The 220,866-nt window shown below is 49.0% G+C and overlaps 9 protein-coding genes and 2 pseudogenes across 17 annotated transcripts; 5 read left to right on the top strand and 6 right to left on the bottom strand.

The window, feature by feature from the left end:
- Positions 1 to 16,526: 16,526 nt before the first annotated feature.
- Positions 16,527 to 21,905, bottom strand: UFSP1 (UFM1 specific peptidase 1). Of its 3 annotated transcripts, none has more exons than XM_089480051.1 (3): positions 21,618 to 21,905; positions 17,563 to 20,953; positions 16,527 to 17,169 (listed from the first exon to the last, which is right to left on the bottom strand). In XM_089480051.1, the coding sequence occupies exon 2, from the start codon at positions 20,931 to 20,933 to the stop codon at positions 20,268 to 20,270; it is 666 nt and encodes a 221-aa protein (XP_089336177.1). In that variant the 5' UTR covers positions 20,934 to 20,953; positions 21,618 to 21,905; the 3' UTR covers positions 16,527 to 17,169; positions 17,563 to 20,267. The 3 variants fall into 3 exon arrangements, with proteins under 3 accessions (XP_089336177.1, XP_089336180.1, XP_089336176.1); XM_089480054.1 differs by having other exon boundaries at positions 21,797 to 21,905; XM_089480050.1 differs by having other exon boundaries at positions 17,563 to 21,905.
- A 1,134-nt stretch (positions 21,906 to 23,039) lies between these two features.
- LOC149304389 (solute carrier family 12 member 9-like) lies at positions 23,040 to 41,982 on the bottom strand. Of its 5 annotated transcripts, none has more exons than XM_089480040.1 (14): positions 41,962 to 41,982; positions 36,722 to 36,989; positions 35,492 to 35,626; positions 34,694 to 34,825; positions 33,364 to 33,654; positions 33,093 to 33,200; positions 32,479 to 32,590; positions 31,304 to 31,461; positions 31,115 to 31,197; positions 30,218 to 30,342; positions 28,720 to 28,912; positions 27,531 to 27,705; positions 26,103 to 26,249; positions 23,040 to 25,718 (listed from the first exon to the last, which is right to left on the bottom strand). In XM_089480040.1, the coding sequence occupies exons 1-14, from the start codon at positions 41,971 to 41,973 to the stop codon at positions 24,829 to 24,831; spliced, it is 2,829 nt and encodes a 942-aa protein (XP_089336166.1). In that variant the 5' UTR covers positions 41,974 to 41,982; the 3' UTR covers positions 23,040 to 24,828. The 5 variants fall into 5 exon arrangements, with proteins under 5 accessions (XP_089336166.1, XP_089336170.1, XP_089336167.1 ...); XM_089480044.1 differs by lacking the exon at positions 41,962 to 41,982 and adding an exon at positions 40,915 to 40,974; XM_089480041.1 differs by lacking the exon at positions 41,962 to 41,982 and adding an exon at positions 38,439 to 40,673.
- A 10,167-nt stretch (positions 41,983 to 52,149) lies between these two features.
- Positions 52,150 to 109,119, bottom strand: ZAN (zonadhesin). Its single transcript, XM_089479731.1, has 38 exons — positions 109,038 to 109,119; positions 103,984 to 104,242; positions 94,898 to 94,950; positions 90,619 to 90,765; positions 89,790 to 90,043; positions 88,578 to 88,662; positions 88,248 to 88,394; positions 87,330 to 87,503; positions 87,081 to 87,178; positions 85,922 to 85,994; positions 85,613 to 85,759; positions 84,118 to 84,386; positions 83,369 to 83,453; positions 80,180 to 82,615; positions 78,460 to 78,707; positions 77,706 to 77,886; positions 77,205 to 77,319; positions 76,114 to 76,208; positions 75,487 to 75,663; positions 74,228 to 74,433; positions 72,805 to 72,949; positions 71,800 to 72,044; positions 70,892 to 71,056; positions 69,886 to 70,013; positions 68,194 to 68,465; positions 65,854 to 66,062; positions 64,157 to 64,301; positions 63,037 to 63,287; positions 61,358 to 61,490; positions 60,731 to 60,914; positions 59,613 to 59,774; positions 58,704 to 58,834; positions 57,749 to 57,948; positions 57,218 to 57,356; positions 56,020 to 56,205; positions 54,884 to 54,992; positions 53,512 to 53,555; positions 52,150 to 52,609 (listed from the first exon to the last, which is right to left on the bottom strand). The coding sequence occupies exons 2-38, from the start codon at positions 104,016 to 104,018 to the stop codon at positions 52,560 to 52,562; spliced, it is 7,923 nt and encodes a 2,640-aa protein (XP_089335857.1). The 5' UTR covers positions 104,019 to 104,242; positions 109,038 to 109,119; the 3' UTR covers positions 52,150 to 52,559.
- Positions 85,015 to 85,154, bottom strand: LOC149304388 (U2 spliceosomal RNA; annotated as a pseudogene).
- A 447-nt stretch (positions 109,120 to 109,566) lies between the features above and the next one.
- On the top strand, positions 109,567 to 148,514 carry GIGYF1 (GRB10 interacting GYF protein 1). Of its 2 annotated transcripts, XM_089481100.1 has the most exons (28): positions 109,567 to 109,771; positions 122,898 to 123,156; positions 124,609 to 124,670; positions 124,932 to 125,037; positions 125,215 to 125,344; positions 125,533 to 125,628; positions 125,749 to 125,860; positions 125,986 to 126,097; positions 126,204 to 126,244; positions 127,486 to 127,686; positions 127,845 to 128,074; positions 128,803 to 128,974; positions 129,079 to 129,279; positions 129,597 to 129,754; positions 130,567 to 130,726; positions 130,836 to 131,002; positions 132,855 to 132,955; positions 133,631 to 133,729; positions 135,601 to 135,701; positions 136,581 to 136,663; positions 136,783 to 136,932; positions 137,476 to 137,619; positions 137,756 to 137,932; positions 138,754 to 138,929; positions 139,968 to 140,131; positions 140,714 to 140,877; positions 141,405 to 141,546; positions 142,201 to 148,514. In XM_089481100.1, exons 4-28 carry the CDS (start codon positions 125,003 to 125,005, stop codon positions 142,251 to 142,253), a joined length of 3,369 nt encoding a protein of 1,122 aa, XP_089337226.1. In that variant the 5' UTR covers positions 109,567 to 109,771; positions 122,898 to 123,156; positions 124,609 to 124,670; positions 124,932 to 125,002; the 3' UTR covers positions 142,254 to 148,514. The 2 variants fall into 2 exon arrangements, with proteins under 2 accessions (XP_089337226.1, XP_089337227.1); XM_089481101.1 differs by lacking the exons at positions 109,567 to 109,771; positions 122,898 to 123,156; positions 124,609 to 124,670 and having other exon boundaries at positions 124,826 to 125,037.
- A 3,049-nt stretch (positions 148,515 to 151,563) lies between these two features.
- GNB2 (G protein subunit beta 2) lies at positions 151,564 to 169,583 on the bottom strand. The gene is made up of 10 exons (XM_089481270.1): positions 169,099 to 169,583; positions 159,467 to 159,584; positions 158,996 to 159,034; positions 157,598 to 157,704; positions 156,546 to 156,609; positions 156,095 to 156,257; positions 155,416 to 155,482; positions 154,428 to 154,629; positions 152,333 to 152,549; positions 151,564 to 151,762 (listed from the first exon to the last, which is right to left on the bottom strand). Exons 2-10 carry the CDS (start codon positions 159,521 to 159,523, stop codon positions 151,656 to 151,658), a joined length of 1,023 nt encoding a protein of 340 aa, XP_089337396.1. The 5' UTR covers positions 159,524 to 159,584; positions 169,099 to 169,583; the 3' UTR covers positions 151,564 to 151,655.
- Positions 169,584 to 178,290: 8,707 nt separating this feature from the next.
- LOC149304384 (transmembrane 4 L6 family member 5-like) lies at positions 178,291 to 181,969 on the top strand (annotated as a pseudogene). Its single transcript, XR_016271977.1, has 5 exons — positions 178,291 to 178,474; positions 179,428 to 179,501; positions 180,676 to 180,796; positions 181,145 to 181,337; positions 181,869 to 181,969. The product of XR_016271977.1 is annotated as a transmembrane 4 L6 family member 5-like (transcript).
- Positions 181,970 to 185,972: 4,003 nt separating this feature from the next.
- LOC149304383 (uncharacterized) lies at positions 185,973 to 193,691 on the top strand. The gene is made up of 17 exons (XM_089479730.1): positions 185,973 to 186,107; positions 186,213 to 186,275; positions 186,382 to 186,444; positions 186,544 to 186,614; positions 187,031 to 187,109; positions 187,335 to 187,384; positions 187,670 to 187,721; positions 187,801 to 187,851; positions 188,578 to 188,642; positions 189,269 to 189,347; positions 190,670 to 190,698; positions 190,794 to 190,863; positions 192,122 to 192,255; positions 192,353 to 192,482; positions 192,603 to 192,772; positions 192,886 to 192,972; positions 193,086 to 193,691. Exons 1-16 carry the CDS (start codon positions 186,081 to 186,083, stop codon positions 192,965 to 192,967), a joined length of 1,215 nt encoding a protein of 404 aa, XP_089335856.1. The 5' UTR covers positions 185,973 to 186,080; the 3' UTR covers positions 192,968 to 192,972; positions 193,086 to 193,691.
- A 788-nt stretch (positions 193,692 to 194,479) lies between these two features.
- Positions 194,480 to 199,919, top strand: LOC149304382 (uncharacterized). Its single transcript, XM_089479729.1, has 8 exons — positions 194,480 to 194,760; positions 195,903 to 196,026; positions 196,115 to 196,197; positions 197,332 to 197,519; positions 197,624 to 198,128; positions 198,758 to 198,859; positions 198,970 to 199,164; positions 199,879 to 199,919. The coding sequence occupies exons 1-8, from the start codon at positions 194,676 to 194,678 to the stop codon at positions 199,917 to 199,919; spliced, it is 1,323 nt and encodes a 440-aa protein (XP_089335855.1). The 5' UTR covers positions 194,480 to 194,675.
- A 1,931-nt stretch (positions 199,920 to 201,850) lies between these two features.
- On the bottom strand, positions 201,851 to 202,255 carry LOC149304381 (vitelline membrane outer layer protein 1 homolog). The gene has a single exon (XM_089479727.1). The coding sequence runs from the start codon at positions 202,253 to 202,255 to the stop codon at positions 201,851 to 201,853; it is 405 nt and encodes a 134-aa protein (XP_089335853.1).
- Positions 202,256 to 206,265: 4,010 nt separating this feature from the next.
- On the top strand, positions 206,266 to 220,390 carry ACTL6B (actin like 6B). Its single transcript, XM_089480401.1, has 14 exons — positions 206,266 to 206,456; positions 207,982 to 208,058; positions 208,968 to 209,133; positions 209,585 to 209,685; positions 209,973 to 210,070; positions 210,887 to 210,981; positions 211,742 to 211,848; positions 212,622 to 212,711; positions 213,698 to 213,759; positions 215,005 to 215,119; positions 216,083 to 216,163; positions 216,930 to 217,025; positions 219,251 to 219,337; positions 219,697 to 220,390. Exons 1-14 carry the CDS (start codon positions 206,432 to 206,434, stop codon positions 219,775 to 219,777), a joined length of 1,281 nt encoding a protein of 426 aa, XP_089336527.1. The 5' UTR covers positions 206,266 to 206,431; the 3' UTR covers positions 219,778 to 220,390.
- Positions 220,391 to 220,866: the final 476 nt, after the last annotated feature.

Genomic DNA, 220,866 nt, shown 5'->3' with positions numbered 1-220,866 from the left:
GTCCCATAGATCTTTTGAAAACAGGCACTGGGACTCAGTTCAAAGAAGAGCGCAGTGGCAGAGTGTTAAAAGGGGGACATGCTCCTTTCCAAACCGATTCACTAGATTTAGCATGTAGTCTTTAGTGCATTTACGTGGGAGTTGGCCCCATTGGGCACAAGGAGACTTAAAATTCAAAGTAGGTCTGCATAGCATAACTGTGTCCCAAACGACAGGAAAAAAGAAGTGTGTGTTCAGCCCTGTCATAACATTTTGCAAATTAAAACTGGCCAAGCCACTTTGGAGTGTGGTCAATGTGACAAAAGGTATTCATGAGGAAGAACCCACAAGTTGAGAGAGGCTGCAGCAGTTTGCTTTTGCCTGAACTGACTGGGACAAAGTCTTGTCTCTGCTTTCCTTTTCTCCCTTCTCCTCCCCATACTTTTGCATTTTGGACTCAGTTTGCAGCAATGGAAGGAAGCCAAGGACAAAGTGGAAGGAGGAGAAAGAAACCAGGACATTTAAAAAGCAGCTGGGGAAGTGCCATCTCAGAGGATTGATCAGTACATTTGTAGGCTATGCTGGCTGCAAGCGATTTGCAAGGCGTAAGTAGACATAATGCAGGGATCATCCAAGTGCACACTGATGGCCAGGAAAGAATGGTCTTTTAGAGTTTTTGGCTAACTACCCAGAGGCGGGCAACTATGGCAGGCCTGGGGGCACTTGTATGTAGGCTTGCCACATCCTGCCTGGGGGTGGGACTTTCCCGGTTTGGGGTGGGGCCACACAGTCCCGCCCCAGTTTAGCCCCTCCCCCAGGACCTCCCCCCCCCCCAGCAAGGCCCTGGAGGCAGCTCCAGCCCTCCCCATGGCTGTGTGCCGCCCTCCCCGCCTCCCTGCCTGGCTCAGCCTAGAGAGCAGGTCTTAAAGACATCTGCCACTCAGAGCTATTGCCAGCCCACTTGGTATATATACCCTGCAAAAGGCATTACTTTCAGGTTACAGTGAGCAAAGAAAAAAAGGCCACCATTCATTCCTGTTTCCCTGGGAGTCTAAATGCCTCATCTTTTAAATGTATAGCACTCAGTATTGTTGTAATTCTTTATCACAGGGTCGTTTTTGAGGCCCTAAACACCTTTTCTTGTAATATGCAAATTTCTCCGGAAGCTGACCAATGGGAAAGAAGCAATCAGCCCCCCCTCCCCTTGGGTTGGTTTTCAATGGCTTGGTGAAGGAAGAGATTTTGCCTTGCAAGTTGCTGGTAAATAATAGAAGGCTTTGGGGTAGCAAAGGCTGCAGAAATAGTTTGACCCCCCCCCCTTAAACATCCATGGCTCAGTGCTATGGGATTCTGGGAATTGTAGTTTCTTGTGGCACCAGAGCTCTTTTGACAAAAGGAGACTGAATGGAGGCGTTGCCTGGCTGGGGGCAGAGCCTCTTGCCAGCAGTGAGAAGGCTGCGATGATGAGGAAAAGCAGGGGCTCCTCTGGTGGTCCTGGCCACTTCCCTTGGCTCCCTCCCTCCTCCTCCTCCTCCTCTCAGAGCTCATTCACACTCCCTGGCTTTTCTCTCCCCCCCCCCTGCACTTTGAGACCCCTTTAACTGCCAAAGCTCAATGCTCTGGAATTCTGGGGTCTGTGAGGCATTTGGCCTTCTCTGTCAGAGAGCTCTGGTGCCACAATAAACTACAATTCCCAGGATTCCATAGCACTGAGCCCTGGCAGTCCAAGCAGTGTGTTTTGGACACAGAGATCCTCCAAATGAATCCAGTCCCTAGCTTTTATATCTCTCACACACACTGCAGGAATAATAACCCACTTTGAGACTGCTTTAACTCAGTGCTAGGGAATCCTGGGAATGCGAGTGTTTGGGAGACATTGAGACTTCTCTGTCAGTCATGGCTCTGAGGCCACAATAGACTACAATTCCCAGGATTCCCCAGCACTGAGCAGTCTCAAACTGGACCATTTCCTCAGTGTGGATGCACCTGGGGAGGCATTCTGGGCACTGCAGTTCAACTACGTTTGGAGGGTTATGGGACTCCCTGTCAGAGATAGCTCTGGGGCCACAATGTACTACAATTCCCAGCATTCCCCAGCACTAACCCAGGACAGTTAAGTCACTCTCAAACTGGATTATTTCCTCAGTGTGGATGCAGCTTTGGTGAGGAACTCTGGGCATTTCAGTCCAGCATTGTTTTATTTCTGCAGTGTGTTTTGGACCAGAGACAAGGTGACCAGGCATCCTCCTCCTTTTCCAGGATATGCCTTCTTCTGTCACATTTCAAAAGGTCCTCCATTTGGATCATGGCTAAGAAGCATGGATTTATAATTACATGGGTGTTTTTAGCTTTTATTTTTGGCCATGTCCTACATATTTTTGCTTGGGTGCCCTACATTTTGGGGTGAGGGCATTGGTCACCTTGGTCAGAGAGCTTTCCAGGGGTTTAACTGCCATTCTGCTGTGGTGCTGGAACAAACCATCATTCCCAGAATTCCAAAGCATTCAGGCAAGACAGTTAAAGTGGTCTCAAACCAGATTATTTCTCCAGTGTAGATGCAGCCCAAGCCTTTTGCCTCTCTTATGCCTGAGATTTCAAAGCCCAGCCTTGGCACCACAACAAACTACAAATCCCAGGATTCCATAGGATGGAGTGATGAGAGTGAAAGCAGTGTGGCAGCAGCCTAAGTGTGCTTAATGCAGTTCTTAACATGGTTCACCTCTTGCCTACAGAGTCTCACAAGACTTTTTTGTTGAACAACTTGTACCCATTAACTCCATTTCATGTCTCCTTTATTTAGTGGGGTGGAATACAGACAAAACAAGTCAAAATGAAGAAAAACCAAAGTCCCTTGACCAAAGGGTTTGGTTGTGGAATAAGCCTCTGAAATATGCAAGAGGCAATGTTAAAATAAAGCCATGTTCAATGCTTAAATGTGCTGTTTGGAATGGGGAGAGGGGGGTGGCCAGAAAAGGAAGTACATTTCCGTGATCTGTCTACGAATAATGTCAAAATGTCCTCCATTTTGATCATGCCTAAGAAACATGCATTTATATTAACATTTCTTAAAAAGCCTCAATTTTTTTGCGTGTCCTCCATTATTTAAAAAAATGTGTCCTGCATTTGTCCTACATTTGTCCCGGTTTGGAGGTCCTCACTTATGGCAACCCTACTTGTATGCCTTGGGCCTTCCAGGGGCTGCACAGTCTACCAAAAATTAAAATTAAAAATTGGCTGTCAACTTCTGGTTCTCAAAAGCTGATTTTTTTTTCATGTTACGCAGTAGTAAAAGAAGACCCTACAATCTATTTGAAAACCAACATGTTGTGCCTGGACTCTCCCAGGAGTAGCAATTCCTTTATTTTTCTTTTCCAGGTGCTTTAAAAATGTCTGGTTTCTCTCTCCTCCTTCCACTTTGTCCTTGGCTTCCTTCCATTGCTGCAAACTGAGCCCAAAATGCAAAACGAAAACAGAAAGTGATTCTGGAAGTATCATAAAATCGTAGAATTGTAGAATCGTAGAGCTGAAGAGACCCCAAGAAGGGCCATCCAGTCCAACCCCATTCTGCCATGCAGGGACTCTCAATCAAAGCATCCCCAACAGATGCCCATTTGAGCCTCTGGAGCAGTATCAGGGGCCACAACAAGTAATTGGGCTTCACATATGGTCCCAGGGCTACACTTTGGGCCTCCTTGCAACCTCTGCTTGCCCAGGATCTTGGGGCACACCAGGACCCCCACTTTGACCAAAGCAAGTTCAAGAGCCTCCGTCCCATGAAGAGGAGCTGGGTCCTCACAACGTGCTCCGCAGCTGACACCAAAATAAAACATTTAACATGTGGAATTGAACTTACCTGCCTGATTCTGTTGCCAGGAGAAAGACCTAAGAACCCAAAAGAGGAAGGCCATCAGTCACTTGGTCTTGACAGTGAAGGCAGCTGCTGCAAGCATGGCTGGTGTGAGCGCAAGGAAGCACTTTCACAACGGATGCCTTGCGGACGCACATGTGTGTGATACATGCTGTAGTTAGTGTCAGGGCTGCACCACAGAATCATAGCATCATGGAGCCAGAAGAGACCTCAAAGGCCATCCAGTCCAACCAGGTTGTCTCTTATCTGCTGCTAGATTGTCGCTGCTGTGTGCCTTCAGGTCATTTCTGACTTATGGAGACACGAAGGCAAACCTGTCCTGAGGTTTTCTTATAGCTCACCCAAGGTCACCCAGTGGGTTTCCATAGACGAGGGATTCGAACCCTGGTCTCCAGAGTCATGGTGCTGCTAGTCGACCGGAGCACAAGGCACTCCTAGCTGCAAAGCCCCCACTGACTGACTGCAATAGGAAAGCAGGAGGAATGTGACGGAGCGGCACCCAATCCTTTGGCGAGCCTCACAAGGCAGGTATTTACTGTGACAAAATACTTGGGACACACTTGTCCATCTCCTGGTGTGCAAATACTGAGAGCGGGGAGCGGCACAAAAACAGCAGCTCTTGAAATGGTGAAGAAATGTGGGGCCCTGCCATTTCTTGCCTGGGCAAGGGTCTGGGATGGTCAATTCATGGTTCCCTTGACATACCTTTGGCTGGATGGTCAAGAAAGCTGATTGGGAGAAAGCCAACTTGCTTGAAATCTGGCACTGGAGGAGAGTCCTAGGGAGACCATGGGAGAGACTAGGGATATGGGAGTCTCCATAGGGAGACTAGGAAGACCATGCTCTGCCCAGAGGCCCTAGAGTTAGAATCATAGAGCCAGAGAATCCTAGAGTTGGAAGAGACCCCAAAAAGGGCCATCCAGTCCAACCCTCTTCTGCCACGCAGGAACTCTCAACCAAAGCATCCCCAACAGATGGCCATCCAGCCTCTGTTTAAAAAGCTCCAAAGATGGATTCTATTATTTTCCAAGGGAGTGTGTTCCACTGTCGAACAGCCCTTACTCTCAGGAAGTTCCTCCTAATGTGGAGCTGGAATCTCTTTTCCTTTAGCTTACACCAATTGCTCCATTGGGTCCTATTCTCTGGAGCAGCAGAAAACAAGGTTGCTCCAGGGACGTAGCCAAGGGGGGGGGGGGTTCTGGGGGCCCGGACCCCCCTTCCATTAGAAAAATGAATGGTGTGTGCTGCTGCGCTGCCGCACTCAAGCCCCATTATAATGGTGGCACTTAGTCTAGACCCCCCCTTCCTAAAATCCTAGCTATGTTCCTGCTTGCTCTCTCCTCAATATGGCCTCCCTTCAAGTATTTAAACAGGGCTCTCATATCACCTCTTAACCATCTCTTCTCCAGGCTAAACAGACCCAGCTCCCTAAGGCGTTTATCAAATGGGGTTTTTCCACCTCAGATCCAGGGCGAGTGCGAATCAAGTGATGCTAATTCACGTCATAACATTAATGTATTTTCACACCTGGTTCCTTTCAATGGGAGCTCTTTGCGCGGGGCTTCCGCGGGGCTTCCAAACTGAACCCTTACTGGCTTCTCATTTTGGGGAGTCCGCTAAAAAGAGAGTTGACAGGATTCGCATCGAGGCTCGGTTCGAACTCACTGCGGATTGGTCTGGTGTGGAATGCCAGTTTGCTTGTGCTCTTGAACACCACCACAAAACCCCCGGTTGCAAATTTCCCATGATGCCGTGCTGCATTTTGCTCCCCCCTGAATGAATGCATTCACGTTTTAACGTGGAGAGGAGACATGCTGGCGAGGAGAAAGGGAGAAAAGGGGGGGCAAAGAGAGAGAGCGGGGTTAGTAAAGCTTCTAAAGGACTCTTTGGGGGTGGGGGCAGGAGGTCCTCCAAAGTGGGGCCAAGGGGGAGGCAGGGTTTACTTCCAAGTAGAACTGCAGTTTCTACACTGGCTATTTTTGCAGTGAAAGAAATTTATTATTGTTGTTGTTGTTGTTGTTATTAATAAAAAATTCACTGCAAAATAATAATAACAACAACAACAACAACAACAAAAACACTTACTATTGCTAATCGCATTGGCCTTTTTAGCTGTCGCATCACACTGTTGATGCACATTCAGCCATCCAGTCCAATCCTGTCCAGACATGCAGGAAGACACTGTCAAAGTATTCCCGACAGATGACGATCCAGCCATTGTTTTAAATCCTCTAAAGAATCATAGAGTTGGAAGAGCCCTCAAGGGGAATCAAGCCTAACCCCATTTCGCCATGCAGGAATACACAATCAAAAACAGCAGCGTCTTCCCCGCTAAACAGCTTTTACCGTTGGGAAGCTCTTCAAGTTCATGATGGCCTTAGAGACTTCCTCCAATTTGGTTATTCTTATCACACCAAAGTGGACATCCCAGATGTGAATGGGAAGCTGATATGAAGAATATTAGGACATCTGTAATAGCTTGCTTGGTTTGCTTTGTTATTGTTATTTGTGTGTTTTTGTGTTTTTTTCCAACTTATGGTGACCCTAAGGTGACTCCATCATAGGCAAGGTTTGTACAGGGTTGTTGTTGTTGTTGTTGTTGTTTTGCCAGCCTTGCCTTCCTCTGAGGCTGAGAGAGTGGGTTTCCATGGTTGAGCAATGATTCGAAGCCTGGTCTCCAGAGTCCTAGTCCAGCATTCAAATCACAACAACACCCTGGCTCTCTTACTCCACTGCAATCTGATGTAGCCCCTTCTAATAGTAGCCCAGTAGTGACCAGTGGTTTCTGTGATAATGAGATGGAAGGTTTTAAAAATTAATATTTAGCATGCTTATATGTATGTCGTGTATAGAAATAAGAGGTACATATGTAGAAGCATTTGGAGTTGAGGCCCCTAAGAACGCAAGCAGAGATTAGAGCAGAGGCATAAAAGGCACAGGCTGACCCAAGCGTTTGACCTCAGAGCTCTGGTACATGTTGCTGACTGAAAGAGCATAGCTTATGACAGGGAGACATCTCCACCAAGGCCTAGAAAGGGGGGTGAAAGACAGATAGGGTGAATGCAATGTGACTAAGATGTACCTTAATGTATTCATGACTCTGTGCTCTGATTGTAAGACTTTTCTATATGTTTAACTTTTGCTATGGCCAACAAAGTGTACTGGATGGGTTCCTTTGTCTAAGCCCCTATAAAAGACGCCATTTTCCTTTCTTCGGGAGCTCCAGGATCTGGTTTTTGGAATGCTAATTCCTCTTGGGGCCGACAGCTGTCAACAATAAACATTTCTGTGTTTTCAGGTGATTGTGGTCTCCTCCTTATCTGTCTCTATCAGACCGAAGTTGCACTGGGTTTTTTTTATATATATATTAATCTTTATTGAATTATTTACAACATAAAAAGGGCAGTACCAAAACATTTCCAAATTCTTATCCCAATATTTCTTACCCCTCCCCTCCCCCACCCCACCCCCTCACTTTCTATTTCACTTACTGCTTATTTATTAGCTATAAAATCTCTATTTCTCAAAGATCTATCATCCTTACTTCCTTATCTCATCGTCTTTCATTCTATTTTGCTTAAATCCTAAGTTTATACAATAATTAACTCTTTATCTATAATACTACACAGCAACGGTATCACGTATCTAACGTAGTTTCCCTTCACGCCTTATTACCTTATTTAACCTTTCCCTTTTGAAACAATTCTCTTATTCTCGACCAAGTTAAATTATCTTCTCGCATTTCATCTTTTAATTTCAAAGTTATGGTATCCATTTCTATGATTTCTAAACACTTTCCTAACCAATCCTCCACTTTCGGCACTTCCTTATTTCTCCAGACTTTGGCAATTGTTATTCTGGCAGCGGTGATTAAATATAATAGTGGTTTCAATTTTGATCTTAAATCCTTGTTTTCTACTATGTTTAAAAGACAGAGCTCCGGGACCAGAGGGAATTCCAATTGTAAAATTATTTCAATTTTCTTGTGTACTTCTCTCCAGAATTTTTTTATCAGAGGACAACTCCACCACATGTGCCCTGGGTTTTAGTGAGACAGAAACGCACAGGATTTTTAAGTCTCCGTAGCAGTTTCTACAACAATACTGGGCCACTGAATCTCTACTGGGTTTTGGCCTTCGAGCTTCAAGCGAGGGGTCCAAGAGTGGATGAACTTGTTTGTGGTATAGGGTTCAACACTTTTAATAGATTGAAGGTTCACATTTGAACCCAGATCACTTTAGCAATCCAGGGAGCTGTGTCCCAACAAGGCAGATGTCATTCAAATTTGAAAACTTCAAGCAGGCGGAAGTTTCCCACCTGAAGTCCTCCGAAAGAGGCGAGGGAGGAAATGTAGGACACATTTATACCGTTAAACTGTCCCAATCCTGTTGGCTGTTTGTATTTGGTTTAACTCCCATTAGTGTGCAGCCAATTAGAGTTGTTTTGGCATTAGAGTAATTTTAGACACAAATCAGTGTACAACCCTTCTCTTAAGGCTTTATTATTAACTGTCTTTTATTCATCCCTTTTTTTGCAGGCTAACCCTGGCAATACGACACCATAAAATGGAAAGCAATTACCCAAAGGAGAGGCCTCCCAGCTGCAGGAAAGGGCTCTCAGGTAAGAGGCTTGTAGAAATCTCAAGATGAATTCATTCTGGTTAGAATTTGGAACGTCCCAAAAGTAAAACGGTGTCGTTTTTGTCCACCTTCTCAAATGTGCTTTATTTTTGCATTATTGCTGTTTGGTGCAAACGCATCTGAAAAACTTCCTGCATTTGTGGGTTTTTTCTGCTTTTAAAATCCTGTTCCTGAGCTGGATTCCTCTACTGTGATAAAGTCCTAAGAGATAACTGAGTTAAGTATAAAAATAAGGGGATGACGGGGAAATAAGAGGAATCTTATGGTACCTTTGAAGCTCCCAGGTTTATTTTAACCTGAACTTTCTTGCCTTTAGCCACACATGCTAAAATAAATCCAGATAGTCTTAAAGGTGTCACATCCTCTCTTTCTCCATGCAACCCCCTTTAAATTGTTGCTAAGAGGTTTTGAAAGAACGAGATACCCAAGGTAGTTTGTTCTACAAACAGAACGGCTGGGCAGAATCATTAGTATTGCAAAGGTTGTGATTTCATGCCAAATGACTCCAGCTGGGCAAATTAATCGGGTGAGTCAAGTTTTCCATTAGTATGAGGTTCCCATAATTACTGGAACCACAGGATCCCAGTCTATAACTCCCAGAATGACTGGAAGATCCCATACTTTCCAATCCTCCAAATTTGGCAGGGATAGTCCTGATCAATCCTCTGCCATCCCACTTTTCCAGCTGCTTTTAAAACAACCCGGTTACTCTTTCCTCTCCCTGTTTCCCTCCTTTGTCCTCAACTCACTCCAGTTGCCGCAAAACTGAGTTCAAAATGCAAAAGTAGTTTGCAGTGAGAGCTCAGCCAAGAGGAAAGGAGAAGGAAGGCTGTTTTGCCCTTCCCAGTTCATTTGGGCAAAGGCAAACTGTGTATTCTTCCTCATCAATAACTTTTGCCATCTTGACCACACTCTGGTGTTGCTTGACCACACATGTCTCCATTTCCCTCTGAGAAATGTTGGAAGAGAGGAGATGCTGGGACCTGTAACCCTACTCCTAATATTAACTGTTGGAGAAATTAAAAGAATTCACCAGCCCTGGGGAAGCAAGGACCCAACTTTATTTAGAGGGGGAAATGCATTTCTGTCCCCATCCTGAACTTGCAGTCTTGGCAAACTAAATTAAACGTGTACAAGCTCATGATTCGTGTACACTTTTATTTAGTTTGCCAAGACTGCAAGTCATTACTACAAAGTGCATGTAGTGCTTTGGAAATTAAATTAAGCTAATGAATTCAATAGGAGTCAAAACTTGAAGGCATCAGTTGGTCATGGACAGCCTCGTTCCCCAGTCCTTGCTACACAACACATTTCCCAGTCTCTTGGCATCATTCGCAGCAGGGAACAAAAGATGCCATGTACCTTCACAGTGCCAGCTTCTTCTTTCCCTAGGACCAGGATACACAAATGGATGAGATGGAAGCATTTTGGGGTTAGCACATGCAAAGCCATGTCAGCTTTCCTTTCTCAGTGCTAGATATCTTGCAGAGAATCCTCACAAAACAACAAATCCCAGGATTCCACAGGACAGAGCCATGGCAGTTAAAGTGGGACTGAAACAGTGATAACGGCGCAGTGCTGACTCTGAGCAATGGTAAATCATCCAAATTGTGATGAATGAGATTGACTGGTTTGTTATAAAATAGATCAGGGAAGGTAAAACTGTTGTTTAGATGTTTTTAAAAAGGAGACAGCGTGGTGTAATGGTTTGAGAGCTGGACTGGGACTCCAGTGAACCAGAGTTTTAATCTGTACTCAGCTGTGGACATTAACTGGATGGCTATAGTCCAGCCTCCGAGGGAGACAGGCAAGCTTTATTGGAAACCCTAGGACAGGCAGTATGGTGTTATGGTTTGAATTTTGAACTAGGACTTTAGGATACCAGGGTCCAAACCCTCACTCAGCCATGGAAACCCAGTAGGTGGCCTTAGGCAAGTCACACTCTCTCAGCCTAAAAGGAAGGCAAAGGCAACCCCCCTCTGAAGAAATCTGGGCAAGGAAACCCCAGGAGTGGCTCACAAGAACAATCATGTCCCCTGTGGGGCTTATCACACTGGGGCTGATTTCGGCATTAAAGAGATTAAAGCCCATTTAAAGCATCCCGCAAATAAAGTGAAAATGGCAAGTAATTGTGCAAATGATGATCACACGCAATTGCACAAATAAAGTGATATCGGAAAAGCATTGTCGCTGAAATCCCAAAAGTAAAAAGATGCGCGTGAATGCTTCTTTGTGACCACTTTAATGGTGGGTTTTGTGTGACGTCGTGTGAAATCGTTACGCATAATTACATGATTTTTCCGGGATATTCACAGGATAAACTCCCTCTCTCCTTTGTGTGATAAACTCCTGTTTCTCACCCCTTTTATCTAAGATTTTAAAAACCCTTTAAATACTGTAAGTTGACTTCTATCCAGCCCCTTGATAATTTGGAGTAACCTTTTGTGCCCTTTCTCCACTGCAGATGTGATCCTTTGCTGAGGTGTGGTGCTAGAATGGTACGCCGTTTTCTAAGGGCAGTTGGGCCATAATGCTCCCTCGTGATGAGTTCTGGCCATGCTGGAGAGCAAGCCATGTTCAAGGTGAGCCTCTCCCATTTTCAGAGGAAGAGATGGGGCCAAAGGTACGGTTTCTTGAGCCACAGCGCTTGCACATGTCACGCAGCACCGTTTGGCATTTGATGACACTACAAATAAGAGCCCTCCATCACACATTAACCATCAATTTGTTTAACTTTGCTTCTCCAAACTTCCCAGCAAATGTTTCCTTATCCCTACAGGAGAGAAGTCACAGAGAGCAAAATGGAGGAGATGAGGCAACGGCACAACATTAAATGAGACACACTACCTATATATGCAGCAGCACAGTGCTGTTGTTTTTGGAGATCCTACGAAGACAGTTTTAGCAAAAGTAACTTGCACAATGCTAACAGTTCATCTTTCACCAGAGGAGGAGAATTAGCCACATGCATAACCATAAACACTGGTATTTATTTGCTTTCCAAGCATCCTTCTAGGTCTTGCATTTAGTATGGGGTTATTAGGTTTAATAATCCCGAGTAAGTAAATGCAAACAGAACTCTGGCAGATCTCAGAGATATCAGCCAGGAAGACTTTGAACTATATTTCCTACTGAGAGGATGGTTCTGTCTCGCAGTCCCACCTTCAACCCTGGACTGTTTCCTGCCTCCTCCCTCCCTTTGAAGTTAAACAAATTGATGGTTAATGTGTGATGGAGGGCTCTTATTTGTAGTGTCATCAAATGCCAAACGGTGCTGCGTGACATGTGCAAGCGCTGTGGCTCAAGAAACCGTACCTTTGGCCCCATCTCTTCCTCTGAAAATGGGAGAGGCTCACCTTGAACATGGCTTGCTCTCCAGCATGGCCAGAACTCATCACGAGGGAGCATTATGGCCCAACTGCCCTTAGAAAACGGCGTACCATTCTAGCACCACACCTCAGCAAAGGATCACATCTGCAGTGGAAAAAGGGCACAAAAGGTTACTCCAAATTATCAAGGGGCTGGATAGAAGTCAACTTACAGTATTTAAAGGGTTTTTAAAATCTTAGATAAAAGGGGTGAGAAACAGGAGTTTATCACACAAAGGAGAGAGGGAGTTTATCCTGTGAATATCCCGGAAAAATCATGATTATGTTTGGAGAAGCCAAACATAAGTAAAATATCTGAAAGAAGGTCATAACACCTCCAAGCATTGTTGCTGTTATTGTGTACCTTCAAGTTGTTTAAGCATCGTAGCTTCATACAATCCTAACTTGGAAGGGACCCCAAGGGTCATCCAGTCCAACCCTTAGATGAAGGCACCATCCAAGCCCTCCTTGTGACCAATGGGCACCCAACCTCTGTCTAAAAACCTCCAGAGAAGGAGACCCCACACCTTCCCAGGGAGCAGCATCTTCCATTGACAAACAGCTCTACCTTCAAGAATCTTCGGGTGGGATCTCTTTTCCTGGAGTTTGAATCTTGTCTTCTTCTGAAGAGTGACAAACAGATTTTAAAGACCTGGTTGACTGACTGGCAACACCATGCAAAACATGCTTACTCAAGTGACTTCTAAATAAACACTTAGTTTAGACTTGTACTATAAATCAGGAATATGTCAGAATATGTTTAAGACCTCAGCTGGAATTTCCCCTTTTCCCAGGAATCAGAGCAAACCTCTGGCCGGAGGGGATTCCTGCTGCCTGCTGTTGTAACTTCAGCAAATACAAGGAAAGAGTCTCTTAAGGCAACCGGAAAATGTTTTCTGCTTGAGTAGCTTCCTTTCCGGTGGAGGGTTTTATTGGTTGGACTGATGACATTTCTTGTGGCGATCCTAATCAGCCTGAAAAAGGAGAATGTCCTTGTTCCTAATCAGAAGCTCCTGTTCTCCTTTGCTCTTGATAATTTGAATTTGCAGACAAGTTTATTCTGCTCTGCAGTAAGGTTTGTGGTATCAATTCTAATGTTTCTTGTGTGAGATTGCTTTCATGGTCTAGAAGCACAAATACCAGAGAAGCTAAAGCTACAGCGTTTTTGACTTACTGTTAAACACTAAGAAATAATGTCTCCCTTTATTTGAATTATTGGTAGATTTATATCAAAATGTCCAAGTCCCTTTTGTATGAGTGATGCTTGGTAAAATGGAAGGCATCCTAAAGTATATAACTGCTTGGTAGAATGGAAGACATTATAAGGATAATGCTTTTAAAATGGAAGGCATCCTAAAGTATATAATGCTTGGTATAATGGCAGGCAGAGCCAGCATGGTATGTATAGTGGCTTGTGTGTTGGACTAGGACACTGGAAGACTAGGGTTTGAATCCTTGCTCAGCCATCAAAACCCACTGGGTGACTTTGGGCAAGGCATACTCTCTCAGACAAAGAGGATGGCAAAAGCAAATGCTCTGGAAATCTTTCTTGGAAAAGCCAGTGATAGGTTCACCTTGGGGTTGCCCTAAGTCAGAAATGACTTGAAGGCACACAACAAAAAACAAGAACATGGAAGGCAGTAGAAAAGTAGGAGACCACACTACGTCCCTACTCCCACTTTGCTACCTTTTGCTTTTTCCTATTTCCTCCTAGTTCTCAGAGCCACCAGGAAATTCATAGCTCCAGTTGCTTTCGCCAATACAGTTTCACCACTTAAAACAGTTTCATTTCTAAGCCAAACACTTCCTCTTCAACTGCCATCCATCCATTTCAAATTGTGGTGAGATCTCAGCTCAAACTGTCCCATTAGGGCCGTATTTGCCCTTGATGCAAATGAGAGTGTTTAATTCTAAGGTGTCATTCTTTGGCAGGTGTGAAACTGAAAAAAGCACATGTTCTTTGTTCTTTGTAGTGATGAGAAGGAGGCCAAGAGTCCTGGCAGGGCTTCACTGTGGATCTCCAGGTCGTAAGGGGAGATCTATTGAATTGTAAGACTTAACGCTGGAGTAGGGATCCCCACTCGGCCATGGAGACCCTGGGTACGTCACACACTCTCAGCCTCAGAGGAAGGCATGGGCAAACCTCTGAAGAAAACTTGCCAAGCAAACCTGTGATAGGGACACATAAGTAGGCGCATAACAACAATGGAATCTACCAGCTGTTAGGCTCCACAAACCTCTTATTCAGATAAATTGAAAAGAAAATGGAATCTGCTGGGGCTGAAGGATGTAATCCAATTGATTACATGGAATCATAGGGTTGGAAGGGATTCCCCAAGGGCCATTTAGAGCAACCCCATTCTGCCATGCATAGATACACAGCCAAAGGAGGTCTGAGAGAGAGATGACCATCCAACTGCTGCATAAAGACCTCAAAGGGGGAATCCATCACCTTTTGAGGCAGAAATTCCTAAACTTTGGTCCTCCAGGTATTTTGGACTCCAGAAGCTCCAGTCTCCATAGCCAAAGTCCAGGAATCCTGGGAGCTGAAGTCCAAAATACCTGGAGGATCAAACTGTGGGAGAGTCTGAGGCAATCTATCCCACTGTCAAACTGCTTTTAGAGTCAATATGTTCTTCCTAAAGTTTAAGTGACATCTCTTTTCCTGACATTTGAAACCATTGCTCCGTTTCCTAGCAGCTCCATCTTCTGTATGGCATCCCTTCCGATGTTTAAAGGTCCCCTCTCCACCTTCTCTTCTCTAAGCTAAACATACCCATTTCCCGCCTGAGCCATTCTTCATGGGGCCTTTGGTTTCCAGACCATCTTGGTCCCTCTTTTCAAGACACATTCTAGCTGGTCCATATCCTCCTTAATTCGGGTACTGCAACGTCACTTCGATGTGTATTATCCCTCTGTCCCTGCTCCACATCTATTCTAATACCATTAATTTGGGGGAAACAATTATTGGGGGGGCAACCCCCTAATCTTGCCCCCCTCCTATAGCGGCACCATTGTATACATGACAACTAGGCTTGTTGTTGTTGTTGTTGTTGTTGTGTGCCTTCAAGTTATTTCCGATTTACAGCAATCCTAAGGCAACACTATCAAAGGGTTTTCTTGGCAAGATTTGTTCAGAGGAGGTTTGCCATTGTCATCCTCTGAGGCTGAGAGAGTGTGACTGGCCCAAGGTTATCTAGTGGGTTTCATTGGCCCAGCTGGGATTTGAACCCTGATCTGCAGAGTCACAGTCCAGTGCTCAAACCACTACGCCATGCTGGCTTTCAAGAGCAAATTCCCCGTCTTCCAGCATCTTGCAGTTTCAGTCCTAGCTGCAGAGATTAGGAATATGATGAGTCTCTGGTGTTTTGGATGACTATTGGCTTTGCTGACGATTGATAGCAATAATAAGTCTGGACAAAATTTTACTGGTTGTTTTATAATGTCAGATATCTGCATCAGTATTGCATTCCAAAAAGCACTGATTCCAGGACATTTGAGCCACATGCCCACAGTATGGTAGAACATTTTTGAGCATCTTTAGGGGTTAAATACCATTTGTATGCTGCTTTCAGAGCACTCTCCTTTGTAGCTGCAATGCTCCACTGCCTGCACCTTTAACCCTGGCCCTTTCCCATCTTGCTGCCGCTCAAGTGAGGCATCAGAAGTGTTTCTAAGCTCACAACCCCAAAACGTCCCTCCTGCCAAATACTGGTTTAGAAATAGGAATGAACACCTGAGAAGTGCCTGACTCACAACGCAGCTGCAACCCTGAAAGCATTTGGTGGAGCGAGATGAAGAGCTTGACTGATGTGCTTCGCTGCTGACTAACAAGGACTTTGGGTTTATTTTAACCCACCCACATGTTGATTTACGGCCCAAAGGCCACCAAGAGTATTCTTCCAGCTCTGCTATCCAAACAGAAGAACCTCTAAAACAACACTGCCAGCTTGTTCTTCCCTGGATTGTAAAATTTCCTCTGGAACAACAAACTCTCAGCCTTGTTTGCTTTGTGTCCACAAGGTGATTGGCTGTAGGTGGGTCTCCTTCTCCACTTGAGGAGGACTGAAAAGGCTTCCTAGTGTCTCACCCAGGGCAAGAAAAATGACAAGGAACAAGGCTGCAGCCCAGGAAAGTGGCAGGGAGATCTGTTGGACCGTAGGAGAAGCATTTCTCCAGAACCTCAGTTCACAGACTCATAGAGCTTCAGAGTTGTATTAAAACACTGCAAGCACTAGGCCAGACTGTCTCTGTGTGTGGAAACACCTCATGCCACAATCCAAAGACATCGCTGAAGAAAGGGCCATGCAACCATTTCTAAGGCTATGGAGCAACGCCAGTCCATTGTTAGAAAGCATGTCTACAAACGGCGAAGGTTCGAGATCACAGCCTTGCTATCTAGGAACCTTTGCCCCAAGAAAACCTCTCCAAGAACTATAGGGCTAAATCCAGTTGAAAATGCCAGCTAGAGTTGACCCGCTAAATTTATTGGGCCTTGGCGAGTAAATAGTTATGGAAGTCCCACTGATTCAAGGGAACCCTGTGTGAATTCAGCATTAGACTTGAAACTGTTTTCTTTCATTGGATGCAAGAGCATTATTGTACCATATTACGATACCATTGCGGTATGATGTACGTTTGGAAGCATTTCATTATAGGCATTCTCCGAATTCTAGTTGGACACAAGACAAAGTTTATTTGGCATTTGCAGAGTTCAAAACACAAATATTCCAGGGAAAACGGAGGGGAAATGGGAAGGTATGCATATTGGCACAAGAGAAAACCATACAGCGTTCACATGGCAAATACAATAAAGGATGCCCTTTGTTTCTGGGTGGCAGAAGGGCAAGAACCAGAGCAGGAAAGAGGTTTTCGTTTAGTTGCCTTGCTTTGTTGAATCCTGAAAAACAACGGTGGTAAACCTGTGCCCTTGGTTTTCAAAAGCTGCAGGAAAGTCTTGTGGAAGAGCCCTGTGAACCGGTCCTGGTTTGAAGGCAGATGGTATTGCCCCATTGCTGAAGCTGGGGCCAGAGCCCTGCAAAGTTCCTCTTTTGCACTAATGCCAAATGGCCATGCTAGCTCCTGTGAGTTGTAGTCCAGATAATCCCAAAATATCAACCCTCTTCCAAGGCCTGGGGCCTGGTTTCATGCTGTCACAGACCAGGAAGCCAAAGGTCCATAGAGATCTTGCCGGTTCCTCATGCCAGAAAGGGATTGGGGTTCAGGGGAAGGGAAAGCCGAACCAGAGGTCCACGTCTTCTTAAGTGTGGATGGTCACTTGGCATTTCTCAAAGTAAAACTTGCCGGTTCCTGCCTAAAAGGAATAAAGTTCACATTCAAATGAGTCACAGCGGTCCTCAGCCTGTGGGTCCCGCCCTCCTCCTCCTCCCGACCAATCAGGGAGGCCACTGGCGGGAAGGAGGGGCGGGGCTTCCGGTCGCAAAGGGGTCGCGGCATTAGGAATAATAATAATAATAATAACAATAACAATAATAATAATAATAATAATTTGTTTAGAGGTGGGTAGCAATCATAAACATAGTAACATAATTAAGAAGACGCCCTCCTAACCCCAATTAAAAAACACAATCAGATGATTAAAGCTAGTCTAAAGTTAACCGATTATGGGGAGGAAGGGGACTCCTGGCCACTGGAGAAGGCCTTCTCTCAAACTGTGTCCCTTATGGCCACCCTGGGCCCACCTCACCTCCAGGCGCCTTGGTCCTTCCTCCTCCTTGTCCTCCATCTTCCTGCCGCCGCCGCCGCCACCGCGTTGTCTCCTTTGCGCAGCTCCTTTCTCCGGAACAGAGCCCTTTCCTGGCGATGGCATTTTCAGAGGGACTCTCCTATACAAAGAAGGGTCTACCAAAGTTGGGAAGGATACATTGGCCTCCATTTCTTGGCGGAAGACGCACTGGATTGTCGGATTGCCTATCGGTGGGAGCAACGACGCGGCGCTGGGGTTGTCCATTTTGGACAGCGCCACTGGTTCCCAACGGTCAAACGCTGGCCGGTTCTAGAACTTAGAAGGCAGGAGAACGTTCCGGAATGTTCCTGGCAAACCAGGACATCTGGAGATCTTGTACTGCGCATGTTGTACGGTGGACCCTTGTTATCCACTGGGGTTTGGTTCCAAGTTCCCCATCTGTGGATAACAAAATCCCTGGACGCTCAAGTCCCATTAAATATAATGACATGGCAAAATGGTGTCCCTTATAAAATGTGGAAAATCAAGGTTGGATATCTGAAACGTATACTTTTTTTGAGCAAACTGTGGATGCTTGAATCCATGTATAAGAAGGGCCGACCGTATCGCGATAATAATCTCCCTGCGGTGCTGCTTTTGTAATATCTTGTAACGGACATTGTGCCACAGACAAATAAACTGGACGATAATGGTGATAGTATTACTATTACCATCATCATTCTCATTACTATTCAGTGGGAAGAGCTGGGTGAGAAATAATCATTATATTATTATGATGATTATGATTAACCCATATCCCGCCTTTCGCCCATTTGTAGTTTCGTTTGCTATTTAGCCTTCTCTGCCAGGGAGCTTTGGTGCCACAACAAACTACAGATCCCAGGAGTCCACAGAACGGAGCCATGGCAGTTAAAGCGGCGTCAAACTGCGTCAGTTCTGCAGTGTGGGCCATAGACTTCGCATTAAGTTATAAATACTCTAATAAATAAAATAACACCCGGGGAAAACTGTAGGGTGAAAAGCCACAGATGGAGAAGCCAGTCGGGTTGAGGCAGAAGATGGCGCTTGGGAAATGCCCAGAAAGAAACAAGCGTTAAGAGAAACTGCGGAGAGGAAGGGTCTGAGGGTACTTTGCAAAACCCAAATAACGCTAGGAATGCAAAAGGATCTTGAGGAAGACCTTTGAGATGAACTCCCTTTGCCCATTGATCCAGTCTAACCGGGCGACGGATCTCCTTTTAGACCAGTAGCCCCCAAACTGTGCCCTTGAAGGCATTTTGGACCTCAGCTCTCAGGAAGTTCCTCCTAATGTTGAGTAGTTTGCATCCATTGCTCCATTGTCTCCCATTCTCTGGAGCAGCAGAAAAAAGGCTTGTTCCCTCCTCAATATGACATCCCTTCAAATGTTTAAACAGGGCTCTCGTATCATCTCTCTACCTTCTCTTCTCCAGGCTAAAAATCCCCAGTTTCCTCATAGGGCTTTGTGGTTTCCAGACCGGTCACCATTTTCGTCACCTTCCTTTGGACACGCTCCACTTGTCAGCCAGTGCTTTAATGCAGTAGTTTATTTAGCTGTCTTTTTAAATAAAATATATTATTGTGTCATTTTCACTGAAGACAACCGTAAGGAACCTGTCATGGAGTTTTCTTGGCAAGATCTTTTCAGAGGAGGCTTTTGGCTTCTGAGGCTGAGAGAGTGGGACTTGCCCAAGGTCAGCCCAGGGGTTTCCATGGCTGAGTGGGGACTTGAATCCTGGTCTCCAGAGTCCTGGTCCAATGCTCAAACCACTACACCACACTACTTTGTTTTAAAACTTTTTTTACTTTCACCACTTTGATTAACAGAAAATCAGAACATAACTCAAATCAAATGTTACACTGGCATAGTGAGCTCCAAGGCAAAGGCAAACTCTACCTGACAGTTCTTGCCAAGAAAACAGTGTTGCTCTCAACTGGAAATGACCTGAAGGCACCCAGCCCTCACACATTTCTACTTCTCAGCCAGAGAGCTCTAATGCCTCACCATTTCCATGATTCTCTAGGATGCAGCCAGGATATCAAGGTCCTATTTATGAAGGTGGAGCATGAAAATGACCTCCAGCAGTCCTTCTACAAACTATGGGGTGAGTTATCGCTTGCATTATCTGTGCAGCCATCCAGACGTTGGGTTTTTTTTTAGCCCAATGATGTGAATCATCTCAGGCATTCCAGGTTTGTGATTCACACTATGGAACTGCATTGATCCACATTGATGTTCACATGCACAAGCATTCAAATAAAGATGGAGTTGATGATCCAAATCCATTCAGAAAACCCTTTTTGGAATGCAGTGTTTTATCCTGGGTCTATTTGGGTCTATTTCACATCAGTTATTCACACTACAGACGATGTGGATCTTTTTAAAAAACTCAAGGGAAAACCTGGTATCAATTATCCTGGATCAAATGATTTTTTGGCAGCTACCTCCCAACTTAGTTGGGTGCAATCTGGATGCATGTGAACAACAGAGATTTAACTCAGATTCATTCTGGATTATTTTCACAGTGTGAATGACCCCTAAGAAAATCACCAGTTGGCAATTTGACAATGCTCATCCTCCCAAAGCATGCTCCCTTTATTTGTGTTAATGGCTCTTACAGCCCCTTCTGTCTTTTAGCTTTAGCACTGTAGTCAAGAATTGCTCCCTGGTTCCTCCAAGGCCCCTCTCACAAGGAGGACCCTTTAGTCCAGAACTGGGGCAAGCAGAGATTGTAGAAGGAGCCCTCTTCGAAGGAGCCAAGTTCCCTCCAACAAACCCACCCTTTTGCTTGTAGTCCTGCCTTTGCGAGGGATCCGGCTCTGCCATAATAGTGTGGGTCAAGTACCAAAAGGTGGTGGCCTTTGGGACCAGAGCAGACCCCCAGCAGCCCTTTGGAGGAGTTGTCTCGGTCTCCTCCCATCATGATGGGACCCCCGCCACCTTGGAAATGGGCATACAAGGTCTCCAGCTCCTTTCCCAGGTCCTGGCCACGGGGAAGGTGGATCAGCTTGCCCGGCACGGCACAAAAGTGGTCCATGCACAACGCTGCTTCTACTGTGCCAATCCAGTCCCGAGAGCCAGCAAACGAAGGGGGTTTGTCCCCCATCTCCACCAGGGAGTCTTGGATCTCCTTCAAGGAAGGGACCGGATGGTCATCGGTCTCTCTTGGGTGAGCCGATGCCGCCAGCCAGGAACATATTGTCTGGAGTGTCCGGTAGCCACATCCCCAACCGCGGTCGTCCACGCCGTCACAGCCGTAGTGGTAATAGCGGTAGGAGCCAGAGACAAGTGCCACGCGCCGAGGAGAGGCTGGGAAGGGGAGGCCCAAGTGGACATCAGAGAGCAAGGACATCCTCCGGAGGACAGTCAAGGCTGTGTTGGGAAGTGGAAAGAGAGGGTGAGAAAAGGGCATGAAGGAGAGCAGGAGGGGAGGACTGTCCCCATCTCCACACTCAGATTCTCAGCTATCCTGCCTCCATCTCTTCTGTCAAATTTGGGCACTTTGACCCATACGTCCCTCGCCCAGGTCCTCCTGCTCCATTCAGAATGAGCCAGGATCCCACAACTGGCATCGCTTCCTAGCAGAACATGGCCTCCAGGAACCCATTGCGGGTGGCCAGATGTCCTCATAAGCATAGAAATATAAACCCATGCTTCTTAGTCCTGCTCAAAACGGAGGGCATTTTGGCATGCCTCCTGGACAGAAGGTGAAAGTAGGACATGTCCCAGGAAAGGAGGACATTGGTCACCCTGAATCCTTTGAGGCCAACTGGTTCATTCCAGAGGAAGCAAAGACTATTTTATGCGGCATTAAAGGCATTCCCTTGCTATCAATGTCCTATTAATACAGAGTCCGCTGACTCGTTTTTCTCCCAAACCAGTGGTTTCCTAACTCTGGTCCTCCAAATGTATGGGACTGTTTGGTGCTCCCAGAAGGCCTCACTGTGCGCCAAACGGGCAAGGGCTTCTGGGAGCATCAAGCAGTCTGGGAACCACTGTCCAAAACCATAGACTCTCTTCCCACAACAGACTATACCTTGAAAGCCAGCTCCTTTTTTTGGGGGGGACTACAATTCCCCTAATGCCTCAGCCAGCCACAGTTGTCTGGGGCATGCTGGGAATCGTAGTCCAAGAAAGAGGGGACCTTTTCCTAAGGCCCAGTCAGGGAGGGGTCTCCAGGGATGACTTTCCGGCGCCATCCAACTCCAGACTCGCCTCCACCTTTCCCTGGAGGAGAAGCACAGGACCATAGAGAGGGGGGCTCCTTTCTCCGCCAGCAAACGGCTCGCCTCGTTCCTAGAGCGCCCTACCCAGACCCATAGAGACGAGGGGGAAGCCATTGAGTGTGACGCACTGCCATCTTCTTCCGGGTTTCGAAGGAAGCGTTTGCAGGGACACGCCCCCACGAACGTGGCAGCCATGTTTAGTGTGGGCATGTCGCTTCCCTTCCCTCCCCTCGACTCCTGACCGGAAGTGACGCGCGCATCACCTTTTGAAGGGTTTTTTGAGGGGTGTTTTTGCCTCCACAAGTGGAAGTACATCGAGGAGGATCGTTTATATTCTGTAAGAATAATAAGTTTCAGTCGAAGACGTAATTGGCCGCGTAGATAACAGAAACGGAAGTCCTCGCGCCTCTCTGGCTCTCGCCATCTCTATGGCAAAAAGCGTCCATGCACCCACAGATATAAGAAAGGCAGAGTGACAATCCAACGGGGACTCCTGGGTTCCTTTTAAACCTTCCCTATAGTTTCCCCAACTGTCTCCAATGACATCCAGAACCCGCAGAACAGCCAGACCTTTCTTGGCCAACAAAAAGGGACCCGTGTTTCGTGGGTTTTGGATGCTGCCGTCTGTGTGTTTGCATTAGCCTGAGCTTCTTAGGCAAGGGATCCTGAGAGGGCTTTGGCAGTCCCTTCCTCTGAAACAGAGCCTCAGCAGCACCTGAGATTTCTTGGCGGCCTCCCATCCAAGGACTAACCAGGGCTGAGCCTGCTTAGCTTCCAGGATCAGGCAGGATCTGGCCTTCAGGGTATTTAGGCGCCAAATGATGCGATTGAGGCCACCTGTAAGGAGGGAGGTGTCCCTCAGACTTCTTTGCCCTTGGCACTGCCTAGAGCAGTGGGCCCAAACGGGGCTCTTTAAGGGATAGTGGACTTCAGTTCCCAGAATCCCGCTCTGAGACCCTCAGCTTTGTTGGGGGACTACAACTCCCATCCGAGTTGGGAAAAGCTCCCAAATATTACTCAAAGATATAGCCATGTTCCTCTGTAGAATCAGTACGAAGAGAGATCTTGTGGCACCTTTGAGACTCACTGAAAGAAACTGGCAGCAGCAGCGGCAGCAGCGGCAGCAGCTTTCCTAGACTTCAGTCTACTTCCTCAGGTGCTTTTGGTGGAGTAACGAAACCTACATCTGAGGAAGCAGACTGAAGTCTAGGAAGCTCATGCTGCCAACATCTTTCTTTCAAGGAGTTTCAAAGGTGCTACAAGATTTCTCTACATTAAAATAAAGCGATGATGATGATGATGATGATGATAGGAGAGCCAGGGCGATTTAGTGCTTTGGGTGTTGGATGACAACTCCAGAGGCCAGGGTTCGAATCCCAGCTCGACCATAGAAACCCACTGGGTGCCTTTAGGCAAGTCACACTCTCTCAGCCTCTCTGGTTTCCATTCTCTGTCTGGGGCGGAGCAAGAAGCATGAACCTCCAGTTCCGTGGCTCTTCCAAAGCCCTTGCATGAAAACAACTGCACTCACAAGACTTCCCTGTTCTTGTTAAGTTTCGCTTTTATTGCCCACTTCCATTGAAAAGTAGAAACTATCCTCCTCCTCCTCCCCCCAAGTTGAGTGTTAATGCCTAAATCACGCCATTCACTCCACCGCAGCGACACACACGCACTCACATACACACAACCCATCCGCTCCAGCAAGCGCTCTTCCTCTCTATGGTTATCCATCATTGGAGGCATCAGAACACCATCACCGCCCACCAAAAATAAACGAAATAGTTAAACCGGCGTGTTAATGATTAGTACAAAGCACCTGTGAAGTTATTTGGGGGCATGACGCTGTACCCCTTTTAGGGACACACAGCCCTTTCCGTAATGGCTCGCCGTCTACAGTTAGCTGGGTTAAAAGGGAAGACGATGGATATAATTTCGCAGCCGGGGGGGAAATCTAAATGGAGGCCTCTCTCTCCCCTCCTGACACACTCATGATCCACAGGAATGATGCCAAAAACAGGCAAGGAAACAGGATTTCCCGAAGTCCATTCATCCGTGGGGAAATTCCACATCTTTTGGTCAGAAAAGGTGCACCACAGATAGGAAATTCATCCTTGGGAGAGTCCCCAAGGTTAGGAAACTATGGACTGCAGCACCCAGAATCCACTACCCAGCCTGAGCAGTGGTTATGCTTTGCCATTGGGGGAAATCTGGGAGTTGTTCACACATTTTCAGAGCTTGAGGAAGTTCCTTTTTGGGGGACCTACAATGGCCTGAATACCCCAGAGCCAGCAGATCTGGCCATTGTAGGCCCCCCAAAAAGGAACTTCCTCAAGCTTTTCACACACTCCAAAAGGAACTTTTTCAAACTTCCAGCCTTTGAAGACAGCTGGGAAGGTTCAGGGAGAGGGGCCTTTGAACCAAGGCAGCATGAGTTAGTTAGCAGTTAGTTATTTCCTTTTCTTCCCCTTAAAAGTAGAAAGGTGTGAGAATTGCCCCATTTTAAGCCAAAAAACGCCTCCAGAAACAGGCAAATTCCTCAGGAAAAGAGGCCGTTCAAGTGCTAGATGGGGAGAGTGCAACGCGAGGGCATGGAAGGCATGTGTCCCAAACCGTAGGGACAAAAGAGACCCATCCCAAAAGACTCCATCTCCCTCTTCTCCCATCCGATTGGAATTTTCTAAACCTCATTGAGATTTGCGAAGTGCTTGGCAACCGACAAAAGCCCCACTTCCCCAAAGTCACTGATGCAAAAGACCCCAAAAGTGAGTTCTTTTGAGTTAAGAAGTCTGCGACGTTTGTTCAAAAGACAAGGCACCCTTTCTTTCTTTCAACTCCTTCCTCAAATGTGGCAGAGCTTTTGTTTCTATCACAAAAAGGTCCACCGCAGACAGGAAATCTCTCCCTGCGAGAATCCCCAAGGATGCGGCGCTCCCCTTTTACGGAGTCCGACTCCCAGAATCCCCCAGCCACGCTGTCCCGAGGGAACCCTGGGCGTTGGGGTCCCAGGCGTTCTCTCCCCCCTCAGAGCTCTGTGCAGGTGACGGGGGTCAGTCCGTGGATGAGCAAGGTGGGGCCCAGGTCAGTGGTGAGGACCCCCAGCTGCTCCAGGTAGCGCTCATATTGCGAGGTGTCGGCGGGCGGCCGGGGGAGGTAGAGGAAGCGCACGGCTGTCTGGCCCCCCTGTTTCCGCAGCAGGCTGTTGACGGAGGCCAGGTACTCATCTGTCACCCGGAAGATGGCTGCATTGAGAAACGTTTCCCCGTCAGGTGGCGCTGGGCGTCCCGGGGAGGACGGCGTTTCCGCCTCGGGGTGCTGGAGTCCGTTGAGGGCCACCACTTGGTCCCAGGTGACGATCTTGATGGTGGCCTTGATCCGCAGCTTGGTCAGGAGCTCCCGCAGCTTCTCTTCCTTGCTGACCCAGCCCAGGTCTCCGGACTCAACGCAGAGGAAGATGCGAAGCCGGGCGGATTTCCAGGAAGTGACCATGGTGAGGATGCAGGCCATCTGGAGGAGGAAGAGGCTGCAGATGTCCACGTAGGTCGGGGTGTGTGGCCGCAGGAGGTTGAGGGGCCAGACGTCGATGTAGCGGCCTTCAAAACGCCGCTTGGAGGAGGAAGAGGAGGAGGAAGAGGAAGGCTGGTCCTTCTCCAGGAGGTGGAAGTAGCGAGCCAGGCACACGTTCTTGTGCATCTTCACCGCATCCGAGATGATGGCCACGTATTCGGCCGGACTCAGGGCCCTGGGGCTCTCAGCCGGCCTCACAGGTGGGAAGTGGGCCTGCAGAGCCGCCAGGTCTACCCCGAACTCGTCATTCTCCCGCGCCTGGCTGAAGGCCGGGTCTTGGAGGAAGTAGTCTTCCGGGACGCAGTTGTCATAGAAGCCGAGGACCAGCGTGTTTGGCTTCATCCCACCTGAGCAGGGAAGGAAAGAGGTCAACCGCATGCCTAGGCCATGTAAGGAACCAAAGAACCACACCAGGGGCTGAGGCCAGAGTTGGAAAGATTAGGATAGAACAATGTTCTTGCAAGGTCTGCCAGGTTGCTTCAGTTTGGGGTGCTCCTCCTCCCAAGATATATGCTGCCTGTCCTGAGTGGGGAATTGAGGCTGGTAGAGACAGGAAGTGAGGTGCACAGGGCTTAAGGTCCTTTTTTGGACTACCAATGCCAGATAAATGGGCAGGTGTGGATCAGGCCCCTTCCTCACTTGCTGGTTCGTTTCTAACACCATGTGTAGAAGAGTTGTCCCGCCATGCCTGTGTTCCCCCCTGCGGTCGCCCCTCCGTCCCTCATCCTCACCTAAGCCGGTGATCCGCAGGAGGTGCTGCGTCCCTTGCCGGACCGAGGGGGACAGGGTCAAGTCCACAAATGCCTTGATGTTCAGCTTGTCCACCAGGCTCAGCCAGAAGTTGTAGTGGGCCTGGATGGGGTCAGATGGCATGGTGTCTGCAGGAGGAAGAGCCAAGCAGTTAGGACAACTCATTACCCCGAACACACCCGAATCGCAACTGATTTTTGAAGCTAAGGGTCTGGTTAATCCTTGAATGGGAGACCACCACCAGCGAACATGCCGTGGTCTTCCAGGAATTGGCTAGGAAAGAATCCTGCCTGAAAACACCATATAAACCACTGCTGCTGTTCAGAGAGGACAACACTGGCCTCCAAGGGTCTGATTCAGCATAACAGCCACTTCCTAAGTTTTAATGCTGTAGCACCAGATTGAGTCCCCAGGATCATGAAAAACCGCTGTGGGTGCTGCCAGCCAGGGCTGAGAATACTGGGCTAAATGGAGTCCATGCAAGGGTCTCAGTCCACATAAGGCTGGTTTAGCCTTGGCAGGCCAGCAGGAGGGGATTGTACCAGGAGGAGTCAAGCAGGACTAGGGATGAATTGCACCTGAAACCCAGTCAGAGTTGGCTCTATGGGGGCCCTGTGGATGGGCCTGGCTCAGCACAAGGGCAGCAGACAGCCCCAGGCAGAGTCTCAGCAGCATTTCCAGGTCTTTAGGAAAGAACCCGGCCTGAAAGAAACCCTGGAGAGCCACAGCAGCTGCAAGTCAGAGCTGACAAGACTGGGCAAGAGAGAGACCCCAGGTTCAGACTTAGTAGCTTCATGCTGTGTTTCCATACAATCCTGGTTAGGACTTGGATGGGAAGCCACCGAGAGGGAAGGCCAGGGATGGTGGGATTGGGCTAGGGAGCGGTCCTGCTGGAAGCCTTGGAGGCTGTCCTGCTGCTGCCTGCCAGAGCTGGAAACACTAGCTTTAGAACAGTGATGGTGAACCTTTTACAGACTGAGTGCCCACACTGCAACCCAGACCCCACTTATTTATCGCAAAGTGCCACATCCCTCTGGCTTTCTAGTAAGAAACTCAGGCAAACTCTGTGCTAGGGTGACAGCATGTGTGCCCACAGAGAGGGCTTTGAGTGCCACCTCTGGCACTTGTGCCATAGGTTTGCCATCACTGCTTTAGAAGAACCAAGGCTTTGACATACTATACAAAACAGCTTCCTATGTCTTTAGATAGAAGGCCGCAGCAGTGCACAGGATGAAGAACAGACTCCTTCCAGTTACCCACAAAGGCCACAGCTGCTGGCCAGAGCCATCCACACTGGGGGAAATGGACCCCCGCAAGGGCCTGACACAATACCAGGGCATCTGCCCACCTCCGACCCAGATGCAACTTTCTTGTTTTGGGCTTAGAGCGTGGGGAACTCCCCGCCTCACCGAGGTCCCCGATCTCCACGTGTCCCAGGACAAAAAGGCCTCCCTTCTTGAGGTGGTTGATGAACTTCATGAGCTGGGAGCCACCCCGGGGGTTGGCTACCATCAGCAGGATCTGCGGCCGCCAGAATTTGACGTGGTCCTTCCGGATGTCCAGGAGAAGCAAGTACTTCCGCACCTTTTATTGGCCGAGGCAACGAGAGAAAGAGAGATGAGAAGAGCTTCAGCAATTTCTCCTCACCGGACTACAGGCATCGGTATCAAAACACAGCCTGTATTTGGAGAAGTGACTTCTTCGGACAACAGCTCCCAGAATCTCCCAGCCAGTTCTGGGCATTGTTCCCCAAAGGTCAATTTTCCATATTCCAATTCATTCCAGTTCTTCCCAGGTCATCCAGTTCTGCTGGCTGGGGAATTCTGGGAATTATCCAAGAAAAGTTTAGTCTTCCGCATTTTAATTCATTCTAATTCTTCCCAGCTCCTCCAAATCATTGGCAGTACTGGTTATAGGGATGATGGGAGCTGAAGTCCAACCTCTGGAGGGCCAAATTCTTCCCAGACCAATCTGCAGCTTCACCTGGTCTGCATTTTCTGCTAAAAGCCACCAAGGAAGCAAAGTTCAAGGCAATGGGCAAATCTCTGAGTCTGCGCCAGCCTCCTTTTTTTTGTCTCCCAGGACAAGCAGGGGGAAATGGCCACCTTCAGCCCTAAGTCTCCTCTTCTGAGTTTGAAACCTGGGAGCAAGTCCAGCTGCAGAACTGATGGCCACAACATCTGGCCAGCTGCTTGGGTCTCCCCCCCTCTCAGTGTGGCTAAAGTGTGGGCCCCAGGCTGTTTTTGCAGCCTTCCGACTCTCCAGAGTCCCCAGCTGATCCTTCTCCTGCCCCTTCCCCAAAAGACAAAGTAGCACCCTAGAACTTCTTGGAACAGCAATTCACCTTAGAGAAAAAAGTGTTTTACAGTAAAAATACTCTGTTCCCACTTTCTGTGGCCCCTAGAGAGTCCTGGCGGCATCAGATTGGCCCCAAAGCCAAGTAAAAGTTACACAACCTTTATCTGCCTGCCAAAGAGGTCTGCACCACTCCAAAGCTTGCACACTTTATGGACATTTTGGTTGTTCCTAATGAAAGCCTAGGAATCAACTTTCGAGGGCAACTCCTCCTCAGCCTCCAATGATGTGATTGCCAAATACCTGGTGGAAGATGAGGGCTTGGCTGATGTAGCCCCAGGAGGACGCGGTGGAGCGGAGGTGGATGAAGCCCAGCAGCAACAGCATGAGTCCCAGGCTGCCAGAGGCCCCGGCCGGGCTGATGAGGAACATCATCACCAGGCAGGAGACGATGCCCAGGAAACACGTGTGCCATGAGAAGAGCTGGAAGGTGGGCCTGACCGGGAGGAGAGAGGCGGCAAGAGTGGGTCACCCTACAGAGCCCCCCAAAAGAGGGGCAAGGGAGAACCTCCCTGTGTCTCCTCCATAGAACCAATGGACTCTGCGACAAGATGAGGTGCAGAACAACCTCCCTTTTGGACGCCTGACTAGTGCCAACCTTTGTTTCTTTACCATTTTTTAAAAATATGGCTTTTTATCAAAGCCCTTGGAGTCGAACCATCCTGTTGTTGGACTGCAACTCCCATCATCAGTCCTACAGGCAAAATGATGAGGAATAATGGGTACTGCAGTCCAATCAAATGTGGAAGGTCACATGAATCCCACTTTTTAGGTAACTGGTTTTAAACAATTATTCATTTCATTTCATTTGTATGCCACCTTTCTCCCAGAAGGGATCCAAGACATCTCACAGATAAAAAACTGATCTAACTTGTTAAATTTACCTTGCTAAGTTATCTAAATGCGTGTTACAGATTGCTGAATATGGTCTGGTCAAATCAACGGTGCTCTGCGAGGAAGTTAAGACTAAACTATTTCCATAACAGCCAAAAGGAGCTAAACTGAGACTATTGTACTTTGAACACATCATGAGACAACATGTTGTTGTTCTGGTTGTTGTGTGCCTTCAAACCTGATCGCTGGATTTTCTGCTCATTGGAAAATATGAAAATGTGTGGAAAAGTGGAAGGCAAGGAGAAAATAGGGAGGCTGCAGTAGAGGCCAATGGTGTCAGTCAAGGAAAACCTGGGTGCTGCCATGACTTTGCAAGACCTGAGCAAGGATATGGGTGACCAGACTCCTCATTCAAAGGGTTGCCATCAGTTGAAACTGACTTGTTGGCACAACCCAGCCACAAAATATTGTCTGGTGTGCTATGCCAGCATGGCATAATGGTTTGAGTTTTAGTCTAGGACTCTGGAGACCAGGATTTAAATCCCTGCTTGGCCATGGAACCCACTGGGAGACCTTGGGCAAGTCACTCCCTCTCAGTCTCACAGAACCCCATGATACACCTTAGGGCCTCCGTAAGTTGGAAACAAACTGAAGGCACACAACAGCAGCAACAACATGCTTTTAAACTGCTTAAATTTCATCTGGATCTCAGAACTGTTTCATTATTCCTTAATGTTTTACATGTTTAAATTGTTTCAAATTTATTTATTTGTATGCCACCTGAGATCTTGTGGTATAAATGAACCAAATAAAGTCTTCCCCAGAACATACCGTGAACTGGTTCTCTGGGCAGCCCCTGAAAAGTGGCCTGACTGCCTTCCTCCCTCCCACCAGACATTTTACCTACCGGAAGTTGGGAGCAGAGGCCCACTCGAGCGCCAGGCACGCCAGGTCCACGGCCGCGTAGGCCACGAGGTAGAAGACGGTGACGATGCTGGCGATGGTGTTGAGCTTTCCCACGAGGAGCACCAGCTGCAGAGGGAAGAGACAAGGCGAGTGAGGGGTCAGGCTCCAAATCACCCAAGTTTTTACGCAGCTTTTAAAAGTGAGAGTTTAATTATACTTTTTTGTAGGATGTCATTTCTAACATTTGTAAGCCACACTGAGTAGCAGCTTGGGAAAAAGGTAAGGTATAAATGAATAAAGTAATAACAAAAATAATATTAATAACAATATGGGATTCAAATTCAATATGGATTCAAACTGCAAAAAATTCCGCCTAAACAATAGGAAGAACTTCTTGATGGGTTAAGCGTTCTTGGGAGTGGAACAGACTGTCTCAGAGGATGCTGGATTCCCCATCTTTGGAGCTCTTTAAGCAGAGGTTGGAGAGGAAGTGTGTTTTAGTGGTTTGAGAGTAGGACTTGGACTCAGGGTTCAGTTCCCTGCTCAGCCATGGAAACCCACTGGGTGGCCTTGGGCAAGTCACACATTCTCAGCCCCAGGAAACGCTGTGATAGCCTTAGGTTTGCCATAAGCCAGAAGTGTCTTGAAGGCACTAATAACAACAAGCAGAAGTTGGATGGCCCTTTCTTGGGGTGAATGGTGGAATGCAGTTCAACTAGATGGCCCATGGGGTCCTTTCTATCTATGTGCGATTCTAATAAGGAGAGGGAGAGTTGTGAGACCAGTGGCAGATGATCAGTGTTGAAGAGCAATCTCTCAGCCTTCCTGAGGTACCTTGGGAGAGACACCTGTGGATGTGAGGTGTGAGAGAGAGAAGGATGGAGGTCAAAGCCATTACCTGCACCAGGCCCCAGGTGTAGAGGACAGCGACCCAAGGGTTGCCCCCTTTGGAGACCACCTTTGCAGGCGCCAGGACAATCCCTGTTGGAGGGAAAAGAATTTGTAAGGCAGCTGAAAGGCAGGAGACTTTGCAGGGTGGGAACTGGGGGAAGTGGGAAAAGCAAAGGGAAGGCCGAGGCAGCCTCACCAAACAGGTCATCCTTGGCCAAGGCATGGAGGATCCGCGAGGCACCGATAAGGTTGCTCATGGAGGCTGAGAGAGATGCGGAGTAGATGCCGATCAGGACAAAGGGAGGCCAGATGTTGATGGCCCGGAAGAACCCATAGTCCCCTATCAGCAGCGCCCTATAAGACAGAAAAAGAGGGGGATTTACAAAGGTGGTCATTCTTTGTTTCTCTGTGTTTCTCCAAACATTCTCTTTGTTTCGCCTCAACTCAGCACCCCTGGAAGTGTTGGACTACAGCTCCCATAATCCTCCAGATTGCTGTATGGGAGCTGTAATCCAACACTTCCAGGGGGCCTTCACTGATAACACCCCGCCTGATATGCCCTAAACCTACATTCTTGGCTCTGCCACCTTCATTCTGCCCATCACTCTTGTTATCACCCCATTTTTAACCCTCCTTCATTTCCAGTCCAAAACTTCACCCAAAGTGGGAAGGGAGAGAGGGCCGTCTTTTGGGGATCCGGATTCAGTTTTTAACCACAGGGTTACCTTTTGAAAAAGTTTTATGGTTCTCTAAATAAATGCCATTTGTTTCATAAAGATCAAGCAGGCAGGACATATTGTAAAAACCAAAAATAACTTTCTGGCCTCGCGTCACACATTTTAGTGTAAATATTAAGACACAAATAAGTGTTCAGTTCAGCAAGTAAAACATTTCTATGGTTCCAGCTGGGAAGAGCAAGCTGCCCACCCAATGACACTTTGCTGAGCTCCCCAGGTTTTGAACGGTGTGCCCTGTCTCCCAATGTTGCTGGACTTCCGCCTCCCAGCAGTTCTCCTAGCTTTAACACCTAGGTTATAGGTGTGGGATGCTGGGTGTTGCAGTACAAGAACATTTGGGGAAAAGGCTGCAGAATTCCCACCCACGGCTTCGGCAATGACCTGTCCCATGGCGCAGGTGACAGTCCCAGCCAGCCCTCCCAGAGTGCCATGGCTCCCCAGGAAACTCCAGGAAGGCAGACATTTTGAGTCTCCTTCTTTGGAGGTCTTTAAACAGAGGCTGGATGGCCTTCTGCCAGGGATGCTTTAATTGTGAGTTCCTGCATGGCAGAAGAAGGGGGTTGGACTGGCTTTGCAGGAACTGGCATGGAAACTGTATTCTGATTGAAACAAAATAAACACACAAACACCTCACCTCTCACAGGTAAAGCTGGTCATGAAGAAGAGGAAGAAATAGATGACGAAGGTGTACACAACAGCCACAATAGTCCCCTTTGGGATGGAGCTGCTGGCGTTTTTCAGTTCCCCTTTGAAATCCCAAAACAAAGGCAGACATGTTGATAGAGCCATACAGTTTGCAATTATCCTCAAAGATCACCTTGTCCAAGGTTTTTAAACAGAGGCTGGACGGCCCTCCAGGTCTCCTCCAACTCTATGATTCTATAAGCCTAGGAATGTTGTGACTGTAAGCTTATGTAGACCAAGAAATGTCTGTTGAATTTCTGTGCAATAAATTATGTTTGTAATATATATCTGTGTACCTCTGAAGGCTACCAAAGATCTACTGTGGTTGAGTTCAGACACATAGTGTCCATCGTGGCAGCAGTGGTTCAAGGGTGGTGGTAACTTTGGTGTCAGAGGGGGATAAGCAGAAGTCCCCCTAATTAGGGATGGGGTGGGCCAAGTGGAGATTCCCCCGGACACCAAGCAAAGGGCACTGGATCCTAAGTAACACCCCACCTCCCCCCCCAAAAAAACTCCACATAAGCACCCCTCCTGGCACACAAATCTGCCTTGCACAAACCTCACCTGACATATTGGAGCCGGCCATGATGCCTGTGCAACCGTTGAACATGACGGCAAAGACTGTGGCAAAGGACATCATGTTGTTTGTGGTATAATCTTGGGAGTACTTGGCTGCAAAGGGGATGGAGAGAAGGAGGTGAGAGAGAAAGACGCAGACACACAGAGAGGATACTGTTTTTTTACCTCCCTTTGGGCTGAACAGCTGAAAGCAGGAGTTAATGACTGCCAATGATCCCTGTCACTCGCTGCCCAGCGCCACTGCGCCTGCACCTACCGTACATGTTGTCCCTGAGAGTGGAGATGTTGAAGCCGGTGAAGGAGGCGTTGAGGCTCTGGTTGCCGTTGTGGGTGATCGTGATTTCCCGGGGGGAAACGGCGAAGAAACTGGCAAAGATGGTGACCAAGATGATGTTGACCACCAGGAAGATGAAGAAGGCCGCCCGGGAGTAGATGTGGGAGCCCACCAGGCAGACCAGCAGGCAGAGGAAGAGCACCAGAGAGCCATAGAGGAAGCTGTAGAGGTAGCCCTGCGGCAAGGCCTTGGCCCCGGGAGGCACCGATCCATCTGCAGGACATAGGAGGAGGAGGAAGGGGGGCAGAGGGGGTAAACAGGGGGGCCAGGGATACCCCTCCCTTCCAAAACCAAGAACATGAGAGACGCCCTGTTTTGGAACATGCCCCCCATTCCCCCAGAGGCCTGACTGGCCTCAATATTGGTCTCTTTCTGGCGCCAAGTCAAGACATGGCTTTGTACGAAAGCCCAGGGGGCTGAATTTACCATAACCCTACATTCTCTCTTTTGTTTTTTTAATTGTTGTAGCCTTTTAAAAGCTGTTTTTGTTTGTTGTCATGCTGAAGCTGGGTTTCTGAAAACCTGTTTGAGACATTTTTGCTTGATCTGCAATTGTTTTCAACTTGGTTGTTTTAGCTGGGCCCTGCCCTGAAATCCTATGATAAGGGGCAGGATAGACAAATGTCTAAACAAACAAATAAACAAACGCATAACTTTTCTCAGTGTCAGAATCTACCAGATATTTCCCGACTGGAGTTCTAGACCCTCAGTGATTCAGATTCTATTTGGGAACGGAATTTGAGGGCAAGATTCAGGCTGATGTCCAAGTTGAACATACCACGCCAGACTTCCTTGCAGTTGATGAGAAGCAACTTTGCTACTATTGTTGTTGTTGCTGTTTTACATGTAATTCTGTTAGTCCTGACTAGAGTAGACCCACAGACTCAACTGGATTTACCTATACGTTGACGCACCATGCAACAATTGATTCAATGGATCTACTCATTGTTAAGATTAACCAGCAGGATTCAGGCATTATTTTATTTTACTTCTATCTCATCTTTCCCCAAAAACTGGGGCTAGCAACTGAGCTTAGGCTCAGGATGAGATTGATGTAGCTCTTCAGTTGTTGGACCACAACACCCAACATCCCTGAGCCAGCACAACCAATGGTAAGGAATGCTGGGAGCTGCAATCCAACAACTTCAGGATGGCTACCAGGTTCCCACCTCTGACCTGGGTTTTGGACTTCCCCCTCCCCTGCCAGCCTTGGATTCTGTCCTAAATTGATGGTTCACCCCTCGGGACCCACCTGCGCCAAAGTCATCCAGAATGGCCTCCACCAGCCCAAGGACATAAACCCCACAGCCGCAGACGTTGGCCAGGTAGAACATGAGACCGATGCTGCCCCCAAATTCGGGGCCCAGAGTCCGGCTGATCATGACTGAAGAGCGTAAAGGGGAGTCAGTTAAGGCCATCTAAGAGGGAAAAGAAGGACTAGCTTCCATGCCCACACACCCCTTGAGCCTCTGGAACTCTGAAGTCCAAAATGCTCCAAAATCCAAGACCTTTCTCATGGCTGGCTGAGAGACTGACACCTTTGCTTTCTCATGGTTTAATGTACAGACACTTTGTTTCATGCATTAAATTATTTAAAATCTTGTGAATAAAACTGGTTTGAGTGTTGGACTACGGCCATCGTTCGATTCCCTGCTCTGCCATGTAAACCCATTGGGGGACTTTGGGCGAGTCATACCTTCTCAGCCTCAGGGGAAGGCCATGGCAAGCCTCCTCTGAACAAACCTCGCCAAGAAAACCCCTGGATAGGCTCGTCTTTGGGTCCACACTAGTCAGAAACAACTTGAAGACACATAACACATAAATACAATTACCTTCTGGCTATGTGTATAAGGCCTACATGAGGCATAAATGAATTTTGTGTTTAAACTTGGGCTCCATCTCCAGGATATCTCACTATGTACAGGCAAATATTCCCAAATCTGAAATCCCAAACCCTTCTGGTCACAAGCATTTCAGGTGAGGGCAATTCAACCTGTACCAAATGAAGTTTTAGGGAGGTTTGGAATTAACAAAGTCCCTGAAAGGATACAGTAGGCCCCTCCGGCTTGGACAGCCCCATTGGTGGAGATGGCAGAGACCGACAGGACGGTCAAGGAGATGATGAAGTAGGCCACCACCAGCATCAGGAGAGACTGTAGGAAGCCTGCATGGCCCACCACAAACCCTGCGGAGAAGGACATGGGGGGGGGGGGGGAACACACAGAGAGAAGAAAGGTTTTGAGTTTCTGCTCCTGATATCGAAATTCCCATTTTACCTTCCACCAGGCCTTGATCAGATCAGCTTTGCAAGACAGTGAGGGTTGGGTGGGCTCACCTTTGCCAAACCTCAGCTGTCAGAGCAAAGTCAAGGGGCCCACAAAAGCTGGGACCTCTTTCTATATTGGTGTGGGCCCTGGGGCTGAATGTGCCCCACTGGAAGCTGCTGCTTATTATTATTATTATTATTATTATTATTATTATTATTATTTATGTAGCACCACCCATGTACTTGGTGCTTTACAAAAAGTTACTGAATAAAGCATTTAAAAACTATTCAAAAATATAAAATTATTAAAATGCAATAGTAAAACACAATGAACCCCCCCCCCCCCAGACATAATGCAAAATAAAACAAAATGGGCTGGGGGATTCTGGGAGTTATAGTTCAAAAATAAAAATTCCTCTGCTGATTCCCACCTCTCATCTAGGCTTTGTATTATAACTCCCAGAATCCCCCAGCCAACTCAAAATAACATTTTCTGCACTCTGAATGGATGTTTCCCCCAACAGTGACAGCTGGGGGGTTCTGGGAGTTGCAGCCCAAAAGATACTACAAGAAGAGCATGTCCTTCTTCCTTTGGCTGAATGAAGTCCCATACATGGATGGCCCTTGTGGTCTCCTCCAACTCTATGATTCTATGAGGTGGATTTGGACAAACAGATCAGGCTGCAATTGCACAGGTGCAGCTAAGTTGAGGAAGGGCAGGGGCTCATGCCAGTCTGATATCCTCCAACTCATCCCACCCCTCTCCCCACTTCTCCACAATTCAGACCCACTCCATCATGGTGAACGTCTGGAGCCACAACCTTTGGGGCACTGCTGCATCTGTGTGAATGCTCTCCAACTCTGTGGTTTGTGCAAATCCAATCTCACTTAAATCAGGGTCTAGTGGGCGGATGGGGGAGAATATATCTGGCAGAACCAGGTTTCTTTTATTCTCCCTCTGCCCAGAACAACAGTCCTGGCACACCGCTGATACCACCCATGGTGGCCACTCACCAATGCGCATGAAGACCACAATGCTGAACATGGAGAGGACGGTGGGCACGATGACACCAAAGAAGGTGGAGAGCTGGCGGGCCGGGTCGGGGTGAGCGCCGCCAGAGCCCACCACCCCCACCACCAGCGGGGCCTCTTCTTGCGTGACCCCCGGCATCTCTCCTTCCCCTGACACCCGGAAGAGACGGTAACTGAGCAGAGGAGAGCTCTCTGTAGACATGGCCCAGTCAAGGAGACCGGGGGCGCAGAGAGGGGTCCCCCTGCTTACCTAGGAGGAGAGAAAATACCAAAGTTTAACAAAAAAACCCCATGGGGTGAGAAAGGCAGCAAAAAGGATCTGCACAACCAAAATATGAGTCGAGAGTGTGATGCAGCATCAAAAGAGGCCAACACAATTCCAGGCTGCATCAACAGCAGTATAGTGTCCAGATTGTGGGAAGCAGTAGAGCCACTCTATTCTGCTTTGGTCAGACTTCATCTGTGGGAATCTTGTGTCCAGTTCTGTCAGGGATGGATTGATTTAGATTTCCTACATGGCAGAATGGGGTTGGACTAGATGGCCCTTGCAGTCTCTTCCAGCTCTATGATTCTATGTTTCTATGTCCAGAGAAGGATGACCAAGGCTTGGAAGCTGGTTTGGCTTGGGAAAAGAAGCCTGATGTCATGGCTCCATCCTATGGAAGTCTGGGATTTATAGTTTCTTGTGGCACCAGGCCTCTCTGACAGAGAAGGCTAAAAGTCTCACAAAACTACAAGCCCCAGAATTCCATTGCATTCAGTCATGGCACTTAAAGGCTTATTTTTTTTAAATCGTGGTTTTTTAAAAATATGTAGACTGTATTTTTAAAAATGTACCATATTTATATGAGTGTATTTGAGTGGTTTTAAAGTATTGTATTTTAACTGTTGGTTTGTGTAAATGTATTGTTTGATTTTATCGGTTGTAATCCTGCCTCGATCCGCAGGGAGGCGGGGAATATAAATACATCAATATTATTATTATTATTATTATTATTATTATTATTATTATGTTAAAATGTATTTTGTATTTTAACATGTTGTACCCTGCGTCCGATTCCCAGCTCAGCCATAAAAGTCACACTCTCTCAGCCTTAGATATGGCAGTGGCAAACCCTCTCTGAAGAAACTTGCTAAGGAAATCCTGTGATAGGGGCTCTGTAAATTGGAAATGACTTGAAGGCACACAACACACACAGCTGTGACAGGAGGGAAATAATAATGATGATTATGATGATGATGATACTACTGAAGCAGGGTCAAACAGCATTAATTCTGCAGTGTGGATGCAGCCTGAGAGGAGACAAAAGAGCCATCTTTAGATCTGTGAAGGGAGGCCACATGGGAGATGGACTTAAATGGCAAGGAAAGAGATTGCCCCTAACAAAGGAAGAAACTCCTTCATGGCAAGAGCTGTTTGAGGGTGGAATAGGCTCAGAGGATGGCAGACCCTCCTGCTTCTGAGGTCTTTCAACAGAGACTGGAGGGGCATCTGTCGGGGTGTTTGGAGCATGTCTTCCTGTATGGCAGAAGGTTGCTCAGCATCTCAAGAAGAATCCTAGAGTTGGAAGGGACCCCAAGGGTCATCTGATCCACAGGCAAATCATTCCTAAGAGATCATGTAATCCATCCAGTCCAATGGCCCTTGGGGTCCCTTCCGACTCTAGGAACCTTCCTGAACCTTTGTTTCCACACAGACCTCATGGTTGTCTTGGGATCATGAGACGCAGCTGGGAAGTTCACTGCAAAGGCGAGCAGTGTGCCAGGAACCCAAAGACGGAGTCACGTGTAACGCAATGGCAACACAGGCGCACCCCAGATATGGATCTCTCTGGAACGGCATGTAACAGCGGGGCAGTGTGGTTTCTGCGTCAATGACCCTCTTTTTGCCCTCGGGACAAAGACAGTGATACATATCTGTGAAATGACGGGATGACAAATGCAAAGCTCCAACACAAGGAGACCCAAAGCCAGGCCCTAACTGGCGTTTTCTTGTTTCTGTTCCCTGTGTTCAAGGTGTCATGGGCTGCATCCGTGCTGCAGAAATAATCCAGTTTGAGACCACTTTTGCCTCCAATTTTATGGAATTCTGGTTTGATTCTGGCACCATTGCTCTCTGACAGAGGAGGCTAAATGTCTCACAAAGCTTCAGTTCCTATAACTCCATAGCATGGAATCATGGGAGTTAAACTGGATTATTTCTGCAGTGCAGATGCAGTCTAAGTCTACGAAAGTTTATGCTAGAGCGTCTTTCGCTCAGTTAGTCTCAAAGGTGCTACAAGACCCTCTCCTAGGGTTTCCTTGACCAGATTTCTTCAGGGGGCGTCTGCCACTGCCTTCCTCTGAGGCTGAGAGAGTGGGACCTGGCCAAGGTCACCCAGAGGGCTTCCGTGGCTGAGGGAGGATTCGAATCTTGGTCTCAGAGAGTCCTAGACCAGCACTCAAATGCCGATGCCAGGCTGCCTCCAATACGGTTGGTTTCCTTGGCCAGACAGGTTCAGGGAAATCTGAAGAGCCCTTTCTTTCCTGCCTTCCTGCTGCCAGATTATCCAAAACGATGGCTTTGTGGAGGAAAAGAAAAGGCTCCTGGTCAGTGGTGACTACTTTCTCCGTGGCTCTTTCCTGCCTGGGACCAAGGGCTTTGGCCGGATGACCCCTGGGGGTCCCGACCTAGACATCTGCCATTCGCAAGCCCCATGGAGCCATCTAGCACCTCCAGGGTCTGCAATGCCAGCACAGACTAGGACTCTGGAGACCAGGCTCTGGGCCAGACTGAAACCCACTGGTCTGGGCGAGTCACACCCTCTCAGCCCCAGAAAGCCCTGTGACAAGTCCCACAAGGTGGAAACATCCTGAAGGCACACAACAGCAACAGCAACAAAACTAAAGTGCCATCCTCTGGATCCCTGCTCCTCCAAATGCCTCTGCAGTGCCACCCTCTTTTGACCGCCTCTCTAGGCATCTCTGGTGCAACTCTATGGCCGGCATCTGCCAGAAGTTGGAGGAGCTGCGAATGGCCAGAGGGTCCTTTTCTCTAGGAGCTTCTAGGTCCTCCAGCAGAACTCTATGGCCAACTTCTGGCAGAGCTGCGCCAGAGGACTCTGGAGGTTCCCAGAGAGAAGGAAGATACGGGTCCAAAGGGCAAAGAACCAAATCCACAGAAGTCAAAGCTGCCCATGGCTCCAATACTTTGAGTGAACCCCCCCTTTGAGCCCCCCCTCTTTTGTTTGTTTGTTTGTTTGTTTACATGGAAAGCTATTCCAGAGGCCTGGGCTTTTGCCATTCCATACATGGAATATTTCAGACAAAGAATTGCACTTGGACTTTTGCAAAGGCTTTTTCTGGGACACCCCCCCCCCCAGAAAGGAAGCCTTTTGGACAAAAAACTGCCCCTATGTCCCCCCCCCTTTTTAAAAAATAAAAAGATACTGGGGGGGGGGGCTGAAGTTTCGCAAAGGCTGCTGGGAAACCACTCATCTCCGCCCGAGAGGACTAGGGCAGCCCCCCCCCCCCCAGTTTCTGAGGGGAGGGAGGGGGTCTACACCCAAATCACACTCTCAGCCCCCCCTTAAAACAGGGAAAGGGAGGGGGGTTTGAGAGCATCCTAATAAAAGGATGGTCTCCAAAAGGGGGGGGGGTCTCAGTGGGAGGGAGGGAGCCCCCAGGAGGACCCTCCTCTGGGTCTCCCTCTCTCTCTGTGACCCCCAGTTTAAAGGGGGGAGGATGCCGAGGGCCCCCCCAAGGTCCATCCTCCCTCCCCCCTCCTTCCCTTGGGGCCCTTGCTCCCGACCTGAGCGCCCTGCCTGCCTGCCTGCCTGCCTTCCTCCTTCCTCTCTGGGCCCCGCCGAGGAAGAGGCCCCACCACCGGCCCCGGCCTCCTCCTCCTCCTCCGCCTTCTGCTGCTGCTGCTGCTGCTGCCGGCGTCGGCGGCGGGGGATGGGGCTCAGCAGCAGCAGCCGAAGGAGGAGGAGGAGGAGGAGGCCGGCTGTGAGCTCAGAGCCTCCTGATGCAGCCCCAGGGAAGGGAAGGAGGGAGGAAGGGAAGGAGGGAAGAAAGAAAGGAGGGAGGGAGGGAGGGAAGGATGGATTGAAGGAAGAAGGGGAGGAAGGTGGAAGGAAGGAAGGAAGGAAGGAAGGAAGGAAGGAAGGAAGGAAGGAAGGAAGGGCTGTTGCCACCTTCCAGGTCCGACTGGCCTCCTCTGCAAAAAGGAAGGGGAAGCAGGCTCTCCGAAAGGGTCCTGGGCAGCAGCCGCACTGCAGGCAGCAATGCATCCTCCTGCCTCCGCAGCTCTCTCCCGGGGAGTCCTGGGAGTTGTAGTCCTTCCTCCTTGCCCTCGCCTGCCTGCCTGCCTGCCTGGTTCAGGGCGACCCTCTCCGGGGTTTCCTGGCCCAGCTTCATCGGGGGGGGGGGTACCATGGCCCTCTTCCGGGGCTGAGAGAGTGGGCTTCTTGCCCAAGGCAACCAAAGGGCCAGTGGCCCAACCCTGAGGGCCTCCAGAGCCCAGCCCTCCAGCCCCGGGACCTCGGCCTTGGCTGGCTTCAAGGTCTGCATTGGGCCTCTCTGCCCCAAAGGGCTGCTGGGGCCTTGGCAAAGCCACACGTCCCAGGGCTCTGGAGCCATGGCCCAGGGAACCCTCCTCAGCACCCCTTCTGCCATGCAGGAATTCCCAGCCCACGATGCCCTGCCTCTGGCCTAAAGGCCTCTGAAGAGTCCGCGCCCATGCTGCCATGCAGGAATGCTCCCTCGCTGTGGCAGATGGCCAAGGAGCCAGGGAGGCCCAGGCCAGGCTGCTTTGGACTTGGCCTGGCAAGACTGTGCCCTTCCTCCCTCTGACTCTTGAACTCGGTTTTGTAATTTGGGAGCATGGGCCTCATGGAGGAAGTGGCTCCCGCCTGGGTTTATTGCCCCATAAAGCAGAGCAGCACATGACGACCTTCTATGCGCAAAGGCTCTCGGGTCCTCTCTGACTCACAGCCTCACAAGAGACGCATTAAAGCACATGGGGATTGGGGAGGCTTCCTCAGAGGTGGGAAGCTGCCAGGCAAGATGGCCATGCTTCTCACGCTTGGAATTCTGCTCAGACTTCAACTATACATTGTATTCTGGTGTCTGTTGGCACCTTCAGTTGTTCCTCAGCCTCAGGCCGCAGTGTTTTCTTGGCAACACTTGTTCCCAGGAGGTTTCCCCTTGCCTTCCCCTGAGGCTGAGAGAGTGGGGCTGACCGTAGGTTTCATGGCTGAGCTAGGAATCGAACCCTGGTCCTCAGAGTCATGGTCCTCAAGCCATGCGCCACACGACTGTCCCTCTTGTATAGTTCAGCTGCATCCATTTTAATGTTGGCAAGCAGCCTTGAATCTGCAAGTGGGAAAAAGGGGGAATATACATAAATTTATTATTATTATTATTATTATTATTATTAGAAGTAGTAGTAGTAGTAGTAGTAGTAAGGAAACTCAGAGAAAAACCAGGGTTTCTCCTCTCCTCCTTTGCTTCATCTGTCTCCTGTCCCAAGTTACCAAATCTAAGGACTGGCTTTAACTCTCCGATTATTTAGGCTGGAGAGGGAGCTGTCTTTGCAGTGGTTATCAAAGGGCAGTTACTAATCTGGGTGTGCAAACATACACAACCAGAGAGAGAGAGAGACTGGGCATAAAGGAAGGAAAATGTCCCCCAGAGAGATTGTCTTTCCTAGTTGCACCAAAGCAGTTTTGGGGTGTGCTTTTCCTCACAGTTGCAAAAGAACCCCAGATGTTCTGTCACTTCAATTTAAGAGACACCAGCATGCAAGCCTCTATCTCACTTGCCTTGGTGGCTATCAGAAATGATAACAAGGCAGTCGCACGCGCCCAATTGCCTCCTGGATAAGATACTGAGATAACCCCACCGCCGCGATAACATGGAGGTCACCGCCACACACCACAGAGAACAGCAGCAGAGAAGAAGTGTCTTGCACATGCACAGATTTTGTTATCCATAGGGGATCCTGGAACAAGGTCCCACTTTTGCCCCCTTGCTCACACACGCTGATGTTGCCTGGCCACACGTGTCCCCGTTTTCATCTGTGAAACGTTGGAGGGTGTGTTGTTGTGGTAGTTTGTCAAGCAATCCAATCCATGTCACTGCCACATGCCCCCCCCCCCCCATGGAGCACCACCAGTGGTTTCCTGTCCACACTTGAACATAGTGTGGGTCAAAAGACTTCCTAGAAGCCCCATAAGTGTATGATAAAGAGACAGAGGGAGTGTGAGAGCACACAAGTGTCAGCAGTGTGTAGCAGCGAGCATCTTGGCCTGGCGCTTGGGAGATGCTAGTTCGGTCCCATGTTCTTGTTGTGCACCTTCAAGTCATTGCAGACTTAAGGGGTGCATCCACACTGAGGAAATAATTGGATTTAACACCACTTTAACTGCCATGGCGCAACGCTGTGGAATGTGGCAAGCTTGCTACGGAAGTCTGGGAACTAGTTTGTTGTGTGTTCTTCTGCTCTGGTGCCACAATGAACTACAGTCTCTGGAATTACATAGCCGTGGCAGTTAAAGTGGTGTCAAACTGGGTTATTTCTTCAGTGTGGATGCCCTGGTGACCCTAAACTAATCAGTATTTTCTTGACAAGATGTTTTTCAAGAGAGGTTTGCCTTCCTCTGAGGCTACTGAGAGAGTATGACTTGCCAAACTCACCCAGGGATTTCCAGGCCTGAGTAGGGATTCGAACCCTAGTCCAGCACTCATGCCATGGCACCACGGTGCCTCTATTTCAGTTTGCCCACAGAGCCAGGAAAATGGAGGGCCTTCAGGGCCTCTCTTTTTTTGGACTTGACCTCCCTCACAAGGCTGTTGTGAAGACCTTTGGCTCTTGGGAGGAGAAGTTGAATGAAAATGCAACTGTTACATAAACAGTTTGTTTATCTGATATTATCCGATTGTTATCTGATATTTGATTTGCTATTTGATGTTTTTTTTAATTTGTTGGCTGCTTATGTTTATCTAATTCTATCTTGCATTATTATCATCTATTGTTTTATATGTATTTTGTAGAATGTATGCCATTGGCGGGTTTCATTTTTATCGATTTTATTGTTTGTATGTACAGCGCTGTGCAAATCTACAGCGCTATATAAATAAGGACAGGTTGCTTACCTGTAACAGTATTTCTTCGAGTGGTCATCTGCGAATACATACAAATGGGTTTTACTGCGCCTGCGCAGTGCTGTTCGGAACCTTCTGGAATCACTGGGCAAAGTTTACTTTGCAACATATAGAAACTTTTTGGCGGTAACTCCGCTCACCCGTTATAAGGCCCCTGCCTTCCCGCTCTTTCCCCAGTTCCGCAATTTTTCCGCCAAGCAGGCGATGGAAAGAGCCAATCAGAGCAGGACACTGAGGGGATGGACGGGTGGGATTTGTATGTATTCGCAGATGACCACTCGAAGAAATACTGTTACAGGTAAGCAACCTATCCTTCTTCTTCGTGGTCTCTGCGAATCATACAAATGGGTTTAGACTGACAAGCTTAGGTAAGCGGCGGAGGGAGTGTCCTGAAACCAAACTATGGTAAACCAAGGGCATATTTATTGTAACAATAAAAACCTTGAACCATAAAAAGAGTCAGTCTTTTTGTCCATGCACAAACTCAACATAGCAATAACCTTGCAAAACCTGAGAAGGGAATGAAAGGTCATGCAAGACCAATCCCATTGAAATTGTGCAAATCAACATTCAACAGAATGTAAAACAGTGGCATTATTCAACAGAATGCAAAACAGTGGCATTATGCACATAAATGCAGAAACACAGACCATCAGTAGTGCAATCAATGCAACCCTGAAACCAACACAGCCCTCCCGAAAGCTGCGTCTCGAATGGCTCTGGTGTCCAACCTATAATGTTTGATAAAAGTCAGAGGTTGGGACCAGACAGCAGCCTTACAGATATCCTCCAAAGGAATCCCCGAGAGGAATGCGGAAGACGCTGACATTGCCCTAGTAGAATGGGACCGAACCCTGCCAGGGAGAGGCTTGCCCAAGAGTTCATAGCAGAGGTGGATGGTACCGGCCACCCATTTGGAGAACCTCTGCGCAGACACTGGCAACCCCTTCTTCGGTTCCGAGTAGCATTGGAAAAGTCTCTCGGACCGACTGGAGGCAGCAGTTCTGTCCAGGTAAAACGCCAGCGCTCTTCTGACATCCAGAGAGTGCAGGCTGCGCTCCGCATCCGAAGTCGGATTGGAAGCGAGGGTCGGCAACACAATGTCCTGGCACATGTGGAACGCGGAGACAACCTTAGGCAGGAAGGTAATGTCTGTCCGGAGGACCACCTTGTCCTTGTGGAATCTCAGGAAGGGCTGGTCCCTCCGCAAGGCACAGAGTTCGCCCGTGCGGCGGGCAGAGGTGATGGCCACAAGAAAAGCGGTTTTCCAAGTCAAAAGTCTCAAGTCCGCTGTGGCCATCGGTTCAAAAGGCTTAGATTGGAGTGCAGATAACACTGCCTCCAAGCTCCAAGCCGGTGCCGGTACCGACACCGGAGGGTATAAGTTGGCACATCCCCTAAGGAACCCCTTCACCAGAGGATCCTTGAAAAAGGAAGCCCTCCCCCCGAACTGGTACTTAGCACAAATGGCCGACAAATAGCACTTAATGGATGTGAGGCACAGCCCCTCATCCAAAAGCGCCATCAAAAACTCCAGCACCACTGAAGTAGAAACCTGAGCTGGAGACAAGCCCTTTCGATCAAGGAAGAGGCAAAATTTCTTCCATTTCAGGGCGTAGGACCGCTGGGTGGAAGGTTTCCGTGCAGCCAGGATCACTGTCCTCACCGCCTCCGGCAAGACAGTTAGGGCCGTATCCTCCAGGCCACCAGCAGTAGGCTCTCGATGTCTGGGTGGAGAATCCGTCCGTCCTGGATCAACAGCAGGTCCGGACGAGGATCGAGACGGAGGAAGAATCTCTTGGAGAGGTGAAGAAGGGATGCGAACCACGGTTGTCTCGGCCACCACGGCGTGATCAGGATCGCATGCGACCGGTCCGTTGTCATCTTGGACACCACCCTGATGATGAGAGGGAACGGAGGGAAGGCGTAGAGGAGCTCCCCCGTCCAAAGGAAAGCGAACGCGTCTCCGAGGGATCCGTCCATTCGCTTCCTGGAGCAGAACTGGGGACAGTGGCTGTTCCACTTGGTCGCGAAGAGGTCGATCCGGGGGTTTCCCCACCGGTCGAAGAGGTCGCTGACCGTCTCGGGATGGAGCCTCCACTCGTGGCACACCGAAGGGGATCTGCTTAGGCGATCCGCCAGCTCGTTGTCCTCTCCGGGAAGATGAATCGCCTGGAGGAGGACGCGCCTCTGGATGCACCAGTCCCAGATGCGGAGAGTGAGGTCGAGCAGGGTCTTTGACTTGGTGCCTCCTTGTTTGTTGATGTAGTACGTCACGGTGGTGTTGTCCGTTCTCAGGAGGACCACCTTGTCTGTGACCGCGGATTCGAATGCCCTCAGTGCCTTCTCTACTGCCAACATTTCCAAAGCGTTGATGTGGAGGAGCTTGTCCTGGACGGACCACCTGTCTTTGACGACCAGGTCGAGCAGGTGAGCGCCCCATCCCTCCAGGGATGCATCTGTTGTCAGAGTCAGTTGGGGCTGAGGCTGATGAAAGGGCATTCCGATGCACACGTTGTGGCAGTCCAACCACCATCTGAGGGAGGCGGCGACAGGTCTCGGTACCGTGAGCCATTTGGACGGAGGATCTGTCATCGGAGAAAAAGCGGAGAGGAACCAGGACTGAAGAGGTCGAAGGCGGAGTCTTGACCATGGAGTGACGAACGTCGTCGATGCCATGTGGCCCAGGGCGACCTGGACGTCCCTGGCCCTCACCCTTCTGTGAGAGATGCAGGGCCTGATCGAAGTCAACAGCGCCTGGAAACGGTCTGGAGGGAGAAAGGCGGAGCATGTTTCGGAGTCGAGGATGGCCCCGATGAACTTGACCTGTCTGGAGGGCGTGAAATGGGATTTTTCCCGGTTGATCACCAGACCGAGGGAGTCCAAAAGGTGTAAGGCGAATGAGAGTGCCTCCTGCAGTTCTCTCTGGGATTCGGCAGCGAACAGCCAGTCGTCCAGGTATGGAAAGACCATGAACCCCTTCTGATGCAGGTAGGCCACCACCGGTGCCATGCACTTCGTGAAGACTCTCGGTGCCGTGGCAAGGCCGAAGGGGAGGACGTTGTAGTGGTACGCGGCGGAGCCCACAGCGAAGGCGAGGAATCGTCGGTGAGACTCCCGGATCCCGATGTGGAAGTAGGCATCCTTCAGGTCGACGGTCGCGAACCACAGACCCTGATGGAGTAAGGGCAGAATGGAGGCCAAGGTTACCATTCGAAAGCGACGGTATTCAAGGAACAGATTCAGTTGCCTTAAGTCCAGGATGGGCCTGATTCCCCCATCCGCCTTTGGTACCATGAAGTACCTGGAGAAAAAAGCCCTAGGGCATTGTTCGGGCGGTAAAGGGGAGATTGCCCCTTTTTCCAGCAAAGTGCGCACTTCGTCGAGAAGGGTGTCCGAGGGGGGAGTGGACAAAAAGGCCCCGGTTGGAGGGAGCTCTTGGAACTCGAGGGCATATCCCCTGCGGACGATGTTAAGCACCCACGAGTCCGATGTAATCGAGGCCCAGATGTTAGCAAAAGGCCTCAGGATGTCCAAAAAGAATAAGGGCGAAGGGGAAACGAAGTGCGCTGAGTCCCTTCAGGCTCTCTTCTTCCCCTGGTCGGTGTCCTGCCAGCGGGACTTGCGGTACCGAGGCGGGAAATTACGATGGCCAGAGGAGGAGGAAGACTGCGAGGGGTAACGGCGCCTCTGTGAGCCCTGCTGCTGAGGCTGACGGTCTTGAGGAAAGGAGCCCTGGGACTGACCTTGCGGTGGCCAAGGACGGTGCCTTCTTCTGAAGGGAGAGACGGGGGTGGACGACATCCCATGCTTCTTAGCCGCCGCCTTCATTCTGAACTTGCGGTTCAGACGCTCATCCGTGTCGGCGTGGAAAAGGCCGGTACCGTCCAGGGGCATGTCCTCAATGGCCGATTTAACGTTGGCGTTGAGGTCTGACCCCCTCAGCCAGGCATGTCGGCGTAAAGCCAGCGATGCTGCCATGCCCCGTCCCGCGCAGTCGGCGACGTTCCTGGAGGCGGTGATGATCCAACTCCCTATGGAGTGGGCCTCATCGCGGATCTCCACCAAGCGCCGTTGGACCTCATCAGGGACGTCAGGGATGATGGGCGAAATCCCCTCCATCAAGGCCTGGATGTATGCCCCCATACAGGCGTTGTAATTTATCGCCTTTACGGTGAGGGCGGCCGAAGAGTAGGCCTTTTTGGCTAGGCCGTCGATCTTCTTGGCCTCTCGGTCTGCCGGGGACGTCGCCTGCTTCGGCACGAAGGTCTGCTGTGCCTCCTCCACGATGGCCGAATTAGGTTTGGGATGGTCGGTCAACCACGGGCAGCCCGGCGGGGAAATCCGGTATAGCGTCTCGACCTTCCTGGAGGACGCAACGAGCGAAGTCGGGGCATCCCATGACCTCTGCACAATGGACTGCAACGAGGGCAACATCGGGATGCAGGGTGGAGTGGGGACACGACCGAGGACCCGTCGTTCTACTGGGTCGCGAGCCTCCTCCTCAGGCGGGGAAAGCTCGATATCAAGGGTCCGGCACATCTTAATGATGTGTTCGCTGAAGGAGCGAACATCGTCAGTGGGAGATGAGGAGCCCGGGTGGTGCAACTCCTGCGGCGAAGGCGGGTCGGATGGGTCCTCTCCTTCATCAGAAGGTTCCCGTGATGGAAGCAAGGGATCCTGTTCCGAATCGGAGTCCGACGTCAGGGGAATGTCAGTCACCCTGGCTCGGGATGGAGTGCGAGCCGGGATTTGCGGGACTGGTGGCTCGGAAGGCGGACGGCGAGGTACCGAGGACGAAGCCACCGCCTGGGAGGATGATGGCTCGTCACCCTGGGGAACCGCCGGGCACAAGTTAAGCCTGGTGAATTCCCTGAAAACCCTCTCCTTCGGGACCGACATGTAATACCTCTGAGTCTCGGTGTCAAAGAACATGTCGGTGTCCAGCTCTCGTGGCTCGTCGATGTCGGAGACAGGGACGGCCTCCTCTTCATCCGAGTGGACGGAGAGCGGAGATGGTTCTCTCTGGGGAGAGGTTGGTTCGCTGACGGCGGCGAGATCTTGGGCCGGCGGGAGTGGCGTGGTCAGCACCGTGGTTACCTGTGCTGAGACATTCTTCTTCGAGTGCGAGGGGGTCTTCCCTGAGACCTTCTTGGAGGGGGTCTTCTCCGAGGTCTCCTTGGAGGGGGAGCGTCGCTTGTGTGGAGCACGCTCCTTCGACTCGGCCGGGCGCCCCGACCCGGAGTGGTCCTTGGTCTTGGACTTCTTGGGTGGAGCTGCCTCGATCACCTCCGCGTGACGCCTCTTTTTGGAAGACGGCGGAGTCACCGCCAAGTCTTCAGGCGGAAAGAAGGGATTGTCCGGCAAGTCGTGCAGGACAGTGGCTCCCTTGGAGTGGGGCTTGGCTGGCTTAGCCCTCTCCGATGGTACCGCCTTTCCAGAGGAGGATGCCCCCGTCTCGGGCAACTTGGAGGCGTGGCGAGATGCCTTCGATGACGCCTTGGAGGACGGTAGCGAGGCGGTCCGGACTCCCGACTCCTGACGCTCTCTCGAGCGCGAGCCCTCCGGGGACGGCTTCCTCCCGGATCTCTCCCTGGGCTCGGAACCCTCAGTCCCCGAGGTTTTCTGGGGGCGCTTGGAGGGTTCGTCGGTGACACTGGGTCTCGGGAGACCACGAGACACATCGGAGGTGGTCGGAGATCGTGTCCCGGCCGGGACAGAGACCACACTAGAAACGCTGGCCCGTGAAGAAGGCGCAGGCGGGGCAGGCGGGGCAGCCGGAGGAAGCGAAGACGAGCGGGGACGTCCCTTCCGGACCTTTCCCAGGGCAATGGCCGAAGTCAGCCGGGACTCCCGGTTCTTCCTGGCCTGGGAGGACAGAGACTTACAGAGGTGACAGGCTCTGGCATCATGGTCCTTCCCCAGACAAAACAGGCAGGAGGAGTGTGGGTCCTGGACGGGCACCTTGCCCCCGCAGGTATCACATTTCTTGAAGGGCGCAGGCATCCTTCAAAGTCGTCAAATCCGAGGGAGAGGCAAAAGCGAAGTCAAAAAACAAGCCGAAGAGGTCCGAAGTTACCAGGGCGGGAGAGAGAGAATGGTCAAAAACAGTCCGAGGTCTAGTGAAAGTGATTCCGTAACAAGCAAGAGCGAGCGAAAGTTCCTAGAAGCAGCTAGCGCGGCGGAAAAAAGGAACTGGGGAAAAGAGCGGGAAGGCAGGGGCCTTATAACGGGTGGGCGGAGTTACCGCCAAAAAGTTTCTATATGTTGCAAAGTAAACTTTGCCCAGTGATTCCAGAAGGTTCCGAACAGCACTGCGCAGGCGCAGTAAAACCCATTTGTATGATTCGCAGAGACCACGAAGAAGAAAGTATAATAATAATAATAATAAATATTTAAAGTTTTGCAAGTAAAAATATTTGGTGTCATAAAACCAGAAGGCTTTGGCTGCAGTGTTGCAAGATGGGCATTGCAGTCCAAAGACAAAAATCCAATGTTTGGCCAGTCTGCCAAATGGGATGGAGCTATAGCACTTAAAGTGGTATCAAACTGAATGTATTTCTACAGTGAAGATGCACCCAATGCTGCAGGTTTTAATGCCCATCTTATGAGATACACGAAGTACTAAGCAGAATTGATGGTGGGAATGCAGTAATAGCAGTGAGGGTATTATTAATACAATACAATACGGATTAAGTTTAACACAGTCTTGTTTCACAGTGACTGAGGACAGAAAAATATTGATCATGGCACATGGCATATAAATTAGGACTTCATTAAGACCAAAGTCAACATACAAAATGGGGCATCCTACAGTTTAAGTGCATGGTGAAAGGAGAATCTCTTTGGAAGAGAAAACTAAAGACCTTTCAAAACTACAAATCCCAAGATTCCACAGGATGGAGTTACAGCACTCAATGTGGTGTCAAACTGTATTATTTCTACAGTGTAGATGCATTGGAGACAAAATCCGGACCATGGATGTTCCAAATCTCCAGTCAGTAGCAACTGGAAAGACTAAAACTGAGAATATCATAATTGTTGTCGATGTCGCCATCTTGGCGGAGGTTGTTGACTGGTTGGAGTTTTGGACCGTCCATGTTGTCACCCATGGACTGGCATGAGGAATTTCCCTCTTCTTTTTCTCCTCAGTGGAAGGAAAAAGAAGACAGTTCCCAAAATCACTTCCATTATGGTTTCCCATCTTATCCACAAACCATATATTCCAGAGGAGTTGATATTCTTTCAGGTTTTGGCCATTTTTGATAAAAGAATAATCATGGGTAGCATTACAAAATGGCCGCCATGAGTTGCCTGTTTACAAAATGGCTGCCATGTTAGGCTGATATGTCAGCCTACAAAATGGCTGCTGACACAGGAGGCCAAGGAAATAAAAATAAAGGCTGTTATCCATTTGGCAACTGCTTTGGGGGTGCCTGGACCCTTAGAAATGGCCCACATTTTTGGTTTGGAAAAAGAGGAGAGAAAAAGATAGGCAGTATTCCCACGTTTTACCATTTAAACGGAGATCACAATGACCAAGGGTTTGGGTCTGTCACCCTCCGGCCAAACAGACAGACTTGACAAAAGCAGCTTTTTGTTGTAGAGGGAATATATTTTCAAACAAAATGAGATGGACATGCTTCTTCCCAGGGTTCCCTGTGAATATTTATTTCTTTTATTTCTTCATAAACAAGAAGAAAGAAAAGAGACTCTGCTGCTTTTGCAGATGGGGAAGGGAAGTCATTTGGTCTCTGTTTTGGGACCCTACGCCCCAAATAATAATAATAATAACTACTACTACTACTATTATTATTATTATTATTATTATTTTACTATACCCTGCCTTTCTCCCAACATAGGAACTCAAGGCAGTTTTTTGACCCAAACCTCTACAAAAATGCATGGATTAGGTCTCTTTGGCCCCTGCAACCCTGGGATAAAAGGTGAAAATCAGCTATCCATCGGACAAATGTGGGAATGAGGGGCACGGTGTCACTAGTTCTAGGCATATTGGCTCTTTGGTGGGGAATGGTCCCTGCCCCTTTCCCTTTGCCCTCATCTCTGATTGTGACCCTATTTCTCCCAGGGAGATTTAAGGAGGGTTTTGGTGTGGGTCTAGATCCTAGAAGCAGACTTTTTGGTCAAGGAGCTCTCTGTGGTTATAATGCAGCTGCAAAGGAGTCAGAAAGGCAAATGCAGCCAGGCTTCTTTGGGACTAAGGACAGCCATCATGTCACATTCTAATAATCAAGGAGAGCCTATGTTGGTGAGCAATACGACCCACTTTTATTGACATGTTTTTCCATCGCCATGAGTCTTCCACATGTTCCAGACACAAAAGTTATGGCAGGACTGTCCCTAGCATGAGATCAGAGTCTCCCTGGAAGCAACACAAGTCTCCGCAGATCTGTTTGTGCCAATGGCGGCAAAAGTGGACAAAGTGGCAGGTGCAGGTTCGTGTCTGTGTCCTTTCCAAGCGGTTCTCTTCCCTTTCTTTTTTTCCCTCCCAGCCGGTCAGGGTCCAGAAAAGCAAGGTGAGGATCCTTCATGGGAACCTGAAGCAAGGGGCCCTGATAATGAGGACAATCTGAAGCAATGATCCCTTATTGAACGCTTTCAGCTCGGACAGATGGGTGAGAGAAGGGATCTTCTCAGTAAGAGATCGGGAAACTCAGAAGTGAGTGATCCTTTCGCTGGACGGACCTGAAGCACTGATTTGCCCTGCAAAACAACAAAAGAGAAGGTTATGATTACCATTATTATTAAGCTTTATTTCTAAAGCGCTGTTAATTTACACAACGCTCTACATACAATCAGTTAAAATAAGTAGCATAAGCCTGCCTATGGCATACATTCTACGAAAATAATTAAACACAATACATATTAATCCATCTTAAAATTCAAACAATATAATATAGCAGACAACAAATTAAAATAACATTGGACAACAATCATGTAATGTCTGGGAGCGCTTCCCTGAACAGTGTTGTCTTTAAAATAATACCAGACTGAAATACGTTTCTCTCCCTGCCTGATGAGGAGAGGAGGGGGCTGTTGTTTTACAAGAGGTAGCATTTCTCCTTATAAGCCTTGGCTTAGATATCAGTCAGAACAGTGATGAGATCAAGGAACTGAGACTTGGGAAGGCATTTGTGAGGAAAACCACGTAAGATCCTCAAGTGTAAAGCTATATAAACTAAATATAAAAAGTCAGAATCATCAGTGCCATCGTATTTCTGATCTACTTGAACTATTGTGAAAGCTGGACAGTGAAGAGAACTGACTCCTCTGCAATGGGGTGCTAGAGGAGAATTCTGCAGGACCCATGGACTGACAAAAAGGTGCACCAATGGGTCTGGATTAATTGGAAAAAGGCAAATCATGTTTGCAGAAGTGGAAGGCCATAGGAAAACAGGAGGACCCCGAGACAAGTGGACTGACACCATCAGGGAAGCATGGATGACCTGCATTTGCAAGACTTGAGCATAACAGGGCCTTTAGGAGGTCTCTCATTCATAGGTCAGCAATTGGTCAGCAAAGGACAGCAGCCTTGCAGACCCCCAACTTGAGGATCGGAGCAGAGAGCCAGCTGCCTATGGAGGGCCCCCCGGACCCCCTCTCACCTGCAACGGACAAGACAGCAGTGCGGTCTTCCTTCATCTTCCTCCTACATGAGAGGGAAAGGAAAGCAAGATTAAGTTCCAGAGGGGGATCTGGGGCGCCAGGGGGGCAGGGATGGAGAATGAGGCATCAGAATGGTCCCCTTGCTCAAAAGGTCCACCCAACCTCAGGATGCTGGGGAGCAAGGCATGATGGGAATATCTTCCTCTGGCGAATGGCTCCTGGCCTGGCTGTCCAAGCAAGTTGCCATTCAGTGGTTTTATTTCCAGAGAGTGTCACTGTTCACAGCCACAGACAGACTTAGCACCCACATTTTTTACTTTCTGGGGAAGGTCCTCTCCTTTGAGGCCCAAGGTGGGCATCCGTCTGGCACCAAGTAAGAACATGGCTTTTGACTAACACCTTTGAGGCCTCAGAGATTCCATCCAAACCTTCACAGATGTATGGGTTTCAGCTGTTTTAAGATGTTTGTAGCAGTTTTAATTTGAAAAATTGTTTAATATGCTTTTAGAAATGCATCTGAGGAAGTAGACTGGAGTCTACAAAAGTCCATGCTGCCAATTTCTTTCAGTGAGTCTCAAAGGTGGTACAAGATCTCTACGTATCATCATCATCATCATCATCATCATCATCATCATCGCATCTGAGGAAGTAGACTTAAGTCTAGGAAAGCTCATGATGCCAACTCTTTTCTTTCAGTGAGTCTCAAAGGTGCTACAAGATCTCTCTACGTTCTGATTCTACAGACTAACACGGCTATATCTTTGAATGCTTATAGACAGTTTAATTAATTCTTACTGTTTTAAATTTCTTTCATCTGTTTGACGTTATTGTACGTCACCCTGTTAGAGATAGTGTGGGAGGTAAGCATTCTAATAATATTAATAACAATACGAACAACATAACAGCAAGTTATGTTACTGACTGGAGTCTTGGACTGTCAATGGTTCAAATTCTATCCAGTAATGTCAGAATCTGTGAAGTCTTGTCAGATGATGTGGCATGTGCCAAGCAGCGTCACTTTTGGTAATTTGGTCACTGGGATCCTATCTAAGGTGAATTCCTTCGGATGGTTTGTCTGTTCAATATCTCCATCCCACAAAGGACCATATTTCCTCCTACAAGAACCTGGAAAAACTGCTCTTTTGGACTACAATGGGAATTTTAGTCCAAAAAAGTAACCCTTTCAAGATCAACATCCTTCTTCCTTGTTAGGACTAGGAACATGGCCATCCATGTGCCCTCCTCAAAAATAAAACCATTTCAGGATGATCACTGGTGTGCCATCGGTGTTTGGTTAAAGGCCCAAGGACCTCCCTGCCACAGCCGCTGACCAAGAGTGACCTCTGGCCACGCTGCCCACAAGGACCTCACCTGTTCCGCTGCCGATAGAAGCAGATTGTTCCCACCATGATCACTAGGATCCCAAGAGGAATGAAGACCCCCAGAAGGATGGCTGTGAGCTGGTTGTTCTCTTCCGCATCTTGAAAGAAAGGAGAGAAAGATCATCACAACAGTCCAATGAACTCTCTTCACTTGGATAGCTTGTTTAAGTTTTAAAAGGTTTTTAATTACTATGATTTTTAGCTGTCTTTGTTTGATTGTTTTAATCTGTTGTGAGCCGTCTGGAGTCCAGTACTGAAAAAAAAAAAGGTTAGATAGAAATCAAATTAAATAAATAAGTAAGTAAAAAGGATGCAAAACAACCAATAAAGTATCAAAGTAAAATCAATAAAAATAAAATATAAATATAAAATAATTTTAAAATAAAACAATTTAAATAAAATTAATACAAATTTAATATTTTTTCAATAAAAATAAGTAATATAAACTAAGAAAGCAACAATTAGACTGTGTGTTTGTGCGTGTGTGTGTTTCTGTGCTTTCAAGTTGCCTGTTGACCTATGCTGACCGCAGGCTTTTTCATACGTTTTTGCCAGTTCCTTCCTCTGAAACAGAGCCAACAGCACTTGGGATCCCTTGGCTGTCTCCCATCCAAGTGCTAACCAGGGCTGGCCCTGCTTGGCATCCAAGACCATTAAGGATCTGGTGCCTTTAGAGTATTTAGGCCAAATAGAAAATAATAGCACAAATAAAACAGAATTATAATAAAGCAAATAATATAAGTTATAAATTACAGAACAAATTTTAAAAAATGATAATAAATAAAACCCAATGTAAGCAAAACCAATATATACAAATAATTATTAAAGAAAACAAAGTACAGTAGGCCCTTGTTATCCACTGGAGTTTGGTTCCAGGAGCCCCCATGAATACCAAAATCCATGGATGCTCAAGTGCCATTATGTACAGAGGCATAGTAAAATGGCAAAATGGCAAAATCAAGGTTTGCTTTTTGGAATTTACAGTATATATTGTTTAGAATATGGAGAGGGCATATAGGGCAATTAGATAAATCAAACCTGAAATAAGATAAATCCTGGGCCTGAAAATAGAGGTGGAAGGTGGATTTGGGGGCCAGGGAGAGAGTCGGAGGCCTGTGGGGTTACCTGACGGGGGAGATGTGGGGGGCACAGTGGAGGTCTCCAGGGGAAGGGCTGCCGTGGGAGATTCGTCCCCCTGGGTCTCCTCACAGAAGGGTCCTGCATAGCCCTCCAGGCAAGAACAGAGGAACCCCTCTGAGGTATCCTGACACGTCCCTTCATTCTGGCAAGGGCTGCTGAGGCAGGCACTCGCTGCAAAGAATAATAAGAAGGAAAAGGTGCTCAGTCCAAGGAGCTCAAGTCCTCCCCAAGGAACCCAGGGGTCCAGGATGAGCAAGCCCACCCACCCCCATTCGCCCCCCACCCACCAAGGTTGGTTTTTCTCAAGCCTTCCTCTTCCTCCTTGTGCCCCTTGTTTTAGCATTCACAGCTATGTGCCACACAATGCACACACAAGAACCTAAGAGGAGCCATCTTGGATCAGGCCAAATCAGGCCTTCCTAGCCCAGTGTCCTCTCTCCCACAGTGGACTTAGCCCCGTTGCCTCTCCTGGGAAGCCCACTGGAAAACTGCATCCCACCCTTGTGCCCCCTCCAACTGATGTACAGAGACTTCTATTGCCTCCAGTACTTGAGGTGACATATAGCCATCTGGACTAGGAGACACTAGTGGCTGTAAACTCCATGTATTTATCTCGTCACCCTTTTAAAGTGGCAGTGAGTTCCATCCACTTGGATTTCCATAAAGCCAACATCCTGACCTCAGGCCATTTTTTAATTCAGTTGCTCCAGTCATGTTCAAAATGTTAATGGTGAACAGAAATGCCAAGAGACTCAGGAGGGAGAGGAAACATTCAAGATCAGGCCCCCAGAAAGCCAAAGGCCCTTTTGCGCTACACAACTTTCACACCGTCGTTCCACTTTTGCTGCCAAGGGCTTGTCCTACAAAATCCTCAGATTTGTAGTGTAGGTATTTAGAATTCTAGCCAGCTAGCTCCTCTAGTGCCTCATCAAACTGCAAATCCCAAGACTCTATGGGATGCACCTACGACAGTTCAAGTAGAATCATAGTGCTAGAACTGTGTAGTGTGGATAGGTCCCTGGAGCAATGCACCAACTGAAACAGTGGATAAACAGTGCCACCTGACACCTGAATGATCTCCCCACCAGCATGATACAGTTCTGGAAAAAGGGACAGAACTAAATCTTCCCTTTTAATGGGGTGGTTCCTCCAAGCCCCCTTGCTCCCCGTAAAGTGAGCTCACCTTGGAAGCAGCCAAGTGTGTAGTTTGCCAGGGCACAAATCTCCCCAGGGGCGCATCCACCTGCCTGGCACTCCAGAGTCCCTGTGTTTCGGCAGGTGCAGAGCTGGGAACAGTTGTCTGTCCAGAAGGTGTCATTGATCTAGGAGAGGGAAAAGGAGACGGTGTCATGTCAGAAAAGACCCACCTGCCTCCTAGGTGTTTTTGACTGCAGTCCCCAGCAGCCTCTAGCCAGCTTTGCAGACCACCTCTACAGGCAACTCATTAAATGTCTCTTCCTACTTTATTTATGCATCCTGACTTCTAATACAGGTGAGCAGAGTCATCTTTGTTCACTACAACTCCCAGAATCTCCTGGCCAGCTAAGCCAATGGGGAGTTCTGGGAGTCATAGTGCATAAAAGTGACTTGATCAAATTTAGCCTCAAACATCGCTTCCTGCCAAAATAATGGGGCTCATAATGCCACACCACCACTTCCATTATTTCCAGTCAGTCTGTAACCCAGGACTCCAGCTTTCCCCTTTGCTCCCTACCTGGTAATACTGGTCATTACTGGTGCAGCCGCACTGGTTGTAAGGCACACTGTCCAGCCCACTGAGGATGTAGCCAGGGTCGCTGGCACAGCCCTCTACGCAGGGGGCTTCGCAGTCTGAGGGGGCTGCCATGTTGGCGCAGCTTGCGGGGCAGGCGGTCATGCAAGATTGGTAAGTCGTGTGAGGCGGGCACGACACCGCTGTGAGGGGAGGAAATAAATGAATATATTTTTAAGACACCCAATTTTTTGCAAAGTTACATTACAATAGGCTTAGAACATGAATCTTAGGCTGCTGTTGCTGTTCCTATATGCCTTCAAGCTGACTGTGAGTTATGGTGACCCTTTTCTGGCATTTTCTTAACAAGGTTTAGCAATAGCAGCTTCATTTATATACTGCTTCATACTACCTAAGCAGTCTCTAAGCAGTTTACAACTGTAAGCTAATTTAAACTTGCATCAAATAAAATAAAATATTTATTTTAAAGCTTACATAAAATAAACTGTCAGTTTATTCTGAGGAGGTTTGCCACCATGGCTTTCTTCTGAGGCTGAGAGAGTATGTCTTAGTTTTCCTGTGGATGTTCTGGAAGAATTTATGAGCGTGACTTGCCCATGGTCAGTCAGTGTGTTTCCATGGCCAAGTGGGCATCCAGCCTTGCCTTCCAGAGATTACTAAACCACAAATTCCAGAATTCCATAGCACTGAGCCATGGCAGTCGAAGCGTTATCAAACTGCATTAATTCTGCAGTGTAGATGCAGCCGGTAACAATGATGTATCATTACCAACCATAAAAGTGACTTTTCCAAGCTCTAGGCCCCTTCCTTATGGGGGAAGTAGGGAACATGCAACTCTGTGGATTAGTTTTGAGCAAGGCTCCACTAGTCTTGGAGAGAGCCATAACTGAACCCTAAAGCCCCAAGAGATAGTGGAAGCAGAGGGAGCATTTCTCACCGCATCCCGTTTCCTGCCTCCACGGCCCCAGCGTTACGCCTTCCTCCTGGCAGACCTGGGCATAGGCTTCGTAGTCTTGGCACAGGAGCTCTGTATTGTTGAACAAAGCACAGAGATCGTAGACGCAGCTCCTGGCAGGATGGAGAGAGAAAGAGGGAAACAAGTCACACAGCAGCCGATCTCAGTCAACAAAGCCTCTGAGAGTCAGCCTCCTTTATTACAAAGGCTTTTCGTGCCCTGCAACCTTTCTTTCTCATCCTCTCACTAGCTGGACATTTTTAGCAGCAACAGCACTGGAAAGATGCTGAAGGAGGGCTGGAGGAACACAGAGTATTGAGTGGAGGCAGCCTGAGCTGGAAACAAGTATGATTCTGATCTGGCTGATCCTATTCTACCTGTGTGTGCTGACCTACGACAGGTAAGGGAAACAGCATCTGCCTCCAGAATCCCTTATTGAGCATTTGTGAACAGTGAAAAAGAGAGAAAAGGGGAGAGGAGATGAGCCTCGCTCACCAGTTATAAAGCAGAGATTTATATGCATGATTGCCAAAACGGAAATCATAGGAAAAGTGGAGGCTGGTCAAAGAAAACAGGTGCATCCAGACTGATGAATATTCTTTTCATGTCATTTCTTCCACTGGGATCAAGCTTTCTGTTATGGAAAGAATGCCCAGGGAAACATTTATTTCATGAACTGAGGTATACGTGTACATACATGTGAGGATTTTGGAAATGTTGCCTTGTTAGACTACAACTCCCAGAACCCTGTCTAGCCAGCCCTACAAAGGATTCTGGGATGTGTAGTTCATCCCTAGCAACACTTTCAACATCTGTGTATGTGTGGCCCCTTCCATGCAAACAGACCTTCTCATTTCTCCTGAGCCTATGGTGCCCCCCCGGCACACTCACTCTTGGAAAGTGTCAGGCGAAAGGATGCTGTGGCAAGCCGCAAAGGGCCCCTGGGGGTCTGACAAGGCCCCGCAGGCATCTGTCCCATTCACAAACATCAGTTGCTCAGGGCTGCAGTCGATTTCGAATCCTGTCTCGACCTCATCTGATGGCTCCTCGCGCCTTGCAGTGGGAAAAAGAGGAGGTGTCAGGATTCGCAAACGGAACTGGACAAGGCATAGAAGTCACACCCAGACCAGGCTACACAGCCAAGCTATGGCAAGGGTTTAATTTGTGCTAAGCTCTACTTTATATGAAGCAGTAACCAGGGAAAGGCGTCCCTCTAGAGCAGGAGTGGGTACCAAATATCGGCCTCAGTCCCCCAACATTTTGATAATTATATATATATATATATATATATATATATATATATATATTGCTGAAAAGCTGTCACCTTTTTGCTACATTTGGAGGGGGTACTGGCATGTTTTATGCTGAGAGGGAGGGAGACTTTTCCCCAAACCCCATGGTCTAAAATAGGTTGGAAATCCTTCAAAAGGTCACCCCTTTCCCCACATATGGAAGTCCTGTCTTAGGCTAAAAAGAGAGACCAATGTCCCAAACAGGAAGGAACCTCACTTCTTCTTTGGAGAAAAAGGCTTCTCCTTGGACTTCCAGGCCACAGGACCTGCCAAATGTGGCAAATCATCCAGTCCCCAAGGCCTGAAGAAGGGGAAGGCATGTGTGCCACACTCTCAGGTCCACTGGGAGGTACATTCTTGGGCACATGCCCATCCCTGCTCTACAGAAATGCTCTAGAAGAGTGATTTTCAAATGCTGGTCATACAGGTTATTTCAGACATCATCGCCCAGAATGCCTGGCCAGCTTGGCCATTCGTCAGGGATGATGGGAGCACAACTCCCAAAAACCCAGAGGAACAAAATCTGAGCGTTACTCTAGAAAGCACACCTCCATCCACAGAGTAGCCACATCTGTGGGAAAGAGGCCCCTCGTTTTCAAGGCATGGCTTTTTGGAAAACCTGGACCCCAGGTCTCTTTCTTTTATGAATGAACAGAAGCACATTGGTGCGCGCGCGCACACACACACACACACACACACACACACAGAGGGCCTGACCTGAGGCGGCTGTGGCTTCCAGCCTTCATCTCCCTTTGGACAGAGACCTGCCAGCTGTTGCCGAAGGTGTTCAGGAACCGAGTCCAGGTTCCATCTGGTTTCATATATTCATTGTTCCGTCGCCCATCGTAATTCCCACAGAGTCCACCCACGTAATCCTGGTATGTGCTGGGTAGGCTGATCTCTGGGTGGGTGAGAAAAAGAGATTGAGAGAGGAAGGAAGGAAGGAAGGAAGGAAGGAAGGAAGGAAGGAAGGCCCACCAAAAGGAGGAAATGCTGAGTTCTTTGGCTTCCAATGAAGTTTTCACTTGCTGACAAGAAGGAAGGAACCATCATAGCCTCCCTTTGGAGAGATTTCCAAAGCCACCAAGAAGGCTCTGTTCTGTCTTCTCAAATAGGTGTTAAGGTGTCACAACGCAAGTGTGCTGAGGATTTGTGGCTCCAACACACTTATGTAATCACCCACCTGGAAATATTTAGGTGCCTTGCGACAGCAGGAGAATTTGTCGAGTTCCATTTTATGGGCTAGTCTGGACTTGATCTCCAGGATCACCACAATCCCTTCCCCAAAATGGGAGAGCCCCCTCCACAACCTGCTCCACAAACCTGCAACCACATTATCCTTACCAGCAAAATCCCTGCCATCGAAAGAGACTGACAACCCAAAATCCGTTTGCAGGAGAAGTCTGCGCCCGCTCTGTGTGATTTGGAGACTCCCATCCTGGGTGGAGTAGGGAGGGGTGACTGCCAGGCCGTCCACCTGCGAGGGAAAGGGGCAGGGAGAAAAGCGCATCAAGGCACATTCATAATCAAAAAGTACAGTCAGTCCTCCACATTTGCAGCTTTGACTTTTGCGGCTTTGATGATTCAGAGATTTGATTAATAACCTCTATGTTGGTCAACAAACAAGCAAATCCCACTGATTCCATAGATCTCCTCAACTGTCATCTCGGCCTCAGAGGGAGCCATCAGGCAGACCCAGCAACATCAGGGACTGCCTGAAGGAAGAGGCCCCTCCCTCCTCAACTGTCATCTCGGCCTCAGAGGGAGCCATCAGGCAGACCCAGCAACATCAGGGACTGCCTGAAGGAAGAGGCCCCTCCCTCCTCAACTGTCATCTCGGCCTCAGAGGGAGCCATCAGGCAGACCAGCAACATCTTGGACTGCCTGAAGGACGAGGCCCCTCCCTCCTCAACTGTCATCTTGGCCTCAGAGGGAGCCATCAGGCAGACCAGCAACATCTTGGACTGCCTGAAGGACGAGGCCCCTCCCTCCTCAACTGTCATCTCGGCCTCAGAGGGAGCCATCAGGCAGACCAGCAACATCTTGGACTGCCTGAAGGACGAGGCCCCTCCCTCCTCAACTGTCATCTCGGCCTCAGAGGGAGCCATCAGGCAGACCAGCAACATCTTGGACTGCCTGAAGGACGAGGCCCCTCCCTCCTCAACTGTCATCTCGGCCTCAGAGGGAGCCATCAGGCAGACCAGCAACATCTTGGACTGCCTGAAGGAAGAGGCCCCTCCCTCCTCAACTGTCATCTCGGCCTCAGAGGGAGCCATCAGGCAGACCAGCAACATCTTGGACTGCCTGAAGGAAGAGGCCCCTCCCTCCTCAACTGTCATCTCGGCCTCAGAGGGAGCCATCAGGCAGACCAGCAACATCAGGGACTGCCTGAAGGAAGAGGCCCCTCCCTCCTCAACTGTCATCTCGGCCTCAGAGGGAGCCATCAGGCAGACCAGCAACATCAGGGACTGCCTGAAGGAAGAGGCCCCTCCCTCCTCAACTGTCATCTCGGCCTCAGAGGGAGCCATCAGGCAGACCCAGCAACATCAGGGACTGCCTGAAGGAAGAGGCCCCTCCCTCCTCAACTGTCATCTCGGCCTCAGAGGGAGCCATCAGGCAGACCAGCAACATCAGGGACTGCCTGAAGGAAGAGGCCCCTCCCTCCTCAACTGTCATCTCGGCCTCAGAGGGAGCCATCAGGCAGACCCAGCAACATCTTGGACTGCCTGAAGGACGAGGCCCCTCCCTCCTCAACTGTCATCTCGGCCTCAGAGGGAGCCTTCAGGCAGACCCAGCAACATCAGGGACTGCCTGAAGGACGAGGCCCCTCCCTCCTCAACTGTCATCTCGGCCTCTTCCGAGATGACAGTTGAGGCCTTGTATTACGGCCTTGTATTACGATTTTACTGTACACCGCTATGATCATCGCGGAATAGCGGTCTATAAATAAAACATATTATTATTATTATTATCGGCTTTAGTCAGGGATATCAGTAAGATTTAGGCTTTCCCTCCCTTCTTACCGCCATCTTGCGCTTCTGCATGAGGCTGATGCTGTGGCCATACACGGAGATGTAGACCTCGCGGAGGAAGGAGAAGCGGTGCAAGGGGAAACGGCGCCGGTTCCTGCCTGCCACGGAGAAGGGGACGAGAGACGCCGGTAGGTCTCCCAAGGTCTGGGTCAAGGCATAAGTGGACCGGCCTTGGAAGTGGTGGACAAAGTTGTCAAAAGTGCGGTAGTGCGGGTCTCCGGATATCACACACTGGTGGAATTCTGGGCAAAGACGCAAGGAAGGCGTTACAAAGGAAGGATTTAATTCTTCACTAATTTTATTCTTTAAAATGAAGCCAAAAGTAAAAAGTAATTTTAGCAATGTTCTTCCTGTTTTAATAAAGCCATAGAATCACAGAATCTTGGTGGTCGCTGGAAACACAAGGGCCACCTGGTCCAAGGAGCACACAACTAAAGCACTCCTGAGAGATGGCCATCCAACCTCTGCTCAAAGACCTGAAAAGAAGGAGAGTCTACCACTTTCTGAGGCAGACCATTCTTAGTATTAAATAGTTCTTACAATAAAAAAATAGTTCCTTCTAATGTTTAGATCGAACCTCTTTTCTTGTAGTTTGAATCCATATAGGTTTGTCTTCTCCTCTCTGGAGCAGCAGGAAACAAGCCTGTTCCCTCTTCTCCATGGCATCCCTTTAGAGACTTAAAGATAGCTCTCCTGTCACCTCTCAGTCTTCTCCAAGACAAACACCCTCTACTCCCCAAGTCATTCCTGCACACTTTTCAAAGACTAGTCATGGCTTGGGACTTACCCTATGCAAAATTTCCATGTGGCATTCGTGTAGAAATAACATACTCTGTGCAGAAAATAGTATTTCTGCAGAGGAATATTATTTTCTGCTCGGAAAATGCTGTAATTAGGAACTGACTGTGCCCAAAAAGGCATTTTTGCACAGAAAGTAGCAGAGCTGCCACTCCAGAGGGAGGGAGAGGTGTAGCCTTCAACCTGCAGCCAGTGAGGAGGGCTGCCTTTCCTGACCCCAGTCCTTGCCCAAGGGACAAGAGAACAGGGATGGACATGCTCAGGGGCCACACTTGTTCTTATGACACTGGGCACCTAGTTACGCCTGACTCACTGGTGGGTCGGCAGTAGTGGAGGCCAGTGCTGCTGAGGGTGCAGAGGGACCCAGGGAGGCACTCAAAGGTGTGGCAGGTGATGTGTCCGTTCCCGTTGCAGGTGCAGTGTTGGTGACAGTCGGTGGTCACCCACGTGTCTCCGGGCTGGAAAAGGAGAAGAGCTCTGGTTAGGAGCCACACATCATGCAGCAATGGACTGCTGAATATACCGTCTCTCGGTTTATGGGGTGACTCTGTAGTGGGTTGTGCCTGTTCTGGTTGTTGTGGCCAGAGCCCTATCGTGAATGGCTCCTACTACATTGTTGGGGGACGGTGTACCCATGGTTTTAGTAGCAGACACTCCCACTGCTCTTCCTCTTGGTATTAGAGGAGCTATACAGATTGTTGTTGTTGCTGTGTGCCTTTCAAGTCGTTTCTGACTTACAGGAACCCTAAGGCAAACATATCAGAGTTTGAAGTCGAAGGCTTTCATGGCCAGCATCCATAGTTTTCTGTGGGTTTTTCGGGCTCTGTGGCCATGTTCTAGAAGAGTTTATTCCTGACGTTTCGCCAGCATCTGTGGCATCTCTGAAGATGCCAGCCACAGATGCTGGTGAAACTTCAGGAATAAACTCTTCTAGAACATGGCCACAGAGCCCAAAAAACCCACAAAAAACCATATCAGAGTTTCTTGGAAAAAATTGTTCACAGGGGGTTTGCCTTTGCCTTCCAGAGCTGAAAGAGTGTGACTTGCCCTAGGTCACCCAGTGGGTTTCCATGGTCAAGCAGGGATTGGAAACCTGGTCTTCAGAGTCCTAATCCAACGCTCAAGCCACTACACCACACTGTCTGGCCAGGTGCTGAACTGAGATCCCTAAAGTGTTCAGCATCTGGACAGCTCCCATTATCCTCAGAGGAGCTGCTTCCACTTGGGGACCTTCCAAAGAGTCTACTGTTAAAGCTGAGAGTGGACTCACTGCCCTCCGATAGCAAAGTCACAGGCCAATCCTGGGCTGAAGGCAAAGGAAATGATGGTGGTGGTCAGAGCTAGGGGCACACTTGTGTATGCACACACAGAGACACACAAGAGGGATGTGTAAGCACACACCCACAAGAAGAGGCAGCAGGTAGGTATTCACTCAGGAGTGGTCTGCTGAGCAAATTAATTTTGGTTACTTTTAATCCATTTTGTGTACATGTAGCATCCAGATCCAGAGAAGCGCCATGCCAGCATTCTCTGAAGATGCCAGCCACAGATGCTTGGGAAATGTCAGGAACAAACTCTTCTAGAACATGGCCACATAGCCTGAAAAACCCACAAAAAAAAAACCCAGAGAATGGGTTTATATCCATGGAAGCTCATGAGAAAATAAAAACCAGTTACTCTTAAAAGTGCTGCCACATTTCATTTCTCCCTCCCCATTCCTTCCTTCCTTTTTTTATGCTGCAAGAGATTAACACGGCTACTTCTCTAAAGACCACAATTTTGCATATAAATGCTGCATGGACAATGCATCTGAGGAAGCAGACTGAAGTCTACGAAAACTCTTGCTGCCGATTTCTTTCTTTCAATTAGTCTCAAAGGTGCTACAGAGTCTTTCTATGTATGGACATCTATTTACTTTTAACTTAATCCCTGCCCCTAAACCCAAACAGACTACTTGGCCAACCTGAGAAATGGCCCCCCGTCCTGCTGCAGTTGCCCACCCTGACTTACGCTATGGTACTCGTACTGACTGTCTAGGCATCCACAGTTGCGCATGGAGACACAGCTGTCGTCGCTGAGCACGTAGCCCCGGTCGCAAGTGCAGCCCTCCACGCAGGTAGTGCGGCTCTGGCAGCTGGCCGGCGCATAGAGGTTGCAGCAGGTGGCAGGGCAAGGAGAGGCACACTCCGTGTAATGGCTGTGCAGCGGGCAGGGGAGCGCTGGAGAAGAAGGAAGGAGAGGGAGCGGTGGTCTTTAGAACTAGGTTTCCTGAGCATTGCTTTTCTATACACTGGCAAAAAGAAATACGTAAGCATGCACTGGGAGGAAAACACTGGGCCACTTCTACAGAAAGGCCCTCCAGCACTACTTAACGCAGGGGTAGGCAACCTGCGGCCAGCGGGCCGGATGCGGCCCAGCGAGGCCTTGGGACCAGCCCCAGCCTGGTCCTGCCGCCGATTGCCGCCGGGGCCTTTGGCGTCTTGTGCGAGGGGCACGGTGGGGCAAGCGTCTATAGAAGCCTCAGAAACATGCATTTATCTTAACTTTTTTTAAAAATCAGCAAATTTTTTCGCGTGTCCTCCATTTTTCATTTTAAAAGTGCCCTCCATTTGAAAATTTTGTCCTACATTTGTCCCGGTTTATTTATTTATTTAATTTTTAAAAAATTATTGAATTATTTATTTTTTGGCTTCCGCCCCCCAGTTGTCTGAGGGACAGCAACCCGGCCCCCGGCTCAAAAGGGTTGCCTACCCCTGACTTAACGCATGGTTTTTCTGCAGTCAACGACACAGGATTAAAGGAGAGCTTCCATGTAGCAATAAAACATTATTTCAATCTATGCTCCAAAACAAGCTGCAGAAATAATCCAGTTTGGGGCCACTTTAACTGCCCTGGCTCAGTGCTAGGGAATTCTGGGAACTGTCGTTTTGTGAGACATTTAGCCACCTCTTGTCAGAGAGCTCTAGTGTCACAATAAACTACAATTCCCAGGATTCCTTAGCAATGAGCCAGGGCAGTCAAAGCGGTCTCAAACTGGATTATTTCTGCAGTGTGTTTTGGACCTTAGATCTATTTCTTTGCTAGTTCCTGACATAATATTTTATGACTACACAGACACTCTCTTTTAATCCTGTCCCCAGCCAACTGCAGAAAGTCTTTGCTAAAAGCCCATTCTGTCCAGCCCTGTTCTTTGCAGCTTTAATTAAGAGCTTCCTGCTTCTGACATCTGCCTCTGCAATTGGTTCTTCCTGGCATTGGCACTGAAGCTGATAAACAGCCTGTTAATCCCACCTTGAATGGTCCCTCTTTTACCCTTTAATGCCATTTCTTTGTAACATCATTTTCTCCAAGCCCCAGGGGAAATGCGAATAAACAGTTAGGAAGGATCATGAGTGCAGCAAAGCTGTTCTTCACAAATCCCCAGAGCCAAACCCCACAAGAAACAATCAAAAAGGCTTAAGGTCACTTTTCATTAAAGGGAAAGGAGCCCTTAAAAGACTCAGTGCCATTTTGCCCTTCCACAATATGCTTTGAAAAAAGTGAGAGGACAACACACACTCAGACAAACACACAGAAGGCAATGTGTGATCTGAATGTTCTGTAATAAGTGAGTCCAATTAAAACAATCCTCAACTAAAGGGTTGGCGTGGAAGCAAACCAGGGACACTCCAATCCAAGGCTTAGAAAAATTGGGAAATAACATACTTTGGTAGGACTCAAGCTCCCAGAATCCCTCAGCTGGCATGGTCCATGGCCATGATTTCTGGAAGATTCTGGAAGCGTTAATTCAAACCCTTCACTTTGATAAGCTAAGAGTGTTTTTCATGTAAGAGAAGAAGTAGAGGGCGGGACAAGTAGAAAAGTGGAGGGAGACTCCCATATATACTATACTAAAATGTTCTTCAGCTGCCATAGAATCATAGAATCATAGAGTTGGAAGAGACCCCAAGAATGGCCCTGATCCAGTCCAACCCCATTCTGCCATCCAGGAAATCTGAATCAAAGCATCCCCGACAGATGGCCATCCAGCCTCTGTTTAAAGGCCTCCAAGGAGGGAGATTCCACTACACTCCGAGGAAGGAGTGTGTTCCACTGTTGGACAGCCCTTACTGTCTGGAAGTTCCTCTGAATGTTGAGGTGCAATCTCTTTTGCTGTAGCTTGCATCCATTGTTCCGGGTCCTAGTCTCTGGAGCAGCAGAAAACATTCTTGAGATATAGATTCTCAGGCCTATTCTGTTTGTTTGCATCATTCTTCTCTGAGTTTGTCATCATCTCCCCCCACTCCCAACTTTGGGTTCCTCCCACTCTTTTGGCGTCCCATTTGGGCCCTTCTGCAGCAGTCAACTTACGGCAGAAGGTGCTGTTTCTCCAGGAGAGGCCAGTCACGCCTTGGCTTTTACAAGCTTCCACATAGGACTGGATGATGTCGCAGAGGACTGAGGCCATGCCCTGGTACTCGCACATGTCGAAGAGGCAGTTCTGGACAAAGGGCTGTGGGTTGATGATGCCATGGCAGGGCTGGTACTTGGGCTGCAGGACCTCGAGGCACAAGGAGCGCAGACGCTCCATCTCCTCTTGGGAGCAACTGGGCTCCAGGTCCTCTCGGTCGTCCGGCTGACAGCTGTGGGTGCAAACAGAAGCAGGACCAAAGGGTCAGCAGAAGAAAATGCATTCTGAAGAGCTCCAGATTGGAAACACATCCCTGTTTTCTTTGTTTTTTTAGACAGTGTGGGATTTGCAATTTGTATTCAGGAAAGAAACATGCTCAAACTTTGCGCTGTTAGTAAAATTAAGGGGAACATGACCAGTTATAATATTTGTGGGAGCTTTCCTTTGAAAGAAGTTCCTCCTGCACTAGATCTTTTTAGCAAAGTTGAAGCTTTCCTTTTTCATGAATGGCTTCAAGTGGAATTTAAAGGATAATTCCAAACAAGCACTTAATATAGAACTGTTATTTATCAGTCATGCTCTTCTGCATGGCCAAGATTATCAAAGGTATTTGTATAATGCTTACAAAGAATGGCAGAATGGGGTTGGACTGGATGGCCCTTGTGGTCTCTTCCAACCCTGTGATTCTATGATTCAACGAAAGAAGTATCCCATACAGCAAAGGGCTCTTGCAACATTAATTAAAGGCTTCCTTCTTGACAGCTCTACCACTTTTCTTGGTTTACTGCAAGGCTGGGAGATCAGTGATCAGTTGCCTCCTAAGTGGCTTCCATCCCACACCATTTTGTTAACTTGTCTGATAGGTTTTTGGTCTGTTAAAATTATCTTACCATTATAATTTTTGAATTGTTTTAAACAGTTTAAATTTATTTTACTTGTACACTACCCTGAGATCCCATAATATAGAGCAGCATATAAATATTTTTATACATAAATATTTTTTCCCTTAGTGACAGAGGTTTCCAGCTCAATTTCCTCTCATTTCTTTCTTCTGTGTAAAAAAGGGGGGATCTGGGAGAATACACATATACATATGAAGAAAAATAGAAACTGAAGAATAAGAGGCAGTTAGGCATCAATTCATGACTAATTTCTCCAAGCAAACTGAACAGAAAATAAGAAAAGAGGCAAGGCAGGAAGTTTTAATCAAAGGCCAGATAGCCTTAAACAATTTATGGGTCTATTCTGGACAACCAGGTCATACAATTCCATTGCACTAAAGTACACAATCAAAAACCAAAAATCATCACAATGTGATTGCCAGCATGTGGCAATGGCATTGCTTGGATGCTCCATAAAAAGTGTTTGAATGAATGACATGTATTTTATATTTCATAACTTCAGCTGGTAGAGGTAGAGTCTCATCCTCACAGCTTGGAAACTGTGTTCTTCTGTGCAATGAGAACACTCACATTTAACTAACTATACGCAAGTCTAACAAATGGGTGTAATTTCAGTATGAGAATTTGGAATTTTTGGATGAGAATGTGTTCAGAACTGCAGCATTCCGTTAGGAATCAGTTCCTGCTCCCATTAATCCAGAGCCCTGGCTAAGCGCACCATTGCCCTCCCTCCTCCTCCCAGTTGCTCACCCTGGATCCGCATCTCCGGGGGCTTTCCAGCTGTTTCCAAACTGGCTGTCGTTGGTGGCCAGGTGGCCATTTGGCATCAAAAGGTCATCCTGGGTCTGGTTATTGAAGTTTCCACACATGCCACACACCTGGGATGAGAAAATGCAAGTCAAGGTCTTTTTTTTGGGGGGGGGGGGTCACATTTACTTAAACATCAGGGGATAAACATCTTTACTGTAAGAGAGTGGAATGGACTGCCTAGGAACAAGATGGCAGACTGTCCTTCTTTGCAGGCCTTTAAACAGAGGTTTATTAATGTATTATTCTGCCTTTCTCTTCGTATGGGACCCAAGGCAGCTTGCAACAAATTAAATCAGTTAAAAACCTGTTTGATGCAAAAGTTTAAAGGTCATTAAATAAAAAATTATATTAAAAACACTAAATAAAAACAGTGGAAAAACACAATAAAGCACAATAAAAGGGCAAGTCACACTCTCTCAGCCTCAGAGGAAGGCAATGGCAAACTCCCTTTGGATCACCATTAGTCGGGAATGATTTGAAAGAACACAACAACAACCAACAGAATAAAAGCAGAACACATCCCATTGCAATATTCTTTAGTCACAAAAGGTAAGAGTCAAAGGCCTGCTTCTGTCACACGGTGTGTTTCTGTAGCTGAGTGGGGATTTGAACTCAGGTCTCTTCTACAGTCCTAGTCCAATGTTCAAATTACCCCACCACAATGGCAATCTAGGCAGTCAGGATTGTGTATGTGTGTGTGCATATGTGTGTATGTGCCTTCAAGTCACTAGTCGACTTATGGCAACCCCATGAATTTCAGAGGCATTTCTTATGTAAGGAATATTCAGGAGGGGTTTTGCCAGTTCCTTCATCTGGAATAGAGCCTAACAGCATTCATTTGCAGTCTTCTATCCAAGTACTAATCTGGCCTGACCCTACTTAGCTTCCAAGATCAGATGGGATCTGGTGCCTTTGGGTATTTTGGCTGCCAAGGTTGGGACTGTACCTTGTCGAAATAAGTGCCAGGCAGCTGGATCTCCAAATGATGGTTTCCATCAAACTTCACCACCAGACCAAAATCTGTTTCCAGGACGACGTAGATGCCACTGGATGTGATAGACACACCTGGGATGCGCCCCTCCACGGGGGTCCGCACGCGCTGGCCATCAATCTGCAGTCAAAACCGATAGATGAAATGAGATGCTGCAAACCTCACTGCTTGTCTGCATTGCATTTCGAAGCTGGTGTGAAACCATTTGCCCACAACCAACATTAAAAGGGCTTTAAATAAAGTGCCATTATCATCCTTGGGTATTATTAAACGGCTATGCTTTCAAATTGCTTTTTATTCATTCAATAATCTAATTATAGTTAACTTGTATATATTTTGGGGATGCAAACTTTTACTTGTTTCTGTTTTAACTTCTGTGAACCACCTCAAGTCCCAGGACGCTTGGAATAAAGGCGGGATATAAAATAAACGATTAAACAGAGAAATAAATGGGGAGGATGGGGGCTCCAGTGCCTTTAAGAACTGCTCACAAATTCAACAGGGAAAGAGCATCTACACACGGAGGACAGATGCACCTATTGAATTTCAGCCCCACAAGGGACTGTTTCAGAGAAGAAAAAGTCCTTTCTGAAGAAGTCCTTCTTCAGCAAAATCTTTTCACCATGGCATGGATGCACATTGCACAGCCTTTCCTATGCATCTGGACCATGCCTTGGGGTCCAGTGGGAGGCACCTCGCTTTGTTTGTGGTTTCTCAGAGATATCAGCCTAGGGAGCCTGCAAAATGTTTAATAAAATAATAAAAATAATATAAATAAACAATAAAATTTGGGGTTCAGTGCTTCTGGGCTCTCTACTCACTCCACAAATGGTCTCCCTTCCTCTCCCTCACCAGCCTCTTACCAGAACACGGCGGTTTTTCTGCAAGGTGACGGTGTGCCCAGCCACCTCCACAGTCACAAGGCGGAGGTAGGAGGCTTCGGGCTGGCCGCGCTCCTCGTTTTTGGCCGTGATGTTGAAGGACGGGAGGCGAGGGTCACTGTGGCACAGGGTCACCAGGGTGTAGGTGCAGGTGCCCATGAAGGAGACCATGGTGCCATCAAAAGTGTAGTAGTGCGGGTCCCCAGCCACGTGGCAAGCGGCCACTCCTGGAGGAGGAGGAGGAAGAGGAGAGCGTTACATGTGAGATGATGGTGAAATTTATCTCCCATCTTTTTCCTAAAATAAGGACTCAAGGCAGCTTCAAAATTAAACCAAGTACAGTGCGCACACAGCATATGTGGGGTGTGCCATAAGCGGCTTTAACCTTACGTGGAAGGCAAGCCCTGTCTAAAATAATGGTATGCGCCCCACTGTGCACCCTTTGTTTTAAATGGGGATTGAGCATACACGTTTTTTCCCTTTATGTGAGGGGTGGGTGGGTCCAGAAAGGATCCCCACGTATGGGAAGGGTCCACTGTACAGTATTATTAAAATGCACACAAAGCGACATTAAAATGGAATTAAGCCAATAACAACACTAAAAACAGTTTAAAACCAACAGTTACTGATGTTGAAAAGTAGTTTAAGAAAAACTATTGAAAGCAGTACAGTTGTTGTTGCTGTTGTTTTGTGCCTTCAAGTCATTTCCGACTTATGGAGACCATAAGGCAAACCTGTGAAGTTGTAAGTGGTGGGGTTGAAAGATAGGGTTCTCCTGAGGATCTCAAGACAAGGGCAGGCTCCTGCGAGGAGGGTTTTGTGGTTGGGAATAGTGTATCACTGCTGCAGGAATCTATGGTTCACCACCAAGACCACACAAAGGTTGTCTGGATGTGGAGATCTGGGAGCTGGAGCTCACAAGAAGATGAGTTTTCCCAATAGTGGTGCCATCATCCTCCATCACTCCCAGGCTCTTCATGCCCTCACCTGTGTCCTGGCAGCCCAGCAGCCCTTCCAGGGGCCGGCATTCCTGGATGGGGCTGCAGCTCCACTCCTGGCAGGTGATGTTGTTGAGAGCGCCACAGGTGCAGCGCTGGGTGCACTCACTGTTCCCCATCCAGCTCTCTCCAACCTGAGGAAGAAGAGAACCAAAACGTCTTTCATGGGTGGCTTAGACAGGGGCACCTTTGCTTTCTGATGATTCAAAGTACACAGACTTTGTTTCATGCACAACATTATTAAAATATTGCCTTGAGGCTATACGTATGGTGTATACAAAACATATATGAATTCTGTGTTTAGACGTGGGTCCCATCTCCAAGGTTTCTCATTATGTGTGTATATGCAAATACAGGTATTCTGAAATCCAAAGCCCAAGACACTTCTGGTCCCAAGCATTTTGGATAAAAGAGACTCAACCTGTATGTCCTTTTCTCAGCATTGCAGAAGGAGGTATTTGGTGCCTGCATGCATAAAGCCCCTTGCCACCACAGAAGGCAGCTTGAAGTGCCAGAGTATGCTGCCAATACTATTTGCTGGCTGACAAAAGGGAACTGGAAGACACCCAGGAAGATGGATGTTACCCTTCCAGATCACCAGTGACCCCAGTAGGGCAATGCTGGATGCTGGCTAGCACCTCCTGATTTGGCCACCCACCGATCGATACATGGTTGTAGCAATACACACCAGTACTTGAACACTGCCTTCCTAGGGGAAGGCAGGTTTCACTAAACAAGGGGTGTGTTATGACCACATGTTGGATTCAGGGGGCAATACACTCCAGGAGGACATAGAAGCAAGGCCTCCTCTGCTCTGGCACAACCTGGGGTTAGGGAGTGCCTTCCCCATATCAGCACAATTAGCATCCATAGGTTTTTGTGGGGTTTTTGTGGGGCTATGTGGCCATGTTCTAGAAGAGTTTCTTCCTGACGTTTCGCCAGCATCTGTGGCTGGCATCAAAGATTATGAAGAAGAAGAAGAAGAAGAAACTCTTCTAGAACATGGCCACATAGCCCCCAAAAACCCCCACAAAAAACTATGGATGCCGGCCATGAAAGCCTTCGACTTCAAATTAGCATCAATGCTTGGGGCATTCCAGCATCAAGTCAAAACATGGCTCTTTATTAAAGCCTTTGAGACATAATTGACCTTATCCAAATATTCATGTGCAATAACTTGTCAAACTGTTTTATAAAAAGTTTTTGGTATATATAAATAATTTCCCATTGCTTTGGTTAAACTTATTTCATTTTTTGCCATTCCAAAATTGTATGATAGAGGGTGGAATATAACTATTTTAATAAGTATTTCCCAGTTTATTGCTTCATTCTAATAACAAGTTAATTTCAAGAAAATAAATAATGAAAGCCTTTCAAGGTGGGGAGAAAAGTGATTTCCCTCAATGTCTTACTGGATGATATTGGCCACTGGTGTCTGTACAGCCGCACTGGTCAATGGGGACGCACTGGTCTCCGCTGAGAACGCGGCCCTCGTCGCAGACGCAGCCCTCGACGCAAGGCAGGCCGGAGCAGCTGTCCTGGGAGGGGGCGTCCCTGCAGGTAGCCGGGCAGGCCGGGCCGCAGGGCACATAGGAGCTCCCGGGGGGGCAGTTTAAGGCTGGAAAGAGAGAGAGAGAGAGAGAGAGAGAGATGCATCTTTAACCAAGCAGAGGGCAAAGTGGAAGGCAACTGTGCCACTTTCCTCTCAGAACGACTACTTCCATCCTGGAAACTTCAGTTCTGGACCAGCCCTACCGTTGGGCCTTTCAAGGGTCAAAATATTGCCCCCAAATGTCCTATAGGTTTGGGAGGGCATGTTTTCATTACGTTTTGAGGTCCCCCTGGTTCGTTTTAGGGCCAGGAGAGGCCTCTAAAAAAACACAGGTAGTGCTTATGGTCGCTTCTTGTTGTTGTTGTCCCCCACCCAGAAAAAGCTTCTTGTGGTCCTAAAATCTCCCCAAAACAATGTGAAAATACCCCCAGCTCCTCAAGAGTGTTTGGGGGCATTCTGGGGGGAACCTATTTGTTTATTGCAATATAGTGTGCTGGGGAGGATGCAGCCCTCAAGGTCTTCGGTGGGATCAACGCAGCCCCTTAGCCTCCCACAATTGTCCACCCCTGTATTAGATGGAGCAAGGCAGATGCCTCAGTAGAAGGGGCATGTTTGCCACCCTCCCCTGCTATGGAAGGACCCTTGCCGCTCTCCCAAATATTTGGCCATGAGGGATTGGCAACGCAGAAGGCTTTCCAGGTGCTGATTGGGCCCAGTTCTGAGGAGGTTCGGAGACAGACCTTTAATCTTTCTCATGGACTATATCTGCCAAGCAAGCCCAAATACCTCTGTTTTCCTCTGTAGTCCCTCTCAAAATGGCAACAGGATATTCTGGTCACCGGCTTGAGTAGAACTGCTGGGGAAAACCGAGGTATTTGGGGGTAGTATTAGATCTTAGGATGCTTGTGGGGATGGAATGGGGGTACTTTTGTGGATTTCCACATATTTAGGGGGCTTCTGTGTGGTTTAGGGCAAAACTATCCCCAAAACGTTGCTGGGTTGTTTTTTTAAATAAAAGTGAGTGGTGTTGGGAGACATTTTCAGGCTTCAGGGGCCAGAAAACTACAGTGCAAGAGACACCACTGGATGGAGATGAAGAAGGAAAGCAAAGAAGCGTACGGCAGAAGCTGTTGTTCCTCCAGGCGATGGTGATCCCGGCTTGGGCGCAACGGTCAGCATAGGACTGGAGTGCAAAGCAGAGGGTGCCCGCATCCCCGCCAGTGCCACAGAGGTCATAGACACAGTTCTCAAATGCCCCCTCAGGAGGCACTTTGCTGTGGCACAGGGCAAACGGACCTGGAGGGGGGACATGTAGAAGGGCAGTTAATGTCCAACATGCACACAGAGTCCTTTTTGCACTTAAACCCCATGGGCATCTCTCTGCAGAATGCTCCTCTCAGATTACTTTGGGACAAATAGAGGGGCTGCTCTATTACCCTTCCCAGTGGGGTTTCTTGATGGTGATCCTAGGAACTCATTTTTAAGTAGGGAATGAAGCGTTGGGGATGTTTTTCCTCTTCCCAGAGCTACGTTTGAAGATGGGCGTGAGATCAAAAATGGGCATAGTTGTGGGTTTTTTTTTAATATTTAAAAACTCCTGCTTAGGACAAGTAAAACCTGTTCACTCAGGTAGCACCTGCTGTGGAGAATTGCTTAAACATAAACAAGAAAACCACCCAAGGTCTAGGCTCTCTAGCAAAAACCTACTAACCAAACTTTGCTTCAGAGAACCCCACTTTCTCTCACCTTGGGGGTCTGTGAGGATACCACAACTGGTGGGTTTCTCCACTTCAGCCGCAATGTCCTTGTTGCACTCTCCTGGGTCCCCTGAGTTGCTGCAGCTACAAAGAAGAAACGTCAGAGTTGATTTTGTGCTGTATTTATCAATTTATTTACCTATCAAATTAATTATTAATTGATATGGCAACACAACATACATAAAGAGCTAACATTGTGTAGCAGTTTGAGTGCTGGAGTAAGACTCTTAGTGGTCCAGTTTCAAATCCTCACTCAGCCCTGAAAGCCTCTGGGTGACTTTGGGCAAGTCCCACTCTCTCAACCTCAGAGGAAGGAGATGGTGGTAAACATCTTTTGAAGAAACCTGGCTAGGATAGGTTTGCAATTAATTATAGCAATTAATTCTGAAACTTTGCATAAATCTCAGTCCAGGGCCAATTGCTGGGGAACTCCCCCTTGTTTGAGTATTGGACTATGACTCTGCAGACCAGGGTTCAATTCCTGGTTGTCTTTGGGCAAGTCACATGCCCTCAGCCTCAGGACAAAGCAATGGCAAAACATCTCTGAACAAATATTGCCAAGAAAACTCCATGATAGGGTCACCTTAGGTCAGACACAACTTGAAGGTACACAACAGCCTTTGCGGGTAGATCGCATGTTGTCACCACCCAGCTTCAAGGAAAGTCCATGTTCCCCCTTAAAGCAAAACTCATACCCTCCAATATTTCACAGATGAAAACCAGGACACGTGTCACCAGGCAATATCAAAGTGAAATCAAGTTACTCCATTCTTAATTGTTAACTGAGGTCACACTCCTTTTGAACTCTGAACTCAGCTTTCAGTAACAGAAGTAGGCTGAGGACAAATGGCAAAAGCAGGAGGAGGAGAAAGAAACAGGAATATTTTAGAAGACGCTCAAAAAGTGGGATGACAGAGGATTAACCAGGACTGTCCCTGCTAAACTGGGACAGTTGGGGGATATGGACTCCCATATGAGGAAAGGCTTCGCCTGGAACATTCTTACAAAATGTGACATATTTAAAGGAGGAAGAGAGATAAAGGCAGCCTGGGATTTTAAGCCATGCTGTGGAAGACTCACCCAGCATCTCCAGCATCCGGGACCTGCCAGCTCTCTCCAAGCTTGTCAGCACTGCTCCCAGCTGAGGTGCCATTAGGCATGAGGTTGTCATCCGTCACTTGCCCATTGTAGTTCCCTGAAAACCAGGAGAAGCACTGTAAGAAGAGGCACTGTAACCAGGAGGATGGAAGACAGGAGGGGGCTTGCTAAGGGCTGGAGACCCTAAACTGCATATTTCCTAGCATTCTAGTATGCAGGAGTCTTGATTCTCAGCCTGGATCTCTCACCCTCCATTAACATAGCAGAACTTGTCTTAGTCCTGGTCCCCCCAGCCCACTTCTGTCTGATCTTCCTGGTAGTAAGAGGGCTTTTTGAGGTTTCAAGCCCTAAGGTTCTTAAAGCGTTAAACAGCTTTGGGCTCTGGGAATCCTAGGGTGCACCTATACTGTAGAAAAACACAGTTTGACACCACTTTAACCGCCACAGCTCCATCAAATGACTCAGGCTCTCTATTGCACTCACCACAGAGGCCACAAACTTGTCCAGAGTAGGATGGTGGGACAGAGACTTCGGCGTGGTGATTCCCATCAAACCGCACAGAGAGGCCAAAATCAGTTTGGACCAAAACGAAAGTGCCACTGAGACGCACCGACACCTGGCCCTTGGCCACAGAAACCGGCAAGGTCACTCTCTGCCCATTCACCTGCATTACGGACACAACAAGATGAGCAACTGTCTTGGTTGTCAAGGTTGATTGTTTGGCTGAGATGTTTAGAGGCTTGCTTGTGTATTTTGGGCCAGGTGGTGTCCCTGAGAATATGGTCTACAAGGGTAGGGCTTTTGCTGAAAGGAAAAGAGTCACTGACTTGGTGGAGGGCAGAGGTAGTAGCCACTAGCTCTATATAGCTGCTCTCTCAGTATCTGGAGATCGGCAAACAGAAAGAGGACATCAGGCATTTTGTGTAGGCATTTGATGAGGGACTTTGGGGTGGGGTAGGCTTGTAGAGCTGTGTTATTGCCAATACCGGATGACTGCACATGGACGGTGGGGGAGTTGTCACAAGCAATGTGCAGCATCTCTGCCACATTTGTTTTCTTGCCAGAGGATGTGAGGAACTACACCTAAAGCAAGTGGAAATTGGATGCCTTGCTGGAAGAGAAGGTGCAGCAGGTTGTGACCTGTGTATTTTCACTTGAACTTATGGTGCATTAACACTGGACAGAGGTGGGACACAAGAAAGACCCAGGTTTCTAGATGCACCGCAGAAGAACTCACCATGACTCTCCGTGATTTCAGCAGCACGATCTGGGTCTCGTAGACCTCCACGCTGATGGACTTGACGTAGGAAACCTGCTTATTGGCTCCCCGGTGTTCGTTGGTTGCTTGGACCCTGAAAGTGGGAAGGTCTGCTGTGGCATTGCAGAGGGCAGAGAGCAGGTAGGTGCAGGTGCCCATGAAGTGGAAGAGGCGGCCGTCGTACGTTGTGTAATGAGGGTCTCCAGAGATGGTGCAGATCACTTGATCTGTGAGATGGGACAGGGAAGTGTCAGACACAAGTGTAGTTGGAATAGTTACTTTTCTAACTATTCTTTTCTAACTAGTTACTTTTCTAACTGAGCCTCCATCCCAGATTACCTACAGGATTGTCTTTTCCTGTATAATATGACTTCTACGCTCAAGTCCCCTGGGAGAGATTTGCTTCAGTTAGCCAAAAGTAGGCTTGCAACTGTTACCCAGAGGACATCTTCTTAGGCCATTCTTAGATTGAGGAATGACCTGCCAGAGGAGATTTGTTAGCTGGTACACCTTCCAAATTTAAAACAGCAAGAAAGACCAATCACTTCTAGCAGGTCTATCCAGATGATTTTAAAATCAAGTATTTTAAAGTCTGTATGGATTGTTTTTGCTATGTATTGATTTTACATGCTCTTTTCACTAATACTAATCCATTGTTGTTTCTCACCTCAGTCTATAGAGAGAGGTGAGTAAAATAATCATAATCATCACTGAAAGCTTAAAAATCCACTCCCCCCCCCCCCCCCGGACTCCAATTCCCAGCAGTTGCACGATTCCAGCCCTCCTGTAAAAATCAACTCAACATGAAAGTCTCTTTGCAGAAAGAGAAGTCATGTACAGAGTAACTTGCCTTCACCAGAGAGGAACCAAAGCAAATGCTGAGAAGTATGCATGGCTGATGTTCATGTCATCCTACCTTGTAGTGCCTCTAACCATAAATATGTAGGAGCCAAGTATATATTTTGAACCTGGATATGGAAAGATGCTCTGTATAAGCCCAGAGGCTCTCTCTTCCTTAATAACCAGAATGACTTTATTCTCTAAACAACACAGTGGTCTTGATCCACTTCCCTTCTCTTTCATTCTCAGTCATTTATAATGACAAAACATTATAATTTATATACAAAAATTATATAAATTATAATATATTTGATATATATAATATTATATTATACACGATATACTGTATAAATTATATTGTTATTTTCAGAACTCTGACAAATTATTTTTTTGGACTACAGTCCCCAGAATCCACCAGCAAACATGGCCACTGAAGCCCCCAAACACATTTTTTTCATACTCTGTTTATTTTTATCAATATTATTCATTTGTTCGTTCAAAAAATTATTTCTTGCCCCATATCAAAAGATTTCAGGGCACCATTAGAAGTACAATACCTGTGTACAGCACATGAAATAAATATGTGAGACCAAAAGCCTCCAATAAATAGCCATGCTTTTACTTGGTGCCTAAATGAAGCCAGGATTGGTGCCAACTGGGCTTCTGAAGAGAGGCCATTCCCTCGCTGGCAGGGCAAAGAGGAGGGCCCCCAATAGACCTCTATGCTCAGAAAGGGATGCAACTTCGGGAATAATGGTTTTCCAAAAAGCCATGTATTTTCTATATCTACAGTTCACAAAACGACCCCAGACCACCCCTTTCCTCCCCCTACCATAAGGAAACTCATGAAGGCATTTACCTGGAGGTGTGACGGAAGTGGTGGTCGTGACTTTGGTCCCTGTGGAGACCCCTAGTGTGGGGATGGGCCTTGCTGTGGTTGTTTGAAGTGCTGCTGCTGTGGTTGTCACATCCGGACCAACAGGCATTTTTGTGCTGCTTTTTTCAGTGATGGTGACAGTGGTCTGCCTAGACTCAGTGACTGTATGGCTAGTGGTGTCTGGGGTTGGGGTGGTTGTCCTTATCTGTGGGGTGCTGGTGGCAGGACTGGCTTGACTGGTGGAGGCAATGTTGACAGTGCTTGTAGCTGGGGTGACAGTAGTGGTTGTATCAGTGACTTGGCTACTGCTTGGACCTGTGTGGCCAACTGTGGTGGGGCTAACGTGGCCACCACCTGGGGTTGTAGATGTGGGCCTGGTGCTGGTCACAGTTGTGGTACTTTTACTGGTGGATGTAATGTTGGCATGGCCAACAGTGGTTGTGTGCTGGGTGGTGGGGCTCACATGGACCTGTGTGGTGCTGGTGGTGGAGCTGGTCAGAAGGGGGACAGTGGGGGTAGAGGTACCATGAGCCGTAGTCCTGGTTATGGCAGGGCTGGGGTGTCTGCTTGTTGGGGAGCCTGGAGAGGTGGTTGTGGGGCTGGTTCCAGGAGGCTCGGTGAGGGCTGAAGTGATGTGGATGGTGGCTGCTGTGCTGCTGGGACTAGTGAGAGTGGGGCTGGTCTGGAGAGTGGTTTGTGAAGTGGTCGTTCTGGAGCTACTGGTGGTGGCAGGGCTGCTTGAAACATGGCCAGGGGTGGTGAGCGGCGTGGTTGTGATGGAGCTGGGGGTGGTAAGATTGGCATGGCTCGAAGTGGGGCTACCCACTGAGGTGGGACTGGGGCTGCTGAGGTCTGGGTGGCTTGCAGTGGTGCTAATATTTGGACTGGGGTGGACTGGGAAGGTACTGGAGGGGTGATGGCTGGTGTAAGTGGCAGCTGTAACACGGCTGGTGGCACCTGCAGTGGTGCTGGGACGTTGGGTGAGGGGACTGGTGGTAAAAGAACTCACAGGTAGACTGGTGTGGCCAGTGGTGGTACTGTGGCCAGTGACGGGCATCTGGGTGTGGCTTGTAGAGTTGGTTGGCAACGGGAGTGTACTGGAATGAGTGGGAGCAGGAGTGCTGACCTTTGGACTGGTCTGCCCTGTGGTGGTACTGGAGGGATGACTGCTGCTGTAGCCAGTAGTTGTAACACTGCTAGTGCGGCCAGTGGTGGTGCTTGGTTGGCTACTGCTGGCAGGACTAGTGATAGGCAGCTGGGTGTGGCCAGTAGAGAGGCTGGCGCTAGTGGACACAGTTGTGTTGTTCTGGTTAGCTGTTGTCCTGGTTGTGCTTGTCGTGGAATCACTTGTTGTGGAGGTGGGGGGCAGACTAGTGGAGCTGGTAGTGGCTGATGTTCCATGAGTGGTGGTGCTTGTTTGGCTGTGGCCAGGAGTGGTGTGGTTGCCCATGGTGGTGAGGTGACTGGTGTGGCCAGTGGTGGTGCTTGGTCGGCTACTGTTGGCAGGGCTAGTGATAGGCAGCTGGGTGTGGCCAGTAGAGAGGCTGGCGCTAGTGGCCACAGTTGTGTTGTCCTGGTTGACTGTTGTCTTGGTTGTGCTTGTTGTGGAATCACTTGTTGTGGGGGTGGGGGCCAGACTAGTGGAGCTGGTAGTGGCTGATGTTCCGTGGGTGGTGGTGCTTGTTTGGCGGTGGCCAGGAGTGGTGTGGTTGCCCACGGTGGTGAGGGAACTAGTGGTAAAAGTACTCACAGCCAGACTAGTGTGGCCAGTGGTGGTTGTTGGTTGACTACTGCTGGCAGGGCTAGTGATGGGAGGCTGTGTGTGGCTTGCAGAGCTAGTTGTGTTGCCGTGACTAGCTGTTGTGCCAATTGTGGTTGTCTTGGAGGCACTCGTGGTGGAAGCAGCAGCTGAGGTTGTATGGCTCACTGGTGTGGTTTTACCAGGGACCCCAGATGAGGTCTGGCTTTCCTGGTCTGAGGTAGCTGGACTGGTACTGCTGATGTGGCTGTCTCCTGTGGGGGCAGCTGAGCTAGGAGAGCTCCCAACAGTGCTGGTGGTGGTGGAGGTGATGGGGCTGGTCCTCTGGGTGATGGTGGCAGGACTGGGGCTGCCAACAGTTGGGGCCACGGGCCCTGTGCTAGTGGAGGGGGGTGCTGTGGGAATGGTTGTGGTCCTGCCTGCCGTGGGCCTGACAGTGGTAGGATGGAGCTCGGTCACCGTGGAGCTTTGGAGTGTGGTGGTGGTGGGTCTACCATGGGTCGTTGTTGTCACCACATGGCTTGTGGGTGAAGGGCCAGGCTGGCTGACAGTGGTGGGGTGCGATGTCATGGGGCCTACAGGTGGTATGGTCACAGCAGGGCCAGTGTGGGTTGGCCTGGCAGTTGAGGAACTGGTCGGAGGAACTGGAGTCCCAGAGCCTGTTGTGGGGAAGAGATGACAGTTCCAGTATGAGAACGAGGAAGAGTGTGTAGATGGAACCACTCTAAAATCTATGCAATGTGATACAAGGCCAGTTGTTATGCCAATGAAAATGCCAGCTGTTTCTCTCCCTGATTCTTACCAGTTGGTTTTTTTAATGCTATCACATAGCATAATGCTTGCCATGGTGCCAGATGGATATTATTTTTTGTGTTGGCTGGAAAGTTATGAATCGCAAACCTGATACACCTCAAATGCATTGTTTGTCAGTCATGTTTCTTTCTGTAAAATCTTAAGAATACTGATGTACTGTGTGTGTGTGTGTGTGTGTGTGTGTGTGTATATATTTAAAGGAGGAGCATGTATGGGAGGCACCTCCCTGGCCCATTTGCCTTACTATTTTGCTAACAGTAGCAAAAAGGGGCTGATGTCTGTTACTTCTCCTTGCCTTGCTCAGAAGAAGGACAAAGGGCAGGAGGCAGAGAGAAATGAATGGGACATTTCCAGATTCTTTTGAATTTAATGTCAATTTAATGTCAACCGGATGTGCTAAAAACGCATACATGAGTTAGATTTCTGAGCTTGTTGATGCTCAATGAAACCTGTCCACCTCTTTCTTTTCATGCTCCAGCTGTCCGTTGGAATCTGATGGTGGAATCTGGCCCTTGGCAGTCCCAGCCCTCTGGGAGACAAGTAAAGAAAAGGTGTCCTCCTCTTTCTAGGATCAAACCCCTGCCCCTGCCCTGCCTCACCTGTGCAGGGTCCTCGACGCACAGAGATGTTGTCCAACGCCACGTCAAGATAAGGGTTGTTCCCTCTCACCACCTCAAAAAGCACCTGAGTCAAAGCAGAGAGAGTCAGTCTGGTGTAACCCCTCACCTGCAGAGTCCAAGCAATCGGAGGCAGAGGAGTTAGGTACAGAAAGTCCTCTGGCTCCAGATTATGGCTCCCCCTGAATCTGAGCACTTAGTAGCTGATGCCACTAGATTGGCCCAAACAGCTGGAATTGAGGTACACCAATGATATGTGGAATACTGTGAGGATGAGGAACAGTGGCGGAGGAGCCAAAGCCTTTAAAATAAGAACCACTGAGCAATAAAACACCTAGCACCTCAAGGTCAGGGGACTACAAATGCTGCAGTAACTGTTCTCCCTGGCTTTTGCATGCTTCCTGCTCATGGACTTCTTCTTGACCTCTGAACTGGCTTACAGGGGACTTCTCTTTGTCTCTCCCTTGTGGCTTCGGTTATTATTATGACCGTTGGCTTCACGTAAGGGGCTGAAATCTCACTACTGCACCTCCCTTCAACCTTGGTAAACCCCTTGGCTATGTATGCGTGACTCAGACTGCCTGACTCACCTGGAACTGCTTCTCCCTATGATAGCCCACCTCCCTGAGCCAATTCATGCTAGCTGGGGAATTTGGGGAATTACTGTCTGAAAAATTAATGTTTCCAATACATGGTTAACACCAGTTCCTTCCCCTCACTGCTTTGCTCACCTTGCTTGGCTGAGGTCCACCATATGGGACTGTCACAGATCCCAAGAGCCACGTGGGGCTTTGTATCCCAGTCCGGGTCCACAGCAGGGCCACCATTCCAGAAGGCCCCTCTGCCAGCACCCGGAGCTGCGTCTGGACCTCCACAATGCCATACATGTAATAGTAGAATTCAACACACACTTCAGTGTCTGTGCAGAAGGCCCGGCTGGTCAGATGGACGGACTGGCCTGGTACCAAGGAACCTCCTTCCACGTAGATGTAGTAGCCCTCTGGAGAAAGAGGTTAGCCAGGGCTCCCTTAAAGTTGAGGCTGCAACCCAGAACGGACTCCCTACCCCACTGACATGGGAGATACCAACTGCCAAGAGAGAAAAATGGCTCTCTGGCTCGTCTCTCTCTCAGCAAGCCAAAGAAACAACCTTAGAACAAACCATGACTTGGCCCTGCTGACATGAGTCACAGAGCAAGGCACAGTGTGGATGCCAAAAGTTACAAGTTACCTATATAAATAGTTATTTCTTTGGGTAATGAGAGCAGAACAAAGTGACATTTAAACAACAATATAATGAGGAAGATATAAGCTATGTATAAAAAGTAAAGATTTCTATCTACTTATTTTGTTCCCAGTTTTTAAGGTTTTATATCAGTCTCTTACACATTATTTTTTTCTCCCCCACCAAAACAAAAATAATAATGGAAAAGCAGCAACTGACTGCCCAGCAGTCTGATCTACTTCACATGGGTACAGTTAAGCCTCGCCTTACGCGGGGGATCCGTTCCGGACCCCCTCCCGCTTAAGGTGAATTTTGCCTATGCTTGAGCTCCATTAATTCAAATGGGATGTGAAGCCCCTTGCGCCCAATGTGCTCCCCACAGCTTGAGTGCATACGCTCAAAGCCACGTATAGCACGCCCGCATATAATGCAGGCGCACTGTATTAGGCCAGGAAGAGTATTTCAAAACATTTTTTTAAAAATGTAAAAATATGTATATTGATAAATCCTACACTTGATCTTAGCCAAAAGGCCAAGAAGCGATATATATTGATAAATCCTGATGAGAAGAATCCTGGTTTGATGAGAATCTTTTCAGCCTGGTATTTTCTCTGTGCAAAATTCATATGCGGTTGTTTGTAAAGAAAACAGTATTTTCTGCATGGGAAACAGCATGTTTTCTGGGCAAAATTACCCCAGATAAATTTTGCACAGAATAACTTTCCAACTGCAAATAGTGTTTGAAAACTGTGCAATTTTTGAAGATGTTCTTGCAAATTGCTAAAATACTGATAAAATTTCCAATCCCTTTCTTCTAGAAAAAAATAGTGAAAAATTGCAGCCCTGCACGGTGGTTGTTATGAGGACAAGGCAGTGGGGAGGATGGGCTCCAAACATGTTTCCAAGAGCTCCCAGGATAGAAAGCTGAATACAAATGATGCTGCTGGTGGTTAAAATTATTTCTTAGACAAAGTCCTCCCCAGATGCCCCTTGGCTCCTTACCTCCATTGGGGTAGTCCCCCGGGGGCCCAGTTTCTTCTGTCGGAGTGGACTGGTTCGTCCGTGTCCATGTGACGGCATTGTCACCAGAATTGACCCAGCCACAGAAAGGATTGGCATTGTCATTGAAGTCACACTGGGTGAAAATCTCTGAGGATGAGAAGAAACACGGAGGGGAAAGAGTCTGATGAGAAACTTTGTTTGATCCCCTCCATTCCTGCCTTTTCCCACTCCAACTGCCCCCCTGCCCGGCCCCACATTAGGCTGACTCTCCCCCCACACCAGCCTTAGTGGCCCAGGGAGCGACATTACCTTCACATGGAGAGACCTGAACGCTGTCCACCGCCAGACCAGGTTTCCCTCTGAAGGTACCTTCAAGAACAAACTAGGAAGGAAAGTCCAAGGTGACCACCAGAGTGTCAGTGAAAACCTCCCCACAACCAACTCCTCCTCCAGTGTTTCATGGGTCACACTTATGGGAATGTTGGGATTCCCCTTTCTTTCTTTCTTTCTTTCTTTCTTTCTTTCTTTCTTTCTTTCCTTCTTCCATCCGTTTGTGTGTCTCTCCTCCCTCCCCCCTCCCTCCCTTGTTCTGATGTTGAATGGCAAAGCCTCAGGGGACAATATACAGACAAAGATGGAATCCATTCCTTCCAACCCAGGGTCACACAGCATATATATATCCACTCTTTTCTATGCCAGCATTCTCTGAAGATGCCAGCCACAGATACTGGTGAAATATCAGAAACAAACTCTTCTAGAACATGGCCACATAGCCCAAAAAACCCACAGAAACCTACAGAATGAATCCCTTGTAACCCAGAAGGGAGAAAACTTTTTAGCAAATGTGTATGTCTCTAGAACAATGCAGTCAAGCTCTTTGCTAAACTCAAGAGTGTAGCTACTAAGGGTGGGAGGCAAAATGACATCATTGCCTGCTATAGGAATCCTGTCCCCACCATGAAATTTTACTTCAGTCTGCAAATTTCTAACATTGTAGAAAGGTGACTGGAAATTGTTAATGCCTCAGATTCTTATATCTGCTGCGTCTGCATTCCCTTGGTAATTCTGTGCCTGCCCCTTTGTTTTGAAAGCCTAAACTGTATTTCTAATGTTCAACTGAAGTGTTAAGTTACGGCAATGCTAGCTGTCTGGGGACCAAAGGAAGACTTCTAGGGGGGAGGAATGCCCTAATCCCCCCCCCCCCGGCACCTAGCTATACCCCTGGCTAAACTCTTGCCCTTTTACAAGCCTTTGCTAAACCTGAACAGTCAGAGAACATGGTGGGAAAAAACTTCTTTTGATCACAGGCTAAGCAGAAACTAAGTAAGATCAGACACATCTGAGACTTCAAAGTCACAACAGGTAGGAAAACGCCTATATTGTTCCTCCCATCCCTTGTTTATGCAGCTGAGTACTGCCCCTCCCAGCCCCAAAGTCCCAATTCTGTTGTATCCCTCGGCCTCCTTACCTGGATGTCAGCTATCCCAGTATAATTGACCGTTCCTGGATTCCAGTTGGGCCCATGCTCCCCACTGAGGGTTAACAAGGGGGACCCCAGTTCTCCCCCTGATGAAACAGGAAAGCAAAGAGAAATAGGAAACTTAATTCTCAAACATCTCCCTCCAAAGCTGAGAGGCAGCTGCCCTGAGAATCTAGGAATCTTTTGGGATTTTCAGAGAGCCACATTTCCCCAGGGCTTGAGGATTTGCAAACTTGCCTGCTGCCACCTGTGCCACATACACCTTCAGCACTGTGTCATTGCCAACGCCATGCAGAGTGTAATAGAAGCTGAGGGAGAGGCAGCCCCCCTGGGACTGGTAAGGAGGGCTTTTGAGAAGGGCTGACCCAGTGCTTTCCGGGTCCCATGCATCCAGCAACATGTAGGAGCCGACTGTAAGGGAGGTTGAGAAAGGGTCAAGTTCTGCTGTGAGATTAAACCAACCCCCTCTGTCCAAATGAGACTTTCCCCCAAGATTGCAACTCTGGCTGAAACCCTGGAGAGCTATTGCTTCTGATAGTCAGTAGGTTGGATGGAAACCTCCCCCCTCCCCCCAAATAAAAGGGTTTACTTCAGTACAAGTTTCCGAAACTGGCATATTCCAGAGATCCCAGTCTCCAGTTGCATCTCCAGGCCAGGTGTGGAAAGGTTCCTGTTTAAACCTCTGATGGAGAGCCATGCCTGCCAGTCAGAGCTGACAAAGCTACGCTAGATCAACCCTCAATGGTCTGACTCATATGTTTTTATACAAAAGGTCCTGGGTTCAGTCCCTGGGAGACTCACCAGGACCTATTAGGAAAGAATCCTGTTTGAAACCCAGAAGAGTTGACAAAACTGGACCAAATATGCTGAGGGTATTACTGTATTACCTCCTGTGTTACTGTGCTGAAAGTCCCAGAATCAGTCCCCAGCAGACTCCTGTGCCTGAACCCCAACAGAGCTGATGCTACCAGTCAGAGTTGACTGGTTTTGGTCTAGGGCAGCTTGCTCTTCCCTGATGTCTGCCTGCTCTCATCTCTCCTCTTGAGCAGGCCAATGCTAATGCCCTGAGTGCCTCACTGCTCAGAAAAAGGGGAGTTTTGGCACCATCACTCTTCTCCCAGCCCAGGAAGGGCAACTGAGGCAGGAGGAACTCACATCCCGGCCTGGAGAAGTCATCCTCGGGCCCCACACCAGGCTCCTCGCCTGACCCACGCCATGGCTCCCACTGGACATCGCCTTCAGCTGGGTTCTCCCATCCGCAGAGGTCGTCTGGAGTGTCGAAGTTACATCCGGTCACGCAGGCTGCAGGCCAGAAGCAACAGGGAAAGAGGAAACAGGAAAGGACCTCTCAGTTGACAGGGGTAGGGAACGAATTTGGGGTTCTTTGTCAGGGGGTCCCAAACCCTCGGCCCCACACCACCTGCCCTTCTACTTCCCATTGCTTGAATCTGCAAGGGGGAGAATCCCAGAATTGGGGTTGCTTACGTGCGCAAGGCCCAAGCCTGATGGAGACCGTGTCCAGGGCCATATTGATTTCTTTGGTGTCAACCTGTATGGCTGCGAACACAACCTGCAAGGAGAGAGATAGTCAGCGGCCATGCTGGAATTTAGCAAGAACTGTCAAAGAGACATCCAAGCTTGCAAACCCTATCCTCCAAACAGCTGTAGTTTAAAGTTCACACTACAAGCAGGAATGGGCTTGCCACTCCTGCCCACTGATATGGGAACTACCAGCTGCCACTGGGAAAAGGTTGGGGAATATGACAGGAATCAGAGCCATGGTGAAGGGGTGTTGTGGTCGGAATGGAGCCACAATAAACATCAGCATCCCTCCAGAGATGCTACAGAATTTAGTTGGACTTACTGACACTTTTTTCCCATTTTCCTTAAGCAAAGGATTGTATCACAGAGAAAGATCATAGAAATGCTAGGCTCAGAAATAACTAGTTACAAATGAAGAGGTTATTTGCAAGCGGTCAGTTACAAATATCTAGCTGTTGGCTACAAGCAACTAATGGCTAATAAATAGCTTAGTTACAAATAATTTTGTTCAAATAAGTTACATCATAGTTATAACTTAATTATAGCTAACTTTTCTCTGATGCAACTATAATTTCTTTAATTAACAAGGTGTCATAGGCAATCCTTAGGCAATCCTCAGAGGTGATTTGGCTAGTTCTGTCCTCCGGAATACAGCCTACTACAGCATGGGATTTGTTGGCAGCCTCCCATCAAGTTCTAACCAGGGTTGACATGGCTTAGCTGCCACGATCAGATGGGATCTGCTGCCTTTAGGATATTTTCTGTTGTTATTAACTGCCCTTGAGTCAACCCCTACACATGCCAACCCTGTGGATGAGACATCTCTAAGCATCCTCCACTGCTCTGATTAAATCCTTTAAATCCAGATTCATGATTTCCCTAACTGAATCTATCCATCTAGTGTGTGGTCTTCATCTCTTTCTACAGCCTTCTACCTTTCCTAGCATTATTGTCTTTTCTAATATTTACCACTACCTAAATATGTGGTTTACTGTAGCCTATTGGCATGTAGTGTTCTGGGGAGGAACTAATAGAAAACTAAAGCTCTAAAGCAGGGGTGCAAACTGTGCAGAGCTGGCTGGGGCATTCTGAGAGCTATAATCTAAAAATTCCCTTTTCTGAGTTCCATTCCTCCTTCCCTCCCAAAAAAGTTACCTTAAAAGGACGCTGAACTGGGCTCTGTACATTCACGCTTCCAACCAGCCAGGCTGAACTCTGCAGCCCTCCTAGTCCCCACGGGGTGGAGATGTTCCCTGAAGCATCCTGGACCTGAACTGCCAGCTGAGCCTTGTCCCCAAAGCTGTACAGATAATAGAGGAACTCCACACAGAGCTCAGCGGCATCTGGATCCAGAGCTGGGCTTTCCAAGTGGGCTGATTTTCCTGCTTCTGGGTAGATGTAATATCCTCCTGAAAAAAGGGAGTTGGTGTATGATTATTTAAATTTTGTTTCATGGGGTGGAGATGTAGCCTGTGCCTCTGGGATGGAGCAGCTCTCGAAAGGAGGGTCGGCATCAGCTTTGGTGGTAGATGGAATGCCAACTAGTGGCTGCCATGCTGAAAGGCACTGGGTGGGAGGTGAATGTGGTCAAATTTTAGTCCAAATTTTAAAGGAGCTTTCCAGTACTCCTAGGCAGCATTGCATATTGCTATTGTTGTTGTTGTTACTATTATGCTTTATTGTGCTTTATTTATATAGTGCTGTAGATTTAGATTGTAGATATCCTCCAACTGTAGATATCCTCCAATTGTCTTGATTTGCTACACACAGCCCTGAAGGGGCAGCCTCCAGTCGCCCCTTTTACCGCCAGATTGGGGCCATGGCAACTGCATGGCGCAGCCCTGATTTGGCCTTTCCAGGGTGTGAAAGGGAGACGCAAAGAGTGGCTCCTTTTTGTGCCTGGAAAAAGTTGCGATAGCCACAGCTTTACAGCCCTCCTCTTGGAAGAAACTGAGGGCAAGGGGCTGGGGGCAAAATGTCTTACTCCGTTCAGGCCTTCCTCCTGGAGGGCCAGGACTCTGGCCAGGCTTTGGCCCATCACCTCGGAGCCACTGCCCACCATTGCCCTCAGATTGGGTCCAGTCACAGAAAGGGCTCTCTGTGTCATCGAAGTCGCAGCTGGTGAGAGTGGCTGAGAAGAACAAGAGGAGAAGAAATGAAAGAGGCATACAGTCAACCTTCGGTATCCACAGATTCAACCAACCACACTTGGAAACATATATATTTTTTAAACATCAAAAAGCAAACCTTGATTTGCTATTGTATAGAAGAGATACTACATCATTGTATTTAATGGGACTTTAGCATCTCTGGGTTTTGGTATCCACAGGGGGTCCTGGAACCAAGCCCCAGCAGATACCAAGAGCCCAGTGTACTTCAGTTAACAAAATCAATGTGTTCTTGGGCATGACTTCTTTAACAGAACCTTTGGTACCACAGGCATAAATAACCTGGAAAGGAAAGATATTCCTATCCCACAAAAAAAGAGAGAAGGAGTTCAACATGTTCCAGCAAATTATTTTAATTCAAAACCAACCATACTGTATGTAATACTGTGAAATTAATCACCCAGGCCAGGTAAACCTTGCATGAGAAAACAAAAACATTGAGAACACTCTAGAGGCCACTGGAAGGTTTATCCTCAAATGCATCCAGGGTTGATTTTTCATTTCACCAGCCTCCACTTTTGTTGATTTCCATTTTGGTGGCCTAACATCTGGATTTATGCTTTTTTAAACACGTTGACGGTGGGGAGTTGGTAAGACTGGCTTCTCTGATTTCCCCTTTTCTCTCTGTTTTGCTGTTAGTAAGGCATTTTGAGCATTTGGGGGGCAGCTCCTATTCGCCTTGCCTGTTGTAGGCAGGCACACATGGCTATAGTAGGATCAGCTAAAGTAGAATCTCCTCCTTTCTCAGATCAAGTTTTATTGCATTTGTTACCAAGTTTGGTTTTAATAAAATTTTGGGTACATGCAATCTGTGCTATGACCCCTGACTGACCCCATAGAAGACCCGCCATTAACCTAAAAGCGGAGAGACCATGTAGGCGTCCCACCCTGCAAAGGCAGAGCCCTAGAAAAAGCTAGAATTGGAGATTTTCCATAGGAATTTGGGGAGTCGTCAAACCAGAATTGCCTCTGCTGCCCAAGTAAGACAATAGACTTGGCTTCTCACTTCATGAGCCAGTGATCAGCTTAACGACTTAGTAATCAAGTTGGCTGCCCTTCCGAATTGTGTCTGGACCTAAGTGCATTGTGCAACACATTGCTTGCTCTTGGCTTAACAAAGCCCAAGCAATCAACACCTTTGTCTAGCAAGCTCCCATAGCCTCGAGATACGTTTCCCCCTATATAAACCCCGGGTTTTGGACTCTCCTTGTGCTAGCACAAGCGTTGCAAACTGGTCCATGCCAGTTTGAACTCTGCTCTAAGCTCCCGTGGCCTTCTTCCCCTCGCTTCCGCGGCCATGATCCACTGTCCATCCAAGCTTCATCAGACTTCCCGGAGAAGACTTCTAAGGTAGTATATCCTATTGGTACCTCTCTTTCTCAAACCTATCTCCTGAACTCACCCCTCCCCTGCTGTAGCATTGAATGTGTGTGTGTGTGTGTGTGTGTGTGTGTGTGTGTGTGTTCCCCGTTTGCTGTGTGGTTTTCTCTGTGCTCTAATAAATGTCATCTTTTAATTGTATCTACTTGGTATCAGCATCTCTTTCTCTTGGGGCTTGCTGGCGACCTCTGGTATACACCATTGGGACACAATTCCGGCACATGGTATTGTTAGGGCCACCTCTCGGCTAAATTTGAGCTAATTGAAATTCCTCTAATTTGATCCTTCCTAACACATTGTTTACTGCGGATATGAGTCTGCAACAATACACTGAAAGTCCATTTTTCTTTCTCCTCTCTTTCACCATCCTCCCAATGCCGCTACTGCTAAAAAAACAGAGGATGGACAGAGGCTGAGAAAGGAAAACAGTGAAGCTGAGAGAGCATTAAAAAGGCTTTGTAAAAAGGAGCTTCTTTGTCAGAGGTTTAGTTTACATTGGTCCAAAACACACTGCAGAAATGTAATCCAGTTTGAAACCACTTTAACTGCCCTGGTTCAATGCTAGGGAATTCTGGAAACTCTGTAGTTTTGTGAGACAGTTAGCCTTCTCTGTCAGTGACCTCTGGTAATAATAATAATAATAATAATAATAATAATAATAATAATCTTTTTATTTGTATACCGCCTTTCCTCCAGATCAAAGCAGTTCACATATCATAGCTGTAACATATTACAATACAGTGCAATACATTAAAATTTTATACAGATTAAAAACCTTAAAAACAATATACCAAACAGTCACGCTATCAGTTTTGGCTAGGCATCCTGGTCTTATTGGGGTATGTTATCTCTATATAGAGTTAGAAGGATATGCTAACTGAAAAAGATGGGTTTTCAGTGCCTTTTTAAAGGCTTCCGATGTGGGGCTGAGTCTGATCTCTTCCGGGAGTGCATTCCAATAGGATGCAGCTATTGCCGTGTAGGCTCTCTGATGAGTTGATGTCAGTCTCACTCTGGGGTATTCGAGCAAATATTTCCCCGTTGTTCTGAGAGTGCGGGGCAGATTATGTAGGGAGAAGCGTTCTTTCAAGTAACTCTGGCCCAAGCCATGTAGGGCTTTATAGGTAATGACCAACACTTTGTATTGCACCCGGAAGCTAACTGGCAGCCAGTGGAGAGATTTTAGTACAGGTGTTATATGGTCGGATCTTAAAGTTCCCGCGACCAATCTGGCTGCAGCATTTTGGACCAGTTGAAGCTTCCGAACCTGGTACAAAGGCAGCCCCATGTAGAGCGCATTACAGAAGTCCAAGCGAGAGGTTACCAGTGCATGTACTATAGTTTCAAGGTCCCTTCAATCCAGACAGGGATGCAGTTGGCGTATCAGCCGAAGCTGGTACCAGGCACTCCTGGCCATCGCATCCACTTGAGATAATAACAGTAGGGATGAATCCAGGGGTTCTCCCAAGCTGTGAACTTTGTCCTTTAGGGGAAGTGTGACCCCGTCCAGGAATGGATGGCAAATTTCCCTGCCCAGACATGGGGTACCTATCACAAGTACCTCTGTTTTCTCTGGATTCAGCTTGAGTTTGTTTTTCCTCATCCAGACCATTACCGACTCCAGACAGGCATCCAGAGGAGAGGTGCCATCCTTAGTCACTGTATCAGTCGGAGCCATAGAGAGATAGATCTGGGTGTCATCAGCGTACTGATAACACTGTGCTCCATGGTTCCGGATGATCTCCCCCAGTGGCTTCATGTAAATGTTAAACAGCATGGGGGACAGAATGGCGCCTTGAGGGACGCCAGATGTAAGCTCTCTTTTCCAAGAGCAGCTGTCCCCCAGCCTCACCATCTGGAACCTTCCTGAGAGGTAGGATCGGAACCACTGGAGCGCAGTGCCCCCAATACCCAACTCTCTCAGGCGTCCCAGAAGGATATCATGGTCGATGGTATCGAAGGCCGCGGAGATGTCCAAGAGCACCAACAGGGTTACACTTCCCCTGTCAATGTCCAGACGGAAATCATCGACTAAGGCGACCATGGCAGTCTCGACTCCATGTCCCGCTCTGAAGCCAGTTTGAAATGGGTCCAGATAATCAGCTTCATCCAAGACTGCTTGGAGTTGGAAGGCGACTGCCCTCTCAATCACCTTGCCCAAGAATGGTAATAAAGAGACCAGTCTATAATTACACATCAACAGGGGATCAAGGGAGGGTTTCTTTAGAAGTGGTTTAACTATGGCCTGTTTTAAGGCCGATGGAAATTTACCCTCCCGAAGAGATGTGTTTACTATAAGATGTAATGCTGTTTTTATAACATCTCCTCCCTGAACAGTCAGCCAAGAAGGGCAAGGGTCGAGAGGACAGGTCGTCCTTTTCACCCGACCAAGACGCTTGTCCACTGTCCTCGGTATTAACAAACTCAAAACGATCTAGAATAACCTTGTTTCCAGAGTCACAATAAAGCATAATTCCCAGGATTCCCTAGCACTGAGCCAGGGCAGTTAAAGCGGTCTCAAATTGGATTGTTTCTGCAGTATGTTTTGGATCTAAGATATGCTTGTATTATTAATCTTTTCCTGCACTGAGCTGTCCACCAAAACTGTGGAGAAAACAAAGGTGAAGAGAATAAAACAAACAACAAAGGTAAGGAAAGCTGTGTGTGCACACACATTCCCTCTAGACATATTAGGGCAGGTGGAAAGTGACTTACATTTTGTGGCAAAGGGTTTTTGCAATAGCTCAGCACCATGAGTCTGTTTTGCTCTGAAATGGAAGAAGAAGGAACCATGTGAGCAGCCAGAAACAAGGCTTCGGGCGATCAGGATGGATGGCACAAGTTCAGGCACAAAGATGCTCCTTTCTCTGGGCCACATGCCCACTTCTGGGACTCGTTTTGAGAACACCTGGATAACACCCTCATTGAACTACAAATCCCAAGATTCCACAGGATGGACCCCGGGTCAGTCAAAGTGGTATCATGCTGGTATAGCTGGGTAGTGCAGATACATGACGGGAGGTAAAATGAAGGCATCCCCTCCCCCAATGATTTTTTCCTTCAGTCTCCATATTTCTACATGACAGGGGACAGGATACTGAAAATTGTTCATTTCTAGATCTTTTATATTTATAAAGACTCAAATGATACTTTAAATTTCTGCAATATTAGAAATGTGGGTAGTGAAGGAAAATGTCATGGCGCCGAGGAGAAATCTTATTTGGGAGGAGAAATCCCCTCCAGCCCCATAGCTACCCTCCTTGGTTCAAGTCCCTCACGGAGTACAAATCCTGGCATTTCACACAATGGAACCCTGACAATTAAACTGGGATCAAACTGGGATATAGCTGAGCAGTGAAGACATGGGCAATGTTTCCTAGGCTGAGAACTAATGATGCAGACCAATGTTTCCCAAATTTGGTCTTCCAGGTATTTTGGACTTCTACTTCCAGAAGTCCTGGGACCTGAAGTCCAAAACATCTGGAGGATCAGTTTAGCAAACACTTGTCTAGACTCTATGCCTTGGATGAATCTTTTGAGCTTTTGCTATTCACCACTGCTGTTTAAAAACCCCTATTTGAATCCAAATATAAAGTCGAAGGCTTTCATGGCCGGCATCCAGAGTTTTTTGTGGGTTTTTCAGGGGGCTCTGTGGCCTTGTTCTGGCAGAGTTTCTTCCTGACGTTTCGCAAGCAGCATCTGTGGCTGGCATCTTCAGAGAATGCTTTGCCTGGAAAAAGTGGGTCTGTATCTACTGTGTGAGCCTGGGAATGCAGGAGGGACTTGCATGTGTCTTGTTCTGTTGCTGATGGCAGGCCTCCGGCTGGGAGGCTAATGCAAACGAGGATTAATGTCTGCTAATTGGGGATCATTATCTGCTGGGAAAGCCCCTGACTCTGAACGGTTTCCCATTTGCATTTGCTGAGTCCTTATTTTGCTATGCCTCACATGCAAGTCCCTCCTGCATTCCCAGGCTCACACAGTAGATATACACCCAACTTTTTCCAGGCAAAGCATTCTCTGAAGATGCCAGCCACAGATGCTGCTTGCGAAATGTCAGGAAGAAACTCTGCCAGAACATGGCCACAGAGACCGAAAAACCCACAAAAACCTATGAATCCAAATAACCCGAGTGAGTTATGATTTATTCTTTGATCCCACTGAGGTGTTTTCCTTGCTCAAAGTTCAAGCGGAGGGAGCAACGTCAGCTGGGCGTGGGAGACAATTCCCTGCTTTAAATAGACAGGGGTGGGGTGGGGGGATTAAGGCACAGCCATAAAGAAATCGTAAAGCTATCGTAAATACCAGAAACTAACGGATTGTGGCTACGCAAAAAAGGAGAATAAAAGGAGGAGAGGGAATCCTGATTCGTAGTTTCTCTCTCAGTCCTTCTCAGGTGGTGCCCTCTGGAAGTGTTGGACTGCGACGCCCAGAACCCCCCCCTTCAGAGGGAAACAGGTTTTGGGGTTTATCACATGAAGGAGATCCCAGAAAAATCACATCATTATGTGAAATGATTTCACACGACGTCACTCAAAACCCGCCATTAAAGTGGTCATAAATAAGCATTAACACACATCTTTTTACTTTCTGGATTTCAGCGACAATGCTTTTCTGATATCACTTTATTTGCGCAATTGCTCGCCATTTCTGCTTCATTTGTGAGATGCTTTAAATGCGCTTTAATGGCTCTTTAATGCTGAAATTAGCCCCAATGTGGTAAACTCCTAGGAAACCTATTCTGTGCTAAGGATGCAGTTCCTCACAAATTTTGTTCTCAAAGGAAGCAACTTGTCATTTTTAACTTGGTAAAAATAATCTAACCTGGGGACCTGATATAAAAAGGCTCTGATTGTACTGGGAGCTGACAGAAATTATTCTGGGATAAAACATGGGTCCCCAAAATAAAATTGGAAAACACAGGAGCAAAACCTGGGACTTTCTGGTCTTTTTCATCAGTCTGGATATGCTTTCTCTGCTTCTAGTGGCACTGAGTTCCACAGATTAACTATGGGCCCAAACAGACAGGCCAAAATAAAGCTGCTTCAGGTCACTTTGGAGGTATGCTGTTTAAATGACACACACATCTTAAGAGGTCAGAAGCTGCGCCAAAGCTGCGTCCCATTCCTTAATAATAATAATAATAATAATAATAATAATAATACAGTTTATTTATAGACCGCTTTTCCAAAATAGATCAAAGTGGTGTACAACAGAACAAAACAAATCAATTCGAAATAAAACATAACATATTACAATCATAATCAGATAATAAAACTACTAAAATTACAATTAAAAACTATTAAAACCATACAACTATTAAAACCCAATACAAACTAGCTGGATAAAACCATGTGCATATCGAGGGAAAACAATATCAGGATACATGGAGGAAAGCTTGTTGAAAAAGAAAAGTCTTGAGGTTTTTTCTAAAAAGGTCTAGGGAGGTGACGGAATGGAGCTCGTCGGGGAGCGTGTTCCAAATCTGCGGGGCCGAGATGGAGAATGCCCTTTGTGAGGTCGATGTATATCTCGTCTTCGAGACCCTCAACAGATGCTTCCCGACCGACCTGAGAGTGTGAGGTGGATTGTACAGGGAGAGGTGGTCCTCCAAGTACCCTGGGCCCAAGCCATTTAGGGCTTTATAGGTAATAACCAACACCTTGTATTGTGCCCGGAAGCGAATGGGCAGCCAGTGTAGATCTTGCAGAATAGGTGTTATATGGTTAGCCCTGGAACATCCAGTGACCAGCCTTGCTGCCATATTCTGTACTAATTGTAGCTTCCGGGTTTTGTACAAGGGTTGCCCCATGTAGAGAGCATTATAGAAATCCAATCGAGAGGTTACCAGAGCATGTACCACCGTTTCCAGGTCCCCCCGGCCCAGGTAGGGTCGCAGCTGGCGTATCAGCCGAAGCTGGTAACAGGCGCTTCTGACTGTCGCATCCACCTGAGAAGTCAGGTGGAGCGATGAGTCCAAAAGCACCCCCAGACTGTGAACTGAGTCCTTCAGGGGAAGCGTGACCCCATTCAGGACAGGTGGAGAAATCTCCATCCCTGGGCCAGGGGAGCCTATCACGAGTACTTCCGTTTTCTCTGGATTCAGACTGAGTCTGTTTTCCCTCATCCAGCCCATTACTGACTCCAGACAGGCATCTAGAGGAGAGATGCCATCCCTGGTCACTGCATCAGTCGGAGACACAGAGAAACATATTTGGGTGTCATCAGCGTACTGATAACACCGTGCCCCGTGTCTCTGGATGATCTCTCCCAGCGGTTTCATGTAAATGTTAAATAGCATGGGGGACAAAATCGCTCCCTGAGGGACACCGGATGTCAGGGCCCTCTTATCGGAGCACACGTCCCCCAGCTGCACCATCTGGAATCTACCCGAGAGGTAGGAACGGAACCACTGGAGCGCAGTGCCCCCGATACCCAACTCCCTCAGGCGATCCAGAAGGATACCATAGTCAATGGTATCGAAAGCCGCTGAGATGTCTAAGAGCACTAACAGGGACACACTACCCCTGTCCATGCCCAGACGGAGATCATTGACTAAGGCGACCATGGCAGTCTCAACTCCATAGTCCGCCCAGAAGCCAGTTTGAAATGGGTCTAGAAAATCTGTTTCATCCACGATCCCTTGAAGCTGAAAAGCAACTGCTCTCTCGATCACCTTCCCCAAAAAAAGGCAGCAGCGAAACTGGCTGATAATTATTCCGAATTAGGGGGTCTAGGGAGGGCTTTTTTGGCAGCGGTTTTACTACTGCAGATTTTAGGCTAGATGGAAAGCGCCCTTCCCCGAAAGATGAATTAATTATACGGCGTGACATTGAGCTGCTAGCCATGAGGGGCAGGGATCAAGGGAGCATGTTGTCTTCCTAACACTTCGAAGGATCTTGTCCACTTCCTCGGTACTCACAGACTCAAAATGATCCAGTTTAATGGAGTCCACGGACGCTCTGGACACCTCTCTTCTAGGTTCTGACAAAATACTGGCGTCGAAATCAGCCCTTAGCCGAGAGATTTTATCCGCGAAGAAGTTATTAAACTCGTCACAGCAGGCTTTCGATGGTTCCAAAATAGGGTTCGAGGAGGGAGACAGCTGGGTAAGCTCCCTCACTACCCTGAACAGCTCTGCCGGACGTGACTCCGCGGACGGACGCAATACGTGCAGCATAAAACGAATGTTTTGCCGCACTTATTGCCACTCCGTAGGCCTTCAAAAGGGATTCTAGGAGTGCCTTGTCGGCTAAGTGCTGATGTCTTTGCCAGTTGTGCTCTAGTCGTTGCACAGCCCGCTTCCTTTCCCTGAGGTCTTCAGTATACCAGGGTTGTTTTTTGGAAGCAGGCCAGAAAGGACGCTTGGGAGCGATGCTGTGTATAGCCATGGAGAGATCTTTATCCCAGGTGTTAGTCAGGGCCTCAACAGAATCGCTGTCATTTCCAACTATAACCCCTGTAAGGGCTTCTTGGAACCTTTTGGGTTCCATCAGCCTTTGAGGGTGGACCATCCTAATAGGTTCGCCACCCCCGGGAGGGATTTGGGTGGATGCCTTGAATCTAGCCTCGACCAGGAAATGGTCCGTCCATGATAGGGCAGAGACATTAGTTACCTCTGCCCACGGAGTCTCCATGTCCATACAAAAGATGACATCGAGTGTATTACTGGCAGAATGTGTGGGCCCTGAGACCAATTGGGACAGGCCCATGGCAGTCATGGTAGCCATGAACTCCCGAGCCACACCAGTTGGACATTGACTGGCCTCGAAAGGGATGTTGAGGTCCCCCAGGACAAGAAGCCTAGGGGACTCCAACATCAGTTCCGAGACCAGCTGTGTCAGCTCGGCCAGGGAGTCTGTTAGTGCACGGGGTGGCCGGTAGACCAACAGAATCCCCAGACTGTCCCTGGCCTTCAGGGTCAGGTAAATACACTCAATGAAGTCAGTTCTACGGACATGGTTCCTAGACAAGGGAAGGGTGTTCTTATGGATCAAGGCAACAGCCCCCCCCCGCCCACCTAACCTGATCTGGTCCTTGACTGAGTACCTGGCTGGTAGGGCCTGTGCCCACACTGCTTCACTCTCAGGCCCAAACCAGGTCTCAGTAATGCAAGCCAGGTCACAGCTCTTATCATGTATAAGATCATATATTATGTGGGACTTATTCCTTACGGACCTGGCATTGCACAGGAGCAGAGACAGGGTTTGTGGTACAGTTGGACTGACCCTCAGTTCGCTTTGGCTAGGAGGGTGGATGGAAGGAGAGATAGATATTAGACATCGATCTCGCCTTCCTTTCCGATAAGACTCCACTCTCCTACCGCTATATCTCCCCTTGCCCCACACTACTCCAATAGGAGCTCCAGTTATACCATCACAGTCACCAATAACCTCCCCAAGCTGTACACACACCATGCCCATAGGACTGGACTGGCTTTGGCGTGACTTCCGGCCTCTTAGGACGCATGCAACATTTAAACAGCATACCTCCAAAGTGACCCAAAGCAGCTTTATTTTGGCTTGTCTGTTCAGGCCCTATATTTGCTCATTTGGGCAGGAACACATTTTGTGAAGGAAGCTTTTCAATCACTTTAACACACATGATGGCAGCCTCTTGGGAGTTTATCAGATAAGGGAAATTGGAAGCATAATCCAATGGCAATCCGAATGTAATCGTGGGGTTTAACGTTATTGTGTGATAGACTACCACATGCAATTTCGGGCAATGGGAAGCTATTTTCAGGCAATGGGAAGTCAGTTCGAATGCAATTCAAATTCACGTAAATTCACTGAACTAGCAAATTCATGTGAATGTGTTCTGGCCCCACTTTCTTTTCATTCGAAATTAAGAGAAATTACTCCCGTGTGATAAACTCCTTGGATTCCAAATTACCTTTTCCCAGTCAGTGCTGTCTCTTGTAGATGAGCCTCCACTAATGCACTTCTGAATATCCCACAAACACCTTGAACACCACTGACTTTTCCTTCCAGCTTCCTTTTTCCCACTTCCTTAACTTCAAAGTGTACAGTATTTTATTTAAAAGTCAAACAGCCTGTGAATGAGTTTCCCTCCATTTTTCCACAATAGCACTGGGACTGCTTTTCCCTGCACTGAGTTCCACCACATTCAGCTCTTCTAAAGGTTACAGAAGTTTACAGTTTCTAGAAATCACATCATTAGAGAACTCTAGACCTGGAAGGGACCCCAAGGCAAGGGCCACTTGGTCCAAGCCCCTGCCAGTGGAGCACCCTTCAGGGGTGGACATTCAAACTCTGTTTCAAATAATCCAATGAAGGAGAATCCACCACCCTTGGATGATGTGTGCCTACAAGCTGTTTCTGACTTATGGCTACCCTAAGGCAAACTAACTGTTCACAGAGGTTTCTTGGAAAGATTTATCCAGAGAAGCTTTGCCACCATGACCATTTTCTCAGGCTGAGTGCGACTAGCTCTAGATCACTCTGTTTGTTTCCATGGCCAAGGGGAGATTTGAACCCTGGCCTTCCAGAGGCCGATTCCTCCGACATTCGAATCACAACATCACACAAAGCACTACCCCACAGTCAGACACTGACCCAAATACTTCTGCCACCCCATTTCCCCCATCTTTTCTTTCTTGGCTCACCCAAATGAAGTGAGTTTGGCCTGGCTCGCCACAGCAACGCCTTGCAATACCAGGAGCAAGACCAGGAGGTGTGCCATCCCACTGCCCATCCAGAGAGATGCTGGAGCAAATGGACCGGATGGCAGCTCAGCATCCAGCAGATATATACCCCTCCCTTTCCCCCTTTCCTTGGGTAGAGGCCACAGACAAGTTCAAAACTGTGACTTTGCCCGGGTTATGTGGGTGAACCTTGTCCTCATCCCTCCCAAAGGTAACTATGACTGTGCTGCCTCCCACATTTCTGTGGGGCAGGGTGGGGCACGGGGCAATGATCCAGGGAGGGTGGGCACAGATAGCCAGGCACCAGTGTTGTGGCAGAAGAGCCTCTGGGCCAGGAGCGGGCAACTGCTGAGGGTCCAAGGGCCAACTGCCTGCCCCCAGGATCTTCCAGCAGGAATGTGGCGTGCCACAATTGCTGAGAAACAAATGCCAAACAGAAAAACAAGACTGTCTGAAAGACTTCTATGAGCCTGACCCTGCCTGACTTCTAAGAGGCTTGTGGGAGGGCTGTCTATCCATCACAGGTATGTTCAGTGAGAATGCAGGAGAGGGTCTTCTCAGTGGCTGTTGCTAGCAATGGAAATTCATCCCGTAAGAGGCTCTCTTTCCAACAGCAGGCAAATGCCTTCTTTTTATTTAGGCAACCCTTTGGTTCTTAAGAGAGAGCCAGGGTGGTGGAGTGGTTTGAGTGCTGGGCATGGTCTTTGGGAGTGCAAATTGCCACCTGGCCAAAGAAACCCACTGGGCGCCTTGGGGCAAGTCACACTCCCTTAGCCTCAAAGGAAGGTAATGGTCCAAAACACACTGCAGAAATAATCCCGTTTGAGACAGGCTTGTACTGCCCTGGCTCAATGCCAGGGGATTGTGGGAACTGTAATCTTGTGAGATATTTAGCCTTCTTTGTCAGAGTGCTCTTGTGCCACAAACTGCAATGCCCAGAATTCCCTAACACTGAGCCAGGGCAGTTCAAATGGTCTCAAACTGGATTATTTCTGCAGTATGTTTTGGACCAATGGTGGCAAGCAACCTCAGGGGAAAAAATGGTCAACTCCGTTATTCCATTTTAACTGCCATGGTTCAGTGTGGAATCTTGGGATTTTAAGTTTAGGTAGGGCATACTCCAGGATACTATAGTTTACACGGAAGGCAATTGAAGTGGAATATAACTCTATACAGTTGGCCCTCTGTATCCACAGATTCTACATCTACGGATTCAACAACTGCAGGTTAAAAATATGTTTAAAAATATAAATTCCAAAAATCAAACCTTGATTCTGCCATTTTATATAAGGGACATCCCCACTCAGGCTTGCATCCTTCCAAGGTTGCTAAAAGGAGTAGCCAGCTTGGTGGGGGCAATTAGCTTACACTTTGTAAACTGCTTAGGGAGTGCTTAAATACACTGATGAGCGGTATAGAAATGCACTTGCTATTGCTATACTATGCCACTGTATTTAATGGGACTAAACAGATTTTGGTATCCAAAGGGGCGTGGGGTGGGTGGGCTGGAACCAAACCTCAGCAGATATCACAGCACTGTAATTGTTTAGTTATAGTAGGCTCTTGCTCAACCAATTATGAATATACACACATGTTTTGCAGGTAGGGCTTGTTGTGCCCTAAGGTTCTTCCCGTTCAATCTGAGGATGAGAGAAAAGATTCCTGCCCTTGGGACTTGCCTTCATCAGCAAAACCTCCAGCAGCTTAATTGGGTGCTGAGAGGTGCGAAGAGACAGGCCAAAATAAAGCTGCCAAAATAAAGCACAGCCAGAAGCTGTGCCAAAGCTGCGCTCCTTAGGACTAGAGCATGGCTTTGGCACAGCTTGCAGCCTCTTAGGATGCATGCGTCATTTAAACAGCAGACTTCCAAAGTGGCCTGAAGCAGTGGGAAGAGACATCTAAGTGAGTTTGTAGATACCTTTCCAAGGATGTTGTTGCTCTGCATGCTGAAGGCATGGGTGACTGAACCCTCAGGTGGGTCCCAACAGGAGGGAACCCCCATCATCTCTGTCATCACCAGATAAGGCAGAGCATTGCTAGGTGGTTCCCTCTTTCCCAAGGAGAACACCCAGGTCATAAACCGGGTTGGGCTGATAAACACATTACCATTTTCATTTATTGTCTTCATGCCTACCTGGCCCCTAAGTCTCTGCAGCCAACCAGCCCCATCGCTAAAAGGGAGACTTTGCACCTCGGGCTGCAACAAAAATAAAGCCTTGAAAGCCAACTCCTTCCTCCAGCGTGGAACGGTTCTGGACTTGCCTCCCCTTTTCAGGCGATGAAGCCGCAGTCTTGAGGGATCCTCCATTGTTGCTCCTTGATGTTTTTCCTCATGGTTGGTCCACTATGATCTTGTGGAGCTTCCTGCTCTCTCTCCCATCTTTTCAAGAGTTCTGCAGGAAGAGGGAACGTCAAATGGCTTTTATGCTGCTTTTACCACATGTTAAAAAAGGCTTACGAAAATGGAAGGAAGCACATGTAAAATTGAGGCTGCATCCACTCTGGGGAAATAACCCGGTTTGGCACCACTTTAACTCTTTCTGGCTCAAAGCTATGGAATTCTGGGAGTTGGAGTATGTGGTGGGTCCAGAGTGGAGCTCTGCTCCGCTCTGGGCCCACAACAAACTCCAACTCCCAGAATTCCATAGCCTTGAGCCAGGACAGTTAAAAGTGGTGCCAAACCGGGTTATTTCTCCAGCTGACTATCAGTCTATGGTAAATATGCCTCAGGTAAATATGGTATAAACACACACAAACATCTCATAGAATCACGGAATCTCCTTTAGAAATTTTTAAAATGTTTTTTAGAAATTCTAATTTTTTTTAGAAATCTCCTTTAGAAAGTCACATTCTCTCAGCCTCAGAGGAAAACTTGACAATAAAACCCTGTAGGGTTGCCATAAGATGGAAATGTCTTGACGGCACACAACAACAATTTTGTTTCACACACACACACACATATACATGCACTTGTCCCTCTGTGTTCTTTTATATTTGTTGTTTTTATGTACAGCGCTGTGCAAATCTACAGCGCTATATATATAAATAATAATAATAATAATAATAATAATAATGTATTTGCTAGGGTTAGGGGCACAAGACCCCTGTGAATGTGGAAAAACCACAAATGGCAAAAACACCATGTTTTTCCCTGATAGAACACCTCTCTAGGACTCTCTAGGCCTTCCAGGGCAACTCTGTGGCCGACATCTGACAGACACTGACCATAGAACTGCGCTGGAGGAGCTCCAAAGGCCTAGTAGAGTGTCCTCTCTAGGAATCTCTAGGTCCTCCAGGGCAACTCTGTGGTCAGCGTCCGACAGACACTGACCATAGAACTGCCCTGGAGGAGCTCCAAAGGCCTAGTAGAGTGTCCTCTCTAGGAATCTCTAGGTCCTCCAGGGCAACTCTGTGGTCAACGTCCGACAGACACTGACCATAGAACTGCGCTGGAGGAGCTCCAAAGGCCTAGTAGAGTGTCCTCTCTAGGAATCTCTAGGTCCTCCAGGGCAACTTTGTGGTCAACGTTCGACAGACACTGACTATAGAACTGCCCTGGAGGAGCTCCAAAGGCCTAGTAGAGTGTCCTCTCTAGGAATCTCTAGGTCCTCCAGGGCAACTCTGTGGTCAACGTCCGACAGACACTGACCATAGAACTGCCCTGGAGGAGCTCCAAAGGCCTAGTAGAGTGTCCTCTCTAGGAATCTCTAGGTCCTCCAGGCAACTCTGTGGTCAACGTCCGACAGACACTGACCATAGAACTGCCCTGGAGGAGCTCCAAAGGCCTAGTAGAGTGTCCTCTCTAGGTATCGCTAGGTCCTCCAGGGCAACTCTGTGGTCAACGTCCGACAGACACTGACCATAGAACTGCCCTGGAGGAGCTCCAAAGGCCTAGTAGAGTGTCCTCTCTAGGAATCTCTAGGTCCTCCAGGACAACTCTGTGGTCAATGCCCGACAGACACTGACCATAGAACTGCGCTGGAGGAGCTCCAAAGGCCTAGTAGAGTGTCTTCTCTAGGAATCTCTAGGTCCTCCAGGACAACTCTGTGGTCAATGCCCGACAGACACTGACCATAGAACTGCACTGGAGGAGCTACAAAGGCCTAGGATAGTTCTCTCTAGGAATCTCTAGGTCCTCCAGACAACTCTGTGGTCAACGCCCAACAGACACTGACCATAGAACTGCCCTGGAGGAGATACAAAGGCCTAGTAGAGTGTCCTCTCTAGGAATCTCTAGGTCCTCCAGGGCAACTCTGTGGTCAACATCCGACAGACACTGACCATAGAACTGCCCTGGAGGAGCTCCAAAGGCCTAGTAGAGTGTCCTCTCTAGGTATCTCTAGGTCCTCCAGGGCAACTCTGTGGTCAACGTCCGACAGACACTGACCATAGAACTGCGCTGGAGGAGCTCCAAAGGCCTAGTAGAGTGTCTTCTCTAGGAATCTCTAGGTCCTCCAGGGCAATTCTGTGGCCAACGCCCGACAGACACTGACCATAGAACTGCGCTGGAGGAGCTCCAAAGGCCTAGTAGAGTGTCTTCTCTAGGAATCTCTAGGTCCTCCAGGACAACTCTGTGGTCAATGCCCGACAGACACTGACCATAGAACTGCGCTGGAGGAGCTCCAAAGGCCTAGTAGAGTGTCCTCTCTAGGAATCTCTAGGTCCTCCAGGGCAACTCTGTGGTCAATGCCCGACAGACACTGACCATAGAACTGCGCTGGAGGAGCTACAAAGGCCTAGTAGAGTGTCCTCTCTAGGAATCTCTAGGTCCTCCAGGACAACTCTGTGGTCAATGCCCGACAGACACTGACCATAGAACTGCGCTGGAGGAGCTACAAAGGCCTAGTAGAGTGTCCTCTCTAGGAATCTCTAGGTCCTCCAGGCAACTCTGTGGTCAACGCCCAACAGACACTGACCATAGAACTGCCCTGAAGGAGCTACAAAGGCCTAGTAGAGTGTCCTCTCTAGGAATCTCTAGGTCCTCCAGGGCAACTCTGTGGTCAACGTCCGACAGACACTGACCATAGAACTGCCCTGGAGGAGCTCCAAAGGCCTAGTAGAGTGTCCTCTCTAGGAATCTCTAGGTCCTCCAGGGCAACTCTGTGGTCAACGTCCGACAGACACTGACCATAGAACTGCCCTGGAGGAGGTACAAAGGCCTAGGAGAGTTCTCTCTAGGAATCTCTAGGTCCTCCAGGCAACTCTGTGGTCAACGCCCAACAGACACTGACCATAGAACTGCCCTGGAGGAGCTACAAAGGCCTAGTAGAGTGTCCTCTCTAGGAATCTCTAGGTCCTCCAGGACAACTCTGTGGTCAATGCCCGACAGACACTGACCATAGAACTGCGCTGGAGGAGCTACAAAGGCCTAGTAGAGTGTCCTCTCTAGGAATCTCTAGGTCCTCCAGGCAACTCTGTGGTCAACGCCCAACAGACACTGACCATAGAACTGCCCTGGAGGAGCTACAAAGGCCTAGTAGAGTGTCCTCTCTAGGAATCTCTAGGTCCTCCAGGGCAACTCTGTGGTCAACGTCCGACAGACACTGACCATAGAACTGCCCTGGAGGAGCTCCAAAGGCCTAGTAGAGTGTCCTCTCTAGGAATCTCTAGGTCCTCCAGGGCAACTCTGTGGTCAACGTCCGACAGACACTGACCATAGAACTGCCCTGGAGGAGGTACAAAGGCCTAGGAGAGTTCTCTCTAGGAATCTCTAGGTCCTCCAGGCAACTCTGTGGTCAACGCCCAACAGACACTGACCATAGAACTGCCCTGGAGGAGCTACAAAGGCCTAGTAGAGTGTCCTCTCTAGGAATCTCTAGGTCCTCCAGGACAACTCTGTGGTCAATGCCCGACAGACACTGACCATAGAACTGCGCTGGAGGAGCTACAAAGGCCTAGTAGAGTGTCCTCTCTAGGAATCTCTAGGTCCTCCAGGCAACTCTGTGGTCAACGCCCAACAGACACTGACCATAGAACTGCCCTGGAGGAGCTACAAAGGCCTAGTAGAGTGTCCTCTCTAGGAATCTCTAGGTCCTCCAGGGCAACTCTGTGGTCAACGTCCGACAGACACTGACCATAGAACTGCCCTGGAGGAGCTCCAAAGGCCTAGTAGAGTGTCCTCTCTAGGAATCTCTAGGTCCTCCAGGGCAACTCTGTGGTCAACGTCCGACAGACACTGACCATAGAACTGCAATGGAGGAGCTACAAAGGCCTAGTAGAGTGTCCTCTCTAGGAATCTCTAGGTCCTCCAGGGCAACTCTGTGGTCAACGTCCGACAGACACTGACCATAGAACTGCAATGGAGGAGCTACAAAGGCCTAGGAGAGTGTCCTCTCTAGGAATCTCTAGGTCCTCCAGGGCAACTCTGTGGTCAACGTCCGACAGACACTGACCATAGAACTGCGCTGGAGGAGCTACAAAGGCCTAGTAGAGTGTCCTCTCTAGGAATCTCTAGGTCCTCCAGGCAACTCTGTGGTCAACGCCCAACAGACACTGACCATAGAACTGCCCTGGAGGAGCTACAAAGGCCTAGTAGAGTGTCCTCTCTAGGAATCTCTAGGTCCTCCAGGGCAACTCTGTGGTCAACGTCCGACAGACACTGACCATAGAACTGCCCTGGAGGAGCTCCAAAGGCCTAGTAGAGTGTCCTCTCTAGGAATCTCTAGGTCCTCCAGGGCAACTCTGTGGTCAACGTCCGACAGACACTGACCATAGAACTGCAATGGAGGAGCTACAAAGGCCTAGTAGAGTGTCCTCTCTAGGAATCTCTAGGTCCTCCAGGCAACTCTGTGGTCAACGCCCAACAGACACTGACCATAGAACTGCCCTGGAGGAGCTACAAAGGCCTAGGAGAGTGGTCTCTCTAGGAATCTCTAGGTCTTTTGGTGCAACTTTTAGTTAAGGTTGACCATAGAGTTGCACCGGAGGACCTAGAGATTCTTAGAGAGGACATATTAATCAAATCCGTAAATATCAAAGCTGCAAATATGGAGGGATGAGTGCCTATAAAATCTAGCCTCTCTTTTAGGGCAGGGACCTGTGTAATTTACAGCCTGGAAGCTACTCTGAGGGCTTTATGCCGGGTACAAATACTCTACATAAATAAATAAAGCGAAATAAGTGCGTGTACATTTTTCAGAGGCACATATATAACGATATTGCTGAGGTAAATAAGGTATAAACACACACATTCTATTTCATAGAATCACAGAATCTCCTTTAGAAATATATATATGCATTAAGGGTGCAAATGTACATATGTATGACGTCGTTTCATGACAAGATGGCGTCGCAGGGGCTGCCGTGACGTCACAGACTCGGCTGCAGCCCTCCATGTTGGCGGGCCAGCCAGGCTCGGGTCACGTGAGTAGGGTCGGCAACGATTCGCTTCCATCAGAGCCACGTGACTCCGGCACTTTAGGAATGCGCCCATGAGTCCGAGGGGGAAGTCACGTGGCCTCCAGGCGAGCAGTCCTCCTGCGCATGCGCGACAGCCCCGTACGGTGACCGCCCTTTTCTTGACCTCCGGCGTTGACGAGGCGGCTTATTCTGCGCATGCGCTGCTCCTCCCCTTTCTCTGTTCCTCCCCCTGCACGTGACCCCGCCCATCCCAGCCGCCCCGCTCCGTCTCTTTCTGCGCATGCCCAGGGGGGCGGGTAGCGCGAACTCCCTTCCCTCGGACCTTGGCAGAGCCCTCGTCACGTGACCTGGAGGAGGGCGGCCATTTTGGTTACAAACACAAACAAGCGGCGAGAAGAGGAAGGAAGGAAGGACGGAAGGCAGGCAAGGAGGGAAGGAAGGACGGAAAGCGCGGGCGAGCGATAGAGAGAGACGCGGAGCCGAGCAGTCGCCTTTGCAGGCGGCGGCCTCCGCCTCCTTCTCTGCCCCTCTCCCGTCTCCCGTCTCCCGGCGCCGAGCGGCAGGTAAGGCCTGAGGGAGCGGCCGGAGGAGGAGGCCCGTCGCCATGGAAACCTGGGCCCCCACCCCCATACGCGCCGTCGCCATGGAAACGCCCCCTCCCTCCCTCAGCGCCCCGCCCTCTGGGCTCCCGACTCCTCCACGGGCCCCGCCCCCTCCGCGGACGCCGGAAGTCCCGCCCCTCCGCTTCCTGTGCAGCGGCCCCTTCCCCAAGCCTGCCCTCAGTCAGAACTTGGGGCGCCCTCAGGCTCCGTCAAAGGGAATGGCGGTGAGTGACAGCCCTCCTCGCGGCTTTCGAGGCCCAGGTTGAGCCGCATGACGGCAGCTGTGAGCGAGGCCTCCTGGCTGCCCTGGGCTTCTGGCCCGGATCAGGAGGGTCCGAGAGTTGGAAGCGGCCCCCAAAGGGCCCCTTCTTCTGCCATGCAGGGACTCTCCATCAGAGCAGCCGCGAGGGATGGCCCTCCAGCCTCTGCTGAAAGGCCTCCAAGGAAGGAGACGCCGGAGCCCTCCAAAGCAGTGTTTCCCGCCCTCAAAGGGCCCTTGCTCTCAGGAGGGTCCTCCGAATGTTGAGATGGAGTCTCTTTTCCTGTATCCTTTGCTCCATTGGGTCCTATTCTCTGGAGCAGCAGAAAGCAAGCTTGCTCCCTCCTCAATACGACATCCCTTCAAGTACTTAAACGGGGCCATCATGCCCCCTCTTAACCGTCTCTTCTCCAGGCTGAACATCCCCAGGTGGCTGTTCCAGAGGGGAGAGTAGTGGAGTCTCCTTCCTTGGAGGCTGGATGGCCATCTGTCAGTGGGGATGCTTGGATGGAGAGTTCCTGCATGGCAGATGAAGAAGGGGCTTGGACTGGATCAGGGCCCGGCTTTGAGGGGTCTCTTCCCATTCTGTGATTCTGGTGGGGCTCAGCGTTGAGACCCAGGGAAGGAGGCCTCCTTGCGCCTGGATCTAAAGGACGTCTTCTAAGCCCAGTTTTGTCAGCTCTGCCTGGCAGCAGCAGCAAGGGCTCTCCTGGCTTTCTAGCCTTCTCCTGGCCTTGGGTTGAGGGTGTTTGGTTGTGTCTTCTTCTTGCCTGGCAGAGGATGACCCTTTGGGTCTCTTCCAGTGCTAGCATTCTGTGATTCCAGGAAGGCCTTCTTGCACCTAGACAGCTCTCAAGGAGGTCTTGGTTGCCTGTGACTGGCAAGAGCAGCCAGGGCTCTCCTGGGTTTCTGGCTGGCTTCCCTGTAGATCTCATGTGTAAATGTGTGTGTTTGGGGGGGTTGGAAGGTCCTTGTGTTGTTGTTGTGTGCCTTCGAGTCATTTCCAACCTGTGGGGACCCTATCGCAGCGTTGTCCTGGCAAGACTTCTCCAGAATGGGTTTTCTTTCTTCTGAAGCCGAGAGAGTGGGTCCTGCTGAGCCAGGATTCGAACCCTGGACAGCCAGTATCCTCGCCCAGCTCTCAAAGCATTGCACTGTGCATCCCCTTACATCTAGGCAGGTCTTAGGAATGCCTTTAAGCCCTGACTGGCAGCATCAGGGGCAGAGATGGCTCTTGGGGTTCCTGGCAGGATTATTATTATGGTAGTCCCCCCATATTTGCTGGCATTATGGGCGAAGGACCCCCATGAATGGGGAGAAACCACAAATAAAAAAACCCCATTCCTCTTTTTATCTGGGAGAGCACCTCTCTAGGCATCTCCAGGGCAACTCTGTGGTCTACATCTGCCAGAAATTGACTATAGACTCATCCTGGAGGACCTGCAAATGCCTAGAGTTTTCTGGAGGAACAGCTAGTTTCTCCTGCTTCTGGTCAACCTCCGGCAGAATTGCTCTGGAGGACTTAGAAATTCAGAGGGAGAACATATTAATCAAACCCACAAATAATTGGATCCGTAGATGTCAAAGCCACAGATGTGGAGGGCCAACTGTATGACTGTGTAACCTGTGCTTGCGTAGAAGTCTAGACATTTTAGTCCAAAAACTGGGTCGACTTCTCCATGGCTGAAGAAAAGCGCCGTACTTTAATAGTTATCAACAAAGGGACCATGCCCTGGTGAAAGGGGAGAGCTTACTCTCTTTTCGGAGCCCCCAAAACAAGCATGAACCCCTCTACTATCTCACCCATCCAGTCTTTAGGGTGAGCACAAATAGTTGTGTCTATCAAAACTTTTAAAGGTCTTTAGCATCGTTTTCCTTCACTTCAGCCTTTACATCCTTTGTTATGTGCTGCTAAGTTTTACCCTGGACTTATCCACAGGTCATATCAAAATCCCTAATTTTAGCCCCAAAATATGAGGTCAACTTATAGCTGAATATATTATTATTATGCTTTATTCATATAGTGCTATAGATTTACACAGCGCTGTATGTACAAGTAATAAAATAGATAAAGTAAACCCACCCATGGCATACAATCTAAGAAATAATAGCATCATACATATAAATAATACATAACAATACAGAAAAGGGTTCAGTAAAGTAAAGCAGGCAACAAATTAAAAACATCAAATAACAAATACGATATTTATTTATTTATTTATTGGGTCTCTTTCTGCTGGAGAGGCTCCGAAGGCGGCTCTCAGCTTTTCCAGGGCTGGACTGGTGGGGATTGGACCTCAGGCCTTTGGCGCAGAGACAGAGGGAGCTGCCCTTGTCCCCTTGGGTCTGGCTGTTGACCCCTTTGGCATAATATGATTGCCCCCTTGCCCTGCCTAGAATCCCCGCTTTGCCCTCCTGCTTTTTCCCCAGGGCAGAACAGGCCACTTCCAAAGCTGGCTTGTGGGTAAGTTGACAGAGTTAGTGATTTTGTGGCCTAAATGTGTGTGTTTCCCTTGCAAAGCCTCATTCTTCTTGGTGGCAATGATAGTTGCCAGATCTGTTATCAGGTTTCTGGTGCATATTTTGTTTTTTGAAGTTCACTGTTAACTTGTGTTGTGAACTTGTGTAGCTTATTGCTGCAGAACTGCTATGGATGTGTACACAGTTGTGGAGGGGTGATCCATCAGGGCCTGTCTCCATAGTAGCTAAGAACTGCGCCATCCTCTCCAGAAGCAGGCTTGCTGTCATTGCTAAATGTTAGTGGCAGGTGTAGTTGTTCTTGGAATATTGTTATAATCTTGCAGGTCATGTGCTTGAAATGTGAATTGTTCTTAAAATGCAGTTCTCTGAAATTGGCAAGTTCCAAAGCGTATGTTTCACAAACTGTGATGCATACCTTTTGGTGTTGCTTACCTCTTCTGGGAGGGTTGCTTAGTCTGCTGCTTGAGAGGCTGAACTCTGGTCTTTGAAGGATGAAAGATGTGCTCCTCCAGGAAACAGTTTTGGGTTCCTTGCAGCGTTTGTGTCATTCTGAAGCCTCAAGCCAGGAAGGAAATAGGGAAGAGGCCAGAATTCCTGGATCTAGCATTGCATTATGGGCAGCCAGGGTGTTTTATTCCTGAATAACAGTGTAGATATTTTCAGTAATGTAATGGTGCAACCCTTAATGTGCTTTGGATATTATCTTATTGCCAAAAGAACCACAAAATGTGCTACTGTCCAAGTTACATTCTAGGTGCGAAAAGACTGCCTTCTTATTTTATGCAAGCTGTGTCGATCATAGCCGCCTTGGAGAAAGACAGGATATAAATTGAACAAATGAACAATAAATAAAATCAAGAGGACCTGGACCTCACAAATGAGTGGCGAGAATTGCAAAAAGGGGATCAGAGCTTGGCAGCAGGGAAGGAGAGAAGTCAGTTTCCTTTGAAAATGATTCAGAGATATAGCCATGTTAGTCTAGAATCGGTACATAGAGAGATCTTGTAGCACCTTTGGGACTCACTGAAAGAAAGAAGTTGGCAGCATGAGCTTCTTTGCTAGGCTTCACTCTACTTCCTCAGATGCATTTGGTGGAGTGGAACTGAAAATGGTTCCTACTTGCTGGATGCTGGAGCACTGCGGAGAAGCAGCATCGTAAAACTGTTCTGGCATTTCCCTTGCAAAGCCTCCTTCTTCTTGGCAACAATCCAGATCTGGTATTAGGTGTGTGGTGCACCTGGACACCCAGCTGCCCTCCAAGCCTGAGATACGGATGCCCTCATTGGGTTGATTCTGTCACTAAAGGGCTTCAGGCAGCCTTGGTGGCCCAGCGTGCCTTTCAGCAACTGAGGGCCAGTTGCAACTCTTTCCGGATAGCCAGAACTTGATTCGTTCTCTTAGCTGTCTATGCTCTCATAAATGCCAGTGGACTATGCTGCTGTGGCACATTGGATCCAGGGCCTCAGGACATAGCTTTTAATTGGGGCCAGGTGCTGAAGAGCCCTCAGGCTGGGTCTTGAAGAGCACCTTCAGCGTCTACCCTCTTTTTCAAGCACAAACCAAAATCCCTGTGTCAAGGAAGGCTAACTTCCCCTTAGGGTACCCATAAGTTGGAAACAACCTGGAAGCACATTATAACAAGAAATGGTTCTGGTGGTGGCTGTGCTGTTTTAGTGGGTTGTGTGTACGTCTGTCGGTCACAAAATTGGGTAGGAAGTCCCCTCTTGATAGAGCGAGTATCTGGAACTTTTATAATGCAGGAACCTGAAACAGTTTTTTAGGTGCCAAGTGGAGCTCTGGTGTATTTTGCCCTCTTTTGTGCTTGCTTCCAGCATTCCATCTCATGGTCTTTAATTGGTTCCATGTTTGGTTATAATAAGCTGCTCTGGAAGTTTTGCATCCAAAAGGTGCATACAGACTCTTTAAGACAATGAAATAAATGGACATGGTAACAGCCCGTGGGCTCTGAGGTTCTCCTATAGATCCTGACCCACTCCTTCCTTTTCAATAAAAGGATTCCAGTCCCAGCCTGAACATGGAAATGTTTTTGAATTCTTAGTTGCAAGTCTTAGGTTTATGGGAGGTTGGTTCTGAGTTTCTCAGCCATCTGTGGTGTCTGCTAGCAAAGAGGTGTGATTCATAGCCTATCTTTGTTGAACCAACGGAAAGAGCTGAGGGGCATAGTTGGTGAATTGAAGGCTTTATGTAGCTCATTGCCAAGTCTAGTGCCTTAGGGCTCAGCATGTGGATTATTATCTAGGAAGTTTTTGAAATGGTTAAGTGTTGTAAGTGTTTGCGCCCAGTTAAAAAAATGGAAATTAGGGACTGTGCCTGAAGAGGCAACTACCTGCTCTGACACTGGCATGAAAACTGTTGGATTTCAGGCGCTCTTTTCCAAATCGTGTGCTAAGTGAGATGTTTGCTACGGTAATATTCTCTTGGAGTTACAAGTAAGAGAAAAAGGATCTGTGCATTATGTATGAACTTAATACATGCTGCTTGCCATTAACTCCTGCTGAGTAAACTCATCTTCAAAACTAGTGTCAGGACATTGTTAGAGGGTGAATCCACTGCACATGAAACCCATTCAGGGTGTTTGTTGTCCCTGTAATAAGTTCCTTTGCCATGGGGTACATACATCAATAATCACACAGATAAAATCATGCAGAACAGCATTCAGAACCTGGAGGGACTTGAAGATAGAAAACCACAGACGGTATGAAGATGTCAGCCATATCTGAAGTTAAAGTTGCTTTAACGTTCAGCCATTTTTTAAAAAGTAGATGAAGGTGAAAGCCTGGCAGGCCTCTCTAGGAAAGAGGGCATCTCACAAGTAGGGCAGGGCTATTACAGAGAATGCCCATTCCCAACTAGCACCGTTTGTGGTGGCTCTCAGAGAAAGGCTTCTGTGGTGGATAAGAAGATGTGTTACCCTTCAGATAACTGTTGCCTCAAACCACGAAGGGCTTTGGAGGTTAAGACCTCACTGGCTGCTCCCAGGAGGCTGTGGGACTCCCTGCAAAAAGGATGCTAGGCTGAACCCCAGGCTGGTGCCCTTCCGCTGGAAAGCAAAAGTCCTGGCAAGTGCTTGGGCTTGACCAAACACTTTTTCTATGTTCTTCCTGAGCCTTAAAAACTCCAGTTGTTTTTAATGACCGTCATGCGCCCTGGTCTTGAACAGATCTTGCAAATTCTGGACAGCTGTTGCTTCTTTTATTGAATCAATTCACCTGTGATACTTTTCCTCCTCCTGTTCACTTTACTAAGTGTTATTGTTCTGTCCAGTGATTTATGTCATCTGACAGTGTGTCTACAATAACCATGCCCTCAGTTTAGGCAAGTTGGCTTCTAGGGAGAGGCCTTGCTTGCTTTGCTGTGAGGCCCATTCAGAGCTATTTTTCGCACTCCCTGATCTTCAGACAGGTTGAGCATCCCTTGCCTGGAAATCCAAAATACTCCCAAAGTGTCCAGGTGGGTGGCTGAGATAGTGGCACCTTTGCTTTCTGATGGTGTACAGTGTACACAAACTTTGTTTCATGCACAAAATTATTAAAAATATTGTCTATCAAATGTGTATCAAGTGTATATGATGAAACAAATGAATGTTGTTTTTAGACATTGGTCCCTTTCCCAGGAGATCTCATTAAGAATATGCAAATATTCAAAAATCTGAAAAACTCCAAAATGCCAAATGCTTCTGGTCCCAACCATTTTGGACAAAGAAGAGTCAGCTTGTCTGTGTTGTTTGAAAACAAATAATCTATAGAGTTAGAACCATTTAGAGTTTATTAAAAGTAGACACACGCGCAGGCTCAAAATAACCAAACGGTCCCTCATTAAAAATCCATTGCAGGCAGTTCCTAAAAGCCCAGCGGAGCTTTGAGGAGGACAAAATTAACAGAATTGTCTTTCCCAAAGTCTGGCAGCAGCCACCAAGAAGGTCCTCTCTTTGTATCCCCAAATGAACCTGAGAAGGGACTCCTCCAAACATCTCAATGAAGTCTTTCAAACAGACTAGACCCACTATGTCCCAGCCTACAATACCAATGCTCCTGCTTGCTGCTTCCAACTGGTGGGAAACCTCAAGAGAGAAGTGGAGTTCCTGCACGCCCCCAAATCCTGGCAACCTTTTTTGGCTAATCCCAAACTCCCCAGTCCCAGGTTGAGTGAAACCCTTCAGGCTGGGCCTCTTCCTCCTCCAGGGTTAAATTGCGTATTGAGGGGTGTGCGGTGAACAGGAGAACAGCTCAGCAGGCGTTTAAGAACAGCAAAGGCAAACTAATGAAAGCTGCTGCCCTTCTTTGGGGAGAAGTGGAGAAAGGCATGAGGCTTACGGTGTTTCCACAGCTCTTTGCATTTGCTGTGTTGGCCTCCCAGGTCCCTTGTGTCCAGCCAGCAGGGCCAGTAGTTGGGAATGAGGGAATCCAACAACATCTGCAGTTCAGATTTAAGGATGGCTGTTGGGGAACAAAGGCAGGAGGAAGGCTGTTACCCAAAGCCAAGATGAATAAATCACCATATGAATGATGCTGGCTGGGGTGCTCAGGATTCAGACCTGTCACCTCATGGCCATACCCATACGTTTTGCATTGCTATTGCTGTTCACACAAAGCCCACTTATAGAGGTCTGTTTGTGGACCCTTCACTCCATGCATATGAGGAAGCAGACCAAGCCTACAAAAGCTCATGTTGCCAGCTTCTTTCCTCCAGTTAGTCTTAAAGGTGCTACAAGATGCATTTGCATACTGGTTTTCCAGCCTAATGTGGCAATGTCTTTGATATATCAAACAGTTTAACTTTGTGTTGTTGAGATACAAGTACCTTCAGCTTCATTCACTCACCCAGTTTTATTTTAAGTTTTTAAACAAATCTGATTTAGTACAACTAGTTGAACGTTTTATTTCATGAAAGGATGCTTGTGAGTCTCTGAGCACCGGCAGCGTATGATGTTTGGTCTTGACTGCCTGGTTCTTGCGGCTGAGGGAAAAGCAAAATATTTTAGCAAATAGAAGCAGGCCTGTTAGTGTGCGCATTTTTTCGTCTACTCCTCTGATGGCCAGGGTTTGTCAGTGCTTCCCCCTTAGAAAACACACACATCCCCAAATGATTTATCCAGAGATATCCTCAAATTCATTATTACACAAATCCAGCTATCCATAGTTTGAAGAAGTTTCAAAAATACATAAATTCCAAAAAGCAAACCTTGATTTTGGCATTTTGCATAAGGGATATCATTTTACTGTGCTGTTGTGTACAATGAACTTGAGCATCCATAGGTTTTGGTATTGGTGGGGGATCCTGGAACCAAAGCCCAGCAGATACCAAGGGCCCATGACAACAAGAAGCCCATATCCTACATTTCCCCGTCTGACATGATTGGTTGCAGTACACTAGCCCAGACCATTGTGGATAAATGGAAGTAAATGGGTGTGGAAAGTTTTCCGTCCCACATCTTCCCATGCAAATGCAGCAGGTTTCTGCTTCCTAACTGCCCAGAAGGATGTGACGATTGCCCTGCTGAGCCTGCCAGCTCTTGTGCTCCTCTGGTTAGTTAAGGGGTCTTGTAGCTGGCAGGCTGATAGTCAAGTGGAGGACCCTGTGGGCAACACAATAGAAACTGCTGGCTGCCCCCTCCACTCCCACACTTAGGCATCTTACTAGCTTTATGGCTTAAAAGGGGAGAGGCCTTGCCTGTCTTCCTGTCAAATTCTGCAGAGGGTAGTTCTCAGCTCACCTTGTCAAGTCAGGCGAGTGGTTGTATGTATTGCATTGGCCTCTTTTGCTGCAGTGCTGCGTTATAAGCTCACCTTCAGGTTGTGCTCTGTGAGGGTCTGGGCTTTTCAGTTGTACATCTTCTCTGGTGCTGAAGGGAGCAGGTAAATCTCCAGCAGCAAGAGTTATCTGAGGTTTATGCTCCAGACTGAGTGAAGTCTTTCCCAGCAGGACTGCCTGGGTTTTGCTGTGAGCTCTGCGGCAGCTGAATCGGCACAGAGCAAGCGGGAAGGGAAGACCGTCGCAGGTCAGGGCCAGCACTTGCCATGGTGGCAGCGTCCTGCGGTCATCAGATGCTTCCCAAGGAAGTTGGCTGAACAGAGGCCCTCCCCTCTCCTTCCGCTTTGCCATGCAAGATTTCAGCCGGACTCTTTATTTTTAACCCCTCGCAAGCAACCAGACTGTCTGACCTCCCTGTTCCTGGGTTAATCTATTCCTTTGGCCTTTTGCCTTGCAGGGGATGCGAAAGCGAGGAGGAGGAGAAGGAAGAAGAGAGGAAGGAAAGGGACTGAGCCATTGAGTGCCAGCTCTCCCCAGGCAGAGGCTGGCTGTGGGGTGTTTTGGGGGGTCAGGACTTGACCTTTTGGACCACCCAACTTTCATAGTACATTCATTAACCATATCTTTTGCTTCAAGGAGAAGAAGGATGCTTGCGCAGCGCTTAAGGCGTTCAGTGTCCTCTCGGTGATGCTCGTGGTGCAGTCAGCTGGCTATTCTTTTCACTTTGCAGCTTCTTGGATCTTTGGGAGAATTACTCCTTGAACCTCCTTTTGAGGTGCATCATTTTTATTTGGGCTGCATCTGCACTGCAGAAATATCCCAGGGTGCTCCCATTTTAACTGCTGTGACTTAATGCTATGTAATTCAAGGATTTGTAGTTATGTGAGACACTTAGCCTTCTCTGTCGGGGTGCTCCAATGCGACAGCAAACTACAGTTAGTAGTATTTCGTAGCATTGGGCCATGGCAGTTAAAGTGGTGTCAAACTGGATTGTTTGTGCAGTGTGGGTGCAGACTTGCATGTGAGAAGTTGGAGCCTGAGCTCAGGGAATGGATTTGTAGTGGCTTTTGTTTTTGAAGCAGCACTAAGACAGATCTTTTCTTGAAGTACAGCTTGCAGAATTGGCCTGGGAAAGGTTTGGGGTATTCTGGTCCAAAAAATGCAACTTTCCCAAGTTCTTCAGGAAGGGCCTTGCTTTTTCTGAGTGATTGCTGAGTCTATGCCTTGAAACACCTCCTGAGACCCAAAGACAGCAATACCCCTCTCATGCCAATATTCCCAGATGCCCTTCCTCACAGCACAGGGGTCCCATTTGCAGGGAGTAAGTGGAGAGAGCCGTACTCTAAAGCCCCCCGCAGTCATGGAGCTCACTCTTGACTTGGGGTCAGTTGATCATCATTATAGGAGTGCACTTTTACTGTGCATGATGAGGGGAGTTATTTGGAGTATAGAAGGATGGGGTCTTGCCCCAAGGAACTTACAGTTTGTATGGGAGGTAGTGAAGATAATGGGGGCACTGCACTGCTGTGGAGCATTTAGTGCCACTGTGCCTTCCCAAGGGAATGCCTTCTCCATTAAAGTCAGGGAGGTAGCTGTGGGGTTGACTTTTTAGGTGCTTGCTTATGACGTCTTTGTTCAGACAACCAAGATTCTCTGAAGTATGAATCCAGAGTTATACATTTGAATGAACCTATGAGATATATGTGCGTAAACTCGCTCTATGTATGTTATATAAAGCACATAATACATAGATGCATCAAATACAGTGAACCCTTGTTATACTCTGGGGTTTGCTTCCAAGGTCCCCCGTGGATAACAAAATCCGTGGCTGCTCAAGTCCCATTAAATATAATGACAAAGCAAAATGGCGCCCCTTATTAAAATGGAAAATCAAGGTTTGATATTTGAAATTTATACTGTTTTTGAACATTTTCAAACCGTGGATGCTTGAATCTGTGTATAAGAAATCTGTGTATAAGAAGGGCCAATTGTGTGTGTGTGTGTGTGTTTCACCTTGCCTCTCAACCTCTGGTGATCCCATGAATTCCATAGAGTTTTCCTGGGCAAGGAATGCTCAGAGGTGGCTTTGCCCAATTTTCTTCATGCAAGAGGTAGGGAAACTGTGGCCTTCTGGATGTTGGACTACAGCTTCCATCATCCGTGGCCATGTTTAAATCCTGGCTAAGGCTGATGGGGGTTACAAGCCAACAGCACCTGGAGGGTCATGGGCTCTGCAGCTCTGCTCTATCCCCTGGGTCTCTGCTGTTCTGTACTCAAGACATGAGTCAAAAGCTGACTGGATGCTCTTGTTGCAGCTCTTTGTTCAAATTCCCAAACACTGTTCTAAGGCAGCCTCAGGTAAAGGGTGTCACAGTAATCCAAGACACACACACAGCCAATCCTTGTGGGAGAGGCTGGAGTATGAACTGCCTTGGAGCAGCTCCCTAAATCTGCCTATCAGAACCATGGGAGAAAGTCCTCTTTCCTCTCCCATGAAATACTAGGCCTCAGGGGAGGGATACGGGAGAGATAAAAGGGCTTCCCTACAGCCCAGGATTTGTTTCTGGGTTGTGCTGCATTGCTGTTAGCCCAGGCAGCTTTAGCAGGTGACAAGGCAAAGTCAAAGCGGAGGAGGAGGAGGAGAGGTTTGCCAAGAGTTAAAGCTGCCGGGTTTAACTGTATTTCAATTTGGAAAAAGTCTCATTCCAAGTAGCCCTGGGCAATGTACATGCCTCACCACCAAAGCTGTGACACATACTTTCAGACTTATTGGCTACCTTCTGCCAAAGCTCCAGCCTCTCCTACAAGGATTGTGCGTGTGTTTGTCTTGGATTACTGTGACACCCTTTGCATGAGGCTGCCTTGCAACAAAATTTGGGAATTTCAACTGGTACAAAGAGCTGCAAGCAGAGCATCCACAAGGGTGAGTTGTAGGGACCATGCCGCTCTCCTTGCTGCTGGTCTGTTTCTGGGCGCAATTCAGCGTGACTTTTAAGATCTAGAAAGCCCTATAAGCTTTGGTCCAGACTGTCTAACAGCTGTCTGTCTTCATATCTACCTGCATGGGCCATGAGATCCTCAGGAGGGTCCCTTCTCTCAAGCCCCCACCTTCGCCAGCACAGCCTTCTCAGTGGCTGCCCCAGGCTCTGGAAATCACTTCCCAGGGAGGCCAGAAAGACCCTTTTCCTGCTGTCCTTCCATGGGCAGACAATGACTTTTTATTCTGACAGGAACTTTTCAAGAAGGACTTGTAAGAGGCAGCTTTATTAGTTTTTTGTGGGTTTTCTGGACTATATGGCCATGCTCTAGAAGAGTTTATTCTGGACGTTTCACCAGCATCTGTGGCTGGCATCTTCAGAGAATGCATTATTGTTTTTGTTGAACTGTTTTAACTGCCTTTTATCTTCTTAAATGGTTCTAATATTGTGAATTGTTCCATTCTATTTTAATGGTGGACTTTGTGTGTGTGTTGGTTTTGTTGTTGTTGTTGTTGTTATATTGTGCTTGTTTTAAATTGCAGGCCACTGTAAGTCCTGATTTTAGAAAAAAAGCAGAAAATATACATACATACACAGAGAGAGAGAGAGATGAGAGCCAGTGTGGTGTGGTGGTTTGACTGTTTGATGTGATTCTCAAGACCAGGGTTTGATTCCCAGCTTGGCCACAAAACTTACTGGGTGACCTTGGGCAAGTCACGCTCTCTCAGCCTCAGGGAAAGACAATTTTTATTTATTTTATTTATTATGGTATTTATACCCCATTCTTCAGCCCTAAAGGCTATCAGAGCAGCTTACAATTATTATTTTTAATTAGACAGTTCCCTGCCCTCAGGCATACAGTCTAAAAAGACACGACACAAAAAGAGAAGGGAATGGTGGTTGGAAAGAAGAGGATCAGGTCCAGCAGTTCTTTTCTCCCTCTGAGGCCTGGACCAAGGCAGATGGACTCACTGGAGGATAGGCCCAAGGGTGCTGGGCCGGTCTTTTCACTCCCTCTCTTGATGGTCGCCATGAGTCAGAAACAACTTGAAGGCACACAACACAACAACAGTATACAGTTATAATAGTAGGAATAGTAGGTCAGTGGGGCAAGAAGACATTTCCACTGTGCAGATGGTCTAGCAGTAATACCCCGGGAAGCAGAGATGCCAGAAGTGGGTGGCTGTGTGTGTAGCTCTATTGCCCTGTCTTTCCTTTGGCCCCCAGGCCACATCCTGTGGCTCGCCTGGGAGTGCTTCCATGTCTCTAAATGGAGCAGCCCCTTGCCCTTCACCTTCCCTGGCACCTTCTGCCTGCCCTTGTGACTCTAAGATGGAAGGATAGGTGTGAGGTGAAAACAGTCCTCTGTGGTGCTCCTTCTGGGAAGGGGCTGATGTTTTGACCCTCCTAGCTGGAAAGTGGTGCAGGGGATGAGCAGCAGGGAGGCCCAGTGCTCACAAGCCTCCCTCCACGCGCGCTGTCTGGCTCATGTTTTGCCCCCTCATAAGGTGAAGTGGGAATGGGGGTCGTGTGTCTGTGTGCACATGCTCCCTGCTGAGGTGTGGGAGGCAATTGTAATCCCCTCTCTCTTTTCCAGAGATTTTCTCCAATGTGAATTGAGCCACTGGGCTCTGTCTTGGGGGACCAAGACCAAACAGCCTTCTGGGAGGTCACCGGTGGCCTCGGGCCAGACTGGGCTCCAGGAGCGCCTTTGCTGGAATCGCTTGCATTGGAGGAGGCGGAGGAGGCAACACCGGCAACTGTGACTCTTCCTCCCCTCTCTCTGTGTCTCCACTTGTCTTGCTTCCCTATCTCAGCCACTTGGAAAGGTGGCACTTGTGACAGCTGCTACTGGGGTAAGTATCCCATTCTTTAGCAGGTGCTCTGTATTTTGAGGTATCTGTGAAGGGATCCCCAACCTACCAGAAGGCATTCTCATGCGTGCCAGCAATTGGGTTTCCCCTCTGCTCTGCAGCATATCACCTTCTTGCTTTCCGGGACTGAGCTTGTGGGAGGCAGCGGAAGAAAGAGCCGTGCTCGGTGTGGAAGGGATGGGGTACTGACGTGCCATGAAGCTTGCAAAGACGGAGGCAGAGGGGAACATGCCAAACCTTTGGCCTTCCTAGTCTAATCTGGTCAACTCTGACAGACAACCATAGGTTTATGAGTCTTCAGGCAGGTCTCTTTTGTGGCCCCTCCTGGAGATGCTTCCAGGGGCTGAACCTGGGGCCTTTTGCACTGATGCACAAGCAGTTGTGCAGGGGTCTTTCTAGCCCGATACTGTCAACTGTGATGGGCAGTAGTGGTTTCTGGTGAGCTTCTTTACCTAACTCTGTCTGAGGGTCCCTGCAAGTTTCTCCTGGTGATCTCCCCCCCCCCCCCCCCAATGGACTGGGCCTGAGCCTGCTAAACCTGTGAAATCAGACAAAATTGGGCGTGTTTAGGATTGTATGGACCAAGGAATGACATTTGATAAGAATGTCTGGGACTAAAAGAAACAGAAGTTTAGGAGCATGAGCATGGCATTTGAGGCAAATGATCGGCGGGCTCATAACTTCTGATTCCACAATGGAGGTGGGTGAGGGGCAAGTTGCCTCCCGTTACATATATGCAAAGGATAAACACTACACAACTTCAGTACTTGCTGAGGGGGTCTTTTATCTCGAAACACAGGTTGGTCATGATTTATGTGCTTTGAGTACCTGGACCCAGATTTACAGCATTAAACCGGAGTAAAGGTCATTTAAAACAAATATAAAACCTCAGCCTCCTTACATCCCTGAGTTGAGAAAAAAGCAGGATTGACACCTATTATTATGAAGCATAATCATCATTACCAACATTCACTTACATGTTGTAATGATGATTATGCTTCATCATAATAGGTGTCAGTAGACTGAAAAACAATTCTTGAAAAGAAAAGAAAAGAAAAGGCATTTTAATTTTATTTTAATGCAGCTGTTTCTGCTTCAGCTGATAGGAGCCAATGTGGCATGCCTACCGAGGTGGGCAATATGATCAGTGGTAAATAGGTCAAGGAGGTTTAGGCATCTTTTGTCTAAAGCCCTAATTTGCCAGGTTTGTTTCTCTTTTGAGTTTTGGCCACCCCTGACACTCCCTGGCCAAGAAGAGGCAGCTGCAGGCTGGAAATGACACAGCTGCTAGGCCAGGTCCAAATACCCAGCCTGTTTGGCTCTGACTCCTGGGCATTAACCCCAGGCTTGTAGGCATTGTTTCCCTAGCCCTTCAGTTTAAATAAAAGTTTTGAGGGATGGGCATCTCAACTGATAGTCTTTCCTCTTCTGCAGCTCCCCAGCCATTGAAACCAGCCTCACAGCAGAAGCTTACGATCCAGGGCAGAGCCTTCAAGGTATAACAGAAGTGAGCTGGATGCTTCTAAGAAAACAACCACTCTTTTCTTTCTTGCAGCTGCCCCCTCTTCTCAATTCCACCCCCCCTTTGCCTGCCCTGAAATGGCCAGAGTGCATTCTTTAGACTTCAGAGGATCTCACGGTCCATTTTCCATCCTTTCCACTTTGGTCAAAAGAGGGGCTTGGGGCAGTAGCCATAGCAGCAAGGCGGGAGCCTTGCGTCCTGCTGCCTTTCCATTGGCACTCTTCTTGTCTCCAAGGTTGTTGGAGAAGAAAAGGAAGACAAACACAACTGACGAGAGGTGAGAGAGCTCAGTCCAGGAGCAGCAGGATGGCAGCTGAGACTCTGAACTTTGGGCCAGAGTGGTGAGTTAGTTTTTGATGGGGGGATGAAATTGTGAGGTTGAGGAAGGCACAGGGTGACTAGTGTACCCTTTTTGTGCAGAGGGTATGAGTGAGGGTTGCTCATTTATGCAGTCTAATCTAGATAAGCAAGACATGTAAATGTGCTGCTCCATTTTCCATTCTTCTGCCTCCCTTCAGGCTCCGGGCGCTCTCCAGCGGCGGAAGTGTTGCGTCCCCTCCACCCTCCCCTGCCATGCCAAAGTACAAACTAGCTGAATACCGATATGGGAGGGAAGAGATGTTGGCACTTTACATCAAAGACAACAAGGTAAGTGCAGTGCTGCTGCCCCCACCAGCCCTCTTTCGCTTTCTCTCACCTCCTTCTAAGGACCAGGGAGTGGATTTTGATTTTTATCATTTGTCCTCCTTTCTGGGTGGAGGTTTGACACTCATGTACAGGCCACTAAAATTTCCCTCTTCCTTCCTCCTTTCTACCTGTGGTCCCTGTCCCTGCAGGTCCCAGAGGAAATCCAGGACAAAGAATTCTCTGCCATTCTCCAGGATGATCCTCTGCAACCCCTGGCATTAGTACCGTTGACGGAAGAAGAACAGGTAAGGTATAGGACTGAAAAGAAGATCTTTGGCTTGTCAAGTCTGAGGAATCCAGGGACTCCTTCCTCTCCATGACATGTGATCTCTTTCTCTCTCGCTCTTTCTTTCCCCTCTTTTCAGAGGAACTTCTCCATGTCTGTGAATAGTGTTGCAGTGCTGAGGCTGATGGGGAAGGGGACTGGAGCTGCCCCCGCCGGGGTCTCCCGGGGCAGGGGCAGCACACGAAGCCGAGGTATGCAGACCTTTTGGGTGCTTATGGGATGTTGGGTGGGGAGTGCCCTCCCATTGCTGCCCTGTCCTCTTACATGGGAGACAGTTGTGTGCCCCCCAAGTGATGCCTTTCTTTCCATGGAACAGGCCGTGGCCGTGGCGAGAGTGGCTTTTACCAAAGAAGCATTGAAGAGGTGGAAGGAGCATTTGGCCGTGGTGGGGTTCGTGAGATACACCGTAGCCAGAGTTGGGATGACCGGTGAGTGATGAGGCAGGCGCTGAGATGAAGGTCTTGATGGTGACGGGTTGGCTCCCCTCTTCTCCTTCTCCTGCTCTGATGCTTGCTTTCCTCTTTCCTTCTGCAGAGGGGAACGTCGGTTTGAGAAGCCCATTCGGCGGGAAGTAGGTATGTGGAGTGTGGGAAGCCTCCGGTCTTTGGGGATCCATAGGCCAAGAACTGCCAGTGGGAATTTCCATTGCTGCTTTCAAGGATTATGGGGTATGGGTGGGAGGTAGTGTTCCCAGGTGTCTCATTTTCTACAAGTTATGCATACAGTATTTGGGGTCCTAAAGTCTTCTTACATAGCCTGAAATCCTGTATCTGAGAGTGGGTGCCAGCCCCACGCCCACCAGCCTGACTTCCAGGCATTTAGCCTGACATCCCAGATGCCAGGATTCTGTTTGCCGGTATCTTGGCTGACAGGGCACCACTCTTCCTCCTCTTTCCTCCACTGCGCAGAGTAAAGATTTCCTCCCATGATGCCTGATTTACCATAATGAGATTTACATAGGTTTGGGAGTTCCTGTGGGGTTTGAAATCTTGCAAGAGCTCTAAGATTTCGCAAAGCCCCCCCCCCAAAAAAAAAAAAAAAAAACTTTGTAGGCTTTCTTCATGTGTGAACAGTTGGCCACCCTGGTGGAGGACTTCTACTTTGGACATGTGCTGCATGGTCCTTCCCTTTCTGGGGTAATTGTTTAGTTATTGGAGCGATACCTCTTCTTTCTTGATTGGTGCTGCGGCTAAGTGACAACCAATAGGAGAAAAAACACACTTAAACCCCAAACTTATCAAGTATCTAGAACCATAAATTACATATACCTGGAACATTAAGCTATAAAAATCTGCTAAAGACAATAATAGGGAAAAAACGCACAGCAGCGGAAGACAATTTGGGCACGTCTGTAAAATTTGTATACAGTGGTTACAAACTGGTGTGTGAGGATAATCCTGTTGCCAGCCTTTGGCCAGGGGCACTACTCTCTTCTGAGGCCAGCTAGTTTTGCAGGACCACCTTGAATCAAGGAGAACTCTCAAGTGATGTACTTCCTTTGGCTGAGGGAGGAGGGCTACGCTGTCTGAAACACCATTGCTAGGTTGTCAGCCTAATTCCCAGACCCCTAAATTCCCTGTTGAGAGAGGCTTCTTCATGTCAGGGTTTGACTTTCAGTTCTTTCTGTTCCCTTTCCACTGAAATGGGAGGTATCTTTGAGTACCTGTTTTGGCTGTCATGATCCACAGCTGTGGCTTGTTGGAGTGTATATCTGGGTTCACTTTGGTGCTCTTTCTCTGGCAGATGGGTTTCTGGGGTGTGACAGTCCTTCCAACCTGGTCCTCCCAAACTCTTTCTGTCTTGCTTTCCCTTTCAGCCCGGGCACCGTTTGAGGAAGGAGCCCCTCCAGGCCGGAAGGACTTTGCCCGCTCAGATAGTGACAACTGGCGGACACTCCGAGAGGAGCACGAGGAAGAAGAGGAGAGTGGTGGAGGCACTGCGGCCGGCTCAAGAGGCAGCTGGCGGCAGAGTGGGGGAGCCAGGCGGGAGAGTGAGCGCTGGCGGTCAGCCAGCCCAGGTAAGGCTCCTGGTCATGGGGCTGCTGGTTGGGAGAAGGAAAGTTCAGTGAGGCCTCTGATCATGTGGGAGAGGTGGACCTCTGGTTGGCAAGGGCTCATTGCTTCACAGGGGACGGGGGCAAAGCAACCTGTAACTCCCTTCCTCTCACTCCCACAGATGGAGGGCCTCGGTCAGCAGGATGGAGAGAGCACGGTGGGGAAGGACGCAGGCGGAAGTTTGACTTCGACTTCCGAGATCGTGAGGATGAGCCGCGGGGTGGGCGGCGCCATCGGCACAACAGCGACAGCTTTGAGGATGATAAGGATGGGCTGCCCGAATGGTGCTTGGAAGATGAGGAAGAGGAAATGGGGACCTTCGACTCTTCCGGGGCCTTCATGTCCCTCAAGGTACAGGAGGCTGGGGCTGGGAGAGGGTGGGAGAGCCCCTACCATTGGGGCTCCCTGGAGGGATCCAGAAACGGGCTCAGGAAGTTCCCCCTCTTATTTTTTCCTTTCAATAACCTGCTCCCTTCCCCCCCAGAAAAGACCACATAAACACTTGCACTACTTTATGGAGGAATCCCCCCCCCAAAAAAAAAAAAAAATTTCATCCTGACATGCAGCCTAGCTTCCACACCAGCTTCATTGAGTTTTTCCAGCTCCTTCAGTTTTTTGTCTTGAATCCTGGCAAGGCTACCATGATTCAAGAAGCCGTTAGAGTAGCCTTTCCCAATCTGGTGCCGTTCAGATAAATTGAGACTAGAATTCCCATGCTTGGGGGTGAGGTTATGGGAACTGTGGGCCAATTCATCAGAGGATAGTGGGTTGGCAAAGCCTTGTCTGAAGATTTGCACAAAGCATTGGTGGTTCTTTTCGAATATCCCAAGGACAAACCGCAAGACAGAGCACCTTGTTTTCCAAATGTGTTGCATTCTCCCATCCGCTATCTTCTAAAACAATGGGGAGAAGGTACCTCCATGCAGGTTTGGCCTGGTTCTTGGCCTATTCCTTCCCAGCAGCCCTGCAGAATGCTTCTTCCTCCCTTCTGGGCAGACAGGAGCTTCTGGGGTGTTTTTTGTGCATTGTCCGTATCCCCCAAACTAACATTGAGCACTCCTCTTCTGCCACTTCCACAGAAGAGCCCTAAAGAGGCAATTCCCGAAGAGCAGGAGTTAAGTTTCCAACCCTTGCAAGAGGAAGAGGAAGAGGAAGAGGGGGAAGAAGACCTGCCAGAGGCCAAGGATGGGAGTCAGAGGGGTAATGGAGAGGTTCCTGTCAGCCCCACAGCCAAGGAGGGGTCAGAGAGAGGTAAGAGGGTGCAGGTGGTGTCTTGGAGAGTGAGTGAACCATTTTGCCTTCAAACTCCAGGTTAAAATGCTGTTTTTCTCCTCTTCCCCCCCCCCCCCCAAAAGAACGGAAGGAGTCCCAACAAGCACCAGATGAGACCGTGCCAGCCCCTCCCGGTGCCCTGTGGCGCTCTGCCCCCCCTTTCTCCCTGGCTGCTGCCACCCTACCAGCTGGTGAATGTGAAACAGTTGGCCCAGGGGGTTCCTCTAAAACTGAGGGGTCCGTGCTGGCAGCCAGCAGCATCCAGGCTGCCGAAACGATGGATGGTAGGTGCTCCCCTCTTTCCCTCCCTCCTCTTCCCCTCTAATCTTGCAGGCCAAAATGTGGCCTGAGGAAAAGACAGAATCCACGGCAGTTTGACAACTGTTAACCTTGGAAGAAACATGAAGGCTAGACTGTTTTGGAGATGGGGTGGGGAATTTTATTCTGTTTTTCCTAAGGGCAAGGGTCCCTCCCTCTCTCCTCTTCTGAGATTCGGGACCCCCTCCCCCCCCCCCGAGAAGGATCGAGGGCTCTGGGACGGGGCGGATACTGGTTTCTGCCCAGCATTGTTCTCTCAGCTACCCCCTCCACAACTCTCCAGGGGATCCAGGCCTCCTAAGCTCACCAACTCAGCTCAACCCTGTTGCCATCTCAGTTCTCCCAGCATCAGTACCTTCATCCACAACTGCTGTCGGTGCTCCTGCTGAATTTGCTGTTGGGGACAATGAGGATGAAGATGGGATGAAACACCTGCAGCAGGTGAGTGTGCTAGCTTTAGAAGGCAGTTCCTCTCTGTGGCTGTCTTGTCAACTCCCCGCTCTCTCAAACAAACAAACAAACAAGCTTCATTTATATACCGCTTCATACCATCTAAGCAGTGTCTAAGCGGTTTACAACTGTAAGCTAATTTGCCCCCAACAATCTGGGTACTCATTTTAGCGACCTCGGAAGGATGCAAGCCTGAGCTGAGCTTGAGCCCTTTTGCTGGTATTGAACTCGCAACCTTATGGTTTTTTGAGAGAGTGGCTGCAGTACAGGCATTGAACCACTGCATCACCAGGGCTCCTCTTGCTCCCATTCTGACTACAGAGTGATCTGACACAGATGCCACTGCTCCCAGTCACACATGTCACCCACTTGAGGAACACAGAACCCTGAAGGGGGACCCCCATGAAGCAAAACACTCCTTTCTATGGTCTGATGAATTCTCAGGCTCCAGAAAGCTTTGCCTCCTTAGGGGTCTCAGAACTCTGCCAGCAGCTAGCAGGAAAGGAGAAAGGGGAGTGGACTTTCGCTTCCCCTTTGGGTCACAAGGGCAGGTATGAAAGTCACAAGGGATGGCATTCCTTGTTAGCCAAGTGCTGCCAGGACTAACATTCTTGCTTGTTGCAAATGGGTGAGGACAGAGAAAGCCTTCCCTCCTGTTCCAGACTTCTACTTTTTTTCTCGGATGGCACCTGTCTCCCTCCGGCTGTGCAGGAAGACACGGTCATACTGTATCTGGCTGTGTCTCCTGAACTGATCGCCCCTCCTAAAACTCCTTCCTGTTGTTTCCCCTCTTTCCCCTCCAGGAAGCCGAGAAGATGGTGGCATCCTTGCAAGACAGCTCACTAGAGGAGGAGCACTTCACCCAGACCATTGTGGATCACCGCAACACAGCCGCTGCCTTGCCACTATCCCACGAAGCAGCCATGAAGTGGTTCTACAAGGATCCCCAGGGGGAGATCCAAGGTCAGTGTGGATCATGAAGAGAGTCATGCAGGCATGCACACATGCCTACCTGCCCTGGGGACAAACCGGCTGGGCAGTGGGTCACCTGTTCTCCTTTGCCCACCCCCAGGGCCCTTCACGACTCAGGAGATGGCGGAGTGGTTCCAGGCTGGCTACTTCACGATGTCGCTGCTGGTGAAGCGGGGCTGTGATGAGGGCTTCCAGCCACTGGGAGAAGTCATCAAGATGTGGGGAAGAGTGCCTTTTGCTCCAGGTCCATCACCTCCGCCGTTACTGGTGAGCACTTTCTTTGGGGGGAAGTGGGTTCTTGGCCAGGAAGACTTTGGTCTACCCTCCACCTCACTATAGGGAGCAACAGCAAAGCAGTCCTTGGGATGGCAGGAACTAGGTAGGCAGATCATGGAAAAGCTCCTCTCTTCTTCTTGGGCTACAACTGCCAGAACCCCCGAGTGGCCATTGGGAGGTGGCTCTGAGATTCGGGTGTGAGGGAGGCAGTGCCCTTGACTTGTTTTCCTTCTTGGGTGGATGCAGTTTTGAGCCCACCTTCAGACATTTATAAGCAGGGCTAATAAAAACAGTAATGGCTTGAAACTCATTCAAGGGGGGACAGCAGCTAAAACAGTTTCATCAGCAGGAAAGGACACACTTGCCCTCATTTTTGGATGGTGCATGCCCACATAGCTGGTGCTGAGTGTAATGTTACAGACTTTTCTTTAAAAAAATATTGTGTTTACTTACTAGAGAAGTATGGTTATGCATGTAATCTATAGTAAATGTAATCTGGTAAGTGATCTGTTGAGAGTGATTGGCTGAATGAATGGGATCTTTAAAAAGGCTGTTGTGTGTGTGGCAGTTGGACAGTGAGGAATAAGAGTTTGAGATAGGAGAAGAATTAGCATTGGAGATAGAGGAGAGTTAAGAATCAGGTCAGTTTGCTAGGCTTAAGAGTCAGAGATGGGAGTTAGTTTTTGAGGGTCAGTCAGGATGTAGTTGTGTTAAATAAGTAATCTTTAACTTTATGTTGAACCTCTGTTTAATAAATTATTTTTTGTTGTATACAAAATTCTGCATCCCAGAATTTTACATAAGTGATATGGGAATGCTTGAGTTCAGGCACAAGGTGTCTGTAGAAGCAGCAGTTATTCAAGGGTGATGGTGATGTCCATTGGTGGGATTAGACAAGTAAGGTCTAGCACAGGGACCTTGAGAGCATCTAGAAGATCCTCAGGTTGAATGTCATAGTAATGGGGCATGTGGGCAACCAAGTGAAGCCCCCACACAAAGGAATCTGACTCCCTCTCCTCTTTCAGCATCAGGCACAGCCAAAGAAATTGGTGGGTGCCCTGCTAGTAAAGGTGCCAGCTCTGTCAAGAGGATGGACAACTCCCTCCTCTAGAGCAGTGCTGGTTGATGGCTTAGCTTCATCTTGGGAGATTTTGGAGGGTTGTGGGAGTAGAAACAGTAGCCCTCTGATCGGTACAAGGAGTTTGAAAAAGCTGCCCCTTCTCCTTGAAAATAGTTGAAAATTAAACTGAAAATGGTTCCATTTCCATCCCCATCCAGCTCCACCACTTGTGATTTTGGGAAGAGGTGAGCATTTTGACTGGGCACTGAGTCCCCCGACCACCACCACTGCTTCCCTTCTCAATCTCAGGAAGTGGAGGTTGTGAGACGCAGGGCATGGAGTCAGAGAAACTAGCTCTTTGTACCATTGAAAAACCCTCCCTGTGAGGTGGGGCACATCACATAAGAGTGTGTGTGTGTGTGTGTGTGTGTGTGTTCGGATAACCTATTTTGATGTTCAGTGAGTGATGACGGAGGTTAGCAAAGGAACCATTTCTTGCTTCTCTTTGTCTACCTCCTTGTTCTCGGGGGAAAACCAGAGACATGCCTGAAAGTACACTATAGATGGCTGCCTTATGATGGAGAGGGCCTGTCAAGCCGATACCAGCTGAGTACTTTGAGACATGTCTCTGATTTCTCCCTGCAAATTCTACAGGGTGCTTTCTTAGTTTTGTCTCTTATGCCTCTCTGTGTTCCCACCATCTTGTGCTCTTGCCAAGTCTGTCCTTGTGATCTGGACTGTGACCGTAAAACGCTTTCTCTTTCTGCTCTCCCGCTCACCCAGGGAAACATGGACCAGGAGCGTTTGAAGAAGCAGCAAGAACTGGCTGCAGCCGCTCTCTACCAGCAGCTGCAGCACCAACAGTTGCTTCAGCTTTTCAGCAGGTAATTCTGGGCTGCCGCCCTGGGCCCTAAGCCGGGCCTCCTTCCTCAGCCTCCATGAGCAGCCTGGCTTAGCTGGAGCCTTCCATAGCACCAGCTGACTGGAACCTTGAACAGCCAGGGAACCCTAAGAAAAACAGGGGTAACTTTCCCAGTTGGACTGTTGCAATGCAGTATATGTGGGCTGCCCTTGAAGACTGCTTGGACGCTGCATCTAGAGCAAAATGCAGCAGCAAGACTGCTGGCAAGAACAGTTTATATAAGCCATATTACACTGGCTTTAAAAGAATTGCACTGCATTTCTGGTTTGAATTCAAAATACTGGCGATGAAGTTTAGAGCCCTAAATGGGCTGGGGCCTCAGTATGTGAAGGACTGTTTCTCCATACCTGTGTCTGCCCAAGGTTTGAGTTGGAGGCCCTCTGTATCTCACCAGAGTAGGAGGCTCTCAGAAAGATGTAGGACAGGGCCTTCTCTGTTGTGGTACCCCCCCACCACCATTATGGCATACTCTCCCTTTAGAAGCCCAAGGGATGTTGATATTGCTGTCATTCTGTTGTTGTTTGTGCCTTCATTTCCAACTTGTTACAACCCTATCATGGGTTTTATTGACAAGATTTGTACAGAGGAGGTTTGCCATGGTTGAGTTCATCATGCCTCTGCGTCCTTCTTTCCACAGCAGGCAGCAGTATGCCCTCCAGCAGAAGCTGGCCACGGGCGACCTGACACCCCAGCAACTCACCACCTTCCTCCAGCAGCTGCAGGCTCTCAAACCGAGGCAAGTCCCTTCCCCCGGGATTACTGTAACACTTTCACTATTCTGCCCTGCCAAAAAAAGTCAATGCTCATGACAGTGTTTGTCTGTTTTCCCATTTGAATCTTCTCCGCTACATGTAATCCTGCTGTTCCAATTGCATTGAAAATTTTTACTGTCCTGCTCTAGAAAATAACTGCATTAGAAAGTTTAAAAATACCTGAAACTCTGGTTGAAGCTTAGAAAAGCTGTTCGAAAACACAACTGACCTGGACATTATTTTTGTTTTTGGTTTGCATTACCTTGCAGAAGTTTTTGAAATAGAAGTGGGAATCATGTGTCTCACTAATTAAATTGAGGACTGGCAGGCGATATATAAATACTTTGAATAAATTAAATTGGATATGTGTCTATTGGTCTCCAAAAGCCAGGAGTGTGGGGCCATTTGGACACACAGCTCTTACTTATAGAATGCCTTGCACTTGATTAAGTTGCAAGAATGGGCCAGGGCAGTTAAAGCAGTCTCAGACTGGATTGTTTCTGCAGTGTGTTTTGGACCTTTCTGGCATATCCAGGATGAACACATTTGGTTTGGCTTTTGTATAACCTTTTGTGGACTGCAGCACACTCTTAGAGCAGCTCATGCAGTGGGCTTACAGGAATGTTAAACCAAATAGAGATTGTTGGCTGTTTCTGCTGCTGTTAGAGCACCACCTAGAGACAGAAGAAAGCAGTTTGGGATATTATTGTTGCTAGAGAGAGAATGAGAGGGAGACTATGAATGAAGAAGAAGGGAGCAGAGTCATCCCTGAGAGCATCACTCTAAGGAAGGAAAAGACAGATGAGAGATCAGGGAGGCCCCACTCTCTTGCCCACCTTTGGACACCCAGTCCTTGCTTGCAGGTGGTACAGCTCTCCACCCCAAACCTGGCTTCTCCCCATAGTATGCAGTTGTTAATATGTACCTTCAAATGGATATCAACTGGTAGCAGCCTTAATTCAGAGGACTTTCTCAGTAGAATTCATTCAAAGGAGGGTTGCCCTGTCTTCCTCTGAGGCTGAGAGAAAGTGACTTTTCCATGGCTACCCAGTGGGTTTCTGTGGCTGAACAAGGATTTGAAATCCGGTCTCCCAGAGTCCTAGTCCAACATTCACACCCTTGCACTGCACGACTATAAGGATATAGTGCCAGATGGAAATTGGACAAGTTTCCCTGCCTACCTTCACCTCCTTGTCTCCTAAAGGCCATTTGGTCTTCCTCACTCTAGGTTGGTGACTGTTCTCTAACCACTCTCTGTCCCATTTTCCAAGTCCGTCCAGTTGCTATCACACTTTATGACATAAACTGTGTTGACTCTCTCTCTCTCTCTCTCTCTCTCTCTCTGTGGATTCCTTTATTCTCACATATCACCAGTCCCCAGAGGTACTACACACCAGAAACCGACCACTAGTACCAGACACCCAACCCAACAAGACTTAACACCAACCTAATTTTTTAAAAGGCTTATTATATAGAAGGCAAGCATACACTCAAGATTGCTTAGTATGCTGAAGCATGTGGTTATAATCTGCAGTTGCTTAGTAGTTACTTATTTCACTATTGATCTCTATCAGATGTACATATCATACCTCTTTCCTCGCTGACCAAAAATGAACCAACTAAAAACCTGGCTGTGTCCTTTTCTACCTCTCATTGTCTAGACTCAGTAACCCAAACTCAAAACTAGTTTCAAAAGCACATCACCCAGTATCTCTGGCACCCCTCCCCACAGACTACTCCTCTTAGCATACCTCCTCTTAGAAACACAACAGCATCTGTACAATTTCACAACATCACACCCCTCTCTCTGGGCCATTTGTTTTTGTTGAGCGTTGCCATTTTGCTTATCTTTCAGATCAGGGGAGCAAGGGATAATTCCTTCTATGAACCGATCTATATCTGTGCCAGACACCGGGTCCCTGTGGGACGCACATACCTCAGCCTCACCGCAAGCAGGTCAGTTTCTGTGTGTGTGTGTGTGTGAGAGAGAGAGAGAGAGAGAGAGGACAGAAGGGTCTTGGACAAAGTGGTCTTTGCCTTGGTGGAAGAGCAACAGAATCTCTTGAGTGGGATATAGTGGCAGCTTCCTTCTTGGGTCATATTCCTTCTCAGCCCTGTGTCAAAATGGCAGTATTCATTAGCTGCCTTGCAGTGTTGTTGTGGGTATGAATAACATGAAAGGCAAAGCAAGCATGAGCTTGGATGTTCACTCTTCCCTCCTACTTTGTGTGTCTCTTGGGGTCACCCAATTATTTATATTTAAAAAGGTGTAAATGGGTTTCTGCTAGACATGAATGTTTGCACTCTCTTTCCCTCTCTTTCTGTGCTCAGCATGAGGGGTGTGTGGGAAGAGGGGCTTTCAGATAAGTCTTCCTCAGTCGGGGTTATGATTGTCACAGACCTGACACCCGTCTCTCCTTTTGAATGGATGTTTCGTGTGAAGGGGGGCCAGCATCCTGCCCAGCGGGTACTACACTCTCTGTCTCTTTCCCACAAAAGCCTACTTTGCGCATGTTGCACCCAGTCAGTTACTGGCCAGTGCAGGGTGGAGGAAAGTAGAGTAGAGGGGCATCCAGTTTGTGCTTGCAGCTGGATGCGGAGTAATGGTGTGTTTCTTCAGGTCTGGGAGTTGCAGTTGAGAAACATCTGACGGGATTTATGATTCCCACCCCTTACGTGCCTCTGTGTTTGTCTGTGTGCGTGTGTGAGAGAGAGAGCGTGCATACAGAGCAAATGCTGATCTCAAGGTAAACACTACAGCCGTCTAGTTTGTGTTATTGCAACTCCTTCCTCTTCCTCCCCCCCCCCCCCCCCGCTACCCTCTTTTTCTTGCAGGCGGTGAAGCCAGTTTATGGGATATTCCAATTAATTCTTCAACTCAGGGTCCAATCTTAGAACAACTTCAGCTGCAACAGAAAGTGAGCAGAGACAACCCACTTGTGGAGGGTGGTTGGAGACGGTGGGGTTGAGCAAGCTGGCAGGGGGCACCTTCTTCCTCCCTGCCCCCTAGGCTACTCATTCCTTTCCTGCCCCACAGCTGCAAGAGCGGAGAGGCGCAGAACTCAGGGCCAAGCGGGATGAAGAGGAGCGGAAACGGCGCCAGGAGGAGCAAAAGCGGCGCGAGGAGGAGGAGCTCTTCCGGCGCAAGCAGGCGAGGGCGAGTGCTGGCACTGCCCCTCATGTGCAGGTGGGGACCCAGCTTTGGCACACTACAACCACAGTGTCACCTTCTGCCTGGTTACCACTTGTGGGGCAGCTGGGAGTCAGATAACTCTTCTGCCTCTCCTTCCTCCAGAAGAACCTGGAACTGACAGCTTTCAGGCTGGCATGGAGAGGGAAAAGGCCCCATTCCTGGAAGGCAGCATAATGCTTGCAGGCTGAGACTGAGCTCTTGGGGTGGGGAAAGATTTAAAGTGCAAAGATTAAGGCTGGGTGATCATGGAGTTTTTCCCTGAGAGTGTAGGTCAGTGATTCCCAAACTCTGCCATTCCAGGTGTTTCAGCTTCCATAATCCCAGAGCATTGGCCAAAATAGCTGGGCTTCTGGGAGCTGAAGTCCAAATGCATGGAGGGCAATCATTGGTGTAGATGGCGGGGTCAGTCCCCGAGAGAGAGAGAGGAAGGGGCCCTCAAAGAGCAAGGTTGGTGAGCCTTGTGGGTCCATTAGAGGCGGACTCTTATGGATTTAAGACCTGGTGGTTTTTCTCCCCACCTTCTCTTTCCCCCCCCAGCTATCCTCTTCTTCCACCTCTTCCTCCTGGGGTCAGCAGTCTATCAACAGCAACTCCTCCAGCCAGAACAGCTTTAGCATCGCCGACATCCAGAAGATGGGGGATGCCCGGGCCTGCCGAGAACTACGGGAAGCACGGGAAGAAGTGAGCCTTACCTCGGGGCTGTTGGTGGTGTGGAGCTGGCGGTCTTTGCTCCTGCCCCAGAGCTTGCTGGGAAAATAGAAGGACCGAGCTGACCTCCCACCCCTCATATACTGCTTTTCTTGCTCTCCCCCTCTAGTGTCGGCAGCAGGAGCTTCTTCTGAAGCTGCTCCAACAGCAACAGCAGCAGCAGAATTCACATCCACTGTGGGGTGGTCTGTCCAAGCAGAGCGTCTCCATGAAGGCCCTGCTGGAGCTACAGCAGGAGAGTGAGAGGCACCTGCAGAAGCAGCAGCAAAGGGGGCAGTCAAGGGGGGTGAGTCTGACCCTGTCTCTCTCCTCTTGAGCCTGCCTCGGGTGGGCTTTGGCTCTTGAGACGCCTTACCCCCTTGAGTGGTCATTCCTGCCTGGTGTCCACTCCGGGAGGCTCCCTAGTCAATCCTGTTCAGGCGTAGGTGCTGAGATAAAAGCTCCCCTTTGAAACGCACACCTTTGTGGGATCTGCTTGGGGGTGAGGAGGGGACAGATCTGTTTGGAATCTTCCTTCTGGGCAAAAGGAGATGGAAGGAGATCCTACTTTCTGTGATAGATGGGGGAAACACAGCCATAGCCATCTCCTGTCTTCACGTTCCTGGGATTTTTTCCTCAATTGGCTTGCTCCTCCCTCCCTCCCTTCCTTCCTTTTTCTCTATTTATTTTACTTTTTTTCCAGCCCTCCCCTTTCCTGTCCTTATATAGCAGAGGTTGTCCTCAGGTGACACAGTGAACTGATTCACAGAGAGGGGAAGGTTTGAGAGGAACTCTGGGAATTAAAGCCCTCCATCCAGGGATGGCTTTTGAGTGTTGGAGGCAAGGGCCTTTTATAGTTTCCAGAGACTCCCCAACCCCTGACTTTGCCCCATTGTTTCCTAAAAACCAGGGCACCTGTATCTGTGTCTCCAACAGGGTGGGTGCCTCATTCCTCCTCTGCTTTTGGACAGGAGTAGGGCTTGGGTGGACAGTGGCACCTGTGTGTGGGGAGTGGGGGGGACATGCTTCCAAGCTGGGAATGCAATGTTTGGAGGCATTCCAGAGGGTGTTGCGTTCTGCATGTGAGAATGACCTGCATCCTCCTTCTTCACCCGTTTTGTTCCATAGCATGGCAGTCACAGCCTGGCCAGCCTCCAGTCACAGTGGGGAGTGGATTCGGGCTCGCTCTGGGGAGGGCACGACAAGAACAGTTCCATCAGCCTCTGGGAGGAGAGCATGAAGAACGCCGGACCCCTGGCCCGGAGCCTGGGCCTGAAGAACAGCCGGAGCAGCCCCTCTCTGGGGTAAGTAGGGCCGGTGGGGCAGAGGGCGTGCGTGCGTGCATATGCAGCAGTGTGTCTGTGTGTCCCCACTGAGGGAGGAAAGTCCTTATGAAAGAAGGGCGTTACTGTTTTTCTTCCAAAGGCAAGGAAATCCTTGAAAATTTCATAGTTTTCACAGACTACCTGGAGTTTGAGATTTGTTTCAGGAAAAAAACAACACGTGTGGCTTTTTTCCACACAAAATGGTCGCTAAAATCCTATGTTGGGAGACAATGCGTATATCATGGAGCTGTGTCTTCAGTACTATGTCTCCTGAAGATGTAATTCACTAGCAGCCAGCTGTTTGGCTTGTTTGTTTTTTCCAGTTTTGTGCACAAAGCTGTGATACTCTTGGCCAGAAATTTGTTTCATGGGGAAAAACCCAGGTGTGATTTTCACACAGAGTCCTGAACAATGAGGCTTTTTGCTTCTCTAGAATCTTCTTTCTCAGGGTTTTCCAATAGTAATGGATTGGATGAGGGAAAATAGACTTAAATTGAATGCAGATAAAATGGAAGTACTCGCTGTAGGCAATCTCAATCCGGGTATCGTGTTAAGCTCTCCAGTTCTGGACGGGGTCACACTTCCCCTAAAGGACTATGTCCGTAGCTTGGGGGATGCTCCTGGACCTGTTGCTTCAGTTGTCATCCCAGCTGGATGTGACAGTCAGAAGCGCCCATTATCAGCTTCAGCTGATTCACCAGCTGCGACCATTCCTGCAACAGGAAAACAACCTAGAAACGGTTGTACATTCACTGGTAACCTCTCATCTTGATTTCTGCAATGAGCTCTGTGTGGGGCAACCTTATGCCATGTTCGGAAGCTACAATTGGTCCAAAATATGCAGCCAGATTGGTGACAGGGAGTTCCAAATTTGATTGTATAACACCTATTTTAAAATCCCTACACTGGCTGCCCATTAGCTTCCAGGCACAGTATAAGGTGTTGGTTATTACCTATAAAGCCCTCTCACTGCAGCAAAGAATGAGCCACATCCTCTGACTTCCTTTCCCACAACAGGGACACATACAGTGCCTCCTGTCGGCAGGGCCGAAAGAAGACCGATGAGGAGGAGAAGCTCCTGAAGCTGCTGCAGGGGTTCCACAAGCCGCCCCCGCAGGACGGGTTCACCCAGTGGTGTGAGCAGATGCTGCATGCCCTCAATACCTCCAGCAACCTTGATGGTAGGCGGGGAGAGCAGCAGGAGGAAGGCAGCTCCAGGGAGGGAAGCAAGGAGACAGATTCCTCTGACCCCGGGTCCCAAAAGGCTGCTTTTGCACATGCCACATGTCCAAGGCACCTGGTGTGGCTGAATGTCTGCTCCCACTCCTCTCATTGGAAGGCAGAGTATGAACTGGGGGAGGGAACACAGAGACAACAAATGAGGTAGCCATCGAAAACACCAACCTCCCACAGGCAAAATGAAAACATTGGTACAATTCCCGGGAGTTTGAGGTTTGTGCCTCTCACCCCAAAAGAGCAGCCCTGCTCTCAGAAGGAGGAGAGCCTTATGCCAAGTCAGATCCATTGGGAGAAGCTTTTCCTAGCCAGACAGTCGGGCTGTGCTGGTGAGGGCTGAGCCAGGGAGCCTCTCAATGCTGAGTTGTAGCCCCTCTGAAAGAAGCCAGGGGCCCAGGGTCCAAGGTGGGCAAAGAGGAGGAATGGCTGGTGCCAGGTGCTATCCTTCCATCCATCCATCTTCTGTGAGGGTACAGGTAGCTCCCCATCCTCATGCCTCACCTCTTGTCTCCCCATTTCCCAACCAGTCCCCACTGTGGTAGCATTCCTGAAGGAGGTGGAGTCCCCCTACGATGTCCATGACTGCATCCGCTCCTATCTGGGAGACACCCTGGAAGCCAAAGAGTTCGCAAAGCAGTTCCTTGAGCGCCGTGCCAAGCAGAGAGCCAATCAGCAGCGCCAGCAGCAGCAGGTATGGAGCCTGGCAAGGGGTGGGGGGCTCTGGGAGGCAGCAGGGAGTGGGCCTTGTGCAGGGTCATGGTCTCTCCCCCCACCTCAGCCTTTGGGAATGGCTTTAGAGGTGCCTGTTGCCTCCCTGGCAGAATCCGGGCTCCCTGCTCCCTCCAGCCCATCCATTTGAAACTCCAAAGACAGAGAAGTCTGAGCTCTGCCTCCAGAAAACGCCGCCTTACGTGCCCCCTCCTTCTTCCCCCTCCTCCTGTCCATTGCTGACATGAGTCTGTATCAAGTCCCTCTGTTTCATGGCAGAGGTTTTCCCAGCAGAAGTGATGCTGTATGGAGTGGGATTTGCCTCTGAACATCCTTAAGCCTTCCTGTTCTCCCCAACCTCCTCCTCAGCAACTGGCTGTTCTTCTCCATCATGGTTTTGTTCTTAGGGAGCAGAAGGCGGTTGAGCCTCCGCTGCTGGCCTGGCCACCCCGCCCCCAGCATGCCTCTATTCTCCTTGACTCACTTTTTTTGTAACATCCCTCCTTGCAGGAAGCCGCCTGGCTGAGCCCCAGCAGCCTGCAGTCCCTTTTCCAGTCCAACCACAATCCCAAGATGTCATCTTTTGAGAGCAGCCAAGCCATGAAGAGCAAGAGGCGTCCTGTGATGATCCATGCAGATCCCAGCATCCTTGGTCAGGTTCTTGGGGGACCTGTGGGAAGGGTTGGGAGAGAGGCAGTAGTTCTGGGCCTATTTGGGGACTAGGGAGGGGCTTTGCCCCAGCCATCCCTATGTCCAGAGGAGGGTAGGGAGGGGGCATAGCATATATGGGATGCTGGAGAAGAGCCCTTCTCGGCTGCGGTCCTCCTTCAGCCAGCCTGGGAGCCTCTTCTTTGCCCCATTACCCTCTTGCAAGCCACACGTTGCAACCCCAGACAGACCTGGAAGTTATTGGACATCAACTCCTGGGTTTGAAAACTGGCGTAGATCCTTTGAGCCCAAAGAGCCTTGTTGGCCCAAAGGGGAAGGATTTGTTCCCCTGTGTCACCCTACCATCGTCACCCTGGGTCCATTGGAAGCCCCCTCTCCCTCTGGAGGAATTCAAACTACAGGAAGAGATTCCACCTAGATATAAAGAGAACCTCCTGAAAACGATTTTAGATAGTGGAAGACTTGGTGGGTGGTGCAGTCTCCTTTGTTGGAGGTTTTTGAAAAGAGGCTGGATGGCCATTGGTGACATGGAGGGCTTGGATGGTGCCAAAGGGGGGTTGGATGGGGCTTCTTGGGGATTCTGTGATGATGCCCCATGGACTGACCTCAGTGTCTCCCCATCTCCTCTCTCCTTCAGGCTATGCCCTTCATGGCTCCTCAAGCGAGTTGGAAACAGTGGAAGACTACTGACTGAGCGCCTCACAGCAATAGGAATCTCTCTCTTCTCTCTCTCTCCTCTCTCTTTCTGTTCTCTCTTCTCTCCTCTTCTGCCGCTGCTGCCTTGATTTTAACCAATTTCAGTTTCGGCTGAATTTCAGTGCACTGCAGGAGAGGCGGCGGGGGCTCCGTTCCCTGCCCTCCTCCCCCCCTTCCGCGCGGAAGAGCGGTCAGTGGCGGCACGGATCAGTCGGACCAGGATGCCAGGAGGACGTCCAAGCACTTCTTTCCTTGCAAAAAAGCACCTTAAAAATGAACAAAAGACTTTTTTTCTGCCATGCACTTTATCAGAACTTTGGTTTTTTTACAGTGACTTGTTACAGATTCAAAAGAAAAGAGGGAAAAAAAGGAAAAAATACTTTTTTTGGAGTTTCTTCTGGAAGACATTTTTTTTTAAAAAAAAAGAAGTTTAAAAAACCTACAAAAAGTTTATCTTTAAAAAAGAAAACACTTATTTTTCACATGAGGATATAAGTTTAAAAAATGTGAATGGCATTTTCACAGAGGCTTGATATAAAATGATTTATAAGACAAAAAACTTGAAGAAATGCACTTAGAAAAAAAGAACTGTGTTGTTGTTTTTTAATTTTATTTTATTTTCCTCCTTTTTTTGGATACGTCTAGATGAACGTGTAAATACTGTTGAGACTCTTATTCCGCACAGTATATTTTCTCTTACAAAGAGGCCATTTTATATAAGACTTTTGTTGGATGGTTTATTGTCGTCAGTTTTTTTGTTTTTTGTTTTGAAAAAAGAATTGCACAAAAAGGCCTGCCCTCCTTGTCTCCCTCCTCATTTCCCCTTCTTCTGGATGTACAATTCTGTTCGACTTGGGGGTTTTATTAAGAAAAAAGAAGAAAATCTTGCAACAAAAAAGAAAGAAAGATGAATTTCACACACTAATGATAAAGCGGGTTGGTCCCAGAAGCTGCTTTGCTCTTCCTTCCCCACAAAAAATGGTGAATCCCGGACCCGTTTCCCTGCGGTCGGCTCCAGATGCTTCTTCTGGGAATCCATCCTGTGGCTCCTCCATTCTTCTTCCTTCTGGATTGCTCCCCAAACCTCCCAATGGACAACATATATATATATATATATATATATATATATATATAATGCTGCAGTTCTTCAGCAAAATGTTTTTTTTCCTTCAGCGACTCTTCTGTGGGTGTGAGATGCACTTTTTAAAAAGAAATACGAGAAGAAAAGCGCCGAATGTTGTGAGTCTTTAATTTTTGAGGACTCGTCTTTTCTCCGGCCCCCTTGGACCCCTTGGGCACCTCTGCACCATCCTCCTCTATTTTCATTTTGGTTTTGCATACCTGTATACAGATGGGAGTCAAATCATACTGGAAGTTTTTCTTTTGGCGAAGGGTGCAGAGAAAGACTCGCATTCCCATGCGGGCGTCCGCCTCGGGGCTCTTCTGCATGCGCTGGAAACAGAAATGAATGTATCCGACTCGGGTGACCGCTTTTGCTCCGGAGCCACCGTTATCTCTCCCCGACCCAAAAAAGCTGCCTGTTGACAGTATTCATCACCCGACAGGCCACCGCAAGTTCCCTTTGTCCATGGAGTGTGAGCAAGAGAGAGGGGATGACAGTTGTGGTTTTGTGCAGGGCTGAGTTTCCCCCCTTAAGGAAGCTGTTCGTCTCTGGTCTGTTAGAGCTCTGGTGGTGCTAAAAGAGTTAAAACCCCCTCCCAATACCTCTGTTTAGGGGCAAACATTTCTGTACATGTTTTTTGTGGCTGCATAGCACTCTCTCTGTGTGTGTGTGTGTGTGTGTGTGTGTGTGTGTGTGTGTGTGTTTGTGTATACACACACATACCTACACACAGTATCTGTGTTATATCTCTCTATATCTATCCCAACATAATTTTGCTTGAATAGATTGGGGTGGGAGGGATTAGCTGAGAAGGAGCATTGTTTCTTTTCTTTTGTTTACAATCGTATCCTGGGTCCCGCAGGGGCTGGTGGCGCACACAGGGTACTTACTCCGTGGTCCTGGAGAGGCAGAGGGGCGAACGGGTGTGTGGGTGCATGTGTCTCTGTACGCAAACAATTGGCACACTTTCTCTCTCGCTCTCTGCCAATGCACATCGCTCCAAACTCTGCAAAATGCATTCAGAGGAAGAGAGGTGGTGGGGACTGGCCACAAGCATCACTTTTTCCCCTCCTCTCCCATGTCCCCCCCCCCAAAAAAAAATTCCTTCTTCTTGGAAGTTGAAAGTTGGGGTGTGAGGCGCCTGGAAAACCCGCACCCTTCCCCTGTTTGCTCCGTTGGGACTGGCTGTTTTTGTGCCCACAATGGGTTGCACAGGTGGAGACGGAATCCTCTTTCCACGGGTGCCATGTTTTTGTTCCCCTCTCTCCTCTTTGTATGTGTGTGGTTTTCTTCTCCCTCTCTTGGGATGAAAAGAACACAATCAGTGCAGGCTTTGAGTGTGTACCACCACCACCAAGAACCATTTTCCCCTTCATGACCAAAATGGTAAAGGACCTTCTTTTTGGGGGAGGTGGGGGGTTTCTCATATGGTACCAAGCTGTGCTGAGACCACAACTCCGGCTGAAGAAGGAACGTGGAGCTGTGTGTGTGGGACTGGCTGCGTGTGTGTCATAATTTCAATAGTCCTTGTCATTAATACTGTGATGTTTTAATGGTTCCTGTGTTACAAGGGAGGAGGAGGAGGAGGAGGGGACCAAGGATGCTTCCTGTGCCCCCCGTTTTCTCGCCTCGCTGGGGCTGGAGGGCTGCCACTTTCTGGGACATGAACTCACCGTGGGCATCTCTGCCCCTCTTTGCCTCTCCTCCCTTTTTGGTCAGTATTGAGCCACAGAAGAGACCTTTTGGACACAGCTGCCCACCGGCAATGACTCTGGGCTCCGTTATCAGTGGCTCTGGACATTTCCCTGCCCCAGCGCTGGCACCAAAAGGGAGGCTGGCTTGGCTTGGCTTGGCCTCACCTTGCCCCCATTGTTGCCTCCTGTGACTTTTGGCTCCCGAGGGACAACCACAATGCCATCTTGGAATCGTCCCTTGGACCAGTCCAGTTCTCCTCCTCCTTTGGACGTCGCCTCAAGAATGCATGTGCGTAAGAGCTTCTTCCTCGCTTGCCTTTTCCAAACAAGGGCTGTCTTTTGATTTTTAATATTTTGACCTGTTGGATCCTCCTCTTGAGTCGCATGCTTTACTTTGCAGAGTCTGCCGCGGTGGAGTTGGGGAACGTGCCCCACCCCAAATCTTCCGGCCACATTACCTTTTTATTTTCCCTTTCTTTTGCACCAAAACCTTTCCAGCAGGATGGGAATTCAAGTAATCCTAAGACTTCTTTTCCTTCTGAAAATCAAGGTACGAGCAAAGTTTACATTAAGAGCTGGCTTATAGTACAGGACTCCTCAGCCCTTTGCCTGAAATCCTGTGGGCTGGTTAGGGTGTGAGTGTGTGTGTGTGTGCGAGGGAGGGAGGGAGGAAGACACAACGGGTGGATTCTCACTCGACTCCTGGCCTCTTTTTCTCCTCTTCTTGCTTGCATGTGCAAAAACAGGAGAGAGATCTCCATCTCCTGTTTTTGTAGGAATGTCTCCCGTCCCTTTCTCCTTCTCCTCTTCTGTAAATAACATTTGTTTTCAAGACAAAAGTTGGGAAATCATTTGTGTGTGTGTTTGTGCGTATGAAGTGTTGCCTTACCACTTTTCTAAGGAAAAAACAATCCATTGTCGGAGGGGGGGAGGCAACAGGCGTAAGGCTTCTCTCCCCCCCCCCCATCTCCACCGCCAGTATTATAGATTTTTGATTTTTAATACCTATCACTTAGCAATAAGGAGCAGAAATCATAAGCAAGGAGAACTGTAGCACACAAAGAAGCTGGAAAGGGTTGCGCTTTTGCAGCTGGGAAGGGGAAAGGCCCGGCGGGAGTTGGGGGATGCTTACTTGGGGGGCAGCCTTGAGTCCCCCCAACCTCAGTTCTGTGTCTATTGTTGTTCTGTATGTGTTTGAAAGAGAAGGAACCCTCCAAATGTGAAGAGCAAAATGCAGGCTTGTTTTGGGAGGCTTGGGGTGAAGCTGCCCCATCGGACGCATTTTCTCCCCAAGTTGGTGCAGCTTCCTTGATGTAATTTTTATGCCAGTTTCTCTTTTCATAAGACAATTTGTGAGTGTGTGCATTTGGGGGGGGGGGGGCGCCAGGGGCGCAATTATTCTCTTTTTTTGTAAAAGATATTTTAATTGACTTTTTCGTTCTTTTTTGGTAACCGTCTGGAATGTGACCATGAATGTATTTTGTTGTTTTGCTTTTATTTTTAAAATGTGTCAGCTAAACTTCTTGGATGCCATGGGGAGGGGTAAGTGGGGGGGGAGTTGTGTGTTGGTTTTTCAGGTGTTGGTTGTATTATTATTTTTTAAAATGGTGTGTGTTTTGGGACACCAGGAGAAAGAAGAGCCAGAGCCAGTGTTGCATGCCAAGAGAATAAGTTAGAATCAGCTACAAAATTCAGCGACAGAAGCAAAATGCTATGCAGCAATTGTGTGTGGTTTTAATGCGGGAGGGAGGGAGGGAGGGAGGGTTTTTTAAAATCACTTTAGTGGCAATTTCTGGGGGTCCCCTCAAGTATAGGCAGCGAGTGGGGGGTCCTAAAAGTACCCCCTTTGTCTGCAATTGGGATGAGGTCAAGTGCTTTGGCTCTCATGGAGGGATGGGAGAATTGTGTTGCTGAGTTGGGTTTCCCCCCTTCTTTCCCTCGTTCCCCAAACTAGTGACTACTCTTCTCTGTTGGGGGGCTTTGGTTGTATTTGTTCTGATGCCTTAAATCAGCCTCCCCCAGCCGGGTCCCGTTGACCCATCCGGGTGGCCCTCGGTTGGCGAAGGCTGCCTTAAACCCTACACACAACTTGCTTCTGCGTGAAGGCGAGGTTTCCGAAGGAGTTTGGTGATGGTCATACGCTTTCTTTCTTTGGGTGGGTGGGGGTTTTGCTTCAAGAATGAGAGATGCTTTTTGATGTAGGGGTTTGTCAGGTGCAAATGCTTTGAAAGTAGCCGTAATTCTGTTGGCTCAGCTGAGGAGAGGAACAAGATGGCAGCCCCAGGGAGCAAGATTTGTGTCCGCCGGCCCTTTTTGATATCGCCAGACCCCTGGACCCTTCCAGCACACCTGAGGCCACAGTTGGAGGGGAACAACGCAGAGACGGGGCCCGGGTTCTGCTTCTGCGTGGACTGAGTGGCGATGGACAGACCGAGGGACCCTTGCCCCTTCCTTCCTATCATCCATCCCTCCCTCCCTCGGACGCTGCTGCTGCTGCTGCTGCTGGGAGGACCCCGCTGGACCCTCCAAAGGAAGCCTTTTCGCCCTCCTTGGCCACCTGCAGGCCAGAAGCCCATCTACCTCGCTCTGCTGCTGCCCTCCGACCCGGAGGCAAGGCGGTCCATCCCTCAAGTATTAACACGAAACTGTGACGGGACGCGCCGAGACCCTTGCAGACTTTGGCCTCCCAAGCTCCTACTGAGAGTGCAAACATGTTTACAGACTATTCACCTGTTTGTGTTTTTTGTGTGATTTTGGATTTATTAACTTCTTTTTGTTCCTGGTGCAAATGGGCAGAAACCAAGACGGGGCTGGCGGATATGTGTTTGTGGGGGAGAGGGAGTGCACCTCCGCTCATCCCCAGCCTCAAATCCTTTCTGCTTTGCTGAATGTTTTCTTGCAACAGCCCTGCTGCCCTCCAAGGACTCACTTAGACAATGGTTCGTGTCTCTGTTGTGTTGTGGGGGGACAACAAGTTGCCCGCCGGACTCCTGGGCGCTGGGCCTCTTGCAGGCCACGTCAGAGCCGCTGCAGCACTACAAAAGGAGGAAGACTTTTCCCTGCCCTCCTCCAAAGAAACTGGACCTTGCATAGCTTCTGTCCCCAGGGGAGGGGGGCCAGGACCCTTCAGAGTCTGTCCCTGCGCCTTAAAGGTGGAGGAAGCCTCCCCGCCATGTACATAAGCCCCACTGGCCCCTTTGCTTTGCTTGCCTTCCCCTCCAGTGTAACGCTAGGAACCTGGGCTTTTCTCAGTTGGGGGGTCTCCTGTTTGCTGCCGCGTGTTAAGATGCCAAACCCCTTCTCCCTCCGCTGTACTATAGCTCCTTCTTCCTCCCCCAGCTGCCTCTCTTATGTACATCTTCTGTAAATAAGCCTGCCTGCCTTTTCACCCTGCAAGTTTGCAAGGAAATAAAGAGACACTTAGATGGTTGTGACGCTTGGCTGTGGGCCGGACTGGATTTTTTCACTTTCGGGGGCCACTCTTGGCCGCCCATTCCTTCCTCCTCCATTTTGGTGGCCAAGGGCCAGGAGGTGCCACCCTTCCTGCAAAGGGGCTTCGTACTTGGAGGGGCACAGGGACGAAGAGAATATTAAAAAGCATTTAAATGGCAGGTGGGAAATGGGTTCACCAAATCCTAAGATGAAGAATAGTGGAGAATCTCACTGGAGCTGAATAAGGTTCAATTTGGTACAAAGAACAAAATTCTCTGTGCAAACAGCCATAATAGGCCTTGAAAAGTGCAGTTTTTAGTTTCAAAACCCAAGCGTTGAGAAGAATGGTGCAAGTACTCATTATGGTCTGCGAAGGCAAAGAGAGCACCATGGGAAACGTTGTCCTCTGAGGTTGAAAGGGTCAGCAGCTGCTGTGCCTCTTGCTCTGGAGCAGCACTGCTGTCTACTACTAGCTTTCTTGCAGCCCAGCTTGATGGGAACTTTACCAAGGGATGGTGAAGCATATGCAAGCCAATTCCCCGTTTTTGCACCGACTTCTAGCATCCTCCAAGGGTTGACTCCGGAGCAGCCATTATGCAAGATGTAGTGCCAGAATAAGCCCAAATGGCTGCTTAATGGCACTTGAATCCCCCCCCCCCCCCCGGTGAATTTCACCCAGCTCTGCATTTGTGCCATGACTTTTGTTCTTTTGCGGGGAAGATGGGCCATAAAGTGGTCCCTCCACCTTTACTGGGACCAGGGGAGAAATGTGGAAAACCCACTAATACAAAAGCCCTATTCTTTTTACCTAAGAGGACACGTCTTTGGGAATCTCCAGGTTGTATAGCAGATCTCTGCCAGACATTGATCATAGAATCAGGTTGGAGGACTTACAAATGCCTAGAGAAGTGTTCTCTCTAGGAACTTGCAGGTTTTCCAGCGCAACTCTGTGGTCAACATCTGGCAGAGACATGCTGGAGGACCTGGAGGTTCCTAGAGGACATACTAATCAAACTGGAAATACTCAAACCCGTAAAAAGTCAAAGTTGCAAATGTGGAGGGCCAACTGTAGACTCTGTCCCCAAACAAAACTGGCATGCTGGCATTTTCCTACTCTTGTAGTATTTTGGGGGGGGGGGGGTATTTTTACCCTTTTGCCCCAAAGTATGGTTTATTCTCCTCTGAGGGAGATCCTCAACAGGCGTAATCCTGGCTGGACCCTTTGGAAAGGTGAAATGATGGGGTTGTCCTCAAACGAAGCTAAGTTTCTGATAAATTACAAAGGGAAAGGCTCACTGGCCAGCAAGGTCCATGTTTCTTCCAGCTAGGCCTTGATTCATTCCCGTTTTTGGTTCTCCATACTTGGTAAAATAGGACCTTCCACCCAACCTGTTCCCTCTTTTTATAGAGGGGCTTCTCAGCTGCACAGGGAACGTAGGCAAACTCTGCCTTCCTTGCAAGTCCAGCCAATATTCCCATTACAAGTTTTTCTTCGGGGGGGGGGGGGGGAGCAGGGCCAAGCTTCAACCTGATACAGCAGGAAGATTATGGTCTAAAACATTCTGTGATTCACCTGGGACAAAATCACATGCAGAGGTTCAAAGCGAAGGGAAAGGTCCCATGTGGAATAGACTGATATAAGAGCCAGGCGCTAAGAAAGCCAGCATAACCCTGGCATCTGCTGACCAGCACATCCATGGCCAGGTTCTTGTGGGATGCAATCCAAGCCCTCTGAATTGGGCATGTGGCATTTCTGACGTGTATCCATTTTAGGGACTCCATTCGAGAGGGCAACCTGGTAGGCAAGGGGCCAAGGAGCCTACAAGTGTGTGGTTACGCTCAGGCTGGCATAGAGGCAACTGGGGAGACGCAAGGGCTGCTGCCTGGGAATATCTGGGACGCTGCCTTGGAGAAGGTGGAACAGACATTTCCCCTGAGTCTCCACAAGGCATGGATGGAAAATGCACTCAAGCCTATTTGGGGGGAACATGAGGAGGAAGTTCCAGTGAGAGTGTTGGATTCTTATGAAAAGGAGGTATTGCTTATAGCTGTCTCAGCAAGGGCCTGGAAGAGTTATTTTCCACTCCCCAAAATGGGGGTGCCCTCCTGTGAAACCTGGTCTTCTACCCAGTTGTGGGGTTGTCTGGATGATCTCAAGGCTCATTCTAACTTCAGCCTCTATCCTTGGAATCCGAGAAGCCAGTCCAAAAGCCAGAGAGGCCAAAGGGCCATTGTGAGAGGTCAGCCTGCCATCCCACCCCTCACCATCCGAAGAGTAAGCAAGAAAAACAACACACTCGGGTTGTTGGTTTCGGTTGTTTACAGGTTACACACAGCCCTGCCGGGGCAGCAGGAGGGGAAGGGGGGCCCAAAGCCGAACCCTTCCCCTGCCTTTACAAAAGTGGTTTAAAGAGGAAACAAGGCCACCGGGTTCAAAGGCTGCCCTGCCGCTGCCGCAGTTCCTCCGAGCACCACTGGGGAGCAGGAGGGGGATGGGAAACCGGGGAGAGGACACAGGTGTGTTTACCTGTCAGAACAGTTTACCTGGAGTGCTCCAGTGGGGCACGCGGGTGGGGAGGGGGCTCAGTTGGCAAGGTACCCGTGGGGCCCCCCTCCTTCCTCACTTCCTTTTTGACCCCTCCATTCACTTTCTAAGGGGAAAAGAAAAGGAAGGAGGGAAGGAGCGGGGGACTTACCAACCCTTACCCTCTTCAAGCCCAAGAATGAGGGAAGCTCCCCTTTACCCCAATCTGAACTGAGACGTATTATCAACATCCCCAAATCCTTCCATCTGAGAGAGAGAGAGAGAGAGAGAGAGTGCAGTGGTCCCATTGTATTGGCCCCCAAATGCCCAAATTAATGCTAAAACCTGGCTGCCTCCTGATTACCCCCCCCACCCCCCAAAAAAAGCTTGGCCAGAACATTGTGAAGTCAGAGCAGAAAAAGAAAGAATCTGGGTGCGTGGAAGGGCAGCCAACTGACCGACCGAGGGGGGCAGAGAGATTCAAGGCCACAGCCCCCTGAAGGCTGGCAGAGGGAGGGGACAGAGACTGGACTTTGGGGGCACGAGAGGGGACCCTTCTGGGGCGCCCCACTCTCCTCTTCCCCCTCCCCCCGGCCCACCAGGCAAGGAGCCTCCGGGGCACGTCAATTCCACACTTTCAAGAAGCTGTCCCACGATCCGGTGGCCACGGCCATGCCGTCGTCCGTCACACCCAGGCAGCTGACCCGATTGTCATGGCCAGCCAGGACCCCTGAGAGGAGGAAGAAAAGAAACCGGGTGAGAGGAAAAGGAGGGACAAGGGAAGGGGGAATGTGGGGCCAAGGCCCTCCAAGAACAGGACTAGAGGAGGGGGGTCCCAGGGGAAGGAAAGGGGTCCCAAAATGGCTGCCGCAGTTCAAATTGAAGGACATGTGTCCTTCACGCACATGCCAAGAGCTTAGCAATCTCTCTTTTGGGGCAACGCTCTGAATCCCTTCATCCTCCACAGCTTATAAATCAGTTGTGAGAACCTAGCGTTCCTCACCATTGCACTGTGTTGGCTGAGAGCTGCTGGGAGCTACAAACCAACAACATTCGTAAAGCTTACAAGCTCATAGAGAACACAACCAGGGCACGTTCCTTTGGACTACAACTCCCAGAATCTCCCCAGCCAGCATGGGGGATTTTGGGAACTGTTGTCCAAAGGAAGACACTTTTCCAAGGTCTGGGGACAAGGAGGAAAGGAAGGTCTTTCAGAAGAGTGGGGCTAAGTAGTGAGCAAGAGGATGGGACAAGAGTCCAGACCTGGCTGAGGGTTGCCCCTGCTGCCATCATGGCTCACCTGCCCGGTCGCCCTTCATGGAGTCCCAGATGTTGCAGTTGAAGTCGTCGTAGCCAGCAAGGAGGAGGCGGCCGCTTCGGGAGAAGGCCACGGAGGTGATGCCACAGATGATGTTGTCATGCGAGTACATCATCAACTCCTGGTCGGCGCGCAGGTCAAAAAGGCGGCAGGTGGCATCATCGGAGCCGGTGGTGAACGCGTTCCCATTGGGAAAGAACTGGCGGTAAAGTGGGCAGAGAACAAACCTCAGGGAGGGCAGAGCGAAAGGGAAAGGGGTCCAAAGCCCCACTGCGCCATTCTGTTTTCCTCCCAGCTCCAGCAGCAAAACGCTGGTTTATGCAAGCCCCACTACAACCTCACCCATGGGAAGGCATGCTAGGAGTTGCAGTCCTACAACATTCACTCTTCATTCTACAGCATTTTAGCGCTTTGAGACCATTTCCACCTGCTACAGCTCCATCATAGCATAGAATAATGAGATTTGTAGTTTCTTGGGATTTTTAGACTGCTCTGCCAGTGCTTCACCAAGCTACAAATCCCAGGACTCCTAAAGATAGAGCCACGGCTGGTAAAGTGAAATCACAGGACTTCAATTGTGTTGTGTGAAAACAGCCAACATCTAAGAGAGCCAACATGAGTCTCACATCTGAGAACTAATTGTTTCTAGTTACTCCCAAATAAATACACTCATCCCTCCATATTTGCTGTGCAATGACCTTTGGTCAAAAGCAATAAAGTTTTGATTTGACTCCATATTTGCACCTTTGATATTTTCGGATTTGATTATTCACGGATTTGATTCTCTAGGAATCTCTAGGTCCTCCAGTGCAATTCTATGGTCAACATTAATTAAAAGTTGCACTGAAAGACCTAGAGATTATTCCTAGAGAGAATACTAGGCCTTTGTAGCTCTTCCGGAGCAGTTCTATGGTCAGTGTCTGTTGGACGTTGGCCACTGAGTTGCGCTGCAGGACCTAGATTCCTAGAGAGGTGTCCTCTTGAGTAAAAACATGGTATTTTTATTATCTGCAGTTTTTCCATATTCACGGGGGTCTTCTTGTGCCCCTAAGCTTAGCCAATGTGGAGGGACAAGTGTACTATCATGAGTAGTGGGAACTATTTCATTTTTAAAAACTTTCCAAGCCATGGTTAAACTCTGGAACTGCCTGCCACAAGATGCACAAGTTACAACAGCCATCAACTCAGATGGCTTTACAAAGGGGATTGGACAAGTTTGTGGAGGATGAGGCCACCAATGGCTACTAGTCAGGATGGCAATTTATAGGAAGCACTTCCCAGATCACCTGCAGATTAAACTCTGGGACTCGCTGCCACAAGGCGTGGGGATGGCTGCCACCTTGGATGGTTTCAAAGGACGATGGAGGAGGATGGGAACCCTTGGTGGCTTCTAGTCAAGATGGCTATTAAGTCACCTCTGGAACCAGGGCAGTCTATCTCTGCCTGGCAATGACTAGGGAGGCTGAGACGGAGGGTGAAGATGCCCTCTTGGCCTGCTTCCCAGAAGCTTCCCAGAAGAGGCTACTGGTTGCCCAGCATGGGGGAACTGGACAAGGGAGGCCCTTTGGGCCTGAAGTGGCCTCAAGGGGTTTTCAAGTATGGCATGGTGCACCCCATAGGACAGAGATGGCCAGTGTGCCCCATAGGTCACTGTGCCACCCCTGAACCCCACCAGAGCCCTAATAATTACATTCTTGACAATATTTACCCTTTGTGACAGCCCTTTTGCTTCCCAAGACCTCCCACATACCTTAAAAACAGACTTCTCAAAATTACCAAAATTGAAATGAGAAGTGACATCACTCACTTCCCTCTTTCAATTCCAATTAGTTTTGGGGGACCTGGCAGATTTCAAAGGTCGTGAGGTGGCTTAGAGAAGAAAAATGGCTGTATCTTGGGCTTTGACGCACTGATGTGGTCGGCTGAGAGGTAAAACCCCATGGTCACACATCTCTGTCATAAGGGATGTACCAGGGAACATCCATGGCCCCAATGCTCACTCAAACGCAGGACCACCACCACCACCACCACCACCCCTTTGGAGCAGGAAAAGGCGGTCAGCCGCGTGTGCACTCACACAGACAGCGTTGATGTCGGACTCATGGCCAGTGAAGGTCTGCCGACACATGCTGTCCCGGATGTCCCATAGCTTGATAGAAGCGTCACAGGCGCCCGAGACAAAGGTGCGCATGTCGGGAGACAGAGAGAGGGACATGACGTCGCCACTGTGGCCTGTGAAGGTTGTGGTCTGCTGGCCAGTCTCAATGTCCCACAGGGCACTGGGAACAGAAGGGAGAGGAGTGAGAGAGAGAAGGCCTCTTTTGCACTAGGCGCACTTTGGAGCCACTGCTCTGTTTTAGGGAACCCTGGGGTTTGTTGTTTGCAGAGGGTTACTTAGAATTCTGTGCCAGAATAGTCCTCTCCCACACTACAGATCCCAGAATTCATTAGGATGTAGGAACCTGGGCAAGGCGATAGTTAGTTGACATACAGCTGTATGGGAGTTTCCACTACTCCGGTCCCTTGTGTTGCTGGTCCTGACAGGAGGCCGTTCAATCCTGGTCTTCAAAAAGGCCTCAAAATCCCACCAGTTTCCACCAGAAGAACCAGGATGAAGGGAGAGATGGCCATTTTATCCCTGTGGCTTATGGTTCTGACAAGGAACTGAATTACTGTACATTTGATGCTCTGTATCCAGATTCTGCATCCACAGAGTCAGCTCTCCACTGTTTGAAAATGTATTTTTTCCAAAAATTGAAAATAGCAAACCTTGATTTTGCCGTTCTATGTAAGGGGGAGCCATTTTACTACATCAGTATATAATAGCACTTAAGCACCCACGGATTTTGGTATCCATGAGGGGTTCTGGAACCAAACCACAGCAGATACCAAGGGCCCACTGTAATGCTCTTCAGCCATAAATCTGCTGCTTTAATTTTCTATCTGTACAGCACTGTCCCTCCCTGCCTCAAGTGGATTTTGTCTTTGTACTACAAATATGAAGGACACAACGGGCTCCACATCACCCGTCCCCATGAGGTCTCCATCACTCCCAGCTTCCTCACCAAGTTGTGTCTCCGGAGCTGGTGATGATCTGGTTGTCGTTGAGGAACCGGCAGCAGGAGAGGTAGCCTGGAAAAGGATGAGCAGAAGCCGTAACATTCACAGAATTGGGAAGGGACCCAAGGGCCATCAGTTCAGCCCCAGGAAACCCCAGCTAAAGCATCCTCTCTTCAAACACCTCCAAACCAAAACAATTCAAAGGTCCCCAGACCAGAAAGAGGGGGGCAGGGGACATCAGGGCCTTCCATTTAGGGAGCTGGGTATGTTAAGCCTGGAGAAGAGAAGGTTAAGAGGTGATATGAGAGCCCTGTTTAAGTATTCGAAGGGATGTCATATTGAGGAGGGAGCAAGATTATTTTCTGATGCTCCAAAGAACAGGACCCAAAACAATGGATGCAAACTGCAGGCAAAAGAGATTCCAGCTCAACATTAGGAGGAACTTCCTGGGATAAGAGCTATTCAACAGTGGAACACACTCCTTCCTCGGAGTGTAGTGGAGTCTCTTTCCTTAGAGGTCTTTAAAGAGAGGCTGGATGGCCATCTGTCCCAGGGATGCTTTGATTGAGAGTTCCTGCATGGCAGAAGGGGCTTGGACTAGATCAGGGCCTTGCGGTCTCTTCCAACTCTATGATTCTATGATTTCCAGCAGAAAAGAGGCAGCAGGGAAGCCCCCTTGCTCACCCGTGTGGCCTGGCAGCTCTCGGCTGACGCGGACGTTTCCCTCCCGGGTTTTGAGGCTGTAGATGGAGCAGATGTTGTCAAGACCTCCGCATGCCACGTAGTTCCCAGATGGCGCATAAGCACAGGTCATGACCCAGGATGACCGCAGCGGGATGGCATGGACCTAGATTGGGAGGCAGGGAGACGGGCAGAGATGACGCAAACAGAGTGGGATCGACAGGGTTGCCAGACCCTGGCCTGGCATGAGCAGCAATGTAGCGGGGTGTGTGTGTGTGTGGTGGTGCTTTCATGGGTCTGGACCCCCCCTTCCATTAATTTATGTTAAAAAATAATATCAACCAAACCTAATGGCAAATTAATTAGCAAATCGTGGCACTTAGTCCGGACCCCCCCTCCCCTTTCCCAAAACCCTGGCTACATCCCTGGCCTGAGATGGGCATCAAGGGCCTACCTTGTTTGTGGTGTAGCTGTCCCAAATGATCAGCTTCCCATCTTGGGAGGCACTAACCAGCAGCCTGCAAATGGGAGACAGCAGAGAAAAATAGGATTACTATAATACTATTAGTATTATAACTCTTTGTATTCCGCTTTTCTCCCAATAATGAGTATCAGGACCTATTTTATTAAATAAGAATTGAATAGAGAAATACATGTGAGGTTTATGAATGAGATCTTCAAGAGAGCCCCCGGTTCCAGCTTCTCCATCTTCTGTCGACGGCCAAGGCTTTGCTTTTAAAACTGAAAGCTTTTAAGGGCTTCCAAGAGAGCACAGTATAGCTTTAAAGTATACTATATTTAAACTACAGTTTATTCCTAAGTCATTTTATTGTTTTAATCGTGTTCACAGATTAATTCTATATTGATTTGATTTATAGCCCATCTTGTTCTGAAAATGAGACTCAAGGCAGCTGACAATATGCATTAAAACAAAATGGCTGAAACAGTATGAGGTATGAAAGGATTTTTTTTAATTAAACAAACATCTAATTAAAGCATTACTGTTAATTTAAGGCCATGAAAAATATATTACCAGTACGTATTAACAACAGCACACCCATGGCATATGCTTCTTCCTCCACCAGTTAAAGGCGGAAGTCCTGTCTGAATAGGAATGATTTTGTATTTTCAACCATATGTGCTCTTTTTAATATCTATGCTGCTTTGCTTCCCAGTTATGAGGAAAAGGCACTGTATAAATACAGATGATGACATGGACGAGGAGGAAGAGAATGTGGATTCTGGTTTCTTGGAGTTAGGGGACGATGGGATGATGGTACATTCTGCCTATCCCGTTCTGAACACACACACCCCATGTAAGGCAAATTTCGCATATGCTGGAGTCCCACTGATCTGAATGGTGGTGTGCACATGTGCGCCTCCTGCACATGCACCATTTTCTCCATCGCCATTCGCCATCTGCATAAGCTTAAAGCAGCGTATGGCGAGGGCAGACTGTATTTTGCTTCCATTGCCGGCCTTGCCAGCCCTCCGCACCCTCCTCACCTGGAGTCCGTCCCCCAGTGCATGGCATATATTTTGGCCAAGTGGCCCCGCAGTGTGCGCCTTGTCCTCATTTGGATCCGGCCGACTGGATCGAGGCCAGCTGTGATCTGGGAAGGAAGTGGAGGAAGAAAAGGAAGACAGTTACAGCGCACCTGCAGTTTAAGGGGCTTCAGCACACGCTGATTTCCCCTTACGCAAGGGATCCAGAAGGGATCCCCACATAATGGATCCCCGCACACTGTAAAACTTAAATTAAATGAATAAATAAATACTTTAATAAGGGTACACTTAGTTCTCCATACCCACAGATTCTGCATCCACAAATTCAACCATCCGTGGCTTGGGGGAAAACACACACAGACTCCAAAAATCAAACCTTGATTTTCCCATTTTATATAAGAGTCACAATTTTACTACCCTACTGTATATGGGACTTGAGCTTCCATGGATTTTGGTATCCATGTGAGGGTCCTGGAACCAAACCCTAGCGGATATGCAGGGCCCACTGTACACATTGGTTAACAACAGAAATAATATGGCAAAAATAGGGATACGTTGCTGCACCGCAGAAAAAAGAGCAGCTTGATATGCTTCAGAAAACTTCTCATCCAAAACTAACCAACTTCATAAAAGACTGTGTAAACAGAAGCTTCGCTGTCAGAGGTTTAGTTAAAGGAAGAGAAGGAACTCCAAGGAGTGAACTCCAAGGAAATGGGGACATTTTGGCACCTTATTTACGCACCCACAGTTTGGGATTATCCCCCTTTTGGGTGGGAGATTCTGGGAGTTGCAGTCCACAAATACATATGCTTTAAAGCTGTGGGTACACTCATCCCTCTACATTTGCAGCTCTGAGTTTTGCGGCTTTGCTTATTCACGGATTTTATTAATACATTCTCTCTAGGAATATCTAGGTCCTCCAGAGCAACTCTAGGTCCTCCAGTGTGACATTGGGTTGACTATAGTCAACCCAATGTCACACTGGAGGACCTAGAGATTCCTAGAGAGGACAGTCCACTAGGCCTATGTAGCTCCTCCAGCGCAATCCTATGGTCAATGTCTGGCAGATGTTGACCACAGAGTTGCCTTGAAGGACCTAGAGGTTCCTAAAGAGATATTCTTTCAGGTCAAAACATAAGTGTTTTTGTTCTTTGCGATTTTTCCACATTCACAGGGGTCTTGTGCCCCTAACCCCAGCGAACATGGAGAGATGAGTGTACTCTTTTATGAATGCTGATGGCTTGGGCTGGACTCAGGAGGAAGAGTGAAGGGACACTCCGCATGTGGGTGGACTACCATGCCAAGTAACCCCCATCCATGGCCATGTTGGCTGTGAGGGACGCTGGGAGCCGCAGTCCCTCAACTCTCAGATCCGTTCAGCAAGAGGCTCAGCCTTACCTGGGTCAATGTTGAGTCGCCGCATGCTTTCCTGGCGTCCTGCAGAAAAGGAATCAGAACTTGGATAAATCTTCATTTTCTTTCCCTCCTCATCCACCCCACAACTGATTTCGACTCCCGCAAAATGTATTTGCGATTCTGGTACATCTCCCTCTCCCTCCAATCTCAGCTGCCCCATATTAGCATCCCCTAATCCTTCCCCCAGCCCCAAAACACTGGAGGGCACAGAGACACCTTGATCTCCCCAAAACTGAATTAAATGGGGATGAGATTTTAGAGGGAAAGAGAAGGGAACCCCATTTTGGGGGAGAAAGATGGGGTGCAACTTCAGTAAATAAACAAAGAGGAGGAAGAGCAAGTTTAAACCAAGACACATATCCTCTGCTTTCAGGAGAGGGGAAGTTCACTGCCACCCTCAATGAAGTCCAGGAACTTGGGGGGTCCTGAGCCAAATACTGGGGGGCCACTCACCCTGATCTGGTTCCGCAGCTGCTCCGCTTCCTGCCTCAACTGCTCCAGCTCGCTCATGGTGGATTTTGGCACTGGGATGGGGGGCTTAGCCTGCAGCCCCTCTCACTTGGCCACGATCCTGTGGGGAGCAAAAAGGGGGACACTGTTAGTGCAAGAAGTCCTGGGCCCAAAGCCCACTTCCCTCCAGTGCAGAACTGGGCAATGCTTAAGGTCCTGGGGGGCCATGGTGTCCCCCTCCAAGTGGCCTTTCATAGCATTATAATGAGTCAGGGGGACCATATAGTCCAACCCGTTGCCACGCAGGGACCCACAACCTCCTTGCCCCTAAATGGGCTTTCCTCCAAAGGCTCTCCTCACTCACCCACCCATATTTCGCCATGGCTTCAGCCCAGTAAGCGCTTCCGTTCAAAACAGGAAGCCAACTTCCAGCACGCTTCCGTTTGAAACAAAGGCCTCCCTTGGGCTTAAAATGGCCCAGAGGGAACTGAAAACATGGCGAACTTGCCTCCCACACATTCCAGGGGGACAAGGGGGCATCGGGGGAAATCTCTTTCCAAAAGGCAACTAGAAGAGTGACAAACCTACGGTTCAGGCTCACAGCAACCAGTCATATGGATGTTCCCATTTCACAGACAGGGTTGTGTGCCTTCAAGCTATTTCCAACTTATGGTGACCCTATGGCTAAATTGGGGAGTTTTCTTGGCAAGATTGGCTCAGAGGAGGTTTGCCATGGCCTTCCCCTGAGGCTGAGAGAGTGTGGCTTGCCTAAGGTCACCTTAGTGGGTTTCATGGCCGAGCTGGGAATCGAACCATGGTCTCTATAGAGTCATAGTCCAGGCCTGAATCCACTATGCCACACTGGTTCTCGCCTTAGGGTCCCCATAAAGTTGGAAACAACTTGAAGGCACACAACAATATTTTATGGAAGCATTTTTCTAGACTGAAAATTTAGAATACAGACAGCAAAGCATTTCATGTAGAGTTGCCCCTCGAAATGGCCCAAAACATGGCAGTGAGGTAGCCACAGAACTGGAGATCATCCAGTCCTATCCCTTGGTTCAATGTGGGATATCCAAGTGTCCAGTCTCCTTTAGAAGGAGACTCCACCATCTGCCTAGGCCATGGGTTCCATGACTGAATGGCTCTCGCTGCCAAGAAGTTGCTTCTAAAGGTCAGCCGAAATCTACCCTCCTGTCACTTCAAACCATTAGGCCTGGTCCTACCTCTGGGGCAGCAGAGAACAAACTGCCGCTTCTCTCTGGGGCAGCCCTTGAGGTATTTAAAGGGGGCAGCCATGCCACCTTTCAAGTCTTCTCCTTGCCAGGCTGGACATGTCCACCTCCTTCAACCTTTCCCCATATACTTTCTTCTCCAAACCTCTTATCATCCTCGCTGCCGAATCTATTCCAACGTGTCTCTAGCCTTCCTAAAATGAGGCCAAAGTAGGCCCAAACGGCCAGGCAACTGGTCATCTACCCCGTTCCCAGTACAGCTGGGAAGCCTGACTGTTCTGGACTGCACCTCCCAAATCCTGCACCAGCCATGTATATTTTGAGACACTCAGGGGGGGGTTCTTGAAATATCTGCTGTTTTTAACATTTGTCTGCTTTTGTTTTATGCTTATTTATTTAGTTTTTGTGATTTCTCTCTGTTCTCTTTGATAAGAAGGATTCCCGTTGAATCTTTGGATGCCCAAAAATGCAAGGAAAAAGCCAAAGCAGAGGTGGACAGAAGGCGGTTTTCTAGTTTTGAAAAATCTGAGTGTGGTCCCAACACTATAATTTACGCTTTAAAATTGCAAATTTTGAACAATGCATTTTAAACATAGATTGTTTTAATATGTATGTGTTTTGTTTATTCTTTTAAACTGATTGTGTTTTAAAACGTTGTCATAGTCTTAACTGATGCGCATTGTTGGCATGTTGTTGTTTCCTGTCTTGTTCCATGGAGAAAGGTGGCCAGGAAATAATAATAATAATAATAATAATAATAATAATAATTTCTTACCCAAGCTGAATTGGCTGTCTTGGACATTTGCAGGAGAAGCAGCTCTCTTATTCTTATTCTTATTCTCCTTAAAAAGGAGAGCTGCTTTGCCTGCAGATGTCCAGGGCAGCCACTTCAGCCTTTCCTCAAGCCAAAATCAGAGTGGTCAGTGGAGTTTGGAGGGCCACAGAAAAAGAGCCGGAGGGGGGGGTCATCATTTTGGCACACTGGCCGAGAGGACTTGCACCTGGAGCAAACACACCTTGTTTCCTTCACCCCTGGTATTTTCCAGTGAATTGTGTGCCTACGGATGGCACAGGAAGCTCGAGAAAGCAAGCTGCTTTGCGTTCACAGGCTAGAGAGAGCCTGCATCAGGGTTGCACTGCACATGTAAAATCTCCATGCATAGAGTTACATGTGGCTTGGGCTACACGACCCTTGTGTTGCACAACAAGCAACATTGCTGCACAACTGGCTGTGTAATGCTACCAAACCTTTACATACCCTTGAACTGAACAAGAACGTTTAGGTCCAAGGAGAATATGGCTAGCGAATCAGTGAGGTGTAGTGCTTTGTGTCTACTACTATGAGTCTGGAGAGCAGGGTTCGAATCTCTGCTCAGCCCTGGAAACCCACTGGCTGCCCTTGGACAAGTCACACTCTCTCTGACTCAGAGGCTGGCAATGGCAAAACCCCTCGGAAGAAACCTGCCAAGAAAACCCCATGATAGGTTCACCTAAGGGCTGCCACGAATCAGAAACGACTTGAAGGCAAACAGCACACAAAAGATGGCTAACTGCTCCCACTGGGACACTTAGAAGCAGCCACAGAATTCGGGGCCTGTGCATTTGTACTTTTTAAAGGTACGCTTGCCCTGCAGGGTAGGCCAACAGGGCCGCTGCGTCCATTTCAAAGGCAAAGGGACAGGAAAACGAGTTTTATCCTTGGCAGAGGCAAGCCTGCTAAACCTGGTCAGCCATTTCATACTGGGGTGGCTCCAAAAATGGCTACCTGAGACCCCCTTTGGGCCTCTCTCCAAAGCAGCCCCCAGCCCATTTTGGCAATGGGGGGAGCCGAAAAGGGGGCGAGAAAGGTGTTGCCATGGTGACCCAAGACCCCTTCCCCTCAGTTTGCCTTCCTTTCTCCTCCATCTCTGGGAGTGGTTGCCCTGGCAACCAGATGTGGAAGATGGCTTCAGCCTCGGCGCTAGGCCTCACTTCCCCCTCACAAGGCAAAGGCCGCTCTTTGGACAGCCATGGCGGCGGCGGCGGCGATGGGCATTTCATCCCCATCATATGCCGCCCCTTAATCCCTAATCCCATTTGCTTCATTAGAGAAAGCGCATTAAGCCACACAGAGACGCAAATCTCCTCAAGTGTAAACGAGGCGATTAGGGCAGGATTATGCCGCGCCAGGCTGGGCTTCCTGCTCCAATGGACGATGGAGATTGAGGGACCAAACACAGAAAATGCCCCATTTTTGTGGGTGCGGAGGAGGCAAAGGGCTCCTGGGTCCTTTTTTTGGAGAGGGAACAAGATGGAGGGATGGGACACAGGTCCCAGTATCCCCACATAAGGAGCCAAGGAGCCTGGAGAAGTCACTGCTGCTTTGGACTGCGACTCCCAGAATCCTGCCGCCAACGGCTTGGCCAAGGCTGGGAGATGCAGTCCATAAAAAGGGAACTTTCCCAAGTTCTGGGGACACAAAAGTGGAACTGAGACGAGGTTTTGTGAGCAAAAGCAGAATATAAACTGCTAAATATAAATTGCTAAAAGCAGGATATAAACTGTTAAGGATGATGGCAGGAAGAATAGGAGTGGTAATGAATGATAATGGTGGCAAAAGCAGCTAGGGATGGGAGGAATAGTCCAAAAGAAGAAGGGAGTTTTCCAAACCCAGGAGCCTCAGAGCAGAATAAGCAGCAGAATAATGCCAAATAGATGATGACAATAACAATAGTAGCAGTAATACTGGTAGTATAAGAGGAGTAGGTTTATATAAGAACAACAAAAACTATGTAGTGGTAGTATATGTAATAGATGTATACAGTACAACTGTAACTTCATTGTTGTAGTTTATAACTAATGGAGACCCCAAAATGGAGTTTTCTGGGGCTGAGAGAGTGTGACTTGTCCAAGGTCATCCGTGGATTTCAATGGCTGAACAGGGACTCGAACCCTGGTCTCCATAATCCTAATCCAGCGCTCAAACCCAGTGGACCACATTGGGTCTCTGTAATAATAACTACTAAACATATTATTAGGGGAAGGAAGGCAGTATGGCATAATGGTTTGAGCAAATCATATTCTCTCAGCTTCAGAGGACAGCCATGGCAAACCCTTCTCTCAAGACACTTGCCAAGTAAACCCTGTGATAAGACTGTCTTAGGGTTGACATAAACTGGAAATGACTCGAAGGCACACCATAACATATTATTATGATGACTTGGTGGGGTAGCTGTGTTCACCATTTAACAAATCCAAACCAAAACCCACTAGTGATGCCTTTATTGGCCAACTGAAATGCACAATATACTAGTTGCATGTTTCAAAAGGGCATTCGTGTCTTTCGGTTGGCCACTAAAGGTATGACTGATGGATTTTTATTATGATGACTGTTATTCTTAACATGTTTACATTCTCTTCTTCTTCCAAATATTTGCAATGATTGAAAAATCCTGTGCCGGCCTGGCCTGGGAAGGGAGCCATCCTTCCTCCTCCCTGCCTCCGTCCCCCATGCGCCACCGTCCGCCCCCCGCCTGGTTCTCAGTGGAGGCTGTGCAACTGCTCCGGCTCTGATCCTGGGCCATGGGGGGCCTTTGGTTTCCTGGCCCTCCTGGGGCCATTCCTAGAAAGGACTAGCTGTGACAGAAGCCGGCCCAGCGGGGAGGCAGAGGGCAGCATCAGCGGGGGACAGAGACCCTCAGATCTCTCCCAGCAAGGACAGGAGCAAAAGCAAAGGCATGCTGCTGCTAACTAAATCCTCCTCTGGTAGAAGGACGGCAAGTCTCCCCAGCTCACCCCAAAACCCAGCAATCTCTTTGATGCAGCTGCACTTCACTTACTGGCTCAGGGAGCACTGCAGCTCAAAGACACACATTTATCCAGCTTTATTAGCCACCAAAGCTTTCCTTGCAAACCACACATCCTGCTTCTTATCCGTAAGTGAGCAGAAGAGGTCCATCTCTTAAGGATGTAAATTGTGATTAAATGGCACAAGGAAGAAGGGGCATCGGCATTGCAAAGAGGGTTTTAGTGCTCCCCAAGACTAAGCCAGGCAGCCCTTTCTGTAACAAAAAAAGAGTAATTGCATAGCTCTAGTTTGCCGGGTCCCCCCTGCGCTATTGAGCATGAACTGATTGTCTGGTTTTAGAACTATTTTTAAAGGGAGGTTTGGCTTTTGGTTCTTCATTTAATGTTATCAACTTTATAAAGATGTTGAACATCACTAGACCCAAGACAGAACTCTGCACCAGCCCTCCACTTATGTCTTTCCAGGAGAAAGTGCAACTGGGGTGAACACTTTCTGGCTTCAGCCTATGAACCCGTTACAGACCCAACTAACAGGAGCACTGTCTCGCCCTCGGATCACTAACTTGCTTGCAAGAACATCATGGGGACCCTGTCTAATGCATTAGTGAATTCAAGGTATACTACATCCACAGCACTCCCCTGATCTACCAAGCTGACAGCTATCAAAATAAAGAGATGAGATTAGTTTGGCATCACTTATTTTTGAGATACCCATGCTGGCTTGGCCCTTAGCAATCGCAGCATTTCTTTCTGAGCGCATGCAGTTTTTGGCCATGGAAACCCACTGGGTGACCTTCGGCAAGTCAAACTTTTCCAAGCCCCAAAGAAAGCCAAAGGCACACACCTCCAAACAAATCTGGTCAAGAAACCCGTGATGGGTTGGCCTTAGGGTCGCCATAAATTGGAAAGGACTTGAAGACACCACCACAACCACCACCACCACCACAACAAGACACAGACTGATTGTTCAAAAGTCTATTCTAGAACGTTTCCCGGTATCAGTATTAAAACAACTGGTTGCAATTGCTCCAGTCCTCTTTTTTGCCCCCTTTGTCAAGATGGGGACAACATTTATCCTTCTCCAGTCTTCTGGGACCTTCTCTGACCTCCAAGAATTTGCAAAATCATTGATTATTGACAACAGCTGCGAGATTACATCTGCAAGTTCCTATAGAATGCATAGATTCTCTGTTCCATGGCTATGTATGCACCGATCCTTTCCTCCACATTAGCTAACCTGGACTTTTCCAGGCTCCACAACAACAGTGCCTTTCCATGGAGGACTATCTAAACCATCGCCCACAAGCCTCAGCAGAAAGGGAGCAAAGATCCTTCACTGAGGACAAGAAACAGGTTCAAAGGCATTAAGTGCCCTTCATTAGGGCAGCTCTGCAAGCCAAACACTATGGCCTAGATACCAGCAACTGATAATATTTTTGAAAGCTCAAAACAGTTATTGGGGTGCTGGAGTTATAAGCTGTAACACTTCAGAATTGTGGGACAAAAAGTCTGTGAATTGCCCCCCCTGAGTCCCTCCAAGATGTTTCAGTCATCTCTTCCTCCTTCATGGGGACTCATTAAATTAAGGCAATTAAAATAAGACTTTCCCCTTTCTCCAAGAGGACGTCTCCAACCAGGGGGTCCCTCCTGGTGTGTTGGACTACATCTCCCAACAGTCCCACAGCCAGGGCCCCCAAACTGGAGGAAACTGGCTTATATCCACCACTCACTGCAATGCCCAGCCCTGACTGAAAAGGCAACGCGTACCGGCGAGGGCACAGGTAAGGATGCTCCCTAAATATAGCACTTCTCTCTGCGTCTCCCACCTCCGTCCAACTCCAGAGCGCTGAGGGCAAGGGACCAAGGACGAAGGAAGGGATGCTGAGACGGCGGAAAAAACGTTGTTTGGCTGGACCCCAAACCAGGCTGAGAATCCAGGTTGCAGAACAAAACAGCAATGCACCCTGAAGAGAGAGAGGGGTCTTTTTAACTGACTGCGTTACCCAGCTACACTTGGGGACCCCCAAAAAGATGGGGAGGCAGGGAAGTAGACGACTGAGAGTGCAACCCCTAAACACCACTAAAGCCAGAGCAAAGCAAAACCAGGCAATCTGACCTTCAAACTTTGTCGCTGCGATATTTTAATTTTTTAAAACAATGAGAACCCAGGCTGATTCCTGAAACCCATCCGGCTGATGAAAACTGGGCAGTCTTTACATGTAAGGAACCTCCCCAGTTTCACTTCCCTGTGTCTGATGGAAAACCATCAAAAGGACGTCTGGACAGCCATACTTTCTGGAAAGGCGCATGTGTGGAATCCTATAGGATGCTGGGCTGGGACCCTGGGAAGGGAGGAATACCTGTCGGGTAGAATGAGAAAACATGTGGGGTACCTCAGGAACATCTAGACAAACCCCATGGCAGCACAGGGTTCGTGGAGTGGGAGGTTCAGAGCAGGATCCACGGAGGATCTGTTTTACAAATTCAAATTTGGGGGGGGGGGGGGTGTGAAGAGAATATAGGTTAAATTTGGGGGTCCTCCCCACCTTCCACCCCACTGTTGCCACCCCTTCTAGAACGACCCTTTTGCACCCATAACATGAAACAAAATAACCCAGAAGTGCCAAAGGAAAACCCAGCATCCACACTGCATGCTAGTCCAAAAGAGAGAGGAAAAGAGAGGTGTTTCCATGGTCAGGCCTAGGCCTCACAATGCCCCACATACACACACACACACACACAAAATGGGGTACACAGCACCCCAAAAGCGAGAGACGGAGGGAAACTCCGGCTGTGGAAATCTGTGATACTCCAAAAAACAGAAACTTTTCTATCTGTGCCACATGCAGACATCATGGCAGTGCTGCCCAGTGCTTAGAGGATGCTCAGTACTGATCCCAGTGCAATAATGGGTATCGCTTTATAGGCATCCACTGCCATACAAGCCTCAGTTGTACCTTTCGTAAACCCGTGAAATGGCCACAAGGGAAGAAAACCAACCCAATTTGGAGGAACTAGGAAGTCTTATGTGTGCGCCTTGAAGTCTCCCCCATGAAATCTAGAGGGTGTTCTTAGGCAAGGGATACTCAGCAGTGGTTTTGGCCAGTTCCTTCCTCCGAAACGCATCCTCCTAGGCTTGCAAAATGTTGAAGACGTCAGAAACACTACAGACAACAACCAGCAAACCGTCAGGCGGAGATGCCGTTAATGTATGAAATGGTTGTTCCAAACCCACCTTGGTCACAAGCGGTGCAGACAACGGAGCGACGGAAGTGGGGCTGCCCCTGTTCCTGTCCTTGGCATCCCTTTCCCCAAAGAAAACCCCACAAGAGCCAAGGCAAGGCCTCTCAGGGGTCCAAGGAGCCCCTTCATTAAGGCCTCCAGACAAGCTAATGGAGGCTGCATCTGTACTGGAGAAATAACCCAGTTTGGCCCCGCTTTGACTGCCTCTCTGGCTCAAGGCTATGGAATTCTGGGAGTTGGAGTATGTTGTGGGGTCCAGAGCGGAGTGCTGCTCTGGGCCCACAACAAACTCCAACTCCCAGAATTCCATAGCCTTGAGCCAGAAAAGAGTTAAAGCGGTGCCAAACTGGGTTATCTCTCCTATGTGGATGCAGCTGCAAAGGGAGGGGAACAACGAGGGTCTCCCCAACTGCTCCCAAACCCCCAAGACCCCCTTTTTCTAAGCCAAAGGATGGGGGGCCTCTCCAAGACCCACACACCTGTTATGGAGCCCCCCATACTTCCTTGCCCCAAAGAATGCTAGCACCCCAATATTTAGTGGGGTCACCCTTTTGGGTTTATGGGGAGGGGGTTAGGGCTCCCCAAACTGAGTGGTCTTCACCCCAGAGAGGAAAAGGGGGTAGGAAAAATGGAGGGACTAGTTGGGGGGCTATTTAAGCTTGTAATTTCTGGATTATCTGGGTGCAAACTGAGAAGGAAGGGCTGGACCCTATGGGGAGGTTCCTGGTTCTTTTTGGGGGGAGAGGGTGTCTCTTAAGCCCCCCAAAGTGTCTGATGGAAGCACTGAAAGGGAGCCTAAGAGATCCAGGCATTCAAAGGGGGTCTAAGGAAGCATCCAAAGGGGGTTTAAGAGACCCCCATTTTGGGAGGGGTCTGCATGGGAGGGGGTTGCTAGGGGCGTGGAAAAGGGCACTGGGTTGCTAGGGGCATCCCTGGGGGAGGCGGTTGCTAAGAGACGCCTGGTTGATTGATTGACAGACAGACAGACATACAGACGGAGGGGGGTCTAGGGACGGGGAATGGGGGCCAATGCAATAATGAGGCCCCTTTTTTTCCTGAAGGGGGGCCCTTGAGGCTGGCCTCTATGGGGCTCTGTGGGGGGGCTGGAGGGGTAATAGAGATGGGGAATGGGGGGTCAATGCAATAGGAGGCCCCTATTTCCCCTTGAGGCTGGCTTCTATGGGGGGGGGCTTTGCAATGGGGCAATCTTTTGCAATGGGCCCCCCAGGAGGCTGTGCAATGGGAGGGAGGGGCTGCAATGGGGGCAGAGAGGCGTCCTGCTTGGAGGGGGTCATCTATGGGGCGGAAAGAGGGGGGAGAGGAAGCCCGTGTCCCAGCCCGGCCCCTCCCTCTGCCCGCTGCCCCCCATACCTTCTCTTCGTCGCGGGGGAGCTGCAGCGGGGGCCCTTGGCGGCGGTGGGGCGGGAGGGCGGGGGGAGAAGGGGGCGCGGGGACTCGTTTCCGCTGCGCCAGGGGCGGAAGGATCCCTTTGGAGAACAAGAAGAAGAGCAGCAGGAAGAAGATCCGGCTGCTGGCGGCGGACGGACTCGAGCGCGGCGGCGGAGCGATCCCAGGCTGGCGATGCGGCTCCTTGGCCGCGCCCAGAGACCGAGGGGGGCGGGGGGCGGGCGAGGGACGTACCAAGTCGGTCACGGGGGGGACGGGGCTGCTAAAAGTGAGAGGAAAACGGGATTAAAACCGGAGGGAGGGCTTGGGGATACGGCAAGAGAGGGTTAAAAACACGGATGGGGAGAAGGAAATGGCTCCCTCACGGTTGTCCCTCAGGAAAACAGTTTCTTCATCAAAACGGGAAGTGCCAATGTGGGGGGAACACGTAAGCCGGTCCAAAGTGTGTGTATTGGGGGGGGAGTGTCAGGGTGAGACCAAGTCACTAATAAAGGGGGGGGAAGGCCGAACCATAGCCTTTTTTATATAAAGTGAGGGGCGTTGTTTTTCTCCTGCCCCCTCAGAACGGTTTTTGCGAGTGCGCATGCGCGCCAAGGAGGAGCGAGAACCATTGCTGGGAGGGGGGGTAGGCCAGGCCTATACGTTCCGCATGCGCAGAATAGACCCTTTTTATCCCCTCTTCGTCCACGCAGAGACGGAGGTGGTTGTTCCCCAGCGCGCATGCGCCAATGGTCTCGCCTGCGCACACTGAAGACTAGGTTTTTACGGACTTCAACGCCCAGAAGGCTTCGCCATCTTGGCCAGCAGCCAGGAATTGTGGGAACTGAAGTCCAAAACATCTGGAGGCCCAAAGCTTGGGAAACACTGGGTTACAAGAAGCGGCGATGAAGGCTGATAGGACGAGATTGTTTCATGGCTTCAAGGGGTTTTTAAAGCTAATTCGCTTCATGCTTTTATTCACCGAGTTCCCCATAATTTGGCTATTGTTAATAATAATAATAATAATAATAAGCGTTTATTTATTATTTATATTATTATTTATATTATTAATATTGTTATTGTTATTATATTATTAATGTATTAATTTATCTTTATATAAACTGTTTATATTTATATTCTTTATTTATATGTATACATTAAATACACTTTATATTTTATTACAGCTTGATATCTCTGTTAATTCAGACTTGGATATATATATATATATATACATATATACATATATACCTATACCTATAGATATACTGGTCTCATAGTCTTATAGTTTCAAAGCAATTTTAATGGGGAAAACTGTCCCTTTGCTATATTTTTGTATTTAACAATCATGAATTATATCCTGGGGTTTTCTGGGCAGAAAGTGTGTGACTCCTCAGTGACCGAATGGGAATGGGATTTGGGGGGCTTTTGGGTATCATTTTAACATATATATATATATATATATAGCATGCTATAGGGGCACAGATGGGCTTTTAAAGCAGGAGGTTTTTAAAGCCCGGTTTGGGGTGGCATTGAATTGTTTTAAAGTATTTTTCTTTAACATTTTAATTGTATTTTATTCTTTTAATATGTGACTTGTTTTAATATTGGAATAGTTTAATTCTGTTTTAATGTACTGTTTTTGTAAGCTTTTGACTGTACTGTTTTTAATGATGTGAGCCACCCTGAGTCCTGGGAAAAGGGCAGGATATAAATATAATCGTAATGATAATAATAATAGTCCACAAATAATAATAATAATAATAATAATAATAATAATAATATGTTTTATTTATAGACCGCTATTCCGCAATGATCATAGCAGTGTACAGTAAAAATCATAATGCAATACAAAATACAAGGTGACAAAGGAGGGAGAAGTCTCGTCCTTCAGGCAGTCCCTGATGTTGCTGGTCTGCCTGATGGCTCCCTCTGAAGCCGAGATGACAGTTGAAGAGGGAGGGGCCTCTTCCTTCAGGCAGTCCCTGATGTTGCTGGGTCTGCCTGATCTCTCCCTCTGAGGCCAAGATGACAGTTGAGGAGGGAGGGGCCTCTTCCTTCAGGCAGTCCCTGATGTTGCTGGGTCTGCCTGATGGCTCCCTCTGAGGCCAAGATGACAGTTGAGGAGGGAGGGGCCTCTACCTTCAGGCAGACCCTGATGTTGCTGGGTCTGCCTGATCTCTCCCTCTGAGGCCAAGATGACAGTTGAGGAGGGAGGGGCCTCTTCCTTCAGGCAGTCCCTGATGTTGCTGGGTCTGCCTGATCGCTCCCTCTGAGGCCAAGATGACAGTTGAGGAGGGAGGGGCCTCTTCCTTCAGGCAGTCAAAGATGTTGCTGGTCTGCCTGATGGCTCCCTCTGAAGCCGAGATGACAGTTGAGGAGGGAGGGGCCTCTTCCTTCAGGCAGTCCCTGATGTTGCTGGTCTGCCTGATCTCTCCCTCTGAAGCCGAGATGACAGTTGAAGAGGGAGGGGCCTCTTCCTTCAGGCAGTCCCTGATGTTGCTGGGTCTGCCTGATCTCTCCCTCTGAGGCCAAGATGACAGTTGAGGAGGGAGGGGCCTCTTCCTTCAGGCAGTCCCTGATGTTGCTGGGTCTGCCTGATGGCTCCCTCTGAGGCCAAGATGACAGTTGAGGAGGGAGGGGCCTCTACCTTCAGGCAGACCCTGATGTTGCTGGGTCTGCCTGATCTCTCCCTCTGAGGCCAAGATGACAGTTGAGGAGGGAGGGGCCTCTTCCTTCAGGCAGTCCCTGATGTTGCTGGGTCTGCCTGATCGCTCCCTCTGAGGCCAAGATGACAGTTGAGGAGGGAGGGGCCTCTACCTTCAGGCAGTCCCTGATGTTGCTGGGTCTGCCTGATCGCTCCCTCTGAGGCCAAGATGACAGTTGAGGAGGGAGGGGCCTCTTCCTTCAGGCAGTCCCTGATGTTATTGAATGATTATTTTCCAAGAAGGGTAGAATTCAAAGATATAGCCGTGTTAGTCTGCAGGATCAGTACACAGAGAGATAGTTTAGCACCTTTGAGACTCACGGAAAGAAAGAAGTTGGCAGCATGAGCTTTCCTAGGCTATAATAATAATAATAATAATAATAATAATAATATGTAGGGAGATCTTGTAGCACCTTTAAGACTCAATGAAAGAAATGCGCAGCATGAGCTTTCCTAGACTTCAGTCTCCTTCCTCAGATACATTGAAGAGATCCAGGACATCAATCCTGGAAGCCAAGTGGAGAGCGTCTGGATAAGAATCAAAGGGGAGGGAAACAACAAGGATGTTATGGTGAGAGTCTACTACAGACCCCCAAGTCAGACTGAGGAATTGGATGATATCTTTCTAGAACAGATGACCACACAGTCAGAAAAGAGAGATGTAGTAGTGATGGGCGACTTCAACTATCCTGATATTTGCTGGAAGTCAAACTCAGCCAAATCCTCAAGGTCTAGCAAATTCCTCACTTGCCTGGAAGACAGTTTCATGGTCCAAAAGGTGGAAGAGGCAACAAGGGGGTCAGCTATTTTAGATCTGATCCTAACCAACAAGGATGACTTGGTTAATGGGGTGCAAGTGGTGGGATCATTAGGTGGAAGTGACCATGTTCTCCTGGAGTTTGTTATACAATGGAAGGGAGAAGCCAGGCAGAGTCAGACACGCATCCTAGACTTTAAGAGGGCGAATTTCAGTAAACTTAGAGAAGTATTGAGGGCGATTCCATGGTCAGAAATACTAAAGGATAAAGGCGTTCAGGATGGATGGGAATTTCTCAAAAGGGAGATACTGAAGGCACAATTTCAAACAGTTCCAATGAGAAAGAAAAATGGGAGCTGTCTCAAGAAACCAGGATGGATGACGAAGGAACTTTCAACGGAGCTAAGTTTGAAACGGAAGATGTATAAGGGGCCCTGTCTATTATGGCAACGGGGAGAGAGGAAGGACCCAGGCACCCCAAGAGGAAGGGAAGGAGGAGGCTGCAGGAGGGAGCCATGCTTGCTGCCTGCCCAGGGTTCCGGAAGGCCTGAGGTCACAGTGGCACCCGGGGAACCCATCGGCTATTTTCCTTCAAAGCGGCATCTGTTTCAGGTACTGACGAAGTTGGGACGGACAGGATGGGAAGAAAGGGGGGATTGGGGTGGACCCCGTGACCCATCAGGGATTCCTTGGAGTTTCCAGTTAGCCTCCAGTATGGGGTACTGGGACTGGGGCGATCCCAGTCACTGGCTGTGGCAGGTTGATATGTTGCCTTTCCAGAACTTGGAAATTTCACTTTTTTGGACTGCCATTCCCAGCATAGCTATCGGGGGGATTCTGGAAGTCACAGTCCAAAAGTGTCATTAACCAATTAGTTGTGTTATTATTATTATTATTATTATTATTATTAAAGTTTATTTATATACGCTGTAAATTTCCCAGCAGACAGGGTCCCAGCCTCCTGTATTCTGGGTTTAGCTCCTCCTATTTGCTCCTGTAGGCAGGGACAATAAACAAAAGACCGGCCCCTATATAGGGAGGAGCTAGCCCCCCTGGGCCCCAGTCTTGTTCCTGCCTATGCTCCTAGCAGGATGTGTCTCTTCGAGCCAGCAAGGTTTTTCCTTCTCCGAAAGCAGTTTGTGAGTTTTCTTGGCCTTCCCTTCTCCTCTCTCCTGCTTTTCCCCCCTTCTTTGGTGGTGGCTATGGCAGAGGACCCCAAGAGCACTGGCTAAGGGTCATCCTTAGCTCAGGCTTCCCTAGCTCAGGGTCTGCCAGCTCAACAGAAGGAGCTGGCTTCAGAGGGAGACTCATTGGGATGTGTTTGCTGTTGCTCTGCAGCTTCTTCACTACAGCGACTCCAGTCCTTTTCTTCTCTTCGTTTCTCTTGCTGCCTTGGAAGCATGAAGAAAGACTTAATATGGCAAGGGCTCCCAGGATTGGACAAAGGTCTTGGCTTTGTCAATGACTCTCCCTCTCCTCCAAAGCTTCCCCCTTTCATGGGGGGAGCACAGGAGATTTCTGCATACAGCATTGCAGCGCATGGGAGCTGTGGGAACAGATGGTGAGGGGTTTCCCCTCCATGTCTCTGTTTCTCCACATCACCTCTGCCCAGCCTGTTTAAGGCCAGGGATCAGTGAGGAAACTGGCCAGAAGTCATGGAAACTTCCCTCCTCAGCATCTCTGCTCAGCCAGAGTTCAGAGGACAGGCCAGCCAAAGCCATGGCAAAGGATTTCTCTGCACCACCTCTGCCCAGCCTGTTTAAGGCCAGGGATCAGTGAGGAAACTGGCCGGAAGTTATGGAAACTTCCCTTCTCAACATCCCTGCTCAGCCCATTGGGGCCAGAGTTCAGAGGACAGGCCAGCCAAAAGCCATGGCAAGGGATTTCTCTGCATCACCTCTGCACAGCCTGAAACAGGGCCAACGTCGGAGAGGCAAGCCAGCCAGAAGACACAGGAGAAGGGTGAGTACCAGGGGCCCTCTCTCTCCAGCCACCAAATAACCTTTGCCAGATCTAATGCCCTCTCTCGGGGCAGGCATTGCCATGAGACCTCTGCCATGGCCATTGCAGGCACTATGCCTAGCATAAAGTTTGGGACTCTGCCAGGAGGGCAGATGGGGGCATAAACCCTTGGTCTCCCCCTTCCTTCCCATCTCTGGCCCCAATGGCACCCAGGACCCCATAGGTGTGGGGGATCCTTTTGCAGACTGGGAAACACATGGTGGTGTTGCCAGGGCTCCTGCACTTTCCTTTTGAATTCTTATAATGAGATGGTGTGTAAGGAGGCAGAGGACTCCTCCTCTATGTGGTACAGCCGCATGGCTGTAAAGGAAGCTGGACTTGGCCCAGCAGGAACTGAAGCTTCCAACTCTAAAATGGTCCTTTTTGGCTGCCACAGAGCATCCCACAAAAAAGCACAAAATGGCTTCATGTCCTCCCCAGAGAGAGCATGGCCTCTGCCACCCACTTCTAAACAGGGGCTGGAGGGCCATCTATCGGGTATGCTTTGATTGAGAGTTCCTGCAGGGCAGAATGGGGTTGGACTGGATGGCCCTTGGGGTCTCTTCCAACCCAAGAATTCTATGAGAGAGCACATGGATACTAATCCTCCTGTGTTCCCTTCCCAAAAATTACAGCAATAAAAAGGGGGAAGCCACTTGTGGATATCATGGGTGGAGAGTTCTCTTCATTCCCAATTGTGTTTGGCTGCCCCAAACTATGGCAGCGGGCCTCTCCTTTCCATCAGAGATTATCCTTGTCAGCACACAGACATGCCTCAAGTAAATGTAGAGCCATGTCCCACATCAGCCCTCTGTTCCCATTTCATGACTCCTTAATCAGCAGTTCATTCAGCCGGGAGACCCCTCAGCCTTCATACTGGTTGATGATAGCCTGCTACATGGAGTTGGGGTGATTTTTGAAGCCTCTAGACAAGTTCATCCTCAGATGAAATCAGACTTAATTCTGACCACAGGCCCTGTTAACACAGAGTGCCTCCACGCTTCTGCATGGACTCACCAATGTCTGCGAGGTAAAGGTTAATCCAGTGTCTCCTCCATGGGATTAGTCTTATTTTACACAGGTTCACAGATGTTCCAGTAAAGAACTGCACATTGTTTTGAAATATTAGTTGGAGGTCAGACATTAACATTCCTCTTTCAGAGCGGTAAGTCTTAATTGCTACAAGTGAAATCACCTTAATATCACCTTCATTGCTATAACCAGTTGACAAGGTGATCAGTGATCGGGTGGAAGCCGCCATAGGTCCAGATTAGATCAGACTCTATTCTGATTGATGACATCATCCACCATTATCCACCTTTTAGACAAGTTCTCATCGGCTGCTTCAGGTTTTCAGTGGCTAACCTGCTATAGTCCATCCAAGATGGCATTAAAAAAGAGACTAAGACCCAACATGGTTATAAGGCAGGTGTCTGCCATCACATCGGTTCTGCTCCATACGAGAGCAGCTAGAATGGCGGCCATCCTCACATGAAGAGGCTGTTGAGGGGAGTTTCCAACAGGGCCAGCCCACCAGACATCATTTTCCATCTTGGGACGTGAACACGGTCTTAAAGGCGCTGACAGTTGGGTCGATCCAGTCCCTTCGGGAGGCCTCCCTCAAACACCTCTCCCTCAAGGCCATCTTCCTCATGGCCATTCCCTCCGCCAGATGGGTGTCAGAGCTGGGGCCCTGTCGGTACGTAAAGACTTGTGTATTTTTAGGCCTGTCTCAGTGTGCCTTCGTCCAGACCCTACATTCATGCCTAAGGTCAACTCAGCCTTTCAGGTATCACAGGACGTTCTCCTGCCTTCATTCTGCCCTGATCCTAAGAAGGACTTGGAAAAGACCTGCTGTTCACCGCTATGATCTTTGGAATAGCGGTATATAAATAAAACAAATTATTATAATTATAATTATTATTATTATTATATGATAATAACCCTGTTTAAGTATGTAAAGGGATGTCCTGTTGAAGAGGGAGCAAGCTTGTTTTCTGCTACTCCAGAGACTAGAACACAATGGAGCAATGGATGCAAGCTCCAGGAGGAACTTCCTGATGGCAAGGGCTTCTTTGACATAGCAATAGCAATAGCAATAGCACGTACTGCTTTATAGTGCTAAGCACTCTCTAAGTGGCTTACAATGAGTTAGTCAATTATGTTAACCGATTTGCAGATGACAGCAAATTAGTAGGAGTAGCTAATACCTCAGAGGACAAGAAGAGAGGGCTGCCTCCTTCCTAAGGAGAGGTCCTCCTGGGGTCAGCAGGGGATGAAGTCTGGGATGGGTGGGCAGAGGGTGGGTGGTGGTCTACCAGGAGGCCTCTCTGGGTGATTTGGCAGAGAACCCCAGGGGAAGGGTCTCCCTGACTCCCATTGGGCCGGAGGACAGAAAAGGGGGTCCTTCCCCCATCTGCCCCATTCCCAGACCAGGGCTGCTGGGAGGAAGGCAGGTGGGCGAGAGGAGGCTGGGAAAAGACTTGTGTCTCTTCCCCAAACTCCAAATCCCAGGATTGCATAGAATGGAGCTGCAGCACTTAAAGTGGGCCTAGAGAGACTGTCTAGTGTGGCTCTAGCTTTGGTTTTGGGAACCACCCAGAGACAAGTGGCCAGCCTCTCTCTCTCTCTCCTTCCTTCCTTCCTTCCTTCCTTCCCAGAGCCATAGGATCATAGGGTTGGAGGAGACCCCAAGGGGCACCTAGTCCAACCTCTGCCATGTTGGCACACTTCCTTCCTTCCCATCTTCTGCAACAAAGAGCAACGTCTAGCATCATGATGGACAGAGAGGACATTAATGGCCAAGACAGACCCTGCAGGGCCCTTGCCTCAGACAGAGCACTCTGGACAGCAGCAGCTCGGGGCCTTGTTTGCTCGTAGCAGCCACTGCACCTCCCTCCAATCTTCACGCAAAGGACAGAAGGCACAAGGGAGAGTTTTGTGTCATTCACCAACACAACAGTGTAACTCTCACACCCCTTGGATCCCAAAGGAGGGGAGGGAAGGCAAGGTGGGATGCTGCTGCTTCTCCTGCTCTTCAGGACCAAGGGACCCTCTGAGAGAGAGGAGCAGGATCCTGGGAGGCAGGAGCTGGCAGGGGTCCCAGGGACCACCCAGTCCAGACCTTGAGGGCAGGGCAGGGAGACACAGCTAAGCACCTGAGACCCAGGGCTGCCTAAAAACCCCTGAAGAAGGATGGCCCACAGACCCCAAGGGGACCGTTCCCCTGTTCTTCCTGAAACCTCCTTCCTTGTGAGTTTCCTCTCCTGGGTTGGAACTTGTCCTCTGGAGCAGCAGAAAACAAGCTTGCTGCGTCTTTTACAAGAAGTGGCCCTTCAGGGGCCTGGAGGGTGGTTGCATTGTGGCATCTAGTTTGGCCCAATTGGACTGAGGACCGGCCAGGTAGTGTGGAGCAGGAGGGGACAAGTGGGTCTCGCACAAATCCCCCCAGGAGGTTTTGCGTGTGGGTCGCTCCCTCCAGGTGTTGCGCCTCCCTCGCAGCCATCCGAGCTGAAAGAGGAAGAGCCAGGGAGACTTGGGGGGGCAGGAAGTGTGCGCCTGTGTGTGTGTGTGTGCGCGCGTATGTCATGGGGGGAGTGCAGCGTCTCCCCACAGAGCCCTTTGCCCGGCTTATCTGTGAATAAACAGCCGGATCCAGTGGCCCCATCAGCCGCCTTGGCACCACGGGTCCATCCTCAGTGCCTCCAGTGCCACCTCCACCATGTGTACCGGGAAGTGCTCCCAGCTGGTGGGCCTCACCCTGGTGGTGGCCAGCCTGGCCTGCATGGTGGCCAACGTCCTCCTGATGTTCCCCAATGCCCAGCGGGAGTGGACCCCTGATGGCATCACCCTCCAGGTCTGGCTCCTGGGGGGTCTCCTCGGGGGAGGCCTGATGGTGAGTACCAGTGCCATGGAGCAGGGCCACGGCAGCAGGGAGGATGGGGGGGACGGGGGTTGGGGGCTTCCTTGAGGATGTGCAACGCCAAGGCATGAGGGAGGCAAGGGGGCTGCTCAGGCCTGGGAAGAGTTCCTCTTCAGGGGCCTAATGAGCTCAGCAAGAGGAAGCTGTTTTCTTCACAAAACACAGCTTGGCTCACTTCCATGAGACGCCTGGATTTGCTCCAAGGGATTTGCTCTGTGGCCAGTCCCCTTTTACAGACCCACGGCAGCTGGGTGGGAACTTGGGAGGGCTGGGTGATCTTGCCCTGCACACCACTCTGTCCCAGCTGGCCATAGGGTTGTTGGAAGCTCTTAGAGTAAGAAGGAACCCCGAGGGTAATCCAGTCCAACCCCCTGCTATGCCCAGGTATCCCACCCACCCACCCCCCAAAACTTGCAGGAACACACAGCTAAAGCACTCCAGAGAAGTGGGCATCCAATGTCTCTTTAAAGACCTCCAGGGAAGGAGACTCCCTCCTTGGTCCTCTGAGCAGAGGCAGCTGGAGACCCCCACCCAGGAGCCCAGTGGATTTCTGCCCAAGGCCCCCTTCCTCAGGAGCCCCTTAACTCTCAGCCCCCCACAGTCACCCCCTCCCCACCTACAAGGAAGAGATGCCCGCCCCCTCCTTCCCTCGCTCTTGACCTTTGACCTCTCTACCTGGGCCAGGAGATCACCTGCATGGGGCTTATCTGCAAGCCAAGTGACCTTTGCCCCCCCAGCCTTACAGGGGAAGGCGTTCCTGGGGGGACAAAGCACTGATGGATACTTTGGGGTCTGGGGGCATCTGATCTGGGGCTTCCATGCCTGCTCCCCTTTCCCTTTGAGTGAGGAAGAGATCTGCTGCTCCTGGAAACTTGCACACATTTTTGTGCTTTGGGTCTGTTCATTTTTTTCCTGGTCGGCCTAATAAAGGTGTTGTCCCTGGATGCACTGGATGCTCGGCTGTTCAGGCCGGAGGGAAGGGATGCTGCGGGAATCGGTGCCGGGTACGAATCCTGTTCTCAAGCTCTTTCCCCACAACACTCTTGAAGCCCAGAGGGGAAGTCACTGAAATATTTCATACAATCCTACAGTTGGAAGAGACTGCAAGAAGGGCCATCATGTCCAACCCCATTTTGCCATGCAGGAACTCCCAATCAAAGCACCCCCGAGAGATGGCTATCCAGGCTTACACCAAGAACATCACATTTCAAATAGATGTCTCCTCTCAGTTACTTCATTTCAAGTTGGAATGGGTCAGCTCTGGACCCTGTGAGGATGGGACATTTTACTCATCTCACACTTCACATTTGGGGAGAACGGAAATAAAACTCCCTGCCCTTCTTCAAGAATGAGAAGAATTGTGAAAGCAATTCACAATGGGTGCGGGTGCGAGTGCAGGGCATACCCATGCATTGAAAGGGGGAGATATTTTTGCTAAGGCTTTGGAAAGTTTACCTGTTTTGGACTGCAACTCTCAGCATCCCCCAGCCAGCAAGATGATAGGATTTGTAGTCGCAAAAAGCATTATGGGATTTGTGATTCCAAAAAACCAGGTTTGATTGTGAGTTCCTGCATGGCAGAATGGTGTTGGACTGGATCGGGTCCCTTGGGGTCTCTTGCAACTCTAGGATTCTGTGATTCTATATGGTTTCCAAGTTGAGGTTTCTCTGGTTCTCTTTTTGGGAGGCAGGGGAAGGTAGCGGAAAAATTACTTCCAACGGCCTGTTTTTAAAGTAGTGGAATAACTTGTGCAGCTTCTTTGCATATCCTCACTTAAGTCCCATTAAAGGCAACTGATCTCTTCTAAGCACCAAATAAAGCACTCTGTGTATGCCCAGAAACACTCACATCTCTTTTGGCCAGAGACAGGGCTGAGCCTTGGCATTGGCAACAGGTTTGGGGGCTCACAGAAAGCAGAGCAGGAGACTCCAAATTCAAAACCTCCTTACCCCATAGAGGAGGAAGCCATGTGCTAAGATGACTGGTCCAGGGAGGAGAGCAGTTTTACCATCAGGAAAAAGGCCCTGAGTTCAAAAGCAGGAGAAGAGGGGGGGACGCTTTCCAAAATATTGTAGGCAAGTGATGCATATGTATGCCATAGTACACGGTCTCTCTCTGTCTCTCTCTCTCTCCTTCCTTCCTTCCTTCCTTCTCTCCATCCTTCCCCTGCTACCACAGATGCTTCGCTCTGTCTTCTGTTCCACCTTCGGGGACCTGGGGGCCTTCTACTGCCTGGTGGTGGCCTCCACAGCCCTAACCAATGGACCCCTAAGTGGGGGACCCCCTTCAAGGACCTCAGGTGAGAACGCGGGGGGGCAAACCTGGGGGGCTTCTCTGGTGAACCTCAGCCACCCCTGACCCCTTTTAGAGGTTGGATGCCCACCTCTCAGGGGTGGTTTGGCAGCGAATTTCCTGCACTGCCATTGGGGGTGGTGGTCTGGAAGAGCCCTGGGGTCCCTTCCAAATGGATGGCTTCATCTGTCCTCCTCCCAGACCCTTGTCCTGCCTCCTCTAGCTTCTGGATACGGGGTTCAACAGGACCCCTCTCTTCTATGCCCCCACCCCAATGACACCAGAGGAGCCCTGGAGGTGCCCATCTGCCCCATGCTCCACTGTGTGCATGTGTGTTTCTCTCTCTGACCCACAGCCAGAGCTATCTCTACAACCAGACCATGTGGGACCAGTGCATGGCCCCTCCAAACGTGGTCCTATGGCACATTGTCCTCTTCTCCATCCTGTTGGGCCTGGGACTCCTGGAGCTGGTGCTGTGTGGGGTGCAGGTGGTCAATGGCCTCCTGGGGACCCTGTGTGGGGATTGCCGGAAGGGGGCCGACCGGGAGGTAAGGGGGCGGCTGGGGGAACCCCCTGGGGTGGGGGACAGAGTGGATGGGAAGCCCTGATGCGCTGGAGCAAGGGGACATTAGCATCTGGGGAGGCAGACAGTCAGGCAGACTGTTGGAGGGGGGGGTCCGTAGCCTTCTCTCCGCTGCCCCCCCGCCAGGTTTGATAGCTCTGCTTTGGGGCCCAGACCCTCTGGACCTAGCCAGGGAAAAGCCTGAGGGGAAATCATCTTTGGGGGCTGAGTCTGCCTGCTGGGAGAGCCAAAGAGGGGCAGAAGAAGGAGAAATGGAGAAGGCCTTGCAGCATGACATCCAAGCAGAAAAATACTCCAGAGCAGCAAGGGAAAGGTCAAATTAAATAAATGCAGCTTCTGCAGTCCTGTAACTGGACTAAAGCTGCGGGCAAACACTGCAAATGCCTTTGGCCAAAAAAGGTTCTGTTGGTGAACATCCAGCTGCTCAGCTGTTGGCAGAGGCCACCCTCTTTTCTGTCCACACACGCTGACCCATTGCCCCTGGCTTCCCTGGCAGGGCGAAGGGCTGTGAGGCCGCGAGGGATCCGGCATTGGAGCTGCTGCTCCTCTTCCTCCACGCAGAGACCCCCAAACACTCCTCTGGAGACGCCTCGCCTCGGCCCCCTTTCCACCTCTCTGTTGCCAAAGGCGGTTCTGTCTCGGACAGACCAGGAATAAAAGCGTTCTTCATCCACTGTGGCCCATTCACTGCCAGATTAGAAGGGGAGGGTCTCTCATGGGGAGGGCACACAGTTTTTGGAGCAAAGCAGAAGTTTCTGGGGATGCAGGGGATGCTCCTTCTTTCTCTGCTGGGCCTGAAGGGTAGACTGCACCTGAGTATGGAGGCTCCATTTGGCTGTGAGAGTTCATAACGCCAGTTTGGCGTGGGGCATCTCAGCGGCTGCAGCAGAGGAACCGGGCATCATTGAGGGCAGTGTCGTCCCTCAGAGTTCCACCGGGGGGGGGGGGGGGCTCCTGTTTCATCTGGATCCCACACAGGCCCTTCTTGCAAGGGGGGCTCCATGCCCCATACCCCCCCAGGTCAGGCCGTGGCCCTCCAGGGTCTCCCCACCCGAACAGGCGAAGCAGATGTTGGTGGCTCCCACGTTGTCCTGGGGCCGCTCCGGACTGGCTGGACTCGCAGGGAGAAGTGCTCCAGGTAGCCACCAGGGGGGCACCAGGCAACCTCCGACCAGAGCCCCCACCTGGGCAAAGAGAGAGAAAGAGCACGTCAGGATGCCAGCCCCATGGAGCTGTGGGTGGGCAAGGTAATTAGTGGGGGGCCCATTCTGTGCCAGTTGTGGCCACTAGTTTGCTCCCACTCCGCAGCCATTTGGCCCTGCAAGAGCAGAGACTTTTTCAGGTTTTCTGCTTCAGCTTTCCCTGCCTCCTTCAAACAGGAAGCTTTTGCCCCAAGGCACAGTGGCCCCCAAAGCCCCCATTAGCCCTTCTCACTAGTCCTGCTGTCCGTGGTGGATTTTATGTCAGTGAGGGGATGACGCTGCTGTGGGTTTAGACTGATCCCACAGGGGTCTTTTAAAGCTTGGTCTAAAACCCAGACCGCAGCCACTGTCCCTCTGATGGAGGAGACCCGAGGCACCACTTCCAGACATGGGCGGGGGGACAACTGCACTTTACTGTGCCCAGGAGTATGTGCGCACATGGTGCAGACCCCACCACAAACCAGGTCTGCCAAAGGACAGGAGATGCACGCCACACCTGCCCACCCCCAACCACAGAGAGCCAAAGGATCACCGTCCGGTCTGCGACTCCACGGCATGGGCCTCACGCTTGTCTCCATGACCGCCACGCGTGCAGAGGAGCCGGACTCCATTCAGCCCCAAGTCGTCTTTGGCAGCCCCCTGATAGGATTCCACCTGAGAAGAAAGAAAGAAAGAAAGTAAGAAAGTGCAGAGGGAGGATTTGCTGAAAGGGCACCCCTCCCCCCTTTAGTGGCTCCTTCCCAAAAAGTGTCCCTGGAGCCCCAGCCCCCAAGGCTATCCACAGAGGGCACTCCGGAGCCCCTCACATGGACTCCAGATGTGTGGGTCCAGCCATGGCTACCACCCAGGCCAGACCAAGGGACTGCTGGGCTACCTGAAGGGATTCCTCCCAGAGGAAAGTCCCTTTGGAGACTGTCCATCCCAGAATCCCTGGCCACAGTCCTGGAAAAGAGAATGCCCCTAGACGCCAGTTTCCTTGCGTGCCCCGATGCCTCCCTCTTGTTCTCCTTGTTGTGAGCCTCTCAATTGCTTCTGACTTAATGACGATCCCAAGGTGAACCTCCATCAGGGTTTCCTTGGCCAGCTGTTGCCTTCCTCTGCGCTGAGAGAGAGTGCCACTTGCACGCCATCAACCGGGGGTTTCCATGGCCGATCAGGGATCCAAACCCTGTTCTCCCAGAGGAGCCCTAGTCCAGCCCCCAAACCACGAAGCCATGCTGGCTATCTCCCCACTTATTGTGTCAGGAAATATTGAGAGGGCAAGAAAGACCCCTCCTCTTATTCTCAGGGGTGCCACTCCAAACAACCAATCTGAGAGCCAGAGGAGAGGAAGAAAGTGAGTTGGCATGGGGCCTTGCTTTGATTCCTCCCCATGGCTGGATTAGCAGGTCCAGGCAAAACCCCTTCCCCATTTTGAATTCAGTGGGTAAAAAAAGGGCTCCCCTGCAGCCGGTGGGCTACATCGGGGTGGAAACGCCACTCACCCTGGCAGTGCCCCTTTCTGATAGGTTCAGGGCTGTAACCCTTCTTGGTGAGTTCCCAGACTACCGGAGATCATGTGACCTTGATGCTGAACTCAGTGGTGTATGTCCCTTGAGGGCACATCTCCTGCCAGGCCCAGATGCCCCAGGGACCCCCGTTGGGCACCCCAATGATGGAGGCGTAGTCCAGGGTGCCCCTTCTGTCTGCCAGGGACCCCGAGAGCAAGAGCACCACAAAGGCCAGGCTTCTGCACCCCAACATGCCCATTGCAGCCGCCAGTAGCCACGTAATGCCAAAGGCTCTAAGATGTGGCCAGATTTATACCCCATGCCCAGGAACCTGACCCACAAGTGCTCACCCATAGCACCCACCCATCTGTGCTGGCACAACACCAGGGCAGGTTTGGCCAGTTGGTATTAGTTTAGAATAAAAGGGTCCAGGAAAGCGGACCGCCCTCTAATCTGCCCCGCTGGCCAGAAAAAGGGCACAAATGGGCATTTTGTTGGCAAGTCCAACCAGCCAAGCTGTTCCTCCTACAAGGGATGTTGCAACCCGTCTCACCTGCAAAAACATCACACGCACACAGACACACACTCACACCTTTTCTTAGACTGAGCCCCCCAATTCAGACTACCTTGGAGCTTGAAAAAGTTACTTTGGAGGGGCTACATTTCCCAGAATCTCCTGGAGTCGCATTCTGGGATTTATAGTTCCCGCCTTAAAAAGTAACCTTTTCTTTCCATCCCGCCCCAACCCAGCTCTGTTCAAAAAGGATCCATACCTCAACGTAGGCACCCTTTGTGTGGGACTATAACTCCCAGAATCCCCCAAACCTGGCCTGCTGGGAGTGGTAGTCCCCACAGTGTTAACTCTTGTTTTGGCCCCAGCTCGGAATGGGCCCTTTTTGTATAAAAGGGGAAAGAAATGACTTGGGGACGGCGACTCAGGCAGCTGGACGGACAGCCCTCCTTGGGGGCCTTTTAGCCACACGGGAAACTCCTGGGCGCCTCCTGATGACGTCACCGCACTCCAAGCGCTATGTACCGGCCTCGTTGCCCCTAGCAACGCGGCTCGCTCTCTCTCTGGAGGGAGGGAGGATAAAGCAGCCAACCAGAATCACAGGGGGCGTGGCCATGCAAATGAGCCCTCGCTGAGCATGATGGGAAGAGGGAAACCCCCATTTTCTCCTTTTTGCCCTCTTTTTTCCCCTCTTCTCCCAGGAATCTGGCTTGGCTCTTCCTTCCCCAAATGGCCTCGCCTTTCCCATCCAGCCTCGAAGAGAGGACCACTTTCTGGCCTTCTCCCTCCATTTTAAAAAAGAACATGGCAAGCAATTTCCCTCCAATTCCCAAATGTGCCCCAAAGGTCCCACCCTCAGAAAACAACAGCCCTTCAAGGCTGGCCCCCGAAACCTTACACAGCTCTTTACAAAGTGGAGCAACCCAAAATCCAAGCAAAAGCCTGCCTTTGCAGCCTAATAGCAAAGCCAAGAAATTAAAATCATAGCGTCTCTTGAGAGGCCAGTCGGAAGGCTTCCCTTGCGTCTTAAAAAATGTAGACAGTTGAAATGTAATATACACTTCAAAATAAATTTTAAATTGTATTAAACTTTATAATTCTGGCATTTAATATAAATGTAAACATTATTTTCAATGTTGATGACAATGGACGGCCTCAGAACTCCTTCCGAATGCTATCAGGGCCCCAACAGCCAGCGCTGCCTCTCCTCCTCACCAAAGAGTTACTGCCTCAATCGAAGGGCATTGAGGCCTCAGGGAGGCTTATTATGGAGGGAATATCACTATCTTTGCAGGGAATATTGTTATATCTGGAGCACGTTCAGGGCTTCTAGGCAGCAAAGCCCAGGGAACCCTCTATCTAGCCTTGCTTTCCCTCACAAAGGTTCCGTATCTGCTCTGGAACCTGCTTGACTCCATTCTGGAACCCGGCCGTTGGAGGCCAGCGGCTGCTTTCTGTGAGGCTCCTTGGCCTGGACTCAGGTCTCAGGCCCTCCTCCATTGACCATGCCTGGCTTCAAGCACCGCATGAAAGTGAGTGAGGGCTGAAGGGCAGAGGCCAAGCGGTGGGAGGACAGCCAAGGCGCCCTTCTTCTTCTCCCCTGGCTCTCCTTCATCGTCTCTCTCCTTTGTTTCCAGGCCTTCGGGAAACGTATCAAGCGTCCTACATGGACCAAGCCTGACCCCAAGGGCTTCATCAGAGTGAGTGAGGGCCAAAGGGCAGAGGCCAAGCGGTGGGAGGACAGCCATGGCGCCCCTTCTTCATCTCCCCTGGCTCTCCTTCATCGTCTCTCTCCTTTGTTTCCAGGCCTTCGGGAAACGTATCAAGCGTCCTACATGGACCAAGCCTGACCCCAAGGGCTTCATCAGAGTGAGTGAGGGCCGAAGGGCAGAGGCCAAGCGGTGGGAGGACAGCCATGGTGCCCCTTCTTCTACTTTCTCCTTCATCGTCTCTCTCCTTTGCTTCCAGGCCGCCAGGAAAACTTTCCATTGGGTGTTCCCATGTGTAAAGCGCCAAAAGGACAAGGACGATTGTCCAGGGTAAGACCCCGTTTCCTTCCTTCCTTGCTTCCTTCCTGTCCTCTGTCTTTCTTTCTTTCTTTCCTTCCTTCCTATCTTCCTTCTCAGACATACTAAAACAAATGAGTGTACTGTATTTGCCCAGAGAGAAACCATGCCTTCCATAGAGAACCATTACAAAATACTTGCCCATCGCAAGTACTCTTCAGTGATTCTCTGTGGGCGGCCAAGAATGGTTTCCCTATGGGAAAATATCTCCCAATGACTCCCTATGGACCAGTATGGTTTCTTTATGGCTACGTGTTCCCCAGTGATTCCCAATGGGCAAATATTCCCCAGTGATTCTCTATGGGCAAGAATGGCTTCTCTATGGGCAAGAAAATAATAATATCTTTAACGTCAATAATACTCATATCCTTCTCCTGTCCCTCTCTAAGTCTCCCAGAAGTCAAGATCAGCTATGCTGACGAGGAGATCCCTGAGTCACTGGCATCGCAGAGTTGTATCTCTTTAACGGTAAGGAAAGATAGGCATCCCTCCCCTTTTCCTCACCTTTCCTGCCGAAATTCTGTCCAAATTCATTCTTCTTTTATCTTCATAGGATAGCAGGTGAATAAACTCATGGGTAACAAAAGGGCGAAACTGGGAGGTGGATGCATCACCCTTCTTCCCGTTCTTAGGGACTGTCTTTCAGGATCAGGACCACCCCAAGACCATTCACTTCTCTCCCTTTATTTGTAGGAGAGCGATGGCTGTGCCGCTGAGGCTGATCTTGGGTCTAGATCAGACAGGTAAGGGCTTCTCAGTTTGGATCCTGACTGGAGACCGAATGACTGGCCCATGTCTCTGCAAGTGGTCTTTCCAGTTTGTTCCATGGTCTTTTCCTTTCTTGCTTTCCTTTGTTTTTTCTGTCTTTCCTTCCTTCCTTGTTTCTTTCCCTTTCCCTTCCATCCTTCTCCCTTCCCTTCCTTCCTTCTTTCCCTCTTTCTTCCTACTGGGACTGAGAGAGTGATGATGATGATGATGATGATGATGATGATGATGATGATGATATCATATTCCTGTCTGTATTTCAGTTTGGAGGGGATCCCTGAGATGCTTGAGGCAGAGAGCCTTCCCTCTTTGATGGTAATGTAATAAAGTCCGTTCCCCCTTTTCCCTATTTATTGGAGGACTGTCCAAACTCATTCTTCTTTTTCCTTGATAGGAAAACAAGGAAGAGAAAGAAGCCGAAGAGAAAGGAAAAGATGGAGAGAAGGTGAATAACTCTTGGGACTCATGGCTAACAAAAGGGCAAAACTGGGGGGAGAGACTTTTAGGGTCAGGACCACCCCAAGGGCATAATAATAATAATAATAATAATAATAATAATAATAGGTTTTATTTATATACCGCCCAATCACTGGGAATCCAAGCGGTTTACAACAGAGGGGATAACAGACGGTTCCCTGCCCTCAGGCTTACAATCTAAAAGACACAACACAAAATGAGAAGGGAATGGTGAGGGGGAAAGGGATTAGGTCCAGCAGTTCTTCTCTCCCTCTGAGGTCTGGACCAAGGCAGATGGACCAGAGGGAGGGCTTGTCTTCTTCAGGTTAACCCGGTGGAGCTGGGACTGCCTGGTCAACTCCCTCATAGGCCGGAAGATGACAGTTATGAAGGGAGGAGCCTCTTTCTTCAGGCTAGCCCTGGTGGAGCTGGGCCAGCCTATTCTCTCCCTTGCAGGCTGAAGGATGACAGTTATGGAGGGAGGGCGCTTTATCTTCAGGCTGGCCCTGATGGAGCTGAGCCAGCCTATTCTCTCCCTCAGAGGCCGAAGGATGACAGTTATGGAGGGAGGAGCCTCTATCTTCAGGCTGGCCCTGATGGAGCTGAGCCACTCTATTCTCTCCCTCAGAGGCCGAAGGATGACAGTTATGGAGGGAGGGCACTTTATCTTCAGACTGGCCCTGTGGCCCATGGTCTCTCTTCTCATTATTTATAGGATTTGGGCAGCCATGATGCCTGTCCTGCGGAGGCAGAACCTAATCCTGGGCCCACTTCAGACGGGTGAGTCCTTATGTCCCTGCAAGCGGCCTTTCCAGAGCATCATCCTGGCCCCAGTTATTTCATGGTCTTTTACTTACTTCCTTCCTGTTTTCTTTCTTTCTTTCTTTCCCTTCTATCATTCCCCATCCCCTTCTTCCTTCCTTCCTTCCTTCCTTCCTTCCTTCCATTTTTCTTTCCTTCCTTTCCCTTTCCTTCCCCCCTTTCTCTTTTCTTTCTTTCTTTTTTACCTCGCTCTTTCCTTTCATTCCTCCCTCCCTCTTTCCTTCCTTCCTTTCTCCTCCCTTTCTTTTCCACCTCTTCCCTCCCTCTCTCCCTCCTTCTCTTTCTTTTTCTTCCTTTCCCCCCTTCCCTTTCTTCCCTTCCTTTCTTTTCCTTAAACTCTTCTCTCTCTCCTGCCCTCCTATTCTTCCCTGGATCCTTCTCTTTCTCTCCCTTTCCTCTACTTTCCCCTTATCTCCTTCCTTCCTTCCTTCCTTCCTTCCTTCCTTCCTCCTTCCTTTCTTTTTCTTTCTCTCCTTCCTTCCTTCGTTTCCTCTTTCTTCCTACTGTGACTGAGGGATAATCATCATCATCATCATCATCATCATCATCATCATCATCATCATCTTTTCCTGTTCCTATTTCAGTTTGCCACAACCACAGGTGACCGATGCAGAGGAGGCCAGCCCTGATACGCTTGAAGTAGACAGCCTTTCCTCTTTGACGGTAATTAAAGAGTCATTCCCCCCCCTTTCTGTCCAAATTCTGTCCAAATCTATTTTTCTTTTATCTTCATAGGATGACAATGAAGTTAAGAAAGCACCATTAGGAGCCGCAGGGAAACAAAAAGATGGGGATGAGGGGAGTCATAGAATCCAAGAAGGGCCCTGATCCAGTCCAACCCCCTTCTTCTGCCACGCAGGAACTCACTATCAAAGCAGCCCCATTGACAGATAGATGGCCATGCAGCCCCTGTTTAAAGACCTCTAACGAAGGAGACTCCACCACAATCTCTAAGGAAGGAGTGTGTTTCACTGTCAAACAGCCCTTAATACTCCTAATGTTGAGCTGGAATCCCTTTTCCTGTACCTTGCCTCCTTTGCTCCATTGGGTCCCATTCTCTGGAGCAGAAGAAAGCAACCTTGCTGCCTCCTCAACATGACACCCCTTCAAATACTTAAACAGAGCTCTCATAGCACCTCTTAACCTGCGCTTCTCCAGGCTAAACATCCCCAGCATCTTCCTGAGTCATTCCTCATAGGGCTTCATGGTTTCCAGACCCTTCACCATTTTAGTTTCGCTCCTTTGGACACATGGCTCCAATTTCTCAATGTCCTTCTTGAATGATTTTGCCCAGAACTGGACACAGCGCTATTCCAGTTTAGGCTTGACCAAAGCAGAACAGAGTGGCACTGTTACTTCTCTTGATCTAGAGACTATACTTCTATTGATGCAGCCTAAAATAGCATTGGCCTTTTTAGCTGCCGTGTTGCACTGTAGACTCACATTCAATTTGTGGTCTAATCTAGGACTCCTAGATCCCTTTCACAGGTATAAGTCTCCTTAAGCCAGGTGTTTCCCATCCTATTTAAATATTTGAAGGGATGTCATATTGAGGAGGGAGCAAGCTTGTTTTCTGCTGCTCCAGAGAATGGGACACAACGGAGCAATGGATGCAAACTACATGAAAAGAGATTCCAGCTCAACATTAGGAGGAACTTCCTGAGAGTAAGGGCTGTTCGACAGTGGAACACACTCCCTCAATGGAGTCTCCTTCCTTGGAGGCCTTTAAGCAGAGGCTGGATGGCCATCTGTCAGGGATGCTTTGACTGAGAGTTCCTGCATGGCAGAATGCGGTTGGACTGGATCAGGGCCCTTCTTGGGGTCTCTTCCAACTCTAGGATTCTATGATTCTATATTTGTGCATTTCATTTTTCCACCCTAAAGAACTCTTTCAACTCATAGGTAACAAAAGGGCCACCCCAAGAAGATCCCCTTGTACCCCATTTTCTGTCTTTCACTTCTCTCCCCCCTCTGTTTATTTATAGGATTCAGACGCTGGGCCCAGTTCAGACAGGTAAGTTTGTCTCTCCAAATGGCCGAATGACCGGCGCATGCCTTTCCGCAGCACCATCCTGTTTTGTTTCATGGCCTTTTCCTGCTCCGTTTCAGCGTCCCAGAACCTCAGGGGAGAACCTCTGATGAAGAGGGCTGTGATCAGGAGTCTGATTTGAGTTCCGCGGTAAGGAAGAAAAGAGACTTTTAAAGAAATACTGGCTCATTTCATTGTCTGCACCCCCCTTGCCCCCCCCAGTTCTCCTTGTGTTGACAATCTCATACATCCGAATGGCAGGACACCTCTCTCATACAATGCCTTGTCCTGTCTTGGATTCCTTCTTCCACTGTGTTCTCCTTACTCTTTTCTGTCTTCTTTTTCCCCAGTTCGTTGCTGTGTATTTTCCCCTCTTCTTTGTCTTCTTCTTTTGTTTCTTTCTCTTTTCTATACATGCCTCTACCACGTTTCTACTAATATTACTTTGTCTATTATTTTATATGTGTGTGTGTATAAAGACAAAAAGCCTAGAATTAAAAGTTATGTTCAAAAATAATGTTCTATGCTTTCCAGGAACATAGAAAGCATTTCGTGTAAAAGGGGGGGGGGGGGGCAAGGAGTAGAGAAAAGGCCAAAAATGAAATAAACAGAGATAAAGATGGAGAGAGGTGAGGGGCAATGTCTGGCTGTTGTTTCTTTGGATCTTCTTCCCATGAAGTAACCCCCTTTTCCTCATCTCTTCTTTCCACTCTTCCTTGCCCTTCTGCCCACATTTCCGTCTCACCTGTCCTTCTGCTCTTTCCCAATCTTCAAGTTTAATAGTATGCCCCATGTTTTGAGTCCATTTGTTCCTGTTATCTTTTATTACTTCCTGCCCTTGGCCTAATTTTAGTAAAATTTTATATAATCTGGCTATTATTTTTTATATCCTGTTTTTGTTAAATCTTCAAATGCCAAATTTGTCTCTCCAAAACCCTCTCATTTCTGGTCCGTTCTGAATCTCTCTGTCAACTGTCTGTAAGGAAACCAGGGACAGAGGGTCCCCTCTTCAGCTAATTCTTCCCTGGTTTTCATTTGGTATATTCCTCCATTGGGGTTTGTGTTAACACTTCTTTATTACAAGTCAGCCATCTTTCGGAAGCTAGGCTCCTCTCCTTAAAAAGGCCGCATGGCTGGACTCCCTCTTTGGGGTTTTCGGAAACAGTTTGCTTTTACGCTTCCTCCAAGTCCTCTGCAGTGGCTTCCTTGATGCATCTTGTCTTTCTGAGACCAAAGATAAGGGTGAAAACCGAAATGAGCATTAAAACCTTTGAGAGACAATAGGTTTCCCCCCCTATTTAAAGTTATCCAACCCAAAACCCACATTAGAGAGCAGGCCTGATAGGAAGGCAGGACACGTTCCCAAGGCTTGTCACATACGGCCTGCTGTCTTTTTCCTTCCTGACAGGCAGAGGAGAACTTCCATCTGATGTGCAAGGCGTACCGCAAGTACTCCAAAGAAGAGAAGAGCAAGCTGGCAAACGACATTGCATCCAGGAAACTGGACCTGATGCTGGAGCATTTTCTGGAATCGAAAAAAATGTAGGCGGCTTCTTCCTCCCAGGAGCACCCCATTTTCCTTCCCGGGGGGTCTGGGGGTCCGGCAGGGATGCCATTGGCTCTCCTTCCCTTTCCCTAGGACCTGCGATGAGCTCATGTATGATGTCTTGGCTTCACCCAAGTGCAACATCGCCATCTGCCTGAATCACTTCATCGCCAAAGTGAATAAAAATCAGATTTGGGACAGCAAGGCACTGCCTTTGCCCAAGGTAAGGGTCTGACCCTCGCATGGCCCATCCGCAAGGCAGGAAACCCAAGGTAGTTCCCCATCTGCGGGTCACCCTCCCTCCTTCCAGGTTGTTTACCAGAAAACCTGCTTCTCTCCTCAGGTGAAGGCGCTCCTAGGGATCAGGACCATTGTGAGGGACCACAGCGACACCCGCCGCCTGAAGGACTGGCTGTCGTGCCACTTGATGACCCTGATCAATGTCTTGGTCAGCCATTTCCAACCCAAGAAGACGTGGACCAGCAGGAAGCCTAAAATGTACCTGGTCCCAGGGTAAGTTGGCTGCAAGGCAGGGCTGGGGCAGGAGTGGCCAGTGGGGCTGGATGCAGGGATACAAACCAGCCCTGAACCAACCCTCTATTCTGTCCCCTCTCTCTTTCCTGCAGGGAAGCAATTGATATCTTGGTGATCCTGCACCAGAGGCTGGACCTGATGCACAACATGAATTCCTTGTTCAACCCCAGATGAATGCGGTGAGTCTGGTTTCCCTTCCTCTCTCTCTCTCTCTCTCTCTCTCTGGGGGATGGCCTTCCCTTCAAAAGGGAAGACACACGGATAAAAGGCATCTCTCCTCCCCCCCCTGCAGGTCTGAAAGACAGTGGCTTCCACCCGCGCCGTGGCTCCGCCCGAAAGGACCTCCATCCCCTTCCCACTTTCTTGATTGCTTTTAAGATCATTAATTGGGATAATGATTAGAGGGTTTGCAATGGAAGGAAGCTGAGGACGAAGGGGGAAAGCGGATGAGAAACCGGGGCAATCGGCGATAGAAATAAATGCAACAAAAATGATAATAACATTATATACTGTGGTACTCACACTTTTATATCTGTAGCTTAAGTCGAAAATATGCATGAAGGAATAAGTCAAGATAAAGAGACGGAGGGGAAAAACTCAGCCCTTTAAACATAACAAAGTGGGAATGGTAGGAAATGGGGAAATGGCTCCAGAGATGGGAAAGTGCCATGAAGTTTCACTCTGTGCAAAATAGGTGAAGCCAGAAATAATCATCACAAGAAGAAGAAGAAGAAGAAGAAGAAGGAGCCAGTCAGAAAAGGAAGAGTCAAGAGAAGCCAAGGAAGAGATCTTGACTAGAATTTGGGATGGAATAGAATCATAGAATCATAGAATCATAGAGTTGGAAGAGACCGCAAGGGCCCTGATCCAGTCCAACCCCATTCTGCCATGCAGGAAATCCCAATCAAAGCATCCCTGACAGATGGCCATCCAGCCTCTGTTTAAAGACCTCCAAGGAAGGAGACTCTATCACCTTCCGAGGAAGGAGTGCATTCCACTGAATGCATATAGAAAATGAAGTTTGGCCGAAGTGAAGGGTGTGGCTCTAAGGAAGCCTGGTCCTCTCTGCTCCCTCCTCGGCTGCTCAGTTTCTGAGAAGGCTGTTTGGACCATTCCTGGGCTCCTTGCTGTGGAATCCTGGGAGCTGGCTTTTGGAGGAGAATTCGCCGGAACAAACTACAGATCCCAGGGCTCCCGGGCATGGAGCCAGCCCTTCCATCGGGTCAGCCTGGGGTCCGGGAGGAATGCCCCCAATGTCTTCCTCCCTTTGGAGCCTGACTAGGAGGCAGGCATTGCTATTGATTGGAGGGCTCTCCGCTTGTCTCGGGCCATGTCCTCCTTTCCGCCCGGTCAGGGCAGCCTTGACTGCCGGCCCTCTCGCCTGGGGCCCTCCTTCTTTCGGGGGGAAGGCTCTGGCTCCTTAGGGGCCCTGAAAAAGCCCCGGGCTGCCCGAAGCTCCTGGGCTGAGAGGGGCGACAGGGGCGCAGCCAGGGGGCCAGCCCCGGGGGGCCCTTCCCTTGGCGCCTGCCTCCGCCTCTCTCTTTGGGGGAGCCTTGCAGCCAGGAGCAGCAGCAGCAGCAGGGCAGGCCCTTCGGCCCCCTGAGTCCCCCCGAAGGCCTTCTTTGGGGGCAAGGAGCGGAGGAGGGACAGCCCCGAAGGACGGACACAAGCCGAAAGGGGCAGGGAGGCAGGTCCCGGAAAGGGGCCTCGTCCTGCCAGGGCTCCGGAGGGCCCCTCGGAGGGCATCCAGTCGGAGCCCGGCCGGAGGAGAGCTCCGCCGTGAGCAGCCAGGCCTGTCCAGGGGCGGTGGGCCGGCCTTTGCCGCTCCTCCTCCTCCTCCTCCGGCGGCGGCCTCCCTTTCGCTTTCGGGACGAGGCCGGCCATGGAAGGGGCGCCCTGCTCCCGGGCCCCGCGGCTAGTCCTGGGGCTGCTGCTGGGGCTGCTCTTCCTCTCGGGGGCTCCGCCAGGTGAGCTCCTCCTCCTCCGGAGGCCGAAGGGGCACCGGGAGCCCCAGGGCCCGGCAGGGCTCCGGCCGAACAGGCCCTCCGAGCCCCGGAGAAGACTCCCTTGGGCCAGAGGGCAGGCAGAGGGGCTTCTGCAAGAGGGGCTTTCCCGGGAGACCCCCCGCCGCCAGCCCTGGACGCCCTTCCGCCCCCCGCTTTGACCACTAGGACCCCCCCAAAAGACGGGGCAAGGAGGGGCCCGGGGCAGCCTGGCCTTCGGGGCTCCGTGGGCTCCGGAGGGCCTTTTCCGGGGCTGCCAAGGGGCCAAAAGCCCTCCGGGGAGCGCCCCCCAAGTGCCAGGCGGCGGCGCATGGATGGGCTGGGGGCACTCTGGGCCCCTCTCCGCCCCTGCTTCCCTCCCGGACCCTCTCCTTCCTTCCTTCCTTCCTTCCTTCCTTCCATCCAACTTGTGGGCTGACCAAGGTGCCAGTCTCCCCCCCTCTCTCTCTCGACCCCCTTCCTTTCCCTGACCAGAGGGGCGCAGGGAATGGGGGCACGAGGGGCGAAAAGGCCGCAGCTCAGAGGGGTTTTGTCCCCTGGTGCCCCCCCCCCTTGCTCCTGAATTGCCCTTCTCCGGCTCCAGGGACCCTCCGGCCTCAAAGAGAGAAGAGGGCACCAGAGAGACTTCCCTGCCCTTTCTAAGATGCCCACCCTCCCCCCCCCCCGAAAATGGGAAAGCTGCCCTCGGGGCAGGAAGGGGAGCAGAGGGCCCGCTTTTGCCCCAAGGCCCCCCACTTCTAGGTCCGCCTGGGTTTCTGGACTCCCCAGACCTGTTTGTGGCCCTCCAATGCTCCCCTCTGGGCCAGGGATGCCAAGGAAGCCGCAGAGCATGCGCAGAGTTCCTTTCTCTCCCCAGAGAGCACCCTGTACCTAGAGATGGGCCCACGCAGGGAGACCGGGGGGGGGGCTTCTTCTTCTTGTTTCAGGAGCTGACTGTTCCTCCAAAGGAAGGGCCTTTGCCTTCCTCTCCTCCGCCAGTCTCAGGTTTCTTGGGTGCCCCAGAGAAGGCAGCCATGGGGCTCCCTGCGCCTCCTTCCTTGCCAGACAGGAGTGGCCCCCATCCCCTTGACCCCTGCTGACCTCGGCTTCTCTCCCCCCCCCCCCAGCGCTGGGGAATGAAGGGGGAGCCGCTGGGAGCTGCAAGTGCCCCAAAACCCACGTCCCCCCCAGGAATGTGCGGAGCATCGCTGCCAAGCTGGAGTCCTGGGAACACTGCGAGTATCTTGTGCGGTAAGTGGCCCTCCCCATAATAAGCCCCATTGCTGCCCACTCGGGTCCATCTCTGCACCCCTTCATTCCTTGTCCTCCTCCTTCGCAGGTTCACTTTTCCAAAGAGGAACATTTGTGGCTTGGATGGAGAGCCCTGGGTTGAAGAACTAAAGAGTTTAACGCCGTCAAAAAGTGAGTAATTCACATGCGGAACAAGAGAGAGAGAGAGAGAGAGAGAGAGAGAGAGAGACCTTTAAGGAATCGGGGCCCATAAGAGCCCCTTTCTCCCAGGAGGAGTGGGGTGATGGGGGGCAGTGGCGTCCCTAGGGCCGGGTCACCCAGTGCGGTCACTCATGTGGTCAGCCCCAAGCCATTGACCTCCTCCTCCTCCTCCTCCTCCTGCATCCATTTCACATCACGCAGCATCCTTAGCAGTGCTTCTTTGCACTCATGATACTCACAAATCGTAATTCCCATGCGCCCCACGGGATGCAATGCTCCTGGTTCTGACATAAACCACTAGAATCAAAGAACCATAGAGTTGGAAGAGACCCCAAGGGCCCTGATCCAGCCATGCAGGAAATCCAAATCAAAGCATCTCCATTGACAGATGGCCATCCAGCCTCTGCTTAAAGACAGCCTCCAAAGAAGGAGACTCCAAGGGAATATATTCCACTGTCAGACAGCCCTTGCTCTCAGGAAGGTCCTCCGAATGTTGAGCTGGAATCTCTTTGTCCTGCAGCTTGCATTCTTGCTCCATTGGGTCTTAGTCTCTGGAGCAGCAGGAAACAAGCTTGCTCCCTCCTCAATGTGACACCCCTTTAAATAGTTAAACAACCTTCAGGTGACAACATCAGATGCACAGCCAAAATGTATTTAGAGACTTGCTTAAAATGTGACGCTGTTAAAGAAAATTTAAAAATAATAAAAAATTCAAAAACATTCATTTTTTAAAAAATATACAATTGTGAAATGTTAATTTTAAAAAAAACGCTGGGACCACTCCTCCCACTGAGCCCCCCCCCACTCCCCCCACCTCTTAAAGCATTTTAAGGAAAGCAGACAAATGCCACACCTCTTTCTGCCAAAATCTAGGTGTTTGAGGAGAAGTGGGGTCATCCCCCTTTTTGGGGGTGTCACCTGGTGTGGTCCACACCCTCTGCACCCCCCATGATGCCACTAATGGGGGGACTGGTTTCTGCTTCCCCTCCCTCAATTTTTAGGGACACAGGCAGGGAGCTCTCTGTCCATCCATCCATCCATCCATCCATCCATCCATCCGCCTGCTGCAAACTGTCTCTCATCTGCCTTTCTACTTTCCCCAAGGGAAGGGGGCTGAAACCACTGAGGCCAGCAAGGGGGGTCCGTGGCCCACCCTCATCTCCCGCATCTCCCCACTGGCCCAGACCTCCAACGGACCCCTAGCCAGGACCCCCACAGATGAGCCCCCCCCCAAGTGCAGCTGGACCCCCAATTCACAACAGCAATGCCTTGGGCCCACAAGCCCAGCCAAGGTGAGTGGGGGTCTGGAGGAGGGTCCCTAAATACAACCCCAAAGGACTGGGGAGAGCTGAGGGGTAAACTGAGGTTTATGACTTTATTATGCTTTATTATTGAGGCCCCTCCCTCCTCAACTGTCATCTCGGCCTCAGAGGGAGCCAGCAGGCAGACCAGCAACATCTTGGACTGCCTGAAGGAAGAGGCCCCTCCCTCCCCAACTGTCATCTCGGCCTCAGAGGGAGCCATCAGGCAGACCAGCAACATCTTGGACTGCCTGAAGGAAGAGGCCCCTCCCTCCCCAACTGTCATCTCGGCCTCAGAGGGAGCCATCAGGCAGACCAGCAACATCTTGGACTGCCTGAAGGAAGAGGCCCCTCCCTCCTCAACTGTCATCTCGGCCTCAGAGGGAGCCATCAGGCAGACCAGCAACATCTTGGACTGCCTGAAGGAAGAGGCCCCTCCCTCCCCAACTGTCATCTCGGCCTCAGAGGGAGCCATCAGGCAGACCAGCAACATCTTGGACTGCCTGAAGGAAGAGGCCCCTCCCTCCCCAACTGTCATCTCGGCCTCAGAGGGAGCCATCAGGCAGACCCAGCAACATCTTGGACTGCCTGAAGGAAGAGGCCCCTCCCTCCTCAACTGTCATCTCGGCCTCAGAGGGAGCCATCAGGCAGACCCAGCAACATCTTGGACTGCCTGAAGGAAGAGGCCCCTCCCTCCTCAACTGTCATCTCGGCCTCAGAGGGAGCCAGCAGGCAGACCAGCAACATCTTGGACTGCCTGAAGGAAGAGGCCCCTCCCTCCCCAACTGTCATCTCGGCCTCAGAGGGAGCCAGCAGGCAGACCAGCAACATCTTGGACTGCCTGAAGGATGAGACTTCTCCCTCCTTTAACTGTATTTTTATTGTATTAACGATTTTACTGTACACCGCTATGATCATCGCGGAATAGCGGTCTATAAATAAAACATATTATTATTATTATTATTATTATTATTATTATTATTATGCTGGAGCACAGTTTATGAATATAACTAATAGCCTATTGTTGTGGTCTAGGTAAATTGGGGGGGGGGGGAGAGAGAGGGGCAGAAGATCCCCCTAGGACCCTTCCAACGAAACAACATGGTAGGCAGGAATCATTCCCAACACGTGGTGGTGGTTGGGGGGGCACCAGATTTTTGGTGGGGGGAGGAGGATGTGGGTCTCTGCCCAGCCATCCTGCAGCAGCACCTTTTAATCCCCCCTCCCAGAAGAGACCCCCCAAATACACCTGCCTTCAGACAGCCCCTTCGTCCCAGGAGCCACTCTGGACACGCCTGGGTTGACCAGGAGCCCCACAACAGCCGGCCAAGGTGAGCGTGGGGTGCAAAAGGGCAGGGGCTGCCCCCCCCACCAAGGAAGGGTCTTCTAGCCCCCTTTTCAGATTTGTGTTTGTATTAACACTGCTCCCCTGTGTTTGCAGGCGCTGCTGGAGTGGGGCCCGGCCACTTGGCCCCACAGGGATCACCTACACAACACAACAAGATAGCGGTGCCCGTCCTGCTGGCCATAATGCTCCTCTTGGTGGCTATCATTGTTTTCCTGCTCTGCCGGAAGAATGGCCAGCCCTGCAGAAGGGCCCCGGACACCCCGCTTCCTCCTCAGGACCCTGATAAGAGTGAGTGAGTGAACCTGTGCTAGAGGTCTGGGAGGGGGTCACCCTCTCCCATAAGTCCCCAGTCCCATTGAGAGAACAGTGGCCCCCTTCCCCTGTCTGCGTTCTTGCCTTTGGGGGTTTGCCCACTCTGACCACCGTCCATGTCCTTCAGCCCCCATTCTGACTTGTAGGGGCGTCCTCTCCGGACATTACTAGCAGGAAGGGTGCTGTTGTCCAGCTCTGGTCCTGCTGTTGGCCTGTCTTTGGGGCATCAGTGATTGGGCGGTATATAAATAAATCCTATTATTATTATTATTATTATTATTATCATCATCATCATCTGGCTGGACATTACGTGGGCTGGGGAGGCCCCCTCGCCTTGCCTCTTGTCCAGTATCCTCAGTGGCCTTCTTCTGATGACCTCTGAGGATTTGTTGGTTGCTTTAAAACCTCTCTCTTCACATTTTTGTTCACCATTTCCCCCCCCCCCCCATCTTAAATTGCAAGCGTTGTTAGAGCCCAGTGGCCTTTAGATGGGTGGATCATTCTACAGAATGGAAATGGAGCTGAGGATGTCCAGTGCCACTGCCCCCCAACCCACACGTACCTTGGGTGGTCCTGGCATTGCCCTCCCTGCCTTTCCTAAGGCCTTTTGTCTCCCCTCCATCCACCAGCCCTTGACTTTGCTGCTGCTGGTGCTGCTGGACTAAAGCCCCCCTCCGCTTTCCCTTCCAGGGGAAGAGACCCTCGCCCCGCGCTGTTCGGAGGAGACCTGATGCCAACTGGGCTTGCAAGCCATGCCATGACAGTCTAGGCACTGGACCACTTTGTTATGTGCTGTGTGCAGAGGGTGGCAGATGTACAGAATTTGTACCATAATGTATGTATGTGTATATATATGTGTGTCTGTGTGCGTGTTTGTATGTATGTAGGTATGGGTGTTTGCGTGCGCATGCGTGTGTATGTATCTGTCTGGGTCTGAAAGTTCCTGGGTTTGGAATTGGGGCGCCTGCCTCTCCCGCCTTCGCCCCCACTTCTGCTGTTTGTCCGACTCTCTCTCGCTGGCTTTGTGCGGAGAAAGGCAAACCTTTGGAGGATTTGTTTTAGCAGAGGCTGGCCCTCTGTCCCAAGAAGAGCTTGGACTCGGTCTTCCTGCATGGCAGAAGGGGGCTGGAGGGATGGCCCTGGGGTCCCTTCCAACTCTGTGTTTCTATGATGCTATTTATATTAAAAGATGACAAAACACTCCCTGCCTTTGTGAGATTGGTGACTGCAGGTGTCATGCCTCCAGAGCATCTTTGATGCTCTTGAGACATATATGTAGTTGAGATGATATTAGCTTTTCTATGTATTAGTTTAGAAGGGAAAATAGAAATCTACAGCTGTAAGAAAGGCAAGGATTGTGGGACATCCCAGGGTCTCTTACTGTCTCTCTCCAGCTAGTTTCTGTTGTGTAGTAAGGTTTCAGCCAAGAGTATTTTCCTTTGACAAAGAGAAGTCCTCAGAAGAAGAAAGGTAAAACCCACCAAGTAGAAAGAGCAAGGTATTTAGGAAGGACTATTGAGAAAAAGGAGATCACTTTTGTGTTTGTTGTGTTTATAACCAGTAAAGCTTTTGGAAACTTAAGAAATGTGTGGACAAGTCTTTTGTTCAGGCTGTGTTCCTGAGAGCCAGAGGCCTTACTACACCCAAAGTCCATAGCATCGCTCTTGGGACAAAACAGCGGGCATCACAGCCCTGAGCCTCTTGGAAGCTGCCTTACTTGGAGGTCACCTGCTCTGGGTGCTTGGTGTGGGCTGTAGGGTGGGAAGTCCCCTGGAATTCAGCCAGACGTTCCTCTGGGGAAACACAGGGGTTTGCATCGCCTGCCCAGCCTTTTCTGGAGGCAGGAGCCCGGAAGCACCCCCCCCCCGTCTACTTTCACTTCTCAAAAGGTGACCAAGTGACTCATGTCTGCAGAGGCCAAAAGGACCCTCCCTTCCACCTCTCCCTCCTCCTCTGCAGTGACTTCATGGGGCTTTCCGCCTGTGGCTGCTTGTAGCCCAGAATGGGGCCGGGAAAGTTCTCCATTCCTCTTGCCCACCAGCCCACCAACTCACCCCTCCCCTGCTTGCCACCAACTACCCACCTGAGTTGTCTGGAGGTGAGACAAAAAGAGTCTGGGCTGCCCTAGCTGCCAGGGATGCTCTAGCTCAGTGCTTAAAACTTTGGTCTTCCAGGTGTTTTGAACTTCAACTCCCAGAAGCCCCAGGCAGCTTGGCCAACTCTCAGTTCTGGGATCTCAAGTCCAAAACATTTGGGGGAGCAAAGTCTGGGAATTGTGGCAAGATCCCCCACTGAGGCTGGGGTTGGGCTCCATGGCCCCTGGCAAACCCCAAAGGATTCGTTGGCTGTAAGACTCTGTGAAATGGGGAGCCCTAAAATCCTGGCTGATTCAAAGCTGAGTTCCTCCGCTGGGAAAAGGCTGGATCTCCTTCCTGGCCCCCCTCGCAGTGATATGAGTCTGTAACATGGTTCAAGGTATAACCAGCCAGCGTAATTGAGATATTTGGGGGGGGGGGGGGGATAATGGCCCTACAGCAAACATCTTGGAAGAATTGCACACGTCCACAACCCAGGCTGAAACAAGCCATTCTTTAATGCTGGCCAAAGGCTGCCTTGACCACTTGGTTGGCTGCAAGGCCTGTTCCCATGCCCCCATTCGACCTCAGCAGCAGCAGAAGAACTGGATGTCATTGAGAGCAGTGTCGTCCTTGAGGCCCCCGGGGGGCTGTACCCGGGTCTGGAGGCCACAGATGGACCCTCGGGGGCAGCGGGGACTCCAGGGCCCCCACTGGCCCCACCCGTCCCACTGGACCTCCAGGTCCTCCTCCATGTTCTGCCAGCCCTGGCACTTCATCCGGAAGTTGTTGGCAGCCGTGGCGTCAGGCTTCATCCTGGGGGGCTCCACCTGCAGCTGGAAGGATACGAGGGCCCCCCCGAAGCACCTCTGGCCCTGGCTCCAGATGCCCCAACTGCAATGGGAGGAGGAGGAGGAGGAAGAGCCGGGTGTGGAGAAGGTCACAGGCGGCGGATGCCCCCCCAAAAGTCCCAGGGAGACCCTGATGCTCATGTGCTGCCTCTCAAGAAAGTGCCCCCAATCAAACTCCCTGCCCCCTCCACTAGTCCTCAACCTCCCTGTAACCCCCCTGATGCCCTCTCAGCACCTCAGCCCAGCACACCCAGAATAGTAGTAGTAGTAGTAGTAGTAGTAGTAATTATTATTATTATTACTACTACTACTACTATTCTGGATGTGCTGGACTGAGGTGCTGAGAAGGCATCAGGGGGGTTACAGGGAGGTTGAGGTTAAAGCACTTTGACCCCAAATCAGATACCATGGCTCCATCCCATGGAGTCCTGGCTTGGTAGACTGAAATCCCTAGTGCATCCCCTTCAACTAAAGCCCTCTGCCAAAGAATTCTAAGCACCTCACCAAACTACAGATCCTATAAACCCATAGGATGGCACCATGGCAGCCAAAATGGGATTGAAACACTGCAATTATGTGGTGTGAGACACCCGTCCTCTTCATTTCCAGAAGAAAGAGAGAGGGGAAGAGATTGTGCCGGCTGGGCAGAGGAGCCTTTCAAAAGCCCTCTCTCTGCAAGTAGAAAGCTAGTCTATCCCTGCTGCACTGGCCTTGCTTCTCGGAGTCAGGATCTGCCACAGAGGCGGCTCCAGAGTCACACCAGTTTCCCCACCTCCTCTGTCTTTCTTTGATAAAATGACCAACTTGGTAGATGAAGGGAATGCTGTGGATGTAGTATATCTTGATTTCAGTAAGACCTTTGACAAGGTTTCCCTTGACATTCTTGCAAACAAGCTTGTAAAATGTGGGCTAGACAAGGCAACTGTTACATGGATTTGCAATTGGTTGACCAGCCGAAGCCAAAGGATGGTCAGCAATGGCTCCTTTTCATCTTGGAAGTGACCAGTGGGGTGTCCAGTGGGGCTCTGTCCTGGGCCCAGGGCTATTCAACATCTTTATCAATGACTTGGAGGACAGAATTGGGAGCATACTTATCACATTTGCAGATGACACCAAATTAGGAGGAATAGCTAAGACTCCAGAGGACAGGATCAAAATTCAAAATGACTTGAATAAACTAGAAAGCTGGGCCAAGGCTAACAAAATGAAATTCAACAGGGAGAAATGTCAGGTACTGCATTTAGGGAGGAAAAATGAAATGCACAGATATAGGATTATGGGGCACACCTGGCTGAATGAAACTACATGTGAAAGGGATCTGGGAGTCCAAGTAGAACACAAGTTGAACATGAGTCAACAGTGCGATGCAGCAGCTAACAAGGCCAATGCGATTTTAGGCTGCATCAATAGAAGTATAGTGTCTAGAACAAGGGAAGTAATAGTGCCACTATTTTCTGCTTTGGTCAGGCCCCACCTGGAATATTGTGTCCAGTTCTGGGCACCACAATTCAAAAAGGACATTGAGAAACTGGAGCCATGTGTCCAAAGGAGGGCGACTAAAATGGTGAAGGGTCTGGAAACCATGAAGCCCTATGAGGAAGGACTTAGGGAGCTGGGGATGTTTAGCCTGGAGAAGAGAAGGTTAAGAGGTGATATGATAATAGCCCTGTTTAAATATTTGAAGGGGTGTCATATTAAAGATGGAACAAGCTTGTTTTCTGCTGCTCCAGAGAACAGGACCTGGAACAATGGATGCAAGCTGCAGGAAAAGAGATTCCAGCTCAACGTTAGGAGGGACTTCCTGACAGTAAGGGCTGTCCGACAGTGGAACAAACTCCCTCGGAATGTAGTGGAGTCTCCTTCCTTGGAGGTCTTTAAGCAGAGGCTGGATGGCCATCTGTCGGGGATGCTTTGATTTGGATTTCCTGCATGGCAGAAAGGAGTTGGACTGGATGGCCCTAGTGGTCTCTTCCAACTTTCTGTGATTAGATGCAATAATAATAATAATATAGAGAGATCTTGTAGCACCTTTGAGACTCATGGAAAGAAAGAAGTTGGCAGCATGAGGAGCTTTCCTAGACTAAAGTCTACTTCCTCAGATGTAGATACGGTTACTCAGATTTGGGGACGTACATATGACAATACGTGCCCATAGGGAGGCCATACTTGCCCATAGATCAGATTTAAATATGCAGTTTTAAACTTATATTGTTTAATCTTGTTTTAAGGGGGGCATCATGTATATATGGATGCATTTTGATGCAACCACTACTAGGTTCTCTTGTCTTAGGGAACCCAAGGGATCCTGGCAGCTAAAAACAAAGTCCCAGGGTCCAGCTTTTCTGCCCCAGAAGTGCAAAACCTACAACTGGAGAAGCAAAAGCGGAAGGACTTTGAGGCAATGAATTTGGGGGGGGAGAGAGAGGAAATCCCCTTTGCCTCTGGACTAGGGACTGAAGGAATGTTAAGCAGAGACTGAAAGGCCCTTTGGAGGCTGAGCAGGGCCAGGCATTTCAGAACTGACAGCTGGAGGAGGGCTGCAAGAGCCCAAGCCCTGTGCTGACAACCCAAGAGAGGGTTCCCTTAAGGTTCCCTTAAACCAGCCGAATGAGTGATGGGGAATGCTGGGAATCCTAGAGCTGGAAGAGACCCCAAGAAGGGCCCCAATCCAGTCCAACCCCATTCTGCCATGCAGGAACTCTCAATCAAAGCATCCCCAATGACAGATGGCTATCCAGCCTCTGCTTAAAGGCCTCCAAAGAAGGAGACTTCATCATTCTCCTCTGAGGGAGTGTCTTCCACTGTCAAACAGCTCTTACTCTCAGGAGATTCCTCCAAATGTTGAGCTGGGATCTCTTTTCCTGGAGCTTGCATCAATTGCTCCATTGTGTCTATTCTCTGGAGCAGCAGGAAAAAAGATTGCTCCCTCCTCAATATGGCATCCCTTCAAGTATTTAAACAGGGCTATGATATCACCTCTTAACCTTCTCCAGGCTAAACATCCCCAGCAGTTCCCTCAGTCTCTCCTCATAGGGATTCATGGCTTCCAGACCCTTCACCATTTTAGTCTCCCTCCTTTGGACACATGGCTCCAGTTTCTCAATGTCCTTTTTGAATTGTGTTGCCCAGAACTGGACACAGAACTATTCCAGATGAGGCCCGACCAAAGCAGAATAGAGTGGTACTATTACTTCCCTTGATATAGACACTATACTTCTATTGATGCTGCCTAAAATCACATTGGCCTTTTTAGCTGCTGCATCACATTGTTGGCTCATATTCTCCTTGTGGTCTACTAGAGAGTCTCAGTCCAAGCTCTAACCACTGCACCACACTGGATTTCTCTCTTCTTTTCCATTCTGAGTATTATGGTTCACTGTTTCCCAAATTCCAACTTCCTTTGCAAGCAATGGCTGTTGCTCCTGCTCAGTTATTCTGAAGTAAAGAAAAACACATCTGGCTTTGTCCTTTCCTGCATAGATTCCTCCTCCCAAGCCTGACCATGTTTACACCAAAGTAGGCATCTTTTCTCATGCTCTGGAAGTTGGAGCCTGCAGCATTGGGAGGAAAGGGTCCAAATGAATCTGGCTGGGGGATTATGGGAGTGACAGTCCAAAAAGGCATATTTTCTCATGCTCTGGAAGTTGGAGGCTGGAGCATTGGGAGGAAAGGGTCCAAATGAATCTGGCTGGGGGATTATGGGAGTGACAGTCCAAAAAGGCATCTTTTCTCATGCTCTGGAAGTTGGAGGCTGGGGCATTGGGAGGAAAGGGTCCAAATGAGTCTGGCTGGGGGATTATGGGAGCGACAGTCCAAAAAGGCACCTTTTCTCATGCTCTTGGGAGGAAAGGGTCCAAGGCCAGACCTTGTGTGTGCATCATGGGCCTTGCAGTGGCCCTATGGCAACCCCATAGGGATTGCTTAGGCCAGGGATGCTCTTTCCAACCCTCCACCTTGGTTCCTTAAAGGATGCAGCAGCCTTGTCTGCCCTCATTGTCTGCAAAGGTAACCAATCAGGGGCTGAGCTGGTCCTGCAGGATGCAGGGCCCTGATTGGCTGGGATGCATGCCATTTCTCCCTCCCTCTCTCCCTCCTTCCTTTCTGCAGCCCCCTTCCTTTCCTTCCTTCCTTCCTTCCTTCCTTCCTTCCTTCCTTCCTTCCTTCGTTCCCTTCTCTTTCCCAGGTTTCTGTCCGCTGGCCCTGGTGCTGAAGCCACCACCACCAGCACCTCCATCATCCACCTTCTTTGCAAGGGCTGAGCAGACCAGCATCCTCCAGGAGCCATTGCCAGGGGGCTGGAGGCGTCTCAGAGCCGGGATGAGCGGAGGGGTCTATGGAGGAGGTAGGTAGTGCAAGGATGCATTGCATGGCACTGGGTGCAAGGATGCATTGCTCCCACATAGGCACACACACACACCCCTTCCTCCATGCCAGCCTCTCCCTCCAGGCCCTGCATGATGGAAGGACTGCAATGCCCATGCCCTAGCCCTGCAGGGGTCCCAGAAAAAGGGGATCCACCCCAGGATGATGATTCCACCATCCCAATGACAGCTCCATGCATGCCAACTCTGGGCTGGGAGGAATGGGGAATGGGATGCATAGCATCATGCCTAATCATCATCCAATTGTTCTTCCCTGGGATGGATCGTGTCTGGGTTCAAATGCAAGACCTGGTTTGTCCTGTTACACGCAGCTTGGCTCACTTCTTCAAGCCCTCTATTCTGTATTATTATCATTATTATGATTATTATTACTTATTGTAAAGAGATCTTGTTGACCTTTGAGATCATTTGCTCACTCCCCACTGATTCTCTCACATCTCCGCTTCTCCCTGCCTCAACTGTTTTAACGAATGGTTTCAATTACTAATTTTATATTTTATTACTGTTATATTTAGAAATTCTGTTACATATGTATTTTATTTGTGTGTTGGATTTTATTATTGTGTTATTGTATTGCATTTTATGATGACTGCAAGCCGCCTCGATCCTACAGGAAGAGGCGGGATATAAAATTTAAAATAGTATTAATTTATTATTATTATTATTATTATTATTATTATTAGTTGAGAGCCCAGTGGGCCCCCCCACATTCCTGGGGTTAAGGGCACAGGACCCCCAGGAAAGTGGGAAAACCAAAAACAATGGCTTACCTGAGAGAACAGGGAAACCTAGGCCTCATTCCCAATTACGAACAAATTGCCTTGCAATCCAGATCGATGGGTCAGTGGTTCGGCAGCGGAGCGCATGGTTCACACTACATTTGCCCTGATGGCATTTTCTTGCTGTAAAATAAAATAAAATAACCCACTTATTAAGTTCACATTGACAAATGAATCGGTTCAGTTTAAACCATTTCCTGTGGGAGTCTCTCCAAATAACCCTCTTGTAGTTCCCATTGGCAAATGAATCAGTTCAATTTGAAGTGTTTTCAGCGGGATTTTTGTTTTCCTCCGTCCATCACTGCAATTGCATTTACGTACTTCTGTCCAAGCGCCGAAGGGCGGGTGAACGCAGGTTGTTAATTCCCGCTTCCTCATTCCAATCCACATCTCATTCACACTGACACTGAATCGATTCATGAATTCCATTCTTCAAATCGATTCTTTGCAGAATTTCTTCCTTTAAGGCTGTGAGAGTGTGACTTGCCCAAGGTGGGTCTCTATGGTCGAGTGGGGATTCGAACCCTGGTCGCGCAGGTTCCTAGTCCAACACTCAAACCACACCAACACAATGGCTCTGTGTGTGTTGGATTGCAACTACCTGGACATTCTCCATTGTATTCCCACTCACCTTCAACCTTGGCGTTGGATGCTGAATGTGATGATGATGATGATGATGATGATGATGCCTCTGATTCCTCCTCAGATGAGGTTGGCGCCTTGGTCTTTGACATCGGCTCCTTCTCCATCCGGGCCGGTTATGCGGGAGAAGACTGCCCTAAGGTATTGTGAATGGGGACCCCAAAATATCTCCTCATTTCCCCCTGAAGCACCATCCGTCCCCCTTTCTTTGCCCCTCCAAAGCATTCTCTGTTTCAAGGGATCGGAACCAGGTCCACCCACACAATTTATGGGAAGAGGGTTCAATCCCTTTGCTACAGAATTAGTTAGGAAATGTCCGAATTAAGCCAATGGACATGTCTTGCGAAAGATGGAAGTCTGGGGAAATTTGCAAATAATGAGCCTCTCTGAGAGCCTTTAGGGCTGAAGAACGGGTATAAATACCATACATAAATACATAATAAATAAATAGGGAACAGGGGGTGAGTTATCGAAGCCATATGTGCGGAGAAATGGCAATTATATAGGATTTGGGGATTAATGTCAAGAAGTCATTGTGTGTATGTGTGTGCCTCGGAGTTTGTGTATAACTAAATAGAATTATCCTTTTATTTAAGATAGAATCAGAAAATTACAGTTTTTGTGGGTTTTTGGGGGGGCTCTGTGGCCATGTTCGAGAAGAGTTTATTCCTGACGTTTCGCCAGCATCTGTGGGTGGCATCCTCAGAAAATGATGGCATGGAAATGAATGGGGTATGCATTCTCTGAAGATGCCAGCCACAGATGCTGGCGAAACATCAGGAACAAACTCTTCTAGAACATGGGCACAGAGCCCCCCTAAAAACCCACAAAAAACTATGGATCCCGGCCCCCAAAGCCTTTGATTTCAAATCAGAAAATTATTTACATGTAGTAAAGAAAGAGTACTACTCACTTAATTGGGCCCCAGGCACAGTTAGCCTTGGAAGTCAGGCATGGAAAGCAATGTAATGAAGAGTCTGAATGTAAATAATTAATATAGTAGGACTTGGTTATATGTATAATAATAGCAATGAAATGGTCTCTTTGCAGGCAGATTTCCCGACCACGGTGGGTCTGCTCTCCCATGATGAATCGGCCATGGAGCTGGAAGGAGACAAGGAGAACAAATCCGGCAAGGTCTACTACATCGATACCAACTCTTTGCACGTTCCCCGGGAGAATACGGAGGTCATCTCGCCTCTCAAGAATGGGATGAGTATGAATCCTGGCAGTGGGAGGGCTGGTGGGAAAGAGGGAGAAAGGTATTTTGGGGAGAAGGGTGCTTCCACATTCCCCTCTTGCTGCATTGGAGTTAATGGAACATGTCCACCTCTATTGTAGCACCCCTATTTCCATTAATTCCCCCTTCCAACTCTATTACGAAGAGTATATCCATGCCATTGCTATCCTCTCCATCCTCCTCATTGCATTGGCATTAATGGAGCATCACCCTGTGCCTTGAAGTGCATTGTGTGGCGATTTCTTTACCGCTGTTGCGCCACTTAGATGGCACTGCTGGCAACCTGATGGTTCATTGAAGGCCACATTCTGATATGAAGCCCACAAAGGATGTAGAATTGGGGATGGGGGGTTCATATTCCTGGCAATTGCCCCCCCTTTTTTTTTTTTCTTCTTGCTGACCTTCTTCTTTCCTTCCTTCCTCCCAGTTGAAGACTGGGGATGCTTCCAAGCCATCCTGGACCATACTTACAACAAGCACATCAAATCGGAGCCTAATTTGCACCCAGTGCTCATGTCTGAAGCCCCGGTAGGTATCCAACCAAGTCTTGCTGTCTAGGGCTGCATCCATATTGGAGAAATAATCCAGTTTGACACGCTTTGCCATGGTTCCAGGCTATGGAATTCTGGGAATGGCAGTTTGTTGTGCACCAGAGTGGAGCTTTGCTCCGCTCTGGAGCACAACAAACTGCCATTCCCAGAATTCCATAGCCTGAAGCCATGGCAGTTAAAGTGGTATCAAACTGGATTATTTCTCCAATGTGGATGCACCTTATAACTTGCCACTTTCTGCCCTTTTATGCCTTCCTTTTGCAGTGGAACACCAGGGCCAAGCGGGAGAAACTGACGGAGCTCATGTTTGAACATTATGGCATCCCAGCCTTCTTCCTCTGCAAGACGGCCGTGCTCACGGCGTATCCTTTGGCGGCCAGGAAGGGGTCTCTTGGGGGTCCCAGGCTGCATTTGAATAATAATAATAATAATAATAATAATAATAATTGGATAGAAATGCGTGCATCTCCTGATGACCAAAAAAAGTAAATATTGGCATGCATCTTGCTTCTGCCCCAAAGGGTTCAGTGGCAAAGAGTTCCAGTGGAAAGGCTGAAGGCATGCAGGCCTCTTTCTCCTTACTATTAGCAAACAAAACAAAATGAGTATTATTTCTTCCTCTGTACCAAAGTGTCTGGTGGAAGAAAGTTCAGCAAGGGAGGGAAGGAGTCCTATTGTGGGAGAAAGGAGGGCTATAAACCTTTGAAATAAATAAAGGAAAGAGGAAGGAAGGAAGGAAGGAAGGAAGGAAGGAAGGAAGGAAGGAAGGGTTTTACCTCTCTCACTGTCCAAAAATAAATTTGTTACTACTGTGTGCTTCCAAGTCATTTTTTACTTATGGTCATCCTAAGGTGAGCCTATCGTATTATTATTACAGTTGGACCTTCTTAAGCACGGATTTCTTATACACGGATTCAAGCATCACGGATTGAAAATGTTCAAACAGTATACATTTCAAATATCAAACCTTGATTTCCCATTTTTTATAAGGGGCGCCATTTTGCTTTGTCATTATATTTAATGGGACTTCAGCATCCACGGATTTTGTTACCCACGGGGGATATTGGAACCAAACCCCAGCGTATAACAAGGGTCCACTGTATTTTATTTTATTATATAATAATATAATATTATAATATCACGGAAAGGGCCTGAAGGCCTTGACTCTGGGCGCCCAGCTTTGCCAACGGCCGCAGCACCGGCCTCGTCCTGGACAGCGGGGCCACCCACACCACAGCCATCCCCGTCCATGACGGGTACATCCTCCAGCAAGGTTGGTTTCTGGGGGGGAACATGGGGTTTAGCTAGTCCTTTTAAGAAAGACAAATGGCAATGGGGATCTTTGTGCAAGCTCTTTGGGGAGCAGGGGAGCTTACACAGAGCTTGCATGGAAAGCTGAGACTCTTCTGTAAGACACCAGAGCCTCTGGGTTCGAATCCCACCTCCGCTGTGGAAGCCATATTTGACCCCTGGCTTCTCCAGCCTTTGAAAGGAGAAGTCTCTCATTCAGTTAATGAACTGGACAGTTCCTTTCCCTTCACATCTCTCTGGTCAGTCTGCCAAGTCTGCTTGGACCATGTGCATAGAATCATAGGGTTGGAAGGGACATTGGGGGCTCATTCCCACTTACATTTAAACCGGTTTGCTCTGTGTTGGTAAACCGATTCCAAAAGGTCCATCCTTCCAACTATGAAAGTGGATCTTTCATTATCCCCTTGTAATCGCTTCTTTTTTGGTATGATTGTCGTCCCCACTAGTTTGCGCTGCTTCAAAATGCATGTCAGTCATCTGTGCGTCAACAGTGATGTAAGTGGCAGCCCGGGCAGCCCAGCTTGGGAATATATATATATATATATATATATATATATACTGTATATAAATTGATAGAAGATTTGATTCATTGGTTTTGCATCTACTTGCCTCACTGACTGCAAGTTGTTGCAGAATCACTGAATAGTGGAAGCCAAGGGACCACTGCAAGGGGCTGATGCTCATGACTGTTTCTGTGTCCCCAAACTTTGTTTGTCTTCCAGGAATCGTGAAATCCCCGCTGGCTGGAGACTTCATTTCCATGCAATGCCGCGAACTCTTCCAAGAGATGAATATCGAGATTATCCCACCTTATATGATCGCTGCCAAGGTGGTATTGCCTCTCGCCCGTTCCACCACTAACCAGAATCTGGGATGGAGGGGAGACAGGGTCCATAGGCGTAATAGTTTTGGGAAGTTTTGCAGGGGAATATATATATATATATATATATATATATATATATATATATCTCCAAATGACATTTCTGTTGCCTTGGGCTTTGCTTTTATTGTTGCTGGGTGCCTTCAAGTCGTTCCCAACTTTACGGAGACCCTAAAACCACTCTATGACGGGTTTTTCTTGGCAAGGTTTATTGTCTTAAATCAATGCCTAGTGCCAGCTGCACCACTATATTCCCAGCAGCATCTCCCATGAATCTAGATGAAGGAGAGACCTAGGAATTTATCACACGGGAGCCTAAGTGCCCAAATCCCACGCAGGAACAGCCAGGACATTGAAAGCGATCTCAAACTGGATTATTTCTGCAGTGTGTTTTGGACCTTCTGTTGCATAGGCAGCCAATGTTAGGCTTGAGGATTTGGGGGAGCAATCAGTGTTCCCCCTCAATCTCAATAGAACCCAGTGGCAGGGAGTTCCAAAGGTTTTGTCTTCCATTAACAATAATGGAAATGTTTTTAAAATGTCCCCCTCCCCTTTATCCCAAAGTACGCAGTGAAGAAAAAGTGGGGTGCAGGTTGGGGGGAATGAGGATTTTGGAGGAAAAGTAGCATCCAAAGATGGGGGGTTGTTTCCTCAGCCCCCCAGTTCTCCCAGCTTGTGATTCTCTCCTTCTGCCCCCTTCCCTCGACCGACCCCCAACTCAGGAGGCTGTCCGAGAAGGAGCACCCCCAAACTGGAAGAAGAAGGAGAAGCTGCCCCAGGTCACCAAGTCCTGGCACAACTACACCTGCAACGTGAGAGGACTCCCTTTTTTCGGGGGGAGGGACCCCTCATTCTTTGGGGGTCTTGAGCAAGACAGGAAGGAAGGAAGGAAGGAAGGAAGGAAGGAAGGAAGGAAGGAAGGAAGGCCAAAGAGGGAGCAAGGATTTGGGGGGCAGAAATCTAGGAACCTGGACTTCTGAGAGAGTTCTTGGAGAAAGTGGGACTAGAGTTTCCAAAATTCCTCAGAACCAGAGTTTGTGAAAAGTGGCTTTATTGGAGTTAAAGCTCCCAAAATTCCCCAGAAACAGAGTTTTTCAAAAATTGGATTTATTGGATTTATAACTATCAGAATCCCCCAGAACCAGAGTTTAGTAAGAGTGGATTTATTGGGATTGCAATTCCCAGAATCCCCCAGAACCAGATTTTTGGGAAAAGTGGTGTTATTGGGATTACAATTCCCATTTGGGAAAAGGACCATTATTGAAATCACAGCTCCCAATATTCCCCAACTCACTGGGGGATTCGAGGAGTTGTAATCCTCATAAAGCTGCTTTCTTCTAACTTTCTTTCTGGGAGATTCTGGCAGCAGTAATCCCAATAAATAGACTTTTTCCATGATCTGGTTCTGGGAGTTGTAATCTTCATAAAGCTGTTTTTCCCAAGATCTCATTCTGGGGGAGCCTGGGAGTGGTAATCCCCATAAATCCAATCTCCAGCATGGCCAAATGGTGAGGCATGCTGGGAGTTGTAATCCAGCCGCATCCAGAGGTCCTGCAGGATTGCTCCCACCTTGAAGGGAGCAATGTTATCACTAGAACCCATGACCCCTCAACCTAGTTTGCATCAGGTTTGGGAGTGCAACAGGATGATGGAGGCTAGAGTAGGATTGGGAGAGAGACCTGTTCTTGTCTTTTGGTGCACCAAAGTGAGGTTGGTTTACTGTGGGCTGATGGAAACGAGGGGCTGGGTAAAAGATACCACTGACACCCAAATGTCTCTCCTTCCACCCCAAAACCAGGAGGTTATCCAGGACTTCCAGGCCTCTGTGCTGCAAGTGTCAGACTCTCCCTATGACGAACAGTGAGTCCCTTGGTTTGGTTTGGGATATTTGGGGCTTGGGTACAGTTTGCGCAGAGATGGGCTGGCATTTAGGGGTACCCCAGTAACAGCATGTAAAGGTGCATTGTATGCGCACATGCATGTGCAAGAGAGAAAGAGAGAGAAAATGTAAGATGGACCGTGCAAGCTGAGACCTCTTCTCCAAAAAGTTTTTAGATGATGATGATATTAATAATAATAATAGTAATAGTAATGCCTTTTCCATGCAGCCTATAAAGAAAAAAAGCCTTACATATTTTGTCCACAGAAGGATTAATACAAGATTAATACAAAGAAGAGAGATTGATTCAAAAGGGAGAAGAGTGATCCAAAAGCCACCTGAGAGAAGGGCAGCTACATACTTAAATTAAATTATATTAAATAATAACAGAATGCAATATATATATATATATATATATATATATATATATATATGGAATTGTGTATTTTTAAAAATTTGTATGTATGAAGTTTAGTTTCAATTAAAAAATATTTTAAAAAAGAAATGAAATAATTTTATGCAAAAAAGACAGTAAAATTTGGAGAAAACAAGGGGAACCCAGTGAGTTGGGGGCCAATTTTTTGGTCCCTGGGACCTTTACCACAAATTGTCGTTGTTTGGGAATTTGGGTGCCCAAGTTTGTATAGGAAGGGTGACCTGAAGGACGGCATGTGACGATGAGATGACAATTTGGGTAGGTCAGAAAGGAGGTCTCCTTGACCGCAGGGAGACGGAAATAGATCTGCATCAGTCTCCCCACTGAAGTCAATGGGAGGGAAGGACAGGAAAGCCATCCATTTGCAAAAAGGATAACCAGGAGACCTGTGAAATCCTGAGATCTATTGCATTTGTTTGCGGTGTAAAGGTTTGCACACAGGGAATCTGCTCTGTTGATGACAGAGTCCAAAAATATTTGCCCCTTTTTTGGAGTCCAAAAAAAGTAATTCTCCCACACTTTGGCAAAGTTTATGCAGAGTAACACAGCTCTGGAAGTACGTTTGTGAGGTTGCAATAAATTCTTGCCGCTGTTACCAGTGCATATCTACCAAGTCTTTGCAAGGTCTTCTATCCCAAGCCATGCTCCATTGCAGCAAAGCTAAAGTTGGTTTGTGGGGAAAAAAACCAAACCAAAATATTCCCCAAACATTTGAGTCTATGCTGGGTTGGGCCGAAGGATGAGACACCTGGGCTACTAAACCCCCTTCTTTTTTCTGCCCCCACACCAGGGTAGCTGCCCAGATGCCCACCGTCCACTACGAAATGCCCAACGGCTACAACACGGACTACGGGGCGGAGCGGCTCCGGATCCCCGAAGGTCTCTTTGACCCCTCCAACGTGAAGGTGAGCAGGGTTGTGGATAGGGAGGGTAGGGAATGGGAAAGCAGGTGCGCTTTGATGCATCGTGCAGAAAATGGCTTTTTCTCCTTGTGGCAACAGAGAGAATGACAAGATTCTGTCTCTTCCTCTCCTCTCCTCCTTGGAATCATTCCCACTTAAATGAATCGCTTTACAATCCAAATCCATGCATCGGATCAGCAGCGGAGCGTGGTTCACACTACATTTGCCCCAATTGCATTTTCTTGCTGCAAAATAAAATAAAATAACCCACTTGTGGCTCACATTGACGAAGGAATCGACTCAAAATGCACCCGCTCCAGCTGGCCAAGGGGCGAATTTAAATTGATTCCGATCTGTATCTGGTTCGCACTTGCGTGGAATCAGTTTATCAAAGAAGATGTGGGGAAAAATCAGTCAAAAAGACGTGGGTTAAATGGGTCTAGTGCATGGCCCCCCTCTCTGAATCACTTTGGCGATTCGGTTCACGTGGGAACCAGGGTTCAAACCGATTTGCGATCAGGTTTAAAAGGTAGTCGGAATCAGGCCAAAGTCTCTAATTCCAAGTCCAGAATCACAAGAGGTTTCACCCAAAGATTTGTCAAGAAGGTCCGAGGTCCAAGTTATCAGAAGGACAGGTCAATAAGGCAGTCCAAAGGTTGAAGATTCCGGAAAGTCAAGGCGGGTCAGCAGTCCAAGGAGCAAGGTTTCAGTCCAAAGAGCAAATGGGAGCCAGAGACGGAGTACGTTCCCCAAGGAAGTCAGATCATCACTGGCCCCGAGGGAGGCATCCCGCAGCTGCTTATGTGACCCAGGCTCCACAACTTCAGGCTCAGGTCCCAGGGGAGGCTCTGGCTCATCCTCCGAGTCCTCCCAGTCCTCCTGCCAAATTGGGACCGTCGCAGGGTATGTCCTTATGAAAACTGGGTTATTTTGTCATGCACACCCAGCAATTCTGTTGCTTTCTAGGGCCTGTCCGGGAACACCATGCTGGGGGTCGGCCACGTGGTCACGACGAGCATTGGCATGTGCGACATCGATATCCGTCCGGTGAGTTGAGGGACACAAAAATATTTTTGACCTAAAGTACAGTTGTCCCTCCTAACACGTGGGACCTCCGCTCCAGAACCCCCCCCCCCCCGCAAGTTAGGAGACATGCACATAATCAAGCTTCTGCACGTGAGTACTGTATAGGGCGCACATCGTGGGAGGAGCACACCCCATTCACCTCAATGGTGAGTCACCCTCCGCGGATCAAGTCTGCCAATTTCAAGTCTGCGGACTTGGAAGGGATACTGTATATCTTCATTGCTGCTGTTGTGTCTCTTCAAGTCATTTCTGACTTATGGAGACGCCAAGGCAATGGTTCTCGACCTTCCTAATGCCGCAACCCTTTAATACAGTTCCTCATGTTGTGGTGACTCCCAACCCAAAATTGTGGTGTCTTGGTTCCTAAGACCATCGGAAACATGTGTTTTCTGATTGTCTTAGGTGTGCCCTGCAAAAGGGTCATTTGACCCCCAAAGAGGTCACGCAACCCACAGGCTGAGAAACGCTGCCCTAAGGTGAACCTATCCTGGGTTTTTCTTGGCAGGATTTGTTCACGGAGGATTTGCTGTTGCCTTCCCTTGAGGCTGAGAGAGTGTGACTCACCCAGGGTCACCCAGAGGGTTTCATGGCCAAGTGGGTGATCGAACCAGAGACATAGTCCGACACTCAACCACTACGCCGCACTTGCTCTGCGCAGGAAGGGTGAAAAGAACATAAGTGGCACTTCTCCTCTGACTTCTCTTCTCTTCCTTTCTCTTCTTTGTAGGGTCTGTATGGCAGCGTCATTGTCACCGGAGGAAACACTCTGCTACAAGGCTTTACGGACCGGCTGAACCGGGAACTCTCTCAGAAAACGCCGCCGGTGAGCTTGCGCCTGTGGGTGCAGATGTGAATGAGAGAGAAGGAAAAAGAAAGGGAACGAGAGATCTGGGAGAGAAAAGGAGGAAAGATAATATGGCCATAATATGGGGTGCCATGCAAGCAAAACTCTCCCTTGATGTTGCTAATACAGTCCTCCCTCCATATTTGTATCTTTGATATTTGTGGCTTTGATTATTCATGGCTTTGATTAATATGTTCTCTCTAGGAATCTCTAGGTCCTCCAGTGCAACTCTGTGGTCAACTTTAACTAAAAGTTGTACCGAAAGACCTAGAGATTCCTAGAGAGGACACTCTGCTAGGCCTTTGTAGCTCCTCCAGCACAGTTCTATGGTCAGTGTCTGTTGGACGTTGGCCACAGAGTTGCCCTGGAGGACTGTCCTAGAGATTCCTTGAGAGGACACTCTGCTAGGCCTTTGTAGCTCTTCCATTGCAGTTCTATGGTCAGTGTTTGTTGGATGTTGGCCACAGAGTTGCCCTGGAGGACCTAGAGATTCCTAGAGAGAACACTCTACTAGGCCTTTGGAGCTACTCCAGCGCAGTTCTATGGTCAGTGTCTGTCAGACGTTGACCACAGAGTTGCCCTGGAGGACCTAGAGATTCCTAGAGAGACCACTCTATTAGGCCTTTGTAGCTCCTCCATTGCAGTTCTATGGTCAGTGTTTGTTGGACGTTGGCCACAGAGTTGCCCTGGAGGACCTAGAGATTCCTAGAGAGGACACTCTACTAGGCCTTTGTAGCTCCTCCATTGCAGTTCTATGGTCAGTGTCTGTTGGACGTTGACCACAGAATTGCCCTGGAGGACCTAGAGATTCCTAGAGAGAACACTCTACTAGGCCTTTGTAGCTCCTCCATTGCAGTTCTATGGTCAGTGTCTGTTGGACGTTGACCACAGAGTTGCCCTGGAGGACCTAGAGATTCCTAGAGAGGACACTCTACTAGGCCTTTGTAGCTCCTCCATTGCAGTTCTATGGTCAGTGTCTGTCGGACGTTGACCACAGAATTGCCCTGGAGGACCTAGAGATTCCTAGAGAGAACACTCTACTAGGCCTTTGTAGCTCCTCCAGTGCAGTTCTATGGTCAGTGTCTGTCAGACGTTGACCACAGAATTGCCCTGGAGGACCTAGAGATTCCTAGAGAGGACACTCTACTAGGCCTTTGTAGCTCCTCCATTGCAGTTCTATGGTCAGTGTCTGTCGGACGTTGACCACAGAGTTGCCCTGGAGGACCTAGAGATTCTTAAGAGAGATGTCCTCTCAGGTAAAAACATGGTGTTTTTCTTATTTGCGTTTTTTCCTTCTTCACGGGGGGCTTGTGCCCCTAACCCTAGCCAATATGGAGGGACAAGTGTACTGCATAGACCCATGTATATGTCTAGAATTTTTAGTCAAAACCCTGAGCCCAAAACCCTGACTTCTCGCCCTCTCCGTGGCACGCTGTAAGTAACTTTTATTTCAAAAGGAAAGAGTGTAAACTGTCCCAGAAGCACTGACCCTCCTCTACTCTCACATTGATCCAGCTTTTTAGTTTTGGCACAAACAGTTATGCCTCCTGGAATTTTGTAAGTTCTTTTGCTTCATCCTTTACATGACCCTAAGGAGTTTATCACAGTAGGGCTGGTTTCGGGATTAAAAGAGAGATTAAAGCACATTCAAAGCATTCTGCATATAAAGCGAAAACGGGGAGTCATCGTGCAAATGATTATTGCACTCAGTTGCTAAATAAAGTGATATCGGGAATTCATTGTCGCTGAAATCCCAAAAGTAAAAAGATGTGCATTAAAGCTTCTTTGTGACCACTTTAACGGCGGGTTTTGTGCGACGTCATGTGAAATGGTTTCATGTATTACACGTTTTTTTCCGGGATATTCACGGGATAAACTCCCGATCTCCTTTGTGCGATAAACTCCTAGACTTATCCATGGGCCATATCAAAATCCATAGTTTTTTCCCCAAAACTTGCCCCCAACTTATTCATGAAGTCGACTTATAGTCAAGTATATAAGGTATATAAAATGCTTGAATCAGCTTTTCAGGTCACACAGGTTTCTTCTTCAAAGTAAGTGATTCAAATGCAGAAAAAAGAAGGAAAGATGCCACACTGCATGCTACCTTGTGCAATTTTATTTGTGGTGTGACGGCCCAATTGATGCCAGGTTTAATTTAGGGGCCAAATGAACCCCTCTTTCTCTTCCCCCTCTTTCTCCAGAGCATGCGCCTGAAGCTCATTGCCAGCAACAGCACCATGGAAAGGAGGTTCAGTCCCTGGATCGGCGGCTCCATCTTGGCATCTCTAGTGAGTCTGGCACAAGGGGCTACAAGGATTGCTGGGGGCAACACCAGAGGATTCGGGACCCAAGGGGTCCTCTGGGCAGCAAGGGGCAGGTGGGATACCTTTGGGGAAGGGGCAAGAGCAACCCAAGGGAAGGAGAGTAAAAATCTGGGTGCAAACAGAGCTCCATTGCCAAAGTCTGTAGACTTAGAGCAAGAATTTGAAGGCTGCATCTGCACTGCAGCAACGATCCAGTTTGACACCACTCAATGGAAGTGGTAAAGGGGTGCAGTGCCGACGCGTTCCTCGGGGGGGTTTTAGGCGACGTGGGGTGACGGAGTAGCGACGATGTTGGGTGTTTCTCCTCTTCTCGTCTTCTGCAGGGCACCTTCCAGCAGATGTGGATCTCCAAGCAAGAATACGAGGAAGGAGGCAAGCAATGTGTGGAGAGGAAGTGCCCCTGATGCGAAAAACACGCGCTCCTTGATATCCCCTTTCTGGAAAAACAGACACTCCATGGACCCCCCTGTGTCACCCTGGCTTTGCTTTCCATCCCAAGAGCTCTGCTTGACCCACATCCAAAAAACTTGGCACCTGTTTTGCCCTTTCCTCCAGAGGAGAACTCCCATTTCCCAGTAGCAGGTTGCAAGACTCAAACTCGCGACATGGCTAAGGAGAGATGGCCTTTGCATGGGAGAGGATCCTTATTTCACCGTCCCCACAGGAAGGAAGGAAGGAAGGACAGACGGACGGACAGTTGGTTTGTGGGTTTTGGGTTGTTTCGCTCTTCCCTCTGCCCCTTCCCTGATCTCCCCACAACCTCCAACTCTCATTTTATACGTAACTTAAGTGGTTCTATTTATTCACCAAATTGATTAATGGATTCAAGATAATTTTTTTTTACTGTTTACATTTTTTTTGGTGTTGACAAAATAATAAATGTGTGGGTTTTTCTTAAAAAATGAAATAAAAAGTACACTTATGGTGGCATTTAAAAAAAATTACCTATAAACCAATCATGGTCGTTTGCTCTGTTTCAGAGGAGTTTATGGGGATGGTTTTGACATTGAAGTGAGATTAAAGCACATTTAAAGCATACTGCAAACAAAGCGGAAATGCTGAGTAATTGCGCAAATGATTATCACATGCAAATGGCACTAATAAAATGATGTCAGAAATGCATCGTCGCTGAAATCCCAAAAGTAAAAAGATGTGCATTAATGGTTCTTTATGACCGCTTTAACGGCGGGTTTTGTGCGACGTCGTGTGAAATCGTTACGCGTGATTACACGACTTTTCTGGGAAGTAAGCTTAAGACTAAGTGGGAGGAGGAGAGAGAAATTGGGATGTTTTAAAAGCAGCTGCACCATTGGGATGGCAGAGGGTTATTCAGGAGTCCCTTCCCAAATCAGGTCCGTCTTCCTTCTCTCTCCCATCTGGTGCCCCCCATTTTGGAAAGGAGATGCGAGGGACCCCTTCCCAAATGGCTGCCCCTCTGCTCTGCCCTCCTGGCTTCATCCATCACCCCTTGGGGTCTCAGGGCTGGACGGGCA

Source organism: Sceloporus occidentalis, unplaced genomic scaffold (genome assembly GCF_023333645.1).
Source record: "Sceloporus occidentalis isolate IW3139 unplaced genomic scaffold, rSceOcc1.0.p SCAF_14, whole genome shotgun sequence".
In the NCBI taxonomy this organism is placed as follows: Eukaryota; Metazoa; Chordata; class Lepidosauria; order Squamata; family Phrynosomatidae; genus Sceloporus; species Sceloporus occidentalis.
Note: the sequence above shows the minus strand (reverse complement) of the source record. Positions and strands in the feature narration are given on the sequence as shown.

Excerpts from the sequence above, each read along its gene's own strand:
- GNB2 (XM_089481270.1), bottom strand. The coding sequence starts at position 159,523 with ATGAGCGAGCTGGAGCAGTTGAGGCAGGAAGCGGAGCAGCTGCGGAAC. Across the intron at positions 157,705-158,995 it reads GCGACTCAACATTGACCCAG|ATCACAGCTGGCCTCGATCC; the intron begins GTAAGGCTGAGC and ends CTTCCTTCCCAG. Across the intron at positions 154,630-155,415 it reads AGCTCCGGAGACACAACTTG|TGCCCTGTGGGACATTGAGA; the intron begins GTGAGGAAGCTG and ends TTCTGTTCCCAG.
- UFSP1 (XM_089480050.1), bottom strand. The coding sequence starts at position 20,993 with ATGCCCTTTTCTCACCCTCTCTTTCCACTTCCCAACACAGCCTTGACT.
- ACTL6B (XM_089480401.1), top strand. The coding sequence starts at position 206,432 with ATGAGCGGAGGGGTCTATGGAGGAG. Across the intron at positions 206,457-207,981 it reads CGGAGGGGTCTATGGAGGAG|ATGAGGTTGGCGCCTTGGTC; the intron begins GTAGGTAGTGCA and ends ATTCCTCCTCAG. Across the intron at positions 219,338-219,696 it reads GCTCCATCTTGGCATCTCTA|GGCACCTTCCAGCAGATGTG; the intron begins GTGAGTCTGGCA and ends CGTCTTCTGCAG.
- LOC149304383 (XM_089479730.1), top strand. The coding sequence starts at position 186,081 with ATGCCTGGCTTCAAGCACCGCATGAAA. Across the intron at positions 187,852-188,577 it reads AAGGAAAAGATGGAGAGAAG|GATTTGGGCAGCCATGATGC; the intron begins GTGAATAACTCT and ends CATTATTTATAG. Across the intron at positions 189,348-190,669 it reads ACAGCCTTTCCTCTTTGACG|GATTCAGACGCTGGGCCCAG; the intron begins GTAATTAAAGAG and ends GTTTATTTATAG.
- LOC149304381 (XM_089479727.1), bottom strand. The coding sequence starts at position 202,255 with ATGAGCATCAGGGTCTCCCTGGGACTTTTGGGGGGGCATCCGCCGCCT.
- ZAN (XM_089479731.1), bottom strand. The coding sequence starts at position 104,018 with ATGGGGCTGGTTGGCTGCAGAGACTTAGGGGCCAG. Across the intron at positions 53,556-54,883 it reads TTCTATCGGCAGCGGAACAG|GAGGAAGATGAAGGAAGACC; the intron begins GTGAGGTCCTTG and ends CCTCTCATGTAG. Across the intron at positions 52,610-53,511 it reads TGCTGTCTTGTCCGTTGCAG|GGCAAATCAGTGCTTCAGGT; the intron begins GTGAGAGGGGGT and ends GTTGTTTTGCAG.
- GIGYF1 (XM_089481100.1), top strand. The coding sequence starts at position 125,003 with ATGGCAGCTGAGACTCTGAACTTTGGGCCAGAGTG. Across the intron at positions 132,956-133,630 it reads TTGCTTCAGCTTTTCAGCAG|CAGGCAGCAGTATGCCCTCC; the intron begins GTAATTCTGGGC and ends TTCTTTCCACAG. Across the intron at positions 140,878-141,404 it reads AGCAGCGCCAGCAGCAGCAG|GAAGCCGCCTGGCTGAGCCC; the intron begins GTATGGAGCCTG and ends CCCTCCTTGCAG.
- LOC149304389 (XM_089480040.1), bottom strand. Across the intron at positions 31,198-31,303 it reads GGCCAAGGATGACCTGTTTG|GGATTGTCCTGGCGCCTGCA; the intron begins GTGAGGCTGCCT and ends TCCCTCCAACAG. Across the intron at positions 30,343-31,114 it reads ACACCTGGGGCCTGGTGCAG|CTGGTGCTCCTCGTGGGAAA; the intron begins GTAATGGCTTTG and ends TTCCCTCTGCAG.
- LOC149304382 (XM_089479729.1), top strand. The coding sequence starts at position 194,676 with ATGGAAGGGGCGCCCTGCTCCCGGGCCCCGCGGCTAGTCCTGGGGCTG. Across the intron at positions 194,761-195,902 it reads CCTCTCGGGGGCTCCGCCAG|CGCTGGGGAATGAAGGGGGA; the intron begins GTGAGCTCCTCC and ends CCCCCCCCCCAG. Across the intron at positions 198,129-198,757 it reads TGGACTGCCTGAAGGAAGAG|AAGAGACCCCCCAAATACAC; the intron begins GCCCCTCCCTCC and ends CCCCCCTCCCAG.